Raw genomic sequence first — 243,793 nt, forward strand, 5'->3', positions numbered from 1 at the left:
TTAGGGGAGCTGCAAGCTATTGCATGTATTGAAAATTATGATTTAATAGGTATCACTGAGACCTGGTGGGATGATAAATGCGACTGGGCTGCGAATTTAAATGGTTATACACTTTTTAGGAGGGACAGAGAGATTAAAAAGGGTGGAGGGGTTTGTCTTTACGTAAAGTCAGACTTAAAGCCATGTAATAAAGACATTACCAATGAAAATGTCGAATCTCTTTGGGTAGAAATTTCAGTAGGGCTGAAGGTCACAAAGAAAATGATCATTGGTGTATGCTATAAACCACCCCGTATAGATGAGGGGGATGAGGCCCAGCTATTGTTGCAAATGGAGGAGGCTTCAAAACTGGGTCAAGTTGTTGTTATGGGGGACTTTAATTATCCGGACATTGACTGGAGTAATGGGGTGGCTAAGTCAGAAAAAGCTAGTAGGTTTGTAAATATGCTAAATGACAACTTTTTATTTCAGGCAGTTCAAGAACCCACTAGGAATGACGCTATTTTGGACCTGGTGATTTCTAATAATAATGAACTTATCTCTAACATTTGTGTGGGTGAGCATTTGGGGAACAGTGATCACAACATGGTCTCCTTTGAGATAATGCTGCAGAGACAGCGCTATAAGGGAGTAACTAAAACGCTCAATTTTAGACGTGCAGACTTTGCCAGTATAAGGGCATCTCTGCAATGTGTCAACTGGGAAAGGCTTTTCATGGGGTTAGACACAGAAGGAAAATGGAACATCTTTAAAACATTGCTTTGTAGGTATACACAACAGTATATCCCCCTAGTAAGAGAGGAGAGGCATCGCAAAGCGAAACCTTTATGGCTGAATAAAAGTGTTATTGTCGAGGTTGGTAAGAAAAAACGTGCTTTTAGGGCATTCAAGTTAGCTGGGACAGCGGAAACTTTCATCAGGTACAAGGAAGCAAATAAAGCATGCATAAAAGCTATCAGGCAAGCTAAAATAGAGATGGAAAGGGATATTGCAGCTAGGAGTAAAAAGAATCCAAAATTATTTTTTAATTATGTGAATAGTAAAAAAATGAAGCAAGAAGGGGTGGGAACTTTATTATCACGGGGGGGTACGTTGGTTGATGAAAACGGGGAAAAAGCTGAAATTTTGAACTCTTATTTTTCATCTGTCTATACATCTGAGGAGCCAGATAATGAAGGCTTCCCTTGTAATATGCCCAGTTCTAGTAATTTAGCTACTGACGCATGGGTCACTCGGGAGGAAATTCAAAAGAGACTTGAACATGTAAAGGTAAACAAAGGCCCAGGGCCGGATGGGATTCATCCCAGGGTATTAAATGAGCTGAGCGCTGTGATTGCCAAACCTCTTCACTTAATTTTTCAGGATTCATTGAGGTCTGGCATGGTGCCAAGAGACTGGCGGATTGCTAATGTGGTGCCGTTATTTAAAAAGGGATCCCGTTCTCAGCCTGAAAGCTATAGGCCTGTTAGTCTGACATCAGTAGTAGGAAAACTTTTGGAAGGGGTAATAAGGGATAGGGTACTTGAATACATTGCAGTTCACAATACCATTAGTTTGTGCCAGCATGGTTTTATGCGTAACAGATCTTGCCAGACTAATTTAGTTGCCTTTTATGAGGAGGTGAGTAGGAACCTTGATGCTGGAATGGCAGTTGATGTCATCTACTTGGACTTTGCTAAAGCGTTTGATACAGTACCTCACAGAAGGTTAATGATCAAATTAAGGAATATTGGCCTAGAACATAATATTTGTAATTGGATAGAGAACTGGCTGAAGGATAGAGTACAAAGAGTGGTTGTAAATGGAACATTTTCTAATTGGACCAGTGTGGTTAGTGGAGTACCGCAGGGGTCAGTCCTTGGTCCTTTGCTTTTTAACTTGTTTATTAATGACCTGGAGGTGGGCATAGACAGTACTGTTTCTATTTTTGCTGATGACACTAAATTGTGCAAAACTATAAGTTCCATGCAGGATGCTGCCGCTTTGCAGAGCGATTTGACAAAATTAGATAACTGGGCAGCAAACTGGAAAATGAGGTTCAATGTTGATAAGTGCAAAGTTATGCACTTTGGTAGAAATAATATAAACGCAAACTATCTACTGAATGGTAGTGTGTTGGGGGTATCCTTAATGGAGAAGGATCTAGGGGTTTTTGTTGATAACAAGTTGTCTAATGCCAGGCAGTGTCATTCTGTGGCTACTAAAGCAAATAAAGTGCTGTCTTGTATAAAAAAGGGCATTGACTCAAGGGATGAGAACATAATTTTGCCCCTTTATAGGTCCCTGGTAAGGCCTCACCTTGAGTATGCAGTGCAGTTTTGGGCTCCAGTCCTTAAGAAGGATATTAATGAGCTGGAGAGAGTGCAGAGACGTGCAACTAAACTGGTTAAGGGGATGGAAGATTTAAACTATGAGGTTAGACTGTCGAGGTTGGGGTTGTTTTCTCTGGAAAAGAGGCGCTTGCGAGGGGACATGATTACTCTGTACAAGTACATTAGAGGGGATTATAGGCAGTTGGGGGATGTTCTTTTTTCCCATAAAAACAATCAACGCACCAGAGGTCACCCCTTTAGATTAGAGGAAAGGAGTTTCCATTTGAAGCAGCGTAGGTGGTTTTTCACGGTGAGGGCAGTGAGGTTATGGAATGCCCTTCCTAGTGATGTGGTAATGGCAGATTCTGTTAATGCCTTTAAGAGGGGCCTGGATGAGTTCTTGATCAATCAGAATATCCAAGGCTATTGTGATACTAATATCTACAGTTAGTACTAGTGGTTGTATTTATAGTTTATGTATGTGAGTGTATAGATTGGTAGGTGTGGGTTAGGTGTGCTGGGTTTACTTGGATGGGTTGAACTTGATGGACACAGGTCTTTTTTCAACCCTATGTAACTATGTAAATATCAGCAGATTATACATGCCCACTTGATGCACTGGTGTTTTCTGATTTTTATTAGTACCTTTCATTTAAATAAATGCTGCTCTTCTTCTTACCAGATTTTACAATGGTATGATCTGTTTGTGACTCTATTAAAAACAATTTATGACCTTGTAAGAAGTGCAGTGAAAAATAAATTGCCATGTACAGTAGTCACGTATCTGGGGAGTAAGTCAGAGAAAACTGTAGGAGGGGCAGAAGTGTGATATATATGGCAAGTTGAAAAGTTAAACTTCTAAACTGCATTGCCTGGCTACCTCCAGCACATCATCAAAGGTCTGAGGTACGGAAAGGGTTTGTATATGTTTAAGCCAAGGCTGATGATCTGGGAGTATATGAAAAACCATGAATATACATAGTTTGTTTTATGAGGCATAGCTTCCTTTTTCTTAAGGGACAACTACACTTACAAAACCTTTAGCTGGTCAACAGTTACCATGGACTACATTTATCTGCATATTCTGAAATAAAATCAAAGATAGAGCATGTGGGAGAGTATACATATCATGGCAGAGACAATATGGTTCCCTATAAAGATTTCTCATATGTGAGGCATATATATAGACAAATACAGATGTATCATACAACAGAGTTGGCGCTCATAAGAAACAAACCACCAATTAAAGTGAATTACAATAAAACAATTTATTAGTTATTTACAAAAAAAATCCTCATTTAAAAAGTGCATCAATACATGGTCAAGAGTTAAAAAATAAACCTCAAAGTGCGTTAATTCATAGAATAAGACCTAACAATTCTTATTTGGATGGGAAAATACAATGTACATAATCAGAGTAATTAGTTTAAGAACAGACCCATATAGTAAATCGGAAAACTAATGAGTATAGTAATTACATAAATATATATAAATATATGGGTTAAAAAGAATGAGGAAACCACCTTAGGGGCTTGGTAATTACACTAATACCTAATCCTCAGTTTAAAATATTGTACATGATGCGACTTTAGCATTAATCCGTCGCTGAATACAGCCAATAGTAAAGTGCACACCAATCCCTATAGAAACCTCGCTCCAGAATAAGCGTTTGACTTATATGTCTCTAAGGGTAATAGTTCAGACTTGTAGCCTACAGATTCATATATGGCGTTAGCAGCAAGTATTATTAGGCGCAATCCCCCACACTCTGGAGAATATTGGAAGGAACTACCCTCTGTCCCGGCCGGGAACTTACTATAGGGCACAGCCGATGGCGAATCCCGCTCCTACCTGTGGCGCAGCAGCGTTTCTCTCCTAGCGGTGACATCACCTTCGTGAGTCACAGGTCAGGCTACGGGTCCTCACTGGCTACAAACTCCGACGCGTTTCGCGCACCTGCACTTAGTCATGGAATATTCTATCAAGGGGATCGTTAGTCTCTTATATACCTTCCCACCCTGAATCAAAAACGCCTCCCTGCTGATCAAAAATGGTTAACCCTTAAACCTATAGGTTACACGCAAGGTGTACTCCGGTTTTTAGAACCTAGAAGACTATCTCAAAAAAGTCAATAGAGACCACCTGCATTAATAAGGGGCTGGAATTTCCAACCCTATTGGAATAAATTATCTAGAAATATATCCATATTAAAATGCAGACATAAATCAAATTAAACACAATTTTCCAAAATATTAATAATGCCAATAATTCAGTCCCCTAGGTAGATAGCACCAAGTTGTACTTGCTACCTACATAAACTTATAGTTGTGAGTCTCAGGTATATTTACAAAGTAAGTCTCAGGTATATTTACAAAGTAAGTCTTACACTTTTGTTACACAAAATAATAACGTCTAAAAAATCTAAGAACATTCTCCCTGCAATACTACCATCTAGTGGTTATCTAAGAAACGACTTCACATTCCAATTTTCATTAAAACCTAATGGTTCGAAGGTATTAAGTGAAAACATCCAGAAAGATTCCCTTTGATCTAAAATAGTGAGTCTATTTCCCCCTCTATGGTCCACTTCTACATGTTCTAACGCCCAAGCCCTAAGATGTCTAACGTCTGATGCATGTACATCTTTAAAATGTCTGTAAAGTGGAATTTCAGTAGACCCTAGTCTGATTTTCCGAATGTGTTCATATAATCTAGTACGGAATGATCGTATAGTACGTCCCACATATTTCCTATTGCAGCTACATTCTGCAATATAGACCACATATTGAGACCAACACGAAATATGGCCCTTAATGAGATATTTTTTATCAGAATTATAGTAATTAATACTTGAAATCTTTTTTGGGCAGAAATTGCATTGGGAACAGTTACCACATACATGCCATCCCCTAGGGGTCATACTTTTTGTCCTGTCTTTTGTTCTAATTGAGGGACTAGGGAAATAGTTTAAAATAGACCCACTTTCCAACGTAGAATTTTTTCTGTGTAATTTCAACACGGTGGGTGCTAAGATATCTCTAAGGGTCTTATTTTTCTTATATATTACCGGTAGGTGTTTTGGTAAATTATCCTTTAAAAAAGGATCCTGTAGAAGAATGGACCAATATTTCTCCAGTATAGATAAAATTCCGGACATATTATAGTGATACTGAGCCACTAGTGCCAACTCGCCGTACTCAACGGACGGCTCATTGACAATGGTTTGTATCACATCTACACTATCTATTTTATTAATAAAGAACTTCTTACGTTTTTTCCTCACTACCTTCTCCTGGGATATAGTTCCTAACCCCCTCTCCCTCCATACTTTATTATGAGCCGATTTAGGATACTTATTCCCTTTTAGCATGGGTTGATGTCTATCATGTGAACTCAAATCATCTCTATTCTCCAAAAAGACATCTAAGTTATTTTTAGTCTGAGAATCCACCATTCCATCTGACGCAATGATTCCTATCTGATCCGCTCTGAACATTTTACCTAATCTAGGAAGAAAGACCGAAAAATTGTCACCAGCTACCTTAACGAACTCTCTAATAAAATGTTCTTTGTCATACATTTTCTCTAAAAATCTTTTAAAAAGAAAAATGCTTTGTTCCATAAAATCATAATCATTAGTACAATTTCTACGTATTCTAGTGAATTGACTTTTAGGAATATTTTTAAGCCAAGTGTCTTTGTGATGGCTACTATTAAGTATATATGTATTCCTATCTACTTCTTTAAAGAAAGTTTTAGTGCACAATTTTCCATCTTGGACAAAAATCTCTAGATCTAAAAAGTCAATACTCCCTTCACTAGACTTAAAAGAAAATTTAAGGCCATCCTCATTATCATTCAGGGTCCTAAAGAAATCATCCAAAGAGGCAATTTTTGTATCCCAAATGAGTAGTAGATCGTCTATATAGCGTCGATACATTATAAGGGCTGGTGATCGATTCGAACCCCAAATAAATCTATCTTCCCAATCTCCAAGATATAGATTTGCATAACTAGGCGCAAAACGAGTTCCCATTGCCGTACCCCTTATTTGGAGAAAAAACTCCTTGCCAAATCTAAAATAGTTATGTCGTAGTATAAACAGCATTGACTCTCTCAAAAATTCTCTCTGTTTGCGTTCAGGGAAATTGAATTTCTCCAAAATCCGTATTACCTCCTTTTAAATAGGAAGGGATACAGGGTACCACTGGCTGTAGGAAAAGATCAACAAACAAAGATAGTTTAGATGTTAATGAATCAATGCCAGCAATAATGGGGCGACCCTCCGGACTTAATAACTTTTTATGGATCTTGGGTAAGTGATAGAAGACTGCCAGTTTAGGATATTTTATCCACAGGAAATCGTATTCCTTTTGTTGTATAATATTATTGCAAAAGGCTTTTCTTAGAACAATAAACAATTCTACCTGGAACTCTTTTGTGGGATCTTTCTCAAGTTTCCTATATGTTGACTTATCTCTCAAAAGTCTGAGCTTCACCCAAATATTCTTCTATATTTTGTATAACCACCCCTCCCCCTTTATCTGCAGGTCTGATAATTTCTGTATTATTTTGTATCGATCTCACAGCTTCTCTCTCTAGAGTGGTTAGATTATCTTTCCAAAAAAGATCTTTAGATTCTAACAATTCTCTAGATACCAATTTCTCAAACAAGGAAATATAGGGACCCTTAGTTTCACAAGGATAAAATCTAGAGGTCCCTCGTACATTGGTACCAACTTTAAAGCCTTCAATAGACAGAGATTCACTCAGTAAGCTATGCATATCGATCAAACCACTTAATTCTCCACTTAGTAATTCACTCTGTATCGTCTTTTTCAAGACCAACTCCCCCCCTTGAGGTACTTGTGATTTCCTAGAGTTATTAATATTAAAAAACCTCTTAATAGAAAGCCTTCTAATAAAAAGTCCAAAATCCACAAAGAAGTTAAATCTATCAAATGGGGACCTGGGAGAGAAATTTAAACCCTTATTCAAAAGACTAATCTGGCCCAAGGTAAGGCAGACCCCGGATAAATTATAGATCCCATATCTGTATAGGTCTTCGGGGTTGGTGTTCTTCACAAATTCTTTCAATTCCCGTAATTTGGTCTTTTTTTCGGACCTCTTTCCTCTAGACTTAAGGGTGATTTTTCTTCCCATCTCCTCATTCTCTTTGGATGAGGTCCGAACTTTTGGCGTGTATCCCAAACATCTCTTGGGTTCTCCCTCCTTGGCGTCATTTTCTTCTCCAGAAAAGGGGTAGGTAGAGCATCTGTTGGAGAATGTCGCAATGAACCTATCGATTTCTCTGTAAGGGGAGCAAACCTATTAGTATTATACTTCCACAAAGAGGTTCCCAAACTTTTTTCTTTTCCTTCCCCCCCAATTTTGTCAAAGTTCACAATATCCTTTCTATCTCTCAATTGTGTAATATTCCTGGCTTTAGAATTGGGAGGTCGGTTGGTTTTAAACTTACTCCACTTGGTCTCCTTCCCCATTCTAGAGAACCTATGGTTACTTGTCATATGTCTCTCATCTCCTTTGCTATGTTTTGCTCTAGACTGATGCCAATCGTATATATTACCCTTCGTGTAATCGCCTCTATCTCTCTCAAATTTCCTAAATTTTCTGTCTGCTATTTCTTTATCTATAGTATTAAGGTTGGTATCCAATTCTCTCACTGAATCCTGATATATATGTAGCTTTTCCATTTCTATCATTTTATCTTTCTGCTGTTGGATATCCTCCTCTATTTGTCTCAGTTTATTCTGTTTTTCTTTTATTATCAGCTCCATCAATTGGATCGAGCTTTGATTCAGAATTTCATCCCATCTGCTCTTGAAATCTATTGAACCATCCTCAAACGCTGGTCTTTTATTTATTCTTAATCCTCTTGGTATTATTTTATGTTTAATATATTTCTCTAAACTTGTAATTTCCCACCAACATTTAATTTCTTTTTCTAAAAGCCTTTCATATTTGAACCAACAATTTTCAAAATCAAACCTTTCACCTTCCACCGCAGTGTTTTCTTGAGTATGATTTTCACAGTCATGTAGCATCTTCAATCTAAAGGACCTCCTATTATTTAGGTCAACCATAGCTGCAGATAAAGTACAGGATTAGATTTCTTAACAAAATGAAGCAAAAAGATAAGTGCTAAACCTTGTCCGCGCTTGGCTAAAAAAATTAAATATTAAATTCGGACAACACTGAGTGAAAAGGTAGTTAATTGATCACATGTGAATCTACATTACTAGGCACTTTAGTGCTACCTTTTCACTCAGTGTTGTCCGAATTTAATATTTAATTTTTTTAGCCAAGCGCGGACAAGGTTTAGCACAAATACAGATGTGCCAGAAATTCAGCTCCCAGATAGCTGTGTTTTATCGTTTTAGCTGGTGTTACAGGGCTCAGAGTTGTAGTTCTGTGGCTCCAAGTGGCAAAAGCAATGTTGCTTTTCCACTCATCCAACTGCACTGCAATTCATTGCCAACTGTAAAGGTTATGCATAAATATAGCCATTACTGTACAAGGTGAGTCTGACGGTAATGGCATTTGAAGTATTTTTCAGCAGTGTATTTAGCTAGCAGTGAAATGCTGAAAATAACTTTCAAGCCACTTCCTTGAAACTGAACTGAAAATGCCTGATACAGCAAGTACAGATGTTTCTCATCCCGAAAATGCACATTAGAGCCTTTTTAATAACCACCTATACTAAGTGTTTCCATTAGGGCTTTGGCCCATGTAGCTTTTTGTCTGCTGGAGGTCAGCTGCAACTAAAGTTTCCCATTGCAGCATCATGATATTAAAAAGAAAAGCACCCTGAGACACGCACATGGAGCAGTAAAAGGCAGACCTCCATCTGTCACCGCTTCGTGTTTGTCAGCAATGGTGCTTTTCATTTGATATTAGAAACTGTGGTAGGTACAGTATATAAGGGTTGTTCTTGTAGACTTTTTAGTAATCAGGCAGAGGGTACTCTCCCCACAGGTTACAAAACACCTGAAAATATCTCTGCATGGCACCTTAGCCAAAGGAAGCATTTTCTCACAAATACGTGGTTAAAATGATTTGGATATGGCAGTTCAGGTAAGGTGCCATGCATTGTTTTCTGATGTTTTGCTGTTGGGAAAGCAACTTTCTGAGGGAAACTAAATACTTCATATATGTTTATCTTTAAAGTTAATAGGCAGCATTGGCAGTTTTGCCTGCTTCTCCACTCCTTGCAGGGGTTGTTCACATTTAAATTAACTTTTAGTAACATGTGAAGAGTGCTATTCTGAGATCATTTGTACTTGATCTTTATTTTCATTTTTGCAGTTTTTGAATTATTCAACTTTGTCAGTAGCTCTTTAGATTTCAGACACTATCTGTTTGCTAGCGTCCAATTTAACTAGGCAACCAGGCAGTAGTTTGCGTGAGGGACTGGAAGGTGAATAGGAGAGCACCTGAATAGAAAGATAAGTAATGATAACAATAAAATTGTAGCCCCATAGAGCAATACATTTTTGGCTGCTGGGGTCAGTGACCCACATCTGAAAGCTGGAAAGAGTCTGAAGAGAAAGGCATATAATTCTTATGAGTCCAATGGAAAAGTGTATAGGAATAGGGTATTGTTTAACATACTAAAAGTTAACAAAACGGTGAACCACCTCTTTAAAATACCACCAGCAGTGCTATTAGCCCAAGCAGAGCAGTGGTAGCAGAATAGAAACAGTCTAATCCTTCAGGAGAGGTGTCAGAGAGACCTTTTATCTTGTTACCCACCAATTATTCTGTTAACAGGCTGCTAGGTGGGAGTTTGACATCTTTCCATCTTGCCATGCAGCAGTAAAGGCTACAGGCACTGGGAAAAGTAAGAAAATGGGTTGCCTCACATCAAATATCAATATTAAATATAAAAGTTGTGGTATTAACTGATGTATATATAAAAACAAATTTGCCCATGATAGTAAAAGGGTTACAGCATGTCTGGATCCATCAACTGCACCACAAACAGCATTCATGTTTACTTTTTTTGGTGTTCTAGTAATTGAATGTCTGTGTAACTGTGCACTCCGTGCATAGTCTGTCAGCACTAGGGACCCTGACACAAAAGCTCTGAAAGAGAGGTGCTGAGCTGGAAACCTGGTATTTGTTTAAAACTGCCAATATCTTATACACCACTTCAAATAGAAGATTATTGTAAATTGCTTGACATGACCTTTAATTAAACCATCAATACTTTTTAAATATTGATGCAATAGTTTGTAATTGTTGAACAAATCTTCATAGTTTTAAATGAAATCTCTTCATCCTAGCACGCACAAGCTTTTACGAGGAATACGGTGTCATCCGAGATGTCATCCAGAATCACCTAACCGAAATCTTGACATCTTTATCTATGGAGCTACCCCTCAATTACAGCAAGTCATATGATGTCCTAAAAGCAAAACTTGAGGTAATGAATTCTCTTCTAAGCCTTGATCATCGCAGCGCTGTCGTTGGGCAGTATCAGAACTATCTTACACAGGTCAGAGAGGAGCTGGAAAAAAAATCAGATTTCTTCACAAACACACAAACCTTTGCAGGTAAGTCATCAACAGGGATATTATATTCTAAATCTCTAAATTTCAATTTCTATAGAACCTGGGCTCCAAATCCATTTTGTTGCTTGGAGTGATAGGTTTCTCAGAGAGAGAAGGGCAACAATATAGCCAGCAGTTCCAGCAGGCGCTGGAGGGCTAGGATTGTGTATAGCCAAGAGGGGTCCTGGCTGCCATTTCAATTATATGTTTTCCCAAAATATGCTGAGCTCTAAAAAGATTTTCCTCCAGTCCAAGTTGCACACATCATATTAATATTAGGTTGCCATGGTACATTCCAGTGATATCTATCCTTTACAAGTGTTTTCTTCAAGCTTTGTTTAATAGTTAATTAACCTATCATCTCTGTTCATCCATATTTTACCTGTTATGTAAATAAAGGTCACCCATTGTAATAAATAAGACTATCCTAAAATAAGCAGCATCATTCCAGTTGAGTTGGATTCTGTGAACACAAATGCAAATGGAGCAGAAATACAGTTATTTTTGGGCCTTTGAATTATTATGGGCCTTTTAAGTATGTCAGTTTGATCTCCTTAAAGTCGGCCATACACGCAGAGATATAATCGTATGAAATGTGTGTGTGTGTGCCCGATAATTTTCGTATCATGGCGAACGGTTGTTTAGTCAGTCGGACATGTTAGAGAACTTTGGTCTGATAACAATAAAATCTGCGGATGTATTGTGTATCTGACGATATCCTTGGGTGTCCCCAATGCATTTCCAGGAAGTCACTTTTGGTATCTGCCAACTATTTCATGTTCAGAACATCCTCTGATTTGTTATTTTTAGGGCTTTATACTACAATTTCAGTCTGAATGTTAGTTTTAGATTGTTGCATTTAAATGTCGACTGATATCCGAACATTGGGGGAAGAAGACTAATATGTGAGTGTGTATGGCCACCTTAAGTCACATCTTTCGTTCATGGCTGGTACATGCCAATACACAATTTTAATTTACTGATAAAATAGACATATATAATTGTGTTCTTGCAGGCTTCATCATCTCTCTGTTTCAGTTTCTTTTCTGTACCACGTGTGGTAAGAGTGTATGTATGTTTCTGTGCAGATCAGCCCCATTGCAAAAACAGGGTAGCAATTAGTCTTTTTTTAGGCTCCAACAGATAAAAGTGTATATTTCAATAAATGTAAATGATGTAAGGCAAATTTTCAATCTTTTTGGACAAGTTTCAAGCATAAGTTTCATTCACATACGCCTTCCAGTATTCTTATCAAATCTGTTTGCAGGGGGCAATTTTTTCCACTTTAAAGCCTTATTTCTATAAGGCTTTAAAGTGGAAAAAAATTGCCCCCTGCAAATGAATGGCTCAGATATCTAGTAACCAATGAGTGGTTTGTTTTCAAAGATATGGATATATGGATATGAGTAAAAAACTTCAGACTTAAAGGATAAAGAAAAGGTACAATCACTGGGGGGTGCCAAAACATTAGGACCCCCCCAAGTGATTAAAATCACTTACCTGATACCCCAGGCCAGTGTTTATATTGGCAGAAAACTGCACCAGCCCTGGATACCTGCGAGTGAGCGATCCTCTTCCTTCTTGGCACTGCATGCGCAGTAGAGTGAAAAGCCGAATTTGAACAAGAAAGCTAGCTTTTTCACTCTACTGCACATGCATTGGCCTTGATATAGTGAAGAAAGAACAAGAAAAAAAGAGGATTGCTCGCTCGCAGGTACCCCAGGCCAGTGCAGTCTTCTGCTAACAGGAGCACAGGCCTTGCTAATAAGGTAAGGGATTATAATCACTGGGGGTGCCAACATTTGACACCCCCCAATGATTTTACCTTTCCTTCTCCTTTATATACCATGATTTGTTGGCACTTCAGTGAGTAGGAAATGAATATTTTAAAGAGACATCATAATATGATATATACATATAATAACTAAATGTGCTTCTTTTTTTAGGTGTGTTGGTTCAAATAGATAACACTCGATGGGAAGGTGTTCCATTCATTTTAACATCAGGAAAAGCCCTGGATGAGAGAACGGCATATGTTCGGGTTCTGTTCAAAGACAATTCCTTTTGTCTTCAGAAAGAGGTTAACAGGGAGACAGGGAAAACATCTTGTAAAAGAAAGCAGATTATTTTTCACATTGGGCATGGGGATTTAGGATTCCCCGCTATTTTAGTTAGCCGTGGACTTTTTAAACCAAAGTTTTCTTCAAGTCAATGGCAAGAGGCGACAGAGCTTACATCCCTCCATTTGTTTGGGCAGCCTCTGACTGATTATTATGTGTACCGTCCTGTTCAAGAGATGGATGCATACTCCTTATTGATTTCTAATATATTCTATGGAAAGAAGGAAACTTTTGTAACAACAAAGAATTTATTGTCTTCTTGGAAATTCTGGACTCCACTTCTGGAAATTCTGGATAGAGAGTCACCTAGGGTGTACCTGGGAGGCACAGAAAATGATCAGTTGCTCGACTTTGTGATAGAGAGTGGTGGATTGCAGTTTGCAGCAGTTGAGCCATTGGAAATAATGGGAATGGAGCAAAAGACAAACAGTTTTGCTTCTATTCATTCAACCTTTCTTGGCAATTCAATGGTGTCAAACTGGGCTGAACAACTGATAGAGAAACTGGCACGGGATATACAGCTGGCAGCTGAATCTGCTGTGCAGCATTCAGGAGTCTTTCACCTTGCTCTCTCTGGTGGTTCCACCCCCTTGGCTTTGTTTCAGAGGTTATCTAAGCATCACCATGGTTTCCCATGGAAGCGCACCCACTTATGGCTTGTTGATGAGCGTTGTGTACCTTTCACAGAGCCAGACTCTAATTTTGGAAATATTGAAAAATACCTTTTGCAGCATGTGAGAGTACCTTATATAAATATTCATCCCATGCCCGTGGACAGAAACCAAAGAATATGCTCAGAGGAAGACCTTGGCACGGAGGTGTATGCTAAAGAGATTTCTTCTCATGTTAGCAATTCCAGCTTTGATATGGTGCTCCTGGGCTTGGGCAATGATGGTCACACAGCCTCCATATTTCCAGGGGCACAGGATGGGATTGAAGGACATAAATTTGTGTTGTTTACAGAAAGTCCCGGGAAACCTCACCGGAGGATGAGCTTAAGCCTCTCTCTGATCAACAAAGCTCGTGAGATTGCGGTGCTAGTTCTGGGGAAAGGCAAACATGACATTATTACACTAATAAGCCGTGCGGAAAGGAGCCCTATCAAATGGCCAATCTTTGGCGTTAATCCTACATTTGGAAAACTGGTGTGGTACATAGATTACGATGCTCTGCTGAAGTAAATTGTTTCAAGCTGGTCCACCTAAGTGCCTATTCTGTGCCCTACCAGAAAGATTTGTTATGTGAAAGTAGATGTACTGGCCAAAAACCAATTTGCTCATGATGATTTTTTTTTTTTTAGGTCATTTTTCAGAAAATACAAATAACAAACTATCTATAAGGTGATAAAATAAAAAAAACATTTGACAGCAGGGAAACCCTGATTATGCCAGATAATTCAAAATTCCATTAAATCAGCTTTGCCACAGAACCTTCATTGACGTATATATATCCTGGTGTTCTGATCTGACCACATTCAGAAAGAATACACATAGACCAGCATTTACCTGTATCGTACAAGTTTCTCCATTAAACTGGTTAATATATTTACAAAGAGGATTCTGAACTTTGTTTCACAGTCTATTGACATACAATGTTTAGAGGAGATTCCAAACAAGTGCAGCTGCGTGCATGTTAAAAATACGCATTTGTCCTGAATATGCCTTCCAAAATCACTTGTACAAGAGGAAAACATTCCTGAATTTTAGTACCTCAAGTACCGATTTTTGATGAAATCATGGTGATTCCAAGTGGCTTGTACCTATTAGTGATAGATCTATATTTATATTGTCCTTGCATCTCTATAATGGGCTAATCTCAAATATGGTTTTTCATTCTTCCTTTAGTTACTGCCAATATTTTTACTTTTCAGATTAATAAAACCCATTTCCATGACTACCTACAGTATAAACGCTGCCACTGAAAAACTGACAGATCGTAGGTACTTAAACATTTTCTGAAATAGCCATAACTATAGCTTTTCTGAAATACTGATATGTTTCCACACATTTATGGCCAAAGTTGAGTGTTGGTTTCGCTTCTCTCCACCTGTGTTTTGTAGGCAGAGAGAAGGGTGTCAGCTGTCTACCACAGCATTGTGTATCTGCACTGACAGGCACACCTTCGACCTGAGTGCAGCTACATGGAACAGAGATTAGCCCGAATATGCCTGTTTTTGCATTTTTTGGGCCTATCTCCACTCTGTATATCTGCACTCTGGCCTAAGCTAAATGGAGTTGCTAAAGAGAGTGTTCCACTTCTATATGCATGCCTACAAAACGCAGACAGAGAGAAGCGGAGCCAATGCTTTGGCCTAAAGCTGGCCATACACGCACCGATAATATTGTACGAAACCTCGTTTTGTACGATATTCGGTGCGTTTATGGCAACTCGGCGAGGCGACCGATATCACAGGAGGTTGCTGATATCGGCCAACTCACCGACCGGGCGGGTTAGAAGATTTTGATCGGGCACCATTGAAAGGCGCCCAAGCAAAATCTATGTTCTGAATTGGCAGTAGGAGGTAGAAATCCCATTGTTTCTACCTCCATATCTGACGATTCAGCCCTGAACGTCAGTGGAAAAAAATCGCCACGTGTGTGGCCACCATAAGGGAACAATTCGTGTAGATAAAAAAGGAGCTTGTTTATCTGCAGGATTTGTTGTCTTATTATGTGTGGAATGCTTTCCAGTGCTTAAATATGGTGTAATCAGTAACAAAATTTTTCCACTTTTGTAATGTTAAATGTGGCCATAGCAGGCTTATACAGCACATGGCTGAAATAAAGTGAAGGCTTAATCATCAAATGATATCTGCAGATGAAATGCTTATTGCAATATGCATTCTGTGAAAAGAGACAATGTGCATTCTGTGAAAAGACACATTTTTGTCTCGTATGTAAAGATTTTTAAACAGGGAAAATAGTTGAATAGACTTGATAAAATGTGATAACAAACTGTCTGTTAAACAATAAGGGCAATAACACACTAGGCGACTAGTTGACCGCATTAGATCTTCTCGAGGGCAGGTGACTAATCTTCTGCATATCTACCTGCCGGAAATAATGTGATTGGCCGAGGGGGGAATATACACGTCGCTTGGGCTTTGCGAAGTAGCCTGTAGATGCCTCTTGAGGAAACTTGGTGCCATTCAGATATGCAAACTAGGCAGCTGTATTGGGCTCACGGACAGGAGCCCTGTACTTACTACTTGTTTGATTTAAATTCTTACTACTTGTTTGATTTAAATTCTAAACTGGAAAGATACAGAACGAAAAAAAGTTAAATAATCAAAAACCATAAAGAAGCACAAACAAAGAAACTACAAATATTGTTTATGTCATTGTGGGGTACTAAAACATAATTTCAATTCACCCCTATTATTGGATGACAAACTTTATTGTACTGGCTTCCCCAATACATAGAAAGCATTGGGCAGCCCTGATTTAGATATAATTGTGTACTGTATATTACAGGATTTCATTAGAAGGAGTTTATTGGCTTTCACTGTTTTGACATAACAGAGCAAGCGGGCAAATATAGATATTTTTGATGACTTTGTTGTAAACACTGTAATTTTTCTCCATTTGTCCAATTTAATAAAGAACATTTGTCAAATTACCATATATGATTTTTATTTTTGGAAACTGTTTTAGCAGGATTTTTACTTTGTCTTCTCCTTTGAGATTCAGAACAAAAAAATACACTTGGTGGCGCACTTTTACCAACATCAGGCATGAAGAGAGCAGTAAATGCTGATATTCTACAAAGCATAGTCATGCTGGTAATGTTCTAAACCCAAATGGTCTTATGGTCACTTTTACTCTATACACTTTAAAACCACCATCTGATATATTTAATTAGATCTTAATTTCAGCATATTCCGTTATTTTAGAACATATTTCATTAATTTTAGACATTATCCTTATGTAGTATTAATTCTGTTCAGTGGTCTCCTTTGCATGATATCTTATCTCATCATGCACTTGTTTGGGGAGGCATGCATTGATGTAGTACAGGTATTGGATCTGTTATCTGGAAACTCCTTAACCAGAAAGTTCTGAATTATGGGACGCTATCCACCATATCCATTATAAGCAAAATTTATTAATCCTTATTAGTAGACTTAAGGCATGGCAATCCAAATTATGGAAAGACCCTTATCCAGAAAACCCCAGGTCCCAAGCATCCTGGATAACAGGTCCTATACCTATACACACTGATAAGTCTAGAATTATTAATGTAATGTATGTGTGTAATCCATCTTTATACATCTGCATTGTCAGTAAATTACACTTTATACAGTTAAACCTGGGGAGAGAATTCTGAATACTGTGTTTCTGCAGCAGCTACAAAATCACAGGCTGGAGATGCCTTTGATAATCTCTGTATATTACTAGAAAGATTTCAAGTCTTAAGTTATTTTCAATCCTATTAAACTCGGATTATGCCACTTATAGATCTAGAAGCACTCTGGATTAGTTACATGTTCTCTGCCTCCTATAGTCTTAATGAGATTAAAGTTTGTTAATAATTATTTTGCTAATTATAATTTTGGTAATGTTTAAAATAAGCTGCCAATGCCAACTGCACACCAGGTATAATGATTTATTTAATTACAATGACTACTTGTATTGTTACCTATTATGTATGTATGTATATTTTTATTTATAAAGCGCTACTTATGTACGCAGTGCTGTACAGTAGAATACATTAATACAAACGGGGTTAATAAGAAACATAAATACAAAGTATAACAATAAATCCAAATAAATACAAGATACAGTTACAGTTGCAATAAGTTAAGCGTCAAAGACACAAGAGGATGGAGGTCCCTGCCCCGTAGAGCTTACAATCTATATGGGAGGGTAACTTACAGATACAAATAGGCAAATATAAGTGCTGTAGGTCACAGTGAGTGACACTACAATATAAGTGCCAGTTCCCAGATCAGGTGCTGGGTGAGTGCTCCTATTATCCAGAATGTTTGGGACCTGGGACCTATATAAGGGGTCTGTCTGTAATTTGGGTCACCATACCTTAAGTCTACTAAGAGATCAGTTAAACCTTAAATAAACCCAGTAGGATTGTTTTGCCTCCAATAAGGATTAATTATACCTTGGCAGGACCAAGTACAGCATACTAGAAAAAGAAATTACTTTTAAAAATTATTTTTTTAAGATGGAGCCTATGGGAGATGGCCTTCCCATAATTCGGAGCTTTCTGTATAACAGGCTTCCATATAACAGTTCCCATACCTGTTTTACATTAAGTGAGGGGTTACTGGTAAGCTGTTTAAAAGTTGCTCTATTCTAAACATCTCTGCTGAACTTAATATATGTGCTTAATATAGAAGAATATCTCTTTGTATAGAATATACAGCACCCAACTTCAGCAGCCATTTCGGTACTTTCGGTACTGCCAAGTGTTCCTATGGGGCCATGATGCCAGTGATGTCTGAACATAGTCTTGATAATTTCTTCCAAGGGGACTATGGCAACAGAACAGAGTCAGCTAGACCTTTTATACAAGCTAGGCAAAACCAAGCAATATAAATCAATATGCATTGAAATCTTTGTATACATTGAAATCTTTTTATTTCCATTAGATAAAAACAATTCTTTTAGCATCAGAGCAAAAGAGTTTGAATTCACACCGGGGAGCATTGTACAATCATTTTTTTATTACTTCAACTTAAAATTGTCCATACTTTTATGGACTGATGGTTTGAATGATAGATTTTGATTTGTTTAAAGGGGATTTAAATCCAAAAATAATGTTATGTATAATAAAAGAAAAGGTAATTTTTGCTAACTTTTCAACATACATTCATTACAATTGCAAGTCTAAACAGTTTTTTCTTTCCCTCTAAAACAATGTGCAAATGGAAATAATCTTAACAAATCATTGAAAATAAGTAATGTATACTGCAATGTATACGGGGCCTACCCGACTGATATCTGGCCTAAAATTGGTAAGTTTTAATGCACATGAATATTTTGAAGAGTTTTTAGTGTCAGTATCCATTTACAGGGTATTGTCATAAGAAGTGGAAAGTTTACTCAATGTTGAGCAACCCATTGCAGCTAGTCACATATTTGTCAAGATCAGAGTAAGCAGCCCTTTGACTGAATACTAGTTCTGGAGCAAACTCTGATAATAGAACTCTTAGGGGCACATTCATTAAATCATGAGTTCGAATCCCGAAATGGGTAAAATTCGGATTGGATACTATAATGTCTGATGATCGCAAATATCACGAAAATGCTTACGAAAAAAACGTAATAGTCACGATTATATAGTATTGGCGCTCCGAAAGTCACAAAATTTTCGTACCGAATGATTGTAAACAGCGGGAAAACCTTTCCGACTTTGATCCTTCTGTGCATGATTTTGTAAGCCTCCCATAGGAATCAATGGCAGTTCCAACCTGGCCCAAGGAAAGTCACACTAACGAAGCTTGAATGAATCCGGAACTTTCGTACTTGGTGCGACAATACAATTTTGTCGCAAGGTACGAAATTGTTGCAGAAAATACGCTCGGAGCGGTCAAACATTAATAAATGTCCCCCTTTGTCTTGCTTTTGCGAATATGGTTGTTGTACAGACTACTTTGCTAACACAAAGCTTATGTACACTCCATAATATTGGCACTGTGCAGGGGTCTCATAAGGTTTGACATACACGGGCCGATTTCAGTTGCCGATATCGGTGCTCTTAACTGCCCAGGCATCCCTGATCAACTTCTGGCCTGAAATTGTCCAGATCTTAATCAGCCAGGTTTGATTTTTCCGTCTGATCAGGGACTGTATCAGCTCATTGATGTGGTTCTTGATCCGGCGGCACCTATGCCTGCCATTTTAATTTGAAGGCCCAATGACCAAATTAGCCCGATATTGCCTACCCATAGGTGGGCTTATCAGTAGACGATCCACTCACTTGATGACCTCGCCAAACAAGCGGATCTTACATAATATGGCCACCTTTATCAATCAGTTGCAAGATATCTATTCATATTCACATTGGAAATAATTCGTACTGGGGATAACCAATACATTGTCACACTCTTAATAGCTAGAGGCCCATGTACAGTTACTAATAGCAGTTGGAGTGGTAGCAATTTGATGCCTCTGCACACTTATATCTGGAGGCCCATGTACTTCTATTCTGATGATAGCGACAAGGGCATGCACAGAGTCTTTATAGCTGATGTGCAGTAACTATTGGCAATAGCTAGTGGTACATGTATGGTCAGACGTGCAAGAGCTGGAGCCCCATGTACACTCCAGATGATATACATTAGTTGAAGAACCATGAACAGTAAGACTGCTGATAGCTGAAGATTATGGGCGGTCATTACTGCTGGTAGCTATAGGTGCATGGTAGAACATAGATAAATGCCCATAATAGCTGGAGACTATGCTGGAAACTGGTGCTTGCTAGAACTCTGTGCACATTCAGATTAGCAGTAGCTGGAAGCCATGCACAAAAGATAATGTTAAAGCCAGCAGGTAGGCTTTAGGCATAGTCCGTATTGCTAAGAGCAAGAGTACTAGCTCTGGCAGTAGCTGGAGGCCCATGCATAGGGTTACTGGGATAGATGAAATGAAAGACTAAATCCCAGGTCACTAATTTTGGTTTAGGGGGTGGACCTGTCTGCATGGTATGTAAATTATTATCCCTTGGCTAGCCTTGGGACCAATAAAATATGTTACCCTATAACACATGGTCATTTTTTAAGTGGAGTTCTGCTTGATTCCTCACATTCTGGTCAGGTAAAAAATGTCACTATATTTTTGCTGCTATATAACTAAGATCAATATATATTTTTATTTATATTGTGCAACTTGTATACACAGCGCTGTAAAGTAGAACTATAAGTGAATATAATAAATAGCTCAATACAGTAATAAAATAAATAGAAAACTGTTTTCAGGTGTAAGTGCTAAGTGTTAGAGACAAGAGACTGACCACAGAGATTATTAAAAGGATAAGGCAAACTCTAAATCAGATTTTACCAATTATGTTTTATCCTTGACACTTCAAAAACTCTACATTTGTTTTGCCCTACAGGTCTTACTTTAATTGTTGTTAAAGTAGAGAGGGCCATGAAAAAAAGGAGTTTCTAATGACGGCCCTGGGGAAGACACAAAGTGGCATATTTATCTATGGAAGAAAAGGGTGAAAAGGCAAATCTTCATTCAGTTCCCAGAAAAGAATTCCCGCAGCAAATTCTTTTGTGTAAGATTTTGAAATCATCACTTTGCTATTCAATATGTCTTGTTTCTGCTGCAGGTTCAGTTTGTTTTCTTCTTGCTGGAAAATGATCCTGACAGATCTGCCATCAAAATCCCAGTTCTGGGGCTGTGTATGGGAGCAGCGCTTGGGGCCACATGAGAAAATGTGCTCATGGTAATGCAGAACTCCTTTCTGAGCATATTTAAGAATACATAAGTACGTTGGAGTCCCATTATTAGAAAAAAAGGAAACACTGCCAACCAGCACAGAAAAGCCAACTTGACAGTCCATAATATCACATAATATCACAGGTTATTGCTTTATCAGTGTATATTAAGCATGACAATTTTGTAACAACAAGATATTCCTAATTATGCTGTGTAAAAATCCATGAAAAATCATGCAGATTCCCATCAGACAAACTGGTAAATCAATCTGGCCAATGACTGCATCGTACATATATTTGTAGTTGTAATTAAATGGCATACGTTAAAGGACATGTAAAGCCTACATTTACCTACAATGTATATCAGTTGGGCATGTCTCCCCCACCCAAATGGCATCGTTTGTACTGCATATATCCCCTCCGTTTGCCAGCACCATCACATTTTCCAAAGCAAATAGCGACTTTCACCTGGTGGCCATTTTTCCTATGATACATAATCAGATACATTTAAATCTGCAAACAGCACACAAACACAGACCCTTATTCAGCATACATTTCATCAAGAATACAGGCTCACACAGGCAGGACTGTCTTTGAGTAATGGTAAAGCTGAGCTCAGGAGAAAAAAATTGAAGCAGACAGCTAGAGCTGAGTTTCTATGGGAACCAGCAATGCCATCTCTTCACTGGCTGCTAGACTGGGGGGGCGTGTTTAGTAATCTGAGTTTAGAACAACTGAGCATGCCCACAAACCAACAGCCAAAGCAAATTCCTGAGGGAGGGGGCGGAGGGGTTTCAGGAGGGGACGGAAATCTAAGTGATTAAGGAGATGTTGCAGCCTTACTATTAACCTCAGGAAAACCAGTGTGGCAGGTATTGAAAGATTTCAAAGAGGCTGTTCACTGATTAAATTTTTGTGTGTGGGGTTTACATGTCCTTTAATATTATTAACACTCATTTATATAGCACCAACATATTCATCAGTACTGTACAGTTAATGAATGTATACTGTACTTTAAATATACAGATTACATGCAAAAGCAACTAATTACTGATACAAGAGATAAAGAGGGCCTTGCCCAAAAAAAGCACACATTTGCTGATATACAAAATATATACTTTTTCTTTTACGTTTGCGCTGATAAGTGATGCAAGATTTATAGTCAAACAATTGTTTTTCTTTTGGAAGGAGACACTTCGGCTGTGCAACAAGTTAAGGGTAAGAACATATGTGTAACTCATGCTTATTCCTCATATACATTATATGGGCTGTAAAGGCCTTGGGGCTATTTATCAGGCACCCTAGGGAATAATAATGGTTCCCCAGCACTTGACTGATTGCCCACCATTGGAGCCTAGGTACAGAAATGAACAGATTTCCAGTTTGACTCTGATTTAGCAGTATATCATAGCACAAGCTTTCATGTGTTTTTTATAGAGTGAATCCCTGCACCTGGGTCACCTTGTGTTTCTTTTCATGGCTTAGCTCTACAAGTAATAAATACATATTTTGTTCCTTTACTCCATAGTAAGGAATTTCCTGTGCTTCCAGTCCATTTCCCAAGCCAGACCATAGTCTACAAATGTATGTAATGGACAATCCATACTAGAAGTTCATTTTGAAATGAAATCCTGTATTATCCCAAGCCACTATCTAGCCTTTGTTTTTAGAAAATGTAGAATGAAATAAAAATTTAAAGAATTTTTTTTAATGTTTTTAAGCACAGATACAGTATTACATTGTGAGATTTAAAAAAAGATTATTATTTCAAAAGAAATAATGCAATGGTTAAACATCTTTGGCATGCCCAGCCTGATGTTTTGCTAAACATTTCAGTATTAAGGTAATGTCAGCATTCCTGAGTTGTTGTCTGTCTCTTACCCCATGTCTCAGATTCCATCCATCCAGAATCCATGCCTGTCATAGAAGAAACTATACACATGCCTCAAGGGACACACGACATTGGTAGCACTAAAACACTTTAAACAATTGTTTTGTTTTGAGATTTTGTTACACTAGGCTCTAACCTGTTGGTTCTTTGGACTAATTGTTAGATTAGGAAAAGGCAGTTTAATTTAGGGAAGATCAAACATTTGGCAGGAACTACTGGATTTTGGTCAGTAGTGTTGCTCTGCAGAAAATGTTGTTCTATCTGAATGCTGATAAATAAGCTGAGGGGACTATACAAAATTATTAGATTTTTGAAACTGTTTACTGTATAGTCTGATGGAGGTGTCCACCCTACAACTATTCAGCTTTTGCTGAACTACTTTCAGTATCTCCCAGACTGTACTTCATTGGATATAGAGCGTGTTAAACATACTCACAAATTCCTGCTGCAAGTTATATTTAGGCTGTGTTTTCTTTAGTCCTGACTCATAGCACCTACACTGATTCCTGAGAGGCCTGACAAACCAGTTAGATGCACCCTCAAACCATGTCCAAACAAGTGCAAGCATTTTCTTGTATTTATTTTTGCATGTTCCACCTGTCACAATGGTGTTTTTCACCATACTTTGACTTTTACTATTGTACTTTGGTTCTGGAATCCAATTTGCTTGTATAACTATTATTCTTAATAAAATGTTTTTCAGTCCCTTGTATAATTTTGTTATTTGCAAAAATGATTTACAACAGCAACAAAGGTTTATCTTCTGTATTTAAATGTATATTATTAATGCTGTGACAGGTGTCTCAGATAGAGGGGAGTTTGTATTCTATTTTAATGTCACCTCTTGACTTAATCCAAGAAAGAATTAGACTAAGAGCTGCCCCCTGGGATCATACAATTCACGATGCACACACACAAATCAAGGCACACATACAGTGGTGTGAAAAACTATTTGCCCCCTTCCTGATTTCTTATTCTTTTGCATGTTTGTCACACTTAAATGTTTCTGCTCATCAAAAACCATTAACTATTAGTCAAAGATAACATAATTGAACACAAAATGCAGTTTTTAAATGAAGGTTTACGTTATTAAGGGAGAAAAAAAACTCCAAATCTACATGGCCCTGTGTGAAAAAGTGATTGCCCCCCTTGTTAAAAAATAACTTAACTGTGGTTTATCAATTTCAATTTTCAATTTCAACATCAATTTCTGTAGTCACCCCCAGGCCTGATTACTGCCACACCTGTTTCAATCAAGAAATCACTTAAATAGGAGCTACCTGACACAGAGAAGTAGACCAAAAGCACCTCAAAAGCTAGACATCATGCCAAGATCCAAAGAAATTGAGGAACAAATGAGAACAAAAGTAATTGAGATCTATCAGTCTGGTAAAGGTTATAAAGCCATTTCTAAAGCTTTGGGACTCCAGTGAACCACAGTGAGAGCCATTATCCACATGGAACAGTGGTGAACCTTCCCAGGAGTGGCCGGCCGACCAAAATTACCCCAAGAGCGCAGAGACAACTCATCCAAGAGGCCACAAAAGACCCCAGGACAACATCTAAAGAACTGCAGGCCTCAATTAAGGTCAGTGTTCACGACTCCACCATAAGAAAGAGACTGGGCAAAAACCGCCTGCATGGCAGATTTCCAAGGCGCAAACCACTTTTAAGCAAAAAGAACATTAAGGCTCGTCTCAATTTTGCTAAAAAACATCTCAATGATTGCCAAGACTTTTGGGAAAATATCTTGTGGACCGACGAGACAAAAGTTTAACTTTTTGGAAGGTGCGTGTCCTGTTACATCTGGCGTAAAAGTAACACAGCATTTCAGAAAAAGAACATCATACCAACAGTAAAATATGGTGGTGGTAGTGTGATGGTCTGGGGTTGTTTTGCTGCTTCAGGACCTGGAAGGCTTGCTGTGATAGATGGAACCATGAATTCTACTGTCTACCAAAAAATCCTGAAGGAGAATGTCCGGCCATCTGTTCGTCAACTCAAGCTGAAGCGATCTTGGGTGCTGCAGCAGGACAATGACCCAAAACACACCAGCAAATCCACCTCTGAATGGCTGAAGAAAAACAAAATGAAGACTTTGGAGTGGCCTAGTCAAAGTCCTGACCTGAATCCTATTGAGATGTTGTGGCATGACCTTAAAAAGGCGGTTCATGCTAGAAAACCCTCAAATAAAGCTGAATTCCAACAATTCTGCAAAGATGAGTGGGCCAAAATTCCTCCAGAGCGCTGTAAAAGACTCGTTGCAAGTTATCGCAAACGCTTGATTGCAGTTATTGCTGCTAAGGGCGGCCCAACCAGTTATTAGGTTCAGGGGGCAATTACTTTTTCACACAGGGCCATGTAGGTTTGGATTTTTTTTCTCCATAAATAATAAAAACCCTCATTTAAAAACTGCATTTTGTGTTTACTTGTGTTATCTTTGACTAATAGTTAAATGTGTTTGATGATCAGAAACATTTTGTGTGACAAACATGCAAAAGAGTAAGAAATCAGGAAGGGGGCAAATAGTTTTTCACACCACTGTACATGTTAGGCCACATCAGCTAATTGGCTAATGGACAAAGTTCTTTCTTTTACTCCCAGGCTTCTTACTATTACAGTTAGAGCTGCATTTTTTCCTGTCAGGTGATCTCTGAGGGAGCACATAAAATGTTGGTTCAAGGGATAAGATGTAAAAGGGCAAAACGTAGGGTGGCATCTAAAGGGACGCAGCTGTATGAACACACTTGGTCCTCAGTAATCAAAGGGGCTTCAAAGTCATAAAGGATTAAATGGTTTCCCTAAAAAAACTTTAATGTACAACACTACATGTAAGGTTTAAGGAATGAGGATGAGTGAAGGAGGTCATGCATTAGATGCACTGGAGACATGCATTTTCAGAGTAACAAAGATCAAAATCCTAAGATAAAATGTTCATGTGGGAACACACATATACTTATTAATGTTTTGCACCAACTTTGCTCATAAAAATGTTAAAAATGGTTTCTACTTCAAAAATTGTTTTTGCTATAACCTATAGCAACTCAAGATAGAACAGAATACTCCAACATAATGCAGAAAGAGTCATCACACTTACCTTGACTGCTGCTTTCCCTTGTGCTCAGTTCCTACATGTACAGTATAAAATGATACTTTGACTGTCTGTGTTTTTAGTATAAAAGCAGATTTAGTAAAAAAAAAAAAGGGTGACAATTACCGAGCAACCATAACAAATTGTTAATTATGCTTTTTTAAAAAACAAAAGTCATTTCCACTATATTGGCAAACCCAAAACTAGACAATATTTTCAGGCACCAAAAAATATTTATTTTGGTGGTAATGTCCCTTTCACTGAACAGAAACTTCTGTATAACTAACAAGTAATAAAACTCGTGTTTAAATCCTTTTCCGTTTTACTACTAACTAAATATTTAATGTTCTCTATACGGGATTTTTAGCCTAGGCACGCAGCATTTTTAGAAAGTACCTGGCCATGCCTTTCTAGAGGGATTAGTGCTGTACTGTTAAATGCATTTTAATACATTGTTTTTATAGTTTTGTTCCTTAAGCACTTAAATTCCAGGGGGGTAAATGAAGTCAGAAGGGGACCTATGAATAGCAACTTTTCTACTTGTTAGTGCTTTTTGTCTTGGCAAAGGTCCTGGAAAAAGGTGATATATTTGGTAAAAGGAAAGAGTAATCTTTTAATAAACAGTCTAAAATCATTTATCAAGGAATGTTTCATACTTGCTCTTTGTTCGCCCGGTCCTAACAGAAGCGGTTGTGTGTAAATTAAGGATTTAGTCTCATGTGTCTTAAATCTGAGCTAAAAACAACTTCTTACATAGTGGAAAACTACCACGGAGTGGCTGGGTTATAGCACTCAATCTCAGAATTCCAGTGCAGGGTTTAAATAAAAGTCCAAGGGCGCAAAATAAGTAGAACTGAGCGGGGCGGGGCTCTAGGGAGGTTTTCTCAGCTTCTGACTTTAGGTACTAAATGACATCCCTTATTATTGAACATTCTATACAATAGTTTATAAACTGTTTTGTTAAGTGAAAAATGTATTTGTTGGTGAGTGGTTAGTGTTATGGAACAAGTGGCCCTGTGTGACACATAAATGAGAACACGTAGAAGATGCAAAAGCCAAACCAATGTTTCTTAATTATTTAATGTTATACACGTACATAGCTCTTGAAAGAGTTTGCTCAATTGATTCAATTTGAATTTATGGTATTGGGATTGAATTATATGGTATTTTGGGTTATAGATGTCAAACATGTTATTAAAAGTTATAAGGTAACCCTGAAACCTTGGGGAATGTTATCTTTTTTGACCTTTTGTGCCTCACCTGGGACCCAAATGCGGCCTCTATACTCCTAGGTCCCTCAGCAGCTCCTGGTTGGTTTTCTCCATTGCTATGCATTTGGGAACCAGAGAATCACTCCAACCTGCTGCACTGTGCCTCCCATTCTTTACTATCTGTCTACATATGAACAGCATTTAGAGTAAGGAAATCCTCTCCTCACTTTTATCTAAAGTAGAAAGTAACTTTCAAAGGACCCAGATGTTTTCCTGAAATTTCCATTTTCAAAAAATTTAGTATAACTAGAGATCATCAACTGGGTTTTTAAAGTACAGCCAGGCATTGCCCTTATCTACCAGCAAACATGAAGAAAACATTGATTTTCATGGCAGTCATGAATTTTTAAAAATATTCTTAATGTGATACAAGATCAGCCATTTATGTGTACAATAGCAAAAAGCTTATATGTTTTTAACCTCTGACATTGCAGTGTTTCCAGCATGTGGCCTTATGAAATTCATGCATGTTTTAATTAGTTTTATAGAATACATGTAGTACCATGAAAATACACACATTTAACAAAATGTATTCCTCCATGTAAAAAAATGTGTGCACTTGGACATGGAAAAAGTTTTTCCAGGCTGGAAAAGCAAAAGGAAGCAAATCCGTTTTCAATTGTTCGGATTGAAATGAGCATATGTACAGTGTGTGAATGTGCTGACAGCTTTGGTTTAAGAAAGCAGCCAACCATGCACTGAGGTCTCATAAGCATCGAGAGTGGAAATGATGTACCTCAAAGGTTAAACCTTAAGGCTGATGCCACACGTGGCGTTTTTACACTGCGTATTTTCTAATTCTCTCGGCGGCTGAAAAACGCACAATATCATCATCCATAGAAATAACTTGAAAAGACTTGAAGCAAACCACGCAAAGCGTAAATACACTAGAAAATGCCTTAGCAAGGATTTTTCAAGCGTTTGCCGAAATACACCAGTATTTGCACAGCAAGCTATTCCTATGTATACACAAAGGCAGCTGCCAGACCTAGCGGAAATACGCAGTGTTTTTTACTATTTCGCACTATTAGCACCATGGAAACGGGATTTGCTACGTCACCAGTACTAGGCTGAAAAACGCTATAGTCAGGGGCTGTGTGGCTTGTGCGGCGTTTTTAGGCTGAGAAAATACGCAGCGTAAAAACGCCATGTGTGGCATCAGCCTTAAGGTTTACAGACCAGAGAAACAACATTTATTGACAGTCTGAAGGTGTCCCTGAGGCCTTGGCCACCCTACTAACTTCTTGCTAGTGATTTCAGCCCATAGCATGCTGTTTTATATGCTGAATGACCCAGATGGCCACTGGGCATGCATAACTCATCACTTACAACCCTTGTCCTATTAATGTCACAACTATTAGATGCCAAAAGACAATGGACACTTTATTTACACTCCTAAAACTGCTGAACCTTTTGACCACTTCAAGCCCTTTGAATGAAGTTCATGATTTTACAGGCTACCAGTTACACTTCAATTTCCAAAGCAAACACATTTTTACCAGGGCAGGGTTACAGAGCATTACATTTAAATGCATGCAAAACAATTTCATCTTTTGGTGTTATTGTTGCTTTACTAGCACTTTAACATAGTATGGAATGAACATTGACATTATAAAATTCCAATATAGGTTTTAAAATAATCATTTGTCTATAATGATCAGGATCTTTTATTCATTTGATTATCAAAGTTTCACCATGCTCTGTGCCATGATATCTAAATGCATGAACTGTTGGATCTAACATTACCAACAGCCACCTTTAATAAGGAATGCATGAGAAATGTTGGTATGTATACATAAAAGGTTTGCACACTGCATTTTCCATGTGCGTGCTTAAGTAAAGTTTATAATATAAAAGGAACCACATAATATATATCACATACAGTGTTGTGAAAAACTATTTGCCCCCTTCCTGATTTCTTATTCTTTTGCATGTTTGTCACACAAAATGTTTCTGATCATCAAACACATTTAACTATTAGTCAAAGATAACACAAGTAAACACAAAATGCAGTTTTTAAATGAGGGTTTTTATTATTTAGGGAGAAAAAAAATCCAAACCTACATGGCCCTGTGTGAAAAAGTAATTGCCCCCTGAACCTAATAACTGGTTGGGCCACCCTTAGCAGCAATAACTGCAATCAAGCGTTTGCGATAACTTGCAACGAGTCTTTTACAGCGCTCTGGAGGAATTTTGGCCCACTCATCTTTGCAGAATTATTGTAATTCAGCTTTATTTGAGGGTTTTCTAGCATGAACCGCCTTTTTAAGGTCATGCCACAACATCTCAATAGGATTCAGGTCAGGACTTTGACTAGGCCACTCCAAAGTCTTCATTTTGTTTTTCTTCAGCCATTCAGAGGTGGATTTGCTGGTGTGTTTTGGGTCATTGTCCTGCTGCAGCACCCAAGATCGCTTCAGCTTGAGTTGACAAACAGATGGCCGGACATTCTCCTTCAGGATTTTTTGTTAGACAGTAGAATTCATGGTTCCATCTATCACAGCAAGCCTTCCAGGTCCTGAAGCAGCAAAACAACCCCAGACCATCACACTACCACCACCATATTTTACTGTTAGTATGATGTTCTTTTTCTGAAATGCTTTGTTACTTTTACGCCAGATGTAACGGGACACACACCTTCCAAAAAGTTCAACTTTTGTCTCGTCGGTCCACAAGGTATTTTCCCAAAAGTCTTGGCAATCATTGAGATGTTTTTTGGCAAAATTGAGACGAGCCTTAATGTTCTTTTTGCTTAAAAGTGGTTTGCGCCTTGGAAATCTGCCATGCAGGCGGTTTTTGCCCAGTCTCTTTCTTATGGTGGAGTCGTGAACACTGACCTTAATTGAGGCAAATGAGGCCTGCAGTTCTTTAGATGTTGTCCTGGGGTCTTTTGTGGCCTCTCGGATGAGTTGTCTCTGCGCTCTTGGGGTAATTTTGGTCGGCCGGCCACTCCTGGGAAGGTTCACCACTGTTCCATGTTTTTGCCATTTGTGGATAATGGCTCTCACTGTGGTTCGCTGGAGTCCCAAAGCTTTAGAAATGGCTTTATAACCTTTACCAGACTGATAGATCTCAATTACTTTTGTTCTCATTTGTTCCTCAATTTCTTTGGATCTTGGCATGATGTCTAGCTTTTGAGGTGCTTTTGGTCTACTTCTCTGTCTCAGGTAGCTCCTATTTAAGTGATTTCTTGATTGAAACAGGTGTGGCAGTAATCAGGCCTGGGGGTGACTACAGAAATTGAACTCAGGTGTGATAAACCACAGCTAAGTTATTTTTTAATCACTTTTTCACACAGGGCCATGTAGATTTGGAGTTTTTTTTCTCCCTTAATAACGTAAACCTTCATTTAAAAACTGCATTTTGTGTTCAATTATGTTATCTTTGACTAATAGTTAACGGTTTTTGATGATCAGAAACATTTAAGTGTGACAAACATGCAAAAGAATAAGAAATCAGTAAGGGGGCAAATAGTTTTTCACACCACTGTATATAGCAAAGCAAGGTACCACAATCAAAGATATGTTCAGCACTTAAATTGTGAAAAACACAAGGGTTCAATTTACTACTGTTACATGGGTTTACTATGGTTACATGGGTCACTATTTAGTGCCATATTCTTGGGGGTGTATTGATACACTTGCTCTAGCTATTTTTAGTTTGCTTTCCCTGAGGAAGATCACAATGTCGTGACTAGAACATTGGATTATTTTGTTTTTCACAATTAAAGTGCTGATCATATCTCTGATGAGCGCAGTATTTTGCTTTGGTATTTTTCTTACCTTACCCATGGTTATGTGAGTGCTCCTTTATTTTGTTGTTTTATTTTATATATATATATATATAAATATATATATATATATATATATATATACTGTATATTCAATATAAATAAATACAGGGCATCACCTGTTAATATTTTGCACTCAATAAATATATCAAAACAAGCTTGTTCAGTATTATGGTATTAAACAAGCTTAGCTCTGTGATTGCCATTGTGATTCATTGAGATCTGGCGTAGTGCCAAGAGAATGTCGCATTAGAATTGCGGTGCTGCTAATTTAAAAAAAAGATCCCGTTCTCAGCCTGAAAACTATAGGCCTTTTAGTCTGATATCAGTGGTAGATACTGCACCTAAATGGTAGTGTGTGTCACGAAGCGCTCCCTACCTGCTCCTGGTGTGCGGCGGCGTCCTCCTTCTCGGCGCGGCGAATCCAAGATGGCGGCGCCCAGGGCTCCACGTGGGCGCAAGGACGCCGGCACGATGACGTCACGCGCTATGGCGCCAAATTCAAACTTAAAAGGACGCCAGAGACCCAGGTTCAATGCCCGAGTATAGCTCAATATTCCTATTGTGTTCCTGGGTCTCTAATTGTCTGCTCTGCTTTCCTGTTGCTGTTCCATTGCCTGTTCCTGACCTTGAACCTTGCTGCCTGCCTCAAGTGACCTTTGCCTGAACCTGACCTCTCTATTGGATTACCCCGCATCTGTACTTCGCTCGGACTCGCTGGAAGCGGCCTTCCTCCTTGATCCTGACTACACCCTCCCTGTGGGTGCCGGAGGCCCCCGCTGACATTATACTCGGGCCATGGATCCCGAGGAAGCTGTACCGGACGTCGGAAGAGCCCTTCGCGGGCTGGCGTCCCGTATGGAGGCGTATGAATCCCAGCAAGTCAGAATTGGGCAAGTACTTGATTCCATTTTGTCCCGTTTGCCCGCTACTCCCGCTGTCGCGGAAATTCCTCCTGCAGTGGTGGTTCCTCTGCCAGCGATGTCGCCACCTCGTGAGCCACGAATACCTCCTCCTCCTCGCTACAGTGGCAATCCTCAGGCCTGCAGGGGATTCGTGACTCAATGCCAGATTCAGTTTGAGTTCCAACCTTCCCAATTCTCCTGTGAGCGAGCGAAGGTGGGTTACGTTATGTCTCGTCTGGAGGGCAAACCGCTGGAATGGGCAACTTCTCTCTGGGAGAGTCAGTCACCCCTGACATTTGATGTGAAGGAATTTCTACAGATGTTCAGAACCATCTTTGATGCTCCTGGTCGGGTCGCTACTGCCTCTTCTCGCTTGCTGCAAATCCGCCAGGGCAATCTTGGTGCCAGTGAGTATGCCATAGACTTTAGAACCCTCATGGCGGAAACATCCTGGAATGAGGAGGCTTATAAGGCAGTCTTCTACCAAGGCCTATCATCCCGCCTGAAGGATAACCTGGTATCCAGAGATCTACCTGACTCCCTTGAAGATTTGATTGCTCTCGCTATCAGGGTGGACACCCGCCTTAAAGAACACCAAGCTGATAAAGAGCGGAATAAAAAGTCTCATCCTGTCCTGGCACCGCGCTTCCAGAACCCTATCGTACCCCCATCTTCTCCGCAGTTTACCACTTCCCCTTCGGAGGAACCCATGCAACTTGGGCAGGCTCGACTGTCTGCACAAGAGTAGCTTCGAAGACGCCTTTCTGGCCTATGTCTATACTGCGGCGGACAATCCCACTTAGCGGTTTCCTGCCCTGTCAAGCTGGGGAATACTCCTGCTTCAAGTAAGACTGTTGTTTCTTTTGCTGGTAGTATTGCTCCTAAGTCAGCGGAACAAACTCACCAATTTCATGTTCCTGTGCAGATCTGGCTGTCCTCCCAGGCAATTCCAGTCTCAGCCTTCCTTGATTCCGGAGCTGCAGGAAACTTTATGGATTGGGCATTCGCAAAAAAGGTTGGCATTCCTCTCTTTCCAGTGACTCCTCCTATTCGGGTCTTTGCCATTGATGACAGACCCCTCTCCACGGACACCATCACTTTAACCACCGGTGAACTATCTGTCCAGATTGGAGCGCTACATCTGGAAAAGATGTCATTCCTGATCATCCCATGTCCTTCTTCTCCTGTAGTGCTGGGGTTGCCATGGTTACGACTCCATAACCCCTCCATTGACTGGTCATCTGGTCAAATCTCCCGTTGGGGTCAGTACTGCCAAAGACATTGTATAATCCCTCACCCACTCCAGCGAGTTACAGTCTCTTCTACGGGTCTTTCAGCTTTGCCCTCCGTCTACAGGGACTTCTCTGATGTTTTTTGCAAAAAGTCAGCAGAATTTCTTCCCCCGCATCGGCGGTATGACTGCCCTATTGATCTCCTTACTGGAACCATGCCACCCCGTGGGCGGACCTATCCCTTATCCCCTGCAGAGACGGCTGCCATGAAGGAGTATATCTCCGAGAATCTCCAGCGTGGCTTTATCCGTCCTTCTACCTCCCCAGCAGGAGCTGGCTTCTTCTTTGTCGAAAAAAAGGACGGTGGACTCCGTCCCTGCACTGACTATCGGGGTCTCAATAAAATAACTGTTAAAAACAGATACCCTTTACCCCTTATTTCAGAACTTTTCGACCAACTTAAAGGGGCCAAGATTTTCTCTAAGTTGGATCTCCGCGGGGCTTACAATCTCATCAGGATCCAAGAGGGCGATGAGTGGAAGACGGCCTTCAATACCCGTGATGGGCATTACAAGTACCTCGTGATGCCCTTCGGCCTCTGCAACGCTCCAGCCGTCTTTCAGGAGTTCGTCAATGATGTTTTTCGGGATCTCCTGGGGAAGTTTGTTGTCGTGTACCTGGATGACATCCTTATCTTCTCTCAAGATTTGGAAACCCATCGCTCCCAAGTCAAAGAAGTTCTATCTCGTCTTAGAGAAAATTCTCTTTTCGCCAAGTTGGAGAAATGCACCTTCGAAGTACCTAAGATCTCCTTTCTGGGCTACATTATAGGGGCTTCGAAATGGATCCTGCCAAGGTATCTGCTATCCAGAAGTGGCCACTCCCCCAGAGTACTAAGGCAATCCAAAGGTTTATAGGATTTGCGAACTATTACCGCCAATTCATTAAAGGCTTTTCTTCCCGCATTTCTCCTATCCTTTCCCTCATCCGCAAAGGAGGGAGACCCAATTGTTGGCCTCCTGTGGCCCTAGAAGCCTTCCAGTCCCTGAAGGATGCCTTCATTTCTGCCTCTGTTCTTCGACACCCAGAGCCTCACCTACCCTTCTTCATTGAAGTCGACGCCTCTGATGTAGGGGCAGGTGCTATCCTTTCCCAGAGGCATTCTGCAGATGGTAAGCTCCATCCATGTGCATACTTCTCCAAGAAGTTTTCCTCCGCTGAGCAGAATTACGACATTGGGAATCGAGAACTCCTGGCTGTCAAACTCGCCCTTGAAGAATGGCGACACCTCTTAGAGGGAGCATCTCATCCGGTCACGATCTACACTGATCATAAGAACTTAGAATTTCTACAGTCTCTCAAGAGACAGAATCCCCGTCAGGCGAGGTGGTCTCTTTTCTTCTCCCGTTTCAATTTTGTCCTGACGTATCGTCCTGGGACCAAGAACCGGAAGGCAGACGCCCTGTCTCGAAGTTTCTCCCCAGAAGATCGTCTACCTATAGAGCAAGAGCCTATCATTCCTCCTTCCAGGATCATTGCCTCTGTATTGCCCCAATTCGCTGAACAAATTTTGCTAAGCCAGTCTGCCGCTCCTCCAGATACTCCCATAGGAATGGCATTTGTACCTCCTGAGTTACGCCTTCCCATTCTCCAGCAGACTCATAGCTCCAAACAAGCTGGCCACCCTGGTTCTGAAAAAACTCTTGAGCTTCTTCGGCGCCTAGTTTGGTGGCCGACCATCCGCAAGGATGTCCGAGACTTTGTCGCAGCTTGTACAGTATGTGCCACCACTAAAGCCAGCCACTCTCGACCCTGCGGTCTTCTGCATCCATTGCCAATACCCTCTCGCCCATGGACGCATTTGGGTATGGACTTTATTGTGGAGTTGCCGCCCTCCTGTGGTAACACTGTCATTTGGGTAGTGATAGACCGCTTCAGCAAGATGGCACACTTCATACCCTTGAGGAAACTCCCCTCGGCTGTAGAACTGGCTCATCTCTTCGTACAGCATATTTTTCGTTTACATGGTTTCCCTGTGGAAATTGTCTCCGATAGAGGGTCCCAGTTTGTTTCCAGATTTTGGCGCTCCTTGTGCAAGTCTCTGGGAGTATCTCTTCAGTTCTCCTCGGCCTATCACCCTCAGACCAATGGGGCAGCAGAGCGTGTAAACCAAGCTCTTGAACAGTTCCTGCGAAACCATGTTTCCCTTTGCCAAGACGACTGGTCGGATTTACTCCCGTGGGCGGAATTCGCTCACAACAATGCCAGTCACTCCTCCACTGGAAGATCTCCTTTCTTGTCGGTGTATGGTCAACATCCTTTGGCCTTCCCGCAAGATTTTCTCCTCTCCGAAGTTCCCGCTGCAGATGACCTGGCGGCTCACATGTCTGTTATCTGGGCTGCCACCAAGTCTAATTTGGAGAAGAGTTCCCTGGTACACAAGACCTTCGCTGATCGTCGGAGAAAGCCTTCCCCTCCATACAAGGTCGGTGATAAAGTCTGGCTTTCTTCCAGGAACATCCGCTTGAGGGTACCATCTCCGAAACTGGGTCCCAAATTCGTGGGTCCCTTCTCCATCTCTGAAGTGATCAATCCAGTGGCTGTCCGTCTACAACTTCCCCCAGAGATGCGGATTCCTAACGTGTTCCACGTTTCCTTGTTGAAGCCAGTAGTGTTCAATCACTTCTCCTCTGCTCAGTCCCCTCCTTCTGCCGTCCTCGTGGATGGTCAGCAAGAGTACGAAGTTGAGAAAATTCTAGATTCTAGGCTCTCCAGGGGATCTCTCCAATACCTCGTCCAATGGAAGGGATTCGGCCCTGAGGAATGCTCCTGGGAGAAAGATTCTGATGTACATGCTCCTCGTCTTGTGAAGGCATTCCATGGTCAATTTCCTCAGAAACCTCGGCCTGGTGGTCCAGTGGCCCCCTGTGGGGGGGGGGTACTGTCACGAAGGGCTCCCTACCTGCTCCTGGTGTGCGGCGGCGTCCTCCTTCTCGGCGCGGCGAATCCAAGATGGCGGCGCCCAGGGCTCCACGTGGGCGCAAGGACGCCGGCGCGATGACGTCACGCGCTATGGCACCAAATTCAAACTTAAAAGGACGCCAGAGACCCAGGTTCAATGCCCGAGTATAGCTCAATATTCCTATTGTGTTCCTGGGTCTCTAATTGTCTGCTCTGCTTTCCTGTTGCTGTTCCATTGCCTGTTCCTGACCTTGAACCTTGCTGCCTGCCTCAAGTGACCTTTGCCTGAACCTGACCTCTCTATTGGATTACCCCGCATCTGTACTTCGCTCGGACTCGCTGGAAGCGGCCTTCCTCCTTGATCCTGACTACACCCTCCCTGTGGGTGCCGGAGGCCCCCGCTGACAGTGTGTTTGGGTATCCTTGATTTAAAAGGGTCTAGGGATTTTTATAGATAACAAGATGTCTAATTCCTTGCAGTGTTATTCTGTGGCTACTAAAGCAAATAAACTACTGCTTTTTCAAAAATAGGATTTTAGATCTTTATAGGTCCCTGATATGAACTCACCTTGAGTATGCAGTACAGTTTTGGGCTCCAGTCCTTAAGAATATAAATGAGCTGGAAGTGCAGAAACATGAAACTAAACTAGTAAAGGGGATAAAAGGTTTTAACTATGAAGCTAGACTGTCAAGGTTGGGATGGTTTCTCTGTAAAAACGATGTTTGCTAAGGAACATGATTTCTCTTTACAAGTACATTAGAGTACTATAGACAGATAGATTCTATTTTCCCATAAAAATGATCAATACACCAAAGGCCACCCCTTTAGGTTAGAGAAACAGAGCTTTCAGTTGAAAAAGAGTAGGTGGTTTTTCAAGTGAGGTTGTGAAATGCCCTGGTTGATGTTGTGAGGCAGATTATGTTAATGCTTTTAAGAGGGGCTTGGATGAGTTCTTGAACAAGCATAGTATCCAAGGCTATTGTGATACCAATATCTACAGTTAGTATTGATGTTGGTATGCTTGGTTTATCTATGTGAGTGTATAGATAGGTCAGTATAGGTTTATGTACTGTATGCAAGTGTATAGATAGGTCAGTATGAGTGTGTATATATGTGCACTGGGGTTCATTTGGAGGGTTGAACTTGACGGTCTTTGCTCTTTTTTCAACCCAACTTAACTATGCAACTACTGTATGTAAACCAAAACTCTTTATAATCCAAATTTTGTGTATTTACTTTAGCAATTGACCATCGTGTTGAGATGAAAATTTTCAGCTTGCTCTTAAGTGTGTATTTAAAATTTGAATTATTTGTGAGGGTGCCCAAAATTGGCATCTTGTAAAGTGCCCCATTCTGTAAGAGCTAAAGCTTTGCTCTTGCTATTATATAAAATATTATGGAAGGATTACATTCCCTTTTCAGGAAAATATCTTCAATTACTATTACTTGACGGTAACTCTAGTCTGGTCTGGTTCATATGAGTGGGCATTTTTTTTTTTTGTTATTTGATAGCTTGTACCCTCCTTTTTCTACTAAATGTATCTCATGCCAGAATATTGGTCTAACTGCATGTACAGTAAGTGGCATAAGTTTGACAAGGGTGAAAGGACAGTTCCCCAGAGACCTCTATTCACTTGTATAAGATTTTTCTGTTCTTCAAATATGCCCCAGTCTGAACTGTAATTCTACTTCAACAGAGATTAGCAGCAGTGAGTTCTAAGTTACCGGTATGCGCAGCAATGATAATAGATCTAACTATAGATCAGCACAAATATCTTACTTCAAACAAAACAAGAAAATGGTGCATTACTTTCTTGCCTATGTTATTATACTCTAAATTAGCTGCCATTGGTTTCCTGCTTACCATGTGTGTGGTTTTCCTACGAACAGAGGTTTATAACTGAAGAAAAGCTGCTGACTATCAGTCTGTGTTCCTCACATTTTCTTGCACATCTGTTTGTTTCATCATATGCATTTATCTTGTGATATTAACCATTGTTTTCATACTTGGCATTTTACATGAGCAGAGTTTCTGGCTTAGTAGATGTATGCATATATATGTATGTGTATAATATAGTGCCAGTGCCTACAGAAATACCACAAATTGCTTTTGCTCAGAGAGACCTCAAAATTCCATAACAGTGTGTTTATTCATATCTGCAGCAATTCTGTACATTCTGTATGTTATTTATAACAAGCACAATGTAAAACTACTATATTACTTTATTACCAACTCAGCAATGACTAATGGAAGTTAAAAATAACGACATAAGTGATGAATTTTACTTTGTGCCTTTGTTCTTGTTATGCAAGACTTTGGAGCTTCGGTTTCCAGGTGAGATACAGGAAGGATTTGTGAGGGCTAAAGAAACTGGACTAATATTTGTAGAGACTGAGCAAATATTATATTTGTTACCTATCAGTATATAACCAGAGCAACTTCACTTTGGCCTAATCACAACAACACAAATATGACTTTTCCCATGACTATGTGCATATTTATGAATGGGTTCATCACAACTGAAACACCAAAAAATGACGGTTATATGATCACATCCTGGCAAGTCAATATTCTCAAAACCATCTCCAACCCATGAAAGACTGCTGTTCAGAAAGTGAATAATGTAGCACATAATAAATAACAGAGGGGCAGATTTATCAATGGTCAAACTCAATTTTTGTTTTCTGCAATTCAAATTTTTTTTTTAGCAAAAATTCCCAGATTCAAATTAGAGTATCCAAAATGTGAATGTTCTATATTTATTAAGCAAAAAAATGAAAAAACTTGAGAGTTTGAAAGACACGCTAAAATGGAGTAGAATATAAATTTGATGCATTCAAGTTTTTATTATGGTTTTATTTGATCACATTTTTAAATTTCTGAATTTTTTGCTAATTGAAAAAACCTCTAAAATACAGAAATTTAAATTTTGATAAAAAAGCCTCTAAGTGTTCAAATTATTACAATTGAATACACCCACCAAAAATGTATGAATTAATTTGGCCAATCTTATTCAAGCTGTAGTAGTGTGTACTGATTTGTATATTTCCACTGACTAATATTGTAATGTATTTCAGACAGCGTTCATAACAATGCTTTGATTATATTAGGGGCCCCTCTTGCAGGCTTGTCTTTATACATTTTTGATATTGTTTTGTGGTTTAAGTGTTAATAAATCAATCCCCAAGTGAATAATCTATAGTCTTTTGCATTCAATTGTGGGTTTTGTGTATTTATTCTGCAGAACATTCCAGCAGAACTTTTATCCAAGGTAGCTATAGCATGTTGGCTTAAAGAACTTATATTAGTGGTTTTAGCACTTGTAGTTCTTAGCATTTAACGATACCTTAGTGTGGAGTTGAGTGGGTTTTTATTACTTGCACCGGAACAGATTTTTAAAAATTTTATTAGCACTTTTGCAGCTTCAATCTGAGGTCCTATCACAATCACAGACAACTACTCAGTTTTATTTGGATGCATTTTACCTGCCTGAACGTGGAGAAACCAGAGTACCATATTAAAGCCCACTCATACATTGGGAGAACACACAAATAGTGCCCTTGTCAGCAATGGACAGGACTGCAGATCCCAGCACTGCAAGGCAGCAATGCTAACCACTGAGGGCTATTCAACAGATATAGCTATTAATGTGTATTTTAGCTGTAACATCTAAAGCCTTTGAGGTACGTAGGCATGGAACTCATCAGGCAATGGTTTTTGTTTTAATGGAAGCTCAATAATGAATGTACCTTTAATCCCACAGTTGAGGAATGGTGTGAGCTATGTTTCCTTAACATATGTGAATTTGCTGATTTTGCAGGGGGCTCGGCACCCATACAATCTATTTCCTTTGAAGTAATAAGTGTAACCCTGCATGTTTTGATCTCAAGTGTATAGAAACACACATAAAGTTAGAATGAATCAAGCAATAAGCACTGCCTCTGGAAGGCCTGGTGTGAAGATGTTGCATAGTGTTACACAGCAACAAGTCTTCGCTAACATTTTTTAATGTTGCATGCAGCCCATGGAAATACGCTACCAGTGTCACCATTAATCACTTTGAATTCCACTCTCTTGAAGGGCTCTGATTCTGGGCTTACCTGCACATTCACAGAACATGTCTTAGGGCATTCTGCTTCTATTTTCTACATTGCAGTGAGATGTTTTCATATGACTACTTTACAGTATATACTGTAGCACCACAGATTTACATAATGTACAACACTAGTGAACATACAGATTCCTTATCTCAGGCAATTTATTAGCATGACTGCTTTGCACAATTCTTGCAAGGGGAAATGATGGGTGGGTCCAGGGGTGGTGGTGCAAAAAAGCTTCTTATGCTGCACACACAGAAAGTACAACTCATGTGTTTTTATTGGAAGCATGCTTAATCCTGTTAAAGAAGATTTAAAGTGTTTTACAACAGGCAGTTGTTGGCAGTGGGTTTGTATGCACAATAAATAAAACAAATGTAATAAGTATATTGCAAAACAGTCAATACAACAATGTGCTAACACTGATTTAATATAATTGGGAAACAATCTAGTCCCGAATGTTCCACAAAATGAGTTTTTTTGAGATGATGAATTGCCTTTTACCAAGTACATTGGCCAGTTCCCATCACTTATCAGAGAAACACCCAGATTTCTGGCCAAAAAATGCATTTTTTTGTTATTTCTCCCAGTAAAACATTACTCTCTCAATACAAGTGATTACAAGCTAAACAGATTCCTGACTTAAACATGACATCTTCCACAGAGAATGTTATGACATTCTATGATACTGAAACAAAGAATGCATCTAGAATATGTCTAAACGCAATTATTAATTGAGAAGCCCCTACATATAGTAACTTACAATAGGGAAAAAAGCAATAGCTATTGATACAACATTTGGCAACCAGAGCTAGATGGGAGCTGTAGTCTTAAAGTAACAGTCCATAATAAAATGTTCTTCCAAGTCCTCCATAGCCAGTGGCCCAACCAAGACCGCCATCAGAAACTTTGGGCCCCCAAGTACCAAAATTTTGGTCATGCCCCTTGTGTGTGCAATATAAATGGCTGATGTTAGCCTATAATAAACAGTTCATATATACCTTATAAAGAGTTCTATTGACTGATGTGCTAATAAGTCACTCAGTTCATGGGGGTCAGTGGAGTTTGCCCTAAGTACCCCTTCCCACCTACCTGCCCCTGCTCTGCGCTGTCATTGCTTGATATGGAAGTTACGTAAGATTTTGCATAAGTTATGTAAACTGCGTAAATTTAGGGGCCCAATGATATTGCTGTGAGGCCAAATAACTAGTCAGTAGAAGTCAAGTATAGACTGAGATTCAAAATAGGCCCTGGCATTACAAGTACGTAGAGGCCCAAACAGCCCCCACAGCCCACAAAATAGACTGTCTATGGCATCTTACAGCAGCCCCTCTAGCATTTGCCAGAATCTACACATTGCCAGTCCGGGCCTGGTAGTAGTAAAGTAATGAAAGTAATGCAAGTTTTTGCATAAGTTATGCAAATTGGATAAGCCTAGGGGCCCAATGATGTTGCTGTGGGACCCAGTGACCAGTCATTCCCCTGCTGGAAAGTTAATGTACAGAACGTTGATATAATTCAGTAAACAGATCTCAATATAAACAGCTGATGTTACTCTATAATAAGCAGTTCATATAAATAGTTAAAATGAATAATTAACGTGCTAATAAGTCAGTCAGTTCATTGGGGGCAGTAAAAATTTACCTTATGTTGTTAATTCATTTGTGGTCAGAGAAGTTTGTCCCTGCAAAGCTTCTCTGCATTGTCTTTTACTTGATACGCAAGTTACTTAAGTTTGAGGGCAAGTTGCGTAGTATTCTAGGCAGGTCTTGCAGAAGTTACGTTAATTGCATAAGTGTCAGCATTTTACATAACTTAAGCAATTTGTGTAACTTTTGCAATGCAACTGGGGCCCTCTTACGGAAGAAGATTTCACGGGGCCTGGCACAACTAACTGATGCAAGAAAATCTTCCAATGAGAATCCAGTTAGCTCTGATTACACTTGACTGGTTGTGTAAAAAGGTGCAAAATGTGGTCTAAGTCTAATCAACTATTGCAACCGATCAGCAGGTAGCATTTACTAGTCGATTAATTAGAGCAAAAAGCTTATTGGTTACTATGGGCTATTGCACCTGAGCAAAGTTTTTGCCTTTTATTAGGGGTTCATTTTCAAGGTCCAAACAGTACTATATCTGCTCTTCTGATGACTGACTACTATGAATTGCATATTATGCTTAGGAATGTAACTGAATATGCTGCAAAACCACAGTTTGCTTGCTTCCAACCATTGCTTGTTGCAGAAATATATATTTTTTGTAGTGAACTGCAACTTAAAAAACTATTTGCACATAGTTGAATGTATGGACAATGACCTAGTTCCAACAGGAACTCTGTAGCTCCTTCTGGCCTGCTGTGGTGTCTACTCTGTTTACACTTGTCACAAGCTCCAATATTTCATAGATGCAGTCGGGGGGGCAATAAGCATTGCATCTGTACTTAAGGGCATCATGTGTACACAGTGCTATGCTATTTACAATACAATAATGGTACAGGATGGTCACATGGCTTGAAATCTGTTCTAACGTGGGTGACTAATCTCCTGCAAATGTTTTCACACCAGAAATAATGTTAATCGCCTGTAGAAAAAGTGCCAGTTCTTTTTTTCAACATTAACCAAAATGTCTTCATTACATTAGTTGCCCATGGCAGAGCAGATTTATTGCAGGCGTGTAATTACCATGTGTACCTTACGACACAGGATAGAGGAGGTCATATGTTATCTACTATGTAAACATTTGAATTATAGCCCAATTTCAGCCAGAATGTCTGTATCCATTGCTACAAAGCAGCTAGCTGTATCTGCACTTCTGAAGCACACATTACTGCCAACTTAGCCACGCCTGATCATGTTGCTTAAAGGGGTTGAAAACATGCTCACAGAGTGTTGAATATGGATAATATCTTTCACCAGTAAGTATTTTTTTTTTTTTAGATACAAATGGTTTTCCCTCAAACTAACTATTTCCCTCCTGGTCACCCAACAAGCTGATCTGGGTCCAATTTGGACACCCACATGCTAGAACAAATTGGGCTGGTAAAGCACTATTACTATCCTTGGGTCACTAGTGCTGTAAAAGTACCATCCTCTAATATGAAACATTCCCACCACAATAAGAAAGATGAAGGAAAAGTCATAAATTCTCTCTTGTGGTGCTTTTTAAAGATACCTGGTCACACAGTACTCAGCCGACTGTGAAGAGGGGCTACATCTGGGCCACACCTAGCTGAAACATCACTACCAGGTTACACAGGAAAGAGGATTTATAAGAGCACTTCCTTCATAATCACTATATTGTCATGGTAAAGAATAAAACAGGCAGAAACCTTTATACCTTGGTAACAAAAACAACTGCCATGCAGAATGACAATATACAGGTTGTGGATATTAATCATCTTAGGAAAAATGATAAATATGTAGGGTAGAATTACCAAGAAAATCACTGGAGTTTTCAAACAAACACACTTAGTAACATACTGTATATACTCGAGTATAAGCCTAGTTTTTCAGCACCCAAAATGTGCTGAAAAAGTCACCCTCGGCTTATACTCGAGTCGGATGCCATGGGTCCCTCCAGACTTGCACCCTCTGTTCTTTGTGTGCAAATTAGGCCACCCGCAACCAGACCCTCCAGTGCCCTGGCCCGCTCCAAAATTCATCTTCATCTACCATCCTCACCTGTCCCATTCTGCACTAGACATTGCACTTTATATTCTATATCATCTATATATAGTTTTGAATGATTTGGTAGTAATCTTAAGGTATCATTATTGATACCATATTGTTTTTGTTGACCCTCTTCTCCACTTACAGAGCTAATTTACTGTTTTTCTTTGAAATAAATATTTAAACACATATACCCCACTGATGCCTCATTTAATGTAATTTTATTGGTATTTATTTTGATTATTGAAACTTAGCAGCAGCTGCTGCATTTCTCACCCTAGGCTTATACTCGAGTCAATAAGTTTTTCCAGTTTTCTTAGGTAAAATTAGGTACCTCGGCTTATATTCGGAACGGCTTATACTCGAGTATATACGGTACTCACGTTCCATGTAATTGCAGGCTTTGAAAGCAATTTAATAGAGAATTAATGAGATTAAGGTTTTGACAATTTTAAAATCTGGACTTCTGGTATACAATGAAAAAAATATATAATGCAATCCATTTTAAACTCAAAATTGCCCTCTGACAATCATGGTAGGATACCAAGCCAAGTAAGAGATAAAATACTGCAAAGTGTTTTAAGGGGCTGACAGCACTCAGCACACTGCACTGTAGGATAGGAACCAATAAATTAGCAGCTAGGCTGACCTGATAGGGAACTAAAGCCTGTCTTTGCTTGTGTGAATGCAGGGTCGTGATTGGCTACTCCTCTCCTACTGTGCCTCTGGCAGGGACTGTAAAGACACACCCACCCCTCATTTAAAACACGGACAGGGACCATAGCAGATCAATAGGGATGTACCAAGTGTACATTACACCTTGGCAGAGCTAGGCAGGCTAGGTCAATTAATGTGGGCTTTGAAAGCGGTAGTATATGTAGGGCCGGAATTATGGGCAGGCAGAAGAAGCACCTGCCTAGGTGCAACGATGGGGGCGCTAGGCAGGTACCTCTTCTGCCTACTCCTACTCTGCAGTCTCTTGCTCTCTGGTGCCTCACACTGTGCGCCCCACCCCCCCCAAAACTTGCCTCCAAGCCAGGAATTCAAAAATAAGCACCTGCTTTTAGGCCACTGGGATCAACACCCAAGGGGTTGGTGAGCAACATGTTGCTCTCAAGCCAATGGTTGGGGATCACTGATATAAACTATAGTAGTGTTTCTGAGGCAAATACACAACCGGTGTAGGGCAACAGTAAATTACCTTAAGGAATTTAAGGCAAAGTAAAAACCAAAAATATGTTTTAAAGTAATTGCAATATTATGTAAACTACAGTAGCCTTTCTAAAGCAAAAACACCATTTTTTACCAGTGACAGGGCAGCAGTACATTATATTTTAATTACTTTAAAACACTGGTATTCTTTGGCGTTACTACTCCTTTAAAAAATCTATTAAAAATCAGATAACTTGGGAGTAGAATATGCCATTAATAACTTGCCGTGTGATTCAGCCCAAGTAATTACAATTCTGGTGCTAATTTGCATGTAGTTTAACAATTCTTTCAAAGCCCATGTACCAAGTGTACATTACACCTTGGCAGAGGTAAATCGAAAGTTGCAGCTGTGATTACCTAAGCAGCAACTCACATTTTTCCCTGACAATGAAAGCAGGATATAATAAGGAAAACACTAAAAGGGTGGGCTAGATTAGAGAAGACAAAGGTGGACAGCAGGGAGCCAACTGTAAAAAGCAGGCTAGGTCAATTAATGTGGGCTTTGAAAGCGGTACTATATGCAGGGCCGGAATTATGGGCAGGCAGAAGGGGTACCTGCCTAGGTGCAAAGATGGGGGGCACTAGGCAGGTACCTCTTCTGCCTACTCCTACTCCTACTCTGTGGTCTCTTGCTCTCCAGTGCCTCACACGGTGCGCTTCCCCCCCCAACAATAGCAGGTATGTGTGCACACGTGAGCAGGTGGGGTGGCAGCAGGAGGAGAGGTGGCTGACCGGGTTGCTTAAGGCGCCTGGTTGGCTTGGCCCACCCCTCACTGTATGTATCAGGCTACTGAATACAACCTTTACAATGGCTTTTAAACCTTCTTATAAATTATTTGGTCCCCCCTCTAAAAAGGGTACTTGAAAAGGATTATTGTACAGAAATCAGATTGCTGAGAATTTTTTTCTTTTTGGTGGATATTCATAGGTTTGGGTCAGATCAGTATGGAAAAGGAAAGTAGATCAGTACTGAGGCAACAGGGTAGGGGATAGGTCCTTTCAGGTCAGTGCCAGACTTCATAGCAATTGGTCCAACAGATCTTTAATATTCATTCAGCAATTGACAAATCCACTGACAAGGTCCTGATATTACACCATTTCTTTTATCTTTTTGGGAGGGGGCAACAAATTAGGATACCAGAGAAACACATTAAGATCCCTTGGTGGGGTAGGAGGGGGTTAAAATGAGAACAGCTGAAAAGTATGCTATACTGCTCAGTTCACTAGTTTTAATAATACTTGGTCATCGTCCATGCAGGTGGCAATGACTTTACTTCAAAGAATGACCACTATCGTTATAGTGTCCATGAGAGCTGACCTAATTGAAATTTTAGAAAATAGTAGTTGTGCAGGCTGAATGTCACAGAGAGAGGCAACTGAAGAGGGGCTGTGTGTCCTCAGGGAAAGAGCCAATATGAAAGTTAACAGGCCATGCAGAAATGCATGTGTAAAAACTGCATATAAGTGGTATAAAGTTGCAAAGAATTAACTGGCAATAATATATGGCACAAAATCAGATTTCCATATACATTGTATGGTGAAATATCCACCAACAAACAGGAATAAAGCAGACAGTAATGAACAGAATGAGAATAACTTCTAGGTAATAGGTAACACAAAAAAGAACCTAAAATCTTTTGGTCATTTTCACCCATTGTCTTCCAAATAAGCCCTTGTCTTTTCCCAGTGCAGGGGCAAACAAATCTCCCAAAAATGTTTTTTCTTTTACTAACGTGGAAATCTGGTAATTGCTGACAGATACGGAAGGTGTTAATACTGGTTAATACTGCCTGTGGTATTTTACATATGGAAATCCACAAGCTAGTGGAAAGAACAGCATTTTCTGGATATTGCAGGTATCCCATGGGTGGCAAATCTCACCATGCCTCTGCCCTAAATTGCAAATTAGCGGACCCTTGTTTGCAAATTAAAAACTAGGGCCCTCTGATGCCAGAGTACACCTGGTCACAAAACTTCACACATTGGCAGTGCACTTTATGCTGACCTGGAATGCACTGCCAATGTGTGAGGTTTTTTGATAAGATTTGTCACCTGGCTACGGCCTTGGGGCAGGAGCACCTGGGTCAACAGGACCGTTTAGTAAGCATGTGTTCTTGTTTGGAAGTGGGCTCTCCCTGCTCGTGCGTTTTTTCACCTAAAGCTGGCCATACACACACCGATAATATCGTACAAAACCTCGTTTCGTACGATATTCGGTGCGTGTATGGTATGTCGGCGAGTCGACCGATATTGCAGGAAGCTGCTGATATCGGTCGACTCGCCGATCGGACCAGTTTGAAAATTTTGATCGGGCGCCATAGAAGGTGCCTGACCAAAATCTCCCTTCAGCGCTGAATCAGCAGAAGGAGGTAGAAATCCTATTGTTTCTACCTCCTTACCTGCCGATTCAGCCCTGAATGGTCGCACCGATGGTCGCACGAAACATCGTCAGATCGCCACGTGTATGGCCAGCTTGAGTGCAGGGTCCGGGGCAGGTTGCACCTGGACCAGAGGATTTGAGTGGTGAGCAGTGTTTGTGTGGGAAATCTGTATTGCTCTTTCTAAAACTAATTTCCATAATTGAACAAGCCCTTTAACTGTGTGCTATGGATATATCATTTTTTGTGCAGAACATTAATTGCACTGGCAACACTGATGGCAGTCGGTATTGCTGTCAACCATACGTATTTTTGTTCCCAGGCAGAAGATAACAAATGAATTGTACCCTGGAGGTATAGTAACCAGGAAATAAAAATTAATTCAACCCCTGCTTAATTATTGGGAGATGAGACTCTGAGTGGAAGGAATTACCGGCAAGCACCATGAAAAAAAAATCATATATATAAATATATTTCTTTTTTTCAACGTTGTTGCCTTTTTTTTAACTTATTCTGTTAGAAGCTGTGAGCAGAGCTAATAACATGCTAGCAGCCACCGGCAACCTACCACGTGTTACCAGACGTTTATACCTGAAACGATAATAAATAGACTCCATCCCTCCCGTCACTCCCCCAGGCGGTACGTGCTGCGTCACTGCGCTTATATATTCTGAAGCCGTGACGGCCAAGTCTCATCACGCGAGATTGTGACGCCAGTCAGGGAGAGCTGGACTGCAGGAGCGGAGGAGCTAGGCATTTAAACGGCGATCCGGGAGTGCGGGCTGTGTTATGAAACCGGGGCTGTCCCGCGGAAAGCGGGACTATTGGGCGGTATGTCTTACAAGTCTTTAGTTGCTATGAATTGCACGTCAGTCCTAGCTGAGTGAGCAAGCTTTTCTCTGTGCTGTTATTCTTTTGGTGTCAAGTTATCTGTTCACCTGGCTCCCATAGAATGGGGTAATACATTAAACGCCTTAGTTTGCCCAGGTGCGGGGACCTAGCGCAAGCAATTAACAGCTCCCACTTGCTGGTCATCTTAATGGTTGCTATAGGTTACTGCACCTGGGTGAATTTAGCGCGTTTTATTACTTATGGATTTAAGTTGACCGTAGAAAGGCGTGAAGCGGTTCCGAAGCTCTTCAGCCTGAATAAGGCCTGTGTTATTACCGCCTCTCATCGACCGTATTGCGCTGCTTTGTAAGTGGCCTGGCTCCGGCTGCACCCCGGTGTGTGTCTGGCCAATGTTCTGCAGCTGAGCTCCACTCATGGGAAGTGACTCACTGTGACAGCCACTACCTGGATTCCCACCAACTGGCAGCATTCACCGTGTTGCCATGTGAGCAGCTGATCGCTGAAAATGGGAATAGTGGCCCAAAGCTTCACAAAGACTATACACTTTTCTATTTTTTCTGAGGAATGTTACACAAATTAGAATAACACTTTAGGCTGGAATGTATGTGTAGAAGCAAGCTGGAGCATTGGTACAGTGCTGTTACAATTGATATTTGCCATTGAAGAATGTGAAATGCTGGCCAGTTACTGTGCTGGCTACTTTTCCGGTCTCCAAATATACATACCTACCTACATACCTACCTACCTTGTTTAGTATTAATGTGCTACTGAGGTGCATTGGTTGCTTTTTGATAACACACTGTTAAAGGCAAGAGTAGTCCTGTATTACCTCTGTCAGTCAAGCATTCCATTTAATTTAAGTAGACTCTTAAGGTGCCCATACACTATAAGATCCGTTGCTTGGCGGGTGGGCGATATCGGGTAGCAAGGGACTTAAAAAAAAAAAAAAAAAAATAATAATCCGATTGTTTGGCCCTGTGGCCAAACGATCGGATTACATTCGAGCTTATGGGGCAGTCGGTTCGGGGACCGCATCAACGAGCCGATGTGGTCCCCGATCCGACCGGATTTTCTAACCTGCCCGATCGAGATCTGGCCAATTTCAGGCCAGATATCGGTCGGCCAGGCAGCTCTGTTCTGCCCATACACGGGCCGATTAGCTGCCGAATCGGTCCAAGGGACCGATATCGGCAGCTATAGTCGGCCCGTGTATGGGCACCTTTAGGCAAAACTGCTCAGTGTGCCTTGGCAATAAGGGTAATGGTGCATGGGGTTTTGTGGCAAGTTACTTTATCATGATTTATAATCTATCCAATCCAAATGGTGTCCGCACTCCAAGGCTCAATATTCTGCGGGGTGCTTAGCCAAAATTATGTATGCGTAGAAAATAATCATCTGTGGCCAGCACACCCTTCAATGTTTCATCAAAAAATTTTTTTATTGCAGATATATTGTTAAAACCAACGTTTCGGTCCTCGTTAGGACCTTTCTCAAGGATAAAAATTATCCTTGAGAAAGGTCCTAACAAGGACCGAAACGTTGGTTTTAACAATATATCTGCAATAAAAATTTTTTTTGATGAAACATTGAAGGGTGTGCTGGCCACAGATGATTATTTTCTATATATATATATATATATATATATATATATATATATATATATAATGACCAGCAACACCGAGTTATATTCCAAAAAGATCAATTGTGTATTAAAAACGCACGAACAGCCAACATTACGTTTCGGTCCCCATCAGGACCCTTCTCAAGGCACTTTTTTTGTTGCTGGTCTTTTTTTGGATATTTAAATCATTTACCTTGCACCAGAGGTAAGAGCTGAAGCAGAGTGCCACCCTGGGTTGTGTGTGTATATATGTATGATTTTTTTTATATAGCAATAATGGTTCATAAATCTGTGTACACTTGTTACACGTCCTTAAAATAAGCAATTATTTTAGATACTAGCCTTCCCCTCCCCCGTCTGTCTTGGCTTGCAGATAAGCTCAAATCCATTAGGCCCTATGGTGCGTCTCATGTGTTTTTCCAGCATCTTTCAGGCAAGTGAAACGTCTCTTGATGCTACACTTTCTTCAGATGAATTGAAACTTCTGTCACCACTAGCGACAAGCTGGCTTTTAGCACAAAGATGTGCAGTTTTGAAACCTTAATCAGATTTTCAGTGCACAAATAAGCCCTGCTGATGATAATCAGTAACTTTTTGTCTATATTTGCATGCAAGAACCAGAAATTTTTAAATGGAAAGCAGTTAACTTATGAAAAAAACTGGCAAATAATTACTTTCAGCTCAGTTCCAATTCGTTGAAGTCATGTTGTTCAGGGGGTATGCTGTCCGCTTAAATCTACAATTGCTTTTATTGTGGCCAGTGTTTGTTGGCATTTTGGAAAGTTTCCATAATGCCATGAAACCCCTGTTACTCTGAATGTACATTTTCCATGATAACAGGAGGTAGTTTAGTTTATGTTAAAAAGTCAATAACTTGCTGATAGCATAATCTTTGTTCTGTGTATGTATTTCCAGATAGACAAGTTAATATTTGCATTGTTCTCCTGCAAATACTTCCCTTAACTTTTTGTGTGTTTAATATGATTGTGTAAATAGTCTTACTACAAGTTGGCCTTTTTTACATGGTACTATGTCAATCTTATGTTTTCCATGATTGGATAGGTAACTAGTTTAGTTGGTTGACTTCGGCAGGTAAAGCCTTTTTCCCTAGTGTTCCGAGATGTTAAGGTGCAAGTGCGGGGCCTCTATGTTATGGATACGAACCGCTTCATAGAATTGTGGTCATTAGCATTGCAAGTTCAGCATTGTACCTATCTACAGTGCACATGACCTAACCTTTCTTCTGTGCTATATCCCTGAAATTTGGCACACTTTTAATGTTGACTTTTCTAAGCGTAAGAAAATATGACCCCGTATGTGTACCATAAAGGTCATGTAATTATGTGCAACTATTTTGTTTGGGGTTTTTGGAGGCTTAGACTACAGCAGTATACAAGTAGAAACTATCAAGCAAAGGGAAACAGAATTTGGAGGGGATTGGTAACTTTTTTTTTTAATTGATTTTTAACTGGAAAGGTTAGAGGAGATAGGAAAGAGGGAATGGGGGGGGGGGGGGGGGAGCTGGACGGTCTCATTCTTCATTCAGTGGTAGTTGCTGGAGATTTGAGCCATGGGGGCCAGACACCTTCAAACTTGTTTATACAGCCTCTGGCTAAGTAGGTAAGTTTGTTGCTAGTTGACCAGGGCAATCCATTTGCCAAGTGTTGGTGGGGTTGGGACCATCCTCTTTATGTTGGGTTTGGTTTCTGTAATGCCCAAATAGTAATTAAAATGAGGTGTGTAATGGTAGTAGATTCACAGACTGTCAATTGAGAAAGTTCACTTGGGTTTTTGTCTTGGCCATGAAAATGTAATGCACTGTTTATAACTTGGAGTTTGTTGACTCCTTTATATGTTTTGTATCCTGTAAGTAGTTCCCTAACTTAAACTTTGGGATTTTTCATGCAAAAGTGTGCAGAAGATCATGACTTTTGAAGGCATATTCTGGAATTTGCTTTGGCCTTGCATTCTAAGTCTCACAGTTGGCATTTCTCTACTGGTAGGAAAAGTGCCAGGAGAAAACCTCTAAATCTGCCCATTATAGCAGTCAGTGACATGAATGCAATCCACCTGTCATTGCATGGAAGGATTTAGATTCCAGCCTGAAAGCACTGGATTTTTTTTTTTTTTTTAAGGCCAAAACTGTTCCCACGTAACAGCCTAATCTGCTAATTTCTGGTGCTATACTTTGAAGATGTCTCTGTACTGCTATGGCTTTTTGCTCTACTAGTTAGGAATCTTCATACTGCTATAATTATGTAGTGTTGGAAGTTTTAGATGATATAGGGAGGGACTTCAAAACCAGTTCTATTTTCCTGGCATATGTCACAGTATTTCTCAAAATAAAAAGTTAGAGCCAATATCATGTTAAAGAAGTGGAGTTATAAATGTTTACCAGAGTCAGGTGATCCCAGAGGAGCCAATAAAAGGGCAACCATTTGGGGGTTTTAACCTTGTAAGCAAGCAAGTTGCAGGTTAAACATAAATATTTGTTTGCACTTTTTCTCTTATAAAGTTCTGACTTAAAGCTATAGGAAAATACTGGAAATGCAGCACTAGGAGTGCATCTACTTCACTCTTCATCTAACTTGTAAAATCTAGAAACTGACAAACCAGTTGACTACTCTTATTGAATAGGGCTGCTTTCTGCAGCAATCACATCTGTGCCACATAACTTTTAGGCCCTTACAACCCAAGCAGTTAACTTCTGGGTTCTGCAACCCCTTTACAAATCATTTATTATATGGTGCACTGTGATGCAGATTGCACCAGTAACTGCCTCCTGGAGAGAAGGTCTGAGTCTGAATAGTCAGGGAGAACTTTCAAACAAAAGACTTGAAACGTTACCAAGACTGGGACACTTTGTAACATACTAAAAGTTAACTTTAAGGTGTTTATGCAGTGTATCCTAATCTGCACTCTTTGATTCTTTAAGGCAGGGGTCAGGAACCTCTCTGGCTGAGAGCCATAAACACCACATTTTAAAATGTAATTCTGTGAGAGCCATACAATGTTTGCCTGCGGATGCTGCGGGGCAAGGTAGGGTAGGTCCCAAGGATGCCGGATGTGATGCAGAGGAGGGTGTTACCTGCGCTCGGCAGATAGACGTGTTCTAAGACTTGGACCGCGTCTTATATCTGCCGAGCGCAGGGGCAAGGTAGGGTGGGTCCCAAGGATGCCAGATGCGGAGGATGGCGTGGCCAGCGCTCGACAGATAGAAGTGTTTAGAACACATCTTCTATCCACCGAGCGAAGGCCACGCCTCCCGTTATTTTTTACTAAAGATTTGGCAGCGAGCCAGATGCAGCCATCAAGAGCCAAATCTGGCTCCTGAGCCTGCTTTAAGGCATACAAAGTTTATTCAGATGACTTGCTTCTCTCTGTATACTGTGTCCCCCTGTTCCACTGATGAATACTGCCAGGTAAGGTACTGACAACTGTGCAGTATATAGTTGTCCACTGTAAATGTGGCATGTTGAGGGATGGCACTATAATGCTATGTATTTTTAACATTTGTTATGTCCTCTGTGGGTGACAGTAGATGTCCTCATGTCTGTCAAGCATTGAGTTTTGAAAACCTGGGACATGACTATAAATCTGGGCCTCCCTTTGTACTTGTACCAGCCTCTACTCTAAGGCATGATTTCCACTCTGTTTAAGTACTCTGATAGGATTTGCTTAATTTATCCACAAGTTTTATTAAACCTGGGCACTTGAGTGTTCAGACCTTGTAAACCTACTTTGTGCTGTTCCCATTTAGGCATGGTAGGGTCAGCATATGGTTCAGTGGACACTTCTGCATGTGTGGAAATGACTTGACCTTATGGCAGAAACTTTTAAATTATTTGGTTCTGGATTTTATTGTATTTATGTGCTCTTGGGGAAGTCGAAGTTCTGACAATGGTTGACTCGTATGCCATCCCACCAGTGATTCTTGCTGGTGGAAAGTCATTTTGTGCAGTCGCCAGTGGTAATTTATTGCAGGTGACTGTACACATGTGCCTTGTTATATTTGTATACATCATAACATGTTTTTTTCTGCCTTGTGATTTATTGTGAACAATTTTAAGACTGACCTATGTCACCTTCTCTTCCTGCTCTAGGTGAAGTGGTAAAACTGAACTGAGTTCTCTGTTGCTTCAGTTCCTTGGAAGGAGGGAAACGTGAAGGCTGGCCAGCTGAATGACCTTGTTGTTGGCTCCTTAAAGTGAAATCGGTTTGTATCATGGGTCAGAAAGTCACAGGAGGTATAAAGACAGTAGATATGAGGGACCCTGCATATAGACCACTAAAGCAAGATCTACAAGGGCTTGATTACTGTAAGCCTGCAAGACTCGACCTTTTATTAGATATGCCTCCAGTGTCCCATGAAGTACAGCTTCAGCACTCCTGGAATAACAATGATCGCTCGCTAAATGTGTTTGTGAAGGAGGATGACAAACTTGTCTTTCACCGGCATCCGGTGGCACAGAGCACAGATGCTATTCGTGGCAAAATTGGTTACACACGTGGCTTGCATGTTTGGGAGATTACCTGGGTTATGCGGCAGCGAGGGACTCATGCTGTTGTTGGAGTAGCTACAGCAGATGCACCTCTACATTCTGTTGGCTATACAACACTTATAGGCAGTAATGGCAAATCTTGGGGCTGGGACCTGGGCAGGAATAAACTATATCATGATGGGAAAAATCAGCCAAGTAGAACATACCCTGCGTTTCTGGAGCCTGATGAAACATTTATTGTCCCAGATTCCTTCTTGGTGGTACTTGATATGGACGATGGCACACTTAGCTTTGTTGTGGATGGACAATACATGGGAATAGCTTTTCGAGGACTAAAGGGAAAAAAACTTTATCCTGTTGTAAGTGCAGTGTGGGGTCACTGTGAAATAAAGATGCGATACTTAAATGGACTTGACCGTAAGTACACATTTAATATCACACTTAATATACCAGTTTGCTTGAAGGCCTGTGATTTTTCAGCTGTCTTTGAATTCTTGCTTAGTTATATCTACATTTTGAACAGTGTACCCTTGCACGAATATTCTGAACCTACATTCACACCTAGGGGCACATTTACTAATCCTCGAATCCCGAATGGGGAAAAAAGGATTGGAAACGAAAATTTTGCGATTTTTTTTTTTTTTTTTTTTTTTCGTCCCCTTCACGATTTTGTATTTGTCGCGACTTTATTGTATTTTGCGCAATTATTTCGTCGACGTCGCAATGTTTTCGTATTGCGCTATAGTAAACGGCAGAAAAACCAATCTGAATTTTTCACGACGGCAACAAAAGTCGCGGAAAATATACAATAAAGTCGTAACGGCGACTAAAAAAATTGCAAAAATACCGATCATTACGAAAAAACCGCTTTCGGACATTCGTGGATTAGTAAATGTGCCCCCTAGTGTTGATAAATTATCCCATTGCATATTGTGAAATTTAGCTGCCCTTTTATGTACATCACTTCTACTCATGTAGAAATTGGATTATTTAGCAAATTATGAATGGAGCATACCCACTTTGCCAATACCCATTATTTTATTTAACAGGAATAGTTAAAAGGGTGACTTTAATATTTGTCTACAATTTTAATACCAGTGACATTGCCCATAGCAACCAAGCAGCAATTAAATTCTAAGGGGCAGATTTATCAAAACACGAGTTTCAGTCCTGAATGGGAAAAATTCGGATTGGAAACAAATATCTGAATATCGCAAATATCACGAAAATGCTTCTGAAAAAATTGTATTAGTCACAATAATATCGTATTGGCGATCCGAAAGTCACAAAATTATTCGTAGCAAATTATTGTAAACAGCGGCAAAACCGATCCGATTTTTTTTTTCACACTAAAAATACGAAAGTCGCGGAAAAAAGTGTTTGAACGCAGCGTTCGTGAATTAGTAAATGTGCCCCTAACTGTCACCTACAAGTAAGAAAACGATGGCAAAGATCTGATTGGTTGCTATGAGCAACATTGTCTCCAGTCTTAATACACCACTAAATGTGATTTGTTTTGCTCTCCCTTTCTCCTTGTTCTGATCTCCACCATCCTTCTCCTGTTTTATAATTTTTTTCAGTCTTGTCTGTTTTGCCTAATTCTCCTTTTCCATGCTTCCTGGATGGTGTATCATATACTGTATTTTATACCATGTGGAATACTGCAACGTAACTGCTGATTGCCCTTTCAGGCTTCCACCTCTCTCCCATTCAGTCTAGCTTGAACTCTGCTGCTAGAATCCTCATGTTCTCACCTAAAGGTGAAACCCCCCTCCTGTGTTAATCTTAATTATAGCTCCATGTTAAATGCGCAGTAACATCAATTTTACGTTATCACTTCTAAACAATTAGCATATATCCTAGATACTTGAATATAAGTGGATTTTAAATAAATAACATTATCATTGATTAGGCTCAGGCATCTCTACCAACTTTCGCTCACTGCAAGTTCAGCCAGTGCACTTCTATCACAGGCTTGCAAACACAGCAGGAGATTAGAAGGCCTCTGTCGCCCATCCCTCTCCGTGAACTGGCAAAAAAATCCATTAATCACTGGCAAGGCAGGCTCTGAAAGCGAAGGCGTTGCAGCAAACTTACCTTTACATCATAGATAATGTTTATTCAGTGCAGTTATAATCACAATTTCTGGGTTACTAAATATATAGAAGGGATAAACAGCACAGAATTGGTTAATACTTGTGACAGTAGTTATGTATACAGTAGAGCCACAATTTTAAGTTTCCCAGGCCATCACGTAAAAACATAAATTCCAGAAAACCGAACAGTTTGGCTTTGAATTTTGCCCCAATGATTAGGACAGCACTATTTTAGTGATATGGGTAAGTGAAAATTTCCTTCAAACTACAGAATAAAAATGTGGACTTGGTCACTGATCTGGCAGCTCTGACATTTTTTGTAAAGGCTACAGTTATATTACTTTAGGTTACCATACATTATACCACTGATCCCGCAACCAGTGGCTCAGGGGCAGGATGTTGCTTAAAGTAGGTGCTTTTTTAATTTCTGGCTTGGAGGCAAGTTTTTGAGACATAAAAAAAACAGGTGTATTGCCAAATAGCCTCCTGTAGGCTGGTGACAAAATAAGTCTATAAAGAGGGACAGCAGCAGAAAGAGCTTGACCTGTACGCAACCCATATTGTGTCGACCCCAACCTGCAGGTCCCGTCCATCTGATGTCTGCCCATAGGGGTTCCCCTTTCACAGACAGGCTGCCAAATTGGTCTGAAGGACACAAATTGGCAGCTTCAATTTGCCAGCGTCTCTTTTCTTTGTCACTCAAAATACAGTGGCTCCTTTTGGGTTGGCTTATGCCAGCCCAAAGCATGCCACCATCTGTTGCCTTCATTGAGGGCATAACTGGCTAGGTCACTAATGGCAGCAACTTGCCAGTTTAGAAGCACAACAGATATCCTGCAAGGCTTACATACCCTGTTTTGAAGCAGATGCACTAAGTGTTAATAAAATGATGCATTTATTTTGTAAGGTGTGACTTCAGGGGTGCTGCCTAACAACAATTTTTACTTTAGATGAGCTATATACATGCTAGCATACACTTTTTAACTTTTTTTTACTGTATGAAATAACCTGTGCATCCCTTACTAGTATTCAGACACAACACCGTATTTATGCATTCTTCAAAATTTGTTCCCCGAAACTTATTCAGTGCATTTAGTCTAAAAATGGTCATGACTTATTGTGAATGTGAATCTCTCATTAAAGTCCTGTCTATAACGGATTTTTTCCTTTTTCTGTAGCTGAACCACTTCCACTGATGGATCTGTGTCGAAGATCTGTTCGCCTTGCATTGGGAAAAGACAGACTGAACGAAATACAAGCTCTTCCACTACCGGCTGCACTTAAAGGCTACCTACTTTACCACTGACATATGCAGAGATCTTCTGCCTATAGTAATCTATACAGTGCTATGCATTCTGAGGCTACAATCCTTTGACCTACACTGCATCGATGTTGGATGTAGTGCTATCCCTCTGCGCTGCTCGAATGCATGCTACAGACTACCAGTACCTCCAAGTTTTTGCCCTGGAGTTTTTGGATTTCCTAACTGGGCGTTTTCTGTGAAGGATATTTAGTAATGCAACTGTGTTCTGCAGGCCTAACACAAGAACAGGGTTGCTTTTACATCTCTAAATGGGAAGTATATATCCTTTTCAGGGAAACCGTCCAAATTCTGCATTGTTTTTTATATGTACCTGTCTGATTTGTATGTCTGTCTAACAGTAGTTGTGCCTCTAAATATTAAGTTGGAGACTGTGGCAAAACAAGAATACCAGAAGGGCAGTTTTACTTTTAACAAAATGAGTTTTGTAAACACAAATCATGGATTTTTTTTTTCAAATGCTTTCTATAAATATATATATATTCAATTCTATGGAATTTTTGAAGCTTATTTATAAATGGGTGAAACTTAGAACTCACTGTTTGATCAATACACTTCTACAAATCCCATAGGAATGAATAGAAAGTTGGTGGGTTTTTATTAAGCTCTAAACTCGCGTTTTGATCGGCCCTATGTGTTCCATTTGACAACATTGGTGTTTCTCACCTTTCTCCCCAGAATGTATCTCCCAAATGTGTTTAAACAATTTAGAACCATGGCACCTATCGGCATTTTTTAACATAATAAAGGGTAAAAGCATGCTGGGAGTTGTAGTCCAGTTACACCTGATGTGAAAGTACCTTAGGAACTGACTTTAGCCAAAAAAGTCAAACTGTAAATAGAAAGCAATTGAAAAATGTGGTGTAGTGTTTAAACGACTATGTATTGGGCCTGTAAACTGAATCTTTTCCACCCAATACAGGGCTGGTGGTTCACTAGAGTATTTCCCATTCATTAACTTCTGTTTGCATTTAATCTTCATAGCGCAATAGGGTTCATGGAAGACCCCTGTGGTTGACTTTTGCCTAATTTAGATTTGTTCACTTTTTTCCTTTTGAAAGTCACTGAATTCCTGGAATGATCTCCAAATAAAGGGTACATACAGCATATGCCAGTTATTATAGCACCCAAATGTTTGTCTTAGAAGTTATGCCATAAGCTTTAGACTCGGTTTGGATAGTGTCTACATGTTGTCATTGAATGTCTACAACCTGGAAATTGTTCCATGCACATGCAAATTGGAGAGGATCAGTGTTTCCACAAGTCAAATGTAAATGTCATGTGTGAAATAGCCTGGTAGGCAGAGGTAAGCAGTTGGATAGCCCCCATTCATATGCGAAATAGAATTGTGCAGAGAGGGTTTTATAATAGTAAGTAATCGGTTGTTGGGATTAAATGAAGGAAAAGCGCTAGCCATGCAACGCTTCACTGCCACCTTTACTTCATAGCACCCCTTCCCTAAAAGCCACATCTAGGCATGAAGGTTTAACCAAATGCAAAGCTTTATTCAGTTGCAAATTGATTAGTCACTTTAGTACATAAACCCAGCTGATGCATCAGTTCTCAGGAACTTCTCCCAGAAACCAAAATCCCCCTTTTTTTGTATTATGGGCCATTTGTTCAAGATGAATTAAGTTAAGACAACTTTTTATGTACAGGTACAATAGCTGGATGTGTGACTTTTTAATGTTGAATTGATGTATGTAGGAGTGTGAATATATTTTAATTGCTGCTGTAGGGTACTTTAAAGACCAAGACATCTATCTTCTAAGGTGCACAATGGTGCCAAGGCTGAAAGGGTACGTCAGGTGCCATCTTTAACTCCCTGTAAGCTGTTTTCTTGCTGGATTAGGACACTTGCAGTATTGCACAATTAGGAGGGAACTGTAAGGAAAATATAGTTGCTGCCTTTTATTTTATTTGTGCAAGTAGTCTTCCAACCTATAGAAAAGTGGCTTAGTATTTCTCCCTACTGTCTTCAATTTGTACAGTTTTAATCCTTTTATAAAATCTGTAGATAAAAATGTGTAATAAAGAAATAGTTTATTAAATATAAAGCCTCTCCTGTTTTTATTAGGCTTCCATGAAGCAACTTTTGCAAATGTGTTTTTTTTTTAGATATCTCTTAAACACACATTAAACATTATATTTACATGTTATGCATTACTGGCTCTGACTTCTGGAACAGTGTTAATATTTGAATGGTTTCTTAGAATTCAATTTCATCATGCAAAAACAAGTTTTAAGACCCTTTTTACACCCAGTTATTAAACTTGAATCCTCAGTACTGAAACTATTGGCCGTGTGTGTGTCTGCAAAAATGTACTGGTAAAGGGCAAGGTGTATCCAAACTGAATTGGTGCCACTTTGTAAGCCCCCACTGGCAGCCCCCTCTCGCTAACCTTTGCTACCTTCTGTGCCAGTCTTTTTTTTTTTTTTTCTGGAGTTAATACACCAGCTCCCGAGTGATCAAATATGACCTTTACCTACTTTAACAAAAGCTTTCTAATGACATTTGTCCAAGTTTGCTGCAAGCGTAAATGTAGTTACTCCACCCTTGGGTAGGATGACATCAGCCACCTATTATAGTACATATGTAGTAAAGCAAGTAGACTGCTTATGCTCGTACATCTTGATCTTCTTGACAAGCACACATAAGTGGCATTGTGTAATGTGCTTGCTAACATGCAAGATGGCTGCCACAATTGAGGGTATTGCTAGCCTTATGTTACTTACATGCAATTTCTTTGATTCTTGTTACTGTACTTCTGCCCAATAGGTGTTCCTACATACATGGGGCTAGTCATAGTTATCATTTCCCAGGGTGCTACAGCCATGTGACCTGTGCTCTGAAACTTCAGTCACACTTTACTGCTAAGCTGCAAGTTGGAGTGATATCACCCCTTCCCCTGGCAGCTGATCAACAGAACAATGGGAAGGGAGCAAGATAGCAGCTCCCTGACACCTGTATTGCTAAAAGTGGTAGATATCCGAATAGCACTCAATAGTAAGAAATCCAAGTAAGTCTGGCTTGGGACTCCAGTTATATGGAGTAGGAGAAACAATAGGTTACCTAAAAGCCGTTCTAATGTGTAGCCCTGGCTTTCCAAAAGCTCAGACTTGGGCACAATGCACTGAGATGGCTGCCTACACACCAGTATCACAACTAAAAAAAAATACATTTGGTTCAAGAGTACAAATTTAAATGGTAGAGTAAATTTATTTGCTATGTAAACAGTGTGTTTTAGAAATAAAAACACCATAATCCTGACAGATTCTATTTAAATGTTAGGAGGACTTGTCTGTTCTATCTATCCAATAATGCTCTCATTTTTCTCATGTTATGCCTAGCCACCTTAGTTTCTCTTAATGTGCTACTGATTAAAACGGTGAGGCTGTTGACAGACAGGACAAAGGCCAAGAGAAGTTGTTGCAATATTTGACCATATGTGGGCAGTCTATTAAATGTTCTTCTGAGGAATGTTCAGCTCTGCTATAAACTGCACTAAAGCTGCCTGTTCTCTGTGGGAGACTCACAAATGAGAGCGTCTTGGACTAGACACCCAAACATGGTTGAGTTCCAGCTGTAGCGAATACTTAAAATAAATGAGCAGGAGGTTGCTGTGTTTGCAAGCTGAGCCATAGCAACGGTAAAATAAAGTCTCTGGGATATGATACAGCTTTGTACTTATGTGAATGCTTCCAGCATGTGCTTTCCTGCTCCCTTGTGAATTATTGCTGCTTTCATGCAGGGGACCAGGCAAGGGGGTTGGAGATGTTTAATAGTGGAGAGACTTTAGAAATCTGGTGCCCTTAACTTTTTACATTTATAAAATTTACAATTGTGTCTTATCTGAAATGATTTATAAACCCACCCCAGATCCACAGGGCTAACACAGTCCATACGGCTGTGTGGAATGAATAGAATTTGTGTATCAAACACTGACAAAACTGGTAATGAAGCCCTTGATCCTTGGTGATTATGATATTGTGGCAAATGCCATTTTCAGCACCCTGTTAAATGTTGTAAAGGTCTTATGTTTTTATGTGTTTGATTCTGCATTTGAGTTTCATCTGCCTTCTACATAAAATAAAACAGAAGTGCATGTTGAACTCTAAACACATACAAACCCTTCTCTTTAGCTTGCATTTTAATTAATTACATGTGTAACTAAACCCTAATCATGTTTTAGGCTGAAATCAGCCTGTGCTAGCAGTGTTAATGCAAGGTGGTTGTCTGGGTTTCAATAGTTATAATAGTTTAGTTTAAAAATTCATTGCATCTATTGACTTAACCTCAAAGCATCCCGACCGCCTTCTGAATCCATCTTTTATTATGGCCAGAAAATACTCCGATGTTTGCTGGTCACATTCCACCTGTCACTCTGGGTGACTGTTATCATTTATAAAATTGCCAGGTTCTGTTGTCAGCTGAAAAATACAAGGGATGTGTGCCATGTGCTGTGAGTGGCTGTCAAATCCACCATTGGCATCTTAGCAATGTACCAAATAAGCCATTTAGCTAAAGGGTTAATTGGTACAACTGTCTTATTGAGCATTTGAGAGTAGAAATAGAATCACTGGGGTGAGGTGGTATGTGCAGTCAGTTGTGACCTTATTCCAGCAGTAATGTAAAATGGCTTCATATACTGTGCTGCTTTACACAACATTGCTTATAGGGTCAGTCTCAGATCTACTATTTTATTTTTTGGCACAGCACTAGATGAGACTCCAGTGTGGGTTTAGTTATGGCATAGCATTTAGCATTTAAGGTGGAGGCATGTTTGTAGGTGAGGTCCCATGATATCACTGCTGATGTCGCACAAAATGTAGTGGTGCTGTCATTGCTTGCTTGATGGGACAAGGGAAAATTGTGCTCACTGTTTAACATTTTTAAAATAGGAGGAGGGGTGCAATGAGGGTGTGAAAAGGTCTTCTGCACTTACCCATATTATATTTAGGACATGAAGACATTTTATGTAGCAAGTTACTAAGAAAAGGCCCTCCCCATTTAACAAAATAGGCATTGTTTCCATATACTTAAATATATTCATTTTGGCCCAAGGCTCAGTCATCCCTGGTCTGGCCAGTCCTACATCCGATTCTGATTTTTTTTTTTTTTTTAATTTGCGTCACTCAACTACTGACGTAGTTAAGTGACGCAAAAAATGCAGTACCAGGAGCAGCCCCCAAAACTTAAATTGCCTAACTAGTTCTATATTAGTGCTTGTCAGATGATAAAAGGCTGGACATTTATACCAATGCTTCATAAGGCTACTATAGCCTGACAAGGTTTCTATTCAGGCAATTTACTTTTCCAGATGTAAATTTTCCATTCATAAGCTAAATGGTGTCAGTGCTCCTAACTATGATCTGTCTGTTAACCCTAGTTTTGCTTACATATAAAGAAAGTTACTACCTGAAAATCAGTATTAGCAGTCCAAAACTGCTAATATTTCAGAAACCATACCATAACTGCACCAATGCTTGGAGCAGTAGTCTGTATAAGTTTACATTAGTGTTCTATTTGGGTTCAGATCTCCTTTATGGGGATACTTAAATGCTTTATTAAAGCATGATCCAATTTAATTTATATTGGTATGTTGCCCCATTTATTTTGGTACATGTGAAAATCCACTGCTGTCTGCAGAATTTCTGAAAGCTGCCAAACTGGACAAGTTGCAGAGTCTTGAGCTGCTGGGATATTCTGTATGCAGGAAATGTGTATTTCTTTCTGTCAGTTCCAAAGCATATCTCCTGTAGAAGAATTCCTCACTTGGACATCTTGGCATGAAACAAATAGCTCGCTGCTGTCTGACCCTTCTTAACTGTGTGCCAACTTCAAAACTAAAATGCCTGTTGGAATAAGGCTCATGTTTCTTGGATTATCCTTATGTATGAGTCCAGCGCAGCCCCTCTCCTCAAGCATCTTAACATGAGGCAGTTCTTCCAGGCTCCTGAATATCTGCCAAAGATTTAGAACATTTAATACCTTGGTTTGGTCTGTTTGCAAGAGCGTGCTTTAAAATGTATTTTGTCAGTCTTTCTCGTGAACAGTTGGCTTTTGTTAGGGATGACCTTGTGAACACCTAACCTGTACCACTGAAGGTGTGTATTTCTTTCCCACCCTGTGCTAATCTTTATGCCAGACTGTGCTTCAATTAAACTAATGAGTACTCTGGTGGTTTTGCGACGTGCTTCCCCAGTAGGCAGAAAAGTAATTGGTACAAAGTTAAAATGATGCAATAGAGTTACAGAATAGTGTATGTGTAAGGTTAAGGATTGTCAAACTGGGTGCGGCCAATGGTGTCTAAAAGCCAAGCCTTAATATTCAGAGGGTAATAAACAAGGACCTAACATTTTTGTTTATACATTGCTGGTCTGCTGCCATAAAAACAGAAAGTGATCTGAACCCCCATAGATATACTCCTGGTTTGTGTAATACAGCCAACTTGCACCCACAAGTGCTGAATAAGAGATGCCAATTGGCCGTAACACTTCTTTTAATCCCACTGCAGAACAATGGGGCCGGGACATAATGTGTAAAGAACTTTGAGCCCATTATCGTTTTAGTGTAGTTTCATTTTAATGGAGATAGATGGTCTCTAAATATGTATCTACATATCTTTCAGATCTAAACCACTATCATTTATTTGAATAAGTCAAGAATTAAAAGCTTAATGCCCATGACACAAGATGGAATCTGGCACAAAGGTGTATGACCAAATTGCACTGACCCATCAATTTGTCCCTTCGAATGAATGATTGAATCAGAGAAGAATTGGAAAGCTGTGGGCCAAGAAGAAGTTAATTTCACTGGTAGTACCTTTATGCACGGTAACAGGCTCAGTATGATGCCTGCAGGGGAGAAGAAAAGGATTAATTTGGTGGTTCAGTGCACTTGGTAACAACAGTGGGGTAAAAAAAGTACAGCATTGCCATACATTTATTGTCACAGCATTGAGGAAGTTATGCTTTATTAGTAAAATAGTCTCCTGGCTTATGATTAAAAGACATATGGGTATATGCAGCCTAAAGAAGGTAATTAGGCTGGCTAGGCATTTCCATATATGTAGGGTTGCCACCTCACCCCTTTAACGCCGGCAACCCTATATATCAGTGATCCCCAACCAGTGGCTCGTGAGCAACATGTTGCTCACCAACCCCTTGGATGTTGCTCTCAGTGGCCTCAAAGCAGGTGCTTATTTTTAAATTATTGGCTTGGAGGAAAGTTTTGGTTGCATAAAAAACAGGTTTACTGACAATCAGGGCCTCCTGTAGGCTGCCTGTCCACATAGGGGCTACCAAATAGCCAATAGCAGCTCATATTTGACACCCCCAGGAACTTTTTGCAGATGTGCGTTGCTCTCCAACTTTTTTTTATTTTTGAATGTGTCTTGTGGGTAAAAAAAAGTTGGGGATCCCTGATATATATATATATATATGAGAAACTATGGTGTATACAAAGTTGTTTTAAAGCTGCAGACATTCTCCACCAGCAGAGAATGTCACCCCTGATAAGTTCCAGTTGGTCAGTGATGCCTTTCACACAAATATTGGTCATTGTCCATCCTTATTTTGTAACTTGATCAAACTTAAATAAAATGATTACCCTATGCAATACACACACAGTTTTGCTGCCCAAATGTCCTTTGTTTCCAGTTTTACATTTAAATAGTCTTAAATGTATATGAAGCTGTTTACATATTTGGTGTTTTTGAACTCTTAAGTGTCACTAATGATTATGCTCCAGTAAGTCCCACTGAATGTTCATTGCACCATATTACACAGTACTGTAAAGTGTTTATTTGGGAAATGGTTCTTAAGTGGATCAGAGGGAAGCGGCATTGAGAGGAGTTGGATATGTTGGGAACCTATGTGTGGATCCCCACTCTGTCTATGTTTTATAGTAAGACCTTTTATAAAGTCGTACATCAATATACTAGTTTGACTAATAATTTTGCCGCATTAAATTTATAGTTGCCAAATTTTTTTCATGCCAGTGTTTGCATTGGAAAGTATGTAAGACTTTTGTTTATCATTGGCGTTTGCCTCAGTTTAGAATTTCAACACCTTCTTTGATGAAGCTTGATCCATGCAGTGGAGTCAAACCCAACCTGGAATACTGTAGTCACAAGCAACTCTATTGAAGGACAGGAGGTAACCTTTCAGTATTTTCCAGCATTGACACCATCCAGTTTTACCAAACCACACATTCTTTCCAGCACTCTTGGAAAAAGCTATATAAAGCTGTGTCCATTTTGCCACATAATGGCAGAAGAAGTCCTGATGCTACAAATACTATTGGGACTGTCTCTGAATGAACATTGTACTATGCTATTATTAGTGCAAGCCGTAAAGGTTCTCACTTATTTAAAATACACAAAATAAAGATAATAAATCCTGCACTGATTTAATTGATCAACATACATAGTTATGTTCTATTGGCAAACAGAGATGCATTGATTTCAGTGCCCCCTGTAGTGTGAGTTAATTGTAAAAGTGGCAAGGTGGCCATGCATGAGAAGATTTAGGCTGTTGATTCAGACCAATTCGGCAGCTTATCTGCCCGTGTATGGGCCCTCCAATAGGACAGATAGCTGGCAGGCTTGATTTTCCCATCTCTTTGAGGACCACGTCATCTCATTGATGTGGTCCCGGCACTGAAGTCTCCATTGTCTCCACTGAAGTCTCCACTGAAGTCTCCAAATCTCCCTTCATTGTAATGCAGTCATTTAGAAAAATTATATTTAGATTGAACACACAATTTATATTTGAAAGCAAATACCAGCTATGAGTTACAGGGGCACCATAGAGAGTAATTTAGAGTAGGTATGCCCAGTAAGGCAGGGGCACATGTTTAGAAAGGTGTTTTTTTTCTTAAGTGAAAAACACCGGGAATGGTTGAAATGTGTTTCCATTATTGCAAATGAGAAATTATTGTTCAAAACATAAAGATGAATTCATTCTGCCACAAATAATAGTTGCATATGGGCAAAATCCAAAGAGCTACACAAGGTGCGAAATGTTTACAGGAGCCATTTTAACACCAAATCTTTTTTTACAAGGTTCTTGCTATTTGCACTCCCCATCGCTCTTATTCTATTCTGTGAGAGAGCAACTATGTGGATGGCTCATCCCTCTGTTATTCAGTGGCACAATGGCAAGTTCAGCCAATATAAGAAGAATCTGAATCGGCTCAGACTGATATCATCTCACATCTCATTAATTTTGCAATGTTCCTTTGCCTTTTTAGCTTCCTTGCCTGCATCCTAAGGGCACATAAAGGCACATGAAGGTATAAATGATGCACCAAATCCATTATTGTAGGGTTTTACAGAATATTCCACAAAAGATTCATCTGAATTCTGAACCCAATCCAAATTTGTACGTAACTGTGTTCTGTTAATATTCTTTTGACTATGTTTTCTGCTTTATAAATAAATGCTAAAGCCAAAACAAAGTTATTCTAACTCAAAGCAAAACAATGAGTTTGTATTGTACAGGGAGCTATTATTGGCTGGAATTCACTCATTTACGCTTTTAAAGGTAACTGAACAGTGTGTCTATTCTAAGCAAATAGAAAGAAAAGTGCTCTCCCATACCTACATGCACCTGTGATCTCAGTTCTGCTTCACTAGACTTGTGGTATGGAACTATAGCTATTTAATGCATTAGGCACAATGAACAATCCGTAGTTTGGAATTTTCCATGAAGGTGTGTTTTTTATTTGTGAAAAAAGGGCCAATTGCTTTTCAGGATGCAGCTGTGCGGCAACTATCAGTACCGAATTAACAAAGCCATGACTTTTATCAACAGTGTTTTAGTAAGCTAAATCAAGATGCAAAACTAATGATCCAATACTGTGCCAGCTGGGTATTTGTAGTATGGGACAGATGTATCAAAATGTGAGATTAGAGCTCACCGAAGCATCTCACCCATTTTCTATTTATTCATATGGGATTTTTAAAAAGCATATTTATCAAATAGTGAACTCTAATTTTCACCCATTAAAAAATAAATTTCTAAAAATCCTACAGGGACAAATAGAAAGTGGGTGAATTTTTCTGTTGTGAGCTCTAATCTCACATTTTGATAAAATAAGTAACCTTTCTTTTGGCCCAAAATAAACCTAGAAATGGTTGGGCATTGAGCTGTAAATTGAGGGGACTGATGACTTTAAAACACGGAATAACCAAAATGAGAGCATTATATAATGATATGAAGATGGGATAAAGGAGTTCATGATGAGGTTGAAGGACCTGATGCAGGAAAGTGAGGACCTGTTATCCAGAATGGTCAATTAATTATTTGATTAAAATAGACTTTATTAGACATGGCCTTCCCATAATTCACAGCTTTCTGGATAACTGGTTTCCGGATAAGTGATCCGATATCTGTACTACATTCAAAATGATAATCCCTATAAATTGTCTATTTCTGCAGGTGTGAGCCAACCAAATGGATGTGACCATGACACATTTTTTATTTTGTCATGGTCACTAAGAAATAATACCACCTTCTTGTACAGTTGCAATGTTGTGGAATACTCAGATTGAAGGCAAAATGTATATGTTATTAACTGCAGGCATATGCGAGATATCATTAATAGCATCAATATCATTGCATATCTCCAATTACTATGTAGCTCTAAGGCAAACACATTCTTAAAAAGGTTTAAAGAACCTGACACTTGGGTTGTTAGGCTGCACCTTTTGTAGGTTGCTGCTAAGGCAATTAAAACATCAGATTATTTTGATATAAAACAGAACTGTGGGCTTGAATCCTAACCATGCGCAAGATGTACACATGGGTTATATTGATGCTGAGGCTAATTCACCAAAGCTTGCCATGCACAAAAGGATCCCCTTGTTTAGCAAAGTCACAAAAAAAGCAGATCTTTGCCACACGTATACAATATACATGCACAGCAGTATACATACACAGCAGTGCATAGCAGTGAATAAATCATCATAGTCCACTGCTAAAAATTAAAGTACAGATTTGATTGTTGCCATGGGCAACTGCAGTGGCACAGTCTAGAACCAGTTCAATAATTCAGCCCCACTTTGTCAAGGTAAGCAATAAAATAAAGGTTTAAAAATAAATAAAGGTTTAACAAAAATAGTAAAATTGACATTGAAGCCTATAAACTGAGGGCTGGGTATTATCATATTCCATTAATGAGCCACTATACCCTAAAACTGTACTTAGCAGTATAGAATAAATATGCATGCACAGAAAAACACAACGCTTCATGTTGGTAGGGCTGCAGTGCCCTACATTCCTGTAGGACAGGTGAGTATTAATAAATGTGTTTTAAACCTGTCAATGATTGCAAAGGACAGTTATGGATACAAAGAGATACAGTTCTTAGAGGTTTAAATAGTTAGCTTATGCTGAACTATAGCAATCGGGCTGCTGGAGACTGCTGGAAGCTATATAGTAACACCATTCTAGATTAATTGGAGTGTCAGACTCTTTTTAATCAGCTGCTCCTTTAAGTTGTAACCTCAAATGTCTTGATGTGCAAGTGACTTCATTAATATCTGTGTGAACTCGTCTAGACGCTCTTCCTCCTCAGTTCTTCTTCGTTAGTCTCCTTCATGAGTAACAGGACTGCGAGCTGGCGAGGTCAGTCTGGGTACGCACTCCCATCTGCATAACCTGTAAGCACGGATACAGCTGCATCCTCCTGAATGCTATGTAATAACCCTTTGCACTAAGGCATTTCACAGCTCTACCCAAATTCAAGGGGGAGGCAAACAGAATCATTAATATTGTCCTCTCCATCCTCTCCACAGGTTCATTCCAGCAGCCTTACCTTGATATCAAATTTATTTTTGTTCCTGTATGTCGAATTTGTTCCATGGCTTTCTGCATAGTCAGACGCCAAGCAAAACCACAAAGCAGCAGCTGGATCTTCCCATGGCTGCCGGCCACTGCCTTAAGAGCATTTAACCCCTTCAGTAACATGGCTCTCTGCTCTCTACAATTAAATCCCCTATTCACAGGAGCTCAGCCAACAATACTGATTTGCTTGCTCATTGTTTGGGTGACTTTGACACATCACACTCTGATAAATGCTTTATTACAATGTTTTACTGACTTGTTTGGTGTGAGACGACATGTTACAGGAGAGAGATCATTTCCAGCCCCAGAGTGATCCCTTAACTAAAAATTCCCAGCGATAACATTATAGATTAAATATTGGTCCACTGTGTAAAAACTGATGCTATAGAATTTATGCCAGGAATGTTCAATCTGTTTGAACATCCGTAGTTTAACTTTTTTAACTATTTTTAGTTGGGAGGTCCATGCTTTCTGCATTGACCATGGTCCCCTCTATTCTATCTCTGGTCCTGAGCAGAGACAGTAACCTCACTGAATAATGCACAGAGGCAGTGAAGGCTTGTCAGTACCTGAGCCTGCCAAACGCTTGTTTTCATACTGTGGGAGGAAACTGGAGTACCCAGGGAAACCCACACAGACATGGGAGAACATATAAACTCCTTGCAGATAGCTCCCTGGCTGAATAAAACACAGAACCCCAGGGGAGCAAGGCAGCAGCGCTACCCACTAAGCCGTACATGCCTCTTTCAACCATGTTCCGATTTATTGTATTTATAAGTGAAGCTGTTGCATCCCCATTCTTATCTGTCACAGCTTTTATATCCTTTTTACAAAAGGATTTTAGAGAAAAAATTTGATATTACCTGCGGAAATTCTCTTTCTGCCCTAGCAGTTAAAAAGGAAGGAGCTTCACTTTCAAACTGCCACCAGGAAAAAATCCAGTGGACGGCCCAGACCTGACACCCCCAGGGTGTTCCCGTGATCTGCATTTCTTTATATTAAGCAGGAATCCCTTTACATGACATGCCCTTTTGGGAATAAATAAGATGGAGGTAAGTAGGAACTTTCCTATTGGCTGAACCGAATCCTTAAAATCACATGCCTTTTCATGATATAAACACACAAGTTGGACATTTTCAGTTGCTCGCACAGGCCTTTCATGGCCTAAATTAGGATTCCGATTCAGTTCCGTATTCGGCTGAATCTTTTATGAAGGATTTGGTGTTCAGCCAAATTCCAAAATAGTGGATTTGGGGCACCTCCAAAAACTATAAAACATATTTCTTTTTTCTCTGTTATAATAATACAGTTCCTTGATACCAGCAAAGATATTATCAGGGCCAGATTTGTATCAGGGCCAGATTTGTATCAGGGCCCTCCTTGCTTACTGCCGCCCCCTCCCGTTCGGCACTGCTCAGGTGCGCACGTGCGCAGACATTTGTGGTCGTATCCGCAGCAGTGGGGATCAGTGTGCGGGGCATTAAAAACTATTAAGTCTCCGGCAGAAGCTCCAGCCACCCTAGGCCCGGGCCTTTGTGGCCTTGCCACGAATCCGGGCCTGGATATTATGAATCCTTCTTGGAGGCAAAACAAACCTGAGTTTATTTAATGTTTAAATGTTTCTATTTTTAGTACACTTAACCCTATATGTAATAAAAGGCACAAAGTTTTCCCAGGAGCAGTAACCCATAGCAACCAATAAGATGCTTGCTTTTAAACAGATGACTACCAAAATGCTACTTGCTGATTGGATGCTATAGGTGATAAGAAGTGTAGCTTCTGACATTACATAATCCCTTTAAATTATGGAGATCAATATTATGGAAAGATCCCTTATCTGGAAAATTCCAGTTCCCAAGCATTCTGGATAACAAATTGCATACCTGTATATTAATCTGGGCAGTGGGAGTGTTTTTAATGTACATTAATATACTGTACAGTATATTACACACACACACAGGACCCATAAATATTCTGTATTCGATCAGATGTAATTAGATGTAATCCGTTAAATCTAGTTCTTAGTGATGTAATGTCTGTCACATGACTCGCTGAAACTTGTGCATTACAATAAATTATGTGCACCCTGTTGTAAAAATGAGAATATTCAAATTTACTGTGACCTGTCGGAAACCAATTGGCCTTTGGCCTCCTTGGTGACTTATATCTTGTATAAAAGCAGCCCTGCAGCACCAAGAAAACCTACTTTAGCTTTTAAAAAATTAAAATCCTCTTTCAACAGGTCATTGGTCTAAAACACAAGACCAAATTACTACTGCAGTGACATAAAGAACAAAAAAGCGAATGTCCTACAGTGGGCCGGTCAAAGCTCTAACGTTAGTCCCACACATGTGGCGCTGTGTGATAACTGAGGTGCGCAAGTGTCACCCTAATAACCTAAACAGCTTGGTGCAAATGTACCTGGAAGAAACAGGCAGTTTTATTGGCAGCTTTTAGTTCAGCTACATTTTAATTTTAAAAAAATTCCCCCTTTCTAAATATTTTTGTTTTATTTTCATGTTTCATGTTTATTTTGAAGTTTCTGTTCTGTTCTAACAGTTTAAAAGAAAACATTTAGCTTATCCTAGTTCATATTGAATTCTGACATCTATGTTTCCATGGCCACTACACTGAGCACAAAGCTGTGATGCTGGGCTTGTGGGTGGAGCTAAAATGCAACAGGGCGGAGACTTTATGTGTAGTCTAATTCTATTGGCCTCGACTATTCCCGTGCCCAGCATGAGGAAACTACTCCTACATTCCTCTTAGTTTAGGATATTTAAGATTTTTTGGTTCTGCTTCCTGTAACTGGTGCAGCTCAACCCCAGGAGCACAGCATTTTAGATGACATTTTCCAATATGAACCTGATTTTGTACAGTCTTGAATGCTGGAGGGATGGAGTAGATCTCACAAGCTCAGCTCTCCAAAACCCTCTGCCTCATTTTATTGGTTCCTGTTGTGATTAGACACTAAACAGATGTTCTCACTAAGTTACGCTGGAAAAAGCACTTTTCTCCCCAATGTAGAAGCTATTACTGAATGAATTGGAATCACCCTGCAGGGACTCTGAGCCCACTTATGCTAAGCTTCTTCATGCAAATGTCACCACAACATGTTTTGTTTCCTTGCTACAGTCTTGTTACTAAGCCTTCTGTTATTGTTTCTGCTATACACATGATTGTGCTATATAACTAAACTGCAAGAAGCATAACAATAACCCTAGCTCAGTGTCTCTCTAGCTGCTGTTGGGGAGGCTGTTGCTGTTGCTGAAAAGACAACATTCTGCATGTCTACAAACTAGAGATACGTTGACGGTCTTTGTGAGCTGTCTCTGAAGATTTTTATTATTATTACAATACAAAACCAGCCTAGCATTTACTCATGCAAGTGATTGTAACGTTTGAATGAGAGGTTGTACAAGCTACTAGGAATGCACTAAATCCATAATTATTGGCTCAATATCAAACTCTATCTGAACCCTAATCTTCATATTCAAACAAGGGAATAGGGAAACGTGGCATCATCTGTTAAGCAAAAGCTTTAAGTTTGAAGGTTTAAGTTAGAATCATTTGAGGATTATAACTCAAGTCACTTTCCTTCTTCTGACCTGGGGTACTTGGGGTACAGTGTCGGTACTGTGTCTCCTGTACCACCCTTGGTGAGAACATGTGCATTCTACAGGTTTTTCACCAATTTCTGTACTGCACATGTACCCAGTGTCAATAGGCACAGGGAATGCCTGGCATACAAAAGGAAATGATGGGGCCGAAGGTAAGTGGGGGGGGGGAGGTTCTTCAGTCTCTTGCAAAAATGATTTATTATATACGGTATCTGATTTATTCTGTGATGTGAGTTTCATCGGTAGAATATTTCAAGCTACTTTATGTTGAAGTTTTATGGAGTTTATAAAACAGTCGAGATTTTATAGCCTCACTGAAAATAAATGGAACAATGTAAATTTTTTTCCACTACAATTGTTTTGTTCAAGTTTTTTCTTAAATATGCTAGTGTTCAGGGATTAAAGAACATGACTCTGGAAAGAAAATTGTGAGTTAACTAGGGTTTTTTTTTCTGCGATCACTATTTTTTTTCCACTTGAACTTGAAAATTCATAAATCCACCCAGGATTGGACTGGCCCAGACCTGACCCCTGTTTGCCTCCCCTGGCCGCAGGTGTACCTCCCCTGATGCATTTCACTTACATGTGCTCAGGGGATGATGTCGGGCAGGGGCCCCTGCAGGAGACATGCCTGGGGAGGGCACCTTGGGGGATGCTGGTGGGCCCTGCACCTCCGAGTCCGACCCTGAATCCACCCCTTACTATTGTCTAGTTCTAGTTTAGTATTGTGTAAAAGATTTATTAAGGGCAGGTGTGGTTCAAAGTAAGAGCTAAATAGGTCCATTTGTGAAATTAACTAAATTAGCCATAATTTACAGTTTGTCCAGAATTGCATGAGAGACATGAATTTTAACTTTAAGATCTGACCATTTCTGTTTCAGAATGGTCTGTTTATAGTAAAGATATGGACTTTAATGGCTATGTGCTATATGGCAGTTGTCATTACAGTAACTGGATTAATAACATCCCCAAAAGAATGTCTAGTAGGATTAAGTGCAATAGATGAGGATCAAGATGAACTCATTAAGGCATCTAAATTGACAGTGTATAACATAAACAGGAATGACTTACAGGGCGCGTTTTAGGGTTCATTTCATTACAGAATATAGTAGAGATTGGTCTAAATTGGGGAGAATTAAAAACATTTATGTCTTTTACTGGTGGATTCTGACCTAAAGGATATAAAAGAAATTCCTCCCCAGGTGGTTTTTTATGAAGCCTGCAGCATTCGAATAGAGACTAATACCAAGTTTCTACAACTGGGGATGTCTAATATAATGCAGTTAACAGATAAAAAAAAGATCTTAGAAACATTTTCCATATGTCTTATATAAAAAAAACATTTTCCATTTTCACAGCCTTTTGAACGTGATGCTAACCAGAATAAATCTATGTTGGTAGCTATTCATTTTTTTAATGTTTATATATTTTAGACTTGATGCGCCACTCATTAGCCTTTATTTACAAAACCATGTCCCAAGAAAACCAGGTTCCAATCATTCTGCTTAATAGATTCCATACCTGTTTATTATGACATTATTTAAAACACAGAATAAAGAGTTTATAGTATTATCCCTTTGGTGCTCAATCCAGAAGCAGGCAGAAGCATTTTTTTTTCCTGCACATGTGGCTAATTCTCAGCCTGCGTTTATCAGCCTTTCCCTGAGTCTGCAGTTGGAGCCATTGCGTTGGCCTGGGTGAAGGCACATGGTATGGATTTCAGCATGTGAGTATGCATTTTAAGCTCTGAAAGTCACTCTGTGTGTCTGCACCTAGGCCAACACAATGGCTCCGGCTGCAGACACAGGGCAAGGATAATGCCAGTGTAAAGGTGGCCACACACGTGGCGATCTGCGATCTTTCGTGCGACCATCGGTCGCACGAAAGATCGTCAGGTCCGCCACTAACCTTCAGGGCTGAAACAGGCAGATAAGGAGGTAGAAACAATAGGATTTCTATCTCCTTCTGCCGATTCAGCGCTGAAGGCAGATTTTGGTCAGGCGCCTTCTATGGCGCTCGATCAAAATCTTTTAACTGGCCGATCGGCGAGTCGACATCAGCAGGTTCCTGCGATATCAGTCGACTCGCTGACTTGCCATACACGCATCGAATATCGTACGAAACAAAGTTTCGTACGATATTATTGGTGCGTGTATGGCCAGCTAAAGGGCTGATTCTCAGCCTGGGTTTATCTGCCCTGCATGGCATTTGCCTAATGGTCTAGTTGTAGATGGAGGATTGCACAGATTGCAAAGGGAGTGTAGTGAATAGATGGTAGGTGCAGTCCTGATACTGCGGGATTGGAGATACCTTGGATGGGGAAGAAATATATACAATTTTTATAAAGATTTTGGTCCAGGAGAAAACGTAATATGTATGGGGGTTGGAACTGGAAATGCTGCTGTCCCACAGTGTTGCTTCATTGAATCAGTGTTAAGGTGGCCATACAAGGCAGATTTAAGCTGCCAATTAGAGTCCTTCAGACTGATTAGACAGCTTATCTGCATGTGTATGGGGGCTTCTCTGACCTATATCTGACCGAAAAGTGTTGATCGGGCAGGTTTAAATTTCCCATCAGATCCGTGACCACGTTGGCTTATTGAGGCAGTCCTTGCTCTGTTGGCTCCTATACCAATTGTTGCAATCGGATCATTTGGCGCTAGGACCAAACAATCAAATTGGTCCAATATTGCCAACCTTAAGTGGAAGGTGGACAAACTTTAAACCCTGTCCAAATAAGAATGTAAGGGATATGCCTGGACTGCAGACTTTATAGGCCCCAACTGCAGGCTCCTTACATATAAACATATGACAGACAGTTTCAGAGCACTATATATGTGTATTATAAAGGACATCTGTTCTGTTCATCTTCCTGGACTGTGTGCTCTTCCCAAAAGGGAAACTGCAGGTAATTACATCCTTATATTCTACGCACATCAAAGACAGTGACAAAGTAAATATATATTCAAAGTATGTTTAAAATTCTTATGTAATATACCAGCCAACCATACATATTTATCAGTGGGTTCATCTGTGTTATTAGCAGCTTGAAATATGTCTATATTAAAGTGAATCTGCTCAACGTAAAGGCACTTCAGCCGCTCTTAACCATAAAAAGCTTGTGGTACGTTAAAGGTAGGAAAAAAATGAAATAAAAGTGTATCAAATGCAATAATCGTAAACTTCACAAGACTGGAATAATATAGGTCATACATACATCTGGCTGGAACTGAATAGTACTGGCATGTGCTCTGTATAAATGAGCCTGAACATAACATCGGAATGAGAGAGAACCCAGAACACCAGCCAGGCTATGATTCTGCACTGTTACCAAGGAGTTGCTAAAACAAGTGAACTCACACCAGACAGGGGCTCTTTCCAGTACTCAACAAAGTAAAGCAATATTATAAATAATAATTCTTCCTGACGGCCCTGTAATAATGTCTTGCCAAGGCTGACTTTTCTAGAACACGGTACAAACAGAGCAGTTAAGTTGGCTTTCTGCTGTGAGAATTTCCTCATCTGGACTTAACCCATTCTATGCTGAATAGGGCAGTAATTTTAAAATTATATTTTTTATTCACCTGGTTGTAATAAATATCTATATGCTTGTTCTAAGTGCTACTTTAATGCTTGACCCAAATTTATTATGCTATGCAGGCAGTAAATACAGGGCTGCATAGAGTTATGGGACAGGTTGGGGTGAGAGGGGGATTGCCTACATAGCTCCTCCTGTCTGCTCCTCATAATATAGCAGAGACCTGCAGCAATTCTCCTACTTGCAAGGTACAATGTACAAAAACGTGGTGGATTGCTGAAATGCACTGCACATAGGAAATTACTCCTTTTTGTCTCTATACAAAAAAAGAGATTGTGATAAACTGATTGGACAACAGTGGGTTAAGTGATTCTGCTGTGTTGTGCTGGTGAGGTAAGGAATAATAATATGACACAGTTTAGACTAAATTAAGACTATGCCAACTATTTGTTGAGAGATGTTAGGGGCAGTTATCAGTGCTATTTAGTTAGCATAACATACAGTAGTTTCTGTTATGTATTAGATTAACAGCAGTGTCTAAAACAGTTATATTTGTGTGGCCTAGAGGGTTGCACAGTGGTTCAGTGATCAGTAGTGAGTTTGGTCCTGGCCAGGGCTCGCAACTGTCTGCATAGAGTTTAAAGGGGTCACTTACGAATGCAAGTGCAATTATGGACTGATTTTGCAATGTGTTTTACCCATAATGCAATGTTTTTCTCCATGATTTTCCATAGTTCCAGGGTGGCTGTAGCTCTAAGGTTTCCCTGCATCCAAATGCACAGTTTTTCACCATTCATTAGAAGAGGCAGGATGGACACATTGGCAACCATGTGGAAGTTCAGTTCATATCAAAAACCTTCATTAATTGTGTTGGCATTCACTTTCCATTATGTCCATTTGATAGCATCCGCACCAAACACTGGTGTTGTCATAAATAACCCCCTTATGTGTATCTAGACATATATATTTTCATAAATGACTTCTGATATCCCCTGAATTCCTCCCACACTCCAAAAACATACAGGCAGAGTAATTGGCAATAAAATTGACCATAGTATGAATATGATAGGAACCTCCACTGGGGCTGGATGTGAATGAGAAACACCCTTTCAGCACTGTGTCAGCACAATATAAAAATGGGTAACGATAATTAAAATGTTTTGTACAGGTGTGGGATCTGTTATCCCGAAACCCATTATCCAGAAAGCTCTGAATTACTGAAAGGCCACGTCACAGACTCCATTTTAATCAAATAATTCTAATTTAAAAAATGATTTCCTTTTTCTCTGTAATAATAAAACAATGCATTGTACTTTATCCCAGTTAATATATAATTAATCCTTATCGTAGGCAAAAGAATCCTATTGGTTTTAATTAATGTTTGTTTAAATTATTTTTTTGTAGACTTAAGGCATGGAGATTCAAATTGTGGAAAGACCCCTTATCCAGAAAACCCCATGTTCCAACCAGTTATAGATAACAGGTCCCACACCTGTACAAATGCAAAATAAAGGAAGATACAATAAAAAAAATGTAGCTCTGTCTTCCGGGGTTATAAAAAGACACTGACACGGTGGGCCAAAGGGTATAATTTAGCTACACAAATAGGCGCATTTGTAGTACCAATCACAATATCTCTACATTGAACACCAAGTTATCAATGCTCAATCATATTTTTTCCAATCATAACAGGAGAATGAGCAATAGAGTTAGGAGACATTAGTGTTTACATAGTTCAGCTTTTCCCCAAAATCATCTGTTGCTTGGGGCTTAAGTTGTCTCTTGATCCCATCAGGAGTCTGTATTTGCTAAATATATTTCTCATTTCAGAAAACACTAATTTAACAACAGACTGATATTGTCCAGAAAAACCTTGAAACACCACTGATCTAAAAAGGGCAAATTCCACATATGAAATGGTTTAATGCCAAGGAATGAACGTCACGTTATTTTCCTATTATATTTGGAGGATTAATGATATTCTGCATTTAATATATATTAATGCTCCAAATAATTACGCAGATTTATGCACCCTTTGATTTATTAACTGGGCAATGAAACCTCTTCCCTTGCATGCAAATGCTTTTCAGTTCCATTCATTCCATAGCAGCAGGTTCTCAAAGTAAGACAGATTTATAGCATATTGTGTGCACTGAATTTACTGACCATCCCAGAGCTTTTTTTTTATATGGGGGCTCCCAGTGAAAGGGGGTGCATTGTGGGAAGCTGAGATGGACCTCTGCACGGGAATGTAATTGAGCTTGGGATAAAAAGAGTAATTGTCTTTTGTCATTTTTACAAGGAGGATTTAGGAGAGGCAAAGGTATCAGCTGTGAGGGAAATTCCAAAGATATTTCGCCAGCTATGTGATATTTCCCCAGAGAATTCCCAGACTGAGTATCTCATTTTGAGTTTCTCATCAGTGAAAGCTCCTCCACAGAGGTCCTCTGGATAGGGATCAATGGAGTGCTTAGTTGGTTAAGGAATGTATGGCATGTTACAGAGATCTACAGCCTGTACATTGTTACAAGCCTTATCAGACATGGTCAGGTAGCACAATTGTACCTTACAAATTAATTGTCCTTCAGCACCCAACCATGGAAAAAAACACAGTCTAGATCATAGAAAGGATTTTGTCTAACTTGGCAAAGTGTTTATATAGAGTTCAGTTAAGGGCACATATCATCCATGGTTCACAGCTATGGGGCTGTCCCCTGAAAAGTCCCAGAATGGTTATTGGGGTCCCAACCTAAACAGGAACCACAACCTAAACCAGAAGTTGAAGACAAGGGAGCACTACAGCAATGTGACTCTTATGGGAGCACAGCATTATAGTTCTCTTGCAAGCAGGGCCCTACAATCATACTGGGGGTTATTTATAAACAATGGGCAAATTTGCACCTGGACAGTAACCCATGACAATCAGTTAAATGATTGATTTCAGAGTTGAACCTACAGCTTAAAAATCTAATCTCTGATTGGTTGCTATAGCTTACTGCCCAGGTGCAAATTTGCCCAGTGTTTATAAATGAGCCCCAGTGAGGTTCAAAACAAAACTGTTTTGTTTGTTGTTTGGCAGAGTCAGCAGCAGATGAAGACAAACTCTCATCTCATAGTAATACTCCCAATAACAGAGATGGCGTATCCTGTCCTTTGCAGATCATGTTGCTGCACTGGGAGATTTAAGTATCTGGTAATATGGTGTAAGTATATGGGAAATTGAATATTCTGTGCTGTACCCTTTTTCAACCAAAAATTAAGCAGAGTATATATACTACTTTAGATTTTTGTTATAAGGACATATTAGGGAATATATTTGGCATTTGCAAAAATTAAATCAGTAAGAAATTCAATAAAAATGTAACTTAATGTCCACAAGCCAAAATATTTGTTCTAAAGACTTCATTTTATTGAAGCTGACTGGTAGGCCATTTTGTAGTAAATTCTATAAGTCTGAGTTAAATAAGATAAAATCACATTCTGTCTGTGATTCAACTGTGTTTCTGCTCCAATAAATCGGATTTTGCTGAGTTAAGAAGCCTACAAAATGAGCACATCACATCTGCCTGTACTTGGCAGCCCAAAACAAAGCTCACTACATAGCAACATTTTGTGTGGTTCAGTAACCTGAGTGTTTAAAAACAACGCTCTACCACAGCATCCCCAAGGGCAGTTTCTTATAAAACTGAAACACATTACAGATCTGATCTGGCAAGAAAGATATCTTTTTATTTTACCCAGAGAATTCTGAGGGAATTCAACATATGAAGAAGCAAGTGTTTTTAGTACTGTAATGCTGAAATACATATGAATTCTATATAACACTGGATTATACACAATACATACAAATAAATATAGAAATAAAGAATAGTATAAATATAGAAATACTTACCAGATACATAGAGTACATAGACATAGAGTACTTAGGACAGCAGTAACATACTGGGGCTTTGTTGAATGTGTTTGTGCCTATAAAATGCCCATGTCATTGGGAAAGCAAATGACTTGCTCCAGGGTCGAACTGGGTGGTGAAGGGCCCCCCCTAACCCCCCTCAAAGGGCCCCCCACCCAACGTCCTCCCCTGAGTGTGCATAATTTAACGCGTCGGGAGGAGCGGTCGGGCAGGGGGAGCGTCGGCAAGGGTCAGGACTGGGCCGCCAGGGCCCACTAGAGTCGGGGCCCACCGGGATTTTTACCGGTGTCCCGGCGGCCCAGTCCGACCCTGACTTGCTCTGTCTTCTGTTCTGCAGCAAATTTCTATTGGGATAGGCAATTTTAATTCTTAGCAAGGGAGCCTCTGTGTTCTAGAGAGTGACTAAAGCTTGAAATATAGATTACACTAATTTCAGGTAGAACTGCCCAAGCAACCCTCTAAAATGCAATGTTAGGGTTCATTTACAATGGGGAGCCAAGGTTCAATGGGGTACAATGGGGTGCAAAGTTCAAACAAACTGCTGCAAATTGCTGTGTTTTTTTTTTTTGCCTAAAAAGCACCTTTCCACCCTTTGTAGTGTCTAGTGCTGTAAGTGCAAAGAGTGAATTGCACACTGACTGGGGATACTTCTTATATTGACCTTAATTCTATCATGCAAGGGACATGCATATGGGCAGCCCTTGGACATCCACATAAATAACCCATGTATGTTCCTCTGCTTGGAGGCACAAGATGCATCCACAATCCTGTTCTTACTTAAGAGAAGTACTGGACTTCCTTATACCAAAGAGCCCTGCACTTTGCATAGTGTGCCAAATCTGTCACAAGCACAGAGATTAGCTTATACTTCGCTGTGGGTAGTTGCAAATATCTATGGGCTTATTTATCAATTTTAGAGTTTGTGAATTTGAAAATATGAATTGACTTTTAAAGTCTATATACACAGTTATTGTATAGTCTTATATGTATTATATATGTTTTCATCCAAAGCTGTGCTATAAAACGTGCAGTATGCTAGAGCATCAGCGGATAAGAGACATTGCAGAAACCTCTAAAGAAGCCACATAAATCCTTGCTCTAGTGCTGCCTACAGCTCATCTCACCATTGTAACACATCTCCAAAAGCCAAATAAACTAATTAACCCCTAAAAAGCTTAGTACTTTTTTTTTTTATTTCACAGACCAGTAGTTGACAGGCCTGAAAAAAACTGAGCAGCAGGAGGCAGTTACATAAAAAGCACAAATTATAAATAAAACAGCAATTATTATGCTTTATTACCTATTTATCATAATGTATAGTGCAACACCCCGAAATTGGTTCAGCCAGGTATTAAATTACACCTTGATCTGGACACACAGGCTCTAAGAAGGGAGGGTATTACTATTTACATCAGCAAACAAACCAGACTACATCGTACATCATACTGAATGATAAGCCAATTATGTGTGATCTGGTTTGTGTTGCTTATAATTTATGCCATTGACTAGGCCTGAGTTATATAAGAAATATTTGGGCAGATTTTTGCACAGCTTCCTGCATCTCTCAGAATGACAACACCCAGACACTACAAAAGGTTCAGATATCAGACAAACAATAAAATCAAATCTCTAACTGGTTGCTGTTGGTTAAAGGAACAGTAACACTAAAAAATGAAAGAGCTTTAAAGTAATAAAAATATAATGCACTGTTGCCCTGCACTGGTAAAACTGGTGTGTTTACTACAGTAACACTACTATAATTTATATAATAAGCTGCTGTGTAGCCACGGGGGCAGCCATTCAAGCTAGAAAAAAGGAGAAAAGGCACAGGTTACATAGCAGATAACAGATAAGTTCTGTAGAATACAATAGTGTTTTATCTGTTATCTGCTATGTGCCTGTGCCTTTTCTCCTTTGAATGGCTGCCCCCATGGCTACATAGCTGCTTATTTATATAAATTATAGTAGACTTTCTGAAGTAAACACACAGCTTTTACCAGTGCAGGGCAGCAACACATTATATTTTAGTTACTTTTATACACTTTCATTTTTTGGTGTTACTGTTCCTTTAACTGCACAGCTTCAAATGTGCACAGTGTAAATAAGTGAGACCCAATAGTATAAATCCTCAGCTTGAAGATATGTTGGTTTAAGTTTATTGGCACATAAAGCATTCTGTTTAATTTGTTTCTTATTGCAATTATCTACACAGAGGTTTTCTATTATATTCACATATAATTTATAAAATGTAGACAGTAAGAAAATCTTTACATAGATAAGTAAAAGGGAAAGTAATGGAAGCAGCTAGTATTGGTGGCGCTGACAATATTATAAGAAGTTTAATCATTGGTTTATGTCAGTATTGTGCATTCTGCATTGTGTTTATAAACATGAAACAGACCAGACATGTCTGAATCCCAAAAAGGATGGGGTGTTTGTGAACCCCACCAATATTTTTGGTCTTTTTTGAAAGGGTATAATTTTTCAACTTGGCCACTAAGTGCCAGTAGAGTAGTTTAGAGTAAAGTGTAGTTCATACCACTAGCCACCAGGGGGAAGTAGAGGTTGAGGGATATAACATCTATATGATCTAGGTCAGTGCTCTCCAACTGGTGGCCCACGGCCCCCCTCTGTGTGGCCGCCCCCACCTGTCTGGCTGCTGTGACTGCTTACCTTTGTAAGCTTTAAATAGTATCAGTACTGAGATTAGGCACAGACTGTAGGAGCAGGAGCCTGGCTATCTAGAGTACCTAGTATTCCTACACGGGGAAACCCTTCCTGTCTATGTCTAACTCTCTGCTGGAAAAGACCCTGACTTGGGTGTGTCACCCCTTTTTCTCTATCCCCCTCTAGTGGCTAGGGTTTGTATTCCAAAGCTGTTACACTAATGCTAGCTAGTGGCCGAACTATAAAATAACACTTTATCTAAAATAACTATTATGAACACATTTATTACCTTGCACTGGGTCATTACCCAAAATTTGGGCATCTGTTCCCGTCCACCCCTTACATATTTGCATAGGAAATTTGAATTAGGGTGTTGTCCTGTTGTAAATGACTAAATGGTCAACATTAATTAGCCAGCACAATATTGCAGCACACTAAAGTCCCCACTGCAATATTGCAGAACTCGGGTCCTGGGTTCCATTCCATCCAGAGGACTATTTGCAAGGTGTCTGTATGTGTCCCAATGGGAGTGCCCCCATTTGCTTCAAAAACACACAGGCAGGGTAACATGCTCCTGATAAAACTGACCATAGTGTGTGTGAAAGTGAAAGGGACTTTAGACTGTAAGCTCTAGGGGGGCTGGGACTGAGGTGTGTGATATATAAACTCAGTAAAGCGCTGCACAATATGTTGGCGCTATATTAATAAAGCATAATGGCATGATACAGATGAATAAGCAGAGTAGCAGATGGACAACAGATCAACATAATTCACTGGAACAGAACTAGAAATTCTGAATATTTTTATTTGTGGTTGCAGAGAACTACACATCTCTGCTTTAATCAAAGTCTTATAATCTTTGTAAAGGTCAGACTTACATATACATATGTTCTCTGTCTTGTGATGCATCAATGGGGATTTAGCAGGGTTTTGCCAGTGTCACATTTAGGCAAAGTCTAGACACTGTGTCTATATATAACTTGCACGAGATCCTGCAGGCCCAAAGGAACAAGCCTGATGGTGAGATATTTCTCTTCTGGGTGCAACTTGTTAACCCCCTTACACATACTGTATCATAAAGGACCCAGATCCATGGTTGGCACTTTAGTGCAGATGCCAGTTATAGCACATTGGGCCAGATTCAACTTACTGAAAGAACATTATTGCATAGTTTATCACATGAAAAATCTATTGCAGTCTATGGGAAAATCTAAAACCGAAATAGGATAAAAGCATTTTTTATTGACTTGAACTTGGCCCATTTTGGGATGGTTTTTTTTCTATCTATGTTTTTTTTCCCGATCTACCTGTGTGCAGACTGCTATGAGAAATACCAGGGTCTCCGTCAGAAAACCATTGGGCCTCACAATACTTACCATGCATGGGTTAGTAGCCTAATGCCTGCCAGGGCCCATGGGGTGGTCATTGGTAACTAAGAAGAATGGGGCCACAATTTTAAAAACATGGGTGTTGAAATCTCTTATCCCTCATCTATCCAAAGGGACAGAGTCAGAATGGCCCACTGGGGTACCTAGAGAAACCCAAGAGGGCCACCCTACCCTGGGTTTGTGCACAGAGGGTGGCATGAGTGTGTGCAGGCTAGTGTCATCTGCAGCAAGCTGGTAGCAGCATTGGTGTATCTAGTGAATTTTATTGGCAGTGGCGGTCAGGGTGTACAGTGGGGGTCCTTTAGATCAGATCCTCCAGCAGGTCCAAGGGTCACCAGTCTGTTAACTGGACCATCCCAATGTATGCATCTGTAAGGCCCCTGACGATCCACCTAGCGTTGTCCATGATGGTTGCGTCAATCAAAAAATGCATAAACGTGCATGAGAAATGACTGGGGCTTAAGGCTAATGTCAGACGTGGCGTATTTTCGGCCCTCTACTGTAAAATCATCCTACTTGTGCCTGCAGGGGAAACATTAAATATGCTCGGGGCAGGCACATGTAGCCGATATCCGCTGAAAGTCTTGTGTTTTTTGGTGGATATTGGCTACATGTACCTGCCTAAAACAATCACCTTTGCTGTCTTCACATTGAGTTGAAGGAGAACTCTTTAAAATTGCTGCCAAGGTGCTATTTAGTCTGGACATGCACACTGGGCTGAAAAGCTTGTAACAAACACCAATATTGAGCCTTAAGACATTTCAGGTGCTTTTGGTGCTGACAAAATTTTGATCAGGTCCATAGGCCTTCCTTCCTACCACCCATGGAACATGCCATATTTGTTTAAGGAGAGATAATGAGCACTATAAAAAAAGACAGTCCCTCATTTTTGCGAACGACTGTCTTTGGCTTTGATTTAAAGATAAGAAGGAGTTAATTTTACACTAAGTAGCACAACTGATTTCTTTAAAGAACTTTATATATACTAATGGGAAGCAGAATGCATTTCCAGTACAAACTCTATATTTTGGGCTCATGTTTATAAATACAGTATGTTTATTATACATTTAACTAGGCAGTTCTTGAAATAAATTCCTTACTGCTTTTATTATTATTATATAATGTACAAGAGCCTCTAATATCCTGCAAGTTATATCTGTATAAACAGTGCTTAGTGATGTCATCAGCTTCTCTCTGTCTGCATTTTGTAGGCAAGCAGATATAAGCGGATCTGCTCCTATATGCTCCTGTGTGTAGCTGCACTGACGGGTACAGAGATTGGACTCAAAAAGTAAGAAAGCATGCATTTTTTGGATGATCTCCACTTCATGTTGCTGCACTCTGCCTACAAAACATAGAAAGAAGCAGGCCACACACCAAGTTTGCCAACAGCTGCTTTATGAAATTAGCTGCTCCCAAAAGTGTATGTGGGTGTTATAAAGTTAATCCTGTTAATGTTATTATCTAAAGGTGGTGTCTCAATTGGTTGTACTGCTGTGCTCCATGGCCACTATAATGTGCAGAGTCTGGGACACTGTTAGAGGTCAATACATTCCATTGAAAAGCCTTTCTGCATATCCAACTCTCCTGCCCCCTAGCTGGGGTGAGAAGGAACAGCTGCCTACCCAGTTCAACACATCTTAGCAAGTGAAAAGTTCTCAAAGCTGTGCTCAGGCCTCACCAAGAGTCCCTGTACAGATAGAAGTGCCGACCCATGAAAATTTGGCCCAGATTACACATTTAGAGGCAAGTTTAGAAAGTGTGAAATAAGGGCAAAGAATTTTCAGAAAAACTCACCTAATTTCTATTTATTCCTATGGGATTTAAAAAAAAACAAAAAACAATAAGCCACAACTCTCTCTAGAGTGTAATAACATGGATTGATAATTGTAAAATGTTAATGAAAAATGACCAGAATTTACAGAAATGGTTCTTGTGTAATCTGCTTAAGCAACATTTTAGTACCATAATAATTCTGAGCAACTGAAAGGTTAGTGCTGATCCCGACTGCCTGTGCTTGGGCTCCTCCTGCTGGTACCCATAGGAATTATTGTCACTGTATCCTGCAGTTTTGTAGGCTGTCGCTTGGCTGATTGTGGGAAAAAGCACAGCTAGTCTATTAGTTTTGCCAACTTATTTTACTAGCCTAGCCAGTAAACTTTATAAATATTTATATATATAAAATATATATATATATATATTTATAAAATATATATATTTATATATATATAAAAATATATATATTTATATATATAAAATATATATATATATATATTTTTCAGAATGCTTCATAGATTAAAAGCTCTTTGGGGCTCTTTTTACCTCTTGTATCAGTTATTAGTTGTTTTTATATGTAAATCTGGATGTACAATAAATCAATTTGTTGTACATCCTAGTGGAATATGGATGGAATATTTTATTGGTTGCGCCCCGTATCTACACGTGACGTCAGCACACACGGGGCACATCCTAATAAAAGATCTGCAGCTGCAAAATTAGGAAGAGACGGGGGACGCAGGCGGAAGCAGCAGCCGGACGCAGGTGGAAGAATCAGCAGCAGCAGCCCGACGCTGCAGGGAGGCAGACAGGCAGGTGAGCGGGAGGGGTGGGGGAGGATGTTGCAGGGAGCTGGGGGATGTTGGGGAGAACTCTGGGGGGAGCTGGAGGATGTTGGGAAGGACGCTGAGGGGAGCTGGAGGATGTTGGGGAGGACGTTGAGTGGGGGGAGCTGGAGGATGTTGGGGAGGACACCGAGGGGAGATGGAGGATGTTGGGGAGGACGCTGGGTGGGGGGGAGCTGGAGGATGCTGAGGGGGGGAGCTGAAGGATATTGGGGAGAACGCTGAGCTGAAGGATGTTGGGGAGAAAGCTGGGGGGAGCTGGATGATGTTGGGGAGGATGCTGGGGGGAGCTGGATGATGTTGGGGAGGATGCTGGGGGGAGCTGGAGTATGTTGGGGAGGATGCTGAGGGGAGCTGGAGGATGTTGGGGAGGACGCTGAGGGGAGCTGGAGGATGTTGGGGAGGACGCTGAGGGGAGCGGTCATTTTATTGGTATTTATTTTGATTATTGAAACTTAGCAGTTGCTGCTGTATTTCCCACCCTAGGCTTATACTCAAGCCGATAAGAAAACTGGAAAAACTTAGGTAAAATCAGGTACCTCCGCTTATATTCGGATCGGCTTATACTCGAGTATATACGGTACATACATGATTTTTTTACCTAACTTTAGAAAATACCCTTTAGATTATATTGCTATCATTTTAGAGGTACAAATATGAGATTCATTGTCTGGAAACCTATTATCCAAAAAGCACTGAATTATTGGATGGCTATATTTTTCTAGAAGGGTATTTTAGCACTTAAGTGCCACTTAGTATCCCTACAGAGCAGAGTGATTGTGACAAGTGCCCAGGGCTGTATTTAATCTGCTAGCATGAAAACCTTCCTTTTAACTGAATGCAAACAATAACAGCAACGAACATTTTCTGGTAACAAAATTAAACCACTCTACAATGTTACTAAACATCACTATGCATAGCAGAAACAAAATAGGGGTTACAATTACAGATGGCATACAGTATACAGTGGAAAGCAAAAGGTTGCGCACCCCTGACAAAATTACACATTTAGTTAATTTTATAATAGAAAAGTAGGATACAACTACTGCAACAACACATTTGCAAATGTTTATGTGCAATTACACTTAATTTCACCAACACAGGAGCAAAGAAATAGTATATCTATAATGCACAAGTTTATTTTATCTAAAATATCTATCTGTATTTACATAGAATACAAATTATTGCAGTACAGGTATCGGCCCTGTTATCCAGAATGGGACCTGGGGTTTTCTAGATAAGGGGTCTTTCTGTAAATCCACACCTCAAGTCTACTAAAAATCATATACATGTTAAATAAACCCAATAGGCTTGTTTTGCCTCCAATAAGGATTAATTATATCCTAGTTGGGATTAAGTACAAGGTACTGTTATAAGGCTCATCCTTTTAGAATTGTTATTGGAATTACTAATAAATGTTAACCCCAAAAACAAGATATTGCACAGCAGCCAGTGGCCAAACACTGGGCTAAGGCACAACATGATGCTTCATCATTTCACTGCATGCCAATCGAACAGATTGAAATACATCCAAGGGATGGAGATAGTGACAAAAAACTCTTATGAAGGGAAGCCTTTGGATAAATGAATTAAATTGTGTAAATCTGAGAGGCATAAATGAGCAATTGAATTTGAGTTGTTATCTAGTCATGGTATTTTGTAAGCCTCAAGTTGCAGATGGTCTATTCATGAGAGGTATTGAATAGCGTATTTTGTAGATGTTTTTAGGATTGTAAGTAACTGGTTATGAGAACATGTTTAAGTATTGTTATGGATGAGTTACAAAATGTATCTTTTGTCTACAGGATGGGGCACATTCATGAAAACGCAAGTTCGAATCCCGAATGGGACAAATTTGGATTGGATACGATAATTTCTGAAGATCGCAAATATCACGAATATGCTTACGAAAAAATCGTATTAGTCATGATAATATCGTATTGGCGATCCGAAAGTCACCGAATTTTCGTACCGAACCATTGTAAACAGCGGGGAAAACCTTTCTGATTTTTTCGCGCAAGCGTACGAAAAAGTTGTGCCAGCGACATAAAATTAAGCAAAAATACGCTCGGAGCATTCGTGTCTTAGTAAATCTGCCCCTATATGTGAGCTTTTATGATACACGTGTGACACCTATTGGTGAGACTGATGATTACATTTTTAATTATTAACAATTTATTGTAAATTAAACTAAATTATTACACATTTGTATGAGATTTTATTCAAATGAAGTACGTTTTAAGATTTATTTATGTAATAATTTAAAATAATATATATGCACTGATGATGGTCAGGTTTTGGCCCATTTGAAATCACACAATCACAATATGGTTGGATAATTGCATAATGGTCTATTGATGGGGATTGGGCACATATCCGCTGTGTTTGTCTTGAGGGTGTATTTGAGGTATTATCCTTTAGAAAGGTTGAGGACCAAAACGTTGGATTTTTTTTATACAATGTGTTCGCAATAAACTTGTGATCATTTTACAGGGTGTGCCACTCGTGAAATATTTACTGTGAATAATCAAACTTGGCTGTGTACTCCCCGATATATATATTTGCATTTGAGTGCAGACATTGTAAGGACTGATATATATATATATATATATATATATAGTTATTAAAGACTTTATACATACAGAAGACAAATACATACTGATTGATAAGTCTAATATTAAAGGAGAACTGAAGCTTAACTAAAGAAATAGGTTAGAAATGTAAATTATTGGGCTTATTTATCAATTCTTGAGTTTGTGAATTCAAGTTTGTTTTTCTAAATCGGAAAACTTGTTCAAATAAAAAACTTGAATACTTCAATTTTTTTGAGTTTAGAAAATTAAAAATAAAAAATTTAAAGTCTGAAAATATGGCTTGACTTTACCTAGGACAACTCCTATTGCATTCTATAGAAACCTGCAAACTTTTAGATGGAAAATTTTTACATTTGAGTTTTGCAGGGGTTGCACTTAATAGATACCAGACATTCGAGTTTTTGAAACATAATGCAAATTCAAGTTTTTTATGGACAAATAAACTCAAATCATGAAAAAACATAAAACTTGGACAATGATAAATCTCGCCCTCTTTTGGTCTTCTGTACCAGCCCAAGGCAACCTCAGCCCTTCAGCAGGGAAGATCTTCATTTCCGCTGAATCACTGCCCATGCTCTGTGCTGCTGTCACTTACTTGAGCTTAGGGACCAACTCAAAATATACTGTATTTATAGAATATGAATGTAACAGTATAATTCTGCTAATTTATTCAGATTCACATTATATGGCAGCTCTGAATCCAGTGCAATTAGCCTTTAACAGTGTTGGCAGACAGGACACTTTTGCTCAGCTCTATCATGTCTATTACTTAGTTTATCTTCCAGTGCAACATCTACCCACTGATAAGGTGAAGCATAGCTCAGTATAATCTTGCACAAATCAGATATAGTGTCGGACCAAACTGCCCCTGACGTAACACATATGCATAGATGTTATGTATCTATGGGAAGGAGCCAATTTGCCTGATATATACCCAAAAGATTTATTGTCTAATTTATCATTAGCTGGTATTTTGTTTCTGGATTTCCCAGTTACATAGTTAGTAAATTGTATATGCTGTCTGTTTAGGGATATACTGATACCAGAGCACTCTAAAATGATTTAAAGGCCATCTAACTGCTAAATGGCCTCCTGAAGGAAGGAACAAGTAAACTTAGTATGCGCACATGCATGACCTGCTGTGGGAGTAGAGGAGCCAACCAGAAAGAGCGCAAGCTTATTGTGAACTGGGAGGAGGCGGGCTTAAGGGGAGCATCAATTGGAAATCCAGCACTGGGAGGCATGTTTGTACTGTGGCTTTAGTGGAATCAAAGTCCTGGACCCTGGACTAATTATAGTGCAGTTATCATATCTTGAAACAAAATATGCCGGACTTATTAATTTGTATAAAATTACTATAAAATACTAACCTTAGTATGTGCAGAATGTTATACTTCTGTATAGTCTATACTGCTGATATTCCTAGATGTATGAGACAATGTAGATGTACCTGCAGCTGCAGGTATTCTGTTTGTGCTGTGGCCACTTATCAAATTACGTAGGAAATACAAATTAAGTAGGAAACAACAGGGAGAAAAATAATTTTCTATCAAAACAAAATTTACAAAATTTACATCTACTCCTAGTAGGGTCCTGGAAGGGAAGGCCAGTGCTGAGTAGCAGTTGAGGAATAGATACTGGGAGTACAAGGAGTCAAGTAAGGTTTCAGCACTTCTCCCTAACCCATGCTCATCTGGTGGCAGGAGGTGGTGGATAGCCGCAGATCGACAAAAGTTTCAAATAGGACTCTGGGAGAACTGGGGAGATTGTATTCTAATCGTTCTCAAAGCTCACTAACTCCCGTGTTAATATCTTGTTTGTTAAAGTCCCCAATTTAGTTCAACCACCACCTTTTTCTTGTTCTGGTGTTCGAGCTTCAGCCGTGTTATTATCTATTAAAAAAAAAAAAAAAAAAAAGCTTTAAATAAATCAAACCACCATAATACTGAAAAACAACAATAAATGTAAAAAAATGACAGTGCCCAAATTACATTTTCATGTACTACTTGCATGACATTGAACTTAAAGTGAAAAGTTTTCTTAAATATGGAAGAGTTAATATACAGGACTCTTAAAGGAACAGTAACACCAAAAAATGAAAGTGTATAAAAGTAACTAAAATATAATGTACTGTTGCCCTGCACTGGTAAAAGTTGTGTATTTACTTCAGAAAGTCTACTATAATTTATATAAATAAGCTGCTATGTAGCCATGGGGGCAGCCATTCGAAGGACTGTAACCTGTGCCTTTTTTTTTCTGTGCAAAAACACTTATGTAGAAGTCAGTGGGAGTTGTCATAAGCAACATTTATGCATTTTGCTAAATACATTTTTTTCAAATTTTTAAAAATGTTTTGAGAGTTTGTAAACCCATTGAAAATTATACAAGATTTATTTTGCTCAAGTTTTTTATATGCAACATAAAGCATTTTCCACTAACTTACATGTGGTGCTTTACAGAGATTATACTTCCCAACTCCAGGGATCTTAAAGGAGAAGGAAAGTCCAAGTCACTTGGGGGTGCCAAAATGTTTGCCCCCCCCCCCCCAAGTGACTTTAATCGCTTTCCATGTACCCCGGGCTGGTGCCCCTGTTAGGAGAAAACAACACCAGCCCGGGGTACCTGCCAGCGCTTCCTTCTTCTGTACTGGCGCATTAGAGTGAAAAGCCGAACTTAAACAATTAAGTCAGCTTTTCACTCTAATGTGCATGCGCCGGCCCAGGGATTTCACCACAGAAGAAATACGGAAGAAGGTCGTGCTCGCTACAGGTACCCCGGGCTGGTGCTGTTTTCTCCTAACAGGGGCACCAGCCCGGAGGCCAAGGTAAGCAATTAAAGTCACTTGGGGGTGCCTAAATATTTTGGCACCGCCAAGTGACTTAGCCTTTCCTTCTCCTTTAATGACTAAATATGGCCATACACTAGCAGATTTAAGCTATTGGAGCGTTCTAGAAGGAATAGGCAGGCCAAATAATCCATTCCAGTGGTCCAGTTCACATACTGGAGCAGACTTTCCACAGAAAGGCAGTCCTGTGGAAAGGTATCTTAAGTGAGAATGTGTGGCACAGGGCAGAAAGGCTATCTGTCTGCCACTGTTAAGGGACAGAGAGTCTGAGTCACTGAAATGTTTTTAATGGTAGTCCTCTGGGGCCCAGTTTAGTGAGGAAACTCATCAAATGTGTGAAGGTAATGTCCAGTGGGCAGGATTTTATTAATTTTTTTTTTTTGTATGCTTAACTGGGCACCCTTGAGCTTAAATAAACTGCCTTAAAGTGAAAAAATTGTCTGTTGTGGATCCTGTGAGTTTATAGAACAGGGGCAGACCCAGCCAAGTGGGGGCCCTAAGCAACCCGGCTAGCCACCTCGCTTGTGTCCTTCATCCCCTCCCCACATGCCCACGAGTGCATGCACAGTGACGCAGGGAACGTAACTAAAACATGCCCTTAAGAGATGGAGGAGGGGTGCAATGGAGTGTGGACCAGGGGTAGGCAGGAGCGGTAACTTCCTGGCGCCCCCTCAGTGTTGCACCTTAGACAGGTGCCTCTTCTGCCTACCCCTAGTTCCAGCCATGTTAAAGAAAGTATGTAAGTTATTTTAACAAAGCCTTTCTGTGCAGCACAGATGATGCATAACCACTGGCCATCTTTTCCCACTTATTTGTGAGATTATTGAGATTGGAAAGTTGCTTAGAATTACATTTTTTTATTACACAACTTTATTTTTGGGTTTACTTTCCCATTAATATTTAATCCTAACTTTGATATAAAATGAAAATAATGTACTACATCCACCACCAATCATGTAATAAATGGGCTACAAAGATACAAATAGTAAAGGTAAATATAGAATAATTGCTTGGTCCTGATTTTACATTTTTATGGAATTGATGCCAATTTTTTTTGTGGTTTTTCATTCTCTGATTTTACATTTTGATGTGATCCCCTGATATGAAATCAGGGTTCCACTGAGTCAGCAGTGTAACCAGAACGCGCTGATCCCCACCACCCGCAGAGGGTTCCAGGGCACACAAGCTTCTAGCTGCCGCTCCTTCCCCACCCACGCTAATGCGTGCACGCTCTGGCTGCTGGTAGTTTGCTGCAGGAGTGCAAAATTTACTTGACTTGAGTTCCTACGGAGAAAGCAGACCACATGGTCTAGGCCCTCTGTTCCTCAGGTCCTTCCATGACCATGGGGTCTGTTTACTCTATAGTTATGCTACTGCAATGTAAATGTACAATAAAGGGATTTTTTCTTCCAATTTGATTCTTAGATTTATCTTAATTATCAATCAGGCCAGGATACTGCGATAAGAACTACTGCATTCCTTATTTTTATATTTTCATAATAAAAAAAATGCTTCACCCTGTAAGGGTGATCAGATAAATAAAAAGCACATGCATGATACTCTATAAGGCTTGATGAAAGACAATATGTCAAGACAACAGATGGCTTCTTATACGCTAAGAACCAACACCAAGATGACATTAAGATATAAAACAGTCAGTTAGATATGAGGTGGCAACTCCCAACAATGACACCACTTACCTGATCATGAGTGATACATTTTCAGTCTCATCACAATGGTAAAAACCCACAGCAACAAAGTGAACTGTGTGCTATCACCCTAAAATAAAGAAAAGTACTTCGCTGTTGTGATACCACTAGGATGTGAACAACCCAGCCAGGACCACTTGTGGCTAATGGTATTGACACTTTATTTGCCTGCTGTCACTGACAACATGAATGGGTTGCTTCAAAAAGAAAGATGATGTCACATGTCCCGAGCTAAACAGTGTGCAGCCAAGTAACACTGGTTTTATATTGAGGTTATAAGCAATAACTGCAAAAAAAAGATTTTGTTTTTATGTATATAGAGTGCACTTTATATATATTTTTACATTTGAGTTTTTGCAAAGGACAGTTTTTTAAGTGCAAATTATCTCAAAATATTTACATCGATATCATCCTAAAATATAACTCAAAGGTAAACAAATGAAACAAAGAAACCTGTGTTAAGGGAATAATGTTGGGCAAAGGACACACCAAAAGGGTGAGGTTTAACTACATATTAAAAGTAAAAATAACAAGACACAAGATGCTCATCCTGATGAGTACAGTTATCAACTCAGAACTAGGAGAAACCACTGGGGCCCTACTGTCGGGAGAAGATGTGGTGTTTTGAAACTAGAGCTATTATACCATGGTATCACTCACCCTGTCACCTAGGCATCCCGCTCGCATCTGTTTCAGACCCGTAGGAAGCACAGAGCACTGGCCCTCTGCCTACCAGCAACCTCCAATGTCCATGACAGGCACCTTACAAATGTACCACAAGATCTACAGCATGGCCACGTCCTCCATCCCAGCAGGCACCTCTCTCTAATAACCCCATACATCAACAGAATTGGTGATACTTATTCCCTTAAATTGTGAGCTGTATCACTAAAAATGAACCAGTTATGAAATAGGTAAAGAAAATTGCTGAAGCGTAAGTTTATATCCTAGTGTCAATGGTTGACAAACCAAATCTCCTTCTACTTATATTCTCCTGCTTGTAAGCCCTCTTCCTTCATCTTTCCTAACTGTAAAATAATTGGTATATAGTGTAAATAATGTGAAATCTTAGTGAAAAGTGTAGCATTAAGGAAAAAAAAAGCATCTTAAGTAATGAGTAATATAAAGGTGTTGAAGATGGTACTCTCATTTAATCCACGTGGACCAAGTGCATTCATTAAAAAAATCCATTCACTTTTTTTTTTTTTTTTTAATTAAAGATGTTTCTGAATTGTCTCCCCTGATGCCAAGAGATATCTTAAATAGGCCAGTGGCCTTGAGCTCAGTGCTCTTTCCATTGTGGTGTTAAAAAAAAAATGCCTACTGAGCGGAGGTAATTTCTTCTCATGCTGAATGGAAGATGTAAGCTTGATCAATACTGGATACATGTTCTAAAATCCTTGTTTTGAAAGCACGACTTGTTGTGCCAACATAAATCTTATAGCAAGGACAAGTTAACTTATATACCACATTTTCATCCATGATAATCTATGTCTGATCTTGTGTTTTCTTCCAAACCTGTATATCACTGTGGATAGGTTGTGCACATACCTACAAGCCTTACATGTGCCCTCTTGTGCTCTTCCCTGTATTTTTTTGCCAAAATTACTATTCACTAGAAGATCACGCAGATTTGGTGCCCTCCGGCAGCAGGTAAGTGGGTGAAAACCTATGGTCGGACCCAGTACTGGATCCGCCTTAAAAATATGCCAATGGTTGGTCATTATTTCCATGGTCATAGGCCACTGATTACAGCAAATAGGTTGTTCTGCATTTTGAGAATTACGATTTTTAGGGGCTAAAAGTTGATCTCTAGAGGTTTTAATAGCTCTAGAAAAAGCTCTATGAATAACAGTACACAAATAACCTATTTGTAGCAGTCGAGTAGTTAGTTCCTGTGCCCTTTGCTTGAAAATAATATAATCTGATCAATTCCGTTGTAGGCGTAAAATCTAGAAAGTCAATGCTGTGGTTAACCATACTATGGGTTAGTTTAATATTCAGAGTATTATCGTTCAACTTCAGCAGGAATTCCTTTATTAATTCACTTTCACCCGTACCACAGAGGTATATACTGGGTATATTGCAACATCTGGTCACCAAAGTCCCAGTTTGCTTCCTACCATCCCATGAACAAATTGGGGGCGAATGCAGCTCCCATCACAACTCCCCTAGTCTGTATGTAGAATTTATCATGAAATACAAAAAAAACTATGATTGAGACAGAAATCAAGAAGTTCTGCTAGAAAGTCAATATATTGACTATCCCATTCACTTTCAGTCTCCATAAAGTATCTCACTGCTCTTAGACCATATTTATGTGCAATGGATGAGTATAGGGATTCTACATCACAACCATTATCCTACTTGCATCAACTGTCACATACACCAATTTGTTCAATAAATCCCCAGTGTCTCTGATATATGAAGGTAGGTTGGTTACAAATCCATGTAATTTCATATCGATATACTGACTAGCTTATTAGTACTGTAAATTGCCTATTACTTTAGCACCATACTGGGCATATATATAAGATATAAATGTTCTGAGGTGCCAAATTTTTTTGTTTTCCTCTGTAATAATAAACTAAGATCCAAACTAAGATATAATGAATCCTTATCTGTGGCAAAACAATTCTATTGGGTTTATCTAATGTTTAAATGATTTTTCAGTAGACTTATAGTATGGAGACCCTAATAATGGAAAGATCCCCAGTCCAACCATTCTGGATAACAGGTCCCATACCTTTAGGTATTTGCCAAATATTTGTAGTTGCCACCTCCAAGATCTTACAGGGGAATTTATTAACATTCACATTTCCATAAATGTCAGTCATTTATTAAAAGATCTAAATGAAAAAAAGCACCAAATTTTTTCGTATTGTAGCACAAAAGCAAGCATCAAAAAAACTCTAAAACTACAAGTTTTTTTCACCCTTTTATGCATTTTGGATGCATAGTAAATCTTGATAAAGTAGCAACTTTGTTTTTCTGCAACTCAAAAAATCAGTCAGATAAACATCAGATACTTGTTAATGCCACCTTGGGGTTTGGTTTGTCTTCAAGAAGCCATCAGACAGATCTGCATTTTGCCTTTGATAAAGTGTTAGTAGATAAAACAAGTGCTTTATATTTTTCACAGATTTTTCTTTTATGCATGTTGCTTCACCTGCTTTTTCCTTTACTTACTTGGCAAATAAGGCTGGCCTACCTGGTGCCCCGGGCAAATAAATTAATGAGGGCTTTGCATTTTTCATTAGGGTACGTCTACCGGCAGGTAAACCACAGTTTTCACTTACCTTTTCTAGATATCCCATACAATAAATACCTTTACTTTTTGCCACATAATTACTACATGAAAAGGGGTGGACTTACAGTTTTTTTTGAAGATCCTAAAGATTCCTTTTGCTGCTCCATACGTACATGCCCACTAAGACCATTCTGTATCACTGTAGGCTGTATTATAATGTATTTAATGCTAACTGGTTACTTCATTACTTCTTTTGCCTTCGCTCAGCAATATACAAGAGCTCTCAAATGTTACTGAATATGTATTATTAATGTATGCAAGTGGTTAAACTGTACCTGCTCCCATTTGTGTTTTAATTGCAGGTTTATCTCCTTAAAAAGAAGCAAAACACACAATGATAATAGAGCATAATACATGCATCAAACACATAAGCCCAGTAACCTTGTATTGATTTTTCAAAGGGCTCCTGAGTACTAAATTTTACAGTGCAAAGCATCCCTTGTACTATAGCCCTTGTAGTAAATATAACATTATCTCATTTAATATTTGTTGCAAAAAACAAACATACACTCAAATGTCAAGAAAGCAAAAGTTACGCTACATCGCAATAGTAACTTCCATGTGGAAATTGGTACATATGGTTTTTCGCAAAAAACTCAGAAATGTTTGTCCTTTAAAATGATATTAAAAATATCATTCAAAAGTGTTCCCTATTAAAAGTGTTAATAGAAACAAAGAGAAAACATTATACAACTACAAGTCTGAGGGGACAAATGCTGTTTAGAGCATATAAATACTACAAGTGTTGTAAACTAGCAAAAAATAAAGTAAAAATAAAAATGTTGTATGTGAAGCAATCATTTTCTCATTTTCTATATGCAGATATAGGAACTGTTATCCAGAATGTTAGGGACCTGGGGTTTTCCGTATAAGGGATCTTCCCATAATTTGTATCAACTTACTTTAAAGGGGTTTTTCACCTTTTAAACTAACTTTTAATAGGATGGTGACATTGAATTTTGTGAATTTGCAAATGGTCTTCATTTTTATGGTTTTTCAGATATTTAGGATTTTGTTTAGCAGCTCTCCTGTTTGATATTTCGGCAGCTATACCTTATTACCCTAGCAACCAAGCAGTGGTTTGAATAAGAGACTGGAATATGAATAGGAGAGGGCCTGCACAGAAAGATGACGAATAGAACATAACAATAGCAATACATTTGCTGCCGAAGTCAGTGACCCTCCATTTGAAAGCTGGAAAGAGGCAGAAGAGGAAGGCAAATAATTGAGAAACAAAAAAAATAATGAAAACCAAGTGCAAAGATGGAAATAGGCCATTCTATAACATACAACATACTACAAGTTAACTTAAAGGTGAACCACCCCTTTAAATCGACTAAAAAATGATTTTAAAATTATTTTAACATTAAGGGAGAAAGAAAGGTAAAAACTAAGTAAGCTTTATCAGAAAGGTCTATGTAAATACAGCCATAAGCACTCACAGAAATGCTGCACTGAGTTATCTGTCAAAAGATTTGTTGTGTCTGTTTTCCCGTGTCAGAGGATTTGTTGTGTCTGTTTTCCTGTGTCAGAGACACGCAGCTCTCTGCCCTCTCTCCTGCTCCCTCCTCCCTCAAGAATGCTAAGAACTCACTCCCCCCCTTGGGATCTGAGTAAATCAGCAGGAAGCTGACACATAGGGGCACATTTACTAACCCACGAATCCGAATCGGAAAAATTCCGATTGGAAAACGAACATTTTGTGACTTTTTCGTATTTTTTGCGATTTTTTTCGGCGCCTTTACGACTTTTCGGAAATTGTCGCGAGTTTTTCGTTACCAATACGATTTGCGCGAAAAAACGCGAGTTTTTCGTAGCCATTACGATGCGCTCGTATCTTGTCGCGACTTTTTCGTATTGAGCGCTCGTAAGTGGCGGGTGAAACTTTCAGACTTAGCATGATTTTGGAAGCCTCCCATAGGACTCAATGGCACCCTGCAGCTCCAACCTGGCCCAAGAAAAGTCACCATACTGAAGCTTGAATGAATCCGAATCTTTCGTACTCGGCGCGAAGGCTACAAAAAAGTCGTGACTTTTCGTGCAAGTAGTAACGCTATGAAAAAATCGGCAAATTTTGCGCAACATTCGGAATGGCAACGAAAAAGTTGCGTCAATTTTCCGAAAAATCGCCAAATACCGATAATTACGAAAAAAACGCAATCGGACGCATTCGGCCCGTTCGTGGGTAAGTAAATGTGCCCCATAGTCTTACTAACTGAGCATGTACACCGGTCTTGCTTATGGTGAAGGAGTGAGGCATTATGGGAACTTTCTTTACACAGCACAGCATTTTTTTCTTCCTGTTTGGCTTCTGATCATCTGAAGGGGAGAAATTTGGGGAAACGTATTTCCTTGTTTCTCTGTAATAATAAAACAGTCCCTTGTATTTGATCCCAACTAAGATATAATTAATCCTTATTGGATGCAAAACAGTTCTATTGGGTTTAATTAATATTTAGTTTTTATAGTAGACATAAGGTATGGAGATCTAAATTACGGAAAGACCCCTTATCCAGAATACCCTTGGTCTTGAGCATTCTGGAAAATGGGTCCTATACCTATACCAATGTATTGGTAATATATAATTCCAATATAGAAAAAGGGCTTATAATTTAAACCTAGCATTTACAGGGTAAATGTGGGTGGAGGCAGAAAAACATCTGAAAATTGGCCTGTGCCTATAATTTACGAAATTTGATATTACAACAATTTGTTTTTGTGCCATTTTCCTTTACTGCTACTTTTGAGAATTCCCCTCTTACACTAAACCATTATAAGTGATGCTATTTTCTCAATCTCCAAGTGTTTTAAAGTGAAGTGAAGACTTTGGCATTACTGGTGTATTTTATCTTCCCCCATTAAAGGTTTAATCTAGGTATGTCCCTTTACCTTCCTCACCATTTCCATCCTTACTTCTTTAGTCCACCACATTTATTTGTCTCTCTACCCTCTCTTATATAACTTCCCATAACTGACCCAGCCCGCTGATTCATCTGTCTCTGGGGGGCGGGGGTAGGGGGAGTAAGTATAACACCATTAAAGGAAAACTATACCCCCAAACAATGTAGGTCTTTATAAAAATATATTGCATAAACAAGCTCATCTAAATAAACAATTGTCATAAAAATATACTTTTTTAGTAGTATGTGCTATTGGGTAATCCTAAATAGAAAATTGCCATTTTAAGAATTAAGGGCCGCCCCCTGGGATCATAGGATTCAGTGCACACAAACAAGCCAAGGCACACATACATGCTAGCCTACATCAGCCAATTAATGGACAGGTTTTGCCTTTTACTTCCACACTCTTCCTGTTACAGTTAGAGCTGCATTATTTCTGGTCATGTGATCCCTGAGGGAGCATACAGCCCATCACTAAATGGTGGGTCAAGAAAAAAGGATGTAAAAGGGCAATATTTACTGATATATATATTAAAGTTTGCCAAGATTCTTTAATAGGTCACTTACCATAATATTGTGTGTATATATATATATATATACACACACACACAAAATCAAAATATAGATGCACACAAGGTATTTTTAGTAAGAAAAAAAACTTTTAATTAGCATCTCAGACCTTTCAAAATTTCAGTCCCCATCGGCCTGTTTTCTTTTTAATGATGCTAATTATGTTAAGTTTTTTTTCTTACTAAAAATACCTGGTGTGCATCTATATTATTACTAAGCTTGGATAGCACCCAGGTTTAATGCTTTTTTTTTTGGTGTGCTTGAACTTTTGGTTAAGTATATATATTCTGGGGGTATAGTTTTCCTTTAAGCGGGCCAGGACAGTAGGGAGAGACTGGACTTGCAATAAATATGGCCTGCCAATAGTGCAAAAACCGCTTCTGGGAAACCCACCAACCCATGCAGCACTAATTAATAGGAATCAGATGAATGGCAAATAACTTACAACTCTAAACTTACCTGTGTTTTTACATTTTATCATAATAATAATGATTATCATCATTATTATTGAAGGAAATACTATGGTGTAGCGTTCCCTAATTTCCTTATTGGAACACACTGAATCCGAAGTTGATGTTCCTCTCTTCTCTTCCTTTAGGCCTATTTCAGTGCACCTTGAACAGAAATACACATTATATTACTGCCAGTAAGACGGCTTTGAAGTGTAAGTCATAACTACACAGTATTATACAGCTCTTTCAAAACTGATCCTCTCAATGAACATGAAAATAATTATAGAGTTATAAGTTTTGCAATTTGTTAAAACGTGTATGCTATTTAAATGTATAGAATTCCAAACAGTGTTCCAATGACCATTTATTATATGTTGTTGACATCTGAGAAAAGAAAAGGTAGAGCAGACCATAAGTGCTTAGTATGCCGACAAAATTAGTGAAAGTGCATAAAAACAGCAGTAGGAAACACTTAGGGGCCCATTTATCAATGTACGATTGGTACAAAATTTGTATTATTTCTAACTTTTAGAACTGTGCATATTTTCTGCGACTTTTTCGCATTTTGTGACAATTGGTGCGACAAAATCGTATTGTCGCGCCAAGTACGAAAGTTTTGGATTCATTCAAGCTTCGTTATCGTGACTTTCCTTGGGCCAGGTTGGAGCTGCAGAGTGCCATTGAGTCCTATGGGAGACTTCCAAAATCATGCACAGAAGGATCAAAGTCAGAAAGGTTTTCACGTCGCTTACGATGGTTCGGATACGAAAATTTTGTAACTTTTGGCTCGTACCATGATATAGTTACATAGTTACATAGGGTTGAAAAAAGACCAGTGTCCATCAAGTTCAACCCATCCAAGTAAACCCAGCACCCACAACCCACACCTACCAATCTATACACTCGCATACATAAACTATAAATACAACCACTAGTACTAACTGTAGATATTAGTATCACAATAGCCTTGGATATTCTGATTGATCAAGAACTCATCCAGGCCCCTCTTAAAGGCATTAACAGAATCTGCCATTACCACATCACTAGGAAGGGCATTCCACAACCTCACTGCCCTCACCGTGAAAAACCACCTACGCTGCTTCAAATGGAAGCTCCGTTCCTCTAATCTAAAGGGGTGACCTCTGGTGCGTTGATTGTTTTTATGGGAAAAAAGTACATCCCCCAACTGCCTATAATCCCCTCTAATGTACTTGTACAGAGTAATCATGTCCCCTCGCAAGCGCCTCTTTTCCAGAGAAAACAACCTCAACCTCGACAGTCTCACCTCATAGTTTAAATCTTCCATCCCCTTAACCAGTTTAGTTGCACGTCTCTGCACTCTCTCCAGCTCATTAATATCCTTCTTAAGGACTGGAGCCCAAAACTGCACTGCATACTCAAGGTGAGGCCTTACCAGGGACCTATAAAGGGGCAAAATTATGTTCTCATCCCTTGAGTCAATGCCCTTTTTTATACAAGACAGCACTTTATTTGCTGTAGTAGCCACAGAATGACACTGCCTGGAATTAGACAACTTGTTATCAACAAAAACCCCTAGATCCTTCTCCATTAAGGATACCCCCAACACACTACCATTCAGTAGATAGTTAGCGTTTATATTATTTCTACCAAAGTGCATAACTTTGCATCAACATTGAACCTCATTTTCCAGTTTGCTGCCCAGTTATCTAATTTTGTCAAATCGCTCTGCAAAGCGGCAGCATCCTGCATGGAACTTATAGTTTTGCACAATTTAGTGTCATCAGCAAAAATAGAAACAGTACTCTCTATGCCCACCTCCAGGTCATTAATAAACAAGTTAAAAAGCAAAGGCCCAAGGACTGACCCCTGCGGTACTCCACTAACCACACTGGTCCAATTAGAAAATGTTCCATTTACAACCACTCTTTGTACTCTATCCTTCAGCCAGTTCTCTATCCAATTACAAATATTATGTTCTAGGCCAATATTCCTCAATTTGATCATTAACCTTCTGTGAGGTACTGTATCAAACGCTTTAGCAAAATCTAAGTAGATGACATCAACTGCCATTCCAGCATCAAGGTTCCTGCTCACCTCCTCATAAAAGGCGACTAAATTAGTCTGGCAAGATCTGTTACGCATAAAACCATGCTGGCACAAACTAATAGTATTGTGAACTGCAATGTATTCAACTATCCTAACCCTTATTACCCCTTCCAAAAGTTTTCCTACTACTGATGTCAGACTAACAGGCCTATAGTTTTCAGGCTGAGAACGGGATCCCTTTTTAAATAACGGCACCACATTAGCAATCCGCCAGTCTCTCGGCACCATGCCAGACCTCAACGAATCCTGAAAAATTAAGTGAAGAGGTTTGGCAATCACAGCGCTCAGCTCATTTAATACCCTGTGATGAATCCCATCTGGCCCTGGACCTTTGTTTACCTTTACATGTTCAAGTCTCTTTTGAATTTCCTCCTGAGTGACCCACGCGTCAGTAGCTAAATTACTAGAACTGGGCATATTAAAAGGAAAGCCTTCATTATCTGGCTCCTCAGATGTATAGACAGATGAAAAATAAGAGTTCAAAATTTCAGCTTTTTCCCCGTTCTCATCAACCAACGTACCCCCCCGTGATAATAAAGTTCCCACCCCTTCTTGCTTCATTTTTTTACTATTCACATAATTAAAAAATAATTTAGGATTCTTTTTACTCCTAGCTGCAATATCCCTTTCCATTTCTATTTTAGCTTGCTTGATAGCTTTTTTGCATGCTTTATTTGCTTCCTTGTACCTGATGAAAGTTTCCGCTGTCCCAGCTAACTTGAATGCCCATAAAGCACGTTTTTTCTTACCAACCTCGACAATAACACTTTTATTCAGCCATGATATTTTTGTACAAGCACGATGCGACTTTTCGCAAAATTAACGCACATCCGAAATTTTTGTATTTAATGTGAATTTGAGCAAATAGTACTCGTAATTCAGATGAATCATAATGAATCAGCCCCTTAGGGGAAAATTACAAAAGTGGTGATATCGAGATAGCATTAACAGTGGAGATCAATTTGTCTGATTTACCACCTTATTCACAAATCTCTATCTCCACTTTTGCCAATTTGTCCTTTAAACAGACAGATTTCAGATTTTGTCTTTCACACAACATTTTAAACAACATTTTGTGAATTTGTCTTTAGCTCTTTGATGCTGTCAGTCTGTCATCGGGTGACTCTCAGCTTTACCTGTGTCCTGGAAAATTTTAGTTTTAGTGCCAGTGCACATTCTTCATCCTACCTCTCCAACCACATCAGTTACCAGGCACGGGTTTGTGGGGAGGCCACAAAGACCTGGGCCTAGGCAGCATACATTTAGGGGTGGCATGCCGCCCAGCTGCACATAAATTTTGCTCACATACAGAGCACTGGGGATGGGATATGCAGAAAACTTCAGCATGTCCTGTCCCCAGTGCTTCGTATGTGAGCTAAAAGGATGCACATTCGCGCAATTCTGAAGGAAGGGGGGGAGGCGGCGGAGAATGGGGACAGCCTCATCTCATTAAAGGACATGTAAAGCCTACATTTGCCTACAATGAGGTGCCTAATCAGTTGGGCACGTCTCCACCACCCAAATGGCATCATTAGTACTGCATATATCCCCTCCGCTTGCCAGCACCATCACAGCTTTCATCCGGTGGCCATTTTTCCTCTGATACATAATCAGATACATTTAAATCTGCAAACAGCATACACACACACAGACCCTTATTCAGCATACATTTCATCAAGAATACAGGCTCATACAGGCACAACTGTCTCTGATAAAAGTTCTGCTTTGTTTGAGCTGAGCTCAGAAGAGTTTGTTGGGAGAAAATAATTGAAGCAGACAGATAGAGCTGAGTTTCTATGGGAACCAGCAATGCCATCTCTTTACTGGCTGCTAGACTGGAGGGCGTGTTTAGTAATTTCAGTTTAGAACAACTGAGCATGCCCACAAGCCAGAAATCAAAGCAAGTTCCTAAGGGAGGGGGTCGAGTGAGTTACAGGAGGAGAAGGAAATCTAAGTGATTAAGGGGATGTTGCAGCCTTACTATTAACCTCTGGACAACCAGTGTGGCAGGTATTGAAATATTTCTAAGAGGCTGTTCACTGATTACATTTTTGTGTGTGGGGTTTACATGTCCTTTAATGCATAGCTGGTAGTATATAATGATGTCTGCCATGTCTGTGATGCTCCTGATTTGTGCTAAAATATACACTTGATCCAGGTGGGGCTCCACATGTGTTAGTTTCTATATTTTATTTTAACTTATGGTGTGATGTAGAATAAAGTGCTGGGAATGGAATAGCACAAATAAAGGATACTTTTTCTATTTTTCATAATACATTATTGTGCCCAAGTTTTTCTATTTCTTCAAGTGTTTTGTGGTTCCCAAATTTAGAGTGAGATGGGAGCACCTCTTCTTATTTGAGGATGTAAATATATGAACCTGTGCCAATTGCCATTTTAATATAAAAGGCAAAGTATGTATTGGAACGAAAGGCGACAATTCTACGCAGTGGCATTATACAGATAACAAGATTAGTACCCTACATTACAATACTCAAAAGAGTTGTAAAAATCATAAAATTATATATATATAAAGGTTCCGTACCTTGGTGTTGGCCTAATGTACTAGCGGTTCCTGCCCAGCGCTATGGGAACAGAGAGTGGTTGGGGCTTTTCATGTTTTGCAACCTTATATTGCTACAAAACGACCAGCTATTGCCATATACTGAGATCTTTTCTTTTATATACCCTTTGACCCTGGACACATTGTCCTTATTTGTCTATACCTATAAACACTTTTTGTAATCGTTTTTTATGTTTTTTTATGTTCCATTTGATTTTGTCACTTTGTATATGTGTTAGTGGTTGCCTAGCAACAAGCTTGGCGCCCTTTGGTGCTTAAAAACGTTTGTACTACACTGAGATGTTGCTGTCCCTGATGAAAGTTCCAGATAGGAACTGAAACGTCGGACTGAATAAAGCCTCACATTTATTCATCTACACCTTTGTGATTTTTCATATGAAAACCCTGCGTGTGCTGTCAATCCTACTCTGAGTATCTATACCTCCTGCACGAGCACCCAGGTATTATCTTGTTCTTATGGTGTGCAGCTTTCCAGCAACTCATTTCTACATGTATTACTAAAGCAGCACCCAGCCATTTTGTTTTTCGTTTGCTGTAATAATCCCATGACGACTTATGTCCTGCTGTGAGATCGGTTTGAGGCTATTCATAACATCACTCTTAACCCAGCAAGAAATTGTACTTTGATCTGCTATATTGAAGAATGGATGAAGGGGGCTCACAGTTTACCTATGCAGTAGACACCTGCCAGGACTTCACCTTCAACACAGCGGATGCGGACAGAATTCTTTTTACAGAAACTCCACTGGACATCTCTGTGAGTAAGTCTTCTATTGACACTTACCATGATATTTTGAACCTAAGGAAAAGGGAACTTGACCTGCAACTACACGGAATTTATCTATCGAACTACCATAGACAAAGTCTGATTCCAAGGGGATTCAGAATAAGTAACATCCCTACCATTGGCCGCAACAACCCAGAGTTTTGCAGCAAGTGGTGCGGCATTCTAAATCATTGCTCGTTTGACTTACTTTTACTTGTAGTGGAACAGGTGGGGAAGGAACTCATTACAGTCAGGGCTGACCTGAAATCACTTGAAACACAATATTTTGACACACTTAAAACTGACAGCACTTTGGATTGGCTTAGTAAACTACAAACCAGTATTGACAAGTACAAACGTGACTTGACTAATTTCAAACAAAACAAGCTCAGGAAGGTGTCTGACGATTATAAAAATAAACGGGTTTACGGGTGGTTACTTGGAATTAAGTCTGATAACCGTAGTTTCAAACCCCTGAGAAAGAAAAGGCTACCCAAATCTCTTTTGACTCTGGACAGCTCAGACCAGTCCACTGATTCTGACAACAACCCTGCTACCAACCTTTTTTAGGGGTGACGACCCGGTCCAGAAGGGACAAAGAAAGCGACGCCACACCAGACGAGGGGGATGGAAACATAAAAAGCAAACCCCCAAAAGCAAAGAAAATATTATCCTAAGTCAACACATTATGACTGAAGGTGAGCTTTCCTTGCTGTCTAGAGGGCTTTCCTTTGTACCCAGTTCCCATCCCGACACCTTCAACACATTAGTTGACATATACAAATTTCAGAGGAAACTGAAACTCAAAGAGCATTTCAGAAACTCCGCCCAGACAGTGCAACCCCCATTCAAGGGTAAGAGCCACTTTGAACCCCCCAATACACCACCCACAGTACGGACTTTTGGCAAAGTACTTTCTCTGGAAGCTAAACAGCTGGGTAAAATTAGTAAAATGCACCCTAACCTATCCCCCGCTGAACGACAAGCAATTCGTTCTCTCCACAATGACCAGAATTTGGTCATCAGACCTGCTGACAAGGGGGGATCTATAGTACTACTAGATTATACATACTACAGGGAAGAACTTCTGAAACAACTTTCCGACTTTAATACATACAAAGCACTATCTGGCGATCCAACTTTTAAATTTAAAAATGAGCTGGATCACTATCTTATCCAAGCTCTCAATGCGGGTTGGATTACCCTGGACACATACAACTTTTTACTAACTGAATATCCCCGCACACCCATCATATATACCTTACCAAAAATCCACAAATCCTTATCAACACCTCCTGGCAGGCCGATTATCTCTGCGGTTGGTTCTCTCTACCAGCCTGTCTCTACATACAGTGGAGGAAATAATTATTTGACCCCTCACTGATTTTGTAAGTTTGTCCAATGACAAAGAAATGAAAAGTCTCAGAACAGTATCATTTCAATGGTAGGTTTATTTTAACAGTGGCAGATAGCACATCAAAAGGAAAATCGAAAAAATAACTTTAAATAAAAGATAGCAACTGATTTGCATTTCACTGAGTGAAATAAGTTTTTGAACCCCTACCAACCATTAAGAGTTCTGGCTCCCACAGAGTGGTTAGACACTTCTACTCAATTAGTCAACCTCATTAAGGACACCTGTCTTAACTAGTCACCTGTATAAAAGACACCTGTCCACAGAATCAATCAATCAAGCAGACTCCAAACTCTCCAACATGGGAAAGACCAAAGAGCTGTCCAAGGATGTCAGAGACAAAATTGTAGACCTGCACAAGGCTGGAATGGGCTACAAAACCATTAGCAAGAAGCTGGGAGAGAAGGTGACAACTGTTGGTGCGATTGTTCGAAAATGGAAGGAGCACAAAATGACCATCAATCGACCTCGCTCTGGGGCTCCACGCAAGATCTCACCTCGTGGGGTGTCAATGATTCTGAGAAAGGTGAAAAAGCATCCTAGAACTACACGGGAGGAGTTAGTTAATGACCTCAAATTAGCAGGGACCACAGTCACCAAGAAAACCATTGGAAACACATTACACCGCAATGGATTAAAATCCTGCAGGGCTCGCAAGGTCCCCCTGCTCAAGAAGGCACATGTGCAGGCCCGTCTGAAGTTTGCCAATGAACACCTGAATGATTCTGTGAGTGACTGGGAGAAGGTGCTGTGGTCTGATGAGACCAAAATAGAGCTCTTTGGCATTAACTCAACTCGCTGTGTTTGGAGGAAGAAAAATGCTGCCTATGACCCCCAAAACACCGTCCCCACCGTCAAGCATGGGGGTGGAAACATTTTGCTTTGGGGGTGTTTTTCTGCTAAGGGCACAGGACAACTTATTCGCATTAACGGGAAAATGGACGGAGCCATGTATCGTGAAATCCTGAACGACAACCTCCTTCCCTCTGCCAGGAAACTGAAAATGGGTCGTGGATGGGTGTTCCAGCAAGACAATGACTCAAAACATACAGCAAAGGCAACAAAGGAGTGGCTCAAGAAGAAGCACATTAAGGTCATGGAGTGGCCTAGTCAGTCTCCGGACCTTAATCCAATAGAAAACCTATGGAGGGAGCTCAAGCTCAGAGTTGCACAGAGACAGCCTCGAAACCTTAGGGATTTAGAGATGATCTGCAAAGAGGAGTGGACCAACATTCCTCCTAAAATGTGCGCAAACTTGGTCATCAATTACAAGAAACGTTTGACCTCTGTGCTTGCAAACAAGGGTTTTTCCACTAAGTATTAAGTCTTTTTTTGTTAGAGGGTTCAAAAACTTATTTCACTCAATGAAATGCAAATCAGTTGCTATCTTTTATTTAAAGTTATTTTTTCGATTTTCCTTTTGATGTGCTATCTGCCACTGTTAAAATAAACCTACCATTGAAATGATACTGTTCTGAGACTTTTCATTTCTTTGTCATTGGACAAACTTACAAAATCAGTGAGGGGTCAAATAATTATTTCCTCCACTGTATATTGACTCTTTCCTTCAACCTTTAGTCAAAACTATGGCTTCATATACCCAAGATTCTACTCATGTAATAAGAAAGTTAAAGGCACTTGGCGATATCCCGGACAGTCATATTTTAGTCACTATGGATGTAACCAGTTTGTACACAGTAATTCCACATGATCAGGGCATCTCCTCAGTAAGGAGGGCATTAACTATGAGCAAAGATAAGAGTGCACCCACCGAGTTCCTTCTGCATTTATTGGAACTTACACTGACTAGGAACTTTTTTCGTTTCGAGAAAGATTTTTTTCCTGCAACTGTCTGGCACCGCAATGGGCAGTGCCCTGGCACCATCGTATGCCAACCTATATATGGCTGATTTTGAACTAACACATTTGCTACCTTTACTGCATAAATCCATCTCGGTATATTTCCGGTATATCGATGACCTGTTCCTGGACCGAAAGCGAAGAATCCCTGCTGTCTTTCCACCAGCACCTCAATGATCTCGATTGTCCCATCAAATTGACTCTAAATCACCATAAAGATAACATCGACTTTTTGGACCTTAATATCTTCAAAACAGATGGTAAAGTGGGTACCAGACTTTTTCACAAACCTACGGACCATAACTCGATCCTACATGCCTCTAGTCACCACCCTCCTGCTACTATTAAGGGCATCCCGTATTCCCAATTTCTTAGGGTCATCAGGAACAATAGCTCACCTGAAACGGCTAAAATGCAACTCCAAGAGATGTTTGATAGGTTTCTGGAAAGAGGCTATAAGGAACATCTTCTACTTACACAACTTGAAAGGGCTCTCACTCACACTCAAGACACTTTGCTTAATAAAGACTGCATACGGGACGAACAACCGACACCACTCATCTTTACCACCACCTTCTCATCCACCTCCCATGCACTCTCAGAGAGTATCACTAGAAATTGGCAGATGGTTAATGAGGATGAATCATTATCTCTTTATCATGCCAACAAGCCCGTCATAGGTTATAAAAGAGGCAGCAGCTTAAGAGACTTGCTAGTCAAAACTGACTTTAAAAACTATGAAGGTAAACAAAAAAACTGGCTTTCCGTGTACAAAAAACTCGGGTGCTATAAATGCCCGGATTGTGCTACCTGCAGGTGCCTACTGTGCGGCCCAGATTTCCCACATCCACATACGGGCAAAAGGCATAAAATTCCTTATAGACTTGGCTGTCTTTCTACCTTTGTAGTGTACATTATTACCTGTCAGTGTGGCTTGTACTAAGTGGGCAAAACAATTACCACTTTGAGAGAACGTATCGGAAACCACAGCTCCGCCATCAGCAGAGCACTGAAAGAGGGTGAGTCCATCCAGCCGGTCGCGCGACACCCCTTGCCTACATTTAAATGTATGGCCATCGACCACCAGCCTCCCCTAGCAAGAGGTGGCAATAGGGAGCTGGCTTTACTCAGAAAAGAATCTCGTTGGATACACAAATTGGACTGTGTCGCTCCACGTGGTCTGAATGAGACTTTGCCCTTAGGCTGCTTTATTTAAAGTTTTATATTTTTCCTCTTTCTGAGAATGAACACATCCTTTTATTAGCCCTTTTCCTTTCCACACTATGATTACTTGCTACCATTTTTTTTTCATGGTTTCAATTTATCTAGATACATTTTGTTACTATGTATTTTTTCCTTAGCAACATTGTTGCAATTCTTTTTGCTGGGTTTAGGTACTACGTATACTATGCACATGACCTCTGGTGGCTACTCTGGTTATTGCGATTCCTTCTATATAGGTGCTGCATGTGGGTAGCTGTGCGTACCCATGCCCCTTCTCTGCATTAGCGTGTATCGCCCCGCGGGGGGGCATTTCTTCCTCCTTAGTCTGGGTAGGTCCGCTGTACACCCGGGGGGTAGGCGTTTCCCCCTTACCCCAGGTACGAGTATAAGCCCTGTGGAGGGCTCTGGCACCCGGTATGAATATACGCCCTGCGGAGGGCACCAATCTACACTGTTATCTATACCTCCAAGTGTGAGCCCTAATGTTGGCTCTACATGGTCCTCGGACTCAATACATTGCGCACCCCGATTTTGGCACGCTTCTCATTAGTTTGGGGGCCATTGCAGAGACACTGGGTTCACCTTTACGGTGACCCATAGGTCTGTTGCTTAGATGTGCCTCCCGGGAGTTGTATGAATCTGGCATACTCCTGATTAACTAGTGAGCTTGTGCGGCGACACTGGGTTCACTATTATGGCGACCTGTGTGTCTGCCGCTGGCTCCTTATATATCCTCTCTAGACGGCTGAATACGATGTGGCCTACGATGCCCATTCACTTCTGTGGGGTTGGTTGCCTAGCAACGGCGACGCTAGCAGTATGCTAATGTAATTTAAGTTCCGTACCTTGGTGTTGGCCTAATGTACTAGCGGTTCCTGCCCAGCGCTATGGGAACAGAGAGTGGTTGGGGCTTTTCATGTTTTGCAACCTTATATTGCTACAAAACGACCAGCTTTTGCCATATACTGAGATCTTTTCTTTTATGTACCCTTTGGCCCTGGACACATTGTCCTTATATGTCTATACCTATAAACACTTTTTGTAATCGTTTTTTATGTTTTTTTATGTCTTTTTGTGTTTTCCATTTGATTTTGTCACTTTGTATATGTGTTAGTGGTTGCCTAGCAACAAGCTTGGCGCCCTTTTGTGCTTAAAAACGTTTGTACTACACTGAGATGTTGCTGTCCCTGATGAAAGTTCCAGATAGGAACTGAAACGTCGGACTGAATAAAGCCTCACATTTATTCATCTACACCTTTGTGATTTTTCATATGAAAACCCTGCGTGTGCTGTCAATCCTACTCTGAGTATCTATACCTCCTGCACGAGCACCCAGGTATTATCTTGTTCTTATGGTGTGCAGCTTTCCAGCAACTCGTTTCTATATATATATATATATATATATAGTCTTGTAAAGAATCGGCACTCACCAGTATCGGGCACAGGCTGGGTGCTGACAAAAATAATGCATCAAACTCAACAGTAGAAAGCACTCACAGCTACAGCATCAATCAGGTCAGTGATTTATTTCAGCATACCATCATATATATATATAGTATCCCAGCATCGGCACTCACCAGTCCAAAAAACAACGGCCGGTTGCTGACCCACAAATCACATCCAGTCCATAGAAAGCACTCACGGCATAAGTATTAATAAAATTGACCTTTAATCAGACACAATGTCTACATGTTTTGATCCACATGGGATCGTCATCAGGATAGGGAAAGGAAGTGAGGTGCATAGTTAAATACAAACATTATCCAATCAGTGCACACCATCAATTAGCATATTTTAACCTAATGTGTACTGTGTATAATCTCCATCATATAACACTACTCTGTCAGTGAACACTTAAATATCCAATAGCTCAGCATAGGGAGTTCTTCATAAAATCATAAATATGGGTAAACTAGCACTGAAATAGTTATAATAAATACATATATCAATACATAACAATCACATACAAATTATCAAACCATCTTATCCCATATTACCTTAAGTACTCTCATGTTAGAAAGTTTTAAATATAATGCAACTGTCTATATGAACATAGGGACATTAAAGTAAACCCACCATAATAAACATTACTCAAAAGTATCCATGATATATGATTAAAAACCCAACAAGTTCATCAAAAAAAGTGTTAATATTGAATTGAATATAAAGAGTGATATTTTGCTAAAAAATGTGAAAGGTGTGAATCTCAAGTCTTAAAACATTAAAAAGATCTTGTTAAAAAAGATCTTGTTAAAAAAATGAGGAAATCAGTATATAAGACACCATAAATATCACATCACACAAGGTAAATATCCAAACCATAATTGTTCACAGCCCACTAGTATATTAGGTAAAAATCCATATAAGTACACCCCCAGTAAGACAATGGTTACCATGGCTATTATCCAAAAAGTGGCTAATAAATCTATAAATCCATAAATCTAAAAGTCCGTAAATCTATTATGCCCTAGTGGCATCCGTAACCATCTGTATTGGCTCATAGAAAACAAGAAAGTAAAAACATCTCTCTGTAACAGAAGCTTGGATCTATCTCTACCACGTGACGGGGGGAATATGATCAATCAATATTGCTCTCAACGTGGGCAATGAGTGTTTGTGCTGTACAAAATGTCTGGCTAATGGAATATCGGATTTCCCAGTTACCAAAGCCAAACGGATCACTGATCTATGATTGTTCATCTGTTTGCGAAAGGCTGTAATACATTTTCCTATATAATATAGGCCGCAAGGATACATAATGCAATATATAATGTATTCAGACGTACAGGAAAGCCTATGTGTGATCAAAAACTTTTTCCCAGTATGTGGTTGGGCAGAAGTAGCCCCTGTGATCAGACATCCACAAGTCTTACAATTGCCACACTTAAAGCATCCAGGTTTACTGGTCCTAAGCCGTATTCCCGATAGCTCAGGTTTCAAATCAGTCACCACCAGCATATCCCTGAGTGAGCGCCCACGTCGATATGCACACACTGGGGATGACATATGAGCAAATAGTAGACCAGAGTCTAATTGTAAAATTGGCCAATGTTTCTTAATTGCCCCATTAACATCACGACTCACCGGAGTAAAATCACTCACAAATACTATCCGGTCTGGTTGAGTTCCTGTTTGTATAGTATTCAAGTTACCACCATGTAAATTCTTTCTTGCGTTCTCCAATTCAGTGTTAAGAAACTCTAAGAAACCCCTTTCAATAAAGCGATCATGCATTTCATTGGCTTGCTGTAATGCAGCTGCAAAGTCAGTATTAATCCTAAACACTCTCAAAAATTGAGTATACGGAATAGATCTAATCACTGAAGGTGGATGAAAGCTATGAGAATGAAGGACCGTGTTTCAGCCCGTACTTTTACAAAACAATGTAGTCCCAACTCCCGTGGAGGTATGAAGAATTCTTACATCTAAGAAGTCAATCATATCTTTAGCATAATTCAAAGTAAATTTTACAGGAGTAGGTAGAGCATTCAGACTGGCAATGAACAATTCGACTCCAATGTGGTCCCCACACCAAATAATTAAGATAACGTCGATACATCTATGATACAAAAGCAGATTGTCTGCATAGTTAGGATAAATATATTTACTGTACATATCAAATTAATCCACATATAAATTGGCGTATGAGGGGGCCCCATTGGAGCCCATCGCCGTGCCAGTCTTCTGTAGATAAAATATATGCTTAAATCTGAAATAATTGCAAGTCAAGACCAATTGCAACAAGGAACACAAAAATTCAACTGGTGGGGCCCCACCATCAATGAATGCTTTTCTGCATGCAGCAATCCCCTCATTAAAAGGGACGATGGTGTATAAATTACACACATCAAGTGTTACAAATAACGTTTTCACTGGTAATATCTAACAGCGATGACGCGTCGGCCAAGTAATATCTCATGTGGACACATTGGGGTTGCAAAAGACTATCAAGATACATGGCCACATTTGAAAACAGTGAACCCCTAGCTGATATGATAGGACGGCCAGAAGGATTCTTATGCACCTTAGGAAGGGTGTAAATAATCGGGCATTTAGGAAACTGAGTTGTTAAAAATTCACAACACCCCTCACTGATCCATCCAGCTGTCGTGGCATGTTCTAATTTCACATCTAGTTTGAGTTTAAATTTTGAGGTAGGTTCACCCAATAGTTTTTCAAATACATTAGGATCAGAGAGCTGTAACAACTCCTGCCTATAATACATTAAATCCAAGAGCACTATTGCTCCACCTTTGTCAGCAGGGCACACTACAAGTTGTTTAGCATCACGCAAAAAATCAATGGCATCCCTTCCCAGTTTCGTTAAGTTGGAAAAAATTTTTTTAGACTTCCCAATTAATTCATTACTTTCCCTTTGTACTATCTTGGTATATGTTTTGATTGACGTAGCGGAATTTCTCTCTCTATACCAGTTTGATCTTTAAAACGATCTTTCAATTTTAGTTTACGTTGAAACCTAAATAGATCAACCTCCAGATTGAAGGGATCATTGTTGGTCACTGGCACAAAAGACAATCCCCGTGAGAGGAGAGAAACTTCCCCTGGTGTTAGTACATGTGAATATCACAGTGTTGTTTTTTTGGGAGGTCTGTCTCTTCGATTTACCACCCCCGCACCACCTTCGATTTTTCCTAAAAAACGGTTCTGATTCTGAACAACAAGCCCAGCCCCCTCTTGACCGGTTGTTCTCTGAGTTGGATGAAGGGGAATCTCCAGAGCTATTGTGGAAAGATCCCTTTGCTTCCTAAAACGGTGTCTGGTTTTCCTTATCCCCTCCCCCCCCCCAATCAACCAACCATAAACCCTCCAATCTTTATAGTCTTGATCCACTTTAATTATTTTAGCTTGTTTAAATGCTATAAGATCCTGTTTATACTGTTGTACTCCAGCTTCCAACTTCTGTAATCAATTAACAGATTGGTCAGATGTCAACACTAATGTCAACTCAGCTATATCAGCCCACACTTTGGCTAGCTCCCTGCCTGATTCCTCAATAACTAATAACACTAGGCCAATTATATTTATATATATATATAATTACATATATTATATATAATTACAACATTTTCAGCCCCTTAAGGGGGTAGTTCACCTTATTTAGCTTTTTATTCAGCAGTTGTCGCATTTGGATTTTTAGCAGCTATTTGGTTGCTAGGGTCTTGTTTACCTTAGGACCCAGGCAGTGGCTTGAATGAGATACTGGAATATGATTGGAGAGGGACTTAAATAAAGATTTAAAAAGTAACAATTATAATAAAATTCTAAGCTCACAGAAAGCTGGAACGATGTAGAAGAGGAAAGCAAAAAATACACATACTATAAAAAAAAAATAAATAAAAAACAATTGAAAAGTTGCTATGAATAAGACATTTGATAACATACTTAAAATTTACTTTAAGGTAACCAACCCCTTTAACAAACAAAGTTTATTAAAAAAAAAAGTTGTATAAATCCAGCTAAAAAAAGTTCTGTTCTATAAAGTCTGTTCATAAAATAACAGTTCTTAAATGTATTATTGTTCTTATTGTACTTATAGTTCTTTCTGTTATTGCTGCACATGTAGCCTCAGTGGTGATTCTTAGCTTCAGGTAAAAAAATTGGAGGGAAATAGGGGGAAAGAAACAAATTATCAACTGGATCCCCTCCCTTAAAATTATATTCTAATGGTGTCCCATTGTTTTTGCATAATCAAAGAATATAAGTTTAAAGTTCACTAGCAGCCTTAAGGCATGGTGCTCAACAGAAGGACCCCCTTATCCAGAAAACCCCAAGTCCAAATCATCTGGGATCATAGCTCTAATACCTGTACTAAACGTTTGGGTCTTGTCTGAATTGTTAATTCCCACTTGAAATCTGAGCTGGAGATGAACATTTTGGAGGGATATTAGTGCTGCTGTCAAAAATATAACATGGTTTGACTGAATTGTGACAAATAGACACAAATGTGCTGCTTTGCTAAATGTGCCATTAGTTAAACAGTTTTCTGAAAAAGTTTCCTGTCACTGTGCTTCGATTAATCATGGAAATTCAGCATATGTAATGTCTGATTGGTTGCCACATGTTGCTGCTGTGATAGAAATCTATTGGGTCTTCAGTACCGTTTTTCAGTGACTGTTCTGCAAATTTTAACAACAGAACTACAGATTCCAAGAAGCACATGATAAGTGTTTCCAATTTTCACCAGGAAAATGTTAAATCATTTGTTTGTTCTGTAAATCACAGTTTTGGGTTAAAACCTTATTTTTAGAAAATCAATTCTGAAATACAATTCACTAAGGCACGGAAGTTAAGGAAATACTAATATATCATACTTGGTCCATTTAGAGCAAATGCTTGACATGTTTTCATTACTGTAGGTTCCTTCTGGGCATGGTTTACACACTGTATCTGAATATAATGTTCCTGTTAAAAGAAATAAAAGGAAAATGAATAAAACAGGTAGTATTAATCGAACACACTATATAATTTTGTACAGACACTTTCTGCAACAATAACAACATCTCCCAAAGCGCACAATCCCTTGCACACATGATGTAAATAAGAAAAGGAACATTACAGTGCAATGCATTTGGGGTTATGCAGTTCCTGCATGCTGTCTGTAAGCTGTATAGAAGTTGTTATTATTTATAATAAATATACATTGCGGGATAACCAATTACATCTCCCCTGAAAAGAAAACTAAAATCAATCTGCTCTACCAACTATAACTAATGGACATAACCCCAATCCTACCTCCTGGAGACAGGACAATCAAAAAATTGATTTCTAGAAGGAGAAATACTTCCAATATGCAAGAGGGTAGGTTGTGAAGAGTCACTGATTGTTCTGCCTCTAGAGGTGATTGTCCAAAACTCCTGACATCTACACAGACAGCTAGGGTATTCTATGCAAAAAGAGGGTTAAACAACATGATAACCAATTTACCAGCTGTCTACTGAGGCCCCTAGGGGCAACACAATATTAAAGGAGTGGTTCACCTTTAACCCTTTGCCTGCCAACACCGTACGGCGTACGTGTTGGCAAGGCAATGCACTGAGTGCCAGCGACGTACCTTGTACGTCTTCCTGCTTGTGGCCATGTGGATACTGATCGGCGGCTTCTTCCTCTTTCAAAAGCCGCCGATCGCTGCAGGATCCCCTAGGCAACGAGCGCTGGGGGCTGGAAGTGACGCTGTTGCGTCAGATGACCCCAAGAAGGACCCCAGAGCAGCGGCTACGTCATAGACATGTGCCTGCTGCTGGGGTATTTAAACTCAGCCCCCCAGCGCCGCCCTCTGCCTCTCTGCTGGTCCTGGATGTTGCTGGAGCCCTCCTGCTGTGTGCTGCTGTTCTCCTGCGGTCCTTGGCTGTGAGATTTGCTGTGCCTGCCCTCGGGTAGTCCCTTTGCTTTTACATTACACACTTACTACTCACTTACTACACACTTACTACACACTTACTACACATTTTTACATTTTAGTACTTTACATTACTTTTTTTTTGCAGATTTACACTAACTACACTTACTAACTTACATTTGCACTCACTACACTTACACACATACACTTATACACATACACTTACACACATACACTTACACTTATCTATTAAAAAAAAAAAAAATATTTTGCTTTACGTTTGTTTTTGTGTCTTTGTGTCATTGTTTTTGTCCAAAAAAACCTGTTTATTTGGTGTTGTGTCCTTTTATTCACTGTTTGTTATTTCATTTATTTGTTCACTGTTATTTGTTCATTGCCTTTTATTGTGATTTTATTGATTATTCTTTTCTGCGTTGCTCTTTTGTTATATACTTTTGCTTGTTACCATCATTTCTGATTATTAGTGATTTTATTGTTTGAGTTTTGCTTTGCTCTTATTACTTGTTTTTGGTTGTACTTTGCATTTTCAGTTTTATATTACTGTTCATTGCTGGTTGTTTTGATTTTCAGTTATTGTATTGAATCTTGAGGTTTGCATTGCTTTTTATAACTGGTTCTAACTTGTTTTTGCTTGTGCTTTGAATTTATAGTTTTTTATTCCTAATTATTACTGGTTCTCTTGTTATTGATTTGTGATATTTTGACCACTAGTTACTACTAATTGCATTTTATTTGATTGTAAGTGCTTTGGCTAGTCTGATAGGGTTTTTGTTCCAGAAAGTTCCAGAGAGTTCAGGGAGTTGAAGAGTTCAGGGGGTTGAGCTTATAGCATTTTTTTTTTCTTGGTCTGATTTGTTTATATTATCAGTTGGGTTTTTTTCTCCAGTCTCTGCCTTGCCTGTTGCAGTAGTTTTACAAGTATCCCATTTTATTGCTTTATTATATATTTTGCTTGTTACCACCATCTCATTGTTGTTTGAGTTTTGCTTTGACTTCTGACTAGTTTTACTTCTGACTAGTTCTTGCTTGTACTTCTAGTTTTATATTGCTTTTCATTACTAGTTCAATTGATTTTCAGTGATTTTATTTTGAATTTTGAGTTTTGCTTGGTTCTAATTACTGTTCATTGCTTGATTTTGCTCTAATTACTAGTTGTAACTTGTTCTTCTTTGTACTTTGGATTTTCAGTTTTATATTGCTGTTCATTGCTCTTGATTTTCAGTGGTTTTATTTTATCTTTATTTTGCATTGTTGTTATAACTGCCTCTAACTTGACCTCTAGTTCTTTGGCTAGTCTGATAGGGTTTTTGTTCCAGAAAGTTCCAGGGAGTTGGGAGAGTTCAGGGGGTTGAGCTTATTAGCAGTTTTTTTTCTTGGTCTGGTTTGTTTATATTATCAGTTGGGTTTTTTTTCTCCAGTCTCTGCCTTGCCTGTTGCAGTGGTTTTACAAGTAATCCTTTTGCTTGATTGTTAGTTCTTTGTCACTGATTGAGTTTTAGATTAGCCGGTACATATTTTGTTAGCAACATGGCAAGAAGGTTTTTTTCTGCTGAAGAGGCTGCTGCACTGTGCATGGCCTCTAGCTCAGAGGAGTTTAGTGACTCCGATTCTGAGTATGTGCCCCCTGCATCAGAGAGTGACTCTTCTACTGAGGAGTCATGGTGTAGCAGCAGCACTGTTAGTGCTCTTGAGGAGCCTATGGAGGTAGATGAGGATGTTGATGATTTGGAAAATCAGGAAGCGGGCGATAGGGCTGATGCTGCAGCTGGAGGAGAGCCTGCGTGGAGGCCTCCTTGTAATTTTCCCCCTGAGATCCCCCCATTTACTGCAGTCCCTGGCGTCAAGGTGGACACCAGTAATTTTGAGCCCATAAATTTTTTCCAATTATTTATGACTGAGGCCATCCTACAGGATATGGTCCTCTATACCAATGTATATGCCGAGCAGTATCTTACCCAAAATCCCCTGCCTAGGTATGCTCGAGCTCATGCATGGCATCCCACCGATGTTAATGAAATGAAGAGGTTTGTGGGACTTACTTTAGCTATGGGTCTCATAAAAGCCAATTCTTTGGAGTCCTACTGGGATACCACTACAGTGTTGTCTATCCCTGTCTTTTCTGCCACAATGCCTAGAAACCGGTATCAGCTACTGCTCCGGTTTCTGCATTTCAATAGTAATGCTACAGCTGTACCCCCTGATCAGCCCGGCCATGACAGGCTGCATAAATTAAGGCCCCTTATAGACAGCCTGTCTGAGCGCTTCGCAGCAGTATACACTCCCTCAAAAAATATTTGTATTGATGAGTCCCTTCTCCTCTTCAAAGGGCGCCTAAAATTCCGTCAATACATCCCAAGCAAGCGTGCCCGCTATGGGATCAAATTTTATAAACTTTGCGACAGCAGCTCGGGGTACACTAGCTATTTCCTGATTTATGAAGGCAAGGACTCCAAATTAGATCCCCCTGGTTGTCCCCCTGACTTGACTGTCAGTGGAAAGATTGTATGGGAGCTCATTTCTCCACTTCTGGGCCGAGGTTTCCACTTATATGTGGATAACTTTTATTCTAGTATCCACTTGTTCACTGCCCTATATAGTTTAGATACCCCAGCCTGTGGCACCATAAATCGTAACCGAAAAGGATTGCCCAGGCCTTTGCTTGATAAAAAATTGAATCGTGGAGAGACTTATGCCCTTAGAAATAATGAGCTCCTTGCCATCAAATTTTTTGACAAAAAAAATGTTTTCATGCTGACCACAATCCACGATGAGTCAGTAATTACAGAACAGAGAGTTGGTAGGCCCCCCAAAAATAAGCCTCTCTGTAGCAAGGAGTACAGTAAGTACATGGGTGGTGTTGATAGAACTGACCAACTCCATCATTATTACAACGCCACCCGGAAAACAAGGGCCTGGTACAAGAAAGTTGGTATATATTTGATTCAAATGGCCCTCCGAAATTCATATATTGTGTATAAGGCAGCAGTACCAGGTCCCAAATTGTCCTATTATAAATACCAGCTGCAGATACTCCCTGCCCTGTTGTTTGGTGGTGTAGAGGAGACAGTGCCTGAGATGCCCCCTAGTGACAATGTGGCCCGATTGATTGGGAAGCATTTTATAGATACGCTTCCACCCACACCTGGCAAACAGAGAGCCCAGAAAGCCTGCAAAGTGTGCCGCAAAAATGGTATAAGACGAGATACAAGGTACTATTGCCCAAAGTGCCCTCGCAACCCCGGGTTATGTTTCAAACCATGTTTTGAAATATACCATACACGGCTGCACTACTGAAAGGTTTATAAATTGTGTATTGGTTTGGATTGGATTTATAGTAAGCATTGGTATCCCATTTTGTGCAAAATTTATATAGTATACTTTGATTTATGTATTCAGGGCAGTTGTGGTTTTTTTGCAATTTTCAGTACCCTAATATATTCCTTATTATGGATGGCACTGGGGGTATAGCCAATTGAGGTGTTAGGTAACGCACAGGGCGCCTACAAAGTTGTGGTGCGTGATGATTATGATGATTCATCTTGCCTGCTGATGATTTCATCTCCCCTGCTGATGCCACAAAGTTTTTACTAACACCTCATAAGCTGCCCTTGCTATCTGTTTTTTTGGACAATATTTCAGATTTTACTAGTTTATTGGGTCTCCCTGAAATCTTGTTTTTATTATGGGCTCCAGCTTTTTTGTAAAGTGATTTTTGCATGTTTAGGGGTTTTTTTTTGCAGTTGTGAAAGTAGTTATGGTTTGCTGATAGATGGGGACAGTTTGCATTTCAATACTAATCAACTATTATCTACTAATCAACTAATTCAATGCTAATTGTAGTCTTTCTCTTTATTATGGATTTTAGTACTGAGCTGAAGGCATAACTGACAACTTACTGAGGATATCTTTAATTTTGGGAAGCCTATATTTTCTTCTTAGTCACCTAGCACCACAATTTAGCAAAAAGCTAAATGCTTACATCAGGGGTCGTCAAATTTTTTAAGTGCTGTGTCCTTCCGCTCTCCGCTGGGTCTTTCCGCTCTCTGCTGCGTCCATCTGCTCTCCGCCTCGCATCATATTGGGGAACAGGTAAATTATCTTAGGGAGCCGTATCAAGCCCAAGGGCCATAGTTTGAGGATGTCTGGCTTACATGAACCGCAAGCGTGATCAGACTTGACATCACCTCTTTAGCTAATGCAAGCTTTATTGTTAGCATCTCAAATGCTCACAATTCAGTGAAGTACACATGAAACGAAAGGGCTGAAAGATGCTCAACTAAATAGATAAACGTAAGTAGAATTTATTTGGGGCTAAATTGGGCAGGGTGTTTTAGTCATTATTGCAATTTCAAGGAGAAATCTAACTTTGGATCTTTTTTTATCCTTTATTTTAGGCTAAACTGCAAAGTTCATCGGAGAACTGTGTCCACAATTCTATATGTAGGGAAGCAAGGATGGTTTTCCTGAATAGCTGCAGGTAAGCACTATCAAGGAATTTGGGGGTATTTTCCAGGTAAGGGGGGTGTTAAGCAGTACCGCCGCTCCCTATATGCAGAGTACGCACTCTGCGTAGGGCACCAACTCCCAGGGGGGCACCCAGACAGTACCGCCGCTCCCTACGCAGAGTGCGCACTCTGCGCAACAACATACCAAGTCTTCGCCAGCGCCAGTCAGCCAGTCAGCGCCAGCGGCTCCTTCTCTCTTATGCTGCGGCAACAGGCCCTTTTATAAGGTTGCGCCCGTGCGTATGACGTCACACATCAGCGACGAGGCGCAACCTTATAGAAGTGCCTGTTGCCGCGGCATAAGAGAGAAGGAGGCGCCGACGATCACTGGTCTGTTGGGGGTACTTTCTGTGGGGGCACTGTGCGGGCTGGCTACTGTCTATGGGGGGTACTGTGTATGAGGCAATTGGGGGTACTGTTTTTGGGGGCACTGTTTATGGGGGCAATTGGGGGTACTTTGTATGGGGGCACTGTGTGTGGGGGCTACTGTCTATGGGGGGTACTGTGTATGAGGCAATTGGGGAACTTTGTGTGGGGGCTACTGTCTATGGGGGGCACTGTTTATGGGGGCAATTGGGGGTACTTTCTATGGGGGAAATTGGGGGTACTTTCTATGGGGGCAATTGGGGGAACTGTGTATGGGGGCTACTGTCTATGGGGGGTACTGTGTATGAGGCAATTGGGGGCACTTTGTGTGGGGGGCTACTGTCTATGGAGGGTACTGTTTATGGGGGCAATTGGGGGTACTTTCTATGGGGGCACTGTGTGTGGGGTCTACTGTCTATGGGGGGTACTGTGTATGAGGCAATTGGGGGCACTTTGTGTGGGTGCTACTGTCTATGGGGGGTACTGTTTATGGGGGCAATTGGTTCTATTTTGGCCCCTATAGTAGGTGTTTTTTTTTATTTTTTTTATTTTTTCCTCGGTAATATTTGGGGGAGGGGGCACCAAAGTAAATTTCACCCATTTGGCCAGCAGCGGCCCTGGTGTTAAGACTCAAAATCTAGCAGATATGCACTTATAGCATAGCCACCAGATTTAGCTATTGCCCTAGTTTTAGGGTGTTTGGTGGGTGTGTCTTTTGATACTCACATATGTGGGGTATCGTTTGATTCAGAAGAAGCTGAAGATTGATATTGAGAAGGTTTTTTGTAGTTGTCACGGCAATTTTAGGGAGAATTTTGACTTTGGATCTTTTTTTTTCTTCATTTCAAACCGCAGATTTCTACAAAGAACTGCGTCCACAGTTTTCCATGTAGGGGAACAAGGATGGTACCGCTGAATATCTACAGGTGTGCACTTTCAAGAAATATATGGTTTGTGGGGGCTATTTCACAGGTAGGGGGTGTTTTGACTAAAAAACTGCAAGGAGTGCACTTAGAGAGTAGCCCCAAACTTTCCAGCTGAAATTGCTCGTATGTATTGCCCCTGTTTTGGGGTGTTTGGTGGCCCCGTCTTTAGGTGCACACTTGCATGTGGGGTATCGTTTTGTTCGGGAGAATTTGCAGATTGATATTGAGCAGGTTTTTTGTAGTTGTCATGGCAATTTTGGGGAGAAATTTAACTTTGGATCTTTTTTTTTCTTCATTTCAGACCAAACTGCGAACTTCTACGAAGAACTGCGTCCACAGTTTTTCATGTAGGGGAACAAGCATGGCACCGTTGAATAGCTGCAGGTGTGCACTTTCAAGAAATATATGGTTTGTGGGGGCTATTTCACAGGTAGGGGGTGTTTTGACTAAAAAACTGCAAGGAGTGCACTTAGAGAGTAGCCCCAAACTTTCCAGCTGAAATTGCTCGTATGTATTGCCCCTGTTTTGGGGTGTTTGGTGGCCCCGTCTTTAGGTGCACACTTGCATGTGGGGTATCGTTTTGTTCGGGAGAATTTGCAGATTGATATTGAGCAGGTTTTTTGTAGTTGTCATGGCAATTTTGGGGAGAAATTTAACTTTGGATCTTTTTTTTCCCTTCATTTCAGGCCAAACCGCGAACTTCTACGAAGAACTGCGTCCACAGTTTTTCATGTAGGGGAACAAGCATGGCACCGTTGAATAGCTGCAGGTGTGCACTTTCAAGAAATATATGGTTTGTGGGGGCTATTTCACAGGTAGGGGGTGTGTTGACTAAAAAACTGCAAGGAGTGCACTTAGAGAGTAGCCCCAAACTTTCCAGCTGAAATTGCTCGTATGTATTGCCCCTGTTTTGGGGTGTTTGGTGGCCCCGTCTTTAGGTGCACACTTGCATGTGGGGTATCGTTTTGTTCGGGAGAATTTGCAGATTGATATTGAGCAGGTTTTTTGTAGTTGTCATGGCAATTTTGGGGAGAAATTTAACTTTGGATCTTTTTTTTTCCTTCATTTCAGGCCAAACCGCGAACTTCTACGAAGAACTGCGTCCACAGTTTTTCATGTAGGGGAACAAGCATGGCACCGTTGAATAGCTGCAGGTGTGCACTTTCAAGAAATATATGGTTTGTGGGGGCTATTTTACAGGTAGGGGGTGTTTTGACTAAAAAACTGCAAGGAGTGCACTTAGAGAGTAGCCCCAAACTTTCCAGCTGAAATTGCTCGTATGTATTGCCCCTGTTTTGGGGTGTTTGGTGGCCCCGTCTTTAGGTGCACACTTGCATGTGGGGTATCGTTTTGTTCGGGAGAATTTGCAGATTGATATTGAGCAGGTTTTTTGTAGTTGTCATGGCAATTTTGGGGAGAAATTTAACTTTGGATCTTTTTTTTTCTTCATTTCAGACCAAACTGCGAACTTCTACGAAGAACTGCGTCCACAGTTTTTCATGTAGGGGAACAAGCATGGCACCGTTGAATAGCTGCAGGTGTGCACTTTCAAGAAATATATGGTTTGTGGGGGCTATTTTACAGGTGGGGGTGTTTTGACTAAAAAACTGCAAGGAGTGCACTTAGAGAGTAGCCCCAAACTTTCCAGCTGAAATTGCTCGTATGTATTGCCCCTGTTTTGGGGTGTTTGGTGGCCCCGTCTTTAGGTGCACACTTGCATGTGGGGTATCGTTTTGTTCGGGAGAATTTGCAGATTGATATTGAGCAGGTTTTTTGTAGTTGTCATGGCAATTTTGGGGAGAAATTTAACTTTGGATCTTTTTTTTTCTTCATTTCAGGCCAAACTGCGAACTTCTACGAAGAACTGCGTCCACAGTTTTTCATGTAGGGGAACAAGCATGGCACCATTGAATAGCTGCAGGTGTGCACTTTCAAGAAATATATGGTTTGTGGGGGCTATTTTACAGGTAGGGGGTGTTTTGACTAAAAAACTGCAAGGAGTGCACTTAGAGAGTAGCCCCAAACTTTCCAGCTGAAATTGCTCGTATGTATTGCCCCTGCTTTGGGGTGTTTGGTGGCCCTGTCTTTAGGTGCACACTTGCATGTGGGGTATCGTTTTGTTCGGGAGAATTTGCAGATTGATATTGAGCAGGTTTTTTGTAGTTGTCATGGCAATTTTGGGGAGAAATTTAACTTAGGATCTTTTTTTTTCTTCATTTCAGGCCAAACTGCGAACTTCTACGAAGAACTGCGTCCACAGTTTTTCATGTAGGGGAACAAGCATGGCACCGTTGAATAGCTGCAGGTGTGCACTTTCAAGAAATATATGGTTTGTGGGGGCTATTTTACAGGTAGGGGGTGTTTTGACTAAAAAACTGCAAGGAGTGCACTTAGAGAGTAGCCCCAAACTTTCCAGCTGAAATTGCTCGTATTATTGCCCCTGTTTTGGGGTGTTTGGTGGCCCCGTCTTTAGGTGCACACTTGCATGTGGGGTATCGTTTTGTTCGGGAGAATTTGTAGGTTGATATTGAGCAGGTTTTTTGTAGTTGTCATGGCAATTTTGGGGAGAAATTTAACTTTGGATCTTTTTTTTTCTTCATTTCAGACCAAACTGCGAACTTCTACGAAGAACTGCGTCCACAGTTTTTCATGTAGGGGAACAAGCATGGCACCGTTGAATAGCTGCAGGTGTGCACTTTCAAGAAATATATGGTTTGTGGGGGCTATTTCACAGGTAGGGGGTGTTTTGACTAAAAAACTGCAAGGAGTGCACTTAGAGAGTAGCCCCAAACTTTCCAGCTGAAATTGCTATATGTATTGCCCCTGTTTTGGGGTGTTTGGTGGCCCCATCTTTAGGTGCACACTTGCATGTGGGGTATTGTTTTACTTGTGAGAACTTGTTCTTTCATATTTAACTTCATTTGAAAATTTTTATTAGAGATTTTTTTCTCAAATTCACTTTTGTCTTGTGACTTTGATGGCATTTCATAAAATAAAAAAAATCCAAAAAAGTATTGTTGAATTTCGTAGTGATCTTTATGACGCCAACTGCATTTAGAGCAAAAAACTACCCCAGACCCAAAAACCTAGAGGTGTGTAGTTTCTAAAAATACGTAACTTATGGAGGTCTTTCACTTCTATCATTAGATATACCATGTTAACCTAGAGATGCGCTTATCGGTTTTGTTTCAATGTAAAATTGTAGAAAATGTTGTTTTATTATTGGGGTGTATTCTGGGCAAGAAAAGTGGGATACCAATACATATTTGGTATTGGTGGATTCAGCAGAATCGGGGCTTTTACGAATAATAAAATTTTTGTCAGTAAATGTAATTTTTCTTGAAAGAAAAACACAAAATAAAAACATATTTTTCTTTATTTATTTATTTTTTTACATATTTCACTCAAAATTTTTGTTACATCTCTTGAAAAATTGATTTTTTTTTTTACAGTGTTAAAGTCCAATTCGCTCCGGAAAAAACGATATATAATTTGCCTTATTTCATGTAGGCTTTCTTGTCAAAAAACTTAAGCAAATGTAATGAGTGCAAAATGTCTCAAAATTGCTTGGCAGTAGATGTTCGCTTTTAGGGCAAATTGGCTGGCAGTGAAAGGGTTAAGTTATTTTTTAGTATGTTATGGAATGTTCTATTTGCAGTTGATCTTTATACGTTCGAGAGTGGACACTTTGTAAATATAGTACCACTAATGCAAAAACTTAAACACATCAGACCTCAATGAGTACCTTCATGACTACAGTAAAATGAGGCTGCTCATACATAGCTAATAGAACTTGTCAGAGACTTTTATAGCTGCATGAATCGTGACATAAGTGACTTCATTTATATCTATTGGCGTCACAATTTATATACAGTGGACAATATATCTATACATATAATATATACTATATAAAATAACAAAGCTGAAGTCTATGTGCTTTTTTAAAGGTCAAAAAACTCAGAGGTGTTGCAATTTATTGTTAAACAGCATGCTACCTTAATCAACCAATCCCAAATACCCAGCTCACTAATCTTTATCATATGCTGTTGTGTCACATACATTTTCAAACCAAGTTACTCATATGCCTTTGTTATTTAGGGCCTCTCTGGTACAGGCCAGGTCTAACAATGTACAGCAGTACAGGTATCAGACCCCTTATCCGGAAACCCGTTATCCAGAAAGCTCCGAATTACGGAAATCCAGTCTCCCATAGACTCCATTTTAATCAAATAATTTTGAATTTTCTTTTTTTAATAAAACAGTACCTTGTACTTGATCCCAACTAAGATATAATTAATCCTTATTGGAGGCAAAACAATCCTATTGGGTTTAATTAATGTTTTATTGTTTTTTTAGTAGACAAGGTATGGAGATCCAAATTAAAGAAAGACCCCTTATCCAGACTACCCCTGGTCCCCAGCATTCTGGATAACAGGTCCTATACCTATTAGTTCTATATTCAACACAGCACAATAATGAAATCAGAAGTTTGCCAGCATTCAACCCCACCCAACACATTTCATTGTTTTAGTAAACTCCTTTTTCTATTGATAACCCATCTTTCCTGTCAATGGACTGAGCAGGTGCTCCTTATTATGTCACTAAAAGGACTGACCCTGTTTTCATATTTTGTTGCCATTAGTAACAATAAATCCCTACTGATGTCAAAAACAGTCATTCATGTTTTCAGTTAACCCATCTTTATCCAATTGTAGCTACACATAGCTTGATACTTTATTTCACCTTTTCTTTTCAGATTAACTGATATGCAGGTTCACTTTCCTATGTCTCAGGCTAAAACAAGTAAAGAAATTCTTTCATGTGCCATGCTATGTGAGTTTCTTTATTGTATATAGCCATTCCAAAGTGTTCAAGGATAATTTTGTAGTTCCTTGAAAGTTTATATACATTTAGAGCATTCACACACTGCTGCATAAATAACACTGGTGGTTCTGCAGTTAATGAATTACCATATCTTATTTTGGAGCCTTTTTGGATAATTAGAATGACATCTATGTACTGTTTCCACATTTTTAGCCTTCCTGGATACTTAGGGGCCCATTCATCTATGTACGAATTCGAATCACGTAATTTGATCATTTTGATGAATGAAAATGTCCCGAAAAAAGGCACCTTTATCTAAGTCTTACAGTTTTGCCAGATGATTATGCCCTAAAACACCCAAATAGAGGATGTGGCAAAGCTAGCCACCTAGGCAGGGGCTTTCTCAATAAGTTCGACAAAATGTGGCAACTCTGGATTGATAGAAGACCTGATTCTCTCTGATGAATACAAAGAAATGTCCATGCAAAATGTACAATGTAATATGTTTAAAATGTGATCCAACCAGCAAATATCCATATGGAACTCCCAAGCGAAACTACTCCCTTTTTCTTTCGTCTATCTCCTCCCCCTCCCTAATTCTTAAAGCGATTGTTCACCTTGAAATTAACTTATATTACGATGTAGACATTGATATTCTGAGGCAATTTGCATTTGGTTTCTATTTTTTATTTGTTGTATTCAATCATTTAGCTTTTAGTTCAGCAACTCTCCAGTTTGGAAATTCAGTGGCTATCTGGTCGCCAGGGTCCAAGTTACCCTAGTAACCAGGCAGTGGTTTAAATGAGAGACTAAAATATGAATAGCACTCAATAGAAACATAAGTAGTAAAAAATTACAATAACAATAAAACTGCAGCCTCATAAAGCCATAGTTTATGGGCTGTTGGGGTCAGTGACTAATTGGAAGCTTGAAAAAGTCAGAAAAAGAAGAAGGCAAATAATTCAAATTGCTAAGAAATTGCTTGGAACTGACCATTCTATAACATACTAAAAGGTAACTTAAAGGCGAACGACCCCTTTAAAACCAATAAAAATAAATGTTAAAAGAAAAAAAAGTCTTACAGTTTTGTCATTGTGCTGCCCCAGCAGTTAATACTGTATATTATGTTTTATAGTTAATGGTTTATATGCATTCTTATTGTTACACTGCCACCTAGTGACCAAGGTAGCATTACAACTTGTTTACTTCTAAGTCTGTATACCCTCCCATCCCCTTCCTTATGTGTGATGTCAGTTCCTCCCATCATGCCATTCATGTTCCTGCTTCCTATGTGTGAGGAGCTACTCCAGGGGTTGGGAAAGCAATATTTCTTTTGACCTCCAGCATTTGTCCATCCACCCCCAATGTTTGTTAACCTACAACAAATAAACAACCTTTTGTGGATTCCAAGTGTCTGGTGAGTTCTGCTATCTGGCAAAGATTGCCCACGGTGGTTGTGCCCAGCTCCATACAGGCCCAGGGAGAGGGGTCTCAGGGGAAACTCAGCCATTATCACAGCAATTGGAGTCAGAATAGTCAAAAGAAATAGAATTCCATAACCCGCTGTCAGAGTGCCTGTTCCATCAAGTCCCCACTCACAGGCAGCTATTTATATCCAGTCTGCATCCAAGCTTAATGCCAGCTCACAACTCCCTGCAAGCACCTGATTGTACAAGTGCAGTCTGTACCCTGTGAATATTAAGCAGCCATATATCCCTTATAACTGGCTAAACACACTATCTGGATCCTGCTATAACACTACTGCAGTTTGTCCTGCACACCTACCACTGCTATAAGCTTCTTAAAGAGACAGTAACCTTTTTTCACCAAAAGTGCAAAATGTCCCAGCAAGGCTCTGTGCATTCATTTGCAGGTGAATCTGAGCAAGTACACCATGAACCAGAGCTCACAGACATCCAGGGAGAAAATCCCATACATACTGCAGAGCAAAGTGTTAGACCCAAGCGTATAATAAAACCATCTCAAAAGTCTAGAGAAAACTATGAGGCTACAAGGGATGAGTTGTCAAGCAGTTTATCAGACCTATGGAATATGGAACTGTACGCTGCATGTCAGTTCTTTCACATTCATTTTCAAATGGGCTTACTAACAGGCTGGTGGCTGACTGAATCAACTGCTTTTTCAATTTAACGAAAAAAAGGGATAAGTATTTTTTATTAACTTTATTCAGAATCATTGTGTTTTCTAACTGTTGGGTTTAATTTTTTCAAAAGTATTTGCTCTTTTTGGTGCCAATTATAAGGCTTACAGCAGGTTTGCCAGAGTTACATTCCAACCCTCAGTTTGAGGTGGGTGGGGTTTGATTAGTTCACCTTAACAGACTGTATAAATAGAACCACTGGCACTCCAGTGGAGCTTGCTCTGGTGGTAGGTGCTCTGTAAGTGGAGTTATAATCACAGGAGTTAGTGGGTGCTCTGTAAGTGGAGTTATAATCACAGGAGTTAGTGGGTGCTCTGTAAGTGGAGTTATCACAGGAGTTAGTGGGTGCTCTGTAAGTGGAGTTATAATCACAGGAGTTAGTGGGTGCTCTGTAAGTGGAGTTATAATCACAGGAGTTAGTGGGTGCTCTGTAAGTGGAGTTATAATCACAGGAGTTAGTGGGTGCTCTGTAAGTGGAGTTATAATCACAGGAGTTACAAACTAAAGGAGTTAAAACAAGGTAAAAAAAAAATTTTGTATTTATTTTAAAGCCTTTTTCACCAATTTTTGTTTAACTGTTTCTGTAACTGGGAGAATGAGTGGCAGCAACATTGAAGGTATGACACAGTGCACAGCCTGCCGCATGTATGCAGTTGTGGAACAACAGTTCCAAAGTGCATACCTCTGTTGTGGATGTGAGCGAGTTGCCACTTTAGAGGCTCGCGTTAGAGCTCTAGAGGAACAAGTTGCAACACTGCGTTCTATTGACAATCTTGAAAGAAGTCTCTTGCTAACTGAACAAGAACTAGCGGGGTCAGATAGTATGGGGGGAGGGGAGCAAGGAAAGGATTATAGGGCAGTAAGCTGGGTGAGGGCTCTGGTACACGGGGAGATTAGTCGCCCGCGGCAAAACTCCCTGCTCGCGGGCGAGCCTCGCGAGTCTTTTTCGGCGATTTGCGTGAAATCGCGCCGCCGCGTCTGCCATCCCGCCGGCGACTTACATGTTCGCCGGTGGGATGGCAGGGGGAAGGCAACTCGGGGAGATTAGTCGCCCGCGAGCAGGGAGTTTTGCCGCGGGTGACTAATCTCCCCGTGTACCAGAGCCCTTACAGTTAGAAAATCTAGTGTGGGGAAAAGGAAAAGTTAGGCTGCTCCAGGGTTTGCGCATCCCAACAGATTTGCCAGATTGTGTGAAGAAGATGGGAGTGTGAACTCTGGACTGGCGGTTCTAGATGAGGCTGATCTCTCTAACAGCCGGGAGACCAGTTTCTTTAGTAGTGGTGGGGAGGAGAGCAGAGCTAGACCTAAACAGATGGTGGTTATAGGGGATTCGATCATTAGGAAAGTGGACAGGGTAATCTGTCGAGCGGATCGCTTCAACCGGACAGTTTGCTGTCTTCCTGGTGCCAGGGTTCGGCATGTGGTTGATCGGGTCGACACATTATTGGGAGGGGCTGGGCATGACCCGGCTGTCTTGGTACATATCGGTACTAACGACAAAATGAACGGTAGGTGGGGGACCTTAAAGAGTGAGTTCAGGGATCTAGGCTCTAAAATTAAGCAAAGGTCCTCCAATGTCATTTTTTCGGAAATTTTGCCGGTGCCGCGTGCTAGTTTAGGGAGACAGCGGGAGCTTAGGGAGCTAAATGCGTGGCTAAAGTCTTGGTGTAGGAAGGAAGGGTTTGGGTTCCTAGAGCACTGGGCTGACTTTTCTTTGGGGTACAATCTATACAGCCCTGACGGATTGCACCTCAATGGAAGGGGGTCTACTGTGCTAGGGGAGAGAATGGTTAAGAGGCTGGAGGAGTGTTTAAACTAGACAAGGGGGGGGTTGGTAAGCTAGATTCTTATGGGAGAGCTAGTGTAGATGGGGCAGTGGGACCAGTAAAGGGTTGTGGGGGAGGAGTGAGGGGGGCATATAGTTTATCAGATAAGGAGCTTCCATTGTTACAAGGGAAACAGACTAATTTTCACCTTAGCTCTAACTGTCCTTTAGCTAATGTAAGCATCAGAGTAAGAAGTAGTAATCTCCGCTGCATGCTGGCTAATGCGCGTAGCTTGTCGGGTAAATTAGGGGAGCTGCAGGCTATTGCATGTATTGAAAATTATGATTTAATTGGTATCACTGAGACCTGGTGGGATGAAAAATGCGACTGGGCTGTGAATTTAAATGGGTATACGCTTTTTAGGAGGGACAGAGAGATTAAAAAGTGTGGAGGGGTTTGTCTTTATGTAAAGTCAGATTTAAAGCCATGTAATAAAGACATTACCAATGAAAACGTTGAATCTCTTTGGGTAGAAATTTCAGTAGGGCTGAAGGTCACAAAGAAAATGATCATTGGTGTATGCTATAAACCACCCCGTATAGATGAGGGGGATGAGTCCCAGCTACTTTTGCAAATGGAGGAGGCTTCAAAATTGGGTCAAGTTGTTATTATGGGGGACTTTAATTATCCGGACATTGACTGGAGTAATGGGGTGGCTAAGTCAGAAAAAGCTAGTAGGTTTGTAAACATGCTAAATGACAACTTTTTATTTCAGGTGGTTCAAGAACCTACTAGGAATGATTCTATTTTGGACCTGGTAATATCTAATAACACTGAACTTATCTCTAGCATTTGTGTGGGTGAGCATTTGGGGAACAGTGATCACAACATGGTCTCCTTTGAGATAATGCTACAGAGACAGCTCTATAAGGGAGTAACTAAAACGCTCAATTTTAGACGTGCAGACTTTGCCAGTATAAGGGCATCTCTGCAATGTGTCAACTGGGAAAGGCTTTTCATGGGGTTAGACACAGAAGGAAAATGGAACATCTTTAAAACATTGCTTTGCAGGTATACACAACAGTATATTCCCCTTGTAAGCAAGGAGAGGCATCGCAAAGCAAAACCTTTATAGCTGAATAAAAGAGTTAGGGTCGAGGTTGGTAATAAAAAACGTGCTTTTAAAGCATTCAAGTTAGCTGGGACAGCGGAAACTTTCATCAGGTACAAGGAAGCAAATAAAGCATGCAAAAAAGCTATCAGGCAAGCTAAAATAGGGATGGAAAGGGATATTGCAGCTAGGAGTAAAAAGAATCCAAAATTATTTTTTAATTATGTGAATAGTAAAAAAATGAAGCAAGAAGGGGTGGGAACTTTATTATCACGGGGGGGTAAGTTGGTTGATGAGAACGGGGAAAAAGCAGAAATTTTGAACTCTTATTTTTCATCTGTCTATACAACTGAGGAGCCACCTAATGAAGGCTTCCCTTTTAATATACCCAGTGCTAGTAATTTAGCTACTGACGCGTGGGTCACTCAGGAGGAAATTCAAAAGAGACTTGAACATGTAAAGGTAAACAAAGGTCCAGGACCGGATGGGATTCATCCCGGGGTATTAAATGAGCTGAGCGCTGTGATTGCCAAGCCTCTTCACATAATTTTTTAGGATTCATTGAGGTCTGGCATGGTGCCGAGAGACTGGCGAATTGCTAATGTCGTGCCATTATTTAAAAAGGGATATTCTGAAAATATATAGGCCTGTTAGTCTGACATCAGTAGTAGGAAAGCTTCTGGAAGGGGTAATAAGGGATAGGATAGTTGAATACATTGCAGTTCACAATACTATTAGTTTGTGCCAGCATGGTTTTATGCGTAACAGATCTTGCCAGACTAATTTAGTCGCCTTTTATGAGGAGGTGAGCAGGAACCTTGATGCTGGAATGGCAGTTGATGTCATCTACTTAGATTTTGCTAAAGCGTTTGATACAGTACCTCACAGAAGGTTAATGATCAAATTGAGGAATATTGGCCTAGAACATAATATTTGTAATTGGATAGAGAACTGGCTGAAGGATAGAGTACAAAGAGTGGTGGTAAATGGAACATTTTCTAATTGGGCCAGTGTGGTTAGTGGAGTACCGCAGGGGTCAGTCCTTGGTCCTTTGCTTTTTAACTTGTTTATTAATGACCTGGAGGCGGGCATAGAGAGTACTGTTTCTATTTTTGCTGATGACACTAAATTGTGCAAAACTATAAGTTCCATGCAGGATGCTGCCGCTTTGCAGAGCGATTTGACAAAATTGGAAAACTGGGCAGCAAACTGGAAAATGAGGTTCAATGTTGACAAGTGCAAAGTTATGCACTTTGGTAGAAATAATATAAACGCGAACTATCTACTGAATGGTAGTGTGTTGGGGGCATCCTTAATGGAGAAGGATCTAGGGGTTTTTGTAGATCACAAGTAGTCTAATTCCAGGCAGTGTCATTCTGTGGCTACTACAGCAAATAAAGTGCTGTCTTGTATAAAAAAGGGCATTGACTCAAGGGATGAGAACATATTTTTGCCTCTTTATAGGTCCCTGGTAAGGCCTCACCTTGAGTATGCAGTGCAGTTTTGGGCTCCAGTCCTTAAGAAGGATATTAATGAGCTGGAGAGAGTGCAGAGACTGCAACTAAACTGGTAAAGGGGATGGAAGATTTAAGCTATGAGGTTAGACTGTCGAGGTTGGGGTTGTTTTCTCTGGAAAAGAAGCGCCTGCGAGGGGACATGATTACTCTGTACAAGTACATTAGAGGGGATTATAGGCAGTTGGGGGATGTACTTTTTTCCCATAAAAACAATCAACGCACCAGAGGTCACCCCTTTAGATTAGAGGAACGGAGCTTCCATTTGAAGCAGCGTAGGTGGTTTTTCACGGTGAGGGCAGTGAGGCTGTGGAATGCCCTTCCTAGTGATGTGGTAATGGCAGACTCTGTTAATGCCTTTAAGAGGGGCCTGGATGAGTTTTTGAACAAGCAGAATATCCAAGGCTATTGTGATACAAATATCTACAGTTAGAATTACTGGTTGTATATATAGTTTATGTATGTGAGTGTATAGATTGGTTAGTATAGGTTGTGTGCTGGGTTTACTCGGATGGGTTGAACTTGATGGACAATGGTCTTTTTTCAACCCTATGTAACTATGTAACATTCTAATAATGACGCAGATGATTTAAGAGACTGTATAAACCGGTTATCTTCCACCTATGAGCGTTATCATCGTCTGTCTGCTAAGTATACTTCCTTCTTAAAGAACACTAATATAGTGGAATCCTTAGCAGAGCTGAGCAAAACTGAGGCCTTAGATCAAGAGAGAGACCTTCTGGTGCTAAGTGCTAAAGAGAAAGCAGAGCTCAGGATTGCACACCTACAAGAGACCTGGTCTCACAGATCCACATCATTAAAGGAACAGTAACACCAAAAAATGAAAGTGTATAAAAGTAATAACAATATAATGTACTGTTGCCCTGCATTGCTACAACTGGTGTGTTTGCCTCAGAAAGACTACTATAGTTTATATAAGTAAGTTGCTGTGTAGCCATGGGGGCAGCCATTCAAAGGAGAAAAGGCACAGGTTACTTAGCAGATAACAGACAAACCCCCATTATATGGGGCTTATCTACTTGTTATCTGCTATGTAACCTGTGCCTTTTCTCCTTTTTTCCAGCTTGAATGGCTGCCCCCATGGCTACACAGCGGCTTATTTATATAGTAGCTTTTCTGTAGCAAAAACACCAGTTTTTTGCAGAGCAACAGCACATTATATTTTAATTACTTTAAAACACTTTAATTTTTTGATGTTACTGTTCCTTTAAGGCTTACATCACGATCTTCTAAAACCTCTCACTCCAGGAAATCAACCCTGAGTGACAAGCTTATAGAGGCCCGTGCTAATGCAGAAGCAGCCAAGGTGCAAGTTTCCTTTGCTAAAAAAGAGGCAAGTCTTAAAGCAGAGGCAGCACGCAAGGAAGCTGAGGCCGCACGCCAGCAAGCAGAAGCTGCCCGTAAAAAGGCAGAAATGGAAGCTGAATTAGAAATTCTTCAAATAGAAAAGGAAAAGGCTTCAGCTATTGCAAGGTTAAAGGTTCTTGAACAAGCACTGGAAGGAGTACATGATCAGGACTGCCTTATTCCAGCAGAGTCTGAAGATCCTGTTGAACGTACAAGTAAATATGTACTAAACCAAGATGCATCTGAAGCTAAAGAACCAAGCTTGCAACATCCAGGGTCAACCCCTGCAACCCACAGTACAGGTCAGTCTCTTATACCTGTCACTTCTAACACCGCTGTTCCTTACAGTGCCCAACCTGCAGAGCTGCAAATGCCGGCACAGCAACAGGTCAGCTATACACATGAGGTCACACAGCACAAGATACTGCCTCCTACCATCACTCAGGTGGACTCCAGCAGTAAGCTACAGCCAGCAAAGACCTTAGAGACTAAACCACTGCTGAATGCTCATGCCAGTTCATTCTATCCTGGTTCATCTCACCTTTATACGCCACACAGCTTATACAACCCCAGGGTTCCACAAGTTACCCAGGCACCAAAGAGTGAGAGATCAGGCCTATCTGACTTCGCCAGGTATATGATACGTCGTGAGCTCATAAACATCAGTCTCTCAAGGTTTGACGATTGTCCAGAGAGTTACAGAGCCTGGAGATCAACCTTTAAAGCTGCTATTGCTGACCTCAACCTCACTGCCAAAGAGGAACTTGATTTACTTATTAAGTGGCTCGGTCCAGAGTCTGCTGATCATGTAAAGAGACTCAGAGCTGTACATGTTGACTACCCAGATGCAGGCCTTGCTGCGGCCTGGGGAAGGCTTGAGCAAACCTACGGCAGCTCTGAAGCCATAGAAAATGCCTTGTTTAAGAGACTGCAAAACTTCCCAAAAATAACTAACAAAGACAATCGCAAGCTGCAAGAACTTAGTGACCTTCTTAGTGATCTCCTGTCAGGACTCAGCTACTTGGACACTGCACATGGTGTAAACCCAGTAGTATTGAAGCTGCCTTATGGATTGCAAGAGAAATGGGCCACAACGGGCTCAAAGTACAAGAAACAATATAATGTATCCTTTCCTCCATTCTCATACTTCTGCAAATTCATCAGTGAATACGCCTGGACCAAGAATGATCCCAGTTTCAGCTTCACTGAGCCTAACCCTCCTGCTTCATCATCTTCAAGGCATCACAATGCAGCTGCTAAACACAAAGACTTGTGGAGAACAGTGTCAGTCAGAAAGACAGAAGTCCCTCCTGCCACTACCTCTTCCACTGACAAATCTTTCTCCTTTGGGAAAAATGAGGATCCTTACCGTCAGTGCCCAATTCATAACAAACCACAACCACTTAAAAAATGTCATGGGTTCAGGGCAAAGTCTTTACAGGAGCGCAAGGAGATTCTCCAAAAGTGTGGGGTCTGCTATAAGTGCTGTGCTTCCTCAGACCATTTTGCAAGACTGTAAGACGGTTATTAAGTGTGCAGAGTGCAATAGTGGCAAGCATGTCGCAGCAATGCATCCAACTCCTCCTCCTGATAATCTGCAGCCTCCAACCCCTGCTTCAAATTATGGCGGGGAGGAACAAGGGCATGTTCCAGCTTCAACAAAGATTTCAACTTCATGCACTGAAGTCTGTGGGGAATGTTGCAGTGCCAAATGCTGTGCCAAGGTATGCCTAGTACAAGTATATCCTGAAGGACAACCAGAGAAGGCAATCAGGATTTATGCTATCCTCGATGACCAAAGCAACAGATTGCTTGCAAGACCACAGTTCTTTGAAATTTTCAACATCAAGGGAGATGCATCACCATATACCCTCAATACCTGCGCTGGTCGCATAGAGGCTCTGGGCAGAAGGGCTAACGGGTATGTTGTCTCTTCAATCAAAGGTAACATTCATCTACCTTTACCTACGTTAATTGAATGTGATGAAATCCCTAATAACAGGGAGGAGATTCCTACGCCAGAAGCTGCATACTACCAACCCCACTTAAGGCACCTGGCCAACCAAATTCCTGCCATGGACAAAGATGCTGAAATCCTGCTCTTGTTGGGTAGAGACATTCTTAGGGTCCACAAGGTACGTCAACAGTGCAATGGTCCTCATGATGCTCCCTACGCACAAAGACTTGACTTAGGCTGGGTAATAGTGGGTCATGTGTGCCTTGACAAAATGCGCAGGCCGTTTGAAGTAGACTCCTTTAAAACTCATGTATTGAGAAGTGGACGCACTACTCACTTCAGACCATGCCCTCATCATTTTGAGGTGAAAGAGAATACTAAGGATATGATCCCAGCAACCAGTGTCACTCCTACTTCTTGTGATGACAGCTTTGGGACTACAGTTTTCCATACTACAAATGATGACAATAAAATTGCACCTTCCATTGAGGATAAAGAGTTCATCAGAATAATGGACAATGAATTCTTCAAAGACAATTCCAACAGTTGGGTTGCACCCTTACCATTCCACTCTACCAGAACCAAACTGCCTAACAATTGTGAGCAAGCCATTTCCAGATTTGCTTCACTACAGAAAACTCTTAAGAGCAAGCCTGAAATGAAGGACCACTTTGTTGCGTTTATGAAGAAAATATTTGAAAATGATCACGCAGAACCAGCTCCACCACTACAAGAACATGATGAGTGTTGGTACCTACCTTCCTTTGGCGTGTATCACCCCCTGCAAACCAAAACAAATCAGGGTGGTATTCGACTCAAGTGCCAAGTATCAAGGTATATCTCTCAATGATGTTCTTCTCACTGGTCCCAACCTAACTAACAACCTTGTGGGAGTGCTCATGAGGTTCAGAAGGGAGCCAGTTGCAATCACGGCTGATATCCAGCAGATGTTCCATTGTTTTATCGTACGAGAGGATCACAGAAATTTCCTCAGATTCCTCTGGCACCACGACAATGACATCAACAGTGAAGTGATAGAATATCGCATGAAAGTGCATGTCTTTGGTAACAGTCCATCACCTGCTGTTGCAACATATGGCCTAAGAAGAACTGCTCACGAGGGTGAAAACGAGTATGGTGCAGATGCACAGCATTTTGTAGAAAGAGACTTCTACGTGGATGACGGCCTAAAATCTTTACCAACAGATGAAGAGGCTATCGACCTGCTTAAGAGGACACAAAGCATGCTCTCTGAGGCTAACCTGAGACTCCATAAGATTGCTTCAAACAGCACTGCTGTAATGAAAGCCTTTCAAACTGATGATCATGCCACAGAATTTAAAGACTTAAATTTGGGAACAGACAATCCACCCATTCAAAGAAGCCTTGGCTTAAGATGGGACTTATTGAACGACACATTTGGTTTCCAGGTTACCACCACAGACAAACTGTTTACAAGGCGTGGTGTCCTGTCAGTAGTGAACAGCCTGTATGACCCACTGGGGTTTGTAGCACCCATCACCATACAAGGTAAATCTTTACTAAGACAGCTATCAGAGACTGTTAAAGATTGGGACACTCCTTTACCAACTGATAAACAATCAAAATGGGAGTCTTAGAAGCAATCTCTAAAGGAACTCCACTAGAGGTGGACCTAGAGGTGCTACACTTCAACTTCCCTTGCTGAAAGTCAGAGGAGAGAGATTCACATTTTCTCAGATGCGTCTACTGAGGCCAAAGCAGTTGTGGCCTACCTGAAGGTAAGAGACACCTGTGGTCAACCTCATATAGGTTTTCTGTTTGGCAAGGCTAAGTTAGCACCAAAACCTGAGCACACAATCCTAAGACTTGAACTTTGTGGAGCTGTGTTAGCAGTTGAGATTGCAGACTTTATTTTGTGTGAGCTGGATATTCACATTGATGCTGTTAAATTCTACAGACAGTAAGGTTGTTCTAGGCTACATATACAATCAGACAAGACGCTTTTACGTGTATGTGAGCAATCGAGTAGAAAGAATCAGGAAATCTACCAAACCTGAACAGTGGCATTATGTACCATCTGAAATTAACCCTGCAGACCATGCAACCAGGCCAGTTTCCACAGCTATCTTTGCAGGTACTTCCTGGCTAATGGGTCCTGGATTTGTACTGGATCACTCAGAGGCTACAACTACTGCAGATGTCTTCAGTCTCCTAGATCCTGACAGAGACCCCGAAATTCGACCTGAAGTTTCAACACTTGCTACAAGAGCTGAGCAAGGATTCAACTTAGGTTGTCAGCTATTTAAATGCTTCTCCAAGCGGACAAGACTTAAACATGCTATTACAAGGTTCCAAAGCCTCACCTCATCATTTTTTGCAAGTTGCAAGGATGGTACCACAAAGACTTTCAGTCTTCCCATCACTGAACTTATACTGCTCTTACCTTTTGAGCATTGAACTCTTAATTTGCTTTAAGTAAGAGACTTACATTGATCCAAGGGAACCTGCTATGACATACAGTTTAAAATGCCATGTTTGTTTCATTGCATGCTTGTTTGTTTGTTGCTTTTTGTCTTCCAGGTCAGAGGAAGGATCTTCAAGCAAAATTGCACTTATGTTTATTTTGCACTTTTATAACTACTGTTATGTTTATAATATAGTGGTACCTAAAGATACCAGACGGGGAGTGTGCTGCCCCAGCAGTTAATACTGTATATTATGTTTTATAGTTAATGGTTTATATGCATTCTTATTGTTACGCTGCCACCTAGTGACCAAGGTAGCATTACAACTTGTTTACTTCTAAGTCTGTATACCCTCCCATCCCCTTCCTTATGTGTGACGTCAGTTCCTCCCATCATGCCATTCATGTTCCTGCTTCCTATGTGTGAGGAGCTACTCCAGGGGTTGGGAAAGCAATATTTCTTTTGACCTCCAGCATTTGTCCATCCACCCCCAACGTTTGTTAACCTACAACAAATAAACAACCTTTTGTGGATTCCAAGTGTCTGGTGAGTTCTGCTATCTGGCAAAGATTGCCCACGGTGGTTGTGCCCAGCTCCATACAGGCCCAGGGAGAGGGGTCTCAGGGGAAACTCAGCCATTATCACAGCAATTGGAGTCAGAAAAGTCATCATATGCCTTTGAAGTTTCAAACCCATCCATGTGTTTAATACTTGTATATAGGACCTCTATATCAACTAAATATAGAATATTGAAGTTGTTAAAAACAGCTTTATGCCTACACAGATATGACCAAGTTATGTAGCGCTGGCGTATGAATGACTAAGGGTGTGTGTCACAACAGAAATTTGTAAAAGATAAGTAAACTGTATATAAAGCTGGCCATACACGTAATGACAAAACCGTCAAATGATCGTAAAGTTAGTGTGCACCAAACAAATGTACATCTAGTGATCTTATTCCCAATCTCGGTCAGAAAATCACCTGGGCGGGTTTGCAAATTTTAATTGTTAACAAATAAACAATAGGAATTCTGAGAGTGAATTCCAAACAAACTCCTAAAAAAAAATCCCATTTACATGTGTTTATCCTATAGGCTAAAGCTCACCCACTGGGTTTTAAAGCAGAAGCCAGAATAATAGCTGATCAGATTCCCACCTACTGACAGTTTTTTGTTTTTTTATTGAAGCCCGACGTGCTTCTGTCACCCAAGTGCAAAAAGTGCCACACAGTGCATAAGGTGCTTGACTTTGCCTCTAAAGAGGCTAAGTCCAAAACATCCAGGTCCACCCGGCCAAAAGGCGCAGCAGTAATCCCGAATCTTCGGGAACCCCCTTGCTGAAGCTCAGGGGAACCCCTTTATCCCCAACATACCCAGCCAAAAGGCCCACAGGAGGCAAGGGTCTTCGGATCCCCTTTGCCGCAAGACTAGGGGGATCCCTTTATCCATTCCCCTCCCAGCTGAAGCAGAGAAGGGGTCAGGGTAGAAGTGGACCTCCGAAGAAGTCCCGACACAGTGTGCGCCCTCTCTGGGGCCAGGAATTTTGTGTGTAACCCGGAGCCTGGCTTTTCCTACTCTCCCCCCTCCCTTCCTGCGTGCCCACTCACCGGATCCTGGACAGAAGACAGCTCCTGGGTCATATTTAGAGTGTTTTATACAAAACCGTTCTGTTTAGCATAGTTTTGTAGTTTGGTAGTTTGCAGTAAAAAGATGTATTTACCCATTTTTGTTTTGTCAGAATGTGTACTTTCGGAAAATGTATGGTTTTCTAGGGTCTCCGCACATAATACACATACCGGGTGCAAAAATTGCACGAGCCAGAGCGTGAAAATTCATATGCACTTTTTCTATGTGGGTGCCCCTGTACGCCACATATAGGGCATCAATCTGTTAAGTAGACCTCTGGTGTTCCTATTTTGGGTGATTTACCATTGTATGCAAGAAACTGTGTGAGATAAATACGGCAAATTGCAACATTTTTAGGCGATTTTCTGAAATGTCATAGAAACCACTAACTTTAGGAAAGCTCTGCAGATTGGTACTTTGGTGTAGAAAGGACTCTTTACCCATGTTGGATTTGTTAGAATGTGTACTTTCCAAAAATATATGTTTTTCTGGGGTCACCCTACATTTCTGTAGCTTCTATTCCATGTGTTTATGAATTAGGTAAATGTAAGCCATGAAATTGGTGTGCACAAGGTATATTTTGCGGTCTTTAAGTGTCATGTGCTTTGATAAACTTTCTTGGTACCTAATGATACGTGGGAGATAACTGGAAGCTTTGAGGATTTTTGGAAATATTATCAAAAATGCCAACTTTAGGAAAGCTTTGCGACTTGGTACTTTGGAGTAGAAAGACATGGGTAACCATTTTAGATTCGAAGGAATGTGTACTTTCCAAAAATATATGACTTTCTGGGGTGAGTGTATTTTGACTAGCTTTATCCAACATAAAATGATGTAAATGTGTTGATTTTGCAGAAGCTGAAATAACAGAAATGATAAATCATATGGAGGTATGTTCACATTGGGGCCACTACATGCCACACTTAGGTAAACCTATACATATTGGGCATCAAACTGTTTAGTGGACCCCTGGTGTTCATATTTAGGGTGTTTTAACTGGTTACTTTATGACCTGTAGGAGATAAGATACTATAGACTGGAAGCTTTGAAGCGATTTCTTTTAAAAATTTCACAACTTTTGATAAAAACCAATAACTTTAGGAAAGCATTGCAACTTGGTACTTTAGAATAGACAGACAGTTCTACCTATTCTGGATTTCCCAGAGTCTGTTCTTTCTAAAAATGTATAATTTTCTGGGATAAACCTTCTGTTAGTGGAATTTTTGGCCTTGAAATCTAAAGTATGCAGCTTTCTGAAGCAGTGCTTTGGAAATTTGGTAGTGTACTGCTGGGAGTTTTTGACCTATACAAGTGAGAAATCTCCATAAAACTATATATATTTGGTATTGGCACGTTCAGGAGACATGGGACTTTCCAAATCAGTTGTATTGTCATGCATAAAATAATTTTTGTTTCTGGTATATGTGTTTATATTTTGGAAAATATATATTTTTTCATTTTTTAGACATTTAGAAGCCTTTATCTTGTTACAGAATTGGAATTACACAAAAATTCTACCATATTTTGAAAGCTTAGGTTGTCCTGAAAAAAAACAATATATTGTTTTCCTTGGTAAAATAAAAGTCCCCCCAAAGAAAGGCCCCTAAAGTGAAACAGTGAAAATATTCAAAAACTGTCTGGCAGTGGAAGTTCCGCTTTGTCCAAAACAGCTGGCAGTGAAAGGGTTAAGTTATACATATTCACAAACTTAACCCAAAGGCTTTGTAAGAAAAAACAGGACATTTAAAATAAAAAACATCTTACTTTTCAGAAATGCTGCTGAATATTTAAGCAGAGGAAGTGAATATTATATGTAAGGCACAGATCTGCTGCTAAACTGTACTGTGCACTACCACCGCTGGATTATCTAGGTCACTGATGACCATGAATATGGGTTGAAATTCACAACCAGAAGTTTGGTATTACCTGATATTTGCATGATCATGACTGGCTCCAGCATCTTGAATATATTTTGTATTCTGTTAAAATATGCTTTTTGAGAACTGTTTGTAAACTGAAAGTTAAGCCATATGAGGGAAAAAAAGTTACTGAGATAAGACTAATGTCAAACGTAGCATATTCTCAGTAAGCCGACTTTTGTCTGCACTGGGAAGCATTGATTACCCTCAGGTGCAGGTACATGTAGCCGATATCCGCCAAAAAACACGAAACTTTGCATTTTCGGTGGATATCGGTTACATGTGCACTTGCACTTGAGCGTATTCAATGCTTCCCGGTGCAGGCATAAGTAGGAGGATACAGTAGTGGGGCCTATTCTTGGCAAGTGTTTTTAGGCTTGCCGAGAATACACAATGTGTGGCATTAGCCTAAACCATAGTGGAAAGACAAATGGGGCTCTTTATCACCTGTGGGAAATTTCTGGGCAATTAACGGATCACCACAAGTGTTAAACATGCATAATTTCAAATAAATGTGAACAAGCAAGTATTTTCGGGAGAAGAGATTTCCCACAGGCATCCCCTCACAGCCATAATACAAATGTATTAAGCCATAAACATCAGAAGCCATGACTACTAAACAGACCCTAAATTGACTCTATTCATAAAGGTACGTGCATGCATACACACTCCTTTAAACCTGTGACAAGCACTCCTTCAGCCTTCTCTGACAAACCAGCACTTGTCTATTACTGTTAACCCAGACCTGACAGCATTTCCAGTGTTTCCATAGCAGGTTGTGTTACTATTTGCAGCCGACTTATGCTAACTGAATCAGATACCTATAGGTGCATGTGGAAAATCACAACATGCCAAAAAAAAACTGGGGAAATAACATGCACTTGTGTATGATTTAACAAAACTGAAGCTAATTTGCTCCCAAATTGATGTATTGTATGTACAGCGCAGTTTTTTTCTCCATAATTTCAGTGTCACTGCATTTCACTCCGAGTATTAAAAATTACAACTTACCAAGTTCTTTGATTCTTTCACCAGGTTTACATTGTTTTAATGGTTGACATAAATCACAGTCTTTTCTTTGACAAAAATATCCATCTTTGCATCTGCATTTAGTATTACTTTGATAGGTGCACTCCTGCTCTACAGTCAGACCAGATCCTTAAGACCAATAGAAAAGCACACAATATTTTTAACTGCTTTAAAGGAACATCATAAAAAACTGAAATCTACATTTGTATCCACCCACAAACGGGGGTCAGTTAAAGGGGATGTTAATCTTCAGACAATAGTCCGAATATGAACAACCCCTGTAAAAAAAAACATTTTTGTAAATCATCTTTATTATCTTTTATATTTATTATTTATGCTTAGTTCTGAAGCTACAGACTATATAAGCTTTGGATCAGCGCTGCTAAAACTCCCACTACCCCACAGTTCTCCCAATAGGGAATTTCCAACCGGGACTTGGCAGGCAGAATTGGTTGTGAGCATGCCTTCCTCTCCAGCATATCTTTGATACCATTGGCTGGCAAGATTCAGCCTATTGGTTTAATAAAAAGCAAATGATGCAGAAAAGGGAAGGCATTTGCAGTAACCAATTCGGTGTCAACTTGACGGTCCCTTCTAAAGATAGAGGAGAAAGACTATAGTCTGAAAGTGAACATTAAGTAAAGGCATTTTGGGGGGGAAATGACTCATTAAATTATATTTTGACATATTTATCTGATTGATAATCAGGATTGTAATGACTTACTTGTGCTCCTGTTAGCAGAAAACGTCACTGGCCTGGGGTTCTTTTGTGCCAGCACCACAGAACCATCCTCTACTTATTTCTTAAACACCCCAGGGCTGACACATGGCAGTGGAGTGAAAAAGCCACATATTTCGTTCAGCTTTTCACTGCTGTGTATTCACACTTGTGCAAACAAAGAAGCAGAAATGGGGATTGCTCTGTGGTGCTTGCACAGACGTACCCTGGCCCAGTGCAGTTTTCTTCTGATTTAAAGAAATGTTAAACAAACACAGCCATTGTTAGAAATAGGAAGTGGGTAATAAAATATTTAGGGAGAGCCATGGCCCCTGTCAATACCCATGCCTTCAGTGACTCCCCCTGATGCTGAAACCAATACAAAGAGGCAGATGTATTACTGATTTGTAGTTCGTATTAGGGTGTTCCTTCAGATGCAAAAATGTATATAACATAAGCACACTGGTCAACGCAAGCTTTGCAAAAACCTTAAAGGGATACTGCCCTGATTTTTACGTATACTTTTTATTTCTAAATTACACTGTTTACATAGCAAATAATTCACTCTACCATTTAAAATGTATTTTTTTTAGTTGTAATATTGGTGTGTAGGCAGCCAGAGCTGCACATTATAACTGCTTTCAGGTAACCTAATGTTTGCCCTACTCCCATGTAACTGGAGGAGGCCCAAGTCTGACTTGGATTTCTTACTATTGAGTGCTATTCTGATATCTACTGGGAGCTGCTATCTTGCTACCTTTTCATTGTTCTGCTGATCGGCTGCTGGGAGGGGGGTGATATCACTCCAACTTTAAAATAAAAACATGTTTTCCCATGACAGTATTCCTTATTATTGAGTAAAATCCCAAAAGATGATTTAAGGACTATGTCCTTTACCAAGTGCTAGTCCCTAAAACTGAATAAAGTTGTTTAAGGATGTTGCAGAGCTCGAGTTGCTTAATGTACTAATGATATATGCACTTTTAGACTTTTAAATGACTCCTTTTGCAGCACAGTATACATTGCGTATCAAAGGTATAACGAAGAGGGATTTTTTTATTTTTATTTCTTCATATGACAATTTTTTGGGTCGACAACCACTTTAACTATGTTACATGGTATTTAGTGGCAAGTAGTATATATCACTTATCAATGCACCAAACAAATTAATACGCCACTAAAACCTTGTGCTTCACACATGCTAACATGACATAAAAAAACACCCCATTTTCACTAGTTTTAAAGTTGTGCCTTCTCATATATTTCATACTGTGTATGCAATAGTTTTGGGGGGTACATATATGTTATGAGGAAAATGTTTCCCAAAGACTTGTCTTAAAGCCTCTTAAAAATACATTATAAATCTCCCCTTTACATTTTTTAGCATTTTCTTTGTGCTGTGTTTGCATTTGAGCCTGATTAGGCCTGTGTAGTAGGTGATGTCTATAGCATGAATACTTTATGCCTAGAGCTCCAAATGCCACTTACCTTTTCATTACAAATTTTAAAAGTAAGTCATATCAAAAGAAAAAACTGAAACCACTTTTGTGAAACTTATTTATATTTATTCCCCATAATTTGGAGTAACTCTAAGAACAGTATGTAATGCCCAGTAGTTGGTCGTATAACTAATCCACAATAAATACACATAAAAAAATTTGTAATTGTATCTACAGTTCAATATCAAGTAGAAAACAATGTATGTGTTCTCACTCGACACAAATGGGGATTTATTTTAGGTGCTCAAACTAGATAGCATAAAAAAATTAATTTCTTTTCCTTTTAAAACTCACTTTGGAAGTGATACTATCTTTGGAGAAATAATCTAGAGTGAGCACTATATATTATTTTTCCAATGATACTCTAATTTTTTTCTAATTTTTTGAAAAAACTTCTTACCTGAATCACATTCTCTGCATCTGAGGCACTTATGAACAGCATTAATGTGATCCATATAAGTTCCATCCACACACGGTACACACACTGTATTGCCAGAGACTGTACAATCTTTGCTTACCACCTTTCCTAAAAGACACAGGTATAAATACATAGTTTAAAAGTGTTTACAAATTTCTATTTTTGCTACAATTTATACAGGAGCAGCGGCCTGCTTCATGTTGCTCTTAACATCCCTAACTCCAGTCAGGCAAACCCTGTGATGGCCAATAAAAAGGGCAACCAATTTAACCTTGGAAATCAAGTAGCTGGCCAGCTTGAATAGATTACAATTATCCCTGTTTTGTTTAAAGCAGCGTTTTTCAACCACTGTTCCGCGGCACACTAGTGTGCCACGAGATGTTGCCTGGTGTGCCGTAGGCAGGGCCGCAATTTTTACTTTGAAAAAAAAATCCGGGCCCTGTCATTGGTTGCGCCCCGTGTGTGCGGGTGACGTCAGTACGCACGGGGCGCAACGTTATAAAAGGGCCTGTGTGCGGTCGCGTGTAGGCAGAAGTGCAGAGGCGGCGCGCGTGAGGGGAAGATGCTGCTGAAGCCGCCGAAGAGTAAAATGCTGCTGGGCACCAATGTATTAGGGGGGGTCACTGGGCACACTGACTTATGGGGGCACTGCTGCTGGGCACCAATGTACTAGGGGGGCTGGCTCTTGGCACCAATGTACTGGGGGGCACTGCTGCTGGGCACCAATGTACTAGGGGGGCACTGCTCTTGGCACCAATGTACTGGGGGGCACTGCTGCTGGGCACCAATGTACTAGGGGGGCACTGCTCTTGGCACCAATGTACTAGGGGGGCACTGCTCTTGGCACCAATGTACTAGGGGGGCACTGCTCTTGGCACCAATGTACTAGGGGGGCACTGCTGCTGGGCACCAGTGTACTAGGGGGGCACTGCTCTTGGCACCAATGTACTAGGGGAGCACTGCTGCTGGGCACCAATGTACTAGGGGGGCACTGCTCTTGGCACCAATGTACTAGGGGGGCACTGCTGCTGGGCACCAGTGTACTAGGGGGGCACTGCTGCTGGGCACAGAGTTAAATTTTTTAACATTTTCTAATGGTGGTGTGCCTCGTGATTTTTTTCATGAAACAAGTGTGCCTTTGCCCAAAAAAGGTTGAAAAACACTGGTTTAAAGGAGAGGACATTTTTTGTAACTTTAAGCTCAAAATGTCTTAATGTCCTTAAAGGATAAGTAAACCTTAAAAAATCAATGTAAACTTGTGCCGGCTGCTCTTGTAAGCATTTCTGGGGAATGTGATTAGAGGAAAGTGGTTTGAACCAATTGTGTTCTGTACTCACCTCTATTCCCCATCTCCCTTTCTTTTTCTCCAGGAATATGGAGGGCGTTTAAAAAGAACTGAATACAACCATAATATAATAATGCATGTATATATTTAAAAAACAGAATAACCTGAAAGGGGGGTAAGTTTAAAATAAAATATTCTTCACTACAAAGGGGATCTTTCATTAAGCGGCTGCACACATCTTTCTTCTGACAGTCGAAAGTACAGGAGAAACATGTTAATCCAGGAAAAATTTATAACACACCACTAAGGTATTAAACATGAGCCACAAAGGGTTTGCCATATAAACAAGTCTGTAACTGCTACTGGTTTTGTTTATATGCATATTATCTAAAAATTATTGCAGCAGTTAATACAACAGAGAACTCTGCAGCATGCTTATAAATTAATAATCGGTTAGCCATTCTAAAAATGGATTTCATATGTTATACAGTTTTTTGAGATTACAGTGGTCATTCATGTACCTCACTCAAACTGCAACTATCTGAGCAAAATATAGTCTTGTAACACAGAGGATTGGTATAAAGTTAAACCAAATAATAATCACCAACATCAGTTTTCACAGAATCCACCAAACATAAGATACATTAATGCCCAGCTATAGGCTGTCTTTAGCCCCATGCCAATTTAAATGAAATTGTTAGTTTTTGCCATAAACAAGTGATCAAAAACTGATTTTTTTAAATAACCTTTTCTGTGTTTCTGCCTACAAGAACCGAACACAGCTATTAAGTACATGCATGGAAATAAATAGCAGCATGCTTTTAAAGCTCAATGCATATTTGTGAAGATAACCATTCTGGAAGTGATTTCCATGGCATCCAACCAACATCTTCAGTTCCATTCCAATTAATTCAGCACAAGTGAAGCTAGTAAAAAGTGACACACAGGGTATGTTTCTTCAGTCACATTAGAGCTGAAAGAGGAGATCTTTAGTTCCTGGCAAGAAGAAATAAATATATTGACAGATACTGGAGGTCCAGTTAAAACAACTGAGGTTGTGAGAATGGGGTTGAAAACAAAATTTAGAGCAATGGAAGAGAAAGGATGATAGGTATGAGCTGTGAAAAGAAAAGAGGAACGAGGGATGTGGAGAATAGGGGTAGAGAACAAGTAAAACCTTGGTAAAGCGATTCTTCATTATTCAAACTGATCCGCATTCCAGTGGAGTTTATAATCTAATCTGTACCAGGTGAGCTCTGGGGACCTGTTAACCTGCCAATATGGTTTGGATTGTGGCAGGGTCGGTCATATAAACCGCAGGTCCCAATTGGTCGGGCCCCCTACACAAGGTGTTGCCAGCTGGCACAGGGTTCCAGGGCTGGGTGGGAAAATAATCCCTGCCTCTCGCTCAGTGAATAATGTTGTAACCCTGTATTTTAACCTCTCTTGTTCCATTGACCTCCAACATTTCATGGCACAATGTGGCCCCCAAGCACTGGGCACTGACACACCAAGCATACTTTATACAGTGTGAGACATTGATTACTGAACCATCAAGCACACTCTACACAGTGAAAGACTTGCGTACCCTGGGGTAGCAGTATGAATGCAGTGCCCACTTTGTGTTTAATGTCCCAGAACACATAGCCGCATTACTGGGCAATAGTTGTTGGGGGTGGGCTAGACAGACGCGCTTTTTCCCCTGGTGCGGAGCCCAATGGGTCCATCTGGCCTATGGCCAGCCCTGGACTGTGGAAGGGAACCTACACAGATGCAGGAAAAATTCCACACGAACAACACTTTGCTCAGTATCAATTCAGCAACCTGATCACTGACAGGCAGCAATTCTAATTTCTAATTCACTGAGCAATAGTGAATAGTAATAGCAATAGTAATAACAGAACTGACAGAAAACTATTACCCATAAGCTCGTGTGAGCAGAGCCAATGTTTGTAATGTCCCTGTTTGTTGAAAATTAATGAGAAAAAATGAAGTTCTAACAATGAGTGTTAGTATTTGTCACTGCCTTTCTATTCTCTGTACTGCTGGTTCTGACTCTAGAAGAAATGTTGAAGACAGGGCTGATAGTAAAATAGTGCTGCCTCTTATTCATGGTGTCTGATTAAACTGCCATCACCTTTTAACCCTTTAGCTGCCAAGGCCGTAGCTCCTACGTGCTGGCAAAAAAAGTCGCTAAGTGCCCAGCACGTAGGAGCTACGTTTTACACTAAGTCAGCGCGTTCTCTGCACTCGCCGATCAATGCGAGTGCAGAGACGCGCTGCCAGCCCCACAACCCCCTAGGCAACGAGCTCACCGGCCCTGGACGTCCTCTGCCGCCTCCGATCGCCCCCAGACTGACCCCAAGTCGCAGCGACGTCATCAAGACGTGCCTGCTGCTTGGGGTATTTAAATCCTGCCCCTGGCGCCGCCCTCTCACTCTTGGAGCCTCGTGGACCTGCCTGCAGCCCCCTGCGACCCTCCAGCACAGAGATCTGCCAGCCTGCCTTTGAGATCTGCCCCAGGTACATTTTTTTGCACCATTTACACACTTTACACCATTTACACTTTTTTTACACACACATATACACACCTGTACACACACTCACTTCTTTTGCAAGTGTGCACACATACATATTTTTTACTTTGCCTTTATTTTTTAGCCTTTACACACTTATCACTGTTTGATCAGTTTTATTTTATATTATTGATTTCATTTGTTCATTGCTTTTGTGTTTCATTGCTTTTTCAGTTCTGCATTGTACTTTATTTTCTGTTTTACTTGTTTTACTGTATTACTCTGATTTCTAAGTTCTGCTTTATACTTTTATTACTGTTATATTGCTTGTTACCTTGATTTTGCAGTGTGACAAGTGATCAGGTAGCCTGAACGCAAGTCACACGGCATAATCTCATTTTTCATTGATTTTCTGATTTCTAAGTTCTGCGTTGTACTTTTATTACAGTTATATTGCTTGTGTTAGCTTGATTTTGCAGTGTGACAAGTGATCAGGTAGCCTGAACGCAAGTCACACGGCATAATCTAATTTTTCATTGATTTTCTGATTTCTAAGTTCTGCGTTGTACTTTTATTACAGTTATATTGCTTGTGTTAGCTTGATTTTGCAGTGTGACAAGTGATCAGGTTGCCTGAACGCAAGTCACACAGCATAATCTCATTTTTCTTGGGTTTCTTAGTGATTTTCTGAGTTTCCAGTTCTGCGTTGTACTTTTGATTAGTTATATTGCTTGTGTTAGCTTGATTTTGCAGTGTGACAAGTGATCAGGTAGCCTGAACGCAAGTCACACGGCATAATCTCATTTTTCTTGTGTTTCTTGTGATTTTCTGAGTTTCCAGTTCTGCGTATTACCTTGATTTTGCATTTCTTTTCTTGCCTTTTATTGCATGTCAGTGGTTCCATTGCATTTTTAGATTTGTGTTGCTGTTCATTTACTGTTCTTGCTTATTGATTGTTCTTGGTTGTATTTACAGAACTTTGCTTGTATTACTTTTATTTCAATAGTAATTAGGTCATAATCATTTTTATTTGTGTTGCTGTTGGTCTACTGGCTTTTGCTTTTTTTTTTTTTTTTTCTTTGCTTGTTCCGGATTGTTCTTGCTCTACATTGTCCTTGGTGGTTTTTTTTAGGGAGGTCTAGAGTTCAAGGGAGGGGTGGGGTTTCTTTGCCAGATTTGTTTATCTTATCTGTTTTTTTTTTCTTCTACTCTGCCTTGCCTGTGTTGCTGTAGTTTGTCTGGCTTCTGATCATATTGTGATTTACTCGATTTTTTGTGTGACTGATTGGGGGCATTTAGACTAGGGTGTTATATTAGTTTTGAAAATATTTTGTTGGCAACATGGCTAGAAGGTTGTACTCTGTTGAAGAGGCTGCTGCACTGTGCATGGCCTCTAGCTCGGAGGAGTTCAGTGACTCTGATTCCGAGTATGTGCCCCCTGATTCAGAGAGTGACTCCTCTACTGAGGAGTCATGGTGTAGTAGTAGCACGGTTAGTGCTCTTGAGGAACCCATGGAGGTGGAGGTAGAGGAGAGTGTTCCAAATGAGGGAGAGGGTGATAGGGCTGATGCTGCAGCTGGAGGAGAGCCTGCGTGGAGGCCTCCTTGTAATTTTCCCCCTGAGATTCCCCCATTTACTGCAGTCGCTAGTGTTAAGGTGGACACCAGGAATTTTGAACCAGTTGATTTTTTTCAATTATATATTACTGAGGCCATCCTACAGGATATGGTCCTCTACACAAATTTATACGCCGAGCAATACCTTGCCCATAATCCCCTACCTAGGTATGCTCGAGCGCAGGCATGGCATCCCACTGACATTGCCGAAATGAAAAAGTTCTTGGGACTCACTTTAGCTATGGGTCTCATAAAAGCAAATTCCTTGGAGTCCTACTGGGATACCACTACTGTGTTGTCTATCCCTGTTTTTTCTGCCACCATGCCGAGAAACCGGTATCAGCTACTGCTCCGGTTTCTGCATTTCAATAACAATGCAACGGCTGTACCCCCTGATGTGCCCGGCCATGACAGGCTGCATAAATTGAGGCCCCTTATAAATAGCCTGTCTGAGCGGTGTGGAGAAGTGTATACCCCTTCCCAAAACATTTGTATAGATGAGTCACTTCTCCTCTTCAAAGGGCGCATCGCATTTCGGCAGTACATCCCAAGCAAGCGTGCCCGCTATAGGATCAAATTTTACAAACTGTGCGAAAGCATTACGGGGTACACCAGCTATTTCATGATTTATGAAGGCAAGGACTCCAAATTAGACCCCCCTGGTTGTCCCCTTGATTTGACTGTCAGTGGCAAAATTGTATGGGAGCTCATCTCTCCACTTTTGGGCCAAGGTTACCACTTATATGTGGATAACTTTTACACTAGTATCCCCCTGTTCACTGCCCTATATTGCTTAGATACCCCAGCCTGTGGCACTATAAATCGTACCCGAAAGGGACTGCCCAGGGATCTGGTCAGCAAAAAACTTAATCGTGGAGAAGTTTATGCCCTCAGAAATGATGAGCTCCTTGCCATAAATTATTATGACACAAAAAATGTATTCATGCTGACGACAATCCACGATGAGTCAGTAACTGTGGTACAGAGAGTTGGTAGGCCCCCTAAAACAAAACCTCTCTGTTGCAGGGAATACAGCAGGTACATGGGTGGCGTTGACAGAACTGATCAACTCCAACATTACTACAACGCCACTCGAAAAACTAAGGCCTGGTACAAAAAAGTTGGTATATACTTAATTCAAATGGCCCTTCGAAAGTCATACGTTGTATATAAGGCAGCAGTACCAGGCCGCAAATTATCCTACTATAAATACCAGCTGCAGATAATCCCTGCCCTGTTGTTTAGTGGCGTAGAGGAGACAGAGCCTGAGATGCCCCCCAGTGACAATGTGGCCCGATTGATTGGGAAGCACTTTATTGATACGCTTCCACCCACACCTAGGGGCTGATTTACTTACCCACGAACGGGTCGAATGGAGTCCGATTGCGTTTTTTTCGTAATGATCGGTACTTTGCGATTTTTTCGTATTTTTTCGGATTCTTTACGAATTTTTCGGATCCAAAAACGCAAAATGCGCAACTTTTTACGCAACTTTCGTAATGGATACGAAAAACTCGCGTTTTTACGCAAAAATCGTATTGGATCCGAAAAATTCGTACAGAATCCGAAAAAATCGCAAAACATACGAAAAAGTCGTAAAATATTCGTTTTCAAGTCGGAACTTTTCCAATTCGGGTCGGATTCGTGGGTTAGTAAATCAGCCCCCTGGAAAAGTGTTTGCCCAAAAAGCTTGCAGAGTGTGCCGTAAAAGGGGTATAAGACGAGATACACGGTACTACTGCCCTAAGTGCCCTCGCAACCCTGGGTTATGTCTCAAACAATGTTTTGAGATATACCATACTCGGCTGCACTATTGAAAGGGTAATAAATTGTTGTGCACTGATAGAATTTATTATAATTGGCATCCCGCTTTGTGCAAAATTAATATAATAGCCTTTTGGTTTATGTATTCAGGTCAGATTTTTTTTTTAGGTTTTATGTCGTGGTTAGTTTGGGTGTTTCCTTACCTAAAATGTTATGTTAGGTTATGTATAGCCAACTGAGGTGTTGCGTGACGGACTGGGCCCCTAAAAATTTGTGGTGCGTGATGATCATGATGTTTCATCTTGCCTGCGGATGATTTTATCTCCCCTGCTGATGCCACAAGGTTTTTTTTTTACTGACACTTCATAAGCTACCCTTTCAGGGCAGTTGCTACGGCTATATGTATTTCTGGGTGACATTTTAGGTTTTACTAGTGTACAGGGCAGTACTAGTGTTTCAGGGCAGTTGCTAAAGCTATATGTATTTCTGGGTGACATTTTAGGTTTTACTAGTGTACAGTATTAGGTCTCCATGGAATATTTTTTTTATTATTTTTGCACAGTTAGGGTCTTTGTTTGCAGTAGTGAAAAGAAAGTTCTAGTTTGTTGGTAGATGGGAGTTATGCTAATTGTAGTCTTTCTCCCTATTATGAGTAATAGTACTGTTCTGATGGCATAGCTCTTTTGGTTGGAGAGAAACTGGCGAATTCACAACTCATTAGCTCAGCTTTCAATGCAGATATTTAGGCCTTTATTTTGGGCAATATATATTTTGTTCTTGGTGCAGGCATTCAGCTTTTTTCAGAATTGAGGTGCTATGCAATTTATGTAATAGATTACGGCACTGTGTAATGGGGGGCACTGTGTAATGGGGGGCACTGTGTAATGGGGGCAATTGAAGGCACTGTGTATGGGGGAAATTGGGGGTACTGTGTATGGGGGCAATTGAAGTCATTGTGTATGGGGGATACTGGGGGTACTGTGTATGGGGGAAATTGGGGGTACTGTGTATGGGGGAAATTGGGGGTACTGTGTATGGGGGAAATTGGGGGCACTGTGTATGGGGGCAATTGGGGGCACTGTGTATGGGGGTACTGTGTATGGGGGTATTGACTATGGGGGCAATGTGTATGGGGGGGTACTGTCTATGGGTGCATTGTGTATGGGGGGGCAAAACTGGTACATAGTTATAACTCACTTATAACTGACTGCCTTATCTTATTTTTATTAGATAGTACAGTATGAGGGTATAGCACATTTGCGTCTGATCCCGCCATTTCAACTATATATAAGGAGTATTTTTTCTTTTTTCAAAAATGGGGTGTGGAAATTGGGGCCACAAAAGTGGGCACACACAAAAAATTGCCGCGCTGTGCATACCAAATCTTTTTGTCCCTCTTTTCATTTTTCAAATGTTGAGAGGTATGCTTTAGCTAATGCCAGGGCTGAACTAGGGGTAGGCAGAAGAGGCACCTGCCTAGGGTGCAACAATTGGGGGTAGCCAGGCAGAAACCTCTCCTGCCTAACCCTAACCCTTGCCCCCGCCGGTTGTCATTACTCGGTGGGGGCAATGACTCCCTTTCACCACCTCCCCGCATCACCCGAAGATTCGCAGGAATACAGATGAAGCTATACAGCCAAAAGATGTTCAACTAAACAGATAAAGGTAAATAGAATATATTTTGGGGCTAAATTGGGCAGGTTTTTTTAGTTGTTATTGCAATTTCGGGGAGAAATCTAACTTTGGATCTTTTTTTTCTTTATTTCAGGCCAAATTGCAAACTTCTACGGAGAACTGCGTCCACAATTCTGCATGCAGGAAAGCAAGAATGGCGCTGCTGAATAGCCACAGGTGTGCACTTTCAGAAAACATATAGTTTCTGGGGGTATTTCACAGGTAAGGGGGTGTTTAGACTGAAAAGCTGCATGGTGTGTGCACTTAGAGCGCAGCTCCAAACTTTCGAGCTGAAATTGCTCTTATGTATTGCCCCTGTTTTGGGCTGTTTGGAGGCCGTGGCTTTAGGTGCACCCATGCATGTGGGGTATCGTTTTGTTCAGGACAAGTTGCAGATTGATGTTTTAGTGGTTTTATTTCGTTGTTATGGCAATTTCGGGGAGAAATCTAACTTTGTATCATTTTTTTCTTTATTTAAGGCCAAATTGCAAACTTCTACGGAGAACTGCGTCCACAATTCTGCATGCAGGAAAGCAAGAACGGCGCTGCTGAATAGCCACAGGTGTGCACTTTCAGAAAACATATAGTTTGTGGGGGTATTTCACAGGTAAGGGGGTGTTTAGACTGAAAAGCTGCATGGTGTGCACTTAGAGCGCAGCTCCAAACTTTCGAGCTGAAATTGCTCTTATGTATTGCCCCTGTTTTGGGCTGTTTGGAGGCCGTGGCTTTAGGTGCACCCATGCATGTGGGGTATCATTTTGTTCAGGACAAGTTGCAGATTGATGTTTTAGTGGTTTTATTTCGTTGTTATGGCAATTTCGGGGAGAAATCTAACTTTGGATCATTTTTTTTCTTTATTTCAGGCCAAATTGCAAACTTCTACGGAGAACTGCGTCCACAATTCTGCATGCAGGAAAGCAAGAATGGCGCTGCTGAATAGCCACAGGTGTGCACTTTCAGAAAACACTATCACAGTGGACTTCGTTACTGTGATAGTGTTTCAGAAAAATTTTTTTTTTTAAAAATATGGCATATGTTTTTACGCTATCTGTATGACAGGAGCTACATTTAGAGCAAAAACTACACCACAACTAAAAATATAGAGGTGTGCGGTTTCTAAAAATGTGTGACTTATGGGGGTCTTCCATTTCTGTCATAAGATATGCCATGTTAAAATAGAGATGGCCTTTTCACTTTTATTTCGATGTAAAATTGCGCAAAATGCTGTTTTATTATTGTGGTGTCTTCTGGGCAAGAAAAGTGGGTTACCAATACATATTTGGTATTGTTGGATTCAGTAGAATCGGGGCTTTTAGAAACAGTAAAATTTTTGTAAGTTAATGTAATCGTTCTTGGAAAAAAAACACAAAATAAAAATACTTTTTTCTTTATTTCACTTTTTTTTTAACATATTTCACTCAAAAAATGTGTTAAATCTCCAGAAAAAGTACAAAATTTTATTACAATGTTCAAGCCCAATTCGTTCCGGAAAAAACGATATATAACATGCTTTATTTCATGTAGGTTTTCCTGTCAAGAAACCGAAGCAAATGAAATGAGTGCAAAATGTCTAAAAACAGCTTGGCAGTAGATGTTCACTTTTGGGACAAATCGGCTGGCAGTGAAAGGGTTAAAGGGCATGTCAACCCTAAAAATAATTTTTTGCATAATAAAAGAAAACATAATTCTAAGCAACTTTCCAATATGAAATAATTAAAAAATTTTAGTGCTTTAAACGTTATTTGTAAATGTAATTGCTATTGAAAGCAGCATTTGCTGAACTTCTGGTTGTTACATTTTAAACAATGTTGCAAAGGTCAGTCTCCTCCACCAAGTCAGGTCTGTCAGTCTGCTGCCTTGTGTTACAATGTTTCAACAGTCAGAGGCACCAGGGCAGTGAATAGAAAAGGACAGATAAACACTGCTTCTAATAGCAATTATAAAGACAAATAACTCAAAAACCATTACAAACTTGTAATAAATGTATATTGCAAAGCTGCTTAGAATTTTGGTTTCTTTTTTAGGCAAACAATTATATTTTGTGTTGCCTTGTCCTTTAAACCCAATTTGGTTGAGCAACACTGACATTTTAAACTATACTGCCTAATCATAATCTGGTGTAGACGTGCTCAAAGATAAGTGGAGTTACAAATGATAGAAAAAATAACAATTACAAAGTTAATATAAGGGAATTTCACACCCTTATATAAAAGTCCCAGTTCACTTGGCAAAAACAGTGAACTAAATCGAAAAAAACTACTTTATTAGGACATCACTATTAAGCCTTAACGAGTGTTGTGCCTAAATGGGCACTAATTCATAGGCTTACAGTATATGAGCATAGGCTTGTATACTGCCTGGCCATTTAAACAGATATGACAGGTCAGGAGACCATTCAGGAATCCTGTGGAGGGCCATATTTGTAAGGATATTTTGAAAATTAAGTTGATATTAACAGCACACTGCCATTTTGCTGGGTATGTCATGCTATCTCGGTTTTTGTTATTATTTTCATAATCCCAATACATGGCAAAACCTCATTAGTAAAGAATACAACAAAGCTTTCTAATTCATCTTTATGTTACACCAATTGTTACACCTTTTTGCTATAAAATATTCTGCACACTCTTATAAATATTTCCCGTACTCATAACATCCACAACCATTTATCATAAAGAACTATGGCTAAAAAGTCATAGTACTTCTGTTTTGCAAGAGAAAGCAGTACTTCAAAAGGAGATATACCAGTTGAAAAAAAAAGCTCTCTCTCATGATCTTTAATCACTACATTTTTAGTGTGAGGGTTCTGATAGGGAAAGCAAATTTTTTGTGTGCCCTCCAAAATAGAGGTACCCCTCTAAAACACTATCTACTAAGTGCCTAGCACAAATGCACCAGTAATGCATTCTACTATGAATGAAGCACATGGCAAGTGAGCCCAGTATTTTACATATGCCACTGACCAGGCATGACGTACAGGGCTTTTTACAAATAAAAAACACCACTGTGTCCAAATTTTAGCCACAAAGTGGACTGTTTAGCAATATATGCCTAAAGCCCACCCTGTGTGCGCACTGATAGGCAGATGCAGTTCCTGTCTGTGCTTACTTCACTGGGGTAGATTTAAGCGGATGTGGTGCTAACACCTCAATTTTTGTAAAATGTATTGGGGATTCACACAGGCTGAATCTGAGCACTAGAATATTTTTTTCTTTTTTGTGAATTCAAAGAACGGCTGTATATACAGCCTTGTGAAAAAATTAGGACAAAATTAGAATCTTCTGTAAAATGTAATTCTACAAAAATGCAATTTCTGGTTCCACTCAAAATGGCTCAAATCACACACAGGTGTATCACATCAGGTGCACATGATTAGAACATTTTAGGCTGATGGCTGGCAAGTGCTTTTCCGCTTGCCGAAAATATCCGCCCTACGCCTCATCTGGCATCAGCCTTAAGGCTAATGTCACACGAGGCGTCTGGCGTATACTTTCGCAAGAAAATCGCTTACCGAAAATATCGCCATCCCCCTCTACCTGTGCCTGCACCCGAATGAATGTGATATGCAGGCACATGTAGCTGATATCTGCATAAAAATGCAAGACTTTGCATTCTCTCTTTTATGTGTATTTCAGCTACATGTGCCTGCACCCGAGCGTATCTCATTCATTCGGGTGCAGGCACAGGTAGGAGGTGGATGGCGATATTTTCGGCTAGCCAAAAATATACGCCAGATGCCTCATCTGACATTAGCCTTACTAAGCATTTTGAAGGAGGTGTGCCATATTTAAAACTCAGACATTTATTTTAGTGTGTTCCTGACTGTTGAGGTGAGAGTGAACACCATGGTGAGATCAAAAGAGCTGTAGCAAGTCTAGTAAGGGATTTAAAAGGATTTAAAGAATCTGATTTGAAATCAGCCATCCCACTGTCCGGAAAATAGTTTACAAATGTAGGACTTTCAAAACAACTGCCAACATGCCCAGGTCTGGCCGTCCAAGCAAGTTCACCCCACAAGCAGAAAGCAAGATGCTAAAAGAAGTCTCCAAAAACCCTAGTGTCATGTTTTGGGATGCTTTGCTGCAGCAGGGCCTGGCAAGCTGACCATTATAGAATCCATCATGAATTCTACTGTGTATCAGAGGGTGCTTGAGAAACATGTGAGACTATCTGTAAGAAAATTAAAGCTGAAGCAGAACTGGACCCTACAACGACAATGACCCAAACATACCAGTAGATCTACCAAAGTCTGGATGAAAAACTAAGAAATGGAGAGTCTTAAAGTGACACTGACACAAAAAAAACTACTTTTCAAAATATTAATGTATGCAAAAAGTTAATAAATAAAAACAAGATGACACATCGATATGTGAACATTTCTTAATAAAGAACTAAATATTTAATGGGGTGTCCTTATTTTTTTTCACATGACTGTAATTTGTAGCAGTTGGTCAACTCCAGAGTGTAAAAAAAAATCCAAGAGCTAAAAAAAAGCAGCATTTTAACCTTGAGTGCAAATGAGGGGAGACATATAGACCCCTCCTGCCCCCTAACTTGCCATCATCCAGACGCATGGGATAGGGGGACACAGTTTACAGTGGGCCTTGTCTTTACTGCCTGCTCTATAGGCAAAATAAGGAAAACATGGTTAAAGTTGCAGCATGGACATATTACTACTTAACTATTTCATAATTTTTAAGTGACTGGATTTAGACATCCTACGCTTACAAAAGAAGGAAAGCCTCTGCTGTGTACCACCAGGAAACATCTCCTGTACTCAATAAAATTGCAACTTTACCTACCAGGCGTACACATCGGGCAGCATTCACCTTTTATTTCATATTCTCCTGGATTACAAGTTGTGCAATGTATCAGGATTATTCCAAAGATTGATAAAATAAAGAGCTGTAAAAGTACAGGTAAAAAGACACAAATAAGCATTCATATCATATGGTAAGGTTAATTACAAAAACATTCACTTACATCAAAACTTTCTGAAGGTTTATCTAGGGACCAAGTCAAAAACTCAATATTTGTGCTACTCTGCATTCTGAAGGCCAGGGAAGCAGGGCAAGGTTGTTTCTAAGTGAGATTAGCCTCAACAATAAATGAAACCACCCCACTCTGCTGTTCTGCCCTTCAGAACGCAGAGCAGAGTTGATTGTTTTTCTACAAGTCTGGCCGGGAAAGGATTCTTGTGCGCAGCTTCAGGAGGAAGAGGAGACAAACAGTGAATTCAGCTGCACAGAATCAGTTATTTTAAAGAAATGATACGCCATTGGCGATTTATACTCTCAATGTAATACTATTAGTATATATTGCACCAACAATAGGATGATACACCTTGATAGACTGAGACATAGCAAAGACAGTCCTAATCACATCACCATACATACGATGAAGTGTGGTCTCCTCAAAGTGATTAAATCTGTATAATTTGGAAATATACAAATAATTCACAATGTATTATAGAAATAAAGCTTTTTTTAAATAAATCAGACGTGATATATGTATGTATAATTTATAATTAAGTGCCATGTGGTAAAAGTCATGTGGCCCCTGCCATGTATGTTTCCAATCTGAATGGTTTACATAGAGTCTACAATTTGGTGCAGTTTTATGCATTTTTGGTATGGTATATATAGATATTTATGATGACAATATCCCTATCTAGTGACTTTTGATTTGCACTAGTAGAGCTTCTTGTGGACTCTAAGTCGCGATAATTTTCCGAAAAAATCGCAAAATACCGATCATTACGAAAAAAACGCAATCGGACGCATTCGGCCTGTTCGTGAGTAAGTAAATGGGCCCCTAAATGTAGAACGCTGTGTCTAAAAAACTTCTGTAATACACTTAAAAGGGGTTGTTCACCTTTGAGTTAACTTTAAGTATGGTGTAGAGTCAGAGCCACTAACAGCCAATCACATTTCTTCAATTGATTTCAGTCAGGAAATGTCAACTTATGTCATTCTCACACATTTAATGCCAGTGTCCCCAAACTTTTCACAGTTTGTCACTGGAGGACTAAGGTTAAAGGTTAGAAAAAGCCACCAACAACCAATCCATTTCCACCCATTAAATTTCATTGGTTTATATTTAAACTGATGCCATTAATTATTAATTCCAGGGTTGTTAAACTTTGTAAAGTTAGTCACTGCGTATTTGCGGTTCGGCGTTGGGAAAAGTGGGCAGGCCCAACAACAGCCAATCACATTTCATATATTTACTTTCAATGGTGAAATGTAAAATGCTGTCCCACAATTTTTATTCCTAAATCCCCAAACTTTGCAGAGTTGGTCAAAAACAGGAAATTTGGTTGAGCCACTAACAGCCAATCCGATTTTATCCATTGAATTTCACCGTTTTAAATTTAAAATGCTGCCATTCTCACACTATTTATGCCAGGGTGCCCACTGTCTGTCACTGGGTGACTTCGACTCAAGGTTAGAAAAAGTGGGCACACCCACTAACCACCATCACAATGTACCTATTGACTTTTATTCGTTTAAATTTAAACTGCTGCCGTTCGGTAACTATTAATTAGTCACTGGGTAACTGCAGTTTCAGGTTAGAAAACGGGGGGTGGAGCCACCAACTGCCAATCAGATGTCACTCATTGACTTTCAGTGGGGAAATTTAAACTGCTGCCATTCAGACACTATTAAAACCAGGGTCCCCAAACTTTGCACAATTGTTTTTATTATATAACCATGGTCCAAGGTTAGAAAAAGTGGGCAGAGCCAACAACAGATCAGATTTAATTCAGTGACTTCATATTTTCCAAACCAACATGAAGTTTGTTCACAAACTTCTCTTTCAAGTTGATGTTGATTTTTTAAAATAAAGCATTACCAACCTTTATCTAGCGCTGCCAGTCCTGAACAACCCTCCATTTGGTTAGAGGTCTGTTAAGAAATAGCTATATAACTTGGTAACACTTTTAGACATCAATTAGAAAAATCTTTTTAATGGGATGAACTATCCACTTTTGGACATATGTCCAACAGTAAATATCTGTGTTAATATATTCCAGACTATTTTACACTATTACAATTTGCCCCTCCTATTTTTTTATGTAAGTCAAGAAATCAGTTGTTTATATATTAACCATAACAGAATCCCATTACTGTGGCTAAACAAAAGCTACAGGAGAATGCTGGCTAACAAAAAGGCATGCCAATTAAGAAATAAAATTACAATTACTCTATTTCAAGGCACACAATACAATCTCGCTGGCACATGGCACCAGCTTGGTGGAACCCAATAGAAGCAATTTAAACTTAAAAGACTAGGATTGCCACCTTTTGTATGAAAGCTCAGGCGGGATGGTGTTTGAACGTTACGCTAAATGGAGCCGGAGGAGGAGGAAGAGGTGTAGGGGCGGGAGAGGGACCTGACTTTTGCACTAGGCACCCAGACTTGCACATAGTAGATAACCCCCAATATCCCATCCTCAAAATCACTGTGCCCCCTTCACGCCCATGTAATACAGTCTCCGCTCCCTTCACCCAGTTCTCCATTTATTATCGCTCCTCTGCCGCTCATTATGCGCTCTCCATGCTCTCTGCCCAATACCATCCTTCTTGTTGATCCTGTTTGGAATGTCTTATGTGAGGTGGGGGTGGGGGACACACCCTAATACCAGGGCCCTCCCAGCGCAAACTGCAGATCAGCGCCATCACAGACAAAGGAAACATAATAAAGGCTCCGGAGCCTTCTTACCCAACACAGTGCTTGTGTAACAATATTCATCTTTTTTTATCCGTCATTTTGGCAAACAGCGGAGCTTTAATTCCCACACGGAGAAAGACTTATTTCGATCTTCGACAGAGGCCGAGCTTACCCTCGATTATCTTGAAACCGGAACTAATTGCTTTATGTGAAGTAAAAAGCTTTCACTTTCACTTTTACTACGGAAAAGCAGTGGGGCCAACAAAATTAAAATTCCAGTGAATTATGACCTCATAATTATGACTTAAAATAGTCGAAATTATGATTTTTAATCTCATAATTATGATTTTAAAAGTCATAATTTCGACTTTTTAAATAATTATGAGATTAAAAGTCAAAGTCAAAATTATGACTTTTAAAAGTCATAATTCACCAGAAATATATTTTTTTTTTTTTGGTGGCGCTAGTGCTCTTCCTTTTTATGTAACAAAATAAAGGGTTTTAAAGGGACTGTATTCACTTACAAATGCTTTTTGCAATAGCAATATGCAAATTACCTCCCACAAGGGGTTAACAGAACTCCTCCTCTGACTTCCTTGCTCCCTGTCTCTTCTGCCCCTGCTGCTCCCACGTTTCACTCCCTCTCCCCTGCTGCTGCAAAAGAGCCGCATCTCCGTCCCTCCCATCCTGTTCTGGTTTTCAATTTTATAAAAAAAAACAAAAACATTTGTATAGGCCATTGTGTCCATTGCTAAAATTGTCACAGCAAATGGCGGGTGATAGCATACCTCCCAACATTTGAAAAATGAAAAGAGGGACAAAAAGAATTGGAGCGCGCAGTGCGGCAATTTTTTTGCCATGCCCACTTTAATGGCCACGCCCCAATTACCACACCCCATTTTTTTTAAAAATACTCCTTTTATATAGATGAAATGGCAGGATCAGACGCAAATATGCTATTCCCTCATACTGTACTACCTAAGGAAAACAATATAGCAACTCCTACATATAAAATACAAATATAGAGAGAAGGCAGTCAGTTATAAGTGAGTTATAACTATGTATCAGCTTTGCCCCCCATACACAGTAGCCCCCCATACACAGGCACCCCCCCATACACAGTAGCCCCCCCACACACAGTGCCCCCCATACACAGTAGCCCCCCCATACACAGTAACACCCCCATACACATTAGCCCCCTATACACAGTACCCCCATGCACAGTAGCCCCCCATACACAGTAGCCCCCCCACACACAGTGCCCCCCATACACAGTAGCCCCCCCATACACAGTAACACCCCCATACACATTAGCCCCCTATACACAGTACCCCCCATGCACAGTAGCCCCCCATACACAGTAGCCCCCCCATACACAGTAACCCCCCCATATACATTAGCCCCCTATACACAGTACCCCCCATGCACAGTATCCCCCCAATACACAGTATCACCCAATACACAGAGCCTCCATACATGATGATGATGATGCTGCTGCTGCTTCTTCTGCAGCGGCTCCTCTCTATATGCGGCTCCTTGTTTGGCGGAGCCAGGCCCTTTTATAAGGTTGCGCCCGTGCGTGCGTGTGACGTCAATACTGGCCTGGCTCCGCCGAACAAGGAGCCGCATATAGAGAGGAGCCACTGAAGAAGAGGAACGCCTGACTACAGCCAACGCATCCCCCTGTCAGGGATAGTTCCATGAATGTCCCACATTACGGAAGTGAAGGACATTCATGGAACTATCCGGGACAGCGGGATGCGCTACCAAAACTGGGACTGTCCCGCGGAAAGCGGGACAGTTGGGCGGTTTGTGATAGTCCTTGGCCATTTAATTTCTGGTGTTAATTGATGTCTGTTACATGCCCACTGCAGTTGCAGTGGCTGGCATTCGGTTATAAAACAGAAGTTCGTTAAGATGTGTTGGTACTTGGTGGAAAAACAGGTGGCAGGGACAAATGAGTTTTTTCTAATAAAGCTGTGGCCGACCTGCACCCCACTTATACGTGTCCTGGTGTCTCACCAACCCTGTGGATGTTGCTCCCAGTGGCCTCAAAGCCAGGTGCTTATTTTTGAATTTCTGGTTTGGCGCAAGTTTTGGCTGGATAAAAACCATATAGGTTGCCAGTCCACACAGGGACTATTAAGCAGCCAATTATAGCTCTTTTTGGCACCCCTAGGAACTTTTTCCATGCTTGTGTTGCTCCCCAACACTTTTTCCATTTAAATGTGGCTCATGGGTATAAAAGGTTGGGGATCCCTGTTTTAGACAATCCATAGTTCCTTATTTTTTGCCAATGTTTACTAAACTCTCCTGCTCCTTCCTTTGTAAACAGGGCAATTTGTTCAGAGCTCCCTTTGAACAAGGACCATCCCCCCATCTCTACCTTGTGCCTGCACCTGAAATCTGCTGCTTAGGATAATTCCACATGTAGCGTAGGTAGCGTATTCTCTGCAAACAGAAAAATGCTTGCATGGAATATGCTGCATACACTTTAAAATCCTCCTACCTGTACCTGCACCCGATAGCATGGAATGCACTCGGGTGCAGGAACATGTAGCTATCCACCTAAAAACACGAGACTTCTCATTTTCAGTGGATATCGGCTACATGTGCCTGCAGAAGAGAGTATTCAATGCTATCAGGTGCAGGCACAGCTAGGAGGATTTTGAAGCGTACGTAGAGTATTACGCTACCTACACTATCGGAATATATTTATCAATTATTATTGCTGATTGGTTGCCCTGGGCAACATCACTGATAATGCTTCACTCCACTTTTTACACAACATGATAAATACACCCCTACTCATTATGTGGGGATCTTGATGAACTGGTAATTAGTTTCATCAGCTACTTTGAAGTTCTGCAGCATCAGGAAGCGACAGGAAGAACTAAAATGAAACTGGCTTTGCGTTCTTGCTTAGTACCAGAAAAAACAGAAATCATAGCTATTTCTTTATTAAAACAATAGGCAAAAAGTATGCCCAGCACATGCCCTATTTATTCCTTTTATGCAAAAAGGGGTGTATACTGCCCCTTTACATTACATTAAAAATTACATATCCACAAAATAAATGTTGCAAATATAATTTATTATTTTATTTGCAAAAATGCTACTGATTTGAACAATTCCATGTGACACTAAAAAAACTTTGTATAAGTTATTTATAGGTCATATTGTTCGTTTTTGCTGATATGGCTACTTTTGTAAGTAATTGTCACTTGAAGTTTCTAATCCTGCCTGTTTTGCCACCTGACTATCCCTTCTCAACCTGTCAGTTTTAGGTTCTACTGCTAACAGACTCCTGCTGCACAAATATGGCCGCCCCCTCATAGAGGGACATGGGTAATCAGATAGGTCATGTAAAAGCATTGGGCAAATATGTGTAAGTCAAATTTATAAATAGCATACAAAGGCAATGTTACGATAGATGTAAAAAAATGGTTTAATTTCTGGTGTCAGTATCTCTTTAAGCTCAGCAGTAGCAAACATACAGTTTTATGGGGATTAATAAAAGCCACATGAGAATTAGGAATCCACATATATAGATATAATAGACTTTAAGGTTTTTGGGACAGGGTCTTTATCCAAATTGTTCATTGATACTTATTTATTGATTGATTTATTTTCACTGTGTAATTTGTTGTGTAACTGTAACCCTTTTTGTGTTTACACCTTGCATTATGGGCTGTCTGTCAGTGCTTAATATGTGTACTATAGGCAGGGCCGCCATCAGAAATCACGGGGCCCCTCACAAAAAAAAATGTCTGGGCCCCCCTCCCACAAATACAAAGGACTCACAGATATGAGACATTGGTAGCCAGCAGGCCCCCCCCTAGTACATTGGTAGCCAGCAGTGCCCCCCCTAGTACATTGGTAGCCAGCAGTGCCCCCCCTAGTACACTGGTAGCCAGCAGTGCCCCCCACAGTACATTGGTAGCCAGCAGTGCCCCCCACAGTACATTGGTAGCCAGCAGTGTCCCCCCCTAGTACATTAGTATCCAGCAGGCCCCCCACAGTACATTGGTAGCCAGCAGGGCCCCCCTAGTACATTGGTAGCCAGCAGGGCCCCCCCTAATACATTGGTAGCCAGCAGGGCCCCCCCTAGTACATTGGTAGCCAGCAGTGTCCCCCCCTAGTACATTACTAGCCAGCAGGCCCCCCCCTAGTACATTGGTAGCAAGCAGGGCCCCCCCTAGTACATTGGTAGCAAGCAGGGCCCCCCCTAGTACATTGGTAGCCAGCAGTGCCCCCCTAGTACATTGGTAGCCAGCAGTGCCCCCCCTAGTACACTGGTAGCCAGCAGTGCCCCCCACAGTACATTGGTAGCCAGCAGTGCCCCCCACAGTACATTGGTAGCCAGCAGTGTCCCCCCCCTAGTACATTGGTAGCCAGCAGTGTCCCCCCCCTAGTACATTAGTAGCCAGCAGGCCCCCCCTAGTACATTGGTAGCCAGCAGGGCCCCCCTAGTACATTGGTAGCCAGCAGGGCCCCCCCTAATACATTGGTAGCCAGCAGGGCCCCCCCTAATACATTGGTAGCCAGCAGTGCCCCCCCTATTACATTGGTAGCCAGCAAACCCCCCTATTACATTGGTAGCCAGCAATCCCCCTATTACATTGGTAGCCAGCAAACCCCCCTAGTACATTGGTAGCCAGCACAGCACAACCCTCCTTGGGCTCCTCCGGCGACGGCTCCTCCGGCGAGGTCCTTCGTTCCCAACAGCACTGCACTTCTGAGTGCCGAAAGACGCCAGGCCCTTTTATAAGGTTGTGCCCCGTGCGTACTGACGTGCATGTACGCACGGGGCGCGACCAATAGGATTACCGCTGACCACCAATGACAGGGGCCCGGAATAGATTAAAGGGGGCCCGAGCTAAGAGAACTGTAGCAGCGCCAGGCCCCCTTTTAAAGTTAAAATCGTCCGGGCCCGGGACGGCTGTACCCCCTGTACCCCCCTGATGGCGGCCCTGACCATAGGGCACTAGGTGCAGGAAGGCAGGTAGCAGATGCTGAATTTGATTACATGGTACAAGAGAGCATGCTTTTTAAAAGTCGGCTGTAATGGGCCTTTGGGCTATTCATGTCCTAGAAGTCTCTTCCCTGCTCTGCACTGAGCTATTCATGTCCTAGGAGACAAAAAATGGACAGGCCGGATTTGTGGAGAGGCCACAAAGGCCCTGGCCTAGGGCGGCAGAAACCTGGGGGCGGCATGCCACCCCGCCACACCAAAATCATAAAATTTGTGTTCCCATACGGAGCAATGGGGACTCCTCCCCACTGCTCCGTATGCAAGTTTGGCCTACGGATGCCCGCTTGAATCCCCAACCCCTACCCCCCGCTCCGGCTGTTTGCCATGTGCGCGCACCCCCTAAACACCCCGTACGACTGGGGGTGGCCTCGGGGCGGCCGGTTTTGAAATCCAGCCCTGAAAATGGATCAGCCTGGAAATGGATCTCCAAATTGTGACCTTTTACCAAATGAGTGGCAACCTATAAGACTGATTGCCAAACCTTTGATATATACCCAGTTATAAGCCCTTATAGCCTTTTATATGTTTTTTAAAGCGATAACTTGGCAAGTGATAAGGTCATCTGTAAATGTCCAGTTACTTTTATATTAATAGCTTTCTTTTCATTGCATCATTGTACATGTACATTCTGTACATTTATCAGCAGGGTCAGAAGGGTGATGCAGGGCCCACGAGGGCTGCTACTGCAGGGGCCCCACACCCCCCCAAGGGACCCCCGCCTTGGTTCACTCCCAGGCCCCCGTCGCCCACCCAACCCCCTCCCCCAAGCGTGCATACTTAGGCATGTCGGGAGAAAGGGACCTGCGGGCCCCGGAGTGCCCAGCAGGGATCAGTTCTGGGCCCTGTTCAACCCTGTTTACCAGTGTCCATGCTGAGTTATATTGTTTGCAACTTGCTATTGGCTGATACCAGATCCTTTAGGGCTGTGTGATCCTCTGAGTTCCCGAACTCTAGATATATTTCTATTTATTTGATACTCCACCAATGACAACCCCTCTCTCTTCCTCTGCAACTAACTGTAGATATTAGTATCACAATAGCCTTGGATACTATGATTGTTCAAGAACTCATCCAAGCCCCTCTAAAGACATTAACAGAATCTGCTGTCACAACATCACTAGGAAGGGCATTCCCCAACCTCCTTGCCCTCACCATGAAAAACCACCTATGCTGCTTCTCATTCATATGTTTGGGGCCAGATTAATAAAAAACTGTCATACAAAGAGGTCTAATGAAATCTTGGCGATGCTAAGTAACATAAAAAATCTTTTTTATTTTGCTAAGGGCCATGGCCCATGGGTAGATTAGTTGCTCGCAGTTAAATCTAGGATACTACGGGTGACCAATCTCCCCGATTGGGGTGCTTATTTTTCAAAAGTTGTGCAGTGCTTTTTTTTCCAAAGTCAAGCGAAGTTTCTTGCAGGAGAAAACTTTGTCCAACTTCAGAAAATGAAGCTCTATGTATGCCTTCATACCGGTGATTCACTTTTTTGCTGGTGGGAAGGCATTTTCAGTTTGGCCCACAGTAGCGGAGATTTAACCACGGGGGACTAATTTCCTGTGTGGACCATGGCCCTTAAGGAAAATTCAGTTCAAATTGATTTTCACTTTAAACTTTACTCAAGTGAAACCCTGTGCAGCAGACCTGATTAATAATCAGCCCAGATATAGCAACAGTTCTTTGTATTTTTCTAAAAGATCTACATTAATTAACGTGACACAAATGATAGCTCCATTCAAAATCAATGGCAAAAAGGCTCAGCTTAATTCTAGGGATGGATGGGTGTTGTGCTTGCTTATGTGGGTCCTGGGTTTGAGTTCAAAGAAAAGGGATGTCTGATGTATCTTGTGCTTTTCTGAGAAGCAGCCAGAAACTTTTGTATAAGCTGTTTGGGCATAGGGTTCCTAACATAGTAATGTTGTACAAATACTTCTTCTGTTCACTTTCAGATTGAGAGGCTTTTTTTTACCACATTCTGCAATTTCAGTTCTGTTCCACACTTGATTTACTGTAAAAGGGAAGGAAATGTGATCTATTTCATAATCTTACAACTTCACATATATATCATGGGCATGTATATTGATGCAACATACGCATTTTATTGTAGTATTTTGTAGGGCAGTTATTAAAAAATTATTGTTTTCTGGTGCAGTGGAAGCTACAAAGTAAATTTATTGTGTGGTTTCAGACCAGCTGGCTGTTATGCTTTGTTATTCATATAAAATCGTCTGTATTGTTCCATACCTCCCAAGATATGCAATTTCAAAAATATAGGCTAAGCCAGGTATAGACATGCCAATTACACCTTGTTCCACCCCCCTCCATCTGCCAGAAACCACTTCACTTCTTGAAAAGTTCTACTCCCGTGGAATAAAAAACTAAAGGGAGGTAAACATTAAGCAGGAGATATATGCAATACAGTAAAATGTTAACTATTAATGGGGTAAAGCAAATATCATTCCAGCTGCTCAGCCTTGTAATTCATCCTGCTTCTTGCATTAATTGAGTCTCTGATCTTTATATATGTACAACCCAGTTTCCAAAAAAGTTGGGAAAATGAGGCCCAGAGTAGGCAGTGGTGTTTCTAGATCATGTTTATGTATGGTTTCTTCATTGAATAGTAGAGTTTTAACTTGCATTTGTGGGTGCAACAACAAATTTTGTTAACAATGGTTTCCAGAAGTATCCCTGAGCCCCTGCAGTGACTTCATCTACAGAGACTCGTCTGTTGTGAAGGCAGTACAATCTGAGGAAGATCAAGGCCATCCAACATTTGCTTTTAACTTTGTTCCTTATGTACAGAGATTGCTTCACATTCTCTGCATCCATTTTATGTAAATGTTTCAACATTTGATATGTTTTCTTTGTACTATTTGCAGTTAAATAAAGGGTTGCCATGATTTGCAAATCATTGCATTATATTTTTATCTATATTTTACAGAGCATTCCAAATTGAATGCTTGATGCTAAGAAGTTAGTTCTAGTTGAGTTTTTATTCCTCTTAGCAGTAAGGCTGACACCTCACACACAGGGCTGATGATTCTGCAACATATGAGAGCTTATTTCCTGTCTGCAGAGCAGGGTGCAAAAAGCAAAATGGTCTCAGTCCACCATTTTGCACTTTGCTCCCTGCCCTGCAAATAGAAACATTACTGTGTGTCTCTGTACTATGTTTCAGACTATAGAGACCAGCGTACACCCCTTAAATATAGATGTGTTTAAGAGTGCTGTATTTATGATGGATGGAAGGGGGGCACACATACAGTAGGCTGCCCCTTGTCTCATCTGTACCTGTTCCATAACACATGATTTAAATGCACAACTTCGGGAATGGCAGTGGATGCAGGCAACAATGAGGCCTTGTAGGCGGTAAGGGAAGGGTTAGCTTGTGTCCACCAACTCTGTGGCTCTGTACCTCATGGATGATTTTTTTATTTTGAGCAAGTTGCAGAGTACAGCCAGACCCTGGATAGAAGTGCTTTTATTACACATATTAAATTACCCCTATGATAGTGTAGCTGTGAGAAGACTTTACAGTTACAGTTTATGTTCTTACTTTCATCAAAAGCTTAAAGTCTCATGTTTCACCAAGAGATTTGTGAGCGTGGACAATATGGTGACATAATGCTAGGGAATACTGCTCGTTGGCTATAATTATGGATAACTGAAATCTCCTCAACTATGGCACAACTGTTACATAAAAATTTGTAAGTACTCTTTAATCTTTTCAATGGACAGGCCATCTTACTAACATAAGGACCATACACAGAACTGCAGCTGTGGGGATTCCTTACAAGTAATCCAGAACTAGAGATGGTAGAATTCTGAGAAGATTTTATTGTCTGAGTGCAATTTTATTAAAATTATTTTACAGAATTACACTATGGGTTTGTGCCCCTCTATACTTTTTATGTTTTTGATCTCTGAGGATTTATCCCTTACCCTAGCATAACTAAGGCAGCAGCCAATACTGTTTTTCCTAGGATAGTACTGGACCGTTCCTGCGACCCTCTGTGACATAATTGCGCAACATTTTGCATGTGACGTCACTTCAGCGTGCGTGATGTCACATCAGCCTGCAGCACAGGCCAGGTACCCCCCCACCTCTGCCACTGGATTTCATAGAAAAGGATCCGGTGGCAGTGGAAACTGTTTTTTTTCACAAAAGAAAAAAAAAATATTTACCATATAGGCATCCAAAGGCTGCCCCCCCTAAAACTGTGGCCCTAGACACAGGCCTTCAAGTGCGTATATGGCAGGGCCACCATTAGAAATCATGGGGCCCCTCACAACAATATTTTCTGGGTTAAGGTGGGCTAGGCCTGTATTTGATTATCTAGCTAATCAGAAAAATCTAGTACAGCCGGGCCACCATAAAAATGGAAATCCTCCGGGCCCGAGATGACTGTCCCCCCATGTGCCCTGGCGGCAGTACCCAAAGAACTGACTTCTGCTTATTTTGAATTTACATGTTTCAGTGATCTGTGGATCCTTAACTCCTTCCCTTGGAACAACGTAACTAACTCTTATCTATAAATAACTGTTTTTGGCTGTTTTGGTGGGGGTAGGACCGGTGCCTAGGGCGGAAGCCTTAGTGAGACGGCCTTCGGTGCATGTGTTTTATTATTTTTTTTAATAAAAAAAAAAAATGCCCCCAGCCTCTGCCACGGATTTCCATAGGAAATACAGTGATGGAATTGGGGGGTAAGGGTGTTGGGATGCTCTTTGGGAGGGATGTCACATGCACAATGTGCATGACGTTACTTCTGATATGTTGGTGCATGTAATGTGCGTGTGGTGTGCGTGACATCATATACGTGATGTTGAGGCGTTTTTAGGTCCAGTGCCTAGGGCAGCACTGGACCTAAATACACCCCTGAATAATTTATTATTTTTTAATTAGCCCCTATCCAATTTTTAACCCTAAATTAAATATCTGCCTGGTCTCTACAGGCACCATAATGTATTTATATAACAAATGCATGTTATGCAGTGCTTTAAATTAGTTTACTTATAAGGAAAATAAAGCAATGTGATTTAGGTTCTTTTATTTAGGAATTTGTAATGCAATAACTACTTTATCTTCGTCCATCATCACAGCTAAATTATGGACTTCAGTGCAGAAATTTATCATAGGTTTATTTTGTTATTGAGTTCACACACATATATATATATATATATATATATATATATATATATATATATATATAAAATGATGGGATTGTCTGAAGCATCTGTTCTGGCTCCCAAGTACCGACCCTGCAGTATAAAGAAAATTGAGCAATATCCCAGAATTTATTAAACTAAATGTAGCCTGCCATATTTTGCAATTCTAATTAACAGTAACATACAGTATGCCATCCAACATAGTGTAATTTACTGTGTCGTCTCCTGGTGCTTCTCTGTGCAGATATATATCACTCAGTGTAACAGGAGCACAGAGAAGCATCAGAAGATGATTTCTGTCAATTTAAATGAATTTCTGTCACCCATGCCCAGAATATTAGCAGTTTTTGACTCATTTTAGATGCATCATCATTAATTAAGAACATTTTTACACACAAACATTTGCATACTTGCTAGCACTCAAGAGCACACTATTTGTACAAGTTCTGCTGAAATAGTTCCTAAATTGTGCTATTGTGAAATACACATTGGACAACTTTTGATCCTCACTAAGCTGCATGTTCTTAAATGCAGTCTTTTCAGTCTATTACTTTTTGTTTGTGATAATGTGCAAGCTTTTGGCCTTGTTTACCTAATGGGGGTTTACGATGCTGTATTTACACTGTGTGTCACTTGCATCAATAAAAATGATAATTTCCGTGATCTATATTTGTGTTATTTTTTCTGTTGAATGTTAATTTTTTGCACAATTAATTTTTGTCTTAACTCTATGCCATAGCTAAGAACCCAGGTATATAACCCCAGTTTTTTAGGTTCGGCCGAACCCCCGAATCCATCCTAAGGGATTTGGCCAAATACTGAACCAAATCTGAATCCCAAGTAGCATATGTTAATTAGGATCCGGAAAGGGGTAAACTTCGCCGCGGACATTTAACCTTTCCAAATTCGCTTCAGCCAGGACCATGGATTCGGCCGAACCTGAACCTTGCCGAAAAAGGCTGAATGCTGGTGTTTTGTCCTGTGCTCCCCTGCCATAGAACGCAGGAGGACCCCACCTCAGGAGTACAAACGGCAAAACACCCAAAAGAGTCTTTTTAGTGGAAGGGGAATGCCAGTGTGGGGAGGAATACATACATACCAGGGGTTAGAGAGAGTTTTGAAGATCAGCTCTGCACAGTGAAATTCAGAAATGTGTAATTACAAATGTTAGTGATCTAGTGTGCTAGTGTGCAATGGAAAATAATGCAGGTGACATTTAGCTCTATATACTAGCTGCAAGAAACCAAAGTAGCTCAAAATAGCTTGTTTTTAAACTGCAGAAAGCTTTGAAGTATAGAAAACCACTTCAAGGCAATATAGTACTCAGGAAGAGCAACTGTTATACATTACACTAATAACATATGTAGAATACATAAAACAGAAGTGATAAGCAACTCACACTCATACTCAATTCATACTCACCTGTGTTTGTTCCTGCACTACCGGTGGTGTTTTCCTGTGTTCCACCGCAGTAGAGTGAAGGAAGAAACTCACACCATTCTTCCATGTTGGACTGTACAAACACAGGCACATGTAAGTGCCGAATGGAGATGGAACACAGCATGTTGCATTCCACCAGCAATTGGTGCTTACATGTGCCTGCGTTAGTACAGCCCCATAAGGAAGCTAAGGATACGTTTCTTCCTGTGGGGGAATGCAGGGGAGTGCAGGAACAAATGCAGGTGAGTTTGAGCCTGAGTTTGAGCCCACAAGACTAATCAAAGCAAAATTTGAAAATTGTTTAGTCTGGCTTAATGTTTCAGAGTAACATTTGCTTCACTTTTGCGAATGTATTCCAAAGGGCCCTGTCTCTTCAACATCCTTAGATGTTGCTGGACATCAACTCCTGCTATTCTTTATAATCAAGTGTTTAAGCATGGTGGGCGTTGTAGTCCAACAGCCTCCGTGTTCTTAATTTACCCAAGGTATTTGCTCTTGCTCTCTGAAATGCAGACTTTTCAGCCTATTACTTCTTGGTTGTGATAATGTGGGAACTTTTGGTCCTGTTTACCTGATGGGGGTTTACAATTCTGTGTTTACATTCACTTGCAAAAATGAGCATTTCTGTGATGTATATTTTGATCTGTATTTGTGGCATATGATTCTGGGTTATTTTCTCAGTTTTTTTGCATAATTAATTTTTGGTCTTACCTTTATGGACTCCCATAGTTAAGAACATCTAGCGTGCTTTTGCTATTATTTTGATATTAGCTGATTAAGATAGTGGATAGTGTTCTTTGTATTTTTTTAAAGGGAAGTAAAAAAAATGTGGATAAATTGCTGGAACATTTGCATTTTTATGTTGGTTTAAAAAACCCAATATACTGTTCTTCAGCTTATTCTTCTGCTTCTTAATCTTCTTTTTCTTCTTCTTCTTAGCGCCCCCCATTTTCTAAATGCTACTCCTCCTACAGTTTTAGGGGTACAACACCCAGACTCTCCACACTTCTTCGCCCCAGTCTTTTTGTGACAGGGAAGATTTTCAAACTGCTGCCAATCTTACAGGTTTGAAGCTACACTCCCCAAACTTGAATAATATAATCATGGGGTCACCCCGAATAAAACAGCAACATTTGTTGGATGACCCAAAGTGGGAGGAGCCAACAACAGCCAATCAAATTTCACCGATTGACTTAACACCAGGGTCCCCAAACTTTGTAGAGGACCAGGTAACTGCAGTTCAAGTTTAGTAAAACTGGGCAGAGCCACCAACAGCCAATCAGATTTTACCTATTGACTTTTAATGGGTAAATTCAACCTGCTGCCATTCTCACAGTATTAACCCCAGGGTCCCCAAACTTTTCTCAGTTGGTCACTAGGGGACTGCAGTTTTATGTTTGAAAAAGCGGGCAGAGGTTTGAGCTATTGAATTTTACTGGTTTAATGCCAGGGTTCCCAAACTTTGCACAGTTCGTCACTGGGTGACTATGTCCCAAATTTAGAAAAGTGGGCAGAGCCAACAACAGCCAATCAGATTTCACTAATAGACTTTCATTGGTTTAAATTTAAACTGCTGTCATTCTTTAAATATTAATACTAAGGTAGTCATTAGGTAACTGTGGTTCAAGGTTAGAAAAAGTGGGTGGTGCCACCAACAACAGATTAATTTAATTGATTTTAATGGAGAGATTTTAACTGCTGCTATTCTTACACATTTAATGCCAGGGTCCCCAAACTTTTCATAGTTTGTCACTGGGAGACTAAGGTTAAAGGTTAGGAAAAGTGGGAGGAGCCACCAACAGCCAAACCGTTTCCACCGATTAAATTTCATTGGTTTATATTTAAACTGATGCCATTATTTAAGTATTAATTCCAGTATTGTTAAACTTTGCAAAGTTAGTCACTGGGTATTTGCAGGTCAAAGTTATAATAAGTGGGCAGAGCCACCAACAGCCAATCACATTTCACCTAATTACAGGTCAATTATTATGCTTGAGCACCCAAACTTTGCAGAGTTGGTCACTGGGGGACTCCAGTTCAGTGAGTTGGGCCACTAACAGCCAGATTTCATCCATAGAATTTCATTGGTTTACATTTAAAATGCTGTCATTCTCACACTATTTATGCCAGGGTGCCCACTGTCACTGGGTGACTTTGACTCAAGGTTAGAAAAAGTGGGCACACCCACCAATCACAATTCACGTATTGACTTTTATTGGTTTAAGTTTAAACTGCTGCTGTTCTTTAACTATTAATCCTAGGGTCCCTAAACTTTGCAGAGTTAAGGTGGCCATTCACAGGCTGATTCTAGCTGCCGATATCGGTCTCAGGGCCAAACTACTGAATTACCGAATTCGCCGGAACTCACCCAATATTGCCCACCTGTAGGTGGGGATATCGGGAGAAGATCCGCTCGCTTGGCAACCTCACCAAGTGAGCAGATCTTAGCGTGTATTACCATCTAGATTGTAAGCTCTACGGGGCAGGGACCTCCATCCTCTTGTGTCTTTGATTCTTAACTTATTGCAACTCTATCTTGTATTTATTTGTGCTTATTGTAATACTTTGTATTTATCTATTTTAATACCCCTGTTTATATTAATGTATTCTACTGTACAGCGCTGCCTACATAAGTAGCGCTTTATAAATAAAGTTATACATACATTCATCTTTAGCCACTGGGTAACTGCAGTTCTAGATTAGAAAAAGTGGGCAGAGCAACCAACCGCCAATCAGATGTCACTCATTGACTTTCAGTGGGGAAATTTAAATTGCTGCCATTCAGACACTAATAAAACCAGGGTCCCCAAACATTGCACAGTGGTTTTTACTATATAACTGTGGTCCAAGGTTAGAAAAAGTGGCTGAAGCCAACAAAAGATCAGATTTCATTCAATGACTTCACGTTATTGTTCCTTTTTATTATTTGTTTTTGTATTCAGATCCTCTGCAATACATATACCAATATCCAAATATCCAAACTGGAGAGTTTGGATATTTGTACAATACATTATCCAAACTGGAGAGCTGTTGAACAAAAAGTGAAATAACTAAAAAACCACATAGAATAAAAAATGAAGAAAATTGCCTCAGAATGTTGCCCATCATACATCAGTTTTAATGCTAAGTCTGTCTATGTATAGAAAATATTGTGCATCTAATGTATTTTTGTGTGCCAAAGTTCTCCACATGCTCAGGAATATACCTTTTAGTTAATTTCTTAGATTTTGGTGCATCTGCTCATATTTTGACCACATTTTAGAAAAGTTATGTGAGTTGAGAATAAGACTCCAATTGTAAGTGACAATTTAAAATGTTTTCTATAGAGCTGTGCAGATTTACTAAAACTCTATTATTGCTAAAAAAAAAATATGTTAATTTTAAAATTCAGGTAAACTGTTTTCTGAATTTACTAAAAAAATCCGACTGCAACTTTTTCAAATTGTCGCAGTGAAAACTCAAAATTTTTGAATTGTTGCACCAAAATCTCTACTTTATCAAATTGTTGCACAAAAGAACATCAAAAATTTGAAACCTCCAACCTTCAGCCTTTGCCATTGACTTTTACATGATGTTGGCAAGTTTTAGGATTTTTAGTCGTTTTGACGCATAGTAAATCTTGAAAAAAACTGCACCTTTTTTTGTGACCTTTAGTGCTAAAAATCCGAATCGAGAAAAAAAAATCAGATGGTTAGTAAATGGAAATATATCACTAAAAATTCCTTTTTGAAAAGGTTACATTAAGTCTTAGAGAAGGTAATATAAACTACAAGCAACCTTGTGGCATAAGATATGGATTCAATGTATCCTGCTGTTATTAAGGTATCAATTGTTAGGGACTTTAAGTAACAATTACTTACAAAAGCAGCCCTATCAGTGAACAACTATAGGTAAATTTTAATGTACATTCACACTTTGCAGAGTCGTTTTTAAGTGTCAGTATTAAGGGTTACTGCCTCCTTTATTTTGATTTCCCTACAGATATAAGGGTTGGTTGCACTAGATAGGTGCTTAATATATAGCGACAGATTAAAGGCAAGTGTTACTGTCAGCTCTGCTTTTATTTTCACTTTAGAAAAATGAAGTGTTTACACTAGATAGGTGCTAGATAGGAGGGCTATATAGCCAGTTCAGGGAGCATAGAAGCTGATAGACTTAGTGCACCTTATCTTTACCAGATCCAGTAACATACATGTGTGGTAACCTGATTATTCACTAGCAACTCTCCCACCCCCCAATGTTGCACAGTCTATCAGTCTCCCTCGTGGCACCCAGCAACCTGATAACTTGATAATGCAGTTGGGCTTGTTTGCATGAGAGACTGGCAGTTTAATTTTACTTTGGGCTTTCAGGGGCCCTTTTTATGTTCTGTGACCTGGATTTCATTGCACACAACATTGTGTATAGTGCATCAGCTAGGTATTAGAAGAAGTTTACTTGTAGAGATGTGTATTTTTTAAATTCATGTATAGTGCAAAGTTGCTTAGAATTTTTTTCTTTTATTATGCAAACCAGTTTTTGGGTGGGGATACCTTTTCAGTAACTAATAATGCAAATTATATCATTATAAATCATGTGGAACCCCAGTGTCAGTTAAATAAAACCGTTGTGTTCAAGTTTTATACATAGATAACTGGGCTTCCTGGAACCACCATCACGATTTCTAGTGTTTTACTGCTATTTAATATTATCTCTGCATTGTGTGCAGCAATAGTCTGTATGTACATGCTGAAGACATTTAAAAAGATTGAATATACAGCATAATTTTTATTATAACAAAAATACATTTATTTTTCAGTTAAATAAAGATACAAGTTGTGCATATACAATATGCATTAACATATTTTTCATTAAGAAATACATTTTGCCATAAAATTCTGGAATTGATTCCAAAATGAAATACATTGAATCTCATACATATATTCTTTAATATAAAGCATAAATGCTGATACTATTTTTATGAAAAACAAACATATATGTAGAAATATTCCACATTTAGCCATTAGTGTGTCATATATAGGTTATATATACAAGCCTATAATGGTGTAAATATCCATTATTACAATCACTTCTACACAGTGATTCTCTGCATGGCAGAATCAAACTGGCCTGAGCCATAAGTGCTTATTGGCATGTAGAATGGTTTATAAACCTACAAATACTGTAACATGTACAACCTATACATCTTAATAGAAACTCTTCATATTGAAGGCAAATGCAAGTACGCATATACTTTCATTTCCTCACATGCAATGCACTACCCCTTTTGCAAAGTACAATACTTTTAACAGAGTGCTGGGCTAATGCCCATATTGCTCAGAGCCAGTTTAACCTCTTGGGTGCCATTGTGCACCTGCAGGGTTAAATTGACTGTAGGGCCGCACTCCATTTTTTTTTCAAACAAATATAAACCCCTTGCATAAGAGGTACAGGAAAATATTTCCTACAGTCTAAGAGGACCGTAACTGAACAAGTCACATAATCCTCTGGGTTGTTGTGTTTTGAATGACAATTTTCTTCACATCTACCATGGCCTCCAAAGGCTGCTGCTGCTGCCAGTGCCATTTGCTGTCTTGGATTGACTGCATCTGATAGGAAAAGATGAAATACTGCTGGCTGTTGCTTTTGAGTGGAAATGGCTGATTAGCTTTGCTGTTTCTGGCTGCTTTTGGTGAAGCGATAAAAAGTCAATAACTTCCTCGAAACATCTGGAGTAACCATCTTTGTAATCCATCTGAATGTCATTGTTATGAGGTATTTCACCTAAAAGAAAAAGGAAAATAAAGTTAGAGTCACTGATTTTTATAATAAGTCAATAGAGAGGTACTTCTGACCTTGTCAGTGTACTACTGTGAAATTAGTCACTTGAGGAGAGAAATTTTAAACTGGTCTGTGGCACCCAGCAGTCTAGGTTTAGCAAACTGACCTGAACCTATTACTCAGTTTGTGTCCATACATTGCTATCCTTGAAGCTCTAAAAACATTTATAATATCCATAAAGATAAAACAGTACCAGCTTAATAACCACTGGCAATGTTAAAAGACCTGGCTATAATCACCACCCCCTAAATATGAATACATATATAATATATATGTAATTCTTGTAAAGCTGGCTTAATTGCCAACAACTAGGACACTTTGAATAAATATCTAAGCATCTAACCCTATGCAGGTATGGGGAACCATAAACCAATAAACATGTATTTATTAGTCATAAACAAACTTTTGCTCTTTGCTTCATATTAGCTCCAAGCACTTACAACTCCAAAATATAAAAAAATATTAATCAGTTCTTACTTTTTATCTGAAGAGTTTGCTGTCTCAGGTAAGTAACTGTCATCTCCAAAATATCCGCCTTCTCCAACTTCACGTTGGGCTGCTGCTTGTGAAAGACAGTTTCCAGGAGACCTTTCAGCTGCTCAATGCTGCTGTTAATCCTGTCCCTACGCATCTTCTCCACAACTGGCTTTCGTAGCTAAAGAAGAGAAAAGAACCGGTGTTAGTACCTGGGAAATTCTTTCACTTATCATTGTATCTGTTACAGTGGCTGCTGCAAAACTACAATTTCCACCATTCCTCAACTACTAATCTGGAATGGGGATTCTGAGACTTGTAATTTATCACTAATTTATACTAATTTTCAAAAAATAGCAAACAGTTTGCTTACCTTATTTTTTTCCTTGGGTGTCATCTTTTGCTGATCTAGAAAATCAGTGCTGGGTGCCATCTCTTAGGTGCAGGAGTAGCAATCCACTTGTGTCCGTCTTATATGAGTGTCCTGTGTACAAATGCACGTGTCCTGTATTTATACTCCTCAGGCTGACTTAAGATATGTGGGTCTCTGGCTTGCTGCAGTTTCCCACACTCTGCAGCCAATCGGCACAGGCGAGCAGACAATAGAAGAAGCATCCATTATGTCATGCTGCATTGACAGTGAATGGCTTGGATATAATGACCTCCTCTCAGAGGAGCAGGTGGGGAGTGTGTGAGAGGGGATATAGTATTCTGAGAACGTTCTGACCTGTGCTGGGAAAGTACTGCCTTTACTAGGGGTGGGCTTCTGACTGATGCCACCGATCAATAGCATTCTGGCAGCACACACTTAATGATCCCAGTAATTCATGTATTTTGCTGCACCTTGCATTTGGCGGGAAATAGCCAATTATCAGTGTGGTAATCTCCACAGATTCACACAAGCTCATGTGACAGGCACAGAAAGATAGATATATAGATAGATAGATAGATAGATAGATCTAAATTAAATAGATATAGTCATACAGACACAGAGAGAGAGAGATAGAGATTGATAGAATTAGAGATAGATAGAGAGATAGATAGATAGATAGATAGATGATAGATAGATAGATAGATAGATAGATAGATAGATAGAACATAGCATCTTGGCATATTAGCATTTATTCATATGAGTGAGTGTTGCCATAAAACTTGCCTAGTCAGGCTCCATTAATACCTACAGAACACCAACAAAAATGCTTCTAATGGTTTGTTACTGTTATCAACATATAACACCTCAATAATGTTTATCAATATGTCAATTCCTTTCATATGTATAAATATGTAGAGAGGAAATTATCTCTCACACAATAAACAACATAGTATTCACAAAAGCTTCTGCTTAGGACAACATAATTATGAATATATTTCCTTTCAACAATTGCCCTTTATGTTCTGGGGTACCATATGTATATGAACTGTATATATGAACACTGTATGCCCCAGTGGTTATGCTGTCCCAGGCAGTGGTCACTGTATTTATCCAAGTTGAGAGCAGACCACATTTAAAAAAAGAGTTTTTAAAATAGGGTCAGATTAACAACATGCCCCATGCATATACACTGTAATTATATACATTTGCTTGGGTGGGCCATGCTACATTACCTCTATTGATTGGACTTGTCGTCCAGTCAGTGCACATAAGTTAATGTGGGAGAGAAGGGGTTAAGATCAGTTTACTTTATTACATATGTCAGCAATGCATAATGGTATTCCATATCCATTTGTTTTAGTTAAAATGACATAAGCTGAAAGAGAAGTTGCTGCTCAGATGTCTGTGGGGCACTAAATGATATATGAAAGCAAGGACCATCTTTCCCAGGCAATATACTAAGCATAAGTTTACAGTTACTGGCCTTTATGTAACCAAACCCAGGTAAGACTTAAGCACACAATCCCATTCTTTCCTTTTCATTGGTTTTTAAATGAATAAGGTCAGACCTTTTGTATAGGGAAGCAGCTGTGGGGCCTTTGCTTCTTTTCGTGAACTTGTGGGAAAGTGTCTGTCACTCCTTCTCAGCCGGCCTGTAAGAAACCAAAGATTAGCTCATTCTGTTCCTAAGGGCAATCTGCTCTACATACAGGGCAGACCTTTTATTCTCAGGGCAACATCTTTTTGCCTCATATGGCGTTTAGTCAAAGAGTGATATCCAGGGGCTGCAGCACATGCTCATGTAAAATCTTTATCACAAATCCTAGTTCACTGATTTTTTTTTTTCTTGTAAGATGAATATTTACTAAAACAAAAAAAAGAAGGACCTTTGATTACACTTCTTTGTATAACAGAAGATATATTTCTGAAAAATAACAACAATATAAAATAAACTGAAAATCAGGGTTAGTATTTTATCTTCATATAAGCATTATTTGGTAATTCTATAGCAGTGCTGAAATAGTTTTAGACATTGGGATGAACACTTCAAAACTAATGGCATGTATCCCTGACAAAATTAAAATACCCCTTGGTTATTCAGGTTCTGTATTTTGGCAAACAGAAGTATGCACCTGAGGTGAGCACAGCCTAGACAACAGAGGAATACCCACCCCTTTAACACAGCACAGCCTAGACAACAGAGGAATACCCCTTTGATGCACTATGGGGCAGAGAGCACAACCATATTATGACATATTATTGGCTATTTATGTTCATGGCTGCTCCTGAAGCAAGGTCAGCAAAAATCAACCATCAACCAGGCATACATACACAGATGGTAGGGCAGTATTTTTAAAATTGTGATCTAGGGATGCAATACTGCACCCCGTAGCATGCCAGCCCATGCCATTTTAGATAATGGTAAATGAGCCCTAAATCCCCTATTGATTGAAAGAGTCAGGCTGAGTAAGATTTCAAGAAGAGTGATATCCAGCCCTAAAAGGTAGCAGGTAATGGTATTTAGTGGATAATCAGTATTCTATACATAACCTAAGTATATTTTGTAAGTTTATTTATAAATCTCCATATACAGCACATGGCGAGTGCACAGAAGCTCATCATGGAACCTTGGAACATTATAGCTTGGTAGCTTTCTTTTACTTTACTGAGTTTGTAGCATTCATACCCTTGCCAGGCCCAATGCATTAGGAAACAATATCACCATTACAATGCACTAGTCCATACCCCTCAAGATATTTAATAAATGGTTATTAAAGCAAATTATTCTCAAGTATTATATTGCAGCATAAATGCAGGGCCTATAATGGATGCAGGCATCCAACAATCCATCTATGTGCATCTGCAGTTATGCGTGACATTTCAGAAAACTTTTATTGTGTAGTGCCATTGAAAATTCACTGCTGAACATTATACAGTTAACAATGGAATCTCTGGTAAATGGCTAAATAAGTACATTTTTTTATTTATGAAAAAAGGTGGTAGAGGTGCTTAGCATCTGTCAGCTCCTTATAGATGATTCAAGTATATAGAAATACCACCTGCAATCATCCTACATTTCAATAAATTCAACTTCTGCAGATTAGAGGAAGCTTATTATACTTAAAATAAAGGATTATTTCCTAACGCATCCTCAAGTGTGGTCATGCTTAAATGGTTGCAAAAGTTGCACTTACAGACTTATTAATTAAAAGTAATTGCATCCAAACATGCTCCTTGCACTTTTGTTTAGTTGCTATTGCGCTGTTGCATCTGTTCTCTCTCTTCTCTTGAACCATGCATTAGTATTGATTCCTTAGTGTATTAGCCAAATGCTAATGTTAAGGTAAATTTGCAGCAACATTTTTAGGCTAGTATATAGTGGTCAGTAAAAGTAGTCATTCGCTCTCATTGCTGTTTCACATATGGCTTTCTTATGAGCAGCTTTCCCACCAAATACAAAGGCAAAGTCAAGCAGCATTGCTAATGAGTTTTGTTGTATGGCACACTTCTTTTATTAAGAGATGAATATGGCTCTATGGGGGTGAGTGTGGGAAAGTGAGGAACAGGGGTAGTTTATCTAATTAGACTAACAGAACATATAGCTGAGTGTAAATGTTTCCCAAAGCCATTGATAAATAGCCATCTAATGTGGAGGAAAGATAAGTTTGTTACAGATACTGTAAACATGAGAAGGGTTATTAACTTGGTTTATAGGGATTTGGCATGGGGTTGAAGTAATTACCAGTAGTTACCATGGGAAAACAATTGCACAATCTGTTCCAGGGTTTGCTACATATGTGTATAGTTTACATAAAAGAAATTGGCTTTATTTTTGGGTTTCTAAAGAAGTTTTTGAAAGTAATGAAGCCTAGTCCTTCATTATTTTCCTTTGCAAGCTCCAGAGATTAGAACTAACTGGAGAACAGACGTGTTAGCTAAATCATATATAGAAATATAGAAATATAAATGCTATATATAGTATAAGCTCTAATAACTGTTATGACTGTTATGTTATTTAATATGAGATTTAAGGGGCAGACTGCATTGAAATCTGGCCACTGGAGGGAGCACTTTTTTAGATGCCTATTAAGAAGTTGTGTATATGTAACTGGAACTACCAGGACAGTATGGTGACTCCCAATCAAAAATATAAATTAAAAATATATGCATATATGCTCCTCCAGTGAGGACTAATCACTGCTGTGGTTCACCTCGCTGTCCCTTTTTATGATGCTATACAGAAAAATATGTCAGTTCTGCAGTCAGAAAGCATAATATGGGCATTTTCCTATGCCACTCAGAAATCTGATGTTATTAGGGTGCAGCAGCTTTATGAGGTGGAGATTAAAGTGCATTTTGACTGAGCAGATAAATTATGCACACATATTGGCTATTTCTCAGCCCAACAAGGTTTTTGTGCTTGAGAAAGGATTCTGAATGTACAGACATTTATTTCACTGTTCTGGCACAATCCCATTTGCCTTATACAAAGCGCTTTTATCGCCACACAACAGGCTTCCGCTTATAACAATAATACAATTTAAAGCTAATCAATCATATTTAAAGGATCCAGGTGGCACACAAAATGTTGGCGCTTGAATGAATGCCTTATGTACATGAATGTTGGCAAAATGAAGTCGGAACTATGTGCTAATCTAATTTGCTAAACGACCTCAGGCCTTCCCTCTGTTTTTCTGTGGAGTTTCCCGCTCTCTCTCGCAGGCAGATGTTGAACTTGTGACAGACTTTGTTAAGAGCTCCTGACTCTGTGAGTTCCAAGTAACTCAGAGTTTCCCACACTTTTGTCTATTCACTTTATTCATAAGGAGAACAAAAGAAGTGTGCCGGGCTCCATGCTGAATTAGCAATGGTATTTGACTTTGTTTTGTGCTTTGTGGATATCCGAGTCTAGGCAGGCCATCTGGAGTCAGCACAGGAAAACTGATCAAGGCCTGTCATTCCCTTTCTACTGGTATTAACCAGGTTATTCCATAAACATACCCAGCAAAGTCCAGTGCAAACTCATATCATGGTTTCATAAAAGAAAAAACAAGAGTGAAAGCTCCAACATAAAAATGCACTAAATTAAAGCACTAAATTGAATTTCATTCAAACTGGCAGCATGCAGGCTTGGGTTGTAATGGATTTTACATGTAACGTGTAATATTAGGCCTCAGTTTACTAATCACCGCTTGCTGCAAAATGTCTCAGTGAGTGCAGATGTTGCATATTTGCATTCCATTGAAATGTCTATTTTATCTCTTGTTTTGCTGTACTTTCTACTAAAGACATTTTCCTTTAGTCCATTAAGACTAGTAACCTTTATATATTTTAAAGTATGCCAGGAAATGGTTGCCAGGAAAGATAGCAAGGAGCCAGACTGGTTTTGCAACATTTATCTGTAGGGTAAAGTTTGTCTTGAATTTTATTAAGTAAAAATGTGATCCTTGTGGATCTTAAATTATTCTTGTTTTTGTCATACTTTATTTTATATACAGTAGAACCTTTGTTCTGCCTGCAGTCACAGTATCCCATGTCTACAAGTCAAGCTTGGACAGGGGTTCTAGGACCGATCTCAGTTGAGACCTTTATCATAACAAGTTATAAGCAGATGTGTTAGAATGCCAGAATGGGTGCTTAATGTGGAAGCTTAAAGAAAAAATTCTAATTGTAGCTTATAAGTAATGGTGGCCATATACACGGGCATGTTTAAGCTGGTGATTTGGCTTCTTCAGACTAATTCAGAAGCTTATCTGCCTGTGTGTGGGTGCTTATGACAGCCCTAACCCAACCAATATCAGACAAATATTTCCAGATGTCGATTGGGCAGGTTTGATATTACATTTATATTAAAGAGCGCATCCGAGTGTTGATCTGGTCCTCAGTCCGACTCCCTGCCTAGTGGCAATTGTGATTCAATCTTTGGCCCGAGGGCTAAAAAAACAGAAAAGCGTGATATTCCCCTTCTTAAAGTGGGCATAACAGTGAAAGATTAGCTTGTTTGGCAACAAATAAATGATTTGCAGTATTTCACAAGTTGAGCAGTGGCCAGCTTAATGTTGTAGCTCCCATCATTTCCAGCTACAGTCCGATGATCCCAGTGGTGGCCAATAAAAAGGGCAAACATTTGGGAGTAACCTTGAAGTATGTATGTATGTATATCTTTATTTATAAAGCGCCACTTATGTACGCAGCGGTGTACAGTAGAATACATTAATACAAACGGGATTATTAAGATAATAGATAAATACAAAGTATAACAATAAATACAGGTAAATACAAGATAAATACAGTTGCAATAAGTTAAGAGTCAAAAACACAAGAGGATGGAGGTCCCTGCCCCGTAGAGCTTACAATCTATATGGGAGGTTAACTTACAGACACAAATAGGCAAATGCAGTATAAGTGCTGTAGGTCACAGTGGATGACACTATAATATAAGTGCTGATTCCCAGATCAGGTGCTGGGCGAGTGCTCCAAAGGGTAGTCTTTAAGTTCAGTTTTAAAAAGACTGGGGGAGGATTCTCTCCGGAGGAAATCAGGGAGGGCATTCCAAATGTAAGGGGCAGCAAGGCAGAAAGGTTTAAGGCGGGAAACAGCAGTAGTAGTGGGGGGCGCAACCAAACGATTGCCCTGTGAGGAATGGAGGGGTCGGCCAGGAACATACGGAGACACAAGAGAAGAGATGTAGTGAGGAGCAGAGGAATGGAGGGCTTTGAAGGTTAAGAGAAGGAGTTTGTAAGATATTCTTTGTTTAATAGGAAGCCACGATAAGGACTTTAGCAGGGGAAGGACCTGAACTCTCCTGCATGAGAGGAGGAGAATTCTGGCAGCAGTATTTAATATAGACTGTAGGGGGGAAAGATGGGAGTTAGGGAGGCCGGTTAGTAGCAGGTTACAGTAGTCCAGTCAGGATAGGATGAGAGCATGCATCAGCAGCCTAGCTGTTGCAGTAGAAAGAAAGGGACGAATTTTGGTAAAACTGTATAATGAAGTAGCAGAATTCTTAATGAATCAGACATAGTTGGCCAGCTTGAATATATTGCAATATATGGACAAACAATCCCTATTTTGCTTAAAGGGGAGGGCATATCTTGGTAGCTTAATGCACAGAATGGGGCAGATTTATGAAAACACGAGTGCGAATCCTGAATGGGAAAAATTCTGATTGGAAACGAAAATTTCTGAAGATCGCAAATATCACGAAAATGCTTACAAAAAAATCGTATTAGTCACAATAATATCGTATTGGCGATCCGTAAGTCACAAAATTTTCGTACCGAACGATTGTAAACAGCGGCAAAACTGATCCAATTATTTCATGCAAAAAATAAGAAAAAGTCGCAAAAGCGTCGAAAATGTCGTGTAAGTGTTGAAAAAGTCGTGCAAGCGTCGAAAAAGTGTCAGAAAATACAATTGGACCGATCGAACAAACGCTCGGAGCGTGGATAAGTAAATGTGCCCCAATGTCTTACTTATGTACATATTTATAATAGGTGAGTGCATAGGATCTTTTGTCTTGTTTGTCATTCACTAAACAGACTGGTGAATTCAGAAACAACATGTAAAAGAATGTAGACGGAACATCCTTCAAATAACAGTAGCATGTACTGCTTGCAGAATAGAATGCATAAAGGCCAGCTCACTTTAATGCAGACTGGAATATTCTGATGATCACAGTTGGTTTTATTTATTTTTTGTGGTTTGCGAATCATTTTTAGTTTGCCTTTAAAAATGGGACCATTCCCCTATTCTGCTTCCAGCCTGCTATTCACATTGCTGTCTGGTTGCTAGATAAGTTCCCTAGCAATCAGATAAGCCAGAAACAAAAAAATACCAATCTGCAAATACAGGTATAGGACCTGTTATCCAGAATGCTCGGGACCAAGGGTATTCCAAGGGTATATAAGGGGTCTTTCCATAATTTGGATCTTTATACCTTAAGGCAACTAAGAAATCAATAAAACATTAATTAAACCCAATAGGATTATTTTACATCCAATAAGGATTAATTATATCTTAGTTGGGATCAAATGCAAGGCACTGTTTTATTTTTATAGAGAAAAAGGAAATCAATTTTAAAAATCCGAATTATTTAATTAAAATGTGGTCTGTGGGAGAAAGGCATTCCGTAATTCGGAGCTTTCTGGATATTGGGTTTCTGGATAATGGATCCCATACCTGTACCAGCATACCAATCTCTGCATCTTACTAAACTCTAAATTGTCTCTGACATGCATTATTTAAAAAGATCAAATGGACTAATGTGCCTAATAAACATCAGCCACTATAAACCCAACTCCCTGCCTTTACCCATGACAGCACGGCTACACTGACATCCTCCTACATCAGTTACAACATAGGAGTTGCCCTACTATAGCAAAAGACAGGAAGCAAATATTGTTTTCAAAGTAAATTAAAGAAAACTTTTAAAAAAGTGCTGGTATGGGCTACAGAGGGTAAGATAATTTCATGATAGGAGTGTGTGTAAGCAATACATGCACTGCTGCTCCACCTCCTGGGGTAAGGCAATGAAATAGAAAGATTACATTTATTTTTCCCATGAACAAATGAAGTGTGCTGAACAAAAGGCAGAGACAACAGTCATGTGTAGAGGACCTGGGAAAGATCTGACCCCCAGCAAGACTCGGCTGGTGCAAGATGTCAGGAATAATTTGCAAGATGGGCTTATCACAGGATATATATTCACAGCTTTCACTCACATACACATGCCAAAAGAGTTCTGGGCCTTTGTCTCATTAATTGAGGCAATAAATGGCTGCCACTCTTGAGCTGACATGTCTCTTTAAGTGTGTGATCTTTTCTTTGAATTGCTGAAAAGCTACCTAGACTATGTTGTATAATCCAAAATTGGCTTCCATTTAGCAGAACTAGGGCAAGAGTTGCTAAGCTCAGGAAGATGTTGTGTAGCTATAGACAGCAAGCCTGTTACAGGAATACATTTACCAGCATTCCTGTCAACTGAGCATGGCAAAGGGAAATAGTGCACAATTTCAGTTTCTACACTGGTTCTGTGTTCTGTATTAAAGGGGTGGTTCACATTTAAATGAAAACTATACCCTCAGAATGAAACAGATAGTTTATGTTATAATAAGTGATCTATTTAAAAAAATCTTGCCAAAATGGAATATGTATATATCAGTAAATATTGCCTTTTATATCTTTTCCCTTAAGCCACCATTTAGTGATGGGCTGTGTGCTCCCTCAGAGATCACATGACCAGAAATAATGCAGCTCTAACTGTAACAGGAAGAAGTGTGGATGCAAAAGGCAGAACTCTTAATTCTTAAAATGGCAATTTTCTATTTAGGATTACCCAATGGCACATACTACTAAAAAGAATACTTTTATGAAAATGGTTTATATAGATGAAGCAGGGTTTTATATATGAGCTGGTTTATGTGATATATTTTTATAGAGACCTACATTGTTTGGGGGTTTTCCTTTAAGTTAACTTTTAGGGGCACATTTACAAAAGCACGAACGCTCCGAGCATATTTTCATTGATTTTTTCGGGCGTCCGCACGACTTTTTCGTACGGCAAACGACTTTTTCGTATGCCGCACGACTTTTTCGGACGTTTGCACGAAAAAATCGCAAAGGTTTTACCACTGTTTACAATTGTTCGGTACGAAAATTTCGTGACTTTCGGATCGCCAATATGATATTATCGTGACTAATACGATTTTTTTGTAAGCATTTTCGTGATATTTGCGATCTTCCGAAATTTTCGTTTCCAATACGATTTTTTCCCATTCGTGATTCGGATTCGTGGATTAGTAAATGTGCCCCCTAGTATGTTATAGAATGCCCAAATTTTTAGCAACTTTTAAACAAGTTTTTAAATAAGGATCATTGACCCCAGAAGCCAAAAAACTATTGTTCTGTAAGGTTACAGTTCAGTGGCAGGCCGAGCCTAGGATTCTCGGGCCGCGTGTGCTCCGGATTATCGTCTCATTAGTTTTTGTACCATGGTGATCAGTCATGTATTCGATCGACAGGTTAGAAAATTTTGGTTGAATAATTATCAAATCTGTGTGCGTATTTTGTGTAGGGCTTTACCCTGCAATTTCAGTCTAAATGTTAGTTTCAGATTGTTACATTTAAACGTACAATCGATGTCCAAACGTAGAGCTGGAGAGCTGCTAAACAAAACGTCAAAAACCACACAAGATCAGAAGTGAAGACCAACTGCAAATTGGCTCATCAATCTCTACATCATACTAAAAGTTGATTTTTAGGTGAACAACTCATTTAAGTCAACATTAAAGTGCTAAAAGCTCTGAAGTGGTATAAAATGAATCTACTAACAGTAAGGCAAGGAAGTCTGCTCTTCTGCAAATTCAGTATCATATCCTGAAAGAATGGTACTTTTTATTAATTTAGTTTTCACTTCCTTTTAAGGCACCGGCATGCAGGGAGATTCATCACCTGCCATAAATCTTTGCTACCACTGGTGACTTATTTCCCCCAAATGCCTTCCCACCAGGAAGAATGTGAATCACTGGCGGGCTGGCGTACACGTTGCTTTGTTTTCCCTAGTTGCCTAACGTTTCCTCGTAAGGCAAAAGCTGGCAGAGGACTTTGGGAACTGTACTTAGGTTGCATATTGCTTACCTTTTATATACACAAATGAGGTAGAGCAATGGGCACTACTGGATCTAATGCTAGCACAATGCATGCAATTTCCAGAAGGGACACACAGCCAAGTTCAGCATATCTGCACAAACAGCTTCTGCCACAGACACTTAGGGACACAGCCTTTGTGCCCCTCTGTAATTGTTTGGGTGGTGGATTGTACTGTGTAGTAGAATTGCACACTACATTCACCTACTTCACCATAGGAAGAGAATAGGATCTGTCACTCTTAGTTCCCCAGGGGGCTGGCACCTAGACATGATATGCCAGGGTATGCCTTTTGTATTCATGTGCCAACTTTTTCCAATTAAGTGGAAACAGATCATCAGTTGTATTAGTTTTCAATCAATCAACTATACTGATAGTCACGTTCTTCTGAAACTGATTAATGTAAAATATCATGTCCTTTAAACACTTATTAGTTTCTTATATTTTCATAAATAAGTGCTATCAAAGTGGAATGATTTATACTGTTCTGGGCATCTATGGCTAGCTAAAGGAATATGAAACAAGGACAGGTAGGATGACATAGGAACAAATAGGTATAGCCAACCCATGCGTCTCTAATTTTAGGTGCTTATAGGAAGGCTAATATGAAGAGCTAGTGGCAGATAGAGAAGGTTAGGGGTGGGTAGCAAGAAATTTGAAAGGGGTTGTTCACCTTTGAGTTAACTTTTTGTATGATGTAAACTAATATTCTGAGACAATCTGAAATTGGTAGTTTTGTATTTGTTTTACTTTTTGTTATGCAGCTCTCCAGTTTAGAATTTCACCAGTTATCTGGTTGTTAGGGTCCAATTTGAGTGGTTTGAGAGAGTGACTGATATATAAATAGTAGAGTCGCTGAATAGTAAGATAAAGTAACAAAAAGTAATAAAAAGTAACAAGAATTATAACAATGTAGCCTCACAGAGCAATTATTTTTTAGCTGCTGGGGTCAGTGACCCCATTTGAAAGCTGGAAAGAGGCAGAAGAAAAAGGCAAATAAGTTAAAAACAGTACAAAATTAAAAGTAAAGACGAATTGAAAAGTTGCTCAGAATTGGCAATTCCATAACATATCAAAGTTATCTTAAAGGTGAACTACCCCTTTAATGGCAGCGTTTGCTTGTCTTTTTCTATTCTCTGTCCTGAGGGCTCTGACTTTTGAAACAATGTAACACAAGGCTGCAGACTGACAGACCTTCCTTGCTGGAGGCTTTTGTAACATTGTTTAAAAACTAACACAAGGAGTTAAGTAAATCTGCTTTCAATAGCAATTACATTTACAAATAACTTTTAAAGCACTAAATAAAAATTTAATATTGGAAAGTTGTCTAGAATAATGTTTTGTTTTATTAGGCAAAAATTTTTTTTTTTGGGTTGCCATGTCCTTTAAACACTTATTAATTTCTTATATTTTGATAAATAAGTACTATTAAAGTGGAATGATTTATACTCTTCTGGCTTATTTACCCACCTTTTTTAACATTATTCATTTTTTTTTAATTTTCAGATTATAACTGTAAGCAAGAAGAAAAGAAAACCCATGTGTTATTTCCAGCAGTGTATAAAATAAGACAATAAAACATTTGGAATAAGCTTCCCTTGTGTAGGTAAAGGAAGGCTCCCTGAGAAAGTGCCTCACAACATACTGTGTCCATGAGCTTTACAATGGGAAGAGAACTGACTAAAGAAAGCAGGGGGAGTTCATGGTGCATACAAATAATTGTTGGCTGACAACGAGGTTATTAGCGCTAGGCTGTGTGGGTTAGAGTTTCTTCTACTTTCCCACAGATCCTCCTCCCACAGAATGACAACATGGTTTCTCTGCACAAAAGAAGTGTGGCTTTTTACTAGCAGGCACATCAGTGCTGCTGCTTTATTGAGTGAATGGAAGGGAAATTTCCCTCTATTCAGACCATCTGGCTATCAGTCCTACAACATAATGATGTTAGGCCTGTAACTCCTAATGAATGCCCAGTGGCAGAGGAAATGGGTGAAACAAACCTTTGAGCAGGTAATTTAACCTATACAAAAAGCAGGTGTAGAAAACCAGAAACAGTATTCAGAACTCCCAAACTCTACATAGCCAAGTTATGCATTGATGCTGAAAAGGAGAAATTAAACAGCTTCTGCCCACAACTTAATTTTCATTTAAAACATTGGATTGTGTGCTCATGTGTTGTTCATTGGACACTTACTCCTTTGAATGATATCATTTCTATTATAATCCAATCCTAGAACATTTGTTACTTTGTTACTTGACCCTCTACACAGAAAAATTGGACAGCACTGATCTAGAATAAGGTAATCTTCATACCTAGAAATTGCAGGCCTATTATTTTAATGTTTTATAAGGCAGTTACACACACACACACACACACACACACACATGTTGAATGCCTAACAAATTAGTACAAATATTAGTATAAATTAGAACACTTATAATACTAATAATAATTGAATATAAAATATATTTATTTTATTCCACAAGGAAGAGAAATAGAATATGCTTTAGAAAATATGATATGGGTGGTACCAAAATATCTGTATTAAGACATATACTTGTTGGAAAGTGACACACATTGACACAAATGCAACAAGTCATTTAAAGGTATTTTAGGGTTTAAAATATAAGGAATTTTGAATATTAAATTAGTTTGTGTTATGAAATAAGTGTCTGCACATTTCTCTAATTTATCTGCAGGCCACACAGGCAGTGTTGTATTCGTGGGGGTAGCTGCAGGTCTCTGTACTCTGAAATGGCTTTAATAAGAACATAAATTCTCTGCAAATATCCAACACCTCCCTGATTGGTCAAGGACAAGAAGACTAAACGTCATAATAACTCACTTCATGACTAATGTTAAGTGAGAATATGTTACACACTCTTAGTGACTCAATAGCGGCTACTTAATGTTCAGCTGTGTTTGAGCACAGCTTATAGCAAGATTTCTTGAAAGCTCTGTTCTGATATTTATCCAGGTGACCCAGCAGCTTTGTTTCATCGTGTAATAAGCCAGCTCAGAACAGAGAAATGAAAGTGATCCAAAAGTGAAGATGCACCTGTAAATGAACTGCTTCCAACTGTAAAAACCAGCTGTAGTGTGGCATTGTTCCAGGATAGATTTTGAAATGCAATGTGACATGTTGAACAGGAAGAAGATGTATAAGAACTGCCACGTGGAGAGCCAGAAGGAGGAAAAAAATTATTATGATTTATCTACAATGGGCAAAGTGTGTAAGCAAGAAACTAATTGCTAAATAAATAAATAAACAACAGATGGCTATTTATTAAAATTGTCCTCTTTCCATTATCATAAATAATGACAGGTAAACTCCAGTGGTCAGGGATCTACAGTGGCTACAAACAGATGAAGCTGTGCCTTTGATTGTCTATGAAGATTGCACCTGCCAAAAGAAAGGGCTAGATAAGTCTTACTTTTAAGATAACTGGACCCTAGCAACTAGATAGCTGCTGAAACTACCAAACTGGAGAGCTGATAAACAAAAAGTAAAATAATTAAAAAAACTAAAAAAAATACAAAAATGAAAACCAATTGTAAATTGTCTCAGAATATTACTCTGTACATTATACTAAAAGTTAATTTGAAGGTGAACAACCCCTTTAAGATAATGCATTTTAAAGATATTTGATTAAGTATGACTTAGTATGTTATAACTATGCATAATATTCCTATATTTTATTACTATTATTTGTCCTAATTACATAAAAGACAAAAAGAAAAGAAAAATAAGTAGTCAAAAAATAACAATAAAATTGTAGCCTCATAGAGCAATAGTTTTTGGCTGCTGGGGTCAGTGACCCCTGTTTAAAAGCTGTAAAGAAGGCAAATAATTCAGAAACTATAAAAAAATAAATAAAGAAGACCAATTTAAAAGTTGCTTAGCATTGGCCATTCTATAACATATTAAAAGTTAACTCAAAGGTGAACCCCACAAAGTGCACCATTGAATATCAAGTACTGTGTTACTGAACAGTGTTAAGAGTTTGTTTAACAAAGTACATAGTTATCTGTATACATTATTCTACTTTGCTGTTTCAAACCAGACCTTTATGAATCAATAAATGTACGTATATTTTAAATGGCTGGTTCTATACAAAAACTATGAAGTTAGACAGACTTTCAGCTTCATTGTGTGTTAGAACTGAGCAATTAGAGCATTAATGACTTACAAAATACAATGACAAATTCAGCTTTCTACGGAAACATCAAATTGTCCACCCACACTCTGAGAAAGTAGCCTTCAATGGGATAGGAATTTTCTCAGAATCCCCCACTGTTTTCCCTCTATTTGTAACTTCCACTGGAGTGGACAAAAGAAGTGTGTCTTACAAGAGGCGAATTACTGATGATGTTTAACTTGCCATTGTACTTACCAGCAATTCCCATCCCTACAGGCCATCTGGATCAGTATTTTCCCAAGAAGCCCATTGATCGCTTAGCATTGTCATTTCACTCAGAGACCTGGGAAAGTAATGCCCCTTGACACCAAGGGAGTTGCTTATTGGAAAGGGATTGAGTAGTATTAGGAACCTCTAAAATCACTATAAATAAACCGGTTTTAATGTTATTATGCCTTTTCATACTGCAAATTGAACTTGTCTTATATTATTTGGTTTGTTCATTTATTTGCTTATAAAATAGGATCTCAGCTTCAACTTTGTTTCAACTAAGAGTGTGTACATTTAATTAATTAAATGTTTTTGTTCATGAGAATTAACTGTTTGGACCCCTGAGGGGTCTCCAGCATATTTCAAGTCCAGGTTAAGTGCTCACTTTGGCTACAGAAGCCAAAAACACAATGCAAGTCTTCTCTGAGGGGCTCACTTGGCTTTGTGATGTTTATTGATTCCTCACCTTTTGCTTTGATAAAGGCCTTAGGCCAAAGCAACAAAACTTTGCACAGCAGGAAACAGTGGTGGTTAAATGGCTACTTATGGTAATAATGCAGTCTAGCTGCACACTTGCTTTTATCTGTTACATACACATTTGGATAGAGGTTTTGTATATGCTCTTTATATGTGGAATGCCATCCCTGAATTTCTCCAGAGAGAATCCTCCCTCAGTCACCTTTGGATACAGGGCTAACTTTGCATAGACTCAGACTTAAAACCTCCTTTTAGAAGGTAAAGGGTTTCTTTGCAATGACAGAACTGCTTCTTGCTCTGTATTTTTATTCCAGTACAAGGTGCAACCTAGACAATATATTGTCCTGGGAACAAGTACTCTGTGCATGTTGCAGTTTTAATTCTGTTAGTGCTCTTGCATTTGGGCCCACAGTAAATTAGCCCTCTAATTTGTAAAGAATAAAGGTCACTGATTTAAGCTTGCTACTCATGAATTATGTGCTTGGTGTACTTCTGTAAACTGGTACAGGTATGAGACCTGTTATCCAGAATGCTTGGGACCCGGAACTTTCTTGATAAGGGATCTTTTCATAATTTGGATCTCCAAACCTTATGTCTACTACAAAATTATTAAAACATAATTTAAACCCAATAGGATTGTTTTACCTCCAATAAGGATTAATTATATCTTAGTTGCGATCAAGTACAAGGTACTGTTTTAATATTACAGACAAAAAGGAAACCATTTTTAAAAATTAGAATTATTTTATTATAATGGAATCTATGGGAGATGGCCTTACCATAATTTGGAACTCTCTGTAAAAGGGTTTCCAGATAACAGTTCCAATACCTGTATTTACAAGTATGGGACCTGTTATCCAGAATGCCCAGAACCTGGGTTTTCCCAGATAAGGGGTCTTTCTGTAATTTGGATTTCCATACATTGTCTAGTAAACAATCATTCAAACATGAATTAAAGAGATACTGACACCAGAAATTAAACCTTTTTTTACATCTATCATAATATTGTCTTTGCATGACCTTCATTTTTGCTATAAAAGTATTTGTCCAATGCTTTTATATTACCTGTCTGATCCCCCATGTCCCCCTATAAGGGGGCTGCCATATTTGTCCAGCTGGAGGCTGTTAGCATTGGAAGCTATAACTGACAGGCTCAGAAGGGACAGTCAGGTTGGCAAAACAGTCAGGTTTAGGAACTTCAAGTAACAATTACTTACAAAAGCAAATCTCTCAGCGAAAATCAACATGACCCATAGGCAACTTTTTATGTACATTCATATTTTGAGGAGTCGTTTTTTAGTGTCAGTATCACTTTAAACATGTTAGGATTTTGCATCCAATAAAGATTAATTATATCTTAGGATAAAGAACAAGGTACTGTTTTATTATTACAGAAAAAAGAGAAATAATATTTAAAAACTGTAATTATTTAATTAATTTGGGAGAGTCTTTGAGAGATGGCCAAGATGGTCAAGAGTCTTCTGGATAAATGGTTTCCAGATAACGAATTGCATACCTGTACTGATAAGATATAAGGCAGGGCATGGTTAACTGCCTACACAGTATAGTTTCTGCCTGAGGCTATGTAGCTGTTGCTAAACTACAGTTAAAAACTTTCCTGGCCAAGTTGCTGGTGCTGTAGATATTCAACAGCTGTAAAACCACGGGTAAAATAACCCAGGTTAAAACTAGGAATGTATTGAGTCCAATAATAAGTTCAAGATACATTATGTATTATGGGATATGTATACAGGAAAATAATAATGCAACTAGCATATATAACTTCATTATATAGTGCTACCATAATATTTATATGAGGCACCGTATAATACAGTGCATTCATATAGCACCCTGCATGAGACTGAATTTGTAGATTTTGCAGGTAACCTGAATGATATCTTTTACTAACATGATTTTTCCCGCCGAGGCTTATGTAGAGTAGTAATGCCCTATTGTACAACATCTGGTTCTACCACATATGTGCAAGACTGCCAAGGCACACTTCAAAAAGAGCAGCATATTGCAGAGTTGATGTTCCCATCCAACCCCAGTTTGATTATAGTGATGGGAATCTCTTTCCCACATTCTCCCACCTCATATTAAAGCTTGTCTCTATTGTGTAACACACTCTCCACCTGCTCCACTGGGAGCAGGGTATTATCCTCAGGCAATTCACAGTCAATTTACCATGCTGTAATAGATGCCTGCTCTATTGTCTGCCTCAATACATGTATTGGCTTAACGAGTGTGGGAAAGTCTAGCAGGTTTGGGACTCATGCATTTGTATGCACACTTTGGGGTATAAATACAGGCACACAGGCTCCAGAGCTCATATCCTCTTCAGCTCAGCACCAGCTCACAGTGCAGTCTGCTCTCACACACTTTGGATCATGGCTCCTACCAGCATTTCTGTGGATACTTTCTCCTGCAAAGAAAAAAACAAAGTAAGTATTGCTTTGGTGTATTTAAAATGAACTGGCTATCAGAAGGCACCCATTTACAGCCAAGGAATATGTACATGGTGTAATGCTACACTGACTTTAATGTTGCACTGCTAATATTCTTGCTTTTTCTTTATAGCTGAGAAAGCCCATTGTGGAAAAGATGCGCAGAGACAGGATTAACAACAGCATTGAGCAGCTGAAAGCTCTCTTGGAAAAAGAATTTCACAAGCAGGAACCCAATGTCAAACTAGAGAAGGCTGATATCCTTGAGATGGCAGTGAGCTACCTGCAACAGCAAAAAAGTGAGTATCCTATATATTAATTTACTCCCCACAGAAAGCACTTAACCTGCAGCAGTAACTCACAGCCTTACAGAGCATGAGAATTACCATCCTTTACTGTTTTCCAAAAAAAACCCCCATAACATAGGTCCATGGTTAAGGGTAATTAATGTAAATTAAAATAAAAAAAAAAAAAGCATAAGTGTATTATTTTTAGTTATAACGTTTTTATTAGGAGTTTTACATTTTGCTTTGTATTAGAGATAGTGTTAGAGTTAGAAACTTGTGATGGGAATATGCTCCTAACCTATTGTGTTGTTTTTTTTCACTAGGTCAGTCCCCCAATCTGGCAAAACTGGAGCAGGATTACAAGCAAGGGTTCTCAAGCTGTTTAAGAGAAGCCGTGCAGTTTCTGTGCTATTACCCAGAAAGTGGAGAAACCCAGATGAAACTGCTAAAGCACCTGCAAGCACCCCAGAAGCTCTCTGTTGCACCCCTCACCTACATCCCCAGTGTCTCTGACTCCAAACAAGCAGCTCTGGCAAGCAACCCCAGCAAAATATGGCGCCCGTGGTGAACTCCAATGGACTATTGAATCCAAGAGGGAAAATGACTTAAAGTCACATATTCCTCTAGCAGTAAGGAATGCTTTCCTAATTCTCTACATGGATATGCTTGGATGTTGTGAAACAACTGGAAAAAAAACTTGATTCTGACAAGCATGCACGTTATCCTATGGGATGCACATTAACTCCTTCAATGAGTTTCATAAGCGTTTATCATTATTGATAATTTTGTATCATTACTGATGTAATTTATTTACATTTTATTTTATCTTCTATGAAGAATAGTTCTATAATATTTATAGATCTATATGGATATTGTACAATGGGGTTATAGTACATTCAGCTGCCATACGTAACAGTATCGTTAGATACAGCAGTGCACTGGCTGCTACTATACCAACCCCCATTTCAGCTTGTTACTTCAGTGAAGTTGCCTTTGTAGCATATGGGTAATATGTATATTAGGGCTCTGTTTTAGAGAATTAGGTATGGTTTTGCTTCAAGTTTCATTTATAAACTGTACAATTTGATTTCTCTACCTGCAAAAGAAGACCCTATAATTGTATTCGAATAGAATGGCATTATTTGTATGTTTAAAAGGATATTCTTATCCATAGCATATCATTCTTTGAATGATAGACTAGTATTTCTAGAGAGGAAAAGTCTTTTCATTCTGTAGATGGCTGTTCCCATCTGTATATTCTGTGATAACTTCTGTGAAGTTAGCAGCGAGTAGCCTTACATTTTCGAGGGAAATATATTCAAGAGCAGAATTTAATTAGAGAGTATCTTTAATAAAGTCTGAAAAAATTCAAATATCTTTTATAAAGATGTGCTGCAATTGCTTTGCAAGTTTATTTCTTGTTAAAGAAATGTCTACTCTATGTGATCCTACAACTTTTTGTTTTAAAAAAGACATTGTATGAAATATTTTTTGTTCATCTGGTAGCTGCGCATGCAGTTACAATGAGTAAATTGTCCTTATAGGACAGCCATTGTGTATGTTTGACATGTGTCACTGTATTTTACACATTGATTATTTTAAAGGAATAGAGCACAAGGATTAAATAAAATATTCCTTCTACAGTATTCAGCTTTTGTATGAATTTTCTTTGAATTAATTGAAATAACAATTCTGCACTAATATGTATGTCACCACATCTGCGTGTCTAAAGGTACCAAGCTTTTGATGACCTATAGCTTCCAGCATTCATTGGCTATTATAGGATTCTGGGACAGCTGATGGGAAGAGGGTCTGCGACTTATACATCCCAGGTGTATACACACACAAATACCCATATAGGCATATGTATTATAGTGTATAACCCAACATCGCCAGTGATGTTGCCCATAGAAACCAATCAGATCTATGAATTTATTTTCTAACTTGTTGGTTACCATTCATATTGAATTGCTATGGACAACAGCACCAGTCCAGTTGGCTTATACACTATAATAAATATGCCCCTATAGTGTAATAATGTTGTGTATTGTAATAAAAACATTCAACTCAGCATTAGTCTGTTCAAGTTGTATACCAGCAAAATCATTTGATATAGACAGGTACACACACTGTAGAACTGCACTATTCATCACTTTTCTTGCATATTACACCTACATATATTTTTAATATAAAAATTGCAAGCATATAACCTATAAAAAATCTAGTTATGGCAAAAAGTGTCAATGCTAGGATAGCTCGAATGTGATGGTACAGACATCTTTAATATATTTCCAACCAGGGCAGTAATGAACGGGGCCCCCTCTAGACCAAACAATCAAGCCAAGGCACTTACAATGGCATCATTACCGCAGCCAGACTCTGTAAGTCTGCATGTAAAGGGCAGGAATACTAATATATATTGACTATGCTGGTTTCATTAGTATTATTATCACTCATGTGAAGAACTCCAATCCAGGGTATGTGGGGGTTGTAGCAGAAAATCTGCCACTGTGGGGTATAGAGCTGGTTCATTGATAGCCCACAGTGGCCCTCCAGTTTTTGCTATCAGGGGATGCATATTTCCTTAGCAATCAGGGAGTTGTTTGAATGTGAGACTGATATATTTATAGCAGAGGACCCGAATAGAAAAAAAAGTAAAAAAAAGTAACAATAAAATTGCAGCCTTACAGAGCAATTGTTTTTTGGCTGCTGGAGTCAGTGACCCTCATTTGAAAGTTGGAAAGGGTCAGAAGAAAAAGGCGCATAATTCAAAAACTATAAATAATAAATAATGAAGACAAAACAAAGCCTCCAAAGGTGATCTGTAGAAATATGGCTCCATGTTGTTTGTTCCAGCAATTGGAGATGAAAGCATTAAGTACAGTTTTCCTAGCAGTGAACAAGTCTGTCCTTTATCCCCATGTTTAATTCCAGTGTAATATAATCAAGCCAAAATTACATAATAATCTCCATATGTAAGAAAACAAACATTGCCTGCCATGGTGCTGATCATCAGCATTCTTATTGGTAATTATCTCTATAAAAATGTTTTGGTTAGTAGAATTCCCATTGGTGAATTGTTTTGCATTTATAATTTAGGCTAATGCCACACTGGGCTGATTCTCAGCCTACAGAAAAATGCAAGCCGAGAATCTGCCCCTTGCCTTCTTTCTTGCCTACAACTGAAACCATTGCATTAGCCTGAGTGCAGGCACACATGGTGGATTTTTGTGGAGTACCACCTGCAGCCAATCAGACCCACTGGGTCCGGGTCCAGGTAAGAAAGAAGGCTGATGCTAACGTAGGGGCAGATACTTAGCCTGCATTTATCCACAGGCTGAGAATCATGCCGAATGCAGAAGTTTTTTATGAACTGGGGGAGCAGTGGAACAGCTTTATGGTTTGGTTTAGTGTCCCTGTAATAGAATTTAAAATTTAGAATTGGCCTGCTCTCTTGTTACAGCGTACACAGGCTGATTATCAATTTACAGGTTTGAGCAATGTAACAAATGTTATTAGAGAAAAAATACCTTACAGGATACCCAGCCCTGAACAGTTTCTATTATTATATATTAGAAAGTTACTTAAAGTTACATTTTCTTTTATTATGCAAAAACAAAAAAACCTTTTTGTTAGGCACCCCCCACCCCCCAGTGATTATAACTGCTTACCTAATACCCCAGGCAGGTGCTCCTGTTAGCAAAAAACTGCATCAGACTGGGGTATTTCTGTAGTAGCTTTTTACCTACAATTGTCTTCCTCTTCTGTCTTATTTTAAGTAAGTGATTACATTTACTGGGGGGAGAACTAACATTTTGGCATCCCCCCTCCCAATGATTATACCTTTTTTTAAAACGATCCCACAGTCTTTCACACTAAGGGGCACATTTACTAATCCACGAACGTCCGAAAAGCATCCGAATGCGTTTTTTTTCGTAATGATCAGTATTTTGCGATTTTTCCGTAAATTGTCGCAACTTTTTCGTAGCCGTTACAACTTTTTCGTAAATTGTCGCAACTTTTTCGTAGCGTTACCACTTGCGCGAATTGTCACGACTTTTCCGTAGCTGTTGCGCCGAGTACAAAAGTTTCGGATTCATTCAAGCTTCAGTATCGTGACTTTCCTTGGGCCAGGTTGGAGCTGCAGAGTGCCATTGAGTCCTATGGGAGGCTTCCAAAATCATGCAAAGTCTGAAAGTTCTGCCCGCCGTTTACGAGTGCTCAATACGAAAAAGTCGCGACAATATACGAGCAAATCGTAACGGCTACGAAAAAGTTGCGACAATGCGCGCAAGTCGTAACTGCTACGAAAAAGTCACGTCAATTTATGAAAAAGTCGTAACGGCGACGAAAAAATTGCAAAAAATACAAAAAAGTCGCAAAATGTTCGTTTCCAATCCGAATTTTTCCCATTCGGATTCGTGGATTAGTAAATGTGCCCCTAAATCTCACATTAAAGGGTATTTTTATCAGTGAAAGTAGAGCTAGAGTGAAGTATTCCTCTGGGATTCTCACTTTCACCCATTGATAAATAGGTCTTTATATATCCTATAGAAATGAACAGAGTGGAAAAATTTTACTCTAGCCAACTTTGGAAAGCTCTATTTTCACTTTGATAAATATGTCCCAATGTCTGTTTAGCACAGGTTTCCCACTTATCATTTCTACTGCCTTATGCTCCCTTACTTCTAGGGTTGCCACCTGGTCAATATTTGCGTACACCATTGCTAAACTAATAAAGGATGCCAAAGTTATTATTAGTAAATAAAGTGAACAAAGACAAGAAGGAAAATATATATATTTATTTATTTTTGGAAAAGGTAGACATCCTTCCTGCAGTGCCATCAGTTGTTTATAGCTATTGTAACATAAAGCCAGGGCACTTCCAAACAAATTGTAGCTGCGGGGGTGGGCAGGATGGAGCCCCAGAGAAAAAGTAATGGAGTTTAGGTATGTGTAGCAAGTATGGTTGCCACCTGGCTGGTATTTTACCCGCTGGATGCCAAATCACAATGTTATAAGGTAAGACAGATTAATATATAGACCTAGTATTTTTTTTCAGACAAGTTGGCAACCCTAGCAACTCATGACCCTTTAATTGTTCGTGACAGCATTGTACCAACAGCCCAAACCTCTCACTGGGTTTCTGTAAGTTATTGGAACAATAGCCAGAGGGTTGCAGGTAGGGATGCACCAAATCCAGGATTTGTTTCGGTATTTGGCCAGAATTCGGCTGAATCCACGGTCCTGGCGGAACCAAATCAGTGTATGCTAATTAGGATTTGGAAGGGTTAAATGTCGCTGTGGAAAATTTTACCCTTCCAAATCCTAATTAGCATATGCTAATTAGGATTCAGTTCAGTATTTGGCCCCATCCCTTACGTTGGATTCAGGGGTTCGGCCAAACTGAGAACTGGGTTTGGTGCATCCCTAGTTGCAGGCTGGGCAATGCTTACCTGCACTACTATTCACCCTAGCCTGGGGCTCCCACAGCCTTGCTACACCCACTTAATGCTCAATACAACTCCCAGCATGTCATGCACAACCCAGGGTTGTTTGTGGGGTTCTGTGTTGCAATTCAACAGCTGGACGGTCACAGTTCGCACATCCCTGATGTGTACAGAAAAAAGGTCACCAGAGGCCCCTTGATACTGCAAGTATAAAGATGATATTTAAATATATCTGCAAATTAACTAGCATGGCATGCCATGAATACAGTATGTACTTGTACTTTGACTACATAACTCTTCAGGTTTAGTACATCATACGTGGGTATATACTTTCCTAAAAAGATACTTATGTTTTTTTTTTATATAATTGTTTATATATATATATATATATATATTATATATATATATATATATAAACAAACAGAGTACCGCACACAAACCAGGTTTGTCCCTGAGGAAGAGCACAGTTGGTGCTCGAAACGTTGGATCTTTTTTAATAAATTCTTTTTTGTTTTTTCTAAAGTCCCTATGCTGTTTGTTTATTGCAATTTTTTTTACCAGCACCTAGGGCATTCGATTGCCTGAAGGGTGTGCTCCTTTTGTTTCTGTATATATATATATATATATGTACAGAAACAGAAAGGAGCACACCCTTCAAGCAAAAGCAAATGCCCTCGGTGCTGGTCAAACAATTCAATGGACAGACAGAGTACCGCACACATAGGGACTTTGTGAAAAAACAAAAAAGGTTTATTGAAAAAAATCCGATGTTTCGAGCACCAAACTGTGCTCTTTCTGTATATATATATACAGAAACAAAAGGAGCACACCCTTTGAGCAATCAAATGCCCAGGGTTTTATGTGTAATAAAAGAACAGAGTGCCGCACACATAGGGACTTTAAGAAAAAACTAAAACTATTTATTGAAAAAGATCCTTTTCAATAAATACTTTATGTTTTTTCTTAAAGTCCCTATGCGTGCAGCACTCTGTTCTTTTATGTATGTATATATATATATCGTTTTTTCCCTGAGGAAGAGCACAGTTAGTGCTCGAAACGTTGGATCTCTTTCTTAAATAAACTTATTATATTTTTTGCTAAGTCCTGGCGTGTGCAGCCTATATATATATATATATATATATAAACATGATCCTCTGTGTAGAAAGGTATATACCCCAACGACCCAACATATATAGGGATAAAAAGCCAAAGTACATCTCCCTAGGTAAGATTGTTGCTATACTGGTCCCTAGCTTCATTTCTTCTTTGACACAAGGCATCTCATTAACATAACACATGTAAAGCATATTCAAATATATGCGCATAGCTCGGCGGGATATCCAATATGGCGGCCAGTGGAGGGAGAGGTAGGAGTGGGGACAGCATGGATAAAAGCATCACCTTGCCACCTGACGAGATTTTCCGTAATCTGGAGAACGCCAAGCGCTTTGCCATTGATATAGGTACGTGCTGTGAGTGCTGTGAATAGGGCAGTGCGGCAAAGTGACCCGGAGACCATCAGTTACACCCAGGCAGGCACTTGTGGCAAGTTAGCTTCTCGCCTTTTCACCTTGCACTGCACTCTGGGTAGTGTAGTTCCGCTCAATGTTCTGCCCGATAGAAGCTGTTTCGGAGGGAGGTTTCTAAACTACACATCCCGCAATGCTACACTGAAGGTAGGGATGCTGGGAGTCGTAGTTAAGTTCGGGGACTACGTGGTTTAAATGAAACGTTTTTTCCTTTCAGGAAGACTACAAGTCCCACAGTGCTCCTGGCGGCACGGCCCCCCAGTGGGGCTAGAAGTGGAAAGTAAACAATGTTGCTGCGAATGTTAGTGCAGAATACAGCGCTGTGTGTGGGTTTATTGCTGTGGGCAACTGTGCAGCCGATTTCAGGCCATTGCTTTGCGACGTCCGTTGCAGAAACATTTGCGGGCTGTGTATGGAATAAGGTCAGGGGGCGAGAGCTTGCCCAGTTAGCGCTCCAACTTGGACAGGCAGATGCAGGGGGCGCGGAGATTGCACTGACAGTGTAGCTGGTGTTTATCGAACATATGGTACCAATACCCAGTGCATTGTTGCAGCAGCAGAATACTTAGTGTAAATCAGGTCTTTGCATACCTTAGAAATGGGGCTGTACTTGCAGCTTGTATCAGCTGTACCAACCCAAGGCAACCGCAGCCATTTAGCAGGGAAGAGCTGTGCCTCCAAAAAAGCCCCAGCAGCTCCCTATCTTCTTTTCTGCTGATTCACTGCTCATGCTTTGGGCTGCTGTCACTAACCTGACCTTATGGATCTACAAGACAGATAATTCAGATTCACATTGCATGGTAGCTCAGAAAACAGTGCAGTATTCATTGGAATTTAAAGGATAAAGAAAGTTGCAATCACTGGGGGGGGCAAAATGTTAGGCACCCCCCAGTGATTGTAATCGCTTACCTGAAACTCCCAGCCAGTGCTCCTTTTAGGAGAAAACGGCACCGGCCTGGGTGGTTGCATCAAAGCAACCCTCTTCCCTCCTGGGGCTTTGTAAAAAACCGAACTTTAGCAAAAAATCCGCCTTTTTGCTTAACTGCACATGTGCGGGCTGGGGATCTGTCAATAGGAGAAGGAAGGAAGAGGATTGCTTGTTGGATTAACCCCTGGCTGGTGTAGTCGTCTCCTAACGGGAGCACTGGCCAGGGGTTTTCAGGTAAGTAATTGCAATAATGGGGGGGTGCCTAACATTTGGTACCCCCAGTAATTTATCCTTACCTTCTTCTTAAAGGGGAAGGAAAGGTAGGATCTATGGGGGAGGTGCCAAAATGTTAGACAACCCCTAGTGATTGTATTCATTTAACTGATACCCCAGGCAGGTGCTCCTGTTAGCAGAAATCTGTACCAGCCCAGGTACCTGTGAGCGAGCATTCCTCTTCCCACTTCTATCTTCACAATGCTTGCACATGTGCAGAAAAGTGAAAATCCAAACCTTAACAAAAAAATATTACTTGATGGCATTGATTGTTGTAGGAATGCTGATAGTTTTTTTTAAGAAAGCTACAACCAACATTGATTTACACCTTCATTATTGGGGTACTGAGAGAAGTATTTCAGCAATAGCTGGAGGTCTGTCCTGTCTCCGTATATAGTTATTTATACATGCCGTAGAATAGCTCACAGTGAACTGGCCTATTGAATAGTGCAGGTTTAAGGTGGAATTCTAAGGAGCAACATATGGAAAGAGCCTGTGGCACAACACATTGTATCCGTTCCAGACTGCTGCTATGGGAAGTTGATTTGCCAATTTCTGTTGGGTATTATTTCTTTGGCTTAGTAAAATATGTAATAGAGACTGGAAGGGTGGCATTTGTACTCCTGAGCAAAAATATCTGAGCATGTAATAGTAGCATGTGTTTACACATTTATTATGTGATTAAAGTGTATAATAGTGACAGCGAGTATACAAACAGAAATGTCCTTGGAGGGACATATAATTCAGCTGCTTGTCACCTTGTTAAAGCAAATGCTGAGTGGGATCAGAGTAGGTATAATCTGCCTTTTCCAGGTGCCACTGGTTTCAGGTTAAGCTTTCCAACCTACTTGTTGTTTTATTTAAAGCAAAGTGTCTAATCTGCACTCCTATATTGCAGCTCCCATCACCCCACTAATAGCTAAAGACTTTCAGAGTTACTGAGAATTAAAGTTTTAAGATTTTGCTTTTAATGTAAAAGTTTAATTTTGCTTGGTATTCAAAGTTTTGTGATTTATACCAAGGATGGACAACCTTCAGCCCGTGGATGTTGCATACATCTCCCAGAACCCCCTGTTGTGTCTGTCAGCAACAAAAGGGGGGATGCCGGTTGGGGTAAGGTGTCATAGCCTTTAGGGAAGAGATGTTTTTGGGGATTTTGCATATCAGCCAGGAGCAAAGTCTAGGTCTAGACTACAGTGTAGGAAAAAAAAAAAGTACAGTCTGCCATCTTTGAATGTTGCAATCTGCCTTCCTTTTTTTAATGAATTGCCGCAGGTTTCTTCACTATGTTTCAGAGCACAGAGACCTGTGGCTACCACCATAAATAAAGTGTTGCCTGCATTTGGCAGCCATGTAAGTTCCCCCCTCACTAATCCCCTGTCCGCTTGTGCATCATTCAGTCAAGGAGCAGTAATGGACACAGACCTAGATAAGGACCCTGTTCTTACCATCTGGTATGGACAGGGCTGATCTATTCTTGTTGACACTGCTGTTCTTTTTGACACTGTGCTCTGCGCCTCATGCTTGATTTTTATTTTTATTTTTTTTTTCATCTATTGTGAGTTGCAGATTGGAGCCACTCTTGTGCCCTTTAGGGCATTTGGGGAGATTTGACACATGGGGAGGTTACTTGATAGCACGGTATCTTTGGCATTTTTGGAAATCTGCGGTAGTGCATTTTTTTTGTTCACCCCCCTTTTTTTTTTTTTTTTATTTTTTACCCCAAGTTCTCTTGCACTAGTAAAGCATAGTGTTTTTTTTAACCAAAAAAAGTGTAGAGGCTAAAGGTGGCTACACATGTAGCTATTCTGATCGTTTCCATGCTCCACTGACGTTCAGGTCTAAACCGTCCGATATGGAGGTAGAAACAATAGAAATTCTACCCTCACCTGGTGATTCAGCCCTGAATGTAGATGTTGCTCAGACGCCTTTAATGGCGCCCGATCAAAATCTTTTAACCTGGTCGATCGACAAGTCGACCGACATTCGCAGCTTTCATACGATATTATCGGTGCGTGTATAACTGGCTTAAGTGACTTTTCTTATTACAGTCTGTTTGCATTTGTGTCAGCCAGCTTCTAGACTCTGTTCAACATGTAGGGGCACAGATATAAAAGACTATTTAAAAAAACAAAATGCACTTTTTTCAGATACTCAAAAAACTGAACCAAAACCAGAACAATACAAGAAATTTTATATAATCTACTTTGATTACTGCACAAGAATCTTCCTGTGCTGGTCAGTAAACTTTTTCAAGCCTGTTGTTGGTGCAAATTACGCTGTAACTATGGCATAGGCATATTTATAAATAGAACTTCCAAAGCTTTTATGTAAGAGATTATGCCAAGGGGCTTAACCTCAGTGTTAGTTTAAATATCACAGCTTTACATATATTTATAGATACCTCAAAGTGGCCACATTGTGACTCTATTAGGGAGATGCTGCCATACACCACACACTTCTTTTATAGTGATAATCATTCTTTTTGGTATTCTGCAAGCAAGCGTGGGTCAGGTCTGAGGAAGGTTTTCTGAAAGTATAGTAGTTGGTGTTCAGAAATAGTGCACCAGAGACTTAGTTATATTTAGTTAGAAGAATCTCATTTGTGTCTCTTGAGAGCTAATGATAAGCATCAGTGATCTAGAACCGTGCTGTTCAACTTATTACATGTAGTGGGCCAATTATGTCATACAGCATGTTGGAGGGCTGGATTCATGTATATAGTAAAGTCTATGTGGCCTCTGAGCAGACTGGGGGCCATAAAAATCCTTTAGGGCTCTGGCACACGGGGAGATTAGTCCCCCGCGACAAATCTCCCGTGTCTCGGGCGACTAATCTCCCCGGATTGCTATCCCACCGGCGAAAATGTCAATCGCTGGTTGGATGGCATACACGGCGGCGCGATTTCAGTGAGATCGCGCAAGTTTCCTCTCGAGGCAACTTGCGCAATCTCACTGAAATCGCGCCGCCACGTGTGCCATCCCACCGGCGACTTACACTTTCGCCGGTGGGATGGCAGGTGATGGCAACTCGGGGAGATTAGTCGCCCGCGAACAGGCTACATCCAGCCTGCAGATCTTCAGTTGGGCAACCCTGATCTAGAGAGATAGGGTTGAAATTAGTGCTCTCTAAGGAAGTCCATTGGTGGCTAGCCTCTCAAAAGCACTTAGAAGAGAGTGGATTCAAGTCTCTCAGACAATTGGCCTGTATGAAATGTGTAATGTAAAGAAACTCAAATAACAAAGAGGAGGGTATCTGTTATTTGTCTTTCAACTTAGGGAATGCACGTTCTTGAGTTCATAAAGTCGTATATCCTGAATCATCCACATGCCCTCCAGTGGCCCTTACATCTTTCTATACAACAAAGAAAGTTCACCCAGCACACCCTTTCCTTCTCCAACAATTCTTACTCTGTGCACAGCCCAGAGAGTCGGCACTCCCAGCACAGTCCAGCAAAAAATAGTTGACCGGCACAACGAGTGTAATGCAAGCGGGACTTAGCCCCTGCGCGTTTATTCAAAAAATAGCCACTATTTTTTGAATAAACACGCAGGGGCTAAGTCCCGCTTGCATTACACTCGTGCCGGACAACTATTTTTTGCCTTACATCTTTCTGCCATGCCTGGAGAGAATGAGAGATTGGCTAGAATGGGTTTTAATTTAGAGTTCAGGGTGGCTAGGTGGTACTTGTCTCACCTTTGTTTCCACAGTGACGGTAAATTGCATTGGATTTCTGAAGATGCATGCAAATCCTTGAGAATCACTCTGGGGACCAGGACTCGAAGGGTCCTTAATTTTATAAAGGAGGAGGGGAGAATTGCATCAGTACAGTTGACTGTATGTTTTGGATAATTGTTTGCCAAGGTATCCAATGGAGAGTGTTTTCCATTTATAATGGAATTTTAAACAGGGCTTATTTACTCTTTTTGTTTGAAGGCTGAGAGATAATGTCAACATTCAGTTTATAACCTGAGTATTTACTGTATTGTGTTAGTAGAGTGTGGAGATTGGGGAGTGAGATTGTGTTATTCGTCAGTATTGCCACAAGATGCCATTTGCAAACAGCTAAATGACATTCCTGGTTCCGAATTTAAGGGCCTATTTTGTCCTTATGGTGTCTAATGGCAGATGCTAGAGGGTTCAGTGCTTAATGCATATAGTAGGGAAGATAGGGGACACCCTTGACTAGTGCCATTGAAGATACTTCTGGGAGGTTGCTTCCAGCAGTTTGAGGATAGCTGTAGGTATGGAGTATAGTTGTTGGATAGCCCTGTAAAATGACCCACTAATGCCTATTTGTTTCAGAAGATCAAATAAGGCGATCAAACGCCTTTTCGGTGTCCAGGCTAAGTAGTAGGGTTTGGTTTATGGTGCCAATAAGGGGCTTGGCTTGTGCTATCGCCCGCTTGCCTGCCATAGTTAAAGCCTACTTGGTCCAAGTTGACAAGTTTAGGCATAAGGGCTCCCAATCTGTTTGCCAGTATTCTGGTGAAGATCTTAAGGTCTGCATTTAGGAGGGCGATTGGTCTATGGTTGCTGCAAAAGTTGAGGTCCTTGCTTTCTTTGGGTATGAGGTTAATATAGGCAGTTAGCATTGTATATAGAATGGTGACCTTGTTCATAAAGTAGTTAAATAATTTCACCAGAAGTGGGGTCATAAGGGAAAATTTTGCCTGGTAAATATGTCAGTTATTTTTTTGCCTGAGTGAATGTCAACACACTACTGTTCATGTGGCTTCTTGTCTCATTTAAATTGCTGCACTTGTCAACAGGTAAATGTGGACTGAAGCTAAAAAGAATCAAATGCAGGTGTATGACAGGCACAATTGCACGTACTCACTGTAGCGTCTCGGAAATGCTGAACTGACCAAACAAGGGTGTGCACCCACAATGAAATGCATCCACAACTAACGCATGATTCACAAACACATATGAAGCGTTAAATGTGCTAAATATCGTATTAATCTGTGCGAATATTCGTGAGCTTTTGGCAACACATGGAGTTTGCAGTGGGGTTTTTTCAAGTATGTGTTGGCCCTAGAGTGATGTATCCTCCAATTTTCAGGGAAATGGCAATTTTCAGAACAGTAGTTTTCCGAAAGTAACCGCTATGTGCATAATAGCGTGTGCTAATGTGGCGTGTATGGCTAATATGGTGTGCAATATTTTGCACGCGGCAGAAATGATCACAAATGCGTTAAAATATCTTTTTACGTTCATCGCGAGTTAAAGGAGAAGGAAAGGCTAAGTCACTTGGGGGTGCCAAAATGTTAGGCACCCCCAAGTGACTTTAATCGCTTACCTTGTACCCCGGGGTACCTGTAGCGAGCGCTTCCTCCTTCCTGCTTTGTTTTGCCGGGACCCCACAACCGGCACATGCGCAGTAGAGTGAAAAGCCGACTTCTCTGTTAAAGTTTGTCTTTTTCACTCTACTGCGCATGCGCACACGAGCGAAGCAGGAAGGAGGAAGCTCTGCAGCTACCCCGGGCTGGTGCTGTTCTCTCCTAACAGGGGCACCAGCCCGGGGTAAAAGGTAGGCGATTAAAGTCACTTGGGGGTGCGTAACATTTTGACACCCCCAAGTGACTTTGCCTTTCCTTCTCCTTTAAAGAACGCAAAGAACATCACTTCTTAATTATGACATGTGTCCTTTTAGTGAATCAAGCATTGAGTCGCAAAAAATAAGAAGCGATAACATTTTTAAAGCATGCTATAAATAGCGCTCGTTTTATCGACTTTTAGTGAATCGGCCTTTTCTACCAAGGCTAACCAATCAAATGTCTGCTTTCAATAGGTGACCAGCAAGTGCTGCCTGCTGATTTGTCACTGTGGGTTTAATAGACCTGGTTTAAACCATTTTGGTCTCTGACCCTGTTATATGGCTTTGTTTACAACTTTCCCAACTGTAACAATGGCTATACTTTACCTAAACATAAGTGATTCCCATGTGTCATATGCTGACTAGTAAGTTTTTGTCTTTATTTGACAGGTGGATCTCTAACAAAGTTGGCTTATTATTCTACTGTTCAGCATAAAGTAGCCAAAGTAAGGTCATTTGATCACACAGGAAAGGTACGAATTTTATTTTAACATGCTTTGATTATACTTATTTTTGCAGAAATGCTTTCAGTATAATGTTTAAAGGAGAATGGTATAGCTAATCAGAGTGGCAGATTAGCATTACCAGCTCTTGTTATAGCAGGCCCAAATACTAAAGTGCCATGATGCTTTATTTAGACTTTATATTGCTTATCCTACTATTCAGACCCTCTGCTATTTATATTACAGTCTCTCGTTCAAATAACTGCAAGGTTGCTAGGGTAAGTAAGACAGATACCTGCTGAAATTCCAACTGAAGAGCTGCTTAACAAGAAGCTAAATAACCGAAAACCATAAAAAATAAAGACTAATTACTAACTCAGAATATCAATATTTGGTTTGGAATTTCAGCATTTTTCTGGTTGCTAGGGTACACATTATACTAGCAACCAGGCAGTGTGAATGAGAGACTGGTAGATGAATAGGAGAGACCTGAATAAAAAAGATAATAAAAGGAAGCAAAAGCAAACCAAACAATTTCTTGACTGCCAGGATCAGAGACCCCTCATTTAAAAGCTGGGAAGAGCCAAAAGAAGGCGAAAAACCATAAAATATTAAGACCAATTGAAATGTTACTAAAAGTTCACTTAAAGGCAATCTGCCCTTAAAACCTAGTGCTACCATTAAGCATTTTTAATAAGCTCTTGCAAGCAGGACTCTCTAATTATTCTTGCCTGTTCACCTATCACTCTCTAATTGTTTCCCCCACCAGAGGTGTGCGCTGATAGGTTAGGGGAAACAATAGTTCTTTTTAAAAATGCAGCTCCGCCATTGCTAGACTGCCTACACTGGGAGGGAGCTCCCAGTGTGGGTGGCCATGTTGTTTGCTGTGCATTTACATAATGAGCAAGTCTTATGTGCATGCGCCTGATTGTAGGGGTGGTGGATGAGATTCACTCTCCTATATCACACACATGTGCAAAATGACTGCCCACACCGAGTTCTATTGTTTCTCCAAACTGGAGTGCAGGCTCTATTAACCCACACCTCTGGTGGGGCAAACAATTTAAGGGTGCCTTTTAAATTTATTGTTATAAAATGATTTGTTAGTTATAAAATGATTTGCATAACTAGTTGTATCTATACAAATAAATAATGATATTGATATTGATAAATAATGATATTGATGATATTGAAATAAATAATATATATATATATATATATATATACTGTATATACTTGAGTATAAGCCTAGTTTTTCAGCACCCAAGATGTGCTGAAAAAGTCGCCCTCGGCTTATACTCGAGTTGGGTGCCATGGGTCTCTCCAGACTAGCACCCTCTGTCCTTTGTGTGCAAATCACACCCCAACCAGACCCTCCAGTGCCCTGGCCCACTCCCAAATTCATCTTCATCTACCATCCTCACCTGTCCCATTCTGCACTAGACATTGCACTTTATATTCTATATGAAGGATTTTAACTCTTTGTGTTTTAGCTTGGTTTCTGATTGAGCTAAGGGGGGTAGTACTCTTAAGGTATCATTGTTGATACCATATAGTTTCCCAACCTAGGCTTATACTCGAGTCAATAAGTTTTTCCAGCTTTCTTAGGTAAAATTAGGTACCTGGGCTTATATTTGGATCGACTTATACTCGAGTATATACGGTAGATTATATTATAATATGCACTGAAATGGGGTTCTCGGCTTCCCTGTACAGGTAATAAGGAACTATTATCCAGAATGCTCAGGGGTTTTCTAGATAAGGGCTCTATCTGTAATTTGGATCACGATACCTTAAAGGAGAAGGAGAGGCATTTTGGCATTTTACTGGAAATAGATTTACCATATTAGTGCCACCTAGAACGCTATATTTATTCTGTAGAAAGCTTTACCATACCTGAGTAAACAGCCCACTCCGTTTAAGATTGCAGCTGCCATTTTAACTTGCAGCTTCCTGCTGCAGCTCTAGCTGTTGGTAGCTCAGCTCACACATTCTGATGGGAGGGGGAGTGAATTCTTATGGGAGAGAGAGGAGAGAGCTGCACAGACTCATGCCCCAAACCTGAAGGAGCCCTAAAGGAGAGGAAGTCTGAAGTAGATATTTACATAAAAGAAAACAAGAAATCATGTGTTTCATTTGATAGAGGACTCAGTGCAGCATTTCTGTGCTTATGGCTGTATTTACATAAACCTTTCTGATAAAGCTTACTTAGTTTTTAACTTTACTTCTCCTTTAAGTCTACTAAAAAAATCATTTAAACATACATTAATCCCAATAGAATTGGTTTGCCTTTAATAAGGATTCATTATATCTGGTTGAGATCAAGTACAAGATACTGTTTTATTATTATAGAGATAAGTAAAAATTAGAATTACTTGATTGAAGTGGAGACTATGGGAAACGGACTTCCCGTAATTGAGCTTTCTGGATAATGGGTCCCATACCTGTATTAACCTGAAGTTACATGGGAATTTATGTTTGCTATGGTTGCGAACGAGGAAAATAAAACGTGTTGTTCTCTTCTTTAGGATGCCGACCATGAGCAGCTGTATGAAATATCAGTGCAAGAAGAAATCACAGCCCGACTTCACTTCATTAAATTTGAAAATGCCTACATAGAGATTTGTCTAGACTTCATCAAAGATCATTTAGTGAATACAGAGACAAAGGTTATCAAAGCAACAGGAGGTGGAGCATATAAATTTAAAGACCTCATTGAAAAGAAATTAGGATTAAAGTATGTTCATTATGGACATGTGACATTTATTGTTGATACCAAAGTAGTTTTTTTTTTATGTGCTTTGTTTTAACATTTTTAGTTTTTTTTTTTTTGTCTGTTTTTTATGACCACAGAGCATTCCCATTCAGCAGTGGTCAAAACAAAGATGCTAATGATACTCTCAAGAAGCAGTTGGGTAGCAGCAGCCACAGAATCACCACTGCCTTGCAGTTATATCACTATGTACTTTCCTCCTCCTCTCAGCAATTTATTCTTTTGCTCTAAAAAAAGAACCCAAAAAACTCAAACACATTAAAATACGATAGAGGACAACGAAGAGCAACTTTATTGTTTTAGAAGCAGTACAGAACTTTTAAATTATTTAATCATGTTTAGAAAGTTTATTTAATAACGTGATACTTATATTATTTTTTTCTTTTCTCAGGATATTTTTTCTTATAAGGATAACTTGATGTACCTTATGCATAGGGTTTGTGTTGTAAATGTAAACCCTACAGCTAATGCCACACAGGGCTGATTCTTGGCCTGTGAAAAAATGTAGACTGAGAATCAGCCTCTGCACTGGCATCAGCCTTCTTTTGGCTGGGTGCAGGCACACACAACTGAAGACAACAAATGAATATGCATTTTTGAGCCAAAATCCAACCTGTTGGTCTTCACCCAGGTCTAACAGTGGTTCTGAGTTATAGCAAGATAGAAGGTTAATGCCCGTGCAGGGGCTGATTCTCAGTCTGCATGTGAAATTAGCCTTAGACATTGATTGATTGGAGTGGGCAGATTTTGTTCTGATCAGCATTTGAGAACCCCCTTAAAGCAGCAGCTCAAATAAATCAAAGCAAGCGCTGTGCTGTCAACACAAAGGAGAGGCACAACCATTGCGAGTAAGACACTCACTGTTCCTTGGGCTGCTATACTAACCATGCTTTCATTTAAAAGGCATTTGTTGCAAAAAGATATGTTTTATGTTTTTATACCCAGCAGTAGTAATATTTTTTGTAATTTGCAAATGTATAAGAATTTTTTTTTTTTTTTTTTTTTATCCTGTACCTTTTAAATATTGAATTTAATGTCATGATTGAGTCTGATCTGTTCTCTTTTAGAGTGGATAAGGAGGATGAAATGACCTGTCTCATAAAGGGATGCAATTTTGTACTAAAGAACATACCCCATGAAGCTTTTGTTTATGTGAAACACGCAGATCCTGAGTTTCGATTTCAGACCACTCACCCCAATATATTTCCGTATTTACTAGTAAACATTGGCTCAGGTGTATCAATAGTTAAGGTAAGTGGCTTCTTTTCTTTCTCTTCTTTGTTTTCTAAACAATGCTCATCAGTGGTGCTATTTGTATGGAACAATCTGTTTATACATAATGAAGTTCATTAGGGAGTAGTAGTATGCTCACTGCACTTTGCATATCCCTGCCGCATCTGCAAGACAATTTATGATCTGGGACGTGTAAATAGGGGTGTTTTGGCCACTGCTTTTTCCAGCTGAACAGAGTGATCAAATGCTTTATGTACCATAGACTCTTCTAAAAACATTACATTTTTAATTTTTATTTAACAGGTAGAGGCAGAAGACAAATTTGAACGTATCGGAGGAAGTTCTATAGGTGGAGGTACATTTTGGGGGCTGGGTGCCCTGCTCACAAAGACAAAGGTCAGACAAAATGGTTATATTTCTTTGTAATCTATAGAGTATCTGGCTTTAAAATGCAGTATCTAGCATAGGAAACTTTCAGAAAACTGGGACAGACTTATCATTTTGACACTGCAATATATGATCTGCAATATATGCAATGCATTTGAATTAAAAGTGATCTGTGATGTGGTTTTGCTTGCAATTTGTTAATTTTGTTTTGTCTTTAAGGGTAAATAGACATAAAAATGACTATTTTTTATTGGCTCATATATGTAATATATGCAAAATTATGAGAAACATGAATTGCATATATCATAATTCATATATTATGATATATATGTAAGTATGTGTATAATAATATCGAACAACAAGTAAAATCGCATTCACAGGTCTACATTTATTAAACAGCAATAGCAGTATTGGGGAGCTCAACCCTTTGTTAACTTACCCAAACGGGTATCAGGTGCAAATACTGGAAGAACCTCACCTTGAGAAAGGGTCCGGAGGGTCCCGAAACGTTGCTCTTTGCTTGTTTATATGTACTTGGGCAAATAAAATACAATTTTTTCACGGCTTGCATCTTCAGTGTGCTACTGGATTTTTTTGCTGTTACATTTATTAAACAGACGTTTCTGTCTTGACAGTGACCTTTATCAAGGTTACAGGGTTGCCACCTTTCAGACAGCTGGGGGAGAATTATGTCAAATGGGTGCAGTAATGATCTTGTGATGGCAGGAGGGTGGGATATGGAACCCAGGCAGAAACAATGTAAGTTCTTGGCGAATTGGAAGTGGGCAAGGGACCAATTTTAAAAATTTAAATTTATTATACCGACCCAGGCCTTGATAGGTGTATTACTGGCTAGGTGGCAACTTTAGCTGTACATCGTGTTATAGAACATGATGTTCTGTAATTTCCAGACTCCTGCACCAAGTACATCACACACTTGACAGAAATACTGCTAATGTGCCAGTTTTTCGGGGTGAAATTAAATGCAGTTCCTTATCTAATACATTGCTCTTCTTTCTTTGACACTCACAGAGGTTTGATGAATTGCTGCAGCTTGCTGCCAAGGGACACCATACAAATGTGGACATGCTTGTAAAAGATATATATGGAGGGGCTTACCAAATTTTAGGATTGACTGGAAATTTGATTGCAAGCAGTTTTGGCAAGTCTGCCACTATAGACAAAGGTACAACCCGGAATACCATTTAATAAGTAAAGATTAAACTGCTGCATTTTCAACAAATGTAACCCATCAACATTAAACATACATTTTTATTAAATGTTACACTGAGATGTGTTGATACTTTACAAATATGTGATAATTCTAATACCTGTAACTCATATTTATATTAAAAGGGTAGTTTGCTTTCACTTATTGTTTTCAAACAGTACATCACAGATGACTCTTTCATTGCATTTCTATTTCAACTTTATGGGGCTGCGATCAGGGGGGACACAATAGTTTAACCATTGATAAGAAACAAGCTTCTTGAACTTCACTCATAGCCCTTTAAAACCGATTTCAAGCCCTGGAATCTCAGTATAACAAAACGCACACACAAAAGCTTTTGACACAAATCCTAGAAGTAAGGGACCAACTTACGGCACTTTAGTATAAAAATACAGAGAAACCCATCCTGTGGACAATACAAAACACTCTTTGTTAGAAAGCTTAGAACACCAAATCCAGTCATGAATAACTTCTATTAAAACCTCCTCTGGGCACCTAACATATACCCACAACTTGATCGGAAATATCTTTAACAAATATTACACTCGACTTTAAAATTTAAGGGCTACTGCCCTTGGGGGTTCATCCGCAACTCAGGACCCGGAGATGCTTACCAAATTTCTAGCAGAATCCAATGTTCCCAAACTTTCTGAGTACCATAAACAAGCGTTAAATAAAACCAATAACTCAGAAAAATTTAATTTTGTACTTAAAGTATGTCTAATGGTAAATCTCTGTGACCCAATAGATTCCCATACAAATGCTACAACCACCCTATTATGTCCTTACCTTTATTCCTAAGGAGGGGAAAGATCCTAATGTATGTACCAACTACAGGGCTATAGCCTTACTAAATTCAGATCTTAAATTGTTCTAAAAATTTTAGCTAACAGACTTGCCCTTATTCTCCCTAAATTGATTCATGAGGACCAGGTAGGGTTCATTTAAGGGGGACAGGCTGCCTGTAACACAAGGCTTACCATTGACTTAATAGAGATATTGAACAGAGATACCACTCTGGCGGTCCTATTGAGCTTAAATACAGAAAAGGCACTCGACCATCTGAGTTGGCCCTACTTACTTTCATTACTAACACATCTTAACTTCTCAGGGCCATTTCTAGAAGCCCTGAAACCGAAACTGCCTCGTCAGACTTTCAAACCTATAACTATAACCAGTGGCACTAGGCAGGGTTGCCCCATCCATCAGAAATCCTAACATTTCAGGGATTACTCTTTAGGCTTTAATTTTTAAAATAGTACTTTTGCTGATTACTTGCTCCTTACATTGACAAGTCTATTGGTCTCACTTCCAAATCTGCATAAAATTCTAGACACAGTGCACTTTCTGATTACAAAATGAACTTCACTTAAACAGAAGCTCTCCCTCTCCATATTCCACCACACCTCTTACAAGGCCTCCAAAGCTCTTTCCATTATTAATGGCAAGCAAACTCAATCTCCAATCTAGGCACTCTCAAAGACCTCGGTGCCAGTTTTCTGACTAACTTTTTGGTCATACCATAATGTATTTTGAATAATCAGATGTTTCTTACTAAGCAGATGGTAATCTGTTCGAAATAGAACATATCTACATAATACTTTGTTTTGGTACTGTATTCCTGCTAAGCTTGCACACATTGTTTCCAAATCATTCCCCTCTTTGAGGTGGGAGCTGCAGGTGGGAAATTGCAGTTATACAGCTATAGCATTAACAGTAGGCCACAGCAGCAAATGGCGTCTTAACCAACCCCACATCTTAGGTGAGAAAATTATCCACTCTAGGCCTTTTTGAGACCTTATTCCATGTTATCATTTAGTGTGAAGATCGCGCCTAAAAAAAAAAACAGGACTGAATCATTATCTCTCTCATGACATGGGGTTGGTTGACAGCTCTGATATTGTATAATATATGCTTTCTTTTTATGTAACCTTTTAAATAAGTTTCTTACAGGACACTGTTAAATTTGATACATAGTTGATTTCAAGCTTCAAGTCAATGAGTATGCTCACTAGGGGCTCACTGTAATAGTGTTCCAGCAGGTCATGGGTAGGTGACATGCTGATCTCTATCCTCGGCCCCACCCCACCTGTGGCATCAGTGTGCTCTGATTCCATGTCCTTCTGACTGCTGTCAGTTATTTACATACTAAAACAAGTATATACCTAAAATAATGGTGTGCCAGGTCAGGTTGTTTTTGGGTTGGGAAATGGCCTGTTAGAGATGTGTGCGGACTGACTTCTTGTTGAGCTGTGCATCACTTCAGAGCACCTACTTGGAAACATGGTGGGGTGGGATTGAGACAAAATGTTAATTTTAGCAAAGATGCTTAAAAAAAATAGAAATCAAATAAAAAGTGGGTTATATTTGGATTCCTGTTTTGAAAACAATAATCTTTGTGTGTAGTACCCTTTCAGGAATATGGCACAGATGGTTTTCTTTTTTGCCATGTTTTAGCTGGTGGAGAAGCACCCAAAACTGCCTCTTCCAGCTCACAGGTAGTATAATAATAATAATATGTAGTTCATAGCTTAGAAATGCTCTTGTGTATTTTGAGACTGGCAACTGCATATGCTAGCGTCAGACAGTTCTCAATAAAGGTAGCCAGCAGTGCTAGTTTTTCTGACCAACTTTTTGGTTAGACTGCAATGTATTTTGAATTTTCAGATGTTTTTTACCTTTTTGTTTTTCGTACCTTTTCAACACCAATCAAACTTTTTATACCAGTACTGTTGTCTTTTTCTTCTGATGCCTTTTGTATGCAAACACTATGTCAGCTCAATAATTATTTCTTAGAATTCTCCAAAGAAGATATGGCAAAGAGTCTATTGCATATGATCAGCAATGATATTGGTCAACTGGCCTGTCTGTATGCCAAACAACACAATCTCTCCCAGGTGTATTTTGGAGGCTTCTTTATTCGGGGTCACCCAGTGACAATGCACACAATCAGCTACAGTATAAATTTCTTCTCTAAGGTTAGTGTGGGCTTCAGTGGAATGCTTCCATAATAAATGCATATGTCTGTGTGAAGATGCTGCCTGCTTTGTAGTAATGTTCCTTCATGCTGACCAATAGTATTTAAAGCAGAGAGCAGATGGAAGAAAGAAAAGATTGGTTGCTCTGCCACTGTAAAGTAAATTTAAACCTCTCTGTTGTTTTTCATAGACTTCCTCCTCATTCCTAAGCTTTCCATATTTGCAAGCAGTAAACCCTCCCTGCTTTATAACTCCTTCCTGTTTCTGTGGTTGCCTTATGCCCATCCATGTCAATCTAGTAGATTTTGTCTGTTGCTATGGAGAAATTAGAATGAATGTCCTTTCTTAACCATGATTGTTGTTCTGCCTTTGCTTTCAGGGAGAGGTTCAGGCACTTTTTCTCAGGCATGAAGGTTACCTTGGCACAATAGGGGCATTTCTGAAAGGAGCTGAACAAGACAGTAAGTACTTATCAGTAGCCCCTCGGCATTTTAATTCAATTTATGAAATAATTACTTTATGTTTAAAATGTCTGACCTGGTAAAAAACGATGCCTACACACCAATATTACAACTAAAAAATATATATTTGTTGGTTCAAGAATAACATTTCAAATAGTAGAGTGAATTATTTGCTATGTAAACAGTGTAATTTAAAAATAAAAGTACACCATAAAACTCCTGACTGAATCCATTTGTCACCTGGGGCAGCTGAGGAAGGATCTGTTTGTATACCTTAAATTCCACTGCAGGATTTTGGAATTGGTCCTTATTGGTAACTGTACCTTTAAAGGGGGTCTTCCATCTGAAAACAATGTTTTAATAAAAGTAAATTAATTGTTACGCAACTTTCCAATAAACATTCATTTTTTAAAGATATATGTAATTGCTATTGAAAGCAGTATCTATCTGACTGTATATTTTCTCACCTCTGCCTCTGACTCATGAAACAATGTTAAAAGCCAACTGGAAGACACCTGACACTATTTGAAGAGTCAGACCCAGAGACCCCAAGTTATTACAGGGTGGATAGAGCCAAATAACTGTTATACCTTGCTGTCTGAGGGGCTTCCCCTTTGCTTGCTTTGATTGTTCATAATTCTTCAATATAATGTAACTATTTCACTGGAATGTTTTTCACTAGATCCCAATATGTACAGCTGGGGAGAGAACTACGCTGGCAGCTCTGGTCTCATGAGCACTTCACCTGATATTTACCCTATGCAGCGAACTCGAAGTGGCACTGTGAGTTGTATTATCATTGTCACACTAGGAGCCTGAGCACCTGCTCTACCTGCAGGAATTAAAACAAATACACATCACATTTTAGAGTCAGACACCATATAGCATAGGGACAGTATATGGTGGTAATCCCAGTTTAAAACAGCTGACTGGCAATCGGGGCTCAGCTTTTCTGTGTAATATACCTGCTGGGCAGTGTTGGTTGCTAGGGAAATAGTGCTGGTTAATATAAGGCATTTTATATGACATTACAAGCCTAGTCTATCTATAAGGCAGTTCTATATTTCTCTGTTATTTGCTTCATTAGATAACCAGGCTAAGGTTTTGTTTACAATCAAGAATTTGTAATTTTTTTTTAAAGTTTTTGTTAAGTAAAGTAAGAAGGGCGACTGCACATATATAAGTCATCATTTCATAATGCCAAAAAGGGAAACAGTGGGGTTGGGATCCAACGTAGGAAAGTTATGACATTTCTTTAAATAACAAACTTTCAGCTTCTGTCTCTCTGACTTTGCTACTTCATCCCATCATGCCTCAACCACTGCCTACTCCTAATTCTCTCATGCCCACTTGTTTCTGTGCTGCTTTCCCTTCTCACATACCTCATACCTTCATTATTATTTAACATTTTACACATCACCTGTTTATTTTCTGTTTCATTATTCTCCCAATGGCTTGTTTTCCAATAGTTCTGCCCATGCCAGATATTTTTCTCCTCTTGCCTATTACCTGCTCTCCTCCTGTGACTCCCAACTCTTTTGCTCCTGCTGCTCTCCTATTGCCTTGTCTGCTCTGTGCATAGGCTCCTACCAAAGAACAGGGTTCTGCTTGATTCTGCCCAGTTCCCCATCTGTGCTTCTTTATACCAATTTAGTTTCAAACTGGTCACAGTTAGTTTAGTTAGTTGTTTGGTGCAGTGGATGCTCTGATCTCTCGTAATTATGCTCTGAATTTCGTATAACTCTCATGAAAGTATGCTGATGATCATTTACCTAGAATTTCTAACTAGCTAATATTAGCATCTTTTTGGTAAGTCTAAATAGCAATTGCAGACTGTTAGCGTCTGTTTAATGGAACAGTAACATCAAAAAATTAGTGTTTTAAAGGAGAATGCAAGTCAAAATTTTAAAAGCATACTGCCCAATACGCCACACTTTTGGCTCACCTAATCAAATATTTACTCAGTTACACTTACTTTACATTTTCTAGAACTGGCAGCCATCTCTAAAAAGGTATTCTCTCTTCCGTTCCCTCCTTGCTTCATACTGCACATGTGTTTCATTCCCTCCCCCCCTCCCCTCTGGCAGATCCGCTTCTGATTGGCTGGTGAGCATGTGTAGCTCAGATCAGGAGACAGGATCAAGTTACACACATGCTCAGAGAATAGGAAGGCTACAGCCTACAGGAAGGGGAGAGAGATTTCAGTGATGTCACTGTAGTCTTCACACTGCTGTAGGCTGCCAGCAGCATATTTCAGAGAAGCAAGCAGGGATCTGGGAATTTAGATATGCAGTAAGTACTTAAAAAGAATGCCTTTAGACTTTTTAATTTATAGTAACCTTTTATTGTCCTTTAAAGTAATTAAAATATAATGTGCTGTTGCTTTGCAAAAAAAACTGGCGTTTTTGCTTCAGAAAAGCTACTATATAAATAAGCTGCTGTTGTAGCCATGGGGGCAGCCATTCAAGCTGGAAAAAAGGAGAAAAGGCACAGGTTACATAGCAGATAACTAGTAGATAAGCCCCATATAATGGGGGTTTGTCATCTGCTGAGTAACCTGTGCCTTTTCTCCTTTGAATGGCTGCCCCCATCGCTACACAGCAGCTTACTTATTTAAACTATAGTAGTCTTTCTGAGGCAAACACACCAGTTGTAGCAGTGCAGGGCAACAGTACATTATATTGTTATTACTTTTATACACTTTCATTTTTTGGTGTTACTGTTCCTTTAAGCAGTGCAGTATTTCAGAGAGAAACAGTTACATTCATGGTTGGAGTTTCAGTAATTAAATTCAGTTATATACTACTTTTAGCTGGGGTTGTTTATACTTTTATAGAAAACTATTTGTAGATGTGTTTGTGTAAATTCTTATAACTGTTTTTACCTCCCAGTTTTCTCATCCTTTCCTCCAGTTTACAGTAAGTAACTCTGCTCCTTATGCCCTGCTCCTGCAATTGTCCCCAACCTGTGGCATCCAGGTGCTGTTAGACCACCATTGTTAGCCCCTTCTGACACAGGCTGGCTCTGGTGCCCTATGTCAGCTGCTTTTAGAATGTTGCTATTCCGTAGTGATGCCATAGCTTGCAGAGACGTATTACTTCATGTATTGGTAGGGAAACAATAAACTGATTTACCTATGGTTATGTGGGAGTGCAATATTGTAGCTGTACATGTTTAGTTTGCTGCCTATTGTCTTGTATATTAGCCTTTATCAGTGATTCTTGTATTTCTTTGCTAAACTGCCTTTTTTATTAAAAGGTTCCAGGCCCTTATAAATATAATACAAATGGAGGAGCACAAATAATAGGTCTAATGTTAAAGGGTACATTTTTAGGGACTGTATCGCTCCCAAGAACTGACCTGACTGAATTTTGAAGACAAGTTTAGTAGGCAGGAGACAACAATACATTAGGGCAGTGATCCCCCAACCAGTGGCTCTTGAGCAACATGTTGCTCCCCAACCCCTTGGATGTTGTTCTCTGTGCCCCCAAACCAGGTAGTTAATTTTAAAGGAGACATTTTATATAAAGTTCATATTCAGTTATAATATTCATCCTCCCTCAAAATGTGAAATGATGCAGAAAGAAAGATGCTTTGAAAGCATTTTACCTATTAAAACTGCCATTATATGAGAGCTGCATACACAAGCTCACTGATCAGAAGTCAGAGCCAAATGAGACATGGGAGTGTCCTTCAGTCTCCCACAGGAAGTGGTCACAGCACTGACTAACAGGTTTTACTCAGCAGCAGCAGGGAAACCCCTGGTGGGAGAGGAGCGAGTACAGCAGGAACAGACTGTGAGCTCGCTAAATTCCTGACTTGGTGGTTGAATAAAAACAATATTTATTACCAAATAAAGCCCCCTGTAAGCTGATAGTGTGAATAGAGGCTACCTAATAGCCAATCTTAGCCCTTATTTGGCACCTCCATGAACTTTTATGATGCTATTGTTGCTCTCCTTGTCTTTTTACATTTGAATGTGGCTCACAAGTAAGAAAGATTTGGGAACCCTGCATTAGGGGGTTAAGTGTTAGGGCAATTAGTCTGCACGATTTTTAAAAATCTGATTGCGCCGACAAATCGCTGCAACAAGTTCCATACAGAAACGTACCAGTCACCGTGACTGATATATGTGGTGTGGGACAAACTGGGATTGTTCTAGCATTTGGTGTGTGATTGGATTTTTAAAAATGGCAGTGGCTTGCCCCATCTTTTGCTGCTGTTTAGATGTACCTGGGATATAGCAATGGGAGAGGCACCTTTTTTTTTTTGTATACCTTCTTAGTAGTTTCCATTACCCCCCCCCCCCCCATGTTTTATTGCTAACTAGTAACTATAAATTTGTCACATTTGATGCACGCATTTTATGCTCAAGTGCGTACTGGGACTTGCAGAGAAGCCAACCAGCCCCCACAGGTCTAATACATAATAACTGTCTATGTTATCTTGCAGCAACCCATCTGCTACCTTATTGATAGTGAGCTTATCTGATTTCTGTGGAATGGAGCTGCATAATAAGGTGCTCCACAGCCTTGGATAGCCTTTATCAAAATCTAAACCGTACCATGTCTCCTGGCGTTTAAATTTACGCTAGTAATTAAGGGGGCGGTTTGTGTTTATAAGAAAAAAACTGAATGGGGCCACCTTAAAATTAGCGTTTTAGGTTAATTATTATAAATAATGATGATGATTATTAGTATTAGATAAGCTGGAGAGCATTTATGATAAGCTGGAACTTCGGGCTGCAAATATGTGTCCTTTTCAGCCCATGGACCCACAACTTGTGCCTCTACTCATCCTCCCTGCAGATGGCTCTTAGTGCTACTCATCAAATTAAGTCTGGTGCAAGGTACTAAGCACTGTTTTAAATGTGCAAGAGGGTTGTAAATCTAAAAAGAATAACTTTACTCAGTGAAATAAAATGTCATTCTAAGTAGCTTTCCAATTACTGAAGTATAGCTACTTCCTTAGTTAAAGTATATTTCTTGAACTGATCAGTTGAGCTTTATTAGGGCTGTGGTGGTTGGAAAAGAAAAAAAAAAAGGTGATATGGATCACCCAGACTTGTTAAACTTTTACACATAATGGTTTATATTCTGCTAAAGTGTATTAGAACCCTTAGTGAGATATTGTACTTTACAGTTTGACATGCTGGAAATGGACCGTCTGGAACGACAACTCGTGAATTTGCCTTTGCTGTCTGATCCATCATCCTATGTCCCTGATACAGTAGATTTAACAGAAGATGCAATGGCTCGGGAATACTGGCTTTCATGCTTTGAAGAAGCTTTGGAAGGTGTAAGTGAAAATTTTTAATTCAAGCTTTAACACTATGAAAATATATTCTTGTTAAGTCTTGCTAATTGGTAAATACAAACATTTAGGAGGATTCCATGCTGAACACTACATTTTATTAGTGAACTGTCACTTGTATACTAACACTTGTTCTTGGCGCCATCATGTGGCAGTGTAGTGCACCAACAGTACCATAGTACTGACTACTATAAAAATGTTTAGTTAATGTATTACATTTTGTTAATATTTCATGTATGTTAAAATAGTTTCTATTTTTAAAATAGTTAAAATAGTTTATTTTTATTTATTAAAGGGAAAATTAGTATATATATATTTTTTTCTAGCTAGGTAGGGTTTACCTGCAGTTAAATTCCCTCAGACATAATATTGGATGAGGACATATCTGTGTGAAAAATGCTGCCAACAGATCCATTTTTGCTAAATACTGATACTACCCCCTGTTCATGCAAGTATAAACTATTTTCGAAGGCAGTACACAATACATACTCTTCATTTGTTTTCAAGGTGGCTAAACGCGCTGTTGCCAGTCAACCTGAGGCAAAGGATGCAACAGATCGGGCACAAAAATTTCAGCAAAAGTACTTTAATAAATTGCAAACCCTGAGACATCAGCCCTTGTAAGTCTTTCAGTATTATTTCTGAGAAAATAATTAATATATATATATATATATATAATTGGCGAACCCAGGGTGGCACTCTGCTTCAGCTCTTACCTCGAGTGCAAGGTAAATGATTTAAATATCCAAAAAAAAGACCAGCAAAAAAAAAAAAAGATCAATCGTGTATTAAAAACGCATAAACGGCCAAGATTTGCTTGTTCACTATGGATAAATATAACATGGGGTTGGTTAGCATGGTTGCTTTGAAAAAGGTCCCGAAATGTAACATTGGCTGTTCATGCGTTTTTAATACACGATCTTTTTGGAATATAACTCGGTGTTAAATGCCGAAAATACCGATATACGCCTCCTACCTGTGCCTGCTTATGGCGGTATTTTCACAAGCATTTTTCAGCTTGCCGAAAATATACACCATACGCCTTGTCTGACATTAGCCTTAACCTGGATTCTTTCAGGTGATTTAGATTTTACAGTTATTTTATTTGAGTACAGGTATTGTTTACATGTGGGAGGGAGTCTCCGGTTATATAGTAACATATTTTGGCACCAAAACTGGTGTAGAGAGTTTAAGTAGATGGGAGGGGAGCCCATGTTCTATTTGTTTTTCACTTCTGTGTGAGACTGAAACATCGAGTAATATACCTTTTTGTATAATATATTTTTCTTTGCATGATGGATAGCTGCTATAAAAATATAAAAAAAAACTCTGACATATTGCTAAATAGTACTTACTAGGCTTTCTTGCTTATTCTTTCAGTGCTTATGGATCACTGACAGTTCGCAGTTTATTAGACACAAGGGAGCATTGTCTTAATGAATTCAATTTCCCAGATCCTTATTCAAAGGTGAGTTGGTATTTTCTTCCCCTTTTGTCACCTGTGTTTAAAACCTTTGTTTTTGTCTAAGAGAAACACCAGGCCATGTTTTCAAGGTAGGCAGTACCACGCTCCTGTGCTCTTATGTGTTCAGTTATTTGTCATCGAATTTATGGACTTAATGAACTTTTGTTTTTACCACATTAAGTTTATATCTAATGATATGTTTTATATTAAAAATAATTCTCAGTTTAGCATTTGTGTGTATGGCATGTTATGCATGCTTATTACAAAAGGGCACGTACTGCGCTGTATAACGTGCTATACCTGAATGGTTCCAAAGCCAGGCAGGTTGTATAAGTCACAGCTCACTCACTGCATCTTGCCTTCAAGAGAAACAATGGGGGTGATTCACTAAAGGTCGTTAACGCTTATCGCATGTTTTTTTTTGCATTAAAAAGCATGCGATAAATAAGTACCGATTCATCAATGTAATTTAGCATGCGTTATCACTCATATTGCATGCATTAAAAATTGCATTATCACAATGCGTTATTTTTATCACATTGCGGTAATTATCGCATAGAAATAATACTAACGCATGATTCACAAACCCATATAAGTGTTAAACGCATAAAATGTGGTGATAATTATTGTGAAACTTACTGAACAAAATTGCAGCCGGTGATGGAGTTTGCAGTCGGATTTTTTCAAGTATGTGATCTTCCTAGAGTGATGCATGCTTGTCTTTTCAGGGAAATGGTAATTTTCAGAAAAGTAGTTTTCAGAAAGTAACTGCTACGTACGTAATAGTGTGCGCTAATATCAAGTGCAGCGAAAAATATCGCACGTGGCGGAAATTATCGTGCATGTGTTAAAATATCGCTTAAAAACGCTCATCGCCAGATAAATAACGCCAAGTACATTCCCTCTTAATTCAGACAAGTGTCCTTTTAGTGAATCGATCCTTAACTTGCAAAACATAAGAAGTGATAATATTCCTGACGCATGCTATATATATATAGCACTCGTTTTTTCGACCGTTAGTGAATTGGCCCCAATGACTTTACTCTTCAAATGGCAAATGAAGAGTTTTTAATTGGTCTTACATTTTTATATCTAGATTTTTAGATTGGTTAGGTGGGGGTATTAACTGCATAACTTTTATCTCTGTGCACTCATATTGTTGCCATATTGAAGAAAGGTTAGGCAATATGCTCACTTCTCTTATTGTTATTTTCCTTCTGTATCTCTCTAAATTTATCTTTATATTCAAGTTAGTCTTATTTAGACTACTGCCAGTCACCATAGCAAATATTAAATTACATGTTGGTATTAAGGTGGGTCACTGGAAAATATTTGGCCCTGTCAAAATGTATCCCCAGTAAGAAAAATGTTTTTGTATGTCTGTCATTTGATCAGCCTTAGAATCCCAATGTAACTGTCTTGTTCACGTTAAGCATGCCGATAACAGTAACTTGTTGGTCCGATAGAGGCCATGAACCTAAGAGGAGAGTGAATGAACAGAAGGGGGTCTTGGACCAAGGCATCCAGGCCTGGGTAAGACATTTTCCTTCTGTAATGTACAATTTCTCATATTTTTCTTTACAGGTAAAGCAGAAAGAAAATGACATAGCGTTAAAATATTTTCAGAGAGTAATCAAATCATTGGATGCATTGGGCTGGGAGGAGAAACAGTTTGCTCTGGTGAAAGGACTGCTAGCTGGCAATGTCTTTGACTGGGGAGCAAAAGCAGTCTCAGAGTAGGTGTTCTATATATTAAACCAACCGTGTTATGTATAGATACACTGACCCTTTTATTATAATACTCACACCTTGCCTCATGTCCTGTAATAACTGTTTAGAGTTGTGTGTTGCTATTTATTTTGGTTTTATTGCAGTACAGAGCTTAATGTTTTTGAGTGTCCTGTTCTCTTAGTGGTGGATGTATTCCCGTCCATATACAGTTGAAGGCCTTGCTATAAAATGTATATGTTTTTTTAAGTTTAGTGATGCGTACTTCATTAATTCATATTTAGCAAAATCCAAGTGTTAGGGCACTTAGCGCCACTGTTGCTGAGAGAGTTGCATAGACAATTAATTTATGGGGTTATGTAATAAAAGGCACTACACTTGCACATAAGCAGAAACCCATAGCAACCAATGAGCAGGTACAATTTACTAGTCACCTGTTTAAAAGCAAACATCTTATTGGTTGCCATGGGTTACTTCTACTTGGCAAATTTGCCTTTTATTACATATGGGGGTTAGTGTATTAAGGATGACTTACCCTCAGTATAAAGAAATCCTTTACCAATTATCACTTTGTTTTGTATTTTTTTTCCATTAGGCAACACACAGGTAATCTGTTCATTAGGGATGCACCGAATCCAGGATTTGGTTTGGGATTTGGCCAAGATTTGGCCTTTTTCAGCAGGACTGATTCGGCTGAATCCATGCCTCTGGCCGAATGAAAATTTGTCCGATTCTTTCACAAAGGAATTGGAGTTCAGCCGAACCACCAAATAATGGATTTGGTACATCCCTACTGTTCATTAATTACATAATTAGAGTAGTTACATTAAACTGTAAGGTGCCCTACGTCTACTGATATTATTTACAAAACAAGGTTTCATACAATATTCACATGCATGTATGGTGGGTTGGCGAGGTGACCAATATCTGCAGAAGCCTTGGATATCGGTTGTCTCGTCGATTGGCCAGGGTGGAAAATTTTGATTGGGTGCCTTTGAAGTCACCCAATCATTGGCAGTAGGTTAATGCTGAATTGACTGATGGGGTAGAATTCTATTGTTTCTACCTGCGTATCTGAAGATTCAGCTCTTAACGTCAGTGGAGTGCAGGCTTTATATATGGTTAAACCAAGGTGCTGATGATTATATCACTCTGACCTACATCATTGTCTTTTTACATTCATTCAGATTTGCAAGAGCCCATTGCATTGTGCTGACATTGTGGCTGTGTTCATTGTTATAAGCATCTGAATATTATTTATATCCACTCAAAAAGCCCATGTTAATTTATTCAACAAGTTTTTTTTTTGACACCAGTAGGAGGTGCTATCAGTGTTCAGCATGTATTTGTTTACCATTTGGCATAGTGGGATACAGACTTTTTACAAACATGCATTAAGTGCTAATTTCTTAGTATGCTGAAAATCTGAAAAGGCAATGGGGTTAAAATGCAATGACCTTGCTATGTTAAACGGGCATTAAGGCATGTTATTCTAGACGGTAGTGCTAGAAAAAAGGTCTTTCTCTCTTATATTGCATATTACAAACAGTAAACCCATATATAATATATATATACACCCTGGCCTACCCACTAGCACTGTGCTTGTACAGCTATTTGTAGCCCCAGCTTTGTATAGAGTGTTTCAATGTACAGCAAAGCAGGTGTCTAAATTTTTTTGGTCACACTTTTTTTTTTGGTCACATTTTTTAAGCTTTTTATAACTTTGTGGTTGTGCGTAGTATGTTTATATCCTACATCTATACAGCTAAATGCTTTCATTTGTTAAACCATTCAGAGTCCTGGAATCTAATTCAGAGTTTGGATTTGAGGAAGCAAAAGAAAAATTGCAAGGTGAGCTCAAGTACAGTCCGCACTTTGAGACAAGAAAGCACGCAGATATTAAATTATATACAATAAACTCCTCCACCCTGTAGTATTTTGATGTCTGTAATTTACCTTTAGTCTATAATGTAACATACTGCCCCTTTATTTGGTATTAAAGCTCTCCCTATCTATCCACCCTTGGCATAAGTTAATGGTATACATTTGATATACATTGACTTTATACTGATTACCCTCTTGCCTCATGAATGGGTTGTGCAAGTCAACAGCTCACATTTGTTTATTATGCTTGCATAGACACCATACTTTTGATTCTTTAAGGCCACAAACCACTGGATACACAAGTTTTTACAAAAATCCCCCTGGCCCACTAATATCATTTTTAAAAGAGTAAATAACTTGGAAATACTACATTTCCTTAACATTGGTGTCATATCCAAAGATCCCTCTTTTTGGATTAATTGTTGCATGCAGTCTGCGTTATCTCTTAGCACCCAGCGCATAAAAAATGTCCTTTTTGTCCTTTGTCACATGCAGGTGACCTAAACATCAATCCATATGGCTACCCAATAAATTCTGCAGTATGAGTATTTTTATTACTAGTTTTTTTTAGGATTATGTGGTTAGCCTTCAAAAGTTTTAACAATTAATTGTATTCAATGGGGCACCTAAAGGGGATCTGTAATACTGGGAAGTATTAAAAGGCCAGAAAAAACTGTCTGTGTCAAACCACACATTGTTTATACTCTCACTCATATATTCAACACAAGGAGCACAGTTGGCCGACAGCATTAGTAGTCCAAGAAACTGCCTGCGAAGTTTGTAGTATTGCCTCAAAGTGAATTTATTGGCTCATTACAGGTAGACATGGCAGCCATGGGTAGGATTGTATTATGGCAGCAGTGCCCAAAGTGTATTGGAGGCCTGTAGAGCAGAGCAGCCCTGATTTGATACATCCCCATTACTCAGTAATGGGAGGTGGATGTTCATTTAAATACAAAAATGTATACAGGTATGGGACCCGTTATCCAGAAAGCTCCGGATTATGGGAAGGCCATCTTTCATAGACTTCATTTTAGTCAAGTAATTAAATTTTTTTAATGATTTCCTTTGTCTTTGTAATAATAATAATAATAATAAAACAGTGCATTGTACTTGATCCCAACTAAGTTATAATTAATCATTACTGGAGGCAAAACAATCCAGTTGTGTTTAATGAATGCTTTCATGATTTTTTTTTTTTTAGCAGACTTAAGGTATGAAGATCCAAATTACAGACCCCCTTGTGTGGAAAACCCCTGGTCTCAATCGTTCTGGATAACTGATCCCATACCTGTATTTTCTTTACCCTAAACTGGTCTGGACACCATTCGCTGGTAGTCACTACACTCCTACTAGCCAAATTGTTTTTGATTAAGACTCTTTATTATTAGTATGTATGTTATTATGTTAGTACTTACCAAGTAAGTAAGGGAAAAAATGGCACAGTGTATTGTTACAATAGAACTGTTAACAAATTTCTTTATATTCTCTTTTCCTGCAGCACGTCCTTGGCTAGTAGACACATACAATGACTGGATTGCGCGATTAAGGGTACGTTTCATTTTCACACATGCACCAAAAATGTACTGGCCAAAATGGACAACCTGGCTGACCCTCCGCCTGAACTGCAGAATTTATCACGTCATCTGTGTACCCTAAAATGCACTAGCTGTACTTAAACCATGGGCTTTAAAGTGATACTGACACACAAAACCTACTTTTCAAAATACGAATATACATAAAAAGTTCCCTATAGGTCATGTTGATGTTTTTTCGCTGATAGGGCTGGTTTTATAAGTAATTGTTACCTGAAGTTCCTAAACCTGACTGTTTTGCCAACCTGACTGTTCCTTCTCAGCCTGTCAGTTACAGCTTCTAATACAGACTTCCGATGCACAAATATGGCAGCCCCGTCACATTCTTTATGGCAAAATTATAACATTCTTGCAAAGACAAAATTATGATAGATGACAAAATAAATTAAATATTTTTTTTTTTAACTTCAGAGAGCTTTAGAAAAACCTAAAAGAACATTTGCAGAAGAATATAAGCAGTTCTATTAAGGCTATAGCATTGATGTTCAGTTGATTTTGGTTTCCTTCTCTCTGTTTCAGGGTTCACCTCATAAATGTGCCTTAATATTTGTGGATAACAGTGGTATAGATATCATTCTGGGAATCTTCCCCTTTGTTAGGGAGCTGCTTGCCAGAGGAACCGAGGTAATGTGAAATGTTTTGTTTTTTGTTTTTTTAATTTCAACTTCGTGTCTAGCCCCAAGAACCCCTAAGTATCTTGTACTTAGTTGCTTATAAAAGCTGGAGCAAATGCACACAAAGGCAAGTACTCCAGTTTCATTGGTCCTACCTTCCCATTTCAGGTATAATAATTAAAGGACCACAATAACTTACATTTTAGGCTGAGTCAGGACTAATATAGGAGACAATTAACTGTAAGCAGGACATATTTTCAGTAGAAATACCACGTTGGCACAAAAATTACATAAACAGATCTTAGATGTATATATAACACTTTTTATTTAAAATGCAGCATTTGCAGTGTAATTTCCAAAACCAAGTTAATAGTATGTGTTCTGTATTAATTTGTTTGTGTTTGATGTTGCAGGTGATTTTGGCCTGTAATTCCGGCCCTGCCCTAAATGATGTAACCTACAATGAATCTCTGATTGTAACAGAATGCATTGCAGCTATGGATACTACAATACAGTAAGTAGTTATCAGTTTTGTCTGCTGCCTTTTTTTTTTTTTTTTTTTACTTTACATTAAAATATGCATGTGAATAAAGGCCAACTAAAATGTGATATAAAAAATACCTGTAAGAGTTTAAACACCATCATATTAGCTACTGTGTGTACTTGGAGGCACAACATTCATTTAAAACTGCAGATATTTCCCCCCGCACCTTTTAGATTTTTTGTTAATGCCTTTGCTTTGTAACCTGAGTCCCCCTTGATCCATAGCTGTACCTGCTCCTTGTGCTTTCTTGGAATATTGGCAATGGAATGTGCACAGACACTAGCCAAGGGGAGTCTGTGCAGGCTTATAATGCCAGTAGAACATGGATTCAAATCACAAAACACAGGTTTTATGCCAAATTTGTAGCAAGTAACTCCACAAAAATGAACCAAAAATAAAGTGGTTTGTTCAAGAAGTTACTTTGTTACATTATGTAGGGTGATGAATTGTTATCCAAAGTGCAAATGATCACATACAATATGAATAAATATACCACAAATGTAGGTTAAACAGTTGGTTCTGCTTTCACACGAGCAGCTCAAAGAATCAGGTTTACCTGGTTGAATTCCCAGCAAATTTGGTGAATTATGAACGTATCAATTTGGGGCAAGTGGCAAATACACAATACATACTGTATCTGCAGTATTTAACTATTCCATTTTTGCTTCTACTTCATTCTCTTTATAATAATTTTGCAGTGTTACAAGTGGTGGATTTTTTCATGAACCTGTACTAGAATTTTGCTATATGTTTTGTTTTGATAGGAAAGAAACTAGTTATTTTCTTGCTTAAATTACAAAGTCAGAATATATTAAGCACACAATTAAATTGTACTACTAACACACTTGTCCTTTCAGGTGCAAACTAAGCTTATTTCTACTTTCTAGGTCTGCTTTGCAGGATGAGAGGTTAATATTAGTACAAACAGGCTCCAGTTCCCCATGTTTAGACCTAAGGTAAGTTCTCAAATGTGTGTTCTTTGTTTCTTGATGCATAGCAACTATTGCAAAAGAAAAAAAGTCTTGTTTGTTAGTTTCTGTGCAAGACCTTAGCTGATGCCCTGCCCATAATTTAACTGTTGTATACAGACATTTTATTTTAAGTCTGTGGCTTAAATGGTGTTTTGTCTGCTGCAGTGCTATAACTGAAAACTGTTGTGGTCAAGACTTCTCATAGCAAGGATCATTAAAGTATAAGAAACACTTACGGTATATAGTTTCTTATTCACAAAAAGTGCCCTTAAGCATAAAGAAGAAACCAAGGCACAGCAGCTAGACTTACATATCAGGATAGAGGATACACAGACTGCAGTTTCAACTTCCCTTTAGCCTTTTGCTTTTGTTTTTGAATTTGGCACATTCTTTGGGCTACATGTTAACCATAGGAAATCAGGGAGTTTTCCCATTGACCCACTTCCACAATAGAAAAGTTTTAAAAAGTGCCCACTCTTGAATACTTGGGAGGCATCTATGAAGATATTAGGGGTAATTTACAGCTACAAATGCAGTTGCCCTACTGCACATTTTTTTCCTGTGTAAATTGCCTGTGGGAAAACACAAAGTTTCCCCACAATGGGAAAGAATTTGCAGATTAGTCACCCACTGTAGAGGAGATTTATCGCTGGATATTAATCTCCATTTGTATCATTGCCCTTATAGAAACAGAGACCTCAATTCATTTTCATAATTAACAAAACCACAGGGACACTGAATACTGTAAATATGTCACATGGAAAATTCTTTAAGTTAAGAACCTTTTAAAGGGTGCTTTACATAATCCCCTGATATAATGCCATTACAATGGCTGCAATTATAACCTGGATATGTACCAATTAATCTACCAGAGTTTGCTGCTTTTTGTAGCTTCCACTTTTACCAGTTTACTAATAGCTTTATCGTTTTTATGAAACTAATGGGGGGGGTTTACTGAACAATTTAACATATTCCGCATTGGCCCTTAGTAACCCCCAATACTTTAAAATTTTATTTTTTTGTTAGTTTTTATTCAAAGCTCACAATTACCATCATAAACTGCTATAAATGAAACCTGTTGTACCATATCCACATTTCTCTGTCCTTAACGAATGTTTTTTTTTTTTTTTTTTTTAACATTATCTATCCTCTACCATATTAAATAAACGGTATTACCAAAAAATGAAAGTGTATCAAAGTAATTAAAATATAATGTACTGTTGCCCTGCACTGATATAAGTTGTGTGTTTGCATCAGAAACACTACTGCTGTGTAGCCATGGGGCAGCCATTCAAGCTGGAAAAAAGGCACATGTTACATAGCCAATAGCAGATACACTCTGTAGAATTCAATAAGAATCTACACCACTTATTTGCTATATAACCTGTGCCTTTTCTCCTTTTTTTAGTTTGAATGGCTGCCCCCATGGCTACACAACAGTTTATATAAACTATAGAAGTCTTTCTGAAGCAAATTCAAAACTTTTACCAGTTCAGGGCAATCGTACATAATATATTAATTACTTTGATACACTGTAATATTTTTGATGGTACTGTTAAGTAAGCTCATATAACTCACTGTTAGCTGGTTTACTGTACAAAGAAGTGACAAATACAGTCCCTCGGTAACCAATTTACATTTAAAAACTTGAGGCACTTGGCATGTGATATTCCAGATCAGTTGATCCTGCCTAAATGAAGGTGTTACCCACATAAGGCATGAATGAATAAATGTAAGGACAGGATATGTTTTCTCAAAGTAATCCATAAATATATTTGCATACCCTGGTGCTATGTTAGCAGCCTTGCAGTTGCAGATGATACTCATAAATTACAACAGAAATTGTTTGTCAGAAATTGTTCTTAAGAAATAAGACTTTGATTAAATTGGCTGCCCAATGAATGTCACCCCTGTGCCTCCCAGCATGCTTTGCTTGTGTGCATGTTTACATGGTGCCACCAAGCATGGCAAGCTATCTGCTTTTGTTGGGAGGCAGGTTAAAAAATGGACAGAGATAAGGTGCAGAGTTTGTTTTTTTGTGTGCTAGGGAACATTTTAGTGATATCTATCACACAGGTACCATGTTTACTTATAATTTCTCTGTGTATCTTTCTGAATTGCTTTCTGCAGTCGACTTGACAAAGGACTCGCTACACTTGTTAAGGAACGAAACACTGATCTGGTAATCATAGAAGGCATGGGCCGAGCCATTCATACAAACTACTATGCCAGCTTCCAGTGTGAAAGCTTGAAATTAGCTGTAATCAAGAACTCTTGGCTAGCTGAAAGACTGCAGGGCAAGATCTTCAGTGTGGTTTTTAAATATGAAACTCCTTCCAAGTGAGATCCTGCCTGGCTGGCACAAACCCATTCCTCAGCACTAGTTTTATTCATCATTTGTAAAGAATGTATTTTTATTACATGGGGGTGGGATGTTTAAAATTGCTGTATTTATTTTGTGCTTCTGTGCTGAGAAAAAAAGGCTTCGTTATAAATATATAAATACATTTAAATTATATATGTATAAACAATATTTTTTGCAATATCTCATTTCTTTTTATATTTCTATATAATTGTTTTCCGGAATATGGTAATGTTTATAATTCTGACTATTTCTCTAAAATGATAAGAAAAGTAAAGTAAGAAAAGAAGCACAAGGCAATCCTAAGTATAAGAGCTTGCTCAAATCAGGTGTCGGGTAAAGGGTAAAGTTTGGAACATTTCCATGTTTTACAAAATAAAAGAAGAGTGGCACCCTAGACACACGTACCAGGGAGAGCTGCTGGCAGTGTTACCTTATTGACACTAACAAGACACAATCACAGCAGCCTCTTTGGGTCTAAAGGGATGGGGAAATGTGTCAGTGATTATGTTTGGGTTGTGGTTAAGCAGGTCTGTAATGGGCATGGATCAGCCTTACCTGACCTTTGTAGGTTTCCATGTTGATGTACAGAGCTAACCTACAGTTAGTGCTGTCACAATCGTATTAGACTGCACCACAAAATGTAACTGTACAGCCTTCCTGCAACATCGCTACTGACATCACTGGGTCATATTCATCCACTTACTCTATCATGTGGGTCACACATGGATCAGACTTTTCTCTATATAATAAATGCTAACCATTTGTGTTTTGTTTTTAGCTGAAAAGCTTTTTTTTTAATTAAAGTATTGCAGTAATACTCTTAAGGTGCTAAAGCTTTGTTACTCCTAGGGGCAGATTTATCAGAATGTGAGTTTAGAGCTTAATACATAAAAACTCACCCATGTTCTGTTTCTTTGGGATTTTTAGAAGCGTATTTATGAAATAGTAAATTCTAACTTTTACCCATTGATCAATACGCTTCTAAAAATCCCATAGGAATAAATAGAATGTGGGTGAATTTTTATGTATTAAGCTCTAAATTCAAATTTTGATAAATCTGCCCACAAATTTTCTTTTTGTTTTTTTTCCGTTTTTCATTGCAAACATAAAAGGAGATATTATGGTCATTATAGTCATGGTTCTGCAATTTTTAACTAATATGATCAGCTGAGACAAGACAAGG

General features: G+C 39.6%; 6 protein-coding genes across 13 annotated transcripts in view; 4 read left to right on the forward strand and 2 right to left on the reverse strand.

Moving 5' to 3' along the window:
- h6pd (hexose-6-phosphate dehydrogenase (glucose 1-dehydrogenase)) overlaps positions 1-16,624 on the forward strand; it is a 32,036-nt gene extending 15,412 nt beyond the window's left edge. For 4 of the 5 annotated variants that reach the window (XM_031904787.1, XM_031904786.1, XM_031904788.1 and 1 more), the window contains 2 exons: positions 10,619-10,888; positions 12,832-16,624. In XM_031904787.1, the coding sequence (XP_031760647.1) occupies positions 10,619-10,888; positions 12,832-14,186 (1,625 nt within the window). In that variant the 3' untranslated portion in view covers positions 14,187-16,624. 5 annotated transcript variants of the gene reach the window in all.
- Positions 16,625-48,582: 31,958 nt separating this feature from the next.
- On the forward strand, positions 48,583-60,350 carry spsb1 (splA/ryanodine receptor domain and SOCS box containing 1). The gene is made up of 3 exons (XM_002936557.5): positions 48,583-48,732; positions 54,478-55,293; positions 58,151-60,350. The coding sequence occupies exons 2-3, from the start codon at positions 54,600-54,602 to the stop codon at positions 58,276-58,278; spliced, it is 822 nt and encodes a 273-aa protein (XP_002936603.1). The 5' UTR covers positions 48,583-48,732; positions 54,478-54,599; the 3' UTR covers positions 58,279-60,350.
- A 29,700-nt stretch (positions 60,351-90,050) lies between these two features.
- Positions 90,051-166,488, reverse strand: tnfrsf14 (TNF receptor superfamily member 14). Of its 3 annotated transcripts, XM_031905864.1 has the most exons (9): positions 165,900-166,198; positions 163,398-163,500; positions 151,878-152,021; positions 149,723-149,848; positions 147,088-147,234; positions 118,542-118,632; positions 102,281-102,435; positions 98,627-98,662; positions 90,126-92,379 (listed from the first exon to the last, which is right to left on the reverse strand). In XM_031905864.1, exons 3-9 carry the CDS (start codon positions 151,924-151,926, stop codon positions 92,327-92,329), a joined length of 657 nt encoding a protein of 218 aa, XP_031761724.1. In that variant the 5' UTR covers positions 151,927-152,021; positions 163,398-163,500; positions 165,900-166,198; the 3' UTR covers positions 90,126-92,326. The 3 variants fall into 3 exon arrangements, with proteins under 3 accessions (XP_004916213.1, XP_031761724.1, XP_012822579.1); XM_004916156.4 differs by lacking the exons at positions 151,878-152,021; positions 165,900-166,198 and adding an exon at positions 166,321-166,488 and having other exon boundaries at positions 90,051-92,379; XM_012967125.3 differs by lacking the exons at positions 98,627-98,662; positions 151,878-152,021; positions 165,900-166,198 and adding an exon at positions 166,321-166,488.
- Positions 166,489-182,658: 16,170 nt separating this feature from the next.
- On the reverse strand, positions 182,659-184,664 carry hes5.2 (hairy and enhancer of split 5, gene 2). The gene is made up of 3 exons (NM_001044509.1): positions 184,579-184,664; positions 184,209-184,386; positions 182,659-183,674 (listed from the first exon to the last, which is right to left on the reverse strand). Exons 1-3 carry the CDS (start codon positions 184,636-184,638, stop codon positions 183,436-183,438), a joined length of 477 nt encoding a protein of 158 aa, NP_001037974.1. The 5' UTR covers positions 184,639-184,664; the 3' UTR covers positions 182,659-183,435.
- A 17,792-nt stretch (positions 184,665-202,456) lies between these two features.
- On the forward strand, positions 202,457-204,492 carry hes5.1 (hes family bHLH transcription factor 5). Its single transcript, NM_001044415.1, has 3 exons — positions 202,457-202,556; positions 202,693-202,858; positions 203,170-204,492. Exons 1-3 carry the CDS (start codon positions 202,503-202,505, stop codon positions 203,412-203,414), a joined length of 465 nt encoding a protein of 154 aa, NP_001037880.1. The 5' UTR covers positions 202,457-202,502; the 3' UTR covers positions 203,415-204,492.
- Positions 204,493-209,634: 5,142 nt separating this feature from the next.
- On the forward strand, positions 209,635-243,434 carry pank4 (pantothenate kinase 4). 2 transcript variants are annotated; one of them, NM_001127018.2, is given in 19 exon segments: positions 209,635-209,759; positions 217,016-217,098; positions 219,597-219,805; positions 220,909-221,092; positions 221,378-221,470; positions 222,494-222,647; positions 225,489-225,670; positions 226,050-226,131; positions 226,814-226,914; positions 231,274-231,429; positions 231,952-232,064; positions 232,825-232,912; positions 234,494-234,645; positions 236,433-236,488; positions 238,023-238,072; positions 238,636-238,740; positions 239,144-239,244; positions 240,162-240,230; positions 242,376-242,788. In NM_001127018.2, coding segments are annotated over 19 exon segments (2,310 nt in total). In that variant the 5' UTR covers positions 209,635-209,641; the 3' UTR covers positions 242,590-242,788.
- Positions 243,435-243,793: the final 359 nt, after the last annotated feature.

The sequence above is a fragment of the Xenopus tropicalis genome, chromosome 7, assembly GCF_000004195.4.
Source record: "Xenopus tropicalis strain Nigerian chromosome 7, UCB_Xtro_10.0, whole genome shotgun sequence".
Taxonomy (NCBI): domain Eukaryota; kingdom Metazoa; phylum Chordata; class Amphibia; order Anura; family Pipidae; genus Xenopus; species Xenopus tropicalis.

Coding starts and splice junctions, on each gene's coding strand:
- tnfrsf14 (XM_004916156.4), bottom strand. CDS start 166,350: ATGAATATTGTTACACAAGCACTGTGTTGG. Junction 118,633..147,087: donor TGAAAGAATCAAAGAACTTG/GTAAGTTGTAAT, acceptor TTCTTTTAACAG/GAACATTATATTCAGATACA. Junction 98,663..102,280: donor GATAAAATGTAAAAACACAG/GTAAGTTTAGAG, acceptor CTTCTTTTTAAG/GAGATAAACCTGCAATTAAA.
- hes5.2 (NM_001044509.1), bottom strand. CDS start 184,638: ATGGCACCCAGCACTGATTTTCTAGATCAGCAAAAGATGACACCCAAG. Junction 184,387..184,578: donor CACCCAAGGAAAAAAATAAG/GTAAGCAAACTG, acceptor TCTCTTCTTTAG/CTACGAAAGCCAGTTGTGGA. Junction 183,675..184,208: donor GCAAACTCTTCAGATAAAAA/GTAAGAACTGAT, acceptor TTTTTCTTTTAG/GTGAAATACCTCATAACAAT.
- spsb1 (XM_002936557.5), top strand. CDS start 54,600: ATGGGTCAGAAAGTCACAGGAGGTATAAAGACAGTAGATATGAGGGAC. Junction 55,294..58,150: donor ATACTTAAATGGACTTGACC/GTAAGTACACAT, acceptor CTTTTTCTGTAG/CTGAACCACTTCCACTGATG.
- hes5.1 (NM_001044415.1), top strand. CDS start 202,503: ATGGCTCCTACCAGCATTTCTGTGGATACTTTCTCCTGCAAAGAAAAA. Junction 202,557..202,692: donor CCTGCAAAGAAAAAAACAAA/GTAAGTATTGCT, acceptor TTTTCTTTATAG/CTGAGAAAGCCCATTGTGGA. Junction 202,859..203,169: donor CTACCTGCAACAGCAAAAAA/GTGAGTATCCTA, acceptor TTTTTTCACTAG/GTCAGTCCCCCAATCTGGCA.
- pank4 (XM_031904829.1), top strand. CDS start 210,021: ATGAAACGTTTTTTCCTTTCAGGAAGACTACAAGTCCCACAGTGCTCC. Junction 221,471..222,493: donor CCCTGCTCACAAAGACAAAG/GTCAGACAAAAT, acceptor TGACACTCACAG/AGGTTTGATGAATTGCTGCA. Junction 231,430..231,951: donor TTGAAGAAGCTTTGGAAGGT/GTAAGTGAAAAT, acceptor TTTGTTTTCAAG/GTGGCTAAACGCGCTGTTGC.